At 38.3% G+C, this 285783-nt stretch overlaps 3 protein-coding genes across 4 annotated transcripts; 1 reads left to right on the top strand and 2 right to left on the bottom strand.

Moving 5' to 3' along the window:
* Nucleotides 1-75986: 75986 nt before the first annotated feature.
* tenm1 (teneurin transmembrane protein 1) lies at nucleotides 75987-233971 on the top strand. Its single transcript, XM_084414207.1, has 32 exons — nucleotides 75987-76253; nucleotides 112337-112599; nucleotides 118327-118590; nucleotides 142558-142795; nucleotides 149125-149363; nucleotides 164040-164189; nucleotides 167800-168008; nucleotides 172454-172664; nucleotides 172875-172976; nucleotides 173242-173436; nucleotides 174749-174949; nucleotides 177752-177937; nucleotides 179701-179730; nucleotides 179852-179998; nucleotides 182218-182434; nucleotides 185017-185136; nucleotides 185553-185814; nucleotides 186798-187065; nucleotides 189694-189837; nucleotides 195004-195253; nucleotides 195811-195831; nucleotides 199717-199949; nucleotides 207026-207180; nucleotides 211834-212200; nucleotides 213652-214162; nucleotides 219337-219509; nucleotides 219683-219942; nucleotides 224756-225046; nucleotides 225519-225909; nucleotides 226998-228218; nucleotides 230536-230678; nucleotides 231145-233971. The coding sequence occupies exons 2-32, from the start codon at nucleotides 112392-112394 to the stop codon at nucleotides 231904-231906; spliced, it is 8169 nt and encodes a 2722-aa protein (XP_084270333.1). The 5' UTR covers nucleotides 75987-76253; nucleotides 112337-112391; the 3' UTR covers nucleotides 231907-233971.
* Nucleotides 233972-235237: 1266 nt separating this feature from the next.
* sh2d1aa (SH2 domain containing 1A duplicate a) lies at nucleotides 235238-242396 on the bottom strand. The gene is made up of 4 exons (XM_084413163.1): nucleotides 242183-242396; nucleotides 241881-242076; nucleotides 238239-238302; nucleotides 235238-237498 (listed from the first exon to the last, which is right to left on the bottom strand). The coding sequence occupies exons 2-4, from the start codon at nucleotides 242015-242017 to the stop codon at nucleotides 237376-237378; spliced, it is 324 nt and encodes a 107-aa protein (XP_084269289.1). The 5' UTR covers nucleotides 242018-242076; nucleotides 242183-242396; the 3' UTR covers nucleotides 235238-237375.
* Nucleotides 242397-261103: 18707 nt separating this feature from the next.
* LOC311294539 (uncharacterized protein) lies at nucleotides 261104-276100 on the bottom strand. 2 transcript variants are annotated; one of them, XM_084415475.1, is made up of 12 exons: nucleotides 275851-276100; nucleotides 274991-275540; nucleotides 274130-274276; nucleotides 268873-270861; nucleotides 268584-268757; nucleotides 268058-268231; nucleotides 266356-266523; nucleotides 265980-266153; nucleotides 265527-265700; nucleotides 265105-265278; nucleotides 262746-262792; nucleotides 261104-262652 (listed from the first exon to the last, which is right to left on the bottom strand). In XM_084415475.1, the coding sequence occupies exons 2-12, from the start codon at nucleotides 275215-275217 to the stop codon at nucleotides 262330-262332; spliced, it is 3771 nt and encodes a 1256-aa protein (XP_084271601.1). In that variant the 5' UTR covers nucleotides 275218-275540; nucleotides 275851-276100; the 3' UTR covers nucleotides 261104-262329. The 2 variants fall into 2 exon arrangements, 1 of the variants encoding a protein (XP_084271601.1); XR_014628070.1 differs by lacking the exons at nucleotides 261104-262652; nucleotides 262746-262792 and having other exon boundaries at nucleotides 265139-265278; nucleotides 265527-265650.
* Between the last annotated feature and the right edge of the window lie 9683 nt (nucleotides 276101-285783).

The raw sequence follows: 285783 nt of genomic DNA on the forward strand, positions 1-285783 counted from the left end.
AGGGCAAATGAAAGGACAGAGAGCATAAAAAAAGAGAAGAGCCAAAAAGAATTGGAGGGAATAAGATGAAGAGTGTTCTTGAAGCATCAGCAAAGTCTCTCTCTTTCTCTCTATTGAGCGAATTAGAGGGAGAGAGAGAAACACAGATCGAGAGACTGAAAGGAGATGAATGAGTGAAAGTATTGCGAGTGAAGGAGGAAGATGGATGGATAGACGAATGGAAGTAATGTGTGAATGAAAGAGAGTTAGACCTGCTGTGATGACATAACTCTAGAGGAAACACTGCCATTATGACCTCACCGGCAGAAAAGAAAAACAGGAAAGAAGAGGTGGAGGGAAAAAAGAGAAGTAAAATGAACTGAAGGTGATTCCCTCTTCTCCTTTTCATTTGATGAGCTGACACTCCTTGCGAAAGTGCAGTTCTAACGAGTGCATTAATCTGAAAAGCGTTTTGTCACTGGCCTGATTTAAACGCAGCAAAGTGGAATAGGGAATTCTGGGGCTACTGTAGTTGACACACATTTACTTCAGTTTCTGAAAGTCAATTTCTGTATATGCACTTAAGTTATAAATTATTATATAATGTATAAAAAATAGTAGGTCTATACACTACCATTTAAAAGCTGTTTAAAAAAAAAAACTAAATTGAAAAGCCTAAATTAAATCTGTTCGTCATAAAGCGATCGAGTCTCTTTAGAAAATTTGGACTAAACCGCTCAATTCACATAAATGACTTTTTGAAGCATCAAAGTGTTAGTTGCGTAGCTGTCAATGGAAGGGCAGAAAGCTCTCAGATTTCATCAAAAAGATCTTCATTTGTGTTCTGAAGATGAACGAAAGTCTTGGGGGTTTGGGACAACACGAGGGTGAGTAAATGATGACAGAAGTAAATTTTTTGGGTGAACTAAACCTTTAACATTTTGAAAACATTAGTCGTCAGTGTCCAATGATCCATCAGAAATCATTCTAATATGCTGATTTTGTTTTCAGGAATCAATTCTTGTTATTATCAATGTTGAAAACAGTTGTGCTTGTTAATATTTTTGTGCCGTTTAATATTTTTGTGGAAATTGTGAGAAACATTTTTTTTTAGGACTCTTTGATTAACAGAACGTTGGTAAGAACAGCGTTTATTTGAAATGGAAATCTTTAGTAACATTATAAATGTCTTTACTGTTACTTTAATGCATCTTTCATGCTGAATGTCGAGCGTCTTTATATTGCTTTGACATTACAGAAAGTAGTGCAAACCTACACAAGCACAACGCTACGAATTATTAACCAACACAAAGTTTTCATAAGATCTGTAATATCACGTTTTATTTCACTTCTTAAAGAGCCGCTCTGATTAGGGTTTTTATAACAGCGCCTGATCAGCACTATATCTGCTCCGTTAAACAGGTCTTTCTGACCTCGCTCACCCATGAGATCGTTCAAGTCATTAGGGTAATTAAACTGGTTACTATACCTTTGTGAGGAGCTGATCTTTGCATACAAAGTAAGGGTCTTTATCAAGCTTCAGTTTGTGAAAAAGTATATTTCCTTTTATTCTCACTCCATGTCTAGAGTAAGAAACACAGGCTGAGCTGCGCACTTGCATTGATATGCCCTAGGCTGTATTCTGATTCACATGGATTTCGATCCTAAGTACTCATACCTAAATACTAAATATAAGAATTGTTGTATCTCAATGTAAGATCAAATAATTCTTCAAAGTATGCATATGTGCATGCTGTGTTGGCTAATATCAAAGGTCAGTCCAGCCAGCGGCTATTCTGGCAACTGCACCAGGTAGTGATTTTTTAATCATGCAAGTAGCCTACTTACTGAATGAATTCAACTCTTCCAGTTAAAGAATAATGCAGAGAAATGAATTTTATTTTCTGTATATTGTTTTTTTTTGTGATTTTGTGATTTATTTATTCTTTTTGTGCCTTTTTATTTTGACAGGACAGTATAGAGTGGACAGGAAGCGAGGCGGGAGAGAGACGGAGGACGGTCCACGAGCCGGGACTCGAACTCGGGCCGCCCGAGCGCAACGGCGCTACATGTCAGCGCGCTGACCACGAGGCCATCGGCGCCGACGGCCAAATCATTTCTTAAAAAGAACCTAAAAGGTAAGTTTACTTGAATTTTCACATAATTAATTTAGTCAGCTGGAAACACTCATGTGATGAGGTTATTTGAAGCCAAGATGAAATTTTATGATTTTATTAAACGCTCCAATGTACACACTTTACCTTCACCAGCGAAGTATATAATTTTAGCAGCGGCATCATAACAAGTTTTAGAGTATGGGGTGCTTACATTACTATATGAAGAAGACTGATCTCATGAATATGAATTAGCTTGCAGCGACATTGCTATGTATTCTTTCATGTAAAATTAATATTCATGAGCCATAAAATTTTCATGCTGTCTTGTCATTGAGATACAATATCCAGCCAGTTTTACATTTACTTAGACATTGTTACTATAAATAACATGCAATTCATCCAGATAGTGAGTATCTAGTAATAAATTATTAGTATTGTATATATAATACTGGCAACCTTGGTAAATATGAGCTAAACAGACACGTGAAAAAAATAGTTTTTACCTTTTCCTTTCAAATATCTAAGCTTTACCTGAAGAAAAAGATATGTATATGCAATAAACTCATGTATATGAATAAATTAAACAAATGTGTTTTTCTCTAAAATATTTATGCAACAGTGATTGGCACGCCGTCACCTACAAGTTCTAATGAATAAAAATCCAAAACATTGGGCTCAGATCTCTTGTCATACATTTATCAACCTTATTACACATTATAGGAGACAACTCATTTTGGCAAAAGGGGTTGAAGAAAGTATTAAATGAAGGGGTGTAATTGTTGAATACATTTTTGTGAATATTTTGAATGACTGACAAAGAGGATAAACACCAAAGACACTTTTCCATGGCCTGTTTTGCTCACATTTGCCAAGGGTTTTCTTGATCATCAGAAATATCCTTTTAGTGTTAGCCATCAGAGGTAGTACACATTTTAATATCACACAAAGGGAAAGTGGCACCTAGCATAAGTAGTGCCAATTGGGATGCAGCCACTGTGTTATTCTTTGTCTCTCATAGAAAACCACACACTCTCCACGTGGTTGCTCTCTGCTAACAGCTGCTACAGCCTTTTAGTCAGATTTTTAGACAGAGAGAGAGAGGGAATGCAGAAAAGTTAGCGTGTCCCTCTCAAGTGGCCGCGCTCCAGCGACTCTGAAACACCTGTCATAATGAGGGCCACGCTGGACATGCTCCAGTGATCTGTGAGCCAACGCATGTCTATTAGTGTGTGTCTATGCAGCACACCCTGCCGTGTGTAAATGTGTGTATTTTGCCTTCCATTTGGACAGAGATCAGTTTCACCTGCAATGGCGCGGAACAACACAAACACATAAACAGTAAACAGCAAACACAGCACAGGTGTGGCCAAACATATGCTCGGGTTACTGTGGTTACAGACTTAATACAGGAGCGCTGGCAGTTAAATGCAGGTTTTGGCTAGCTTCTCGTGTGTGTTTCTGAGTGGTTATTGTCTATAATTGTGTGTGTGTGTTTGTTGGAATGATTCAATAAGAACTAATGTTTATTACTTTTTAATCCACAAATGATCAGCATTTGTAGTTATATGGGTGTGTGTCTCATATTAACCACAGTAATGGAGCCTGTTTACCCGAGAGGATCCTCTTATGCCTTGAATGAATCCATCTATCTTTCTTTAAATTACTCATCTTTATTTCACAACATACCTCCTCTCTTTCTGCCCTCCGCCTTGGGAATTCTCTCCACTTTTGCAATGATTTCTTTCACTAGAGAGATTTTTCTTTTCTCTAGTCTTGTATCTCTCTCTCTCTCTCTCTCTCTCTCTCACCTGCACAGAAACTCTTCCACAAAATACCTCAATCTGTCTGTCCTTCCTTTTAATGGCCCACGCACCCCCGCCCCATTCTTCTCCTTCCACCGTTTCTCGTCCTCTCTGATCCCTTCTGTCAGCTGAACTCTTTCATCTGTCCTTCGCCTTTATCTACACCCCACTCGTCGGAAGGAGGGATGGAGGGTTCCCCTCTTTCATTTGAGTTAGAGATGCGCTGTTTTATGTTAACATGCCCAGACTGATGCAGATAGAATCTGACACTCTGTCTCTCTTACACACACAGTTTGGTCTCACAGAAGGAACAGCAAAAAGACACAGACTACTTTCACTCCAGACATGAAGGCTCATACAAACTTGCAAAGTTTTGGGAGTGACAACTACATTTAAATGCATACGTGAATTTCTTAAGTGATTGTTCCATGTGTATACAGAATATACTGTACAGAAATCCGGACTGCTACTAATATGGTTGCAAATAACTAAATGTTTTCACAACAAAGATGTAATAATAATTGGTAATAATAATTGGTATTCTAAAAAACAAAAACAAAAAATAATTGGTATTCAAAAAAAAAAAAAAATCAAATATTTTACAAAAACAATATCATTGGACATTGTTTAGCATAGTGAGGTCCAATTTTAATGAGTAAAACTGTTAGATGGGTGACACATTGGACCCATAATTAACAATATTTGGCATTTTTTTTATAGCAGGTAGAAATATTCTTACAAAACAGTGACATTTTAATGACAAATAAAATAAAGATCTCTTGATCAAGATTTTATCATTTGTTGAGTTAAATAGTCACAAATTCAAAAAAGTTACAATAACTTAAAAACTAAATACGCAACTCACTTCGGCATTGAATTGTGAATAATCTTTATAGTTATGTCTGGTTATGTTACAGTATGTTTTTTTTTTAAATAATAATAATAATATGGCTGTCACATTGGATTCATAATTAACACAATATTTGACAATATAAAAAGTGGCAGTGGAGAGTGAGATCAGGGTTACTGTAATGTCAACATCAGGGGAACTACATCTGAACATCCATCTTGATCAAGATTCCAGAATTTGGCACTCTAGCACTGAATATACAGTAGTGACCAAAAGTTATGTCTGACCTAGGAAAATTGGCTTCTTCACACTTTATTCAAACTTTTTATTAAATATTTAATATGCATGTAGGCATTTTTTGGCTAAATGGTTATACCAAGCTTGCACTCATTATTCCCAGCCTAAAATTCAACAAATGACCATATGTGGCAAGCCTTAGCTGTATTATTAGATGTTATTTTGAGGAATTGTGAAAATGGCCAGATGGAAGGAGCTGTCCTCTGCAACCAAAAGGATATTGTTAAAATAGCTAAATCTGGTCAATTGGTTTTGGATATTGCTCATGTGCTGGATGTGAATGGTAACAATGTCCACAGAATAATTTAAAAGCACAGTGAGACCACTACCATGGACAATGTAAAGTGCTGTGGTTTGTCAAGGAAGAGTGGTGAGCATTGGTGACAGGAGAATTAAAATCACCTGAATGTGGGACCTCCTCAAAACTGCTTCTAAATAGCCTCCAATTTCATCTTGAACTCTAAGCCAACGGCTATAGAGACTGGGTTGAGAGGTTGTGTACCAGTAAAGAAACCATTTATAGTTTTATCTTCTGCAAATATCACCTTGCATTTGCCAAAGAAAATAAGGACTGTGTGGACGATTAGAGCCGTGTTCTGCAGTCCAACAAGTCAAAATTTAACAACCTTTTCAAGGAGTGTTTTAATACCAAATGTGTGCATGGCGCCATTAAGCACAGCAAGGGAAACATAATGGTGTTGGGGACGCATGTCGGCAGCAGGTGTTGAAAGGATCTACAAAGTTGCTGGCACTTTGAAAATGGACCAATACTTGGGAATCCTGCTGAACACAATGTAGCCAAGTATGGAGGATATGTTTGGAGATCAAATGTGTAACACCCCGTAAGACTTTCGTTCATCTTCGGAACACAAATTAAGATATTTCTGATTAAATCTGAGAGCTGTCTCCATAGGCTTCTCCTCCATAGGCTTCTCCTCCATAGGCTTCTCTGTAATTGAAACTTGCCGGCCCAGAAAGTTAAAAGACAATGTTTAAAATAGTCCAAGTGACTACAGTGGCTCAACCATAAGTTTATCAAGCGATGAGAATACTTTTTGTGCGCAAATCACATAATCAGCTCCATATGTTTGGTTTTTCTGACACACTAAGCTTGCGCGGTAGCTCAGCTGGTACAGAATTGTATTGTGATGTGGAGCGCACGGGTACAAGTCCCGTGAAACACGAGTTACGACAAAAGAGCTCAAAGACTTGAAACAAGCTAAAATGGCATAGTTGCCTCAGCAATTGCGTTTTCATGTCACACTTGCTTTTGTTAACACTATTGGGTAGGTTTAGTGTTTAGTGTAGGTGTATGTTATTTTAAAACAAGATAGAACATTAACCATTTAGCACCACTCACCGGACATTTCAATTCAGAACTGCGGTGATACATACAAAAACTAACCTAATAAAATGTAAACACTATAATAAACACTATAATAAAACTAAATAAAACTAAACACGCTTTTGACACCAATCACTGGACATTTCACTTTTAAACTGTCGTGAAACATGCACAACGCAACGTAATATCGTTGTGCAGAAATATAGCCACAGGTACGTTTTTACAATGAGCCTGGGCTGGCAAATATCCCCTCCATCACTTTTGGCCACTACTGTAGGAGACACTCCGTCATCTGTCAAAATCCGTCATCATTTACTCACCTTCATTTCATTCCAAATCTGGAAAATAAAGAAATATAATGTAAGAAATGGCCAAGTGTTTTTTATCCACATGAACATCAATGGTCACCAAAACGATTTTTTTTTTTTTCAAGTTCTGCAGACGAAAGAAAGTCCTGCAGGTTTGGGATGACAGGAGGGTGAGAAAATGATGGCAGAATTATCATTTTTTTTGGTGAACTATACCTTTATTGTTAACTCCTTCCCTGCCAGCATTTTTTTTTTTTCAGCATCAAAAGCGTTTTTCACAAATTTTCCCAAATTGCTCCTAAAATATTTTGTTGTATGAATATCTAAACATGTAATATATCAAAAGAAAGAACAGAGCCTCTGCTTTATATAAAAAAAAAAATGGTTTCATAAGAAAAGCTGAGAATTTCCACTCCTTTTTATTGCCTGTGTTTTGATACAGAGATGTGTAATAGCACCTACAACTGTATAACAGTGAAAATACGGAAATCCAGAAAATGCAGTCAATGGCGGGGAAAGAGTTCATCAAACAACTAAAGAAAAAGAGAGAATCTCTCACTGCTCTTGCCCGAATAACTTTCATGAATATTTGAATCATGAAAGACCTTCAAACTGTTGCCTATTATTTTATTTAAATAAATAAGTAAACTTTTATTTAAATAAGTCAAATTATGTTAAACTCTCTTAAATTCTTATGTTTGCACAGATTACTTAGTCACTCCAGAAGCACTGACAATTAATATAGCAACCTTTTGATTTTTTTTTTACCCACAATTCATGTTCTTAAAGTGTAACAAAAATGTCTTTGTTACTGCAATTCTCTGAAGCCCTTCTCATCCATGTTTGTACAATCGACACTGTGTTTTGCTTGTAGTGATATTTCAAACTAGTTGAGCTTCAATGATAATTAAAGGTGCTGTAAGCGATATTTGTTTGGATCACCACACACATGTCCCAACTACCTGACAGATATCACTGAGATAGGTGTCATGAGAAATCACGTCTGTCTCTGAGACTGCCCTAACAGCAGAAAAGAGTCAGGGTAATGACTGACATTGATTTTTTAATAAAAAAAGTCTTGGTGTAATATACTGTATATTTAGAGAGACAGTACTGTATAAGGGGGAGGAGACTGAAATCGTAATGCTCAATATGGCCGCTGTACTAGTAATGAAAGTTTTGACGTTTAGGTTACAGCACCTATTTAAAAGTTTTATTATGATTTAAGCTAAAGAAGCACAATTTATGCCATTGTTATCAGGTTTTTCATTAATGTGTCATTGAAACAGTCTTGACATCAGTTTTAGATATTTCCCCAACTCAAATAGTTACTTTTTCTAGCTAACTATCACGCTATGATAATTTAATGGATTTTCTGATGTAAATATTACATGACATTATTTACAAGCTGTTTTATTTACATATTTCCATTGCTGAAACACTGATTGAGCAATGGATGACATGACATGACATCATCATATCTCATGACATGAGTTGTTCTATATCTTTCAACATACCTTCTGATGTTCATTCATGTGGCTCCAGTGGGTTAATAAATCCCTTCTGAAGCGAAGCAAAAATATGTACATTTTGTTAAAAAAATATAGATATTTAAAACTTTATAAACCTATAATCACTGGCTTCCGGCAACGGCCGTATGCATGTTCAAGAGAGATTCGGCAGGGTGACCTTTGACCTGACGTAGGCAAAGTGTAAGCTTAGGTGAGAACTGACAGAAGCAGAAATGCAGAGGATAGAGCAAAACAAAACGCTGGTCACGCATTAGAAGTCTAAAACGAGAAGTTTTAAAGAAAAATGTTAAAGAATTTCAATATAAGAGAAGAGGACGTACATAGGACGTTGCTACGTTCTGCATGAACGGAAGCAGATTAAGCACTCTAAAGAGAAGTGACAACCGTTTTAAGCTGCAGTGTGAACATGGCCACGGCGAGACCGAGGGAGAGAGAGAAGGGCAGAGAGAGAAAACCAGAGGCAGACAGTAAAGGACAGAATGAGAAAGAGACAGACAAAGCGAGTTATTGTGTGAAAGAGTGTGTATATAAAGCTAATCCAGATAGCATGCACAAATTTGGTGGTTAATGTACGAGTGTGTGCGAGGTAGAGTATGTCAGTCCCTAAAGAGTTCAGACTATTCTCACGTCTGTGCCACGTTGCTATGGGAAACAGTCTCAATGCCTATTGTTATAATAGCACGAGAGAGAGCGAGTGTGAATGTGTGCGAGTCTTATATAACTGTCTGTATAAAATCCCTGCTTATGAAACATGCGTTTAGAGACTTCATTGAATAGGATCTCAGTGAGGGGCTGAGTGCAGCATGACATTCTCTCTTCATGAGAGAGTGTGCCTGTGCTGAGGGTTGAGAATTTGTTAAGCTCACGAAGCGACACACATCTAGAAAGTACAGAGAAGAACAGAATGTTGTTGAACTCCTCTCTCTCTCTCTCTCTCTCTCTCTGTCTTTCAATAATCATTACTCTAATGGTGCAATAACAAAACTGCCTAGGATAAAAAATGTTTTGCAGTTTTGCAACAACAAAACTAGCTAAGATTAAAAAAAAAATGGATGTATTCCTATGAGAAAAAGACAGAGAAAAAGAGATGGTGTTTGTGTGTGAGAGAAGAAAAATGAAAAAGTTTGTTTAACAGCTGAAAGCTTGTAAGACATTGTTTTAGAAGACAATGCTCAGTGTTACAAGACACAAGGACAAACTATTGTTTTCAAAAATGACATATACACACTATTACCCAATGTTGGGCTGGGCAACATACTCAAAAAATCAAAAGTACCAACAACAGAAAAGCCCAGTAGAAACTTATTTATGAAGAGCAGCTAATTATATTTAATATATATGTATTCTAAATATTGAATATTTCCCATTTAATCAAATACTGTACATGCTTAGTGGCTATTTATCAAAACAACAACTCCATATTATTGGTAGTTATTGTAAGCGTGTGCACATGTTTGGCTCATAGACTGTTGTTTGCCTACTTGTGGGGGCAAAAATACTACAACTGTCCTCACAAATATAATAATACATGCTGAAAGCCCACTTGTGACGACATTGGAGGGAAGTGGTCCTCACTACCTGAAAAGGTATGTGGTAGCCTACTTCAAAGTGTTTAAAGGAATACCAAGGGACATTTACAAAAACAATGGTAATGCCATTTTACTTTAAGGGTTTTCGTGTTGGCAAAGTGTTAGTGTTTCGATTCTCTTTTGGTTCGGAAATGTATTCTTTTTTTTGGTTCGGAAATGTCTTTACCTGTGGAAGAGGGCCGTTTGACGTGCAGATGCAGGTGTTGAACTCAATGAAAATTTTCATGTTTTTTTTTGCATGTTCGGTTTCAATGGATTGTAGGAAAAGATCCACATAATCCAGCGCTATGTTTGTTCTTTGTGTTAAATTAAAACCTGAGGGTTAAATTAAACACTGAGGGTTCCCTCAGTGCTCCAGTTTCCCCCACAATCCAAAGACAAATGCTCATTTGGTCAAACTGACGGATAAGGGTTATTTGTAGCTCAACCTTATTGTTTGAAATTACTTTTTCAGTCCTTTTGAGTGGCAGTTCATCAAAACGGAACCACCTATTTAAAACGTGGGTTGTTAGGAAAATTTAAGGTAAGGCTGGACATTTGATCAACTGTAGCCTATACTACTTCATAAAATAGCTTTCTTTTCTTTTTTTACTTTTAATCACAGGATTTTACATTTTCAAAAAACATCACTTATGTGATTTATAAGTCATTTCTTCATGGGGACCAAAAAATGTCCCCACAAGGACAAGGATTTCGGATATTGCCATCTTTGTGGGGACATTGTGTCCCCATAATGTAGGGTTTACCAGGACGACGCACTTTCAGAACGCTTATTTTTTTCCTTTGTACTTTTCAGATTAATTAATATTGCTGTATTGGGACACATGTCTCGGTTTTTGAAGTTCAGCTGTTGACTGAGCCACAAAAATACTGCGGTGTGAGACATTCTGCTGCTTTTGCTGATGGAAAACAGGTACACACAAATATAATACACACTTGTTAAACATTCATAAACAACACAAATACAACACCAACCAAAAATGTAATAAATATGGCGTACTTAAAAAAGCTGAACACATACACATGTAGGTCTATATTATTAACATCTGCTCATTTAACAGCCACAATAGTCTACAGTGGTTAAAAACTACACAAGAGATAGGTAAAACATAAAATATAATCATTTCTGTAATTGTTTACTTGCCCTCATGTCCTTTCACTGGTTTGACTTTATTTCCTCAGTAAAAATGAATGCTGACTGATGGCTGTCATTCTGTCTAAAATATTTTTTGGTGTTCCACAAAGCAGCTTTGGAATGACATGAGGGTTAGTAAATTATGACAGACTTTTTACTTTTGTATGAACCTTTCCTTTAAAGGGGTAGTATAATGCCCTTTCACAAGATGTAAAATAAGTCTTTGATGTTCCCAGAGTGTGTACGTGAAGTTTTAGCTCAAAATACCCCACAGATATTTTTATATAGCATATGTTAAATTTGTGACTTTTTGAGGGTTAGGGTTCGACACCGTTTTTGTGTCTGTTCCTTTAAATGCAGATGAGCTGCTGCTCCCGGCACAGGGGCGGAGCTTCAAGAGCTTGTGTCCTTATACCTCACACCAACACGCACTGGAAATTTCACAAAATGTTTGCCTTTTATGTTCAAACAGGAGTCAGAAAGATTGAGAGACTCAAGAAGAAGTGACAACATGTAGACAACATTTCTGAATGGTTAGTTGATGAATTCATGTAGCTTATGTGTAGTTATCTTCTAGTTATTGATTAGCATATTCTGTCTTGATGATCTATAAATCGTGTTCCGGGGGCTGGGTTTATGTACATTTTAGGGTTGGTGATGTTACTAACCCTACCAGCCATTTGTTGTAGTCCTTAAAAATTGATTTAAAAAAAAAAGAAAATATCTCCCTTTGCTTTGAACTTTGAGCATTGTAACTTTGCAGATGTTGTTTATGCTCAAACAGCAACATTACACACTAACTAAAGTTAGAAAAGTGAAATCATATTCAACCACCCCTTTAACATTTTCACTTGTGTTATAGAATAGAACTAGCCTGGCTCCGCCCTCCTGCGTCCTCAATTTTATTTCCCTTCAGTACTACGTCTGGGATTGTGGTGTATTCTTTGGTTTTCTCCGATAATTTTTTTTGGCGGTCCAATCAGCGAACAAAGGGAGTGGCTGAGAACGATGACGTTGAGGTCGTGCGCTAGTTTGAGTTGTAGGGTTACGTCACGACCAAAGGTTGGCGATTGGTTATGGCAGATCCAGAGTGACTCTGGGCAGATCCAATAGTTTTAAACTTCAACAGAATACCCGCCTACAAGGAAGTTAATGCTTGTCAATGGAGAGAGGCCAGACTCTCTGTACTGATGAAATGTACGAGATTCTGGTAGAACCAGACTAGAATAGAACAACAACTGTGAAAGAATCATATCATGACATAAACAACCAAGTGATATCTTTGCTTGTTTATCATGAAAACATCAAGTTTAAATTGAGGTTGTTTTCTAAAGCATTTGGCCGTAAGATGTTGATATTTTTTCTCTGTTTGGTCCAGATCTGTCATTTTTAACTGCACAGCTGCCATGTCTGTTTGGCAGCTAACTCTGCAGATTGATTGACAACTTGTAGTCTTGAACCCCTGCTGTGGATTTCTATTATGAGTGTGTGTGTTAGGAGCTTATATAAAGGTGAGGGTGTATGACAGTTTATGCCAGCAGTTCATACCCTATATCTGTGCATGTGTGAGTATGCAAGATGTGTTTATGTAGGGGCATGGTGATTTACTTTTTACAGTATGTCTGATGAGTTCTTCCTTCTGCACAAATGGAAAATGATAGTTTACTCTAAAATTGTCATGATTTACTCACGCTCATGTCATTCCAAACCTGTATAACGTTCTTTCCTCTGTAGAATGCAAAATAAGACATTGAAAATGTTCTGCTTTCCGCTGAATCTATCAAATGTCATTTGTGAGATTTAAACATATGCATATTTGAGTTTGGTGTGTCAAAAACCAGTGATAAATGACCGGAGAGTTCAACAAAAATTAAAACATAAGTTCTATAATCTTTTTTTAATGCAGTAATGCACATCTCTTCATCTGGTCTGTACTTGTGGATCTGTAAACTGGCAATTTCTGGAGTATTTTTGCTGTAAAAATAGTTAAATGTCTTGTAGATGAGAACAGATGTTAGCTGAAAGCACTGCTGCCCACACTGCAAGTGAGAGTCAGTCGCCCGTTAGAATATCTCTTGTTTTCTTGACTGTAAACGTGGTTTTGATGAATTTCTTAATGATGAAGTATTTTATTTAAATGAGTGTGACAGGTAATTGCGAATAAACATAGTAGTCTGTGCAAGTATGTTTATGTCATAATTTAACTTTAATTTGTGACTTTAATTTATCCACGTGGCGGATGAAATGACGGCAATTTCCATAAAAGACAATCAAAGTTTTTTCAAATAGCATTTATGTCATGTTATGTATTATTTCTGGGGTTTATTGCAAAAGATGCTGTTGATTACTGCACAAAGTAATTTTGAGAGTGTGTAAAAATGTATAGTACCTCACTTTTAATGGAAGTTTATAGGGCACATTGTACTTGGCTTGCTAACATGACTAGCATGACCAGATCACTTGCCAACCTAGTCTGTGCAAAGTTATATCCAAATTTTTCCAAGTCATCAACATGTAAAGCCAGTAAACTCTGTAACTTTTGCATAATATACAAGGAAAGGGACTTGTTTACAGACAAATACACCCACAGGAATTATATTGGTTATGCACAACAGAAGTTCACCCGCCTAGAATGATGATGACACTACTAAAATGATTTGGGCAATATTACAGCACGAATAGCGCACAGTTTTTGTACAGATGAATTCATATAAGAGCTTTAACAAAAATATATGCTGCACTTTTCTGCTTTTAAGCTTTCCAGAATGCTTTTCCCCATGACTTCCATTGTACTGAAAGAACATTATGAAACATGATTTTTGCCACTTTTTAATAATCGCGTTTTTCGGGGCATCAAAATCATACATTGTCACACACAAAACGACCCAGTTTTACCAAGTCAATATGATTGTCTGTGGTAATCACCAGCATCACAGATGTTTCTGATAGAGGCTGTTGTTCGAACCTGCAGCATTCCTTAAAACACTGTGACAGACTGCATTTTTTTCTTTTTATGAAACTCATCATCATATATAGTACCTTGCACATCTGTCTTCCATAGATACCCACCAATGAGCTCACAAGATGTGAACAATCTCATATCTGCCTTTCCAACTTTCCCTAGCTAGCTAGAAAGATAACATTAACGGAATCAATACGCCTAAGGTCATAACCCCTTTTTTACACACCGACATCTTTAATTCGAAATGGCCACTAGCCCGGGGCTCCTCATACACCTCCCCTGTGAGCCAATTGGTCGGTCTGGTCGACTGGTTAAGTTTGACACATGGCAGAATGCAAGGGATATGCTTTCAATGAGAGCTTGCTAGGCGGCAGCTGAGGTGTGCTCACAGGATCAGAACGGCAACAAGCTGACCTTGGGAAACATATTGTGAATGTGAAATCTGTGAATATGTTTCAAAGTGAGGGAAAACTGAATTTCTCAAACACAACAACAAACGAACCGTTTCTTTCAGCTCTTGGAAAAACAGCAGCTACCTGGCAGCTGCTAACTGGCAGCAGCTACTATTGTGGCAGCACTCTGGTGCCCGTAATTGATGGCACACTCCTGACTGAAGGGAGGGAGGAAGAGGTTGTTCGTGATCATGGAGGTGGAAGAGGGGAGAGGCTCTTTGAGGTTATCTCACGCTGAGGGTGTGGAGCAGAAGTCGGTGTCGGTCGAGGGTTGCTGTGTGGCCCGTGTCTGCTTAGCTAGTGTCTGGGGAGAGAAAAAGAGAGACTTGAGAGGTTTCCTCACAAAACTGGGGCACCAGCATCTTTTTTTGCTGATGAACTCAAATCAGTGTCAGATGTGTTTTTTTCCCCCACGTCACCTGCTGCCCACGTGCCTGTGTTTCGCCCCGTCTGAGGTGCTAAAATCCATGCGTCGTAAGAAGCACTGTGACTGCTATTGGTACACAGAAGGCTTGTGTTCACGCAAGCTATAATCAATTATTCATGCTTGCAGCAACAAGTTTCTCCTCTGATAATGCAATAAAAAATGTAATGGAGTATTTTGATAAACAAAACACAAAGATTTTCCCAAGTCTTGTAAAAAAAACTGGCAAAAAAAGAGAGTCTTTAGTTCGATCTAAATGCATGTATGAGTTAGCTCATGCTCAATCCCATGAGACAACATAAGGCATTCTAGCAGGGCTTAAAAACTTCCTTCAATATGCATATGTGGCCACATTTAGAAACGCTGTGACTCACTCTTAGACATTGGCTCTCTTTCTTTCTCTTTCATATACGTATTCTTATATACGCATTATTGGATTCCTTACATTCGGTGGGTAATGCAGATTCAGTCTACTAAGGTATTTGCGTGAATCGCACGCACACACACACGAAACAGACTACACTTGCCGCCATAGCAGACGTGCTGAAGCGTGAATGACTCAAATCATTAAAAATTTCATCCTGAGAGCCTCAGATCATCTCTTTACACACGGATGGGGGGAAACACACACACACACACACACACACACACACACATGTCTGGTTCACTATCTTTGTGGGGACTTTCCATAGACGTAATGGTTTTTATACCGTACAAACTGTATATTCTGTCCCCTTACACTAACCCTACCCCTAAACCTACCCATCACAGGAAACATTCTGCATTTTTACTTTCTCAAAACAACTCATCCTGTGTGATTTATAAGCCTTTTGAAAAGTGGGGACCCACAATGTAGGTGATCTCAGGTTTTACTATTCTTATGGGGACATTTGGTCCCCACAATGTAATATAAACAAGGGCACACATACACACACACACACACACACACACACACACACACACCTGTTTCTTCAATGTGCATTGCATATCTTTCAGAGGTCAATGAGATCTTTCATTATCCTACTGGGGGGGGGATGGATATGTACATGTTCTGTTCTACTCTATTCTATTGTTTACACTGATTGACAACTTTATTTAGGTGTGACTCAAATTATTTTATACGTACAACAGCAGGCAGATATCAGAAAGAGTCTATATAAACCACGTCAGTCCCCTTTGATAGCCTTGAATGTTAAATAGCAGAACTTTTAGATTGTGCTTTTAAGAATTGAATGTTTATTGTAAGGATGCACTGATATAAAAATTCTGGCCGATACCAAAAAGCTGATAATCATTTGTATGTTATGGCTATTTACATAATAACTAAATACATTTGAAGTAAAACACTAACTATAATCAGTTGTTTAATCAGATGCTTCATGTGAATTTAGGCACATTAATGTGCTGTATGAAAAATAAATTAATTTTGAGATTTACTAAAGATTTAACAGTATAACATTATCTATAATTATTATTATAATTATGCTACGTGATAGAAAGGTAATTAAATGTAAAAATAGGGGAAATGAGTATGCACAATTAAATATTTCATATAGGCTGATACACAACCGTTCAAAAGTTTGGGGTCAATAAGATTTTTTCCTTTTCTTTGAAATTAGTAGTTTTATTAGGCAAGGATGTATTAACTTAATCAAAAGTAACAGTAAAGGCATTTATATTTTCTATTTCAAATAAATGCTGTTCTTTTGAACTTTCTATTCCTCGACTATTCCTTAAAAAAAAACAACACAGTTTCTACATAAATATTTAAGCAGCACAATTGGTTTTAACATTGATGATAAAAAGAAACGTTTCTTGAGCACCAAATCAGATTTTTGTATCATGTTACACTGAAGACACTGAAAATTCAGCTTTTCCATCACAGTAGAAAACAATTATTTAAAAAAAATAATATGAGTTTAATTGAATTTAATTAATATAATTGTTAATAATATTTTACAATATTTTGTGTCCTAGGTGAACAATAAGAGCATTTGAAAACCATTAAAAAAAATCTTACTGATCCCTAACTTTTTAACGGTAGAGTATAAAAGATCTCTAATTTTGTCATATATTAGATATGGTATTATTGGTATATGAATATTTAATATATAAAATATTATTTATTATAATATATAAAATATTATTTATTATAATATATATAATATTCCTAGTTTATTTTAATTTCTCTGCCATTTTTTATAACTCATTTTTTATAACTTAATTTCTCTGCCATTTAATATATTTAATATATAATATATGCAAATGTATAGCTACCTGGTTTCCTTATCTGAGTCTAACATGGTGCATAGCTATAGGAACATTCAGTTTCAGAACCAGGGCCAGGTCAGAGATCACAGACAGAGCATTGGCAGAACGGATTCATATGCAGACAACAATATTGTGGCAGTGATTACCAGCAATGGATATCCTTGAACAAGTGTGTTTGTACGAATTAACTCCCAATCTTCTAGTTTAGGTTGCAAAAGATACTATACATATTTAATATGTGTAATGAATATTGCATAGCTACAGCGTTACTAGGAATACAGGCTCATCATTGGCTTTTTGTGTGTGTGTGTGTGTATACACACATCCTCCCCATGGGGTATAACATATGATACTCTCTGACTTAAAATTCAGGTAATATGCACACATTGTGGCTTCTAATAAATGTTTTTTTGGGGGTTAAATATATTTAGAACTATATGGCAGACTTCTCTCTCTTTTTTTCTTTCATGTATATTTGAGAAGCACTAATGCATTTGCAGTGTCTTTCTGCTGCTGCTCATCACTTCTGAATTACAGCAAATGACAGACTGTCTTCCTCTCAGAAATACACGTGCAAGCGTGTGCCATTTGTGGGTCATCTTTTATATCAAGAGCTCTTCTAATCCTCAACTCTAAACAAACAATTTACACACACACTACACTATAAAGGAAGTCTTTCTAGCCCCATCTCTCTTTCAAACGTGCACTCTCTCCCTCTTTTTTTGTCATATGTATTTAAGGCGCTGCATACGGAAGGGGAGTTTATATACGGGTTATTCTGTGGATAAGCTGAATTAGTCACGTACCAGCAGAGTGGCTCCAGTGGAACGTTCCCTGATCAGTCTTTTGGTTGATTTGCTTTGAGTGAGATTCTCCTCATGTCTTTTCTCTTGACAGCTGGAATCCTAACTGGGAATAACCACATCCCTAATCCTGTGCGAAGCGAGACCACAGAGCTATTTATGCTACATCGAACATCTTCAGCTATCGTGGTTAATGTCATGATGAAATCAAAATGGACAATTCTTATTTTTTATTATTTTTGAGGGGAAGTTTAAGACCCCCTGTGGTAAATCAAGCTTTTAATGTTGTTTATACATCTATGTGGTGTTTTTAATATGTTTTAAGACAAACCATGTGTTACCATGTCCCCAGAGTGTGTATGTGAAGTTTTAGCTCAAAATACCCCACAGATATTTTTATATAGCATGTTAAAATTGTCAGTTTTTGAGGGTGAGCAAAAACGCACTGTTAGGGTGTACCGTCGGTGAAGGTGTAAAATCAATGACGATGGAGAAGAATTCTCAATCCAGGGTGTTTATTTTGGTGCAAAAGTGATTCCCAAGCAAAAAATAAATAAATGTGTATATATATATATAATATATTAAATCCATAAGAGGTTCACATGTGTATTCTGGGTATGCCAATATCCAGGCCCAAAAATACAAGGAGTGATCCCACACTCCAAATACTCTCCTAAAAATGGCTACCAGGAGCCCTTTTATAGAGTTAGGCTTCTCCCACTTCTGGAACATACCATATATAAATACTATTAATTACAAAATGATGTCTATACATTGCAAAGAAAAATGTCTGAGAAATGATAGTTTCCCTGATTTCCCCCTGTGATGTCACTGATAATGAAAGTGCCCTTCCTACTGGGCAAATAGAAGCTTTAAAATGGCAGCCGTCGCTACACATGGGTTTGCCAGTAGAGAGGTGACCCACAATTTGAGTATAACAGTATTTTATGTGTATATGTTAGTTTGTTACAGGGGAAATAAACTGTTAAAGGAGAACTCCGGTCAATTTTAACATTGAGCTCATTTTTTTGTACATTTGGAGTGCTGTCAATACAGAGAACAACGACAAAAATCGGTGTTGCCTACACCGAGTTATTCTATTTTTAAAATTTGCACCCTGTTGACTTCAATGGGGCAAGTAGTAAGCCTGCTTTTTAGCCTCTTAACATCCTTTAAGTGTCATTACAAGTGCACAGAAAATTTTAATTCAAGTTAATTCAGCCAGCGCTCATACCTTTGTTTACATCCTGTTTTCGGTGGAAGGCCATAGTAATCGATTGTCGAGTTCACGCGCATAGGTTTAGTACCTATGATCACGCTAAAAAATACGCTAAACTCTAAAAAATAGAATAACTCGGTGTAGGCAACACCGATTTTTGTCGTTGTTCTCTGTATTGACAGCACTCCAAATGTACAAAAAAATGAGCTCAATGTTAAAATTGACCGGAGTTCTCCTTTAACATTTGTAAAAGAGTTTGGTGTGGTTTCTTTGAATGTTAAATCATATAACAAAACAAAACATTAAGCATTGAGACAAAACAAACAACCAACAAAAGAAAAGAAAATTATATTAAAAAAACATGGAACTAAGCAGAGGGCCTATTACACCACCTAAACAGAAAAATAACCACACATCTAGTATATGATGTTATTTTGCCGGCATGTAGATTGTGTGTGTGTATTGGTGTAAACTGTTTATGGGTGTACATGCACTTCAGCAGTCCTTTCAAAATAAAAGTCCTTTTAGTCATAGGTCACAGGCTATCTGTGACACGCACCGTTTTGTGTCTGTTCCTTTAAATGCAAATGAGCTGCTGCTCCCGGCACAGAGGGCGGAGCTTCATCAGCTTGCACTCACACAGACATGCACTGAAAATGTTCAAACTGGATTCAGACAATGATGGAGAGACTCAAGGTGAAGTGACAACATGTAGAATGCAACAGGACTTTTCTGAATGTTAGTTGATGAATTTATGTAGCTTATGTGTAGTTATCATCTAGTCATTGATTAGCATATTCTGTCTTGATAATCTAATCACGTCAACGTGTGATCATCAACGAGTGGATCTCTGAGCTGGTGTGAGTGAGTGGAGGCGGGGCTAATTTGCATATTCCCTAGAACTGTATGTGAAATGAGGCAAGGGTGTAGTAGAGTTATATTCAAGCAATTTTAAGGCATGAAATAAAAAAAATAAAAAAATAAACATTTAAATATGTAATTTTGGTGATCAAATATGAATTTTAAGGGATAAAATGATTGACTACAGGGGTACTTTAAAAGTTATACAATAACATGCTCAATCAATGTGTTTGAACATATTCTAATATCCGATAAAAAATGAATAAAAACACTATCCATCTCACTCAGACACTGCAAAAATCTGATTCTTATTCAGTGTATTTTGTACTTATGCAACACTTGTATAATTTGTAACTTAGCTCTTGCCATGAAAATAGCCTCAGCTGCTGACATGGCAGCTACTACTAGTACTTGAAACAATATTCATCATCCAATATGCAACAATATGCATTTCAAAACTTAAGCTGTAGTGTTTAGTATTCCTAAATTACACAAGTATATATTTGTTTAAAAGTTACAGAGTTCAGAAGGTGTTGCATAACAGAAATGACCCTCTTAACCCTTTGCAGACAATTAAATAATTTGTGAATAAGGACGTGGCTGATATTGCTTTCGGTTCATTTGTTACAGAGGAAATGGAAGGTGAACACATTGCCCTCATTCACTAACCATGCATATGCAAGTGTTTGTGTATAAAACCTGTTAGTTAATGCTGTCACACAGTTATCATGATTTAAGTGTTAAAACAAGAACCTTAAAACAATTACTTTTTATTCATTTATTCATAACTCCACTATATATTTTTTAGAATTATTAATTACAGAGTAAAAATTATTTGCTTTCAGCTTGATCTTGGATATGTGATGCATAATATACAGCCTGTAGATACAGGTTCAAAACTAAATTTTTATAGTCTAGGGCTATATTTTTTGTTTTTAACTGGCTTGTTATGTTTATTGAGCATGTAAGAAGTAAGAAGAGGCGAGGTTGTGTGAAAGCCGTTAAATTGAGATAGTTTAGGTTTGTTTTACGCAAATAAAAGCAAATTTTAGGCACGCCCTCCCTCAATTAATTCATCGACATGCAATGAAGGTAAGAACAAATTTATGTGTGTAGGAACCTGCATGAAGTTTTTTTTTGCACATACATTCCCAAATTGAATTCAGTTATTAGTTTAACTGAGCTATCAGTTATTAGGCTTATTGCATTTCATGCAATATGCTCTGTTAAATGCTGCACATTTTGACAAATGTAGTTTGTCACAACATTCCATTCAAACATTTGACATATAGACATGCTATTCCAATCTTAGCCTTTTGATCATAGCATATAGTTATTTCTGAATTACAAATTACTAAACATATATTACAAGATGGGTTTCCTGAAAATCTAAACTTTTCAGAGAATTTCCGTTTCAGTTTCTTGAATATAACGGTACTTTGTCTTGTTGACAGAGCAAGTTTCTCTTGTTTTAAGCACAACACTCATTTAGTGGAAAAAGACAAAGTTCATGTTTGATATTTTTTATGACAAGTCAAAATTACTGGTCTAAAATTGAAGTTTTGCCACGTGTCTGAGAAAAGATGTCTCATTATTACATGGTTCTAGCTGTTTTCCTGATGTGTTTTTCTGTCTTTAGCTTGCGTCAGCTCTATTTAGTGGAAGGGATGCTTCCTCCAACATGCTGAGATGTTTATGTCAGTGCTGTGGGCCACACTTTTTACTGTTACCCACTGAACGCTGCCCCAGATCTCTGCAGTAATTGCTTTGCGGTAGGTACTTTAGCTCACAATAAGGGAGAAAAAACCTAACTAGATGGAATCTTACAATAGAGGCATGGGAAAGATAACGAGATGGGAAAAACCTGTCCAAATTCAGCATCAGACATGAAACAGCCAAACAAAGAAGGTTTCCAGGTTTTTTAGCTGCTTTTTTTATGGTTGGGGGTTTTGCTCCAGGTTTTGGCAAACATGTAGACTGAGAAAGAGCAAGAGATTGTTAAAATAAATAGTTGATGAATTCTGAAAATATTCGTATGGGTGAATAAGTGAGAGAGAAGAGAGATGGGAAATGTTCCTTTCTTGTTAGCCACTGAGGCCAGACTTCCTTGGCTCTGTTTCACTGAGCCCCAATAGGCAAAAGAAATGAAAGAGAGAAAATACAATGAAAAAAATATATATATCATTAAGCTGCGCAGATGAACTCTACATCAGTTAAATATTCTAATGTTTTCAGTTTAACATCTAACATCCATTTGAGCTGAATAGAGGCTTGTCTTGTCATATTTCATTTGGTGATGGGCTTTTAGTGTAGTCCACAGTTTCTCAAGTCTTTTTTTCTTTTCTTCTGCATATGCAGCCGGAACTCTGTGGCTTTTACTGCTGTTTGCTCTCACTGTACTGTACACAATTTGCAGCAAATATACCTTAACTGCAATAAACCTGTTTGGCAATATCATGTTTACAATTTGCGGAGAGGTAGAAAAGTAATATTGCAGACAGGAAACAGCAGTATATTATGGATTTTTTTTTTTGAATAAATTACATTGAAAGTAAGGTGCAGTTGTAATACTTGCTTTTTAGTGGATACAATCTGGATACAATCTTTACATTTCACAAAGACAAAAACACATTAAAACCACTACACTGTAATTTCATACATGTGCTTCTCTTCTCTTTTATTTTATATTTTCTTCTCCCTTCTCCTCTTCTTTTATCTTTTTTTTTGTGGCTTCTCGTCTGTCTTTTCTCTTCTTCTTGCTTCTCTTCTCATCTTGTCTTACCTCTCTTATTGTCTCTTCTCACCTTGTCTCATCTCTGATCTTTGTTATCTTGTCACTTTCTCCTTGTCTCGTCTCTCCTCTTTCTCGTCTTATGTCTTTCTCTTTCTCCTCGTCTCGTCTCGTGTCTCCTCTTTATTTGTACACTCCTGTCTCATATCTCTATCTGAAGTCCTGTGGCCACTGGAGTGTCTGTCCCACAGAGCTCTGTGGTCAATGTAAACCAATACATGATCAATAAGGACATGTAGCTCTCTGTCTCTCCCACACACACACACACACACACACACACACACACACACACACACACTCACAACATGTGCATTTAATATGTGTTTACAGCTGATATATGTTTACAACACATGTCTGTTTTCCTGAATCTTGAATACAGATATTTATTCTAGTTAAACTCTTAAGATCTGACCTTTCCCTTCTTTCTTTCATGCTCTCTTTCTCTCTCACTCACTCAGAGAGTGGTCATTTACATATGGCCTAATTCTGAAGAGGGGAGAAAAAAAAAGGAATTTAATGATGTTCAATGTTCATTTATCTCTCCTGGGCTGGAAAGAGAGAGAAGCTTTGGCATTAATTAATGATGGTAATATTGTAAATGGGTAGAGTACCAGCATCATTTCAACACTTAAAACATAATAGTGTTTTTTTTTTTTTTACTTTTTAAAGCATGGTTTATGTTTTAAAATCCATGCACACTATGTAGAAGTAGACTGCTCTATATAAACTAAAGGGCCAGTTTTAATATGAACAAACGATATTGTATTCGCACACTGCAAGGTTTTATAAAAACAACCAATGGTTTGTCCTAAATCTTGTGCAGCGTGACGGAGGCGGTGGCTTATTTATTTCTGTGTCAGGTTTTGGAGCAGCTGTGCCGGCTGCAGGTGGAAATGCAGAGTTTCGATCCTCTGAAAGCACAAAGCATGATCTCTGCTTACAATCGCTGGATGACTGCATCCATACCCTCCAAAACGACATTTAACCCCCTCGGCACTCAACCTAGCCATAGTTAGCGAATTTGATGTGGACAGGCTCACCTGTTTCTCTGACTTTTTAAAGATGAGGATGTACTTGACTTAATGTTGTGTGGCTCAAAGAAAAAAGTGATTATGGTATTCACACTAGAACAGCTCTCTATAATTCAATAGAATTGAACTGAATAAAACGGAACTTCAAAGAGCAGGGAGTAGAGAAAGAGAGAGAATGATTTTTGCTTAGAGGAAATTTTAATGGGTTTGCATGTTATGTTCTAAAAGAGTCTTACTGTCACTCTCGGCTCCATTAAAAACATTTTCTCTTCATAAAGAATCAAATGATGAAAAAAGGAACAGCAGGAGAGAATTTGGGAGTGATTTAATTTTTTTCTTCAAATTTTTTTCTTTCTCTCTCTCCTTCAAACAGACACAGTCACAAACACCTGCTATCAAAAACGTCACACACACATTCTGCACACACACAAGCAGACACAGATTGGCATTCTTTCTCCATCCAGCTGCCGGGACATCGCCTCCTCTTAGATTTTCCTCACTGTTGTAAACACATTAATTATAGACATTAATTGATTAGGAGATAAGACGGTCATTAAAAATGAACTTTGTTATCGTTCCACCCTGCTGAGTGTCCACGGAGCGACTCTCTCTCTTTACTGATGGAGCTCACGCTGGGAGTGGGTGTGTAAGAGCTTTCTACCTGCTGGGGGCTGGGATTTTCGACTCTTTTGTTCCCTCTTGGCCTGCACTTTTTCATAATTGACTTTTCGTGACAATTTGGTTAATTTGATGAGTGGTATTTGAGTATGCCGTCCGCACATATTGTGGAAATGAGACATTTTTCCCTCTTTAACTATTGGCATAGGATGGAAGTTTGGTTCTTACAACCTACTGTGGTCAAATAATACATTATTGCTGTTGTTGTTGTGTTGTTTTTTCTTGATGGGCACAATTGATTTGTCCCCCATGCCCTTTCTCTTAAAATTAAATTTTTTTTGCTAATGGATTGTTTGCTAAAAGTCTACAAGTTTGGAAGCATCCAGGGCAAAATGGGATTTTGGATTATTATTTATAATACTTATAGTAATTATAGTAATTACTATAATAATTAAAGTATAGTTGCAGTTATCACACTTTATTACACGGCTCTGTGGAATACTTGATTCTGATTGGTCAATCGCACCATCCAGCAGAATGTTATTCCCAGATAACAACCGCTGAAAACAGATAACACAGGCTCATCCGGGTTACTGAAGTCAGCAGCGCTATACGCTTGCTAGGAAAGTTTTTTCTTTGTGGAAGTTTTGCCTTTGGTGAGCTAATAAAATATTAAAACTCAGTCAAATCAATATTTTGTGTACAGTTATTTAATTATGCCATCCAGTATCGTGGACTCGCTCTCTCTTGTTTCGTGCAGACGCAGCTGCTGCCATTTTGTGACTATTGATTTGTACACTGTTGGATTATAAGTTACAAACAGGTACGATTTTAAAACAGTTTAATCTGAAATCAATATCTCTTATCTCCATAATTATTTATGTGGCGAAATACTGTGTAATAAGTGGTATGACCGTTTACCGTATCTCTTAAATGTCCATCTAGTTTACTTGCTGCGCCAACAACTGCTTTCTTCGCGGAAGCTTTGCGTTTAAAGACCTAATATAATATTTCAACTCAGATTAATATTTCGTGTCTAGCTATTTACTTCTGTGGCAAGTAGCCGTGTAATATGCAGGATAATGTACATCCAGCCGGTTGTTATCTCAGAATAAACCCCCGACAGGGTGATGAGGACCCCGACGCGAAGCTCTTTACATTATCCCTTGTGTATTTGACACAGAATAAAATATGAAGCAGTAATTATTTTCTTTTTGATTACCTGATAATGGAAATATGTACACATTACAGTCAGACATGCACCTTTGGCCCAATTATTTTATTCACCTTATTTTTATTATTATTTTAATGTTATTGGGTCAACACACTTTTATAGCTTCACTCATTGATAGCCAATGAAGGATAGCCATCAAAAAATAAGGATTTATGTTGCCATTGTCCAAAACTCCACTTTGCCTAGATAATTTCAAAACTTTAGAGGGCACTGCATATGCAAATGCACTCATCATATGTCAAATGAGCAACAATGCTTTGTTACACTCACACCATGAGTCATGGTTGATTAGCTTCAGTAGTTAACCCTCGCTGGTAGATGCTGTGCATGTTTTTTCAGTTGGTGGCCATTCAAAAATAGCCTGGCAATATATATATTTTTTTTTAACATTTAAACCACCAAAATGTCATTATATTATATTAGATGTTTTAGCAGTTTAAAACATTATCTACACGAGTATGTGAACCTAGACATTTCTAGCTAAGCAAACTTGATTTTGTACGTTCATTGCATTCAGCAATGCAATTTATTATAAACATTATTTATCCATGCACATTATTTATTTAAACGTGTGAAGGGCTGTGAGTTAAAATTTTTCCCTGCAGCAAACTGTAACTCTCATGAAACATTCACTCTTTTACTTTGCAATACTCACTTTATATGATCCAGTCAAATCCCGATGGACAAAATGAAGTCCCAATTTTTTGTTTTTTTCTCATTCGGTAATCTGTTTCACTCGTATACATGCGTCACAAAAGAAAACAAAATTCTATCACAATTTCATGGCAACTTTGAGTATGTTCACCAAAACCATTCATTGACCAAGTACTCGTGTCTGCGTTCGTATGCTTTCGTAAAAGTTGATTTTGTAATGTTTCTATCCTCCTGGTTGCGTACATAGATTTCTCAGGTTTAATAGAGCTTTTCCTCTCACACATCCTGTTGGTTTCTTGTTGAGTCAAATATAGTTTGCAGTGCTCTGCCCAATCCTTAAATAACAGCCTCTGTGTAAAGCCTACAATGTGTCAGGTTCACAAAACAATCTGTGCTGTAATGTGCCACGCAAACCGCTGAAGAATGGCTCCGGGTTAAATACGAATTAAGCTCTATCAACAGCATCTGTGGCATGCTGTCGATTACCACAGAAAATCATTTTGAGTCATATCTCAGTGTGTAAAAACAAACAAACAACAAAAATCACTAAATATTTAGCACTTAAACATGTTCTCTCTTGTGTGTAAAGGTGTTTTATGTTTCTCTTTATATCTCTATTTCTCAGAAATAATAATAAAAAAAACAGACGTGTTTTCTCACCATGAAGATGTCCAAGCAAAGCAGCAAACAAGGATTTAGTGGATAATGGGGAATGGGAGTCTGTGGTTACAGTGACAGCGACAGTCCGAAACATGAGACGGGATGCCCACTTGACGGAAAGGAAAAAAACCTGTCAGGAAAAGGTGAGTACATATGCAGTTCTCAATTTATTGGATGAAGTATAGTCTGGTAGGAATGATAGGAATGTGTTAGCAGAAGCAGGTGTTGATAACAAGATGTAAAAGGTGCCTGATGAAGGGATGACAAATGTAGACTGATGTGTCAGATTTTTCTAAAGTAAGTTGTTCTCTGTGAATGTGTCTGTTGCTTTTCTTAGTTAAACCCAAAGGATTTATATCAGGCGTCCTCAAACAGCGGACCGCGGTCCGTGGCACATAATGACAGCGGCAGTTCTACAGTTTGAAGTTCAAAACAATTATTTTAGTCCAGACTTCAAGAGTAAAACCCTGAACCCCTATACAGTATCTTTTCTGTCACATGGCCTTCTGCCATTCATAGTAAAAAATTATAATAGCCTGATAAAACATCCAATCTTACTTTTTAATATTCATTTCCAATTGGGCTCAACTGATTAATTTGTATTTTTTTTTGGTGAAAATTCTTTAAATTAGCTCTTACACCACTGCTTTGACTCATCTTTGATGACTATTTCACTTTTATATGACTTTTACAAAGTACTACTGCTACCCAGATAGAAATGAACATGTGAACAACCCAGAAAGAAGGAAACATAGAGACCGAACCTCTTGGAACTTTAATTGAACACACCTGATATAGATCTTTTCTTTCTATATATTTAATTTTTTATGCAGATTTTCTGGTAACCGTATACAAATTACCTATATGTGTGTGTTACACAAAGTGTTAAATGACATGAAATGATATTAAATATGGTCTTTATTTGTTTATGTAAACAATTAGAGATTAATTGTGCTGAATTAATAATAAATAATCTTTCTTTACATATAGTAGCAGGCAAACGTCACAATGGGTAAATCATAGTGCGACATGCTATTGAAGATGATTTGTATATCTGTTTTCATTATAAGTTAATTATTTATAATTATTTCCTTATTTTTGTCCTCTGTTTCTTTCCTTTTGTTCTTATACCACCAATTCCCTTTCTCATGGCGGTTTTACTTAGAGGATCTGCAATCGTAAATGGGCTCAGAGACAGAAGCAAATGAGCTCTGGTTTCAGAGCTCATTAATTTAAAATGGAATACTTTTCCTGCAAGTTGGAGTAGTTTTTCTGCAAGAAACCCACAGTGATCAGAGTAATGAGGTTTACTGGGGATTGTGGTGAGATGGGGGCTACATTCTCCGTCAGGGCTCTTATATTAGTACAGGTGCAGTGTTGTTGTTTTGCACTGCTTTGAGTGTGAAAACTGTGTCCAAGAATGATTTGAACCAAGGTGTTTACCAGTATTGTGGGCGGCACTGCCATGTTCACTTTATTTTAGTGTCTAGATATTTACTAAGCTGGCCCACGTTTGAAGAACCTTTCGATCAGAGGACATTACGCTAATGAGAGCTGACTGTTATTGTACTACTGCTGCTGATAGGGAAAAAAGACAACATCTGTTTTGTCCAACATTATTGCATTTCTAGATTTTTGGGATAGGGATAAAACCAATCAGTTAAGCAGTCCACCTGGGTGAAATTCTCAGAGGGCGGAGCTGCGAGGCTGGTCAGATTTTATACCCCATATAGCAGAAGACATAAAGTGTGTAGCGCTGCTATAACTCCTGATCCTCTCTTGGATCATAAGAAGATCGCCGTTGATAATGCATTATGTGGTGCAATAAAACCTCCTTTTGGCATTTTATTGCAAAATTCCTACAGAGCAACATAAGCTATGACAGTGAAAAGGCTCAGATATGGGTGTTTTGTCTCCAGTATTCATCTCGTTAAACAAGAAGTATCAGAATTCATATAAAGAGTCATGGGAGTTATGTTTTTCTAGTCAAGGGCAAAAAGCTGTTGTGGATCAGGCTTGTTTTTCAGACTGCTCTTGTTGGTCGGAAGCATCAGCTAAGCTTGTACTGGAAGATATAGTGATGCGGGTCGTAGTTAGGGCATGCTTCACCCACGTTAGAGACATTGATAGGGCCAACAACATTTTTCTTTAATTTGGAATGCGAGACTAGTCAGGAGAAGCAGATGCTGTGCCTGAAGAATAATGAAGGCATTGTCATCTCCATCTGCTATGCACACACTCACTGTTGAATATTATTCTGACCTGAATACTGTTGATGAATCAGACGCGCTGTATGGAGCTGAACTCTTCCAGAACCTTTCAAAAAAATCGCTGAAGTTAAACTCCAAAAAGCAATGATAGAATGTCTGTAGCAGGCCCAAGGCCTTAATGGGTTTGCCTTGAATGTAATAAACATTTCCTAAATATAATCAGAAAAGACTGTTTGAATGAATATCTTGTTCTGTGTTGGCCATGTCTATCTAAATAAGATCTTGTGTCTTACTGTGTGTTGGGTACAAGACCCTTTACTGGGGTCTCAGTAGTCTCAGACAGCACACTCGTCGACTGCCCACTAACTGATGCATATTGCACACAAGCTGGAAATCACTTTCTTGATCTAGTAAGATCTAATCTGATTGGCTGGTTTTATGCAATTTCTGAGAGTAGGGGCAGATATTTTCTTTATTGGTCTGTGTGGAAAGTCAAAGGTACCTGTCTGATTTAAAGGCAGGGTAGGTAGGATTTATTAAAAATTAAAGATCCAAATTTGTTAAAACTTTCTATATATATCAATACATAATTAAAATGTAAGAACTCTGAAAAAAAGAGTATAAAAATCAAGTGACTCTAGACCGTTTAATCTGTATTAAACACAGCTCATTATTTCGATTCGGGACGAATCAAAGGATTGGCTTAGGCGACTGTCACTCTCTCGCAACCATGGCAACCACCCTTTTGCCACACAGCACCTACCCACTTGCGCGCGACCGTTTGATTTGAGGAGTGCGAGAGGCACGGAACCTGATCACACCTCCGTCCAGTAGATGGCGGTAATGCACTATGTTTGCAAGCTGCCAATAAAATCTATCGAAGAAGAAGAAGAAGGCACTGAACCTAGGAATACCAAAACAATGGCAGAGAAAGAGCAATCTAAATTTACAGTACCGGCATATGCAGTTAGTGAAGGCAAACCAGGCAAAAAAATGCCCCTTCCCCTCCGCTTGTCTCAGGTAAATAATGCGTCCTCTAGCTCAGCGGTCGGAGTCGCGCGTTCATGTGTTTTGGGGACGTGGCTTTGGAAGAAGCACAGAAATGAGGGGGTGGAGTGAATGGAAATAATGAGATGTCTTTAAAACAGTCGTGAGAGGTCTACAGACACTCGATTTTGATACTTTCTTTTTCAGAGTACTTACATTTTAATTATGTATTGATATGTACATAAAGTTTAAACAAATTTGAAAAATAAAATTTTTAGACCATTTCTACCTACCCTGCCTTTAAGGATGAAATAACCACTGTATTTGCCCTAATATAGTTAGTTAGTTAGTAGTACTTTATTGTTCAGCCTTAGCTGAATATTGGTCTTTAGTCTCGCCATACAATCACAAAAACAATTAACAATACACAATATCCACCCGATACATTTAACAAATCACAACATCCACAGTATCAAAGATTTAAATATTCACATTTCCAACCTCTTATTCAAAAGTATTATTGCATTTGGTACAAAAGTTTGTTTATATATTGCTTTAATCGCTTTTGGTGTTCTGTAACGACGACATGATGGTAATAATTCAAAAACATGATTCAAGGGTTGTGTTGTGTCTCTTTTCTCTGAGCAGCATTTTGATATAACCGAGTGACTGACTTTTGCTTTTTACCTGCTACTCTTGTAATTCTGTCTAATTTTACTTTATTCACAGACGTAACTCGTCCGAACCACACAGTTATATTATACCCTAAAACACTCTCAATTAAACTCTTTGCAGAACAACCTGACTTACAGAAAATTCTCTCAGTTTCCTTAGCAAGAATACCCTTTGATTTGCTTTCTTACAAATAAGATCCACATTATAAGAGAAATTCAATTTACAGTCAATCATGGTTCCCAAATACTGACTGTAAATTGAATTTACATGATCAAATATACCTTTGATAATGCCAGTCCTCACCGACCTATAGGAACAAAAAGAACCATGATCAATTGCTTTGCATGTCAGTCAGATAGCTATTCCTCTGGATATTCCAAGTGTGTGGATATTTACCAGAATAAGCTGCAATATGTATATCTGGTCAAAGGTCTGGTTGCACTGGATCAGGGTTTCATTAAAAGATTAATGCTCATGTAAAGGATAAACTGTGATGGACCAAACTATGTTTTTCCTCATGATGTTTGTTCTGTATTTTTGATTACACCATATTCGATTAAATTTAGCTTGAAGGTGATTCTCTTAACCCAGTTTTTTGTTCATTGACTACTATTCATATGCCATTCATGGGTTTATCTCCCCCAGAAGTGTAAACATTGAGCCCCCCAGGCGCCTTCTAAACATTGAGAGTGGTTCTCTCAGATCCGTCAATCTCTTTGCAGCTCAAACTATAGCGAAAGTTTGGGGTGTGGCCACTTCAGCAGGTGGAGCCAGAGGGAGTTTAGTAGGGTTGGGCACCGATATGGAACCGGTACCTAAGTAACTGGTATGTAACCGGACTGAATCAAAACGCAGATTTCGGTGCCTGATTTCGGTGCCACTTAAAGGGATAGTTCAGATAGAACTATCCCTTTAAATTCCTCAGCTGTCGGTTGAAATATTTGCCCTCTGGTTCTCCGAAACAGACGTAAGAAGCATCATCTCCGCACGTTATCGCTGGTTAACCCTTTGACGCGTACCATAGTTCACATTAGTGTGATTAGAACGTTCAGATCGCTTGATCATCAACTTCTAAATTCAAATCTGCGCTCGCACGTTGGCTGGCGCTGAGCCAGAGAGACAGACGCGTTCAGCGCTGTCATATATCACAACTATTCAGTGTTTTCAACCAGATAAGGTTTATTTTAGGTTTCAGACATTTAAATACACATAAGTACTAGCAAAACAACATTTATAGTTTGTAAAATACACGCTGATGTGTATGGAAGCGGCAATAACAATCCTTTCAATTATAAATTGATGACGTGTTTAGATTGACATTGTGTAGGTAACTATAAAATTTACTCTATTCTTCTCACACTTCACCAGCCACTTACTTTAATGTATTTCGGGAGAAGTGGATGAATTGACATGCTGTAGGCTAAATCTGACAGAATAAAAGAAAAAAAATTAAATATCAGCCAAGGACTGACTAACATGTAAATCACAACCAATCACAGTTTTGTTCCGTGTCATGTTAAGTATGAAAATGTAAAGTCGATGTCCCTACAATAACAGACCGGCATATCTCTCGCCATATCAATCTTTTGCCATCAGTCAGATGGTACAGGTCCTTAAGAACAAGAACCAAACGCTTACAGGACAGTTTCTTTCCAGTTTCCATCTGGACTCTAAGTTCAAGAATGCACTAAAGGCAAAGTATGTCAATGTGAAATATGTATATACTTGTAAAATTGTAAGTGTCTTATTTATTGTTGGTGGTTATATGTTTGTCTTGTAAACGCGAGTCAGGAGTAGTGTTCCTAATTTCATTGTATGCAAATACAATGACAAAAAAGGCTTCAATTCAATTCAATTCAACAGACCGGCATAAGTTACATCTAATACATTATTCATTCAAGAACCTTGTCCAAGTTTACAGCAACAATAGAGCCGTGAACTTACTCATACTTTTGAAAAATCAGAGCTCTGACCCCTGTGTAACAGCGCTACTCTGTCGGTGAACGCGAGGCCCTCGCATGTATCTGGGCAACTGAAAGATGGCACCTTTTCCTTTATGGTCGTCGTTTCATCCTCCGCACCGACTATCAGGCTCTGAACACGTTCTTGTCAGCCTCCGGCTCAGGTCATAAACCTTTACGTCTGCACAGATGGGGTGAGTGCCTAAGGCAGTGTGATTACCAACTCAAATTCACACCAGGGAGGGACAACGTGGTCGCTGATCTTCTATCTAGATCCATTGATGCACCCACACCGACAGCCTTGCCAGGTAGTGATGACATGGAGCCAGAACTCATCCAGATGCTCCATGCACCTCTGAAAGCGTCTGTCTCCCTGGAGGAGCTGTAGAGGGAGCCCAAGTTTGACCCCACACTGACAACACTCCACACATATATACGCTCGGGGTGGCCAGCACGGATGCCTGAGGAGTTAACACCTTTTGCTAAAGTAAGAAATTAACTGTCCTGCTGGGGTGATGTTTGTGTCTCCAGGGGCCTCTGTACAGTGGTGCCGGGCAGCCTGCGTGCATGTGTCCTATCATTGGCGCATGAGGGCCACTTGTTCATTGTTAAGCTCAAGAAAAGATGCCCGGACCTGGTCTGGTGGCCAGGCATCGAACAAGACATTGAAGGGCTGGTCAGGGACTGTGAACCTTGTCTCCTCAGTGGGAAGACTGGACTACCAGCTTCAAACTGTTCCATGGCCATCTCGCCCATGGGAGCGCCTTCAACTGGACATTTGTGGGGAAATTCGTGACCATAGAGTTCCTCATGATCAACTCTTTCCGGAGGTCGTGTACGATCTCCATTCTAAATGGCCTGAGGTAATACCAGCCGGAACAGTCACATCACAGACCATCACACAGATACTGGACAGCCTGTTTGCCCGCTGGGGCATGCCATCACTACAGACAATGGACCGCAGTTCACCTCTGCAGACTTCTCCACTTTCCTTTGCAATAAGGGAATTAAGCATATCCGGCCTGCACTCTACAGCACCCAAACGAACGGTGGGGTCGAAAGGTTCAATCAGAGCCTTAAGAATGTCATTCGTGCACATCTTGTCCAGGGGAACACATTCCAAACAGCACTCAACCTAACTTTGATGCATTACAGAGCTAGCCAGCACACCACCACTCAGGCCTCTCCTGCTTTGTTAATGCTCGGCCAGGAGATGGAATTACCATTGGACAGACTCAGAGCACGAGACTTGTCAGCAGCAACGAATGGCACCTGGGTAGCAGCCAAAGCAGCGGTAACTTCAAACCAGAGGCGAATGAAGGACAGCTTCGACAAGAGGCACAAGGTCAAGGAGAATAAGATAACGGTACTGGACTGGGTTCGGGTCCGCAGACCCCACCATAGCAGCAAAATGGCATCGTTTTGGTCTAACTGTGGCATTGGAGAGTCGACCGGTTCGAGCAAGGTCCTGCATACCTGAAGAACTTTTTTCACAGACTTTCACGTTTAGGTGTTTAGCTATCTCTCCTCAACTATAGTTTAAGTTAAAACACAATTTTTGTAGTTCTTTATGGGGGGTAACCTAACTCAAGGTTTCCAGGGTAACCAAGGTTAGATGGGTTCAGTGTGCGCATGTGTTGTGAGAGTGACACAGTAGAGTATCAGAGGTTATCAAGCTCTGGTGTGAAATTGAACTTCTTGTTGAATAACTAAAACACTCCAACATAACAATACCAAGAATACAGACTACTTTGCTGTTATTTGGTGTTAAATTATTGTATTTGGGTTAGGTGGCTTAGGTTTTATTGTGAATTTGTTATGTAAATTTGTTGTGTTTTATATTTAGACTAGTACTTATTTTTATTTGTATTCAAAATATTAATACAGTGGGTACGGAAAGTATTCAGACCCCCTTAAATTTTTCACTCTTTGTTATATTGCAGCCATTTGCTAAAATCATGGTCCTAAGTATTCAGACCCTTTGCTCAGTATTTAGTAGAAGCACCCTTTTGATCTAATACAGCCATGAGTCTTTTTGGGAAAGATGCAACAAGTTTTTCACACCTGGATTTGGGTATCCTCTGCTATTCCTCCTTGCAGATCCTCTCCAGTTCTGTCAGGTTGTATGGTAAACATTGGTGGACAGCCATTTTCAGGTCTCTCCAGAGATGCTCAATTGGGTTTAAGTCAGGGCTCTGGCTGGGCCATTCAAAAACAGTCACGGAGTTGTTGTGAAGCCACTCCTTCGTTATTTTAGCTGTGTGCTTAGGGTCATTGTCTTGTTGGAAGGTGAACCTTCGGCCCAGTCTGAGGTCCAGAGCACTCTGGAGAAGGTTTTCGTCCAGGATATCCCTGTACTTGGCCGCATTCATTTTTCCCTCGATTGCAACAAGTCGTCCTGTCCCAGCAGCTGAAAAACACCCCCACAGCATGATGCTGCCACCACCATGCTTCACTGTTGAGACTGTTTTGGACAGGTGATGAGCAGTGCCTGGTTTTCTCCACACATACCGCTTAGAATTAAGGCCAAAAAGTTCTATCTTGGTCTCATCAGACCAGAGAATCTTATTTATCACCATCTTGGAGTCCTTCAGGTGTGCTTTCATGTGTCTTGCACTGAGGAGAGGCTTCTGTCGGGCCACTCTGCCATAAAGCCCCGACTGGTGGATGGCTGCAGTGATGGTTGACTTACTACAACTTTCTCCCATCTCCCGACTGCATCTCTGGAGCTCAGCCACAGTGATCTTTGTGTTCTTCTTTACCTCTCTCACCAAGGCTCTTCTCCCCCGATAGCTCAGTTAGGCCGGACGGCCAGCTATAGGAAGGGTTCTGGTTGTCCCAAACGTCTTCCATTTAAGGATTATGGAGGCCACTGTGCTCTTAGGAACCTTAAGTGCAGCAGAATTTTTTTTGTAACCTTGGCCAGATCTGTGCCTTGCCACAATTCTGTCTCTGAGCTCTTCAGGCAGTTCCTTTGACCTCATGATTCTCATTTGCTCTGACATGCACTGTGAGCTGTAAGGTCTTATATAGACAGGTGTGTGGCTTTCCTAATCAAGTCCAATCAGTATAATCAAACACAGCTGGACTCAAATGAAGGTGTAGAACCATCTCAAGGATGATCAGAAGAAATGGACAGCACCTGAGTTAAATGAGTGTCACAGCAAATGGTCTGAATACTTAGGACCATGTGATATTTCAGTTTTTCTTTTTTAATAAATGTGCAAAAATGTCAACAATTCTGTGTTTTTCTGTCAATATGGGGTGCTGTGTGTACAATAATGAGGGGAAAAATGAACTTAAATGTTTTTAGCAAATGGCTGCAATATAACAAAGAGTGAAAAATTTAAGGGGGTCTGAATACTTTCCGTACCCACTGTATATTCAATTAAATTGTTTTTACATTTTATTAATTTCAATAAAAAAGCCGTTCTTTAATAGCCTGACGTCGTCATACTCAGATTCTAGTCAGAATATGAGTCTGATACTGCTCCATTGGGCTGTGATTATGGGGCGTTTCAACCGAACCAGGAAAGAAAATGCCTCTGCACTCAATTGGATAGACCTACAACCAATCAGAGCAACGGAGTAAGTAACGTATGTTTTTCATTCATCTTTCCGATCGACAAATGCTTTGATCGCGGTTCTCTGTTCCTCTTTTAAAATTAATGCGCTGTCGATATGTTCTATAACAGACGCGATGGCGGAATCTACACATGATGTTTCATAAACAAAGTTCGGGAGGAGCACGTTCAAATAATCAATCCAATCAACTTGTCATCAAACAATTATCATGTCTACCCTATCAGCATGAGAGGAAGCATATATTTATTCACTCTGTCAACTCACCTAAAATTCTTTGACAGTTTTCAGCATCCCTCCACTCACTCTTGGCCTGTTCTTCCACAGCCTGGAATACGGGGGGAGTACTTTGGGTTCGGGCCGAATACCAATATCGGAGCCCTCTCCTCGGACAGTACACCAAATATGCATTTATTCTATCTGACTTATTTGTAAGTGTGAAATCTCAATTCTCCAGCAGCAGTCATCTTTGTTGTAAACGAATTCAACCCAAGCGCTCGTTGGTGACGTGGATGATTACGTTACTGTTGATCATCTGTCCATCATCGTATAAAGCCCGCCCTGACAATTTGATTGGTCCGAACAGCTTTGGTTCGGGCATAATAGCTCCACCACGGATCAAGTCCAGACTGAACTTCCCGACCTACAATTTTTGTGTCATTCACCATTGGTTTGAGGCTCTTTTTCAAAAAAGTATTGGTTCAGGCAACGTTTAGGCACCGGTACCGTTTTAAAAGTATCGATTTGGCACTGGTATCGGAAAAAACCCAAACGATACCCAACTCTAGAGTTTAGCCACTATGGGACCATGGCTAATGCGTTAGGCTACATGGGAAAAGAAATTCAGCTTCGGTTACAGAAGTGCACGCCAAATTCAGAGACGCTTGGGTTTGCTATACGTTTGTGCTAGCTTACTCAAATGCTTACTCATGACATATAGCAAACTTTTATTGAAAGTGGTCTACCTGTTGAGACATATGTCTTCACGTCATGTCTGCCGAGCCTGAGCTTCTTCACGTCATGTCTGCCGAGCCTGAGCTTCTTCACGTCATGTCTGCCGAGCCTGAGCTTCTTCATGTCAGTCCTGCCGAGTCTGAGCTGCACGTCAGTCCTGCCAAGCCTGAGACTGTTCACGTCATGCTTGGCGAGCCAGAGACTGTTCACGTCATGCCTGCCGAGCCAGAGACTGTTCACGCCAGGTCAGCCGTGCCTGTGTCTTTGGACAAGATGGCCCCTGCACCTGAGTCAGTTCAGGAAGAGACAGCAATTATCATAGTCACCACAGCTGTTTTGTATGTGTGGGCAGTGTACACATCGGCTCAGGCCCGTGGGTCCTCGATGAAGAGGGTCGCCACCCTTCCAGAGTCTCGTTCCGTCTAGGCCACCTACTATGCTTGTTGCGATAGTCGGTGTTACCGGTGATACACGGTGTTTAACCCACCTACCGGTCATAGCACTTGACCACCGGCACCGTCCCCATCGTGTTGAAGTTTTAGCCTATAGTAATAAAGCACTTAATTCAGTTAGTGACTACGTGCCTTCGTAATTTAGCGTAAGCGGAACGAGCGCCGCAGTAAAGCAGCAGGTGTCCGATTTCATTTATCATTTGAGGAGAGTGAGGCGAGCTAACTGGCAAAGGATGGCGGAAGATCTGGTTTCAAAGAGAAATGCAAACGTGAGTTTAATTTTTATATTAGTTTTTTTTTTTTGCACTTAAGTGTCCAGTGATTATTCGGGTAGGCTACCTTATTTAACGAAGTTTTTGATGTTCGTTCGTTTCATATTCGATGGTTGTGCAGTGTTTTTTTTTTTTTTTTTTTTGCTGAAAATGGCAGGCACTTTATTTAACGAATAGTGATTTTTTTTTAAATATAATTTCTTGTTTGATACTTGCACGATGTGTGCAGTGGTTCGTTTTGTTAATAAATGCACTTTAAAGGTGTTTCATAAGTGCTTTTGTTTAGTTTTTACATGGTGTGTTAAGTTATTATTCATTTTGCAATAAAGATGTGTGTAATACAAGCGAGTGTCTTATTGTTTTGTGTATTTTTATTAAGAATAAAATAAATTAACCCATGATTAATTCAAACAAATGCTACTGAATTGCCGCTAATTAAAGTGAAAGTAAATTGAGACGTGTGCACGTCCGCATTTTCGGCCACCCGAAATCCCCGACACGCAACCTCGGTGACACCGGGATTACCGTTTTTTTTACACGTCGATTGACCGGTGGAAAAAATCCGTCACCGCAACATCCCTACCACCTACACCCCTGAACCCTTGTCTCCGACCAAGATGGCCGCCGCCACGCCGAGCCCTCATCTCCGACCAAGATGGCCACCGCCACACCCAAGCCCTCGTCTCCGGCCAAGATAGCCACCGCCATGCCTAAGCCCTCGTCTCTGGCCAAGATGGCTGCCTCGCCACCTGAGCCCTCAGCCACGAAGGCCGCCACCACGTCTGAGTTTGTCCCTGAGTCTGTCCCTGTGCCTAAGCCCATAGCTCCGCCCAATACATTTTTTTTGGGGGGGGGTCTATAGGTCCTCTGCCATAGTGGCCAGGTCAGGCTCCCACAGAAAGGCCACGAAGGCCGATCCATCATGGCCGCCTGAATTGTCGTCTCCGCCATGGTCGCCTGCACAGCCTGCTCCATCCTGGTCTCCCAAGCTGCCGGCACAGCCCTGGAGTTTGCATACTCTGCTCACCCTCCAGATTTAGACTCCAGGATGCCCCCTCCCCCTCCCCTCCCCTCCCCTCCCCTCCCCTCCCCTCCCCGGTTGCACCATCTACGGTGCGAGGACGCGCCTACCGAGAGGGGGGAGTACTGTCACGGTCACCACTACATTTCCCAGCATCCTCCTTGGCCCACACCTGGACCTCCTTTGCAATCACCTGCACCTGTCAGCACCCTCATTAACTTTACTATAAAGCCATTCTCCTTGTGTTCCCTCATCGTCTAGTCTCGTTTTACCTATGTGTGTGAAACCTTTAAGACCTTTATCTCCCATGTACCTCCAGCGATCATCTCCTACATTCTTCTCTAGCGATCCTCTCCAGCGTCTGTGTCCTGTGCCCCCCCCCCCCCCCCCCCCCCCCCCCATGAAGGGAAGTTTTCCGTCTATTTTTGAATGTGGCAGACTACAGCCCCTGCTTCAGTTGTTAAATGCGTGGTGTGGATTGGGACTGTGTGATGTTTTTACATTAGTGTGATTTATTTATGGGCCCAAATACAAGTTCATTAGAAATAAAATAGATGTACTGCTTAAAAGTTTCTGTATGGGCAAGCAAAGTTGGCTGTAGGCTGTCGAGAAAAGCAAAGATCAATGGCTGGTCTGTTGAGGCCATGGTGTCTCTGAGGAAGCTGATATCTTCTTGCCTAGACTAATGGGTTTGAATGTTCTTTGAATATATGAACAGTGTGCGTCTCTGAATTTCATTTCTTTGCATTCTATTGAAGTTCATTCCAGACGTAGGCAGATAAGCAAGCATCTGGTGGAGAATCATGCATCTTACTATTCGTTATTGGCAGGAGATGAACATGACATTTTCACACCAGTGCCCTTTAGAAGGAATATAACACAAGAGCAAACCTAGAAATATTAAGCTCTCGCGTGTTTAATAATGTATTCTAATTCTTCAATAATGAACATTACATTTATATTATAAAGAAGGAAACTAAAGGACTCCTTTAAAACATTAAAAATGTATCATTTTAAGTGTACAATATGAAAATGGATATTTGTTTTGGATTTGTTAAAGACTAAGTTTAATAGTGTTATTCAATTTTAAAAAAAAATTCTTTAAAGTGAGAGTTTTATGACTTTAAAGGTATTTTAAATCTAAAGGTCTACCTAATCTAAAGATAATGTAGAAACATTAGCCACATTAGATATTGTCAGGTTTGATTTTAACACAACATTATTAAACCGTGCAGTTTTGATAATGCAGAAATGAAAATGGTCATTTTGTTAGCCATAGCAACAGTGAAATCTTTTGATTGCTCCTATGATTTAAAAAAAATATAACATTTTCGTTTTACCGGGAGAAGAAATGAGTTTTGAGGAGAAGAATTGTTTGACTGTGGGTGATAAGAATGATTCTTGCCACATTGTACAAGAAGAAAGTGCTTTAATGGGATGGCAAACACCGGGAACATCGAGTCTCACAATTTGTTAATGAGATCCTACATGACAGAACCATCATTATAATCAAGTTGAAGACCATAACAGGGCGAAAGGCAGGAGGAACACTGACTTCTCTGAAAAGATGTCATGCATGCACACAGTCAAAAACAGGCCAAGCAGTTGTGATAATAGAGCTAATTATGTGTCAGGGACCTTAATGGCCACTTGGCCCATTCATCTCTGTCTGTCTCTTGCTTGTCCCCCCTCTCTTTCCCACTTTTGCTCATATGCGACAATACTTTTAGATCATGCTGCATTATATGATTATTATTAACACATCAGCTATCATTTTTGATCATTCTCAATATGGAGTGTAAAAGATGTCTACAGTGTCACTTCTTTCATAGAAAACACTTCTCATTTCTATCAGCAATTATCATTAGAAATCGGGGGGGTTGAGTTTTATTTAAAGATAATGAGAGACATCAGAGACAATGTCACACCCGGTTTGGATAAATGATTTTTAATTTAGGAATATAATAGTACATAGTGGACTTAAAGGATTTGTTCACTTTCAAAAGAAATCTTGCTGATAATTTACTCACCCTGATGTCATCCAAGATATCCATGTCTTTCTTTCTTCAGTCGAAAAGAAATTAAGGTTTTTGAGGAAAACATTCCAGGATTCTTCTACACAGAATGGACACAGAAGGCATGTTTACTTATGTCGAAGCACTTTCTGTTGTTGATTTACTCCTGTGCTGTGAGTCTTTGTCTCATTGCATCACTAAACATCTGTTGAGCTTCAATTGGTGGACAGATGGCCTTATATTCTCCAGTAAAATGCCCAGATAAACTTGGGAATTAATTTTTCTGTTGATGATAGCAAGATGTCATGGCCCTGACACAGCAAACCCACCTCCATGATCGCCTTCAGAGTTCAGTGAGGTTTGAATATGATAGCATTGTGTGTTGAATGTTGATAGCGTTAGGTGCTTATACAGTCATATTTGCAAGAGTAGCAAAAGTGTTGAACTTCATCCAAATGTCTAAGCATAGACTGAACATCAAGGCTTTTAGGGGAGCTTTTGTAAGCCTTTCCAATTTTATGCTTTTAAGTTGTTCTGAGATTAGGGATGCACAATATATCGGTACCATAGTTGGTGGCGGAAATGAGAGATTTGTTTTTCAATTTATCCATATCAGTCAATATATCAAGCATCGCGTTAGTTCAGGCAGGCCACGTCAGCCAAGCCCGCATCAGCTGTTAGCCAGCTGTTCATGACGTGGTCCAATCAGGTGTCGACATCTATCTCAGCGGCACACATAAATCTCACACTCCTTCAGCATTTCCCACATAGCTTGCTGCTCGCATCTAAACTCCCTCCTCCAACCCCAACTCCTCCTAACCAAACCTTCATCTTTCTGATCACTTGTTTTCTTTACAGTGTAATCTTGGCAAATTGTCTATATACAGTATATTGTATTTCACATGTAATTGCTCATTTCAACTCATGTAATTGAGAATTGTAATCATGCATATACTGGTTCTGTTCTGTACCCCATGGGGGGTTTGCCTTGCTGCTCTCCCGCTCTGTCCAGGCATAGCTGCATGGACAGGCGTGGGAGTTTTGCCCAGAACAGATCCATACCGCCAACACTAACTGTATACTATATTATCGCAATAAATCTATTTATCCATACTTGGCGAAGTGGTCCTGACTGAAATCATAATGGCCGATATTGGAAATTTAACTGTGTATGTTTACTTTTGGAGTACATTTGTTGTGATCTAATGCTTACTTAAAGTATCTTTAAAACACTAATATCTTAAGCTTAGGTCACTATGGTATGAAAATTCACCCTTTATATTTTGTAAATGCATGATATAGATATAATTGTGAATGATTTATATATATATTACATTTTTCTATTATTTTTTCTTGCTCATATAATGTTTAATGTCAATGCAATCTTCCAGTGAGAACGACAGACTTCTCTCTGGTGATGGACTTATCCAATCAAGTCTGCTTAAACCCCGCAATTGACTGCAAGCTCGCATTCATTTGCTAATAATACTGTTAAATGTAATCTTTTGGAAATTTCAAAATGAATGTCCATTTTTCATACTGGGTATTATAAGTTTGTAATACCTAACAGTATAATATTTTTTATTTTATTTTGACAAAATAGCATACAGCTTTTATATTTGCCATTCATTGGTTTTCTTGGCATAGCTTGAAAATAATTATTGACATCTGAATGAACATGCACCAATGCTATATTTCTGTATGTTGTAATCATAATGTTTACAACTTGTAATAATGACTTTACTGCGCTCATTGTTTCTGCTGTAAATTAATACATTGTTAGCTAACTGCGTGATTTGTACAGTACCAGTCAAAAGTTTGGAAACACTACTATTTTTAATGTTTTTGAAAGAAGTCTCTTATGCTCATCAAGCCTGCAGTTAAAAAAAAAAAAAAAAAAAACAGTAATATTATGAAATATTATTACAATTTAAAATAATGGTTCTCTTTTTTAATATATTTTAAAATGTAATTTATTTTTGTGATGCAAAGCTGAATTTTCATCAGCAAGTACTCCAGTCTTTGGTGTCTTATGATCCTTCAGAAATCATTCTAATATGCTGATTTATGATCAATGTTGGAAACAGTTGTGCTGCTTAATATTTTTTTTTATAACCTGAGATACTTTTTTCAGGATTATTTGATGAATAAAAAGTTAAAAAGAACTGTATTTATTTAGAATAGAAATCTTTTGTAACAATATACACTACCGTTCAAAAGTTTGGGAACGATAACTATTTTTTTTTAAAGAAATTAGTACTTTAATTCAACAAGGATGTGTTAAATTGATAAAAGGTGATGGTAATGATTTATATTGTTAGAAATGTTTTTATTTTGAATAAATGCTGTTTTTATGAATAAATGCTGTTAACGTTTTACTCATCAATGAATCCTGAAAAAAGTATTCCAAAAAAATATATTAAACAGCACAACTGTTTCCATCATTGATAATAACTGAGTATCAAATCATCATATTAGAATGATTTCTGAAGGATCATAAGAGTACTTGCTGATGAAAATTCAGCTTTGCATCACAAAAATAAATTACATTTTAAAATATATTAAAAAAGAGAACCATTATTTTAAATTGTAATAATATTTCATAATATTACTGTTTTTTTTGTTTTTTTAGTTTTTTAACTGCAGGCTTGATGAGCATAAGAGACTTCTTTCAAAAACATTAAAAATAGTAATGTTTCCAAACTTTTGACTGGTACTGTATATCTACGTGGAAACAGTGACCTGTGATAACATATCACTCCAAATTGTAATGTAGACACATGCGTTTTCTGTAAAGCTGCTTTGAAACGATATGTATTGTGAAATGCGCTATACAAATAATTGTCAACTGAATATTGTTATGAAAGTTCTGGCTAATTTCGGGGGATTTCTATCTGAGATGGTTTATATCAGGCAGTACAATATTGTATTATTTGTTAATTTTTTTTTTTTAATGGGGTAGGGTGACTCTAACTAAAATCTTCAGTCTTGATTATACTCAGGTTAGCTGGCTCTTGACACCAATTAGCTTTTGGACAAGTCATTAGCCTGGAGATTCACTTTATTTTTCCACCCTGCACATGGTGTGTTCAGTGAAGACATGAAAATGTATCATTTCTCTAAGTTGAAGATCAGATCAAATTTTAAGCAAAAATCCTTGGAAAATCCAAGGGTTTATATACTTTTCCTCCAAGAGTATGTCTCCTACTCAGATTTTGTACTTTATGTCTGTAAAAATGGCATCTCATCTTTAGCCTAAACCACAGATCAAATGGATTTGGTTGATTCTAATATGATCAAGAATCCACAGATCCACATTTCCAAAGTAATGAATGATACTATAATGGAAATGGCTGTATCTGTTTTAATAAGAGTTTTATGCCGGAACTTATTCCTCAGTCCATTGAGACTGATTCTGTGGGTTCACAGTAATGCATGCACTGTTTTTTTTATGCATTAATACAATCCATAAGTTGTAGTATTCCAGAGGAACAGTGTGCATAGCGCTTTATTTTATCCACTGAGATATAGGCAGATAATTATCTCATTGATCTTCAACAAGAACAAATGTTCTTCATAGCCAAAATTCTTAGGAAGGCACAGACTGTCACTGTCTTATCCTTTGCTGAGCAGACAGTAATCAGAAAGCCTTGACCTGGCTGTACAGATCAATCAAACCTCCCACATAATAGAATGTCTAGATAGTCAAACTCTATAGTTGTCTAGACAGTTTGTATCCTTGATTTCTGTAGCTTTACCACTGACTGAAACTCTGTCTCTTTGTGAGTATTCATAGATTGTTGCAGTGTATTGAAAAGATGCTGAAAGTATTTTATAATCAAGGTAGAGTAAAGCCACTGACCTCCAGTTCTTCAGGTGCTCAAGATTGCAATTCCTTTTGCAGTCATTGTTTGAGTTCATCTGTTGTGTGGCACTTCCAAGCTTACATAAAACATTAAACCCTTGTACCCAGCTAGCCAAAATTGTGCGGGCCCGATTAAGGCTAAAACACTCGGCCGATCCTCGGCATGAATCTAGGTCTGATTGCTCTGCGAGCGCTCGGTTTTAACACGGCCCCGATTGCGGAACCCCCGAGTGAGAGGACGTAAAGCTCCCCTCCAATCCCGTTCCTTGTTTAGGCTTATTTAAACTTTATTGATTTCCATTCATGTCAGGTTAATACTAAAATTGCGCTGAGCAGCCGTTATTTATGCAAGATAAACTGAAAATAAAACAGCATGGAAGACAGGTTTCATGTTTAATGCATTTTTTTATTGGACCACACTTCACTCTCCCCTCTGGTAATTTAACAAAAATAGGATAAATGAACACATGAACACACACACACACACACACACACATATACACACACACACACACACACACACACACACACACACTTTTTAATAACAGATACTGAAATAATATCACAGCATTAATGTAAAATCAAGGAGTTCAAATACTATTTTCCAATATCAACATTTTTAACTTTGAAACATTTAATTTAATTATAGGTCAGGCCTTGTTGTTATCCAGAATTAGGCTACTGTAAAACTTGTTAGGCAAGCCATCAAAAACCATTCCTTTTGCAGTCATTGTTTGAGTGCATCTGTTGTGTGGCACTTCCAAGCTTACATAAAACATTAAACCCTTGTATAGGTCAGGCCTTGTTGTTATCCAGAAATTACTGTAAAACTTGTCAGGCAAGCCATCAAAAACCAGGTACTTATTCTGAAGAGAACTGCTGTGGGATTTTGCTTGCAGCATCCTCACCTTTGGCAGGCTTCTAAGTAGATCCACAGAATGTGTCGTGGTGTAAAATCTGTGGTACGCTATCATTTGAGACATGAACATTATATAACCTGTCACAAATTTTTTTGGGCCAAATTGTCAGAATTCGATTGTGATTTCACAATATACAGTACTGTGCAAAAGTCTTAGGCATGTTAATATCCCCCACCCCCCGTCCCCCCCAAAAAATGGTTTTAAGTCAGTTACTTACAGTATATATTTTGCTGTAGTGTGTCAGTAGGAAATATCAGTTTACATTTCCAAACAATCTTTGTGCCATTAATTGTAATAATCCAGTGAGATTTCTGTATGCACAAGAAGTCTGACAGCAGCCGGTATGATCTGTTCTCACCATCATCGAGTTCGTCTGTGATTACATGAAGAAACAGAAAAAACTGAGACAAACTAAATCCAGAAGAATTACGAGAACGTCTCCAAGATGCTTGAAGAAACCTTCCTGCACAGCTACCTGAAAAACTATGCGCAAGTGTACCTGGACAAAAGCCATTTTAAACGCAAAGGGTCGTTACACCATATATTGATTTGAATCAGTTAATAGAAGTTAAATCATAAATAAATTCAATTTGTGATTTTATTTTTGAAAGCATTCTTACTTTACAGTACAGTACTGTAGCTTTGCAGGAAGGTTTCTTCAAGCATCTTGGAGACGTTCCCACAGTTCTTCTGGATTTAGTCTATCTCAGTTTTTTCTGTTTCTTCATGTAATCACAGACGGACTCGATGATGGTGAGATCAGATCATCCTGGCTGTTGTCAGACTCCTTGTGCATACAGAAATCTCACTGGATTATTACAATTAATGGCAAAAAGAATGTTTGGAAATGTAAACTGATATTTTGGGGGGGGGGATATATTAACATGCCTAATACTTTTGCACAGTACTGTATATTTTATTTTTTAAAGGAGTCATAATGTAGAAATTTCACTTTTCCACGAGAATCAATGTATGTTATGATTGCATAATGATTGTACACTGGCCGGGAAGCCGATATTTAAAAGTGAAGCGTTTGTTTACCTCAGGGTTTGTAAAATAGGCCACGTGCACGCGCACGAAAAAACGAGATTTTGATTTCTTCCCCCTCTTGACGTCAAGACGGGGGAGGATATACCAAATATGGACACCGCAAACCTATGCCGCGGGAAGCCCGCCCCTCTCCCCCTCAGATTCAGTTTAGTTGACTCGAGAAAGATGGAGAAACCGAGTGCACACCTGAGATGCTCTGTGGTTGACTGCCACAAACAACATGCAAATGTGTTTTATCTACCAAAAACGGACGAAACTATCAGGGAACAGTGGAGGAAATTCATTTTTAATGACGCTGTCTCAACAACTCTTTCAAGTGGCGTATCGTTAGGTGTGTGCGCTAAACATTTTACACCGGAATCATTTACAAATTTGGGGCAATATCAGGCGAACTTGGCCTCGAAGCTCCGTTTGGGAAAAGGTGCCATCCCAACCATCAGGGACTTGCCAGAAATTGAAAAGGTAAAACTGTGTTTTTATTGCTCTACTGTGGTTAACAAATAGCAGCTAACTGCTAATGCGGCTATTGTATGTAACGTTACCTTTCGAGGTAAACACGGGGAATGGACTCTACGAATGCTAGCCACATCTTTCCACTTTGTTTTACACTAGCAGCTACAGTAGTGACGGTACAGGAGTCCATGGTCAGTGGCTAAAACTGTTTAAATGCAAGTATGAAAACAATATACCACTAAACATTATTAGCCAAACTCATGCAAAACATGCAGTTTGAAAATAGCTTTCAGTTAGTGGGGCTTCTGTAAGAATGTATCTGGAAATGGTGTATTTTTTCTACGACCAATCAACGCGCCCCTCATTTGCATTATTATAATGACCGTCCACGACAGCCAAAACATCGCATCAGATCTCGCGAGACAATAATGCCTTTAGAAATAAGGGTCTGAGGAGCTCTGTGTTTATTTTTTTTCCACTTTTCTTTTTTAGAAGTGCCTGAAAGACTATAATAGAGCATTGGGTATCCAAGGTAACACAACATTATGACTCCTTTAAGTGAACATGATAGCTGCCTCATCATTTACAGTAAATCACAGCCATGACAAAAGGGGTGTGTCTCAATCAGCTCTATAGTTCAGTAGTCAGGGCAGTGATTAGAGAGTCGCCATTTAAAGTGCTGTTTCAATCGCAAAATCCTTCCAGTGCACTGAAATGCTCACTCCCTAAAAAGTAACACAATTTACCTTAATGGAAGTTCTGGAGCGGGGAAACATAATTCACGTCAGCCAACTCACTAATGACATGCGATAGATGGTTTTTTTTTAACATTATTTAATTATATTTATATTCGATTATATTATATATAGGTAATGAACATAATCTAGCTAACATTTATAATTTATTTACAGCTAAAATGTTGCATGTATATGTAACAAGAAATAAATAAGTTGTTCATAATTACCAGTGCTAATGTTGTACAATGAGGACGTTGTCATGTCACTCGAAATAAAGTTACCAGTGTCCCAATGTGTAGTGAACCAGGATCCTTACCAGTGCCCGAATTTGTGTACACAATATACTGATTCACGGCCTAGGAAGCAAGGGAGCTGATTGAGACACACCCAATGACTTACTTGTTTTATTACTTAGCGTTTCTTGAAAAACAAGGTTCTATATGTTTACATTAGTTAGCAGTAGCTAACATGGACTAACTGTATACTTTTACAGCATTTATTAATGTTGGTTTATGTTAATTTGTACATTTACACTCTTAACAGTTCAAGTTTAACATTGTGTTGTTGACCGTGACCAATAGTACATTTGTAAATTAACATATAACCTAAACTACTAAATGTAAAATGTTTTTATGATACCTAAATGCATTAACTAGTGTTAATTAATTGAACCTTATTGTAAAGTGATGCCAATAAAAAATATATAAATAATTAAAACTAAAGTTTTAAAATAGGTTAAAACTACAGCATTGTAGGAAGCCTTTAAACATATATATATACCTTATACGTGAAATATGATATTATGTGGTAAGTTGGCTGTTCTAACATTAAAAACAGGTTTGGCAGTGCTGTGCATTTAAACATCTGTGCATTGCCTGTGTAAAGTGTAAAGTCAATATTTGATGTTCAAACTATTTTTGCATTACTGGACATTTATCAAAGTATTTTTTTTTACTCTTCCCATTACTGACATGTTGATGCATGCCTCTCTTGCCATCTTTTTCTCATTTTTCTTATCAGATCGCTTAAGCCTTTCTAGTTATATGCCATGCCATGTGCTTTCAGCTTCTGACTAGGGTAAATTTAATATCTCTCCTCTCTTTCTTTAATATCTTTAGATTCTCGCCCTCTTCTGTTCTGCCACAGAAGATGATTTAAACGTGTTCTGACATTTAAGATGAGATGTTGAATTTCTTCAGTGGTTCAAATGTAAAAAGCACAGACAGGGTTCCAGTTTAATAACTCTATCAAAATTATACCGTTAGCAAGCAAACAAGCACACGCACACACATGCACACACACACACACACACACACACACACACACACACACACTGTAAATTTCTCAAACCTTTTTGATGTCTCTAGTATGCAGACGAAAGGCATCACTTGTGTTAAGCACAGTTGAATTTAAAGCCCAATGTCCTTTATCCATTTAAACCTTATCCTACTGCTACTTTTGAACAACACTTGTAATATCCACACACACACACACACACACACACACACACACACACACACACACACACACACACACACACACACACACACACACACACACACACACACACACACACACACACACACACACACACACACACACACATCATTATCATTAGTTCTGAGTGAGTGAGTGTGTGTGTGTGTGTGTGTGTATATCAGCTGAAACACAAACTGCTGCAGCCTTAATGGTCTTTAATTAGATGGAGGAGTTTGAGATTACACGCTTGACATTGTAGGAGAACAGTGCGTGCTTGTCAAGTTTTTTTTATGTGTGTCAAGAGGTTAGGAAACAGATATGAGATTTTGTTTCATAATTGTGGTTGTGTTTATCAGGATTTAGATTTAGATTCTATAAATAATGAATATTGCAAGAGTCTTTGTGACAGCCATGAAGATATGTTCTCTCCAGTGGTGCCGGTTTCATATGAAAAAAGATTCTGCATTTTTAACCGTAGAACAAACATTCGCCAGTTGCCAAACAATGAGAATTCTGCATGGACTACTCTTATGATACTGTTCATTTATGAGACTTTTGCATCATTTTTTAAGTTTGATAGCTTCAGTGAGTGAGAGTGAGATGATGATGAGAAAAAAGAAACTACTCCTTTAACTCTAAATGCTAAGTTGTTCTGTGTTCTTCAAAAACAATGCTATGGAAGAATACACAATCTTGCTGCATAAACTTATAGCTGGATTGTAGTATCACTCTTTTTTCCGCTTAATTCATGGTTAATTATGGTTGGTAATGTTTGCATGTGAGCTGTGTATGAAGAGAAAGTGTTAGGGATACATTATATATTGCCACAATTTTGGTTATTGACGATATTAGATTTTTCTCTTTTTTTTTCTTTTCAATACTGGCTGATATTGGAGATTTAATTGTGCATGCTTATTTACCCTAATTTTACATTTAGATCACCTGTCATCTAACATTCTCTTAAAGGTAATCTTTAAAAACACTTATAATTTAATGATTTATCAGTGTTAAATGCAATATTTAGCAAATCTCAAAATTATTATCCATTGTTCATACTCTGCATTTATATTGTTGTGCTTCCTAAATTCACTTGTAGCATTTAAAACAATTGTTTATTAGTTTTTATTGTTTTATTTTTACATTTATTTTGGCCAAATAGTATTAATTCAGCCATAACATGAAAATAGCTATTGGCTTATTGCTATTGAATATTATATCTAATATTATTAGTGCATCCCTATAATGTTTTACTTTACTATTGCTTGAAAGTTTTAGTGCTCTCAACAGTAATAACTTGAAATGTTACCTGCATTAATGTAAAGTTTTGTTGTAAATATGAGCATGTTGGGATACAGTACACTGCGTGTTTAATATATAACCTGGATATCTGTACATAATATCCACCAAGAGGATTGACAGATGGATGGATCAATGAATAGGAGGATCACCAGAATATGTGGCGTATTTGAAAGGTTAGGGAGTGATTCTGTGGAAGGTGCTGTTCTTAAATCAATATAGACCCAGCATACATCTATGTATTTAAATAGATGCAGGACAAATGGACTATAAATAGCTAATCAGCTGTAAAAATTGCCTCTGATGCATCCCTGAATCTCAGAGCAAATCTGAAATGCAAATGAAAAATAGGATGGGTAGTTTTTTGAATAATCATGACAGAACCTGTATCTTGTTATGGTTAAAAGTCATGAATTCTCTTTATTCTGACATTCTCTTTATTCTAACTATTAAGTTTAAAATTACTGCGAGATAATCATTAAGAGGGAAGAGGAGCGATTGCCCATTCTCTCGAAGAGAGGAAAGCCTGAAGGAGGATTGCGTGAGAGGAAATTGTGTTGACACGAAAGGTGAAAAAGAAAGAGGTAGAGAGAGACAGAGAGAGAGATGGATGAGGAGCAGCAGTCTTCCACACATGAGAATTGTGACACTGTAATGTCACTCTTCTCTATGCCACAAAACCTCCCCATTCTCTAAGTTATGGCAAACCAAGTTTCAAGCTAAACAAAACTGAGATAAACTTGCCGACCTTCATTATTTACAGTGTGCTGCTCTCTCCAAATATTCTGCCACTATTGGATCTCATAGTCCCCCTGTTTTAACTGTCATTTTGTGTTAAAATGACATTCTGCAACTGTTTTTCTGCTTCTCTCCTTATCGAAAATATGCTTTTAGCACTTTTATCCATTATCCCAAGCTCAATAATTATGAAACATACACAAAACGAATGGCTAATCATTTTTATTACAGTATGTTTGACCATTTCAGAGTCCCAAACACACCAAATCACGACACCAACATGCAGTCATCAGAAATATCCTATGGCAATCCCCTTCATTAGATGGTTTTTCACTATCTCTTTGTCACCATCAGGAAGATAATGTTATCATTTACTCTCATGTTGTTCCAAATCCATATGCATTTTTTTTTCCTCCATGGAACCAGTGCTGGGTAGTAACTGATTATAGCAATCTGGATTACATAATCACATAATTAAGTACTTGTAATTAGATTATATTATGTTTTAAGGTGCTCATAATCAGATTACAGTTACTTTTTCTTAATTACATGATGACATATTATTCACAAAATAGCGGTACGTTGTTCATAATTTATTATCTCCAATTAATCTTTTACAAATTTCTTTCAAAAAAAGCATACCACATTTATAGGTGACATTTATAGACTTGCACATACAGAACAGCCTGTAGTCATGTGACTATAATTACATGTAACTATAATTAAATGTAAAATGGAGAGCCACATAGCATTTGACCACAGGAAAAGTTTCTCCACACTGCAAATCTAATCAACAAATTTAAAAAAATCACTAAGTGTAATAAGCAATGTATTACTACTGTATGTCTTTGGAAGGCTTTTGTCTTTCAAACACATTAAAAGCAAAAATGTAATGCAGGCATTCTACAAGTTTTCTGTCAGTAGAAACACTTTGAATTAATATATTTTAGTGCTGTCAATCAATTAAAAAAGTAACTAATTAATCGCAAATGTTTCTGTAATTAATCACGAATAATCGCACGTAACATTAAAATGTTTAATATATTTTTATATTGCAATACTTTCACATTGAATCTCCAAAATAATGTAGGAACAACATAAAGATGGTATATTTTAAATATTTGTTTAATTGCATCTTTTAAGCACTATATGAAGGCCAGTATCACCGATACCTTACTGATACTAATGTCTCTATTAAATGTTTAGCCATTAATTATAGCCATTCAACATTACAATTGAAAGCTATCAGTTTTAACATTTTAATAGGCTTTAAAAACTTAAAACAATCTACACATAAATCTCTTGCAATAAATGTCACATTTACTGTAACTGTGCCTTTAACATATCAGGGCTTAACGCTAAAAAAAATTCTACTGGCCCAGGTCAGAATTTTACCTGCCCTGCTAAAATTCACAAAACAAGGTAAATATACTGAGATTGAATAATCAAACACTGCAGTCTTCACTGCTTAAATTCTTAATTTAATATAGAGTAATCCTTATTAAAGCTACAAAAGTTATTCAGTCAAACAACAGTGAGTGATTTTAACTTTGTCTTTTTTTCTTTGATTAACAGACAGACAGCAACAGGTTTATTAGGCTGTTGTCACTTTAAATGGGTCAATGGGTTTTTTTTACAGGTCCACTTATAATGTTATCAAAAATGTTTACATCAAAAAACATCCTAATTTAGAAGAAATAAGCTTTTTTACATCCTGTTTTTTCCCCTAACACTTAATTTTGGGGCGTGCCACATTCAAGAACTTAAAATATCTTGTTACATAGTTGAAACATTTGCCAACAATGTAAAACATGCATATTAAATATGCTTTATCCGTCTTGGTTGTGGCAAATAAATTGTAAAGTCCCCCTGTGGTGAAAATCAAGCTTTTAATGTTGTTTATATGTCTTTATTACATGGCTTGGTTGAATTCTAATGTAGAATTAGTGCTAAGTATAACACACCGTTGCCATGAAAAACAGAGCGCAGGATTCTAACCGTAGAGACGGAACGGACTATTTTCTTTAGCGGAAGCAATACAATCGTTTTTAAATCAATAAACTCCCTTTTAAATCAATATTTTGTGTCAAGTTATTGATTTATTTGGTAGGTAGCCATGTAATAAGCGGGATAATGTAGAGCGAGGCGGTTCTTATAGCGAATACAACCCCGACAGGCTGATCCCTTACATGTGGTGTTTTTAATATGCTTTAAGACAAACCATGTGCAAATTCATAAATCAACACCAATGCTGAGTATTTTCTTCTTAAAACTGCAGTGAACCAAAGACAGTTGACCAAAACACAGTTTGAAATCGCTGGCGTTTCTGACGTCACAAACTACCTTGTAACCAATCAGATCAACGTGTGATCATCAGCGAGTGGATCTCTGAGCTGGTGTGAGTGAGTGAGTGAGTGGAGGCGGGGCTAATTTGCACATTCATAGAACTGCATATGCTAAATTAGGCAAGGGTGTAGAGTTCTATTCAAGTTATTTTAAGGCATGAAGAATTTTTCTTCAAGGAAAAAATATTTAAATATGTCATTTTGGTGATCAAAGGTGAGTTTTAAGGGATAAAATGATTGACTACAGGGGGACTTTAAGTACTTGGAGTTAGCACTGTTAAAATTGACAAAGGATGACTTACGGTGTTTCATGTAAATGGGCTTATGAATAAATATACCATTGTTTGTCATTCTATTAGGCTTCATCCTTTTAAATAAAAATGGTACAAAACTATGCTTGTATTTAAATCAATATGATAAATCAGTTAGTTCAAAAGTAATTAAAAAGTAATCCAATTATATTACATAATGTGTCACATAATAGATAAACAATTTTGGTCATATCATTTTAAATCAGTAACTGACTACAATTTGTAAGTATAATCTACCCAGCACTGCATGGAACACAAATTTTTTTTTTTTGACTTTTTACATCACTCTTTCTTATATAAAGAAATTGAATGACAACAAAAGTAACAGCAAAGTACAAAGTCTTCTGAATTCTTGAGAACTCTTTGTGTGAGTAATAGACGGTTTAGACTAATTTGAGTTGTTGACTAAAAAAGGCATATTCAAACTTGGAGAACAGAGGCGAGATTTGTCTCGTAAGCGGGCTGGAAGTTTGAAAGGGACATGCACAAATGAGCTGAACAGCAACTGGCCATGCTATGCTTTTTTTTGTACGGGAAAAAAACAGCTTGGACATGCTTGCAAATATCTGATTTAATGTTCCACAGAAGAAAGAAAGACTTTGGAACGACGTGAGGTTCTGAAAATGAGCAGACTATCATATTTGGTTGATTCCTTAAAATAAGGGTTGATATCAGGGTAACATGGTGGCTTTGAGTTGTTGTTTTTTTTAGCAGGAATACTGGGAACTGATGTGAGACTTTTAAAAACAAAAAAAGAAAACATGATAAACATGTATGCATCCACCCATGAATTCTGAGCTCCGCGCACTCACACGTGCACACTCAGATCAAAGAAACCGTGTCTTCTCATAAATGAGATTTTCCTCAGCCAGACCTTAATGATCCATCTCTCTCGGAGCATGAGGAGAGCAGAGGACGGCAGCGGTGGAATACAGAGCAGAGCAGAGGCGCTGGCTTTCTAAAGGCTACAAACCTGAGCAGTGTGCTGCATGTGGCTATTCAAACACAGCATCACAGTGGGGTGAAAAACAAACAAAATGAAAAAAAGCAATTGAAATTTTAGTCATACGCACATACGCACCTGTTCCTTTGACTCCGATATGGTGCAGTGACAAGCTGCTGTTTGAAATTCAATGAAATGCACCTCAGGAAAAGAATGAAATGAAGACGGGAGAGTGAGAGGTAGAAAAGACAAGAATGAGACAGGGGTAAAACACTCATGTGTCTTTGACATTTGGGAACTCTTTTATGATGATGTGTGTGTGTTTGTGTATATATATAAATATAATATATATATATATCAGTGTCAGTGGCTTGTGGTGAGTTTGTGACATGAGGAGGCACGTTTCCCTCGGCTTTTGGCCTTTTAGGTCCAATGTTCAATTTTGTCAAATTTCACTTTAACTTGATGCTTATATACACTGTAAAAAGTCATTTTTCAAAGAAGTAAACAAATCAACGATTATTGGAGAAAGAAAATAATATTTCAGTTTTCCGACTTCAAAATTTCATGTGTAATTGTTACTTGCCATTTCTTTGTAAATGTTTGTGAAACTTACTAGAAATTTCTGAGTGAAAATTGTTTATACACCAAATTTGTTGCACTGCACATTCCTGTAGTTCAAACAGTCGAGCGTTTATAAAAGCATGCATCTGCCAAATGTTAAATGTAGCCACAGGTTTAATGAACAGCATTGCATACTCTTAAGCAAAAAAAAAAAACTATTATTATAATCTCATCAAAAGCCATGTTTATAGCTGTAAATTGAATTTGCGTGAAAATCAGAAAATAGATTACATTTTGTTGTTGCATGGTAGGTTTTTATATGGTTTTTCAGATTTTTGACAGGAAACAATTGAGATAAATTTGTTTCTGTCATAATTGATGTGCACGTCTTCTTACCAAATAAAACATTATCGGTATAAAATTATTTATCATCAAAAATGTTTTTAATTGATATCTCAATATTTGCATAAAAATATGTGGATGGAAATCCACCTAATGTCTCACATCCCCCCCCCCCCCCCCCCTCAAAATAATGAACTAATAATAATGCAAAAAATAATGAACTCATAATAATGCAAAAATAATGTCTTTTATGTCTTTCAACTGTTTTTAGCTAACATCATTGTTAAAATTCACCTTCAATTCAGATCATTAGTTATCAAATCCTCTGTGAACACAGCAGGTGTCATGATGATCATAGACATGGAGGTGATGCTTTAATTTAACCAAGCTGAGTGCTGGTTAAACACTGACACCGTTTGACCGAACGTGATGTCTGAGTGTAATTAGTCTGTCCTTTGTCACCAGTTTGACCCATTCAGGCTTAGTTTAATTAAAATGATTGTGAACATTATATACATTTTTTGTATTGCCTCCTTAGGGAAACAGAGAACAGCGAAAACACCACTGGTATACGTGTGTGTTTGACAGCTAGAGATGAAACAAACATAATCTATATATGCTTTGATGTTTACTCTACAATCTAACACTGTCATGCACAGGAAGAAGAGAAAGAGACAATTTTAAAATGAAAGGCTGAAAGAACATTTGAGAGATTTGGGAGCTGATTTATGATGGATTCTGCATTGTGTGTGTGTGTGTGTGTGTGTGTGTTAGACAGCCGGTGAGGAAACAGGAACATAATCTTAATGCTTTGATGTTTAGACTGATCTTACCTTTTTACAATCCCTCACATAGTAATGCATAGGAAAGAGACTTTGGAAAATTAAAGTCGGAACGAGAGAGAAAAAGATCTGAAAGTGAGGTCTGTCTTTATCTGCTGCCGGGCTCATGTTCTTTTGAAAGAATGCACTCTGCACCTTCAAGGGCACTGTGCTATTGTTGAGAAATGCTATCTCTTACAAAAGACACACACATACATACGCTGTACACATTCTCTCAGAGCGCCTTGCTCACATCAATAGAACATTGCAAAGCAAAGAGAGTCATCTTTAAGTGTGCAGGTTCTCATGCAGGAAGTCTCTCCGGAGCAGAGGAGCCTTTCTGGAGCTGAGAATTCTGGTCCCGCATAAACACGAGCATGTCTTTGAATTGAGATTAACAAACACTCTCTGCCTGATATTCTCTTGGGATCATGCTTAGATCAACACTTACACACACACACACACACACACACACACACACACACACACACACACACACACACACACACACACGTAAGCGGTTATAGCACTGTTATTACATACTACACATGTTTTCAACTGTAAACTCTTTTTCTTTAGTTCTGTCACATCATTTTTGATCAATCTGAGTGTATGTAGAATTACCAAAAAATAAAATAAGGTTTTCTTACATAAGCTGCTATAGAAGAGGAGATAGATCTGAGTATTTCTACGTGCTAATGTATTATTCAGAACTCTATTTTAATTAACTCTTATGAATTAACTTTTTTTCTTGGTCTAAAATGAGCTGTAATACGCACAGAATATGTATTAATTGTTTCAAGAATAGCAGGAATAAAATTTGTGGGTTATTTTGTTTTTTGCTTAGCAGTCACACGTTACTAACTTTGATATTAAGATTATAAGATGGACAGTTTTTTGATTCCATAAACCAAGTTTGGCCAAGCATTCTATATTTATGCTATATATTTACTATATAGTTGCTGTGTTGTTAGCAATGCCCTGCCCTATAGTTAGACATCTATTGGACTATTTAGTATTTTACTTATTAGAAACTGGTAATGCGTTATTTTTGTATTTTACGTGTTGTTGTTAGTAAATACTATTACAGTATGTATTAATGTTTTGAATTAGCTTTTATTTTTAGATTGAAAGTTTTCATTTTCATTTGAGTTCTTTTGTCATTTTTATTAGTTTTTTTTCTTTTCTATTTTACTTAAATGTATTTTTAAGTTTTAGTCCATTTCAGTCACTACAACTTATTTTATTACAGTTAGTTGACAAGATTTTAACTCTAATTTATAATCTAATAATTATGTTTTATTTTATTTTAGCTTTATTTCAATTAACACACTTTTAATTATGAGTTTTTGTTTCCGATAACAGCACTGCATAACGTTGGGGCATTCAATCATATATATTTTTAATCTTTTTTTATATTCATATTATATCTTATATTTGATTAGACTCGTTTTATGTCATCATTTTGTGTTTATATTTGTTTTAAGTGAAACAAAGGTGCTGTATCAATTAAAAAACTAGTTCTTATCATGTTATTGTGGTTGTGTTGTTATGTGAAATTAATATGACAAGGAATGCTGGTTTAATCGAACAAATCAATTCTAAATCAAGGCAATTCAAAGACATTAAATTACTGTATTTTGGTAGATAAGTAAATCATTGAATATAGACTGCAAAAAGGGGTATAGAAACCAATATATTGTTTGTTTTATTTTTCTGGCCTGCAGTCAACAGCAATTCATTTTACGATCTCGTCAGAGTCTCGCACCATCAGTGGGACATTTTATTATGTCAAGTTAAAAGTAATTTAACTTGGATAAATTCCTCTCGAGACCCCTGCATTTGTTTTAGTTTTTTCATCCAGCCGCTATTGAATGCTGATGGGAATGTCTTTTTACTCATTCTGTGCTTCCTGATCTCAGTAGGCTGAGTGAGGTTTGGTGAGGCTTGTGTCCTGTAGTAGCAGGTGGGCCACAGTTACTCACAACTCACAAAAACCTGAAGGTGGTACTGCAAGGTCAAATTGCTCTGACGCTAGGAAATATCTTTATTATGGATAGTCGAGATAAATTGTAAATTGTTTCGTAAATTTTTTAGATAACTTGTTAAATTGACAGCCCTAAAAAACTGCATATAAAGATTTATAGTCTATTTCTAAATCATACTGTCATTGACACAGATCCAGAGAGCTGTGTAAACAAAAGCCAATCACTGAAATCATGTACACAAAGATTAATGTTAAATATCTGTAATTGACACTCAGTCGTTGAGCAGTGCTTAACAATGTGGCCAACATGATCTTGCTGGGTCCATTAAATTCGGAGACCACTAAAGAGAAACACTGTCTTCAATCCTAAAACTTTGTTTCGTTTATTGAGATTGAGACCCACGGTGAGAGAGAGTGAGAGAGAGAGAGAGAGAGAGAGTGAGAGTGAGAGAGAGAGAGAGAGAGAGAGTGAGAGAGAGAGAGAGAGAGAGAGAGAGAGAGAGAGAGAGAGAGAGAGAGAGAGCGAGAGAGAGAGCTCTGTGATAGGTAAAAGAGATTCTCGTTGTCATAAAGTTTCATTCTAATCACAAGCTTCATTGGATCAGAAAATGCAGCCCCTCATTTCAGAGGTAGTGGGGCGTGATGTCAGACCCAAACACACACACACACACACACACACACACACACACACACACACACACACACACACACACAGAGTAAGTGTCAGTGAGACAAGGTGTCATTCATTCTTAACAAGCTGCAGAATAGGAAAAGAGTATTTCCTCTCACTGCAATTGTTCACTGGAGGCTCATCTAAGCCTTCTTTGTATGCGTTTTAAATTTATACAAATAAAGTTCATAGGTGAGGAACAGGCCACAGCTTTCAGAGGAAGATGATCTGTTTTTGACCTACGAACATGCTTTGCTAAGAATGCTCCTTTTATACTCTCAGCACAGGACGAATGCACAGCTGTGTGTTTGTGTTGCCCTTTAAGTCTATGATCTGTGTCCATGGAACATCTTTGTACTGGAGAGTCATACCAGCGTTACAAATATGTTTGAGCATACATGTGAGTGGAGAGGGAGCATGTGACCCCTGATCAGCCCTGCTGCTCTAATGCACTTATAGAGTTCAGACTCAGGGGGAATATCTGAACGTGGATCACCTCTTCTGCACTAATGCACTTACAGAGTTCAGATTCAGGTGGCAATATATGACACCAGATCAGCTCTGTTTCAACCACTGATATAAACACACACATGCTTTGAACATTTTTTTGGGTCAGAATGTTAACATTCCTAATGCATGCTATGCAGTATTATCTGTGTATGGTCTGTATACATATGGTCTGTTCATTGTCGTAGAAATTTCAAACTGTATATTAAACTAACCATGTTTCTAACATCTAACCTTATTTGAACAGGATGTACTGTACACAACCAATGGAAAGCTTTTTGTGTGTGCGTGTGTGTATGTAAAAATAACATAGTTTGGGAAACGAAACTAGACAGTCTATTAGAATCTTGTGATTAACAAATGAAGTCATCATTAAAACAGAGTTTGCTTGTGCCAGTGACAGAGGAGAAAGGTTGGGGCTTTTGAACCAATTGAACCAATCATATTGAAGGTGACATGTTAGTCTTGTTTGTTTTCTCGATTCTATAAAAACTGTTGTGTCCGTGTTTTACGGTGGGATTCTCAATGGAATTTGTCTGAGATCCTCCGGCCTTGATTCTTCTTGGGAGAGTTTCTCTGAGAACTGCTCAAAGACTCTCCCGGCCGTTATTAAAGCATTTAGAGGACATTTGCTGATGTCTGTCTGTTAATTTCTGCTGCGCAGCAGGTCAGTTTAGGGAAGCAAGAAATTAGAGTAAGAGACTCAGCCAGTTGTCGACGGAAGACGCAAAGAGCTAGAGTATAAAGGTTATTAAGTGTCGATTTGTAGACGCAAAAGATTTCTTTATTAAGTGTCGATTTGTAGACGCTAGATAGTCAGGTTTAGGGAAAAATCCACTACATCATAAAAAAAAAAAAAAAAAAAAAAAAACTGGGCCACTTTTTTTCTTAAAATAAATAAATAAATGTTTTGCCTTATTTTAGGTTCAGGGGTAGAAAAAGGATAAACAGATTAAATATTTGAGCATGAAACACCCTTTTCCACTTATTGGTTTACCATCAGTTTGTGACAGTGCAGTAAACTATACGGCCATGTTTATGTTTACTTTCACTTTCACTTTTTAACGGAATGGGTGGAGTGATTAATTAATGGCGGAAAGGGAAATGGAGGTTAGGCCTATTTAATAAGGTGGAAGGAGGACACGTCACCAGGGTATGTGTCGATTCGTGAGAAGGAGAGTGAAGTAAATGGTTACCATGTGGAGTGGAAGACGGCGGTTGTTTGAACTGAGGCTTTCCGCGCACGCTGTCTGATGCGACGTGGAGTCTGGCGATTCTATAGCGACGCACCTTAAAGACCGGCTGTTGTGGGTGAGCGGTTCACTCTCAAACGAGTCCAAGGCCGTTAAAATTCCTTCCTGGAGCCAGGCGAGGTCCAACTACACTCTCCAGTTTGCGTTTCCGTCCGCCAAAATTGTTTGGCGTGAATATGGACGCACGAATCTGCCAGTGTTGACGCCCAGCTAGAGTGTGACCAGTATGACCTGGGATTTCGTTTATAGCGTTTATGTGATTGTGTGAACACTGATTTTGAACTGTGAAATTTGAATGTTACATTAAGAACTATATCTATCTCTTTATTTGTTTATTGTTTGTTTAGTTGTTTGGTTGTTTTTTCGAAATAAGTATTTTTTTTCTTAAAATAATGTTTGTGGACATTATGTAATAAATTCGAGTTAAATTGAGAATACTTTGGTTTTGTGTGTAATCAGTGGTTTTCTTTGCTATCCTGGGTGTTTGATTTTTGTCAGTTTTTAGAAAACTGTCTGGCGCCCGAATTTTTCGTTAAAAAATAATAATTTAAGTTAGGGCAGCCACCACCACTGTTACAGAGTGGCGCCCGAACAGGGACTTGAACACAACTGAGTGTGAATATGTGAATACTTGCGAATGTGACTTTGATTTGACTTATTTGAATGTAATTTTTTTTTTACTTGAATTGTTATTTTCTTTTTTTATTTACATAATTGGGAAGTTTTGAATTTTGGAACTAAAGTGTGGGAATCCTTTTTACTACACCTGTCAAATCTTATTTTTATTTTTTTTGACTTTTTGGACAATTGTTTTGAGACACTTGCTTAATGTTGTGAACTGTGTGAAATGTGAACTACATTTGTACAATTAAGAGGCAATGTAAATTATATGAATTAACTGACATACACAATACTGATTTGCAACACTTTTATTGCATCATTTATTGATATCATATTTTCTTTACATAATCATGGCAGAGCACCCTTCCCCACACTCAACCTTTGTCGAAATGGAGGCTCCGGATGTGGCCACCCCTAATTGGCCACCTGTGCACCGTCCAACCCCTCAGGAATCCTATGCTCCAACCTTCTGCCACACGCCCACCCAGTTCAGTCGCATTGTGCAGCCAGGACCACATGTGCAGTTTGTGTCCACACCTTTAGGTGGCAGCACTCCAAATAAACTTTTCCCACGGGAACCAAGACCTCCAGAACCCATGCAATTATGCACTCCATCACCTGGGACATCATCTCCAGCTGCTGTTTCACCACCACCTTCTTCATCTTCAGGGGTACAGTATGACCTGCCTAGAACTCTCCCAACACCTGGAAGAGAGTTTGGTCAACTCACTGCACGAGCACAAGGTAACTGGGACCAGTTGCATGATTTCATGACCAAACAAGAGAAAGCTGTAACTGAACTCACTAAGGAACTAAAGTCCAACTCGTCCAGCCATGAGAGCCAGATCACTAAACTCGCTGGAAAGATGGACGAAATCAAGCAACAACTCTCCACTACATTATCTGAAAACAAGCAACAAGCTGAAACTGAGTCTGATCAGATAATTAAAGCTATGAAAATGATGATGGCTCAGGAACTCCAAAAGGTAGAGAATACCTTAGTGACAGAAGTGCGCTTCATGGTGCAACAATTGCAGTCTGAGATTCAACAGGATATTCAATCGGTTCAACAGCACTTCCAGAAGGATTCTGATCAACTGCTGGAAAAAAGTAGTCAACTGACATTACTCACTGACAAATTGTCCACAAACATGAAAGAACTGCAAACTAAAATAGAAGCAAAGTTTGAGAGTCAAGAAAAAAGAATAACTGACCTGAGTGGGAAAAGTATTTCTCTTCATAACCCCTTATCTCCATCACCATCACAAGTAACTTATCCAGCAGCCCCTGTTACTGCCGTTAAAACTGACCACATCAAGCTAACATTTCCCACATTTGGAAGACCATCTGATGACCCAGATCCTTTGCTGTACATAACACGATGTCAAGACTTTCTTGCTGTACATCCGCTAATGGACGCTGACATCTTGGCCACCTTCAGGACAGTTTTATATGGCACTGCGCGTGACTGGTGGGAAGTTGCAAGATCATCTGTCACAACATGGAGTGAGTTTCAGTCTGTTTTTCTTGCTGCTTTTCTAGCTGAGGACTATGAAGATGAGTTGGCTGAACGTGTCCGCCATCGGATTCAAGGCGAAAAGGAGTCCATTAGGGATTTTGCTTTCACCTACAGAGCTCTCTGTAAAAGATGGAAGCCAAGTTTAACTGAAGCAGACATAGTTAAGATGATCCTTAAAAACATAAAACCTTACCTCGCTAGTCATCTTCGTAGCCATGTAACCACCGTGGAAGAGTTGGTTCGACTGGGTCACCAACTGGAGAAAGACCATGAACAACAGAAGCAGTGTGACAGCAAAGCTGGTTCCAAAACTGTTGTAGCATCACCCAGAGGGATGACTCCTGTCCAACCTGCTGTACAATGTTGGCGATGCAGAGGATTTCACGCACCAGGTACATGCCCTCACTTTACTTCTCCAGCTCAATCAACCCCGTCTTCAGGTTATCAGCCACCTAGTAATAAACGGAATTTCCAGTCACCCAAGCCGCCTGGCCAACCTTCCAATAATTCCGTGTCTTCAACAACTATGAAGAATTCTCAAACACCCCCAGGTAAACCCATTTCCACCATTACATCTAGAAGTACATCATCTACTCCTATCAATCCTGCCAGCGTGCCTCAACAGTTGATTGTGCCTGTTAGTGTTGGCTCATGGAAAGGAAAAGCCATTGTGGACACAGGTGCAAGCTATACCCTTATCCATGAGTTTCTCTGGAAGAACATTGCTCAATCACCCCATGATCTCCAACCCTGGACACTTGGACCTTTGTATCTCGCTAACGGTGAAGCAGAGGTTCCTCTTGGATGGCTGAATATCACAATTAATCTTCATGACCAAGTATTCACCATACCAGCTGCAATTCTAGCATCCAAAGCTCTGTCATATTCAGTAGTCCTGGGCCTGGATTTCATCTTCTTTAGTGGTTTACAAATAAGTGTAATCGACAAAAAGTATACTTTCAAATCTACTCCTGACGTGGAACACCCATTCCAACCAGGCTGGGCAAGTGTACCTGAGAACAGACCCAGAAAAGGAAAGCAACAAGGTAATACCAACCAGAGTATCTCTCTCTTGAGTTCAATTCCTCCCCCTCAACCCAAATTTACATTCAGCACAGATGACATGGACATTAAAAACTTTATTGACAGTGCAGTGAATGGAGCCCACTTACCGGCTGATGGAAAATGCCAGCTACGTCAAGTCTTGGAGGCCAATCCAGAGGTATGTGCGCTCAGACCAGGTCGCACTGATGTTCTCCAACATCGTATTTACCTCACCCAGCAAGTACCAATAAAACAACGACCCTATCGCATGTCCCCTGCCAAACAAGCTGTTGTGGAGAAACAACTAGAAGAAATGTTGAGTGCAGGCATTGTGAAACCTTCTCATTCAGGTTGGGCCTCACCTGTCGTCCTTGTCCCAAAAAAAGATGGGAGTCTCCGGTTTTGTGTAGATTACCGTAAGGTAAATGCTGTTACGGAAAGTGATGCATACCCATTGCCAAACATCGCAGAGATATTGGAATCTCTTTCTGGAGCTGCTATTTTTTCAACCATTGATCTGAATAGCGGTTACTGGCAGGTGACCATGGACCCTGAAAGTACAGCGACGACAGCATTTATTACACCATTTGGGTTATTTCAGTTTAATGTTATGCCATTTGGATTGAAAAATGCCCCAGCTACCTTCCAAAGATTAATGGAAACTGTTTTGGGTGAACTACGTGGTCACAATTGCTTTGTGTACATAGATGACATTATCATCTATTCCCCAACCATTGAACAGCACTTCCTTGACATCCAGAGTGTCTTATACAAGCTGAAAAAAGCAGGCCTGACTATTAACCTTAAAAAAAGCAAATTCTGTCTGCAGGAACTAGCGTTCCTAGGCCATGTCGTGAGCATTCAAGGCATCTCCGCTGATTCCAGCAAAGTTGAGGTCATTCGTTCTTACCCAATTCCAAGAAACCTCAAGGAGGTCCAGCGATTCCTTGGTTTAGCCGGATGGTACCACCGGTTTGTCCCATTCTTTTCCCAGATCGCTGAACCCCTCAATGCCCTGAAGAAGAAGGACAGAGTTTTCCAGTGGACGCCACAATGTCAGCAGGCTTTTGAGCAGCTGAAAATAAGCTTGATGACACCTCCCATTCTGGGACACCCAAATTTACAGCACCCCTTCATTGTCTACACAGATGCTAGTGAGACCGGTCTGGGCGCTGTGTTGACACAGAGGGACCATGGGAAAGAGGAAGTCATAGCTTATGCTAGCAGAGCTTTGAACAAAGCTGAAGTGAATTATTCTGCGACGGAAAAAGAATGCTTGGCAGTAGTTTGGGCTCTGGAGAAGTGGCAGCATTATCTGGAACACAAGTTGTTTACTGTTGTTACGGACCACTCTGCACTGCAATGGGTGATGGGGTCCACCAAGACCTCAAGTCGTTTAATCAGATGGGCCCTACGACTGCAGAGATTCGATTTCATTGTTGAATACCGGAAGGGAAAGCTAAATGTGGCACCTGACGCTCTCTCTCGAATCCCCATCAGTGTGAGTTGCAACTTGTATGCCAGCCACAAGGAGTCAGAGGATCTCCCAATCTCTCTGGATAAGATCTGGGAAGAACAACATAAAGACACCGTAATTATGAAAATATTGCAGACTATGGCAGAAGGTGATGACAACCTGAAAGAACAATATGAAGTACTGGAGGACAAGCTTTACCGTAAAGCTCACCTGGCTGACAACCAGTTGCATTATCGTGTTTGCGTTCCTAGTAGCCTCATTCAACAGGTACTTCAGCATTATCATGCTAGCCCCTTGAGTGGCCATGGAGGAATATTCAAGACCTATAAGAGAATTCAAGAAGTGGCTTTCTGGCCAGGAATGTGGAATGATGTCAAGCAATGGGTAAAGAGATGTGTAAAATGTCAACAACTTAAGAGTGACAATCAAAAACCTGCTGGCAAAATGCAACACACCACTGTCACTCACCCCAATGAAATGCTGGGTGTGGACATAATGGGGCCTTTGCCGTGTAGTTCCAACCGAAATGCATATCTCTTAGTCTTCATCGACTACTTCACTCGATGGGTTGAGATGTTCCCCATGCGAAATGCCACTGCACAAACGGTTGCTGCCATCTTCAGGAAGGAGATTCTGACCAGATGGGGTGTGCCTGATTTCCTGCTGTCTGACAGGGGTACACAATTTGTGTCGTCTGTATTTAAGGATGTCTGCGAAAAATGGAATGTAACTCCTAAACTGACTACTGCATACCATCCTCAGACCAACATGACTGAGAGAATCAATCGCACACTTAAATACATGATAGCGGCATACCTAGATGAAAATCACAACAAGTGGGATCAGTATTTACCGGAGTTCAGATTTGCCATCAATTCTGCTGTCCAAGAGACCATAGGAATGACTCCAGCGGAACTGCAACTGGGAAGAAAGCTACAGAGTCCGATGGACAAACTTCTCCGAGGTAAAAATCTCAATCCTGATGTGCCAGCATACGATGTTGTTCATTGTTTAACCCAGCTTCAATCCAAAGCTATGGAAAACAGCAAAAAAGCTCATGTTAGACAAACAAGAAATTACAACAAACACAGACGAGAACTAACATTTAAAGAAGAAGATCGTGTGTGGATAAGGAACTTTCCACAATCTAGTGCAAAAGCTAAATTCACTGCTAAACTAGCAAGTAAATGGAAAGGTCCTTACCGTGTAATAAAACAGCTGGGTCCACTGAATTACCGTGTTGCACTGGAGACTACTGGGGAAGATGTCCGAACAACCCATGTGTGCAATATGAAAATGTGCTACCCGACAGCCGAAGAATTAGAGTCCCAAAGTAAGGAAAAACTCCGAAAAATATTCCAAGACAACTCCGATGAAGAAGAGGAGTTTCTGGGATTTTAACACTCCCAAATAAACAACCATGGGTTGTTTTCTTTCAGGGGGGAGAGAGTGTGACAGTGCAGTAAACTATACGGCCATGTTTATGTTTACTTTCACTTTCACTTTTTAACGGAATGGGTGGAGTGATTAATTAATGGCGGAAAGGGAAATGGAGGTTAGGCCTATTTAATAAGGTGGAAGGAGGACACGTCACCAGGGTATGTGTCGATTCGTGAGAAGGAGAGTGAAGTAAATGGTTACCATGTGGAGTGGAAGACGGCGGTTGTTTGAACTGAGGCTTTCCGCGCACGCTGTCTGATGCGACGTGGAGTCTGGCGATTCTATAGCGACGCACCTTAAAGACCGGCTGTTGTGGGTGAGCGGTTCACTCTCAAACGAGTCCAAGGCCGTTAAAATTCCTTCCTGGAGCCAGGCGAGGTCCAACTACACTCTCCAGTTTGCGTTTCCGTCCGCCAAAATTGTTTGGCGTGAATATGGACGCACGAATCTGCCAGTGTTGACGCCCAGCTAGAGTGTGACCAGTATGACCTGGGATTTCGTTTATAGCGTTTATGTGATTGTGTGAACACTGATTTTGAACTGTGAAATTTGAATGTTACATTAAGAACTATATCTATCTCTTTATTTGTTTATTGTTTGTTTAGTTGTTTGGTTGTTTTTTCGAAATAAGTATTTTTTTTCTTAAAATAATGTTTGTGGACATTATGTAATAAATTCGAGTTAAATTGAGAATACTTTGGTTTTGTGTGTAATCAGTGGTTTTCTTTGCTATCCTGGGTGTTTGATTTTTGTCAGTTTTTAGAAAACTGTCTGGCGCCCGAATTTTTCGTTAAAAAATAATAATTTAAGTTAGGGCAGCCACCACCACTGTTACAAGTTCCTCTTCAGTTCAGTGGAACAGACTGAAAGTCATCCGCTACAGTCGTACGGAAGTTTGTATTGTAAAGTTATCTCTCTCTCATCTAACTATTGAACTAAAGAATGCAGTGACAATTCAAGCTGTTTATCCATTTTTTATTATTTAGATTTTGTTTATTTATATTTGTGTTCTTTTTTTCTTTAAAGGTTAAGTAATTTGACATCAAATGGTATTGCAAAAATCATTTGAACCATTTTAATAGGCTTCCCAGAGTTGGAAGTGCCCCACAGAGACAATATTTACACACATTATTGGGAAAGTCGACCTCTGAATAACTTATTGTGTCTCTGCGCATTTAAACTGGGATAGTAGCAAGTGTTTTATTACTGAAGAAATGACACTCTTTAACTTTAAAAATACAATGTATGCAGTGTTTCCGGCTCCAGTATTCAACAACACAGCGCCCCGCCACTTTGAAATCTACAACAATGGCCAAAGAAATGTATTGTACTTGAGTTATGAACTTGATGGGGGTGTGTACTCTGAAATAATGCCAAGAAAATATGTCTTATAATTTTGTTGTCTCCAAAGGCTGCATTCAAATCCAAAAACATCCAGCACGATTAGTATAGTCTGATTCACAAATAATTAGCCTACTCATGAGCCTTTTCTTTTATTTAGGCTAGTCACATAAAAAAGGCTCATTTTTAATTTGAATAAGTCTGTTGAACCCTTCACTGAATGAACAATGATTCCATCAGAATTACTGAATTAACATCTGATCTTTTTTTGTCATATCTGACTCTAAATGAAGTAGGGTTTTGTGTATTTAAATGGGAAATTATGTAAGATTTTTTTATGTTATAATGCATTCTCTCATTGACTACTATTCATATGCCATTCATGGGTTTATCTCTCCCAGAAGTGTAAACATTGAGCCCCCCAGGCACCATCTAAACATTGAGAGCAGTCCTCTCAGATCCGTCAATCTTTTTCCAGCTCAAACTATAGCGAGAGTTTGGGACATGGCTACTGTAGCAGGAGGAGCCAGAGGGAGTTTAGCCGGTGTGGGATCATGACTAATGCATTACACGGGAAAATAATTTCAGCTTCGGTTACAGAAGTGCAAGCCAAAATTCGCTGCATTTAGACCTTCAGAGATTAAGCGGGTCATGAACACATCAAAGCGAATGGGACATTGTGATGCAACCCGCTACAGTGGACTCTTCAATACCATACAGCATCATCATGCACCCATTCAGCTTTTAAGGTTTTTATAACCAGTTAATCATTTAGGAGACGGTTTTACAGATGCACCAAAGCGACTTACAGATGAGGAACATCAAAAGCAATGCATCATATGAGTTAAAAATACTTAAATTAGCAAAAATAAGTAAAAAATCTAAGAGTTAAAAATAGCAGGCATAAAAGTACAGAAAAATAAAAAAAAGATAGGTTATATATATATACACACACATATACACACACACACACACATATATATATATATATACATAGAAAGTGCGTTTGATTTGTGGTTGTAGTTAAGGTCAAGTGTTTCATATCATTCCTGACTTTTTGTTTATATGACGTGTAGTTAAAGTTTGGTTTTAATTAAATGACATTAAAATGTAAATTAAAATAAACTATTAATTCTTTAAAATTTAAAACCAAGTACACTTGGGTTGTATACTGCACAGCAAATTTCATTCAGATTTTTCAGTCTGATCATCACTATGCCAGTCTTACTCAGAGAGCAGAGCACTTGAAGTGTGAACTTTAAAGGTTGCAGGGCAACCTTCTCCTATTTAGTGTTCCTTATATGAAGCTAGATGCCAGAGAAATGCATTACTGCCAATTTATTTTGAATCGGAATGTTATGTTGACAACGTAACAGCAAAACACTTGTTCATTGGATCAAATGTTGCCTCCTTTGTCTTGTTTGTAGTGAAATGGAAGTTGAGCGCATTCCACTAGGGTATACAGGACCTGAAATGCAGGCAAGGGCGTAGATTTGGTTTGAACATTGGGGGGGTTGAAGTTTGGGTATGCCTCCTGATGCCTCCTTTTCATGTGATCATGGTATAAATATTGGGGGGGTTGTAATGCATAGATTTAAATATTGGGGGGATTATCTCCCCCCCAACCCCCCCACAAATTACGCCCCTGAATGCAGGGTTAATTTATCGGTTTAAAATCTGCTTAAAAGTTGCAATGTAACAGAGGTAGATTTTTTTTTTTTTCTGCACTATGACATACTGTACATCAAAGTGAAATGGTTTATCGAAAAGAAAAAAAGTAGGGCGGGTACTTCATTGGTTGTTGATTGGATGGAGGACGATTCGAGGTTGCAGTCAGTTGCAAGAAAAGGGCAGGTTTTATGCAGACAAAGGCTCGGTTCAAACTGTCAGTTTTGTATGAACATGCAACGGGAATCATGCCTGTATTCTAATACCAATAGAGACAGTGACCAATGTAAAGATGCCGACATCCATAAAACTGGAAATGCGTATCACTATAAATACGACAAGAGTTCAATCGAGCAGCAAGTTAATCCGCCAAATCTTCATTAACCGACAGCAGCTTTTACATCTGGGTGGGGAGCGGAGCATTTGAGTTAAGCTTAGAGCACAAAACTGACGGGAGCAGCTCCAGTGGAGAACCTTCAGATGACAAACAGCTCATATCTCCATCGCTGTAATTTACAGAAAGTGAAACCACAGAATAAAACACACGGTAGACATGCATTTGTGCAGCGCAGATCGGCTTTCTCGCACTGTATGACGTGACAGACGCAGGACACAATGCAGGTTTTCCGAGAATGTGCTTGTGAGTCCTGAAATTTTACAGGTGTGAGTTCGGTTATAGAATGCGATTGTCACTCCCGTAAATAACTAAACTTTGTGTGAACGTAAATGTATTAAGGACTCAAATACAGGACTGAAAACAGTATTGTGTTACTTTGTGATTGAGAAGTCTGGCATACATCACAGAGAGAAGTCTGGTGTTTTACCAGAAGATTGAATTATGACATTTTAAATAAAAATTACAAGGTACAAAAATAAAATAAATAAAAATGATGGTCATTCACAATAAGATCAGTAACATACATTTGGAAAATAGAAGATTGGGAGAGTATTTAGCATACTCACTTTGTATATAGTAGCAATGCCATTTTGAACATATCTGTAGACCGTGCATACATCAGTAATGGCTTTTTGGATCATTATGGCTGTTTACTGCTGCAGAGATACTAACACAGATGAGACTCAGGGCCAGAACCAAAAGTAGATGTCTTTCTCATTATATGGACACTTGCACACACTCAAGCCACACACAGATAAACACTCCCAAGAAACCAACTGACAGATCAGAGAGGAACAGGTGCATGCTGGGAGATCTATACAATCAGTTAAGAGAGCAACTGCATGTTGTCAGAGTACAAGCCAACACACCCCCCCCCCCCCCCCCCCCCCCCCCACACACACACACACACACACACACACACACCCACACAGCCTTCTAATCTTCAGGCTGAAGTCTAATCATCTGTTATTTTCCTGTCATAAATAATGGATCTAAGTGTTCAGAGAGTCACAGATTCACTCTTTTAGATGCTAATGTTAACTTATTCCCCCTGACGATTTAGTCAGCACAGACACACATACACACACATTAGAAAAAACACAATAAACTACACTGGAAAAACATCTTACAACACAGTCTCGCACATACACACTTTCACTTCAGAAAGTGTGCGTTACTGCTAAATGCATTAAACCCATGTTTAAGCACTCTATCCCATCCATGAAATGGCCTCGTCTGCATAAAATTACCCCCCGAATCCTTCAAATATGGTCAAAGCCATCCAGTCACAAATAAGAGGCACCACACACTGCTAACAACCTGAAAATTTCAGCAAGTGCCTCTGATGGTTTCTGGAAGTTTTTTATTTATTTTTTGTTTACATGGTTCCCAGTTTGATTGCTTTGAACAGCATTTACCTTACACTGTCAACAAGTAACCAGCAACAAGTACAACATATAGTAAAACCATGCAAAAGTGATGGGCAGGCATTGTGAGATTGAAAGTGCACACATATTTGCAAAAAACGGAAAAAAAAATGGCAAAGATCAATGACAGCTGTAAAAGACGCTAGTTTGATCCTATTTTATCTCTGCAATAGATTTTTAGCAAAAAAAAAAGAAAAAGAAAAAAGATTTTCAGTCAGGTGTGAGCTCGCAATTTCGTTTCCCCTTTGCGCTCCACTTTTCTGTGCATTTCACTTAGCGTTTGCCTAAGTTAAAGAAGTTAGAGATCAGTTAAAGTGGTGTTGATTATTAGCCTTAGGCTACTCGCTAACGTGAACTGTCTGAAATAGCAGCTTCTGCAGTTTATTTCTCTCAATGTGCACATTTGTATAGCGTTAAAATGTTTATGGTTTCGTTTTGTTATCTAAATGTGTATTAACAGCGTTTGCTTAAAACCTGTTAACCTGCGGGAGGAGTCATTGTTCATTTTAATTCAAAATTACTGCTAGTTTTAATGTAAAAGAATAATTAACTTGACAAATCATACATCATTTAAAAGGTCTAAGAATCAAACTTTTTTTTTTTTACTTCTATGATCAAGTTCTTAAAAGGTTAGTTCACCCAAAAATTCTGTCAGTAATTACTCACCCTCACCCTTTCGTTCATCTTCGGAACACAAATTAAGATATTTTGTATTAAATCTGAGAGCTGGCTCACTCCTTCATATAGTCTTCTCTGTAACTGAAACTTGCTGGCTCAGAAAGTTAGTAAAGACAATGTTTAAAATAGTCCAAGTGACTACAGTGGCTCAAGTTTATCAAGCGACGAGAATACTTTTTGTACGCAAAAAACAAACAAAAATAACCACTTTATTCAACTATTCATTTTCTTGGGCCTCTGAGTGAGTTCACATAGTGTAACAGTGCAGCGCTTCTGTGTTGTACGTCAGAACGTAGGCTCACTATTGGCCGACGCTGGTCATGCCTGTGATGCTGGCCAATAGTGAGCCTACGTTCTGACGTACAACCCAGAAGCGCTGTGCTGTTACACTACGTGAGCTCACTCAGTCCACATTGTTATTGCAGATGAAATATAACACGGATAACATTTAAATAAATATTTTTGTATTAGATTAAACTTTGATTATTAATCACTCAAACCTTTGTCTAAACCTCTCACTGTCGGTGGCGCATATTCGCCAAGTTTTGTAGGGTTTTTTTTTTAACACTTTTTACCCCGTTCTGAACCGAATCCTCCAAAGCGCAATGGGTTGTGGGCAATATTAGCCTCTGTAGACCCTGACCCAAATGGCACTCTAAACACTCGCAATCTTCCTACGAGTCCGCACTTTCGTGACGTGACGCCGCTTTGACTGTCAGGAAGAAGTCTGCTGTGGAGCTCGCATCAGTGTGACATCGAGGGCGCATATCGACTGCAAAGGTGGCGCTCGCGAGCACCCTTCTGAAACCGTAAATGACAAAGGGGCACCCTTCATGGACTTAATGGACACCAACATGTGGCAGCCATTGTAAGTCCACAAGACTGAAAGTGCATATGACGTGTGCCATTTGGGACAGGGCCATAGTGTGCACAGATCCACACTTCGAAAATCTACCGGAAATAGTAGACCATCCGGGGACTTTTGACATACTCTTTTCAACATACTATGCTTTGGGATACACTTATTCTAATCTCAAATATTTAGGATGGATAGAATGGACATTAGGACACAGGGAAGGAATGCTTCCCCGCCATTGATGGAAATTTCCGGCTTTCTGTGTTTTCACGGTTATACGGTAGGGGGCGCTATTGGGCATCCTCTGAAAGAGTACTGAATCTCCTGATCAAAAGACATGCGAAGAAGAAGCAGAAACAAGCAATAGCATATGTAAGCAGGTGCATATGTAAAATAACATGATCATTAACATTAAACCGCATATAAATCAAAACTGCATTATGTTACCGAATGAAATGTCAACCCAGGATGAGCTATAGGACTGTGCAAGCATCTACTCCGTCTCTGTTTTGATCATCGTTCTGAATCCAATCCGGATGTATTTTTTGACAAGAACGCAATTTTCTTAGCTTTCTTAATTTTCTTTAGCTTAGCCAAAATGTTGCTTTTTTTTATGAAACTTACCCACATTCAAGTGTTGATAAAAAAGAATGCATTAAGCTATATAAAAGGTGTTTTTTGTTTTGTTTTTTTTGTTTTAAAGCAGAGGCTCTGTTCTTTCTTCTGATATATTGCATGTTCAGATATTCATACAAAAAAAATATTCTGGGGGCCATGAAACTTTTGTGAAAATGATCAAAAATGCTGGCGATGGCTGGTGGAGAATATACTTTTTTTATTTAATTTTCTCTATTATTATTCTTTGCAAAACTTATTTTTTCTCTCTCTAAAATGTTTTTATTTTATTTTATTTTTATTTATTTTTTATCTGTGGCATGGATTTGACTCCATACCATTTAAGTGGCTGAATGTTAGCTTATGTTTTTTTTTTCTCTCTCTCCAAATGTTATCAGATATACAGTGATCAGAAATACAAATCTTTAGTGTAGGGTATATTGGAATTGTATACTTTTACATGCATTATGTGTCTGCAAAATAACTCTGGAATCTTGCCTATGGCACCAAAATGGTCAGAAACAGCTCTGGCTCTAGGTCTTAGGTCTGTTATTAATGTGTAACACTGCATGTCAGTATAAAGTCCTATTCACACCGCCAGAAACTTGGTTGGCTTCTAGTGGTGAACGTTCCTACTCATAGGTGTTGATAATGAGCGAAATAGCCAGCTTTTATTGAACATGAGCTCAGGTCACCTTAAGAAAGATGCAACACAATGGAAAATTCATTAAATGTTTATATATATGATTTACTATGACCTTGGCTGATCACAGATATGCTTCCATTGAGTCATTGATATATATGTATTGATGTCCAAACACAACAGATTTGTTTCCATTAAGTCTTTGAGCATATTGATCCCAACTACACACACACACACACAGAGAAAGAGGCTACATACACAATTGTTTGTTTCTTGGTGGAGACTTTCTTGGAGATTTTCTATTGACTTTGTTTTTTATACCTGGCTAATTATTTTTTTTATCCCCTAACCCTATACCTCAAACCTTTTTGCAGTTTTACATTTTTATTAAAACATTATTTAGTATGTTTATTAATTTTTTGTGTGTGTGGGGACCACTGTCTGGTACCCACAATGGAGGTGATTTTGGGTTTACTCTACACTTGGTGCCTGGCCCACATGCTGAGAAAAGCAAGGGCCCTTATAGGCTACTAACAGCACAAACTCTCAGTAACAGTAATGTTTTTGAAATAACTAGAGGTACTTTTCCAATAACATGTGTTTTATTGTAGATGTTTATCTAACTAGGCCGCAAAACATATTCCTAAACGATTATTGGCAGTGTTTATCCAGTGCAGCAGCGGTGTTATTAGAAAATCAGTCACACTCTGTGGATGTTTCCTCGGCGCGCGCACTGGTCGGACGAGATTGTGCTCGCTGGGTCGGCCGCTCGCGCCGGTAAACCCGCAACCCGCTCCTGCTGCCACACCCCCTTTCTCACGAGCACTGAATGGTACGTCCCGGTGATGCCGAACGTGTCAGACAGTAAAAAATCCGTGAAGACTTGAATTTAAATCCTAACCATTCAGAATACGACGCTCCCTCCCGTGCGAGTGTGCTTGTGTATATGAGTAGCAGCTACCCGCATCCCGTTTCACTCAGCATCCGCTCTCGCGCATTTCCCGGTAACCGAGCACCGCGCTTCTGCCGTCTCACCGGAGTCACCGCATCTCCGACCGAGGAGCTCTGCTTTCTGAAGGATAAACGCCAGGATTCGGTGCCAGACCCTTTTCCCACATATCTACCAGAGATTAAATGATCTATCCGGGGATTTTACACTGAATCATGCTCAGCGTTGACGAAGGTAAGGAGCAGAACCCCGGTAAACATAACCGGTTCTCCATAACTGCGTGTGTTTGTGGGTGTTTGCTCGTATACGCTGAATACAGACGTGAATCCAGTTTCTCAAACGAATGACTGCAGTCCATCGCTGTCCGTTTTCTAATAAAGTACGTTAAACACTTCTCTTTTCCTTATCCGATAAGAAATAGAGAAACCGTTATTGAGAACAAGCTCGGTCATTTTTTTTCAACCTGCGCAGCACATCTGTGTAACTGATCCGAGGCTCTCCCAGCTCAGACATCCACAAACATGCAGCCGTTAAAACGGCTTCGGTTCCCATCCATACACCGTGAGACTTTCTCGTTTTTAGAGGCGAGCTTTCCCGCCGTCACCGCGCGCATATCATTCTTGACAGTATCGACTGGGCACGAGACACCAATTACCCGCTGCTTGTGAACTTGACTGACTGAATGCGACCTTTACGGTCTTTTACTCTTTAATTGTGATATATATTTCCACGAGTTATGTGCGAGAATACAGCAGACGGGTCTAAATCAGTGTGAGGAGATTTCACGGAGAAATATGAGCACGGTCTCGCGCACGACCGGGTCACCTGCACGTCGCGGCAATTGTACTGGTAAATATTACAATTTCACGGGATTTTCTCCGTTTTAGCAGCGAATACATACCACCCCACCAGCTGCTCGAATCCTGTGTTTTTCCTGTGTTGTTATTCGCTTCCCCGTTAGTGTGTATGAGTGGTTTGCGACACATCTGTGCATTATTCACTCAGTTTCCCTTAGAGAGAAACCGCTGCTAACATTAATAGAGTTGGTCGGGAGTTTAAGTGGCCATGCTTTTGATTTAATTTTTATGATTATACCAGATGAGAAGGTGGGGCACACGATTTTGTGTGTCATATAATTCAACACTAAATAAAGAATTTATAGTATTCTAGACGTTATATATGCAAAAAATACCAGGGCACTCCACTTCTTTGCATATGTGTGTGTGTGTGTAACTTATAGGCTATATATCAGGATCATTATTTATTAATCTTAAAATGATTAACAAATCATTTTTATATTGATTGGATTTAATTATAGGCTACTAATAATACTAGGTCTACTGCTTTTGTTTTTAATTTTAGCATTTGTATCCCTATGCAAGGAAAAATCTTATTTTACCTCCTCAGGACCCTCTTTTCAATATTTTACTCAGAAATTTGTCCCACATACATTTTCACGATACAGAAACCGCACACACGCAAATAATAGATGTATTTGCATATTTAAACAACTCAGTAGTTTCTTAACATAATTTTATGTCTTTTCTTAAAAGAGCAATTGCATGTGTTAAAACCCACAATAATAAAGGAACTGCAGACTGCAGTATAAATTACATTTACACAGATGATCTCCAAAAAACATGAGTTTAATTAGTTTAATTTGACTACTTAATGTATATGGCTCTGGATTTTCTTGCAGAAGGATACTGGTATACTTATGAGAATGAATATTTGACAGATTTGTAAGAATTTTGTTTGGCTGCAGATAGTTGTAAGTAAAGAAGATATGTTTGCTACTATTGCCCATCCCTCAACATTACATAAAATCAGGCAAAGTGTGATTGGTGTTTTAATATGTCTGTGAAACGGCCCATTCATTTCTGAATTGAGGGTTCTTTAAGCTACAGTATACACACCAAATGTAATGCTGATGGTCAACACTTTGGTTTGTGATACTAACACTCGTTGTCTAGTGAGAGCAACAGGGTACGCTATATAGTCGAGCATTTACAAAGAAAGTACCAGCATTTGATGTGAGTTTCTGGTACAGTATTGTCGGTATCCGCATTGGCGTGTTATGGCCCACGTTGAACACTGACTAATATAAAACGTGTACATTTTTGTGTGTAATGGTGCTAGAATATGTATTTTTTTAGCATGGTGATGGTGCATTAGTTTAATACTTGTTTTATATTACAACACAAATCCAAGTTTGGGTTAAATCATTAATGTGCCCTCATGTAAGACACAGGTTGCTCCAGGCACATTATCTCAGCAAGTGGTTAACTGTAAGTTGTGAAAAGCAAGTGCTAAATGGCACGTATGAGCATGCAGTATTTTTGTGCTAGAAAATGGTGTGTTTGTTGATATGTCAGTCTGCCGTTGGTGAATTAGCCTGAATTTTTTGTGACTTCTAGAATCTTAATTATGCTGAAATATCTCTGAAATGCAAAACCGCACACTGCCTACTTTATTAGAAAATGGCACTAAATTAAATGTAAAATGCCTTATTATTTTTGCGATTTTCTCTCCCGACCTTTTGATTTATATGTAAGGCTGCCCATATTTAAGAAATTTCTATTACCAGGGATATTAAAGTTTGTCAGTCTGGCACGTAGTCCTCTGAATCGAAGCAAGGCCTTGCATTCTGTACTGGCAGCTAATTTCTTCATCTTGTGTGGATTGTTGGGATTGGGAACCTAAATCCAATACATTAGATTATCAACATTAGATTATTAGACCTTAATGGAGTGCCATATTTGACATTAGAGATGTGTGTGTTACTCATATTCTCATGTATTTCTAAAAACATATGCTACAGTACACCTTTCTTTTCCCCTTTCGCCTGTCCCTGTCTTTGTCTCTCTCTCCTTATGATGTCAAGATTTAGCAGGGACGGTAGCTATACCCACGCTGGCATTAACCCCCTGCTATGCCTCACCCTCTCTTAACAATAGAGGTAAAGACCCGGAGGGGTTCCTGCCTGCTCTCTCCCACTCTCAGCAAATGCTACAGTACTGCGTTCAGCTTTCATTAACGCCATACTCACTGGGAGAGAGCGAATACTGAGAGTTCTTAGCTTTCTGACAGGCTCCACCGGCTTGAGAAGCTAATACATCATAGGCGTGCAGCTAGTGCAGCCCAGGGGTACTATTGTTCGACGTTTAACATTTATTAACCGACATTTTTAGAAAAAAATTGTTGCAATAGTAATCAATTAATTTCCAGTTGAAAATAACAATGCTGGATGCATATTTTAACAAACGCTTGCAGTGAGGTGTGGATATTAGGGGTTGACTGATATATTGACCAATGTGCAGACGCCCATTCTTTGTCTGCATTAGTTTGCCATCTTTGTTCAACAGTTCTATCTAATAATAGATGCTTTTTAATGCAAGTAATCAGAAAATTCTGATGAATACATTTTATAAACCACACAAACAAATATTTCCAATTTTAGTATTTTAGCAAAAATATGTAAAATGTATTTATTTGCAGCAGGTGTGCTTGTGTTATATAGGGTTTGCATCGGCCACAATTTTCTATAAAATATTGGCATCGGCCATCAAAAAACCTAGTTATTAATTTGTTTGCATAGCTGCAACTGTAATTATGGCAGATCAACCATATGAAACCCAAACCCATATAAGGGTTTATCAAACAGTTTGGTGTCACAAGGGGGAATATATTGGACCTCATTACAGATTAGCCACCGCTGTCAACTGGCCTCAGCTTTGACATTAGCATGTTAGCACTACTCCCTCATGTCTGGATTAATACTGTACTGGAAACAGGGGATTAAGCTGCAGTTACCCAACCCAGATCTGCCAGTCACACAGCCGTTAATTATACCAGCACAGTGTCTTTTGCTTAATACTTCAGTGAAGTTTAAAGCGCTGATGAGCAATAACCAGGGGACCAATCACCAGTGGTTTGTTTTGCTGCATATATCTAAATACTTCAAGGTTATTTGGGCATTATTAAGGTTAGAAAAGGCAATGTATTCAGCATATAGTGGAGCAAAATCTTTTGTTATGCTGAAACATATTATTACACTAATAGCTCTTTTTAAGAGGAATTCACTACAGCAGGATGTTTATTTACTTGTAAATGTAGGATAAAATGATAATATTAATTGTTACTAATATTAATGATAATATTGTAGGTTTAGGGCTTATGTTTTTTTTTGCGTGTTCAAATTATATATTTATATATTTTATATATATATATATATATATATATGTAAAAATGAAGAAGGTATAGCTCAACCATTACCCACAAGAAAGTACTATTTACAGTTGCTAGAAAATGCAGCAGCACATTATCTACAATAGGACTTCCATTAATACAGAAGCATGCTGGGACTCTGTGCTGTGCTCGTGGTTAATTATATTTCTTTCCCCCATTCCTCTTTTCGTATCCTCTTATCAGACCCCCAGTGTGAATCTCACTCCTCCTTTACTTCCTCTCTCTTCCTCTCTTACCCTCTTTATTTTGTAAGCCCCCTGGCTTTTATGCCATTCAGATAGATTGTAGTCTTTCTAAGGAAGGTGGTAGTTTTCACAGTCTTGACCCACCCCCAAACTCACTCCAATTCAATAACGGTGAGCTAAAAGTCCTTACACATCTCTCCATATTAACCTTATTCTTTCTGTTTCTTCATATGACTCTTCCATCTCTGTTTCCTCCCCCCTTTCTTCTCCTTGAGAAGATAAATAAATAATTGCAAAATGAACAAGTTAAAAAAATGTATCCCTGAGATTCTAGAGGACTGTAATGTCAAAATAGATGCAGTGTTTTATCATTCAGTTTTGTAGCTTGGCTTTGTGGTGATTGTTAATCACAGGGTATGTTACAATCACACTGTAGTGCCCTGTGAACTGGATTACACAGGGTGTTAATCTTAACATCTTAAGTGAGGTTCCTCATCGTTGCTGTCGTACATGTTCAGTTCAAATGACAGTTTATAAATAGAAGATGTGTACCTTGATATATGACTTCATGACATTTACCCATCAGTTCCTTCCTATGCATCACCTCTGTACCACTCAATGCTTTATTCAGGTTAATTGACCTCAAGATTGGTTTAACTAGCAGTTATGCCTGTGTATAAAGCACACCAGATTGGTGACTGCTACAGCGTGATAAACATAAACCAGTCCCTCCAGGATTTCACGATTTTTTTGTGTGATTTTTGCGATCAAAATGACTGATTTTGTGGTGGTAATTTCCAGAAATTTGTGAAAAAATGTGCGATTTTTTATATTTTATAATTAGGACATCACATTTACCATAATAGTATTATGTCAGATGCACAATAGTCATACATGACACAAATCACAAACAAAATGCATAAAGCTTGTTTATTTTGGTCTAATCAAATTCTCATCAAATTAACTTTTAAAACCTGACCTATGTAAATATTAACAGCAGGTGTAGTAATTTATACTGTAGAACTGTGCATAAATCCTGAGTTGAGGGGTCCTGAGCTGCAGAAGGCAACCAGTTCACTTATAGTGCGGCGTTTTGCATGGCGTCCCCACTGCGTATAGCTACGCAATACGAAGTGACCGTTCGAAAGGGAACTACTCGGTTACTATCGTAACCTCAGTTCCCTGAGAGGAATTGTTTTTCCCTGAGAGGTGTATTGCGTAGCCGGCCGCACTATAGTAACCTGGCAAGTTGTCGCTTCAGTCGTTAAACCTGCTACAATGGCGTTTTTCGGGGACTAATATCATAGACAGTAAAAGAATAGGCTTGTTTGAGATGAGCAAAATCTGCGCAGAACCGATCACCGGTGATCAGCGCGAGATGCATGCCGGTTAGAAATGTGTCCGAGTGCGGTCCGCCTTGCTCTGATGTCATGCTGACGTATGTCAAAAATCTCTCGCGAGCGCAAGGCGGACGTGTCGGATTCTGCAGTCGAGCGCAGTTGTTCTCCACCGACTGCCCTGATCAAAAGCACGATGGGAAACGACTTGCTGACGACACAGCTTAATGCTCATTGGTTTAAACAACTGTGATGTATTGTTCTCTTTTAAAATGTTTGATTTTAAAACTCTAATATCATGTTTTATGTGTATATGTTATGTCTGAATATTCCCAAACTATCTCTTTGGGTTATGCAATTTAATTTTTATAAAAAATACAAATAAATAAAAACACATATGTCTGTATGCTATTAAAGAAAAAAATATTGATAAACATGTATTTGGAATGGAATTAAATAACAAGTAGGCTACTTTGGGTGTCTTGTTAATTTGATTTATTTTCATATAAAAGCAACAGAACTTGAATTACATCCAGTTTATTAGCAACACTGTGCACGAGCGTGAATCCCGCGATATCCATCTTTGATCTCGCAGGTGTCAGATCCACTACGAGAAGAGAGAATTGTCCGGCTTGCCTGCGCTTTTTTCACTCCTCCTCTCACAGCCGCCTACTCTCGCATACAGTACATTTCAGGCGAGGCAAGGCGCATCTCAAACAAGCCTAATAACATGGGCTAAGGCCGCGCCCCCTTGGCGGGCTCTGACGTGTAATGGCGTGATGCTAGCTCATTGGCGCACACGTCAGAGGCGCCCGCGCCATTGGATGTGCAGTTGCCGCAGCACAGCCAATGAGTGAGCCAGACACTCACTCTGTGCTAGCTGTGCAGCTTCAGTAAATCGAGGAAAAGGAGTTTCCCCTTTTCCCGCAACATCTTTTTTTGATTTTGCGTTGTATTCAGCGATCGCGGAATCGCGAAAAACTGGAGGGACTGATAAACATTAAGAAAACACAATGTACTCTAACAGTATCTTTTTCAGCATAATTTTATAATGGATTGTACCACTATTTTTACATTTGGATTACCTTTGCTGTCTGTTAAGCTAATCTTTGAAAGCATTAGAAATTTTATAAATAATTAAATGTAAAGTCTTCAGCAATTTCCAAAATGTTTATTTTTCAAAATGTACATTATAATGTTGTGATGTCTAAATTCACTTTTATCATTTAAAACAGTTGATTTTAAATTTGTTTAGCCTAAATTATTTTTTTATTCATTTATTTAGATAAAAGGATATCATTTTATTTAAGCCATTTAGTCATTAGCCACAACTTGATTTTTTTAATTATGAGGTCGCGCTGGTACGACCACGACCACCACGCCCACGTTGCCCAACTGATAAGTGCTGCCATTTCTGTTGCACATAAGAAACACCAAACGATAAATGAAATGAAAGCGGAACGAAACTGTGCTACTCGTTTGAGTGAGACTGGGATAGCTTCAGGCCGGAGTAATGGGCGTGCTGAAAGGTGTATTGCTACAACAGAAACTAAAGCCCCGTTCACACCGCCAGCGATTTTGTCGCTGCATGTCGCTAGTCTCTGTACAGTGAAGTCACTTGTGGGCGTTCCTAGTGCTGTCGCTCAAATTTTATTGGTAGACTGCATGTCTGAGCATATCTATAGAAAATACCATCACAAGTGTTATATTAAACTAAGATATGATTCTAATTTGACTTGGAATTGGTCTTAAAAGATTTAAAAGTAATATTATGCTGTTGGGAGAGTGTTGTTATATTAACCACAGCAGTGCAGTGTATTAAATATTTAACTACATTAACGATCGATCAATCAACAAATGAAACTCACTCATACTGTCAACAGTTACTAAAACGTCATTCGAATTTGACAAGTAATCCATTTTCTTGTCCCTTATAATCCACATAATGCAGGGGAAACTGTAAAATGAACTGCAGCAGTGCTGAAAAATGTAATATAAGTGCATATAAATGTATGTTTCTTTTCCATGCATCATTTTATTATATCCATGTATGTGGTTACAGTCAAATCATAACAGTGAAATCGCCCTCGAACTCTTCTGTCTTGCCTGCACTCGAGACGGTGACGTGAGCTCCACTGAAAAGTCTTCTTTCCTATTGGTTGTCGCTCGCGAAAATCACTTCTCATTTGCATAAAGTTGAAATTTTTCAACTTTTGTCGCTTGTCTCTTGTCGCTTGACACGCCCACATTCTGTCGCCAACGGTCACTGTCGCTCGTGTCGCCGGAAGTCGCCAGCGCTCCATTGGAATGAATGGGATTGTGTCGCTTTGTCGCTGCGTGACGCTGGCGGTGTGAAAGGGGCTTAACCCCTTACCCCACACCTTGACAGACAGCTTTCGAGACCAATGATACAGACCTTTCTCCATGCCTCCTACCTTTCTCCACGCCCATTACTCCAACTTGCAAATACCCACACTTGGTTTGGGTCTAGCCGCACGGACCGTTTATCAGCCTGGACTAATAATAAACAGCACAGGACGAGCTCAGAACAGGTTTACTCGCGAGCCGATCTCAAAAACGTGACACAGCGCTGGGAGATCCAGTGAGAAAGCATTTGGATTTGCAGCAGAATTATTAACATTGCTGTAGGGCTGGGCAGTATGATGATCATTACCATGTATAAATGTCTATCGTTAGAGATTTTTCTAAATTGCGTATATTGCGAATATAAAGAGCGGGACATGCTTGATGTTAGAAAGAGTTATAAGCGCAATATATCCTGAAAAGGAACTCTGTGCGGTCCTCTCTCCTCTCTCAGAAGGTGAATGCCCATCGTGTAGAGTATTCATACACAGCCGGTTATGTCTCAAGCAAAGTAAACAGTTGGGTGTAAAACGGATATGTATCAGTATCTGTGCGTTTGGTCAGTGACAGTGACAAGTGACAGCAGCCTAATATACCTACCTGCTGCTCTGTGTCATTAATGTGAATCAAACAAAAGAGAAGATAACTTACTGCTCTTTTAATGAATCACTTTTTTTAGTAAGCACACATTTATGTACAGTATTTAGTTCGTACAGTTCGTACTTTATTTTTACTTTTCATTATTAAACTTCTGTACTAATTCTAACTACGTTAAATAAACCTATTGTACCAGAAAAACTGAATTTGTTTGATGTCATATTTTTGTTGTATTGTATTTTTCCTATTTGTAATTTGCTTATTTTTTCTTATTTTCAATAACAGAAATGAGATAAATTAACTATATTTTGATACAAAATATTTTGAAATAAGAATTTGGTCTCACCCACCACCCACCCCTACATTGCCGCGAGATCTAGTGAGACGCTTTCAAATTCGGCGCAGAAATCTCTGTTATAAACCATAGATATCAGATCAAACAGTGCTGACATGGAAACCAGGAGAAACATTGTGCCATGAACGAACAAGCCATTGAAGGCTTTTCAGTCCACAAATCACCAACATTCACCTTGGATTTAATGTAGTAATGCGTAACCATGGTATTGTGGCAGAAATATATATATATTTTTTACATTCTTTTGCATTTTGTACATTGAATTATTCATGTTCAAACAACTCTTTTGAGAGTGAAATTCAAGCACTTTTCAAAGATTTTCAAGTGCTTTAAACAACGTTTTACTGCACTTCAAAGCTCTTAATATGTTATTGAATTTATATTTAGACATTATGAAATCACTATTATGTCAAAGTTTGACATTTTATCATGTACTGAAGTATGAAGTAAGGAAAGTCACAAAGTCTCAAGAAAAACAAAAACTTTTCTTCAAATTTTTATAATCACTGAAAGCTGTCAGTCAGTTCAGTATGATACTATAGAAGAACAATGGTACATTTAATAATAGTAGAATATTAATAATCATTTTGCTATAAAAATTAGGTTTTTGCATGTTTCTGTTAATATGTTGAATGTTATCATGTTAGGCTACACCTGAATTATCATTTTAATATTGTGCTTTCCTAATATATGGTTTACAGTGTGACATTTAAATTAATTTAAATATGTCACACAAATGTATTATATTTGTATACATTTGAAAATATAATGTTTTATGTCATATTTATATTTTTGCCGTAATTGAATCATACTTAAAGCCCTGATCTGCATAACTCTGCATGTTTTTAGATGACGTCGCAGGTCTTTTTAAGTGAAGGAATTTGGGTTACACTAAGGTGTCATTGTTACAGTGTAATTATATATTTATTAAGTACCGAGTAATAGTAATTAACGACATGTACTTACTATAGGGTTAGGGTAGGATTCGGATTTGGTTGAGGGTTAGTTGCGTGTAATTATGCATAAATCACTGTTATTACTGTGGTAAATACGTGTAGCATATGTAACAAGGACACTGTAAAATAAAGTGTTACCGGAAATTTAAGAAAGCTAATGGAACTCTACAGATATCCCTGACTGAGTGTGTGGAGAGCACTGAACATATTGTAGTTCCAGAGACTTTTGAGAAGACTGATGTCATTGTAAATGCAGGATTCTCAAACCTCCAGAAAACAAATCTCGATTTAGTTTTTTTTATATTTATTAATGTATTAAAAATGAACATTACATTTCTTGTTCAATGAAACTAATTCACTATAGGAACTGTCTTCCTCTAAAAATAAGCTCTAGAAGTGTGTGATAAATGGGGTTTCTAAGACGCACTCATTAAGTCTCAGATATGTGTGTTTGAGAAGCATGGACCCTCATCATTCTCATTGTCTTCCTCCAATTTGTGAATAATGTGAATAAGATTGAGCATGTAGAACATGTCTCAGCGATGACCAGATTGACCGAGCGGCTGCACTCAGCTGAATGATTATATTCATGTTTTTTAGATTTTTCACTCCTAGATATTTGAAATGCATGAAATACCACAACACATTTTATTTTACGTGATGGAAAGCAAATATTCTCTGTCTACGCCGCGCTGTCCTCCAGCACAAACATATTATGTGTGAATGATATTTAGCATATGTCACAGCAGACTGTAAAAATGCTTTTTTTTTATTGGTTTAACCTTCTGTGCGTTTTAACCTTACTGTGTGAATTTATTGCGTTTTGTATTGCGAACTCTTTTTGATAGTAGGTAAATTGGAAACAGTAATGTATCTCTCTATCTACCTCTGTTAAATTACACATTTCAACAGGGGGGGAGGGGGGCGTCCTCACTCTATAGGTCAGGGCACACATTTCCATCCATTTTAAAAAGGTTATGCTGCCTTTCAACACAATAGGTGAAAAAGACGCATTGTCCAGCTCGAGCACCCATAACAGTGCCCAGCAGACATGGCCGTACAGCTTGATTTAATGACACATCTTACATTGCAGGTTTAGAGTAATTAACATGCTGATGAGACATTTTGGAATATATTCTTATTGTAATCAGCAGACTCATTTGCAAAGTAAGAAACATCATACAGCAGGGTGCCGGGGTTGGTTACTTGTCATTTAGCAGATGCTTTTATCCAAAGCAGCGTACAGTAAACTAATTTCAGGAGCGACCTGGGATCAGGTACTATCTTTCTCAAGGGCACCACATTGACGATGGGTCTCAGTAACTTTCCACAGTAGCTGTCCTTTGCTGAGGTGTGAACCTGCAACCTACGTACAGTAACCCGTCCAGGTTGTCCAGGACAGTGGAGAGGTGACAGGAAATCATAGGAAGTGGGTGGATTGTATTTGGAATTAACACAGACTTCAGGTAATATCTCTGATAATCAGTCCAGATTGTTAACAGTTATAACAGCTAGGGGGTCCTTGGTGGTTCTACAAGGGGTCTGCCAATTATTGTTTTGTCCCACACTAAAAAAAAAGGGAATAGTTCAGCAAAAAAATTTAAACATTTCCAAATCTCGTATTACTTCATACATTCTTGTTTTGACCATACAATGACCGTTTATGTGGTCCAGTGTTGTTTTGCACCCTGCTGACTTTCATTGTATGCACAATAATATATTTTCTGTGTTCCAAAGAAAGGCAAGCCTGTAGATTTGGAACTACATGAGGGTGAATAATAATAAATGATGACAGAATTTTGAACTATCCCTTTTAAGTTAAACAGCTTAATTTAAGAAGCTGAATATGTTTCACTCTGGTGCTCATAATAAAACGTTAAATTAAAATGTAATCTAAAAGTATATGACTCAATCATTTTTATACTGGCCTCACAATGTACACATCATATATGTAAACACGTTATGGTACCATATGCGCTTTTGAAATATGGATTAGTGTGCATAACTTAGGTGATATTGCAGTATTTTATCACTGTGATCATAAATATTAAAATGCTTGATGATTCTCTTAGCTGATGCTCACACTTAAATTCTCTTATGCAAAGCATTTGCTGTAACAACCATTTCTTAAAGAAAGCTCTCTGGCTTCATTGATGAAGCCCATCGAGTGATTAATCAAGCACATGGGCATGAGTTTTGTCACAACACAGTCCTCCAATCTGAAGTTCTTGAGCCACGCTGTAATTTAAGTATGATTGGATTTTAGTGCGTTGAGATGATTAGGCGTTTAGGAAAGAGTTTGCTATCAGTGAGACAGCCTTTAAAATGGGCCTTGTCAGGCTCTCATCTGTGCCACTGCAGGTGCTTTGTTAACCTGTAATAAGGGCACTTCAACGGTTCACCTCAAGACCGAACTCCAACCGGCCACCTGTTGTGGAATGATTAGGGATAATTGTAAGTGTAAGTGTGTGTGTGTGTGTGTTTAAAGAAGCCTTAAGCCTGTAAAGCCCTCACCTAATCACCTGTAACTGCTTAGCCAAAGATCTCTGACTGATTTGGGTGTGAGATTCAAAGCCCTGTAGACCTGATCTGATTCCACTGCTGTACTATTTCCCTCCAATGCTTCTGACATGGATTCTGTTAAGCAAGCATAGCCCTAGACCTGAAATAAAGCCTTCTGGACCATAATAAATATTTTGTTACACTTCTCATTTAATTTGGTTCATTTCCTTGAGCTAAGTTTTGTTTTTCCAATGCACTTACAAATATACAATATTTGTATTCCTCCTCACTAATTTGCATACTATTGCATGCTTAATGCAAAGCCTGTATTTGAGGTCATATCCATTGTATTTCACTACAGTTGATATGACCTCATAAAAAAAGACACCCTCAGTTTCTATGACAGTGACATTAGTAGCGATGTCACACCGATCAAGCTGAGAAAATGCAAACAGCTGAATAATTTAACAAGTCATCTCACCACACCGAATCAAAGGGGTCGCCATTGAAAAGTGTTTTTCATCTGGGGGGGGACCACATGAAAAATTAGGATTCTTGAAGGAGAAAATATAAAACATCTCGCTGAATCATTGTTCACTTGTTATTGTCAGGGACCTCATAAAGCTGTTCATTTAAATTTAATATTTTATAGTATTTAATAGATATAAATTCACATTCTGCTGCATAATTAATGAAGCAGGGCTCTTTTTTATCTTCATACAGCATGATTATTTTGGAGAAATGTGGCAGTGTTGAAATATCACGTTGTGAAATTGTATTAGCTTATGAATTTTTATCAGAGCCACCGTTTGCATGCTTGACATTAAGTGTTTTTGTTGTTGTAGAGATTATTACGGATGTGTGCCGGGAATGAAGAGAAGCACGTCAGGGTCATGGTGGAAATGCTTCGGAGAGGTGTTTATTTAGTATTAAGAGGCCGATCAGACTGAAGAGGTTTTGGAGTAGCCGATGGGTCAGTTTCTGTCGTGCTAGAGTGCACTGATAGTGCTCTACGGGAGCTCCTTGTGTGTCTGTGCACTCGTCGGGAGTTCTCCAGGAGATGGGGGTTGAGGAGGCGGAACATGAATTCGGAGTGTCTTGGAGAGACTGTCTATTTGGTTGCTTCAGCATAAACCTCATCTGTTTCTGTTAGATTGAAAAAGAGGTAGAGAGGAGCATTACTTGTCGCCTTGTGTAGCCTTAGCCTGGCGAGCATGAATCGACTCCAGTCTTCAGCTGAGTGTTGTGGTTCTGGCCAAGGTGCTAATGGAGTGTGTGTGCTGGATTGGTGCAAAGGAGACCTGAGGAGACTCACTCAGGACATCTGACCTGAGTGAGTAAGCAGCTCTTGCAACTGATGAAACAACTAGACATGAACCATATCAGTTATTAGTTGATTTTTTTTAATGTACACTACAGTTCAAAGTTTGGGGTCAATCAGAAAGGATACATTAAATTGTTTAAAAATAACAGTAAAGATTTACAAAAGATTTATATTCAAAAATAAATGCTGTTCTTCTGAACAATCTATTAATCAAACAATGCTGAAAAAAATATTAAGCAGCATAACTGCTTTCAACATTGATAATAAAAAGAAATGTTACTGTCACACATGCTGTGTATATAATCCAAAAGACTATGGAAATTAAAGCCAATGGAGTTTTAATGAACAGCGTAACACACTAGCTTACCACATCAACACAAGACAAAGGACTGAAGAAACTGAGGACTTAAATACACCGGGATGGTAATCAACAGAACAATGAACAGGTGAAGACTAATCAGTAACCATAGTTACAAACAAGTGCTGGGAAAACTGATAAGAAAGAAAACTATGTCAAACCAAAATACACGGACAAGAATTCAAGCAAAACAGATCATACACGTGACAGTTACTTGAGCAGAAAATCAGCATATTAGAATGATTTTAGCATATTAGAAGATCAAATGACACTGAAGAATGGAGTAATGGCTGCTGAAAATTCAGCTTTGCCATCACAGGAATAAATTACATTTAACAATTGAAAAGTAATTTTTTTAATTCTAATAGTATTTACAATACAAAGTTTCACTATAATACTGTTTTACTGTGTTTTTGAGCAAGTAAGTACAGCCTTGGTGAGCATTAGAGAGATAAGAGCCTTTTAAAAACATTTAAAAAATCGTACTGATCCCAAACTTTTGATCAAGTACTGAATTGTATCAGTACTGTTCGATGTTGAGTGTGTTGGATGACGTTGAATATTTAATTCTACTTGATAATTTCCCATATTTGAACAATTTTATTACATCTGCTGCCATCTACCCCACACACTTAATCTTTAAAAACTCCAATAAATCAACAACACTGTTAAATATAATCTTTAGCAAATCCCAAAAGGAATATCAATTTTTCATATTGTACAATACAGTGCAGTGATGCCTAAATTCACTAGTAGCTTTTTAAAATGATTGGTTTTAGTGTGATTTTTAATTTTAGACAAAATGGTACATACTTTTGATATCAGACAGTTATTCGCAATAACATGAAAAAATGTGTAGCTTATCTGTCAAAATTTAATTAATATTAGTGCATCCCTAGAAATAATGAGTTTACAAATAAAAACATTCATCTTATTTATTTAATATGGGAGAATGTTAAAGAGAGAAAGAGAGAGAAAGCAAATTCAGTCTCACAATGGGAGAGCTTTTTAGGCTGACATGAGCTTTTTGTACAAATTAAACTGTCTACAGCATTTAGTTCTAAATGTGTTTCATCATATTATTTTACATTGAGATATTTTTCCAAAGTGCCCAATGGGATAAAAACAGCAATGGAAATTATATTTCTCCAAAATGACTCCAAGCACAATTGCATCATAAACTCTCTCCAGCTTATGAAATTATTGATGTATTTATTCCAAAGCTCGTGAGATCAAGCAGAGAGGACAGTAGTACTGTAAGTTAGATCTGAAATTCAAATCTTAATTGAATTGGATCATTATGGGAAATTCAGCTGCATTATGCTACATGCACAAAGAAGTTACTTTCAAATGCGAAACAGTATGAGTTGGTGTCCATTGCTTATAAATGTTTAGAAGGTTAAAAACTCTTAAACTTGAACTGCCCTCATTCAAAAGCCTCCAGCATCTCAGCAACACATGAATGGCTGAATTTATGAAAGCGTTTACTGCCAGACTTCTAGAGCGAAATGTCTAAGTCTGTGATTTGTAGAGGTTGTAGATACTTTCCAGTCCATTATACGAGTAGAAGTACATGTGAAGAAAAAAAAGTGGCATTTGCTGCAGGCGGTGGTAAATGCAGCTTGTATTCAAACATTTGAAAACGTCCAAGGTGTCAAATAGGAGCATTTCCAAAGATGATTTACGCATTAGAAATATGAGGTCCCTCATCTTCCTGCCTCTGTCAGTGTCGTTTGTCGCAGGGTCTTTTAGATCAATGCAGAACTGTGAAACTCAACAAAGACAAATTATGGAAAGGGATCTCATTTGCGATATGCCGCGAGGAGGGGAACTTCATTTATGAGCGGAATTAATAAACGCATTTGGAATTTGAATCGGAACGTCCCCACGGGCTCTGGATTCTAAACATTCCATTAGTTCGCAGGAATGCTGTTGCGTTCAGATAAACGGACTCAGCTGCATGCCGAGTTTATTTATTCCTGTCCACCAGCTCATAGAGATACCGCGCTCGGAGGAAGTGCTCTGGTTGCGACATTAGTATGCAGGTACGGCATGATCTGGCTGCCGATCAGCTTTGCGGGGACCGATCTGCACCGGTTAGGTGGCGAATGGAGGTTCGGTCCCAGGTGATTGTGATCCATGAACTGGAGAGTTACTGAGATCACAGTGTTGCTCTATTACCATCGAGCCCTTGAGCTGGACACTGAACTCCAGGATACCCCAGAGGCACTGTCCCTGCAATTAGTGTACTGTCACTTTGGATAAAAAACCTCTAGTTAATGATCCAGGTAGATGGTCTGACATGAGAGCAATGTAACTGGCTCGAAACTGAGAATCCGGCTCTGGGTGAGGAGCTGGGGAATATCTTAGATGCATGATTGAACAAAACAACGGTGCAAGCCAGCTTCTCAGTTAAAACCGTGCGAGGTGCGTTGGGCGGGGGTGAAGGGGGTTGCTGTATTGGATTGTTTTATCCTCAGTGAACCTGTAGGCGGTATGCACTTCCTGTGTTCTGCGTTCTCCACTAAAAACGTAATTTTGTACGTTTGCATTCTCGTGTCAATGTCGTTTGTACATTTGGTGGTTGTTATTGTTTGTGTAGGTATACGCAACCCCTTACTGTTTTTGCTCGTCTGAACCAATCTCCTGAGAATAACTTGATCGCTTCTCTCTCGCGTCTTTCGCTGTCTCTCTCTCTCTCTCTCTCTGAAATGCTAATTCATTCTCTCACTCGTTCTTTCGTTCTGTCAGAGTGGGTGCGTAGGAGGGAGAAATGGCTTCTCGGGGAGAGGAGATAAACGCTGGTCTGAGATCAGTAAAATGGAGACATCTGGTAATGAGAGTGACTTTCATACACCACAGAGACCTGTGTTGCTTTTTTTTCTGATGCATTGAAAGTTTTACAAAAGCATCACTCCACAGTAGTTTGTTTTGTTTACCCTGCTTTGTGCCAGAGTGTTTCAGATGTGCGTTTTATTGGGTTTTTTCGAATGGTAACGGTTTTGGGGCGGGGTTTCATTAGGACGATTGATTGAGTATTTCAGAGCGCAGAGCAGGAGTTCATAGCTGAATAAATGCCAGACTGAAAGAGGCTGTCCCAGTCTGTCCCCAAGCATAACGGTCACCTCAGATTTCTCATCTCATGAAGGAAACTCAAGTTTGAAGGATGGTTTTCCTGAGAAATATCTGAAGCAGAGAAAAGAGAGGGAGATGTGATGTATATGTCACCCCGTCCTTTAATTAGTCAGCAAAGACAAAGACATTATTGCTGCACTCCTCTGTTCTAGTCTTGGTGAGAGTCAATTCAAAACAAGTAATGAAAGAACAATTGAGGAAGACATAAAAAGGCATTGGCACAGAAATGGCAAGAACAGATGATTGGAGAGAAAGAGAGAGTGTCATAGGGAGAGAGAAAAAGCTTTTCAGGTTGACCGTGACAAGGTGAGAGATAATGATAGAATCCAAACCCTAGAGAGATGTGTGTGTGTGTGTGTGTGTGTGTGTATATGTGTGTGTGTGTGTGGTGTTGGGGCTGATATTCATCATCACGGGTTAGGTGTGTGACTTTAGTCGCTCCATTGTCTTGAAAGCTCCCAGTGAAAAGAGGTATGAAAGAAAGTTTAAGGGCAAAACACACGGGCCACAGGTCAATCTTGCTCAACACACATACAGATTCTGACCGTTTTCCAGTGTTCGTGGGTTGTTATGGTTGTCGATTATGGCCATGTCTTGAGCTCACTCAAGCGAGGGAGAGGAACTTAGTGCACAGAGACACTGAAAACAGAGGAAGAGAAGGATTTGGCACTGGGTCAAAACACAAAACTGTTTAAAACAAGCATGCCTGTTTAAAACCTATTTAATCTGATCTGATCTTTTAGTAACAATTGTATTTTTGGCTCCATGTTATTTATACATTTTAATTAGGCCTGGGCAATATATTTTGGAACCTGTGATACTTTTTTCAGGATTCACTGATGATTAAATAGTTAAAAAGAACAGCATTTATTCAAAATAGAAATATTCTCCAACAATATCTTTACTATCACTTTTTTATCAATTTAACATATCCTTGCTGAATAAAAGTATTCATTTCATTCAAAACCCCCCCAAAAAAACCCTTTTGAATGGCAGTGTATATCGTTACAAAAGATTCCTATTTTAAATAAATGCTGTTCTTCTTTATCTTTTATTCACCAAATAATCCTGAAAAATAATAATAATCAAGCAGCACAACTGTTTCCAATACTGAATCAGCATATTAGAATGATTTCTGAAGTATCATGTGACACTGAAGACTAGAGTAATAATGGCTGATAAATTTTAGGTTTGCATCAGAAATAAATTATATTTTTTAAAGTATATTAAAATAAAAAATCATTATTTTAAATTGTAATAATATTTCACAATCTTACTGGGTTTTTTTTCTGTATTGTTGATCAAATAAATGCAGGCTTGATGAGCATAAAGAGACTTCTTTCAAAAACATTAAAAATAGTTATGTTTCCAAACTTTTGACCATACCAGCTGTCACAGACATTGCATTATCTTTTTCTTAGTTACACTTTCATGGACTTTTAGTTTCTTTAGTTCCTATTGTCCTTTGTTTAGTTTCCTGCCACTAATGAGTTGTCATGGAGATTCATTGAATCATCTCAGGTGTTTGTCATTAATTGCCCTCATTTGCCTTGTAGTTACAGTCTTTTCAGTTCTCATTTGTCTGGTCACATCAATGCATAGCCTAGCGGTTGTGTTTGTTGGCCTTCCTTGATTGGATTACCTTCTGTGTGGAATTGCAAAGCCTTTTGACCCTAAACCTTATCTTCCTGTGATTTATACAACCCAGTTGTGACACCAGCATCATACATATCGCAATGATTAATGTGCTTCTTATTTAATGACCATTTAAATTCAGTGTGTTTGTTTCACATCCAATTCTCGATGTTAATGAGTGTAAGAGCATCAGGATGGATCTATTTTATTAATATCTTTGATTTAAACATCTGTTGTAAAAATGAAAGTGATTTTGAGCTCTCTGTATGAATGAATCTGCGTCTGATGTCCGTGTGGCATTTTGCACACTTGAAAATTCTGTTATCATTTACTCACCCTTGACTCTGACTTCCATAGTAGGAAAGAAAAATACTATGGAAGTCAATGGTGCAATTAACAAGTAACAATTAACTAAATGTATATATTATATAACTTATTTACATTTTGTCAAAATTTTAAATATAAAATTGTAACTTATTGCCCAGCTCTAAATATAAAGCATCCAACTTGGATTCACCATCTTCAGTTTTATTTTATCATTAATAACTGTAACTACTATAAATAGCCTACATTTCAATGCTTTTTAAATAGCATAGTGCAGAAAAACACAGGATCAACTCCCAGTTTCATTTGTTATATAATGCTATCATGTGCTTTATACCTTTTCAAAGTTTAACCATGAATATAGGCAAGTATGATGATGTATTACAATTATTTGTTAGACGACATTATGAGGCATTATGAACACCTTTATACTCAGGCTTCTGGTAGAGTTTGACATTTTTATTGAGTCTAGTTAGTTTGTTTAATTGATTTTTATTGTGTTTGGTATAGTATCATGTCATTTTGTGGGATTTCTGTGACTGTTAATTTTTCTATCCAGTCAGAGCGCTCAGGAATCGGGCTCTGTTTCCTGTAAGCCGTGTTGTCTACTAAATCACTCTGTTGACATACACACCTGCTGGATGAGAGTGTAAAGATAGAGATCACACCCCAGCGACATCTAATAATAATGTGCAAAAGTCAGCCCCAGGGAGCAGGAGAGTTTCCTCACAGCATTCTCTGACCGCAGGTGTGCGTCCCCACATGCCTTTTAAATATAAGGCCGCTCCCATGCAAGCATGGGTAGAATAAAGCATTGTTTCATTAGTCTGGAGTGCTCCAATAATTCTAGATCTGGGTTGCGATAGCTATTTGTATACTGCATGGTATCAGATTGGCACAAGCAATGCTATTATTTCTCTGGTGGAAATGAGATTTGAATGTTTTTGCGCTTATTTACTCTCGAACATTATCAGCGGACCAATGAAGGAAATTGCCTTTTTATTATTGCAAAGGTTTACGTATTTATGTCATTAGTAGCGACACCTGCAAACTCTCTTAGTTCATTCCCAGCGAGGAAGAGAAAGAAAAAACGAGATGGGGAAGAGAATGATTTTCTCTTCATGCTCCTTATCAGCAGTGAAGTGTTACGTTCAGCCCACAGAGAGACAGACAGCAAGAATAGAGTCTAATTAAGTCTCTTAGTGATCAAAAAGTGTGCGACTGTCTCCAGTGTGAATGACTCACACACATCAACACACACTCTCTGTCACTTCATCTCTCTCCGTGGCTTTATTTTGTTAGCCCTAACAAATTTGCATTCTTTAGATGTTGCCTTTTATATTTATGCCTAAACCAAGCACTGTGTTGTGTGTGTGTGTGTGTGTGTGTGTGTGTGTGTTTGAGCATAGACTCCTACGTTTTTACCTTGTCAGCAATTTCACAATTGGAAGCAAAAAATCCTATTTGTCTGTTGCTCATCAGGGGACTCTATATGTGTGTGTGTTTGTGTGTGTGTGTGTGTGTGTGTGTGTGTGTGTGTGTGTGTGTGTGTGTGCGTGTGCATGACACACATTACATCCCTTTCTTGTGTGAGTCGGCGTGACTGCCATCCGAATGATCAGAGACTGACGTCCGGTGATTGAAGGGGAATGTGACACAAATGGAGCTGACCAGAAATGAAAGAGATTGTACAACATCATTGAAGGCTGCCCTCCAAACATACACGCATAAAAATTTACATAACTTTCAGACATATTTTTTCTCTTTCTGTGCTCTCGCCTGCTGCTAAAACAAGCGCACGCACTCGCAGTATAAAATGTGTTCCACCCTCATTATTTATTCAAATTCAAAAATAATGATGCCAGCATATAGTATAGATTGCAAAGCACACACACATATCATGTGTTGGCCTAGTTCTGATCATGGATATTTGGCTGGTGATGAATGCTGAATTCTTTGTTTATAGGATTAATCCTGTAGGGGGTGTGTGTATATACATGAGTGTGTCTTTGTGTGTGTGCATGCGTGCGAATGTGTGTTAGATTATTCGGTGATTTAACAGTAGCCAAATAAACAGATGTGCCAGATGTGTATGTATATATATATATATATATATATATATATATATTATATGTGTGTGTGTGTGTGTGTTAATAGAGATATTATATAATTATAATTCATTAATTTATAAAAAAAAAAAAAAAAAAATTAAATTGTATAATTAAAATGTTTGTAAATGTGTACGTATACAAAGATGTTGGTCTTGTTCTATAACAACAATAACCTCACGTTTCGGATCATATTATATTTTTTGAGTCATGGATCGGATAATTTTTTGGATCAGCAAAAAAAATGAAAAATGTAACTTTGCTTTTCATTCCTTAAAGCCCACTTTTAGTACTTCGATACGACAGCAAAAATCTAGCTTTTACTAATTAAACATTATTAAAGACAAATGAACAGTCAGTAATAAAATAAGAACAAATACACAAATTGCAACCATAGATAAATACAATGTAAGTTACAAATAAAGTAAGGTCTAGCAGTAGTATTCAGGTACAAAAAATGTAATAATTAAATGTAAAAACACTATAGTGTTATATTTATAGGCTCCTGTCACTTAAGACCTCACGAATAGGGTTGGGTATCGTTTCAATTTTATCGATTCTCCTTATCGAATCCGGTTCTTATCGATTCTTGTTTCCGATTCAGAAAAAAAGGGCAAATACTTAAAGAATAAATTTTTTTTGCCACTTTTTAGCTATAACCAATAAACTGCCAACTTTCACCACAAATCTTGTCACCGCCCTGTAGCATTCATCCAGTTTTACTTTGCTCATCTTCCCCGTCATGGCTAAAGTGAGAGGAGTCTCTTCAAATAAAGATTGTGTTGATTACTCCAGTACTGTAGGTGGCAACAATCGCCTGTTAAATTTTGTTTTCATTGAATTAGCCTATTCATTCAAGAAGATTCGAGAGATTTATTCAAAAACAGTGAATCATCCATTAATTAAACAGGTATTTATTAATGATACACTGAATTAATTATTTAAATTATGAATGGCATATTTTATTCTGTGTAGTTTGATGTATGTAATCATGATCTCCATTTTAAACAAAAGAAAAACGATTTTAAACCAAATAGATTTTCAGTTTATCCAGAATTATGCAGGTCTAAATTGGAGTCGAATGTTGGCTCATCTGTATGTTTTGTACCCGAGTGAGAGATGCTGCTGTTGCTACTTTTAGCTTTATCTGGTGTGTTGTTGCGGCTGGGAGACTCCATCGAATCAAACACGGTGCATCCTTTAAATGAATGTTTCATCATATTTAATGTGCTTCCTCACTTGCATTAAATTTCCTTGTTGCATGTGTTGTATTTTTCTATATTATCGTCGTTTTTTGAAACACATAACCAAACTTTTGAACGCTTGCTGCGGTCAGTCATGGTGAATGTGACGTACAGCGCATATGCGTAATGAAATCCTATCCCTGTGGGAGCCTCAATACAGCTGTATTCACCAGCACCGCGCGAGAATGACTGAGAAAGTCAGGAATCGATAAGCGGAATCGAAATGCGTGCGTCTTATCGAATCCCCGGCTTTTGGAAATTTGTTACCAGTTCTAAAATGGAACCGGCTCTCGATACCCAACCCTACTCATGAACGGATGCAATATAATGATACACAACTGTTTTACGTCACTTAAGACATAACCCAATGTGTTTACGATGAATATGTTTTTTGTTTTTTTTACATAATTTTGTGTATGTGTCCTTTCAAGCACAAGGAGACGCGAAAGAGGAATCAATTCTGTGTATCTGAAATGCGCCTCTGTGTGTGCGTGCTTCGGGTGTGTGCGGCTGTACGCTCAGATAACAGTGCATGATAGAGTTATCTTTCAATCTTTCTTGCGCTGGAATGGTTTAAAATCGTAATTTAAAGTGTAAATTAAAATCATGTGCAAATAATACATAATATATTTTACTCAATGAGGTCCATATGAGGTCCATAACGGATCAACTGCAATCCATTATACCCCTAGTCTATGTGACTGTCCAATAGGCATACGCTGTAAGAAAAAAATATTAGAGGGAAAATTGTCCCAAGGACTGTGTGAAACTGAACTTTTGTGATTGAAATATCAAAACAATCTGTATTGTCTTCTTACACTAATGTTTTAACTCTCCTCTTCCATCTCTCATTATGTGGTGTCTATGTGTATGCTTTCACTTGATGCTTCTGTCAGGTTATGGGATTCATAATTCATAATATCGGTTAGGAGCATCACTCACTGTGGAGGGACCTTTTCTTTGTATTTGTCTCACTGCCTTCTGTCCCCCTCTCTCTCTGCCTCACACTCTCCTTCTCTCCCTACGTTAGTGATTAACCCTCATGCTCAGCAAACTCAAACACCTACACACTCCATATGGGTTCAGCTCACTCTCCACTAGATATCACTTTATTTTAGTTCAGGCTTTATTGAACATTGGCGTAATGTCATTTGAACACTGGAGTAGTTTTTAGCCCAAATAGCCATGTTGCAATAACAGTTTATTGTGTATAAATAGGATTAATGAAATCTGTTTTGATAAACTGCATGATAAACTCTCACTCTTACTCTCTCACACACACACACACACACACACACACACACACACTCACAATAAAAAGAGAAACATTTGTTTTGAGCTTGAGCAGAGCTGACAGTTTTTGAAGGACAAGCTTTTAGCTCTCATATCACTCACTCACACACACGCACATCAGCTAAATGGGGCTGTGAGCCACTGCAGTGTGTGTGTGTGTGTGTGTGTGTGTGTGTGTGTGAGACGGAGTGTTTTCACTTGAGTCGCTGGCCAGAATTAGAAACACTTCAGAAAAGCCCTCCAGAATGAGCACACCCAGATACTTTAACAGGATCGAGAGAGATGGGGTGGTGAGGTGACAAAAAGCATTTAGATACACAAGAGTATAGAATACCATTAGAGAGAGAGAGAGAGAGAGAGAGAGAGACGGGTAAGTGATGAATGTAAACATATGAATACAGGGGGCCCTATTTAAGCGCATGGTCTAAAGCGCATGGTCTAAAAGCGCATGGTGCAAGTTCACTTAGGGCGTGTCCGAATCCACTTTTGCTAGTTTAACGACTGGAAAAATGGTCGGCACTCCAGGCGCGTGGTCTAAAAGGGTTGTGGCCCCTTTAAATAAAGTTTTTAAAAAAAGACCAAGCATTCGATCTACGTCAGAGTGTCCACGAATCTTTCTACAGCGCTGTCGGAAGGGCAGCTAGAGTGAATTTTCACACTCGGCGATGTGAACTCACAGTTATCAATGTTGAAAGCTGTTATGCTGCTTAATATTTAGGTGAAAACAGAAATACATTGTTTTCAGGATTCTTTGATGTGTAGAAAGTTCGAAATCACAGCATCTACTTACTAAATAGATATAATTTGTAACATTATAAATGTCTTTACTATCACTTTTGATAAGTTTAATGCATCTTTGCTGAATGAAAGTATTAATTTAAAGGAAGAACGCATCCAGCATGTGTGTTTTCGCACACCCTCTCCAGACTCTTGACAGCTATTACTGTTACTGTTACAGCATCTACAAACTCAGACATGTGTACTGATCTTTTGTACTACAAGTATTAGAACACGATTGGATAGATGAGAAGGAAATAAGTGACGTAACAATTGAGTCTTCCCGGCAGATGGTCAGTGTATGGTCTGTGGGTAGGCCATCTGAGAGTAGCCCCACCCCACTTCCTTCTGTGTCGTTCGGAATCGGTATACATCACAAGGTCATGTGAGTAGAGTTGGTTAAGCTCATCTTTTGACAGCAGACAACAAAAGGCTTCTGACAGCATATTAAATATTTTAGGGAAGCCTAAATTAAAGGTCCCATGTTGTACACCTTTCTGGAGTTTTATTTTAGGTTTTGATGTCTTATATATATACATTAGGGCTGTAATCAACCAAAGAAAATCTTGGTCGACTTAAGTCCTGAAATTTTCTTCTAAAAATCGACTAAAAATTACGTTAGGAAAAAAAACGTTACATTAATTAGCTGCGCACTGTGCGCAGTACTTGGTAGCCTTGTTGTCCGCCTAAATGAATTATAAATAAACATAAAAAAACGAATAGGCTATTTGCAGTATATTAAATCGTTTTTGACCTTATTATTTTGCACTGAAATGAGTCCGACACACGAATCTGTCGGCTCTGACAGCGTTGCATCACGTGCACCTGCGCAATATCATAGCCTATGATTTCCGAAAATAGTACTATGTTGTCAACTAGTGATATCATCACAAGAACTTTTGAGGAATATGCAACATAATTTAGACAATTGTTTTTGTCATATGTATTATAATAACTGACAGACACTATCATTGCAGCCGCTCTGTGCAGCCGCTCTGTGGAGCTCAGCTTCGCGGCTGAGACACGAATAGACTATTAACTTTAAAAAAAATGCTGCCACACTGCCGATGTCTTTGTTGACATGGTAGAAGAGGTCTGACTGACTATGAATTAAACGCTCTCACAATTAAATAAATAATATTCAGCAAACCTTCTAGTAGCCTACTTTCTTCAATCTGTCGCTCTTCTCCAGTGGGTTGGGCTAATCCAAAAGAAGTGAAAACAAGGGGGGTGTTCTGAAGACAGACTGTTACCTGTGAAACAGGGGTGCTCTGAAAACACCCCCATTAGCAATTAGTGCTTTCCACCTGATGAAATGAACGTATCGACCAAATAATCGACTAATCGACTGGGAGATTACAGCCCTAATATACATATATATATATATATATATATATATATATATATATATATATATATATATATTTGCGGTATAAGTACCAAAAACCATCTCAATATTTTTTAATGTTGTTTTATATTTGCTAAGAACTGGTTGATTTTGGCCTTTCTAAATAATGTTCATGAGCCTCTCTTCTGATTGGGCTATTGTTTTCTGAGTGACGCACGGCTAGGTCAACCAAAGGTAACTAGGGTCATGTATGCTGTAGCCTGCTGTGGCTTGGTGTTGCTCACAAGTAAAGTAAATAAAACACCTGGAAAGATGGACATTGGTGAGGGAAACATTATCTGGCCTTATATGTTCGAGCCGGACTCAGACTAAAACCGGCATTGAACTGTGCGTGATTGACGAAGCAGTCACTTGTGAAATGTGCAGAACAGACGGTTTAGGTCAAACTAAATTGCTGTGGTATTTCCGAATAAATAGCCACTGGTCTCTTATATTAATGTTGTTCGGAAGCCTGTGTCGTTTCTTGACATCCATCGATTGAACAGCATTTTCTTGACAATTGTCCGTGTTGTTGTTGATCAGCAACGGCATGGATGCAATGTTGTCTGGGGTTGGGCAAAAGGAGGGAGGGACGGTGGGCAGTGCTCGGGGTGGTGACTGAGTAGTTCTGACGTCACATTTTTTACGGAAGTCACAACGGCTCGTGAAAAGGCAGAGCTACTTTATGCAGGCTGTGTGCATTTGTCTGTGGATTGACTGTTTTGAAACTTATATGGTAGTTACATAGCCCCTAGACTAGTGGTCGACCGATATTGGTTTTTTGATGGCCGATGCCGATATCTTACCATCTTACAAAAAGCACTACATAAAATCATTTGCGCTTAACGCGCCAGACGCCATTCACGCGAACTTGATGCGCGAATGAGGCGTATTCGCGTTTACCGCGCCGCGCACTACACCTCATTCGCGCCGCAGGAATTTTTTACGCGCGTAACGCGTCTTTGCATTGACTTAACATTGAAATCACTCGCGCCTGACGCGCTATTCGTGTCCGGTGTGAACGCACCATTAGAGAACAGGGTGGCTGATGGCCGATATAAAGCCGATATTTTTATATATATTTATTTTAATCAATAATTAATAAATTAGAAATAAATTAGAAAACAAATCTTTAAAATAAACATGCTTTTAAACTTTAGATGGCAACTTCTTGAATCTGCAATCCTATTACAGTATTTTTCACAAAGTAATTGTTTAGAAATATATGAATAAAAAGAAAGTAAACACTGTAACAGGGCACTCAGTAATCTGGTAATTTCGTGCTGGTAATCATATTTTTTCAAATAAAGACAAGGTAACGCTAATTTTACATACAGCACAGTGAAAACGATATGAATATGACACAGTTGGCAACTGGATATATCACAGATATGAATATGACACAGTTGGCAACTGGTTATATATCAGCATATTTTAAAATGAAGGATTTAAAGTTTTTCGATCGCGTCTCCTGTGAAGCTGATCTTCTGTTTGCATTCACTCACTTAACACGGACCGACCGTCACTTGCTGACAGTAATGCACACTTCACAAGATATCACAGCTGGATTCGATTAAATATGCAAGGTTTGTGAAATTAAATGTTTATTAGATATTCAGAGATTTGTTTAAATGACGTAGATGCGCATTTGCTGAATGTTGACGGCAATTGAGAAAGTATTTTAGCCTGATTGTTTGCCTTTTCTGTTACAAATAATATAAATGCAAACGCTTTACTTTACTTACTTCGCATACCATTTACTTTCTTTGTTTACCAGTTCTGTCTAACAAAGTATTAGATATGACTGACAGAGATCGTAAATTAATGAAGACGGAGAATGTGAGTGAGCTCTGTGTGATCTGAGGAGCTGCCGTTGCCGTTCTCTTCTGGCGCTGGTGTTCTCAGCGCCGCCCATCAAAATAAAAGTCCGGAGCGCCGTCAAAATAAAAGTCCCGCTTCCAACACATCGGCAAATCAGAAAAACTTATCGGCCGATGCCGATATTTCAAAAATGCCAAATATCGGCCGATATATCGGTCGACCACTACCCTAGACCTCTGTTATCATGAAAAAAGCCAGGAAATTTCAGTTTTGACAATATGGGACCTTTAAATAAAATCTTATCACATTTCTCCAAACTATTCAATACCTTATGAACAAGCTACAACATAGGACTGTGCGATGGCAAAGAGTTGTCACTGTTTCGATGCTGCATCGTCATGAAAGTTTATCCTTTGCATATGTTTTTAAGCCTTGCCAGTTTAAACATTCAAGCACAAGAACACGTGAAAGAGAACTCATTTCAGTACTCGTACGCTGTGTGAGAAGATTTGTGTGCACACACATTCGAAGCACGTGTCCAGAGAGTTGTGTCTGACAGCACACAAATACTATTCCGCAGGTAATCACAGCCATGCTGATAAAGAGCCATATCGCACAGCTACGAGTGTGAAAATACATTTATACAACAGTTCAACAGTGTGTAATGAGAAACAACAACGGAGTGTCTTAAAAAATACTCTTCTATGTGGAACTACTTTTTTCCGTCACGGATTCAAATCTCAATCTCAAGTTGACAGTTTAACAGTTGAGCCCAAACCTCTGTTACTAATTCTAAAACGTCACTTTAGAACTAGAGTCGTTTCATCGAAGTTTATTTTATTATGGAGAGTAGAGTACCGTATAATGAGAGAGAGAGGTTGACTAAGCGAGTGCATTACCTGCCACTAGCTCATATTCTTCAGGTCAATTCTTTTTGAATGTCCGCTGAGGAAAGCGATATCTTTGTCTTTGTCCTTTTAACAGTTAAGGGGATTTCCCATGACAGAGCTAGTCAATGCATTTGTAAGTTGTTACAATGTATAAAAATGTAATAATGTAGCTAACTTTCACTGAAGCCAAAATCACAATCACTAATGGACACTTTCTCAATACCAAATATGGCATGTTATTTATATTAAAATAATATTTATTGTAAAATAATATTTAAATAAACAATATTAGCCATTATAAACGTATAAGAAGTGTGTACAATAGAAAAGAAACAAGCAAACAGTTCATTCAAAAGTACAAGTAATAGATTAATAAGACCAAAGACTGCCCGTTTGATATACCCAAAATGAATTATACATCATGTTTAAACATTTCAAATGTAGCCTACCTGTGCACAGAACAATGAAATAGGAGGATAAGTAGAAGAGTGATTTGTAAAAAAAAAAGATGATAAAAAAAAATTCATATAATATTTGAATATTATGTTTTGTAAGTAGACGGTATCTCTATCTATTTCCGTAACCCCTCCTCCAGCCTGGGTCTCCATGGCGATGATCTTTGTCAGATATGACCCCCAAAGATGTCTAACTAGCTTCAGGTTTATGTAGAAAGTGTGTGTTTGTGTGTGTGTTTACCTTTTTGGGAGCACAGAGAAATGCCACCAGCAAGAAATATTCTTAGCTGACCTGCGCTTGACTTTCATGTTTACGGACTGTGTTTATGTCTGTGTGTGTGTGTGTGTGTGTGTGTGTGTGTGTGTGTGTGTGTGTGTGTGTGTGCTGTCAGCTTTTATTTTAGGCAGTATCAGGACTTTGACACGTTTGTGCAGTTGCTCAGGGCAAGAGCTTTCTCTTACTGCAGATCTGATTCTCCTCAGAAGAATTTGCGTGTGTTTGTGTGTGTGGGAGAGAATCGTTCAGTGCAGGAAGTGACTCTGGCAATAGAGAGAGATGGATGAGGGAACGTCAACTCTTGCTGTGTGTGTGTGTGTGTGTGTGTATGTGACTATTTTAGAGAGAATCAGCGCAGGAAGTCTGCACTGATAATCTGAAGATGGATGAATGAATATTATCCACTGTGTGTAGATACAGTTTGTGTGTGTGAGAGAGAAAATATGATATGTCTCTACAGGCTGCCTGTAATATTGTACGGTTCCCAGCAGTCAAATCATGCTAATGTTATTGTTGACAATATTTAGAAGCAAATATTTTATTATATTAAACCATTCATATTAGCGTGTCTGTGTCATATGCATATGGCACTTGAATGGTGCATAACCCTACATTATCATCACCTTTAATTCAGACTTTAGTTGTAAACCATATTTTGTGCAAATGATGCAAGGAGATTAATGTGTCGGTTGGCAAACATGAAAGATTAAATGCAAGGTTGGTGCATAATTAAACACAGGAAATTATGCAACTAATAGTGCAGTTAAAGAATAAAGTTTAAAAAGTCAATGCACATAGATCAAAGAAAATATTACATTAAATTATAAATAAATAGCACAGCAATTAAACCATATGTAATAAATACATAAAATAAAGTTTACAAATAAATAAATCTGCCATATGAATAAGGAAAAGTGATCAAATGTGCTAAAAATATGAATGCTTTGTTTAAACTCATCAAGAGTGCGATTTCTTTTAACAGGCATTGGAGAGCATTGAGTTTTACTACTGACTGCTCGGACGCCAGTGTTAGGAGACCAAAGAGACCCGTTTGAAACGATCCTCACAAGCTTATTAGAAATGGATTTAGGTGCAAACCCATTAAGGGATCTGTACACCGGTAACAGAAATTTGAAATCAATCCTAAAATTTACGAGAGGCCAATGAAGGGACTTTAAGACATGCGTAATGTGTGCTTTCATTCTGCTCTCTGTCAGCACTCGTGCTGCAGCATTAATTTGTAGTCTAGCCGGGCGTTCTCGGGAAGAGCAGACAGGGAGAGCATTGCAGCAGACCAGACATGCATCAATCTCTCAGCATCTGCTCGTGGACTATGTTTCTTAGCTGATAAAAAGCAGTTTAAGTGGACTGCCTGATGTGGACCTTAAAATTCAAATTCGTGCACAACGATACATAGAGGATTTTAACGCGAGACTTAGTATTCAAGAGAGGATTTTCGCATTGTAGACAGTTTCACTCACCGCCCTTTATCCCTGACTAAGAGCCCTTCGATTTTCTCTTTGTTTAGTTTGGGAAAGTTCAGTGACACAGAGTGTTAATACTGTCCATACATTGATCCATCTCTACATTGAGCTGTCGAAACATCAACACACAAACTGATCTTGACTATATGGCTAAAATGACTGGGTGATATAGAGATGCGCAGTTGTGTATCAACAGCAGGAGTATGAAAATCAATCCAGACTGAGTTAGTTTGGCCACCCTGAGTGTCAAATATATAAGCATTTATACCACAAGCTAAAAACTAAAGCCTGATGCCATAGGAAAACTTATAGTGTTACCATTAGAATATTAGAATATACCTCATTAGAGTATGAAATATGCTCTTGACAGCAGGGCCGGCTCTGTAAATCTGGGGGCCCTAAGCTGGATAATTTTGGGGCCCTGCCTTGCAGTGAATAATGGAGTATTGCCACCGCAAACCAGCAACTGTATGCAATCTAACCCTTACACATTTCATCTGTACCTCTTTAACATGATTGCCCACAATTATTTTACTGCTTATTAAAGTACACTCACTGAAACAGTAAAAGTAAAGATTACAGATTTGCCAAATTTCTACATCTACTTTAGTCTGAATGCTTTGTAAATTTTAAAACAGCACTAACTGTTTTTGTCCACTAGGCAGCTTAAAACCTTTAGTATTAAAACATTTTCAATAAAGTTGTTGCATAGGCCTACTACAGGTGATGCTGGAGTCTCGATCTTTGAACTTCTTTTCCCTGTTCCACACTTTAAAAAGAGGGAGAAGTTGGACCAGTAATTTCTTTGCTTCCTTCTAAAGTGATTTAAACATATTCTTCTATATTGATGTATCAAAGAGATTAAAAATTCTGCAAAAGATTCTATTTATTTTTTATATATTCCAACTATAAAAACACTACTTCAGCGAACAATCATTAGCCAAATGTGTATATAAAATGTTTAGTTATAAAATATATACATAAATCTAATAAAAACTCTAGGTAACACTTTTTACATTGTTGCACATTACATGTAGTTCATACAAAAATAATTCTACTGTTAAACCTGCTTAAAATGTGGATTTCGTTGGAGTAGTGCCTCTACTATAATGGGATAATGTCCACTTTAACGCACCCTCCGAGGTTGCCGAGAAACAGCGCCGCGAATTGTGCAGAAAATGCAATAGGCCGCTCTTTGTGCATTGTGTAATGTGCCAAGTTCAAAAATTCATGCAAAAATAATTCTACAGTAAAAACTTCTTAAAAGTTGGATTTCGTTAGAGTAGTAGCTCTACTATAATGGGATTTTTTTTCTCTTTTTTTTCTGCACCCGATTTCATTTTTGCGGTCAAATTTCCAAGTCCAGGGAAGACAACGATTTTACACGGTTGGTTGACTGTTAAACCGCGGCGACACCGGCGAGTACCATCTGTAGTTAGGGGGCCCCCTAGTGGCGGCGGGGCCCTAAGCAGCCGCTTAGTTCGCTTATAGGGAGAGCCGGCTCTGCTTGACAGTTCAATGGGACTTAACCTTCACAGTCCAAGTGGGTCTGGGTGCATTTTTAAGAGAGGAAATGTTCTCCACTATATACTGCAAACTCTCATTCAGGTTTGGTTCCATTCAGGTACGGACCACCCACTTTTTTTATGATCCAGACTATTCCTGATGGTATATATTGCCATGGCAAAGCTGAATTTTCAGCAGCCATTATTCAAGTCTTCAGTGTCACATGATCATTAAGAAATCATTCTAATATTCTGATTCAGTGCTTGCAGTGTAGTCTTGAGCACAAACCCAATTAGGAACACAATGGACTACTTGCACTACTTCCGCGTTCTAGTCTGACATAAGCGGGAGTTTCCGGTTAGAGCGGTCAGCGCACCTACATACATGAGAATGCAGATTATCACTATGTTTTATGGCTGCCAATTGATTAAAACAATGAATAATGATCTCTGTATCAATTATCTTGAGCCTGCTGAAATGTTCCTATAAATATTTTCTTTCCAACTGTGCATTCTGAATAATAAATAGGCTAAATATATTTATCCACTAAGCTGCAGCAGTCCTATATGCTTTTCTTCTCATTATAATTATTTTTTTTTCCTCTTTCTGATATTTCATACCTGTTGGGTTTACATTTTTAAATGAAATTGACTATTAAAAGGATTGCTTGTGTGCGCTGGTGTTTATTCCCATCTTTTAAAATAGTTGAATGAATGAATGCTCTTAAGGTGCCTGCAACGATGTTAAACAGGCTATAGGCTATTTAATCAATAACATACACAGCGTAGAGGAGAATGACAGTCAACTACTTTGAATATTATAGTATTTTGGGCATAAACATGTAAATAGTGAAAAATAGTGGGAAAAAAAACACAGAATGATTAAAATATTTAATCCAAATAAATAAATGTTTGTGGTTCGTACTGATGTTATTCATCTGTTCTCATACACTTCAGCGCCGCGGTGGTGAAATAATGCCTTATTTTTAACAGCCGTTGCTTTCTCAGATCGGCTTGGGTTGGATTAAAACTTCATGTTCCGATAAGTTTGGAAAATTCTGCACACAGAAAAATTGGCACATTTTTAAATCTTATTGCGGACACTCATTTTAGGTGGCGTTTGTTCAACTCATTGACCACAGTACATTGAAAGTAAACATAACCGGAAATAAGTGAGACGTACTATTTCCAAACGGAAGTGCGTCACGAAGCTCAGTGCAAGTGGTCCATTGTGCGTACATGCCTGGGTTCGTGCCCATGTTTGTGTCCCCTCTCTGCAGTTTGTTCTCCTACACTGTAATCATCATAATCATCTGATTACAAAGACTTATTCAGCACTCCCTTAAGAACCCTCCCCATCTGTCTGCTTCAAGTGTGCGTGTGTGTCTACGTCTCTTATTTGCCGCACGCATTTTTTTTTTAGTGGCCTTTAACCCACTTTACGTGTTACAGTGAGTACCGTTTTGATCAAAAATGGTAATAATAGTGTTTGATTGGCTTCCTCTGCTACTTGGCTACGGTCTCATGAGAGCAGAGCGAGAGAGACAGATAAAGGGAGCTTTCACCACAGCCACTATTAACTAACAGAGTATTAATTGTGTTTGCGTGCAAAGATGCTGCCTCCAGTCTACAAAGTCACCGCCGCCTTCAATTGGCACTCGCTCTGGCACGACATCCAATCAGCAGGCAGCCTGCCAGAGACTGACAGGGATTTAACTCGCATACCCCTCCCACATCACTTAGTCATGCCGCGCATTTCCGCATCAGCCAATTAGTAACCCATTACAAAAGCAATACAGAGTATACCCACTAACGAGCATTTGATGGTAATATTTAACTTCTGTTTCATCAATGTCAGAATGAGAGTGACTTTCTTTCTCTGTCTGTCTCCCTCTTGTATGCTTCCCAGAAAGTCTTTAACCTGTCTGGTCATTTTGCAAGCTCCTTCTATCCTTCTTCGTTTCTTCATCTGTCCTTTCTCATCCTTCCCGCTTTCATTTTTCAGCCATGCTCCTGTTCCTATCCTGTCCCCGTCTTCATCTTCGTTTGACTCCTCTTCTACCCCATATGGTCTGTCGGTTCTCTTTCATCCAGTGTTCATCCGTTCCACCTCTCCTTTTCATCTGTCTCCTTTCAGCTGTGCCTCTCCTTTCTCTTTCTCCCTGTCTAACTGCATCTTGTTTTTCAGTGGCCCTCCCCTACCTGCGCGCTCCTCTGTTGAACGCTGAATGTTCTTTTCAGGCTCAAAGGTCATGGAAAGGTCATGGTCAGCGTTTAGATTTGGGAAGTGAAAGCTGAAAGGGAGCCACGCTCTCTGGAGAGTGAGAGAGAAAGAGAGAGAGATTGTGTCTCGCATTGAGAATGCTAGAGCACTGAATAAGATGTATGCAGGGCAATTCAAGCACAATCTTGTCTGACTCCAATATTAGTTTCCCACTAATCCCTTCTCATGAAGATCTACGGATGCAGTTGGTGTTGGATGCAGTCAGAAAGATGCGTGTTTAAAATTAACGTTTAATACTACGCAATTAACACCTTTTTTTTTTCATTTTGTTGTCTGTGTTCTTGGGTCAGGGTAAAGGAGGTCTGTAACATACTGACTGTTAGTCCACAGTTAAGCGCTGCATGTTTCAGAGTGAAATGTGGCACAGATGCGAGCAGCTGATGATCCAGTGATTTCAATGTGTTGGAGCTGCATTTACTGTGAACAGAGCTGCTCCAAAACATGCAGCGCTCTTCGACATTGAGGAAACAAACTCCATCTCTGCATCTGCTCTGAGTTTGTATCGTTTATGACGTGCATTTAAAAACGAAACGTGCGTTTTTTTATAATCACACATCCAAATTGTGGAGCCCTACGAGCAAGCACAACAAACCTAGAGTTTTTTTTTTTATCGTAATCGCATTTATATATTTTTTCCCCAGAATCGTGCAGCCATATTTTCCTATAAATTGTAATGTTAGAATCCCATTACAGTTACTGTTCTCATAAAAACATATAATTAATTAGCTGTGTTACATGTACAATTTCAGTTAAATAGTGTCAGTTTAAATAGTGTCAGTTATTTTCATTATTGATTATCAATTATTATTATTAATGACATTATTATTATTATTATTATTTTCAATATCAGTAGGTTGTTACAGCTCTACAATATTGGATTATCAATATTACTTGGAGCTAAATTTGAGCTAATTCAGAATGTAAGATTGATTCGGTTAACTACAACACAAAAAAAATGTATCCTAATGAATTATTGTAAAGTATTGACTGGTGTGCTGTATAGTGAGGCACGTTAATTCCATGATTTAATTGCCTTCATTACCGGGCAGTTGTATAACTCTCTCTTGTTTTGAGTTTGTTTCTTTTTCCCCCCAGTCTTTCACCCTTTTTTATCTCCTCTCTTTTCCTCTATCTAAGCATCTCTTTATCTTTTCATCTCACCCTCCATCTATCTCTCCCTCTTCTCTTTCATTTGTCCTCTGAGACCATCTCTCTTTTCTTGGTGGTCGATGAATGTTTGGCTAAAACATGGGGGTGGTTTTGGATAGTGTTTGTTTTGTTTTGTCCTGTCCTTCATGCCTCTTTAAATATATTTCTACAGAGCAGCCGTTTGTTCTTAAGCTGTTTTATGTATCGCTTTACAAAAAATTGCACCAGTGAAATGAAAGTTTAGAGTACATTTGAACTGCTGTTGTTTGTTTTCTGTTTCATCGCCTCTGTTCTCTTCTTTGTTTTTTTCTTTGTGTGTGTAGTGTGCTTTGAGTGAGTTTTTGAGATTTCTGAGTGTGTGATATTGTGAGAGCAGAGATGGACGAGAAGCTTTACCAATCTCTGGCCCGACCCCACCCCGGCCTGGAGCTCAGTTACTCCAGCTCATCTGATGAAGAGGATGGTACCAGCCTTCATCACAAACACTACAGAGAGGCGCACACCCGCCCCGATTACGAGCCTGACCGCAGATTCACCTACAACAGCCACAAAGTCCGCAGGAAACCCTTGGAGCATCCCCAGAATGGTAAGGCTTTCTGTTTGTGTGTGTGTGTGTGTATCAGGGTTGTGTGCCATTCAGAATAGAATACCTTTTAAATTAAATTGTAAACTCTTTTACAATTCAATTTTGAGTGTAAAGTAGAATGAAAATCAATTGAAATTCAAAGAAATTCATATGCACCACTGTTTGGGGTTGGTAAGATTTAAAAAAAAAATTGTTTTGGAAGAAGTCTCTTATGCTCACCAAAGTTGCATTTATGTGATCAAAATACAGCTAAACAGTAATATTATGAAATATGATTAAAATTTAAAATAACTTTTATAATTTAATATATTTTAAAATTTCATTTATTTCTGTCATAGCAAAGCTGAACTCTCAGCAGCTATTTCTCCAATTTCCAGTGTCACGTTATCCTCCAGAAATAATTTTAATATGCTTATTTAGTGCTCAAGAAACATATCTTATTATTATCAGGTTCGGCATGCATGTGATTTCCGGATTAACTGCTAAGTTTAACCGTCATAGATTTTATCATGGAGTTTAACATTTGGACATGTTTTGTCTTGCCAATTTACACATTCAAGTGATTTTAAACGTGGAAGAAGAGGCGAAAATCGGGACTCGCACAGCCTCACGCACCCGAAGCGTGCGGACACAGAAAGAGAGAGAGAGAAGTGTGTTTCAGAAAGCGCTCGAACATCGAATTGATTTATCTTTCACATTTACTTGCGCTTGAATGGACACACACTCAAAATTATGACAAAATACCCGTCTTGGCAAGTATTTTCTCGGTTATGTCATAAGTGAACAGTTGAGAAAGGAACCGGATGTGTGTCAGTATATTCGGCCCGTGCATTCGGTCTTAAAATGACCGCAGCCTAATATTCCTGCTGTTGTCTGTGTCATTAATGTTAATAAAATAAAACATCATCGTCATGTTTGATTATGACGACAGCTTGTAGGATAAATGTGCCGAGTAAAGTGTGAGTACCAAGCAGCATGTCCAGGTGCTCCCTTGAGAACCAGACCAAAAAAAGTTATGTGCACTCCTGGCAATAACACATAAAAATAGAGACTAAATAATGTCTTGTTTTGATTTTAAAAACCAGTAGAGATAGAGTTGTTGCAGTATATAGTTTCATTTAAAATGCACAGCAGATTCATTCATATATTATGACCAACTTATATAACAAGTGATGGATGTCAAATGAAATTTCCACAAGGATATGTGCATTCCTGCATGTGTTTGCACAAGAGAGAGAGACAGCTTTAAATGATGACACATAATTAATATCCCTCTACATTTAGCGGGACACTGGAGCTGTTATCATAAACATCTGACATTGGATGAAAGGCTGCATTTTCTAAAGGAGATCATAGGCAAGCTGTTTTGTTTGTTGTTTTGATAGTAGCGTTAATGAAAGTGATTATATGGTATGACTCCTTCCTTAGTAAGGAACAGAATTCTTTGAAAACTCACTGTAAATTGAAATGAGCCATCAACAGACACACACACACCAAACTTCAAACACTATTGTCATTAAATAATAATGGGATGTGTGTTTTACTTTTGAATAATGAATACAATTTCAATTTTTTAATAATTTTAATAATATAATTTATTTCACCCGTTATTCTTCTGTCTTTGATATTCTACATTCATGGATTCATTTTTGCTTGTCTGAGTCCCAAGGGTGAACTATTTCCATTAATTAAAGGATTCCCTATAACTAAGACACACACAGGCAATGTTCCCTTTGATTTTTATTCTTGCTGAGTAGAACTTAGTTTGGTTGGACCTTTTGGTCACCTGAACAGAAACATGTAGAGTGTATATATACAGTAAGTTATTTTTGATTATAAATCAAAATTACATTCAATAGAAAAAAAAGAATGATTACATATTTATACATAAATATGTATTATATAAATCATTAAATATGTATGATTGAATAATATATAATTAATAATTAATAATAAATGATGTTATCTAGATGGCATTCATATTACTTTTTTTTTTTGTCTCGAAAAATAAATAAACACAAGTCAGAAAAATAATAACGCATGGCCTTTGTGAGTTTCTTTTTGCATAACAAATTATTAACTCAACTTTCCACAGAAGATTTCTCACAGCTTCATGTCCATATTTAAAAAAAATAAATAAAAATCTACGGATATGTGGAAAGTTGAAATGCTGCAAATTAGGGCTTCCCCCTATTAGTTGACCAAACGTTAGTCGATGAGAAGAATCCGGTCAACCAAATTTGTATTTGTCGCAGAAAGAAAAATCTCCATAGGACAGTTCATTAACACTGCTGGCCTTTATGGTAATTATGTTGGGCAGGAAATCCAAATGTTTGCCTATCATTCTCAAACATCGTATCATTTGAAATGTTAGCCACTTTACATGGCCATTTGCTTAGCCCAGTATATATTTAAGTATTTAAATTAATATCAAAAACGTTCAACTAATCATTAAATGGCTTAAACGGCCGACTAGGAAAATCCTTGGTCGGGGCCAGACCTCTAATGTTAGAGCAAGCAACCATTTAGCTGTAATTCAAGGAATGTTGAGCTTTTTCAAACATCATTTTTAAATCTATCTTGAGTGCTGAATTTTATTTCTCACCTGTATGGAATCAACATCAGGATAGATGGATAGATAGATAGATAGATAGATATTTAGATAGATAGATAGACAGACAGACAGACAGATAGATAGATAGATAGATAGATAGATAGATAGATAGATAGATAGATAGATAGATAGATAGATAGATAGATAGATAGATAGATATCTACATTGGAGGTTGAGCAGGTTACAGTGAGGCTTTTTGTTTCCTCTATGAAATTATTCAAATGCTACATGCAGAACAAAACATTCTGTTCCAGTTACCACGGAAACAGCTTCACAAATAAAGAGAGATGGAAATGGAGACAGGGAGAGAGAAATGGAGAGAGAGAGGTAAAGAGAGGTCTTTCACCCACTCCACTTACCCAAGCTTTTTCCATCCATGTCTGCTTGTGGACAAGTGTGTGTGTGTGTGGGTCAGGCCGAGTAGCAGGGGGTCATGTTCTCAGTGAAGGACGGAGAACTGCATCGTGGGCAATTAGTACTGAGATGATTAGAGCAGGGAGAGCAGTGAGAGGGGTCGCCACAGAGACAGGAGGATTCTTAAGGACACTTGAGTAAAGATCTTGCTCATCACACACACACACACACACACACACACAGGTCTGAAAAATCACACTTCTTCTGCACACACACACGCTTAGTGCTACACACTTCCGGGAAAGCCCATCAAGAGCCCATCACCTTTACTTCAACAAATGAAGAGAAGAGGAGAGATGAGAAGATATGAGGGCAAGAGATGAGTTGAGATGAGAAGAAGGGATAAGACGAGGTTGGAATAAGAAAAAAGATTTAATTAAATGAGAAGAGGCAACATGAGATGAAAAGATATTGGAGAAAGAGACAGTAGCCTGCTATGTGGGTTTGTTAGACCCTGCTATGTACAGTAGATATACTTGCTCACAACGCAAAGTTCCCAAAAAGACCAGTCAATGGTAGTCAACATTTGCTAGTTGATATTGCAAAAATAGTCGTTTACATAAAATCTTTTTTTGCACATTTATGTTTTACTGTATTTTTACAAAGGCTATATCTAAATTACTGTCATGTTAATGTTACAGTTTAAAATAACACATTATTGTATTGTATATCTGGAGTGGAAAACAAAATCATTTAATTTTATCCCAGATCTTGCATGCGTTCGTTTTCTCCATGTCACTTGCAGGCAGAGAGAAACGTCCACCTGGAAGACAGCAAGGTGAAGGGAGTATTTTGAGTAAACGCTTTTGTACAGGCTGTGTCATGTCATATTGCAAACTGGCATATAACAATTAGGACTTCTGATGTAAAATTTTATATGGATTTAAAGGGGAAACATGAATCAAAACTTTACAATTACAGATCCTACATCAGCCTAAATCAATATCCTAATAAATATACTACCCTTAAATAATGTAGTTGCTAGGACACGTCAAGCTTTTCTTGGGATTTTGTTGCCTGTCATGTGTACAGGTACTTTTCACAAACAAGATGCATGTTCAAACCCGATGTGCAAGGGGTTGTAACGAACTACAATACCTTGGCGTGCATATAATAGGCTATTGAGTTTATACTTATTGGTCCCTCACTGCCTATTGATTCAGTTGATAATGATAATTCAGTTGATTGTACAATGATCATAATGCAAGGCAAACACATTGTATATATCTTTTAGCTGCATTAAGAATTAGATTTGACTGTTTGATTCATATATTAAGTAGACTATTTAAAATCGCCCTCTGTGGGTTTGTTAGACCCTTTCAAAATTTCCGTTTAAACGTTAAAGGGATAGTTCACCCAAAAATGAAAATTTGGTCATTACTTACCCTAAAGTTGTTCCAAACCTGTAGGAATTTCTTTCTTCTGTTGAACACAAAAGAAGAAATTTTGAAGAATGTTGGTAACCAGACAGTTGACGGCACCCATTGACTTCCATAGCTATGGAAGTCAATGGGTGCCGTCAACTGTCTGGTTACCAGCACTGTTTAAAATATCTTTATTCTTTATTTTCTACTACAATATCTTCTAGTGTGAATATACACTACCGTTACAAAGTTTGAGGTCAGGAAGTTTTTTTAAAATAAATTATTATTTTTGTTCAGCAAAGATGCATTGAATTGATCAAAACTGACAGTAAACACTTATACACTTATAATGTTATGAAGGATTTCTATTTTAAATAAATGGCATTCTTTGGAACATTCTATTTATTAAACAATCCAGATTTTTTTTTATCATATTTACTAAAATCTATGCGAGTGCCTGGATGTAGAATTTTATCAGGTTCTTTCATGAGGGTGGATCCACTAATAATTGTTTGCATTTTGCACCCTTTCTGGAGAACCTGTAGCATTTGTTAAGTACCAGACACGGTCTTGGACAATATATTTTTCCTAGTAAAAAATGTTTCTTGAGCACCAATTCAGCATATTAGAATGATTTCTGAAGGATCATGTGACACTGAAGACTGGAGTAATGATGTTGGAAATAAATGTTTAAATATATTAGGCCATAATTTTTCACAATATTGCTGTTTTTACTGAGGTTTTTTTTTACCATGCCAATAAATCTACTTGAATCTTGAGAGAGTGTGTGTGTGTGTGTGTGTGTGTGTATATTCTAAAATGAGTTGTCAGCGCTGAAGTAAAAATGACAGAGAAAAGTAGTTTAGTACGCACATACACACGCGCACACACACACACACACACACACACACACACACACACACACACACACACACACACACACACACACACACACACACACACACACACACAGCGTTTCTGTGTAAGAGAGTGCATGCGTGTATCTGAGTGTGCATATGTGAGTCCATATGTCTCTTACATGCTCATTCTTTTGGGAATTTAAATGGTTTTCACATTTTGTGCAGTTAAAAGCAGAATTCTTTTCTGTTAAATATTTATTTGGGGTTTTATAAGCCATTCTCCATCTCTGAAGAGAGAACAAAATTGTTTCTGAGCCAGGCTCCAGAAATCTCAGCAGTCAGTACACAGCTCCAGCGCTGAACTCTAATCCACAAGCCTGTGGGAGTGTGTGTCCGTGTACTAAAACTTTGATTTGTGAAATATATTACATTCATTCGCTCTCTACTCTCTCTACTACATTTTGGTTTCTCCCAGATTTCTCGGACCCCTCCCAGACTGTGTTCCCTGATTTCCAGACAGAGCTTCACGCAGCCAATCAGGAGCTTGCTTACCCGGGAGGCGTGTCTGCAAATGTTCCCTCCGATCCTGAATCCGAGGGCGGCGCCTCCCCCGACCACGCCCTGCGGTTGTGGATGCAGGAAGTGAAGTCAGAGCACAGTTCCTGCCTGTCGAGCCGAGCGAACTCGGTTCTGTCCCTCACTGATACGGAACAAGAGCGCAAGTCTGAGCCAGAGAATGGTACAAGATTATTTTATATTATTAGACATTGTATTATTATATATTTTTTTGTAGGTCAACCAGATTGTGGTGTGGTGATAATGATGATGTTCAATAATATTTCATTTTTATGCGTGTGCGTGTGTGTGTGTGTGTGTGTGTGTGTGGGTTACTCTAAAGTGCCCTCATCAGTGTATGACTTTACAATTTTAATGAGAGCTGCCGCAGAGGGAGATACACACGCAGTTAAACAGACTTCCCAGTCTTGCTGCACACACACCACTTTCACTACGATATTCAGTGATGCAATATTTATGTGCCGCACTAATAACTACTTTGGTGTGTAAACTACACTCCATTATCTCACACATGTACTCACTTACTCACATTAAGGTTATGTTATTGTTAAACACACTTACATAGGGTTGTATTTGATTGACCCCTGCTGTACCATTGCAGACCCTCGTCTTGGTGATGATTTGGTATATCTGGTCGTGTAGTGCTTTCTACTCTCCACATAAAGAGCTCTCGCTCCTTTCTCCACACTCCTTCCTCCATGAACATCCTTTTACACCCATGTTGGTGCTTGTAGTGGTTTTGTCTTCAACTGTAGTACTTGACTTGGATCCGCTATCTGCTTTTTTTGCTTCGCATCTCTCTTCCATGCAAATAATGTATGCACTGTCTTATCAAAGTCGCTTTGATAAGAAAGTGCCTGCCGAGAATATAAATTCAAATGTGAGCGGCGACAGTATGATAACACTAAAACAGCATTATATCAATTAGTTAAGTGCTAAATAATTGTCGTATCATTGAAAACATGTTTTGAAATGAAAGTGTTTGATGTAGCCTACTGTGCAGATACACTCTTATTACTCTGTGTATTTTTCCCAGTGTTAGGAAAGAGTGACTGAAGTTTGTTTTTAACATGGTTTCCTTTTATTTTGCTAATTTTAGTTTGCCTAAAATTAAAAGTTGTCATCATTTTTCTAAACCTGCACAGGAAAAAAAGGATAATGTCCCAGCTTAATATAACTAGCTTTTTCCGTTAAATTTACGGAGATTTCCTTCAAACTTAAAACACAAACAATGCAAAATGTAATTCAGAATATGGGTAAAACACATGAAAAATCATTACAGAAAATTCCTTCATATTAACAGTACATTGGGCTGTATTACACACTGTTTTTCAGAGTGTGTATGACTGACTTTCTTCTCTGAAACATAAAAGATATTTTGAAAAAATTAGATATACAATGAAAGTCAATGTTTTTGGAGCCCACCGTTCTTCAAATATTTTCTGCTGTAAATATTTATGTTTTTCTCATAAAAAGGAAAGTGGGTTACACTTTATTTATTTATTTTTATTATTTTTTTGGTTTGTTATATATTTAATCAGGGACAGTACACATTGAATAACAATATGTAAAATGTGCCAGATTTAGCCAACACTGGCTTGTAAGGTGTCCTTGTTACAATGTAACTATACACTGTAATATAATATACAGTGATATTAATTAACAACATGTACTTACTATAATTAGGGTTTGGTTTAGGGTTAGTTGCATGTTATTATGCATCATTTACTGTTATTATTACAGTAAGTACATGCAACATATGTAACAAGGACACTGTAAAATAAAGTGTTACCGGAAAGTGATACAGGTTTGGCGTTAACAGTAACAGAATTTTCATTTTTGGGTGAACTATCCGTTTAATAATTTAAGCTGCACATTTCTGCATGTAGGGCTGTGGGATAGGATATGGCCAAAACCGTATGTCACGTCACGAATACATTTATTTAGTATAGTTATTTTAGCTGTAAATAAGGTTGTTACGAATACTATTAATAGCCTAACAAAAAGTTACCAAGCCTATTCAAGACAGGAAAAACAGGTTTAAAAAAAATGTCGAGTAGGACTTGATTTTGCCCATCAAGAATTGATTGGATCATTAGATCTTTGTGGTTTGCAAATAGCTGCGATCTTGGTAGTGACAGGTTGCTGGAAGGGAGGGATTATTTTACAGCTCTTGCACACAGTGCACTCATTCAGTACTTTCTACCAATTTCTACTGGTTTATTATTAAACCAAAAAGGCTGTTATTAAAGGTTGTGATTTCAGGCCCAATTATTATTTTTTTATCACATTCATCTAATCTTTCCTAACGATCCGCTAGCTGCCCGCCCCATAAGCATGAAGAGCTGAAGAAGAAGCTGGCTCAAAACCTCACAACACCCTCCCCCTGTCGGTGATTGGTTGGAACACTATTTGTTTTGGTTTTGAGTGGTTGGTGAAACCAATTGTTTTTGTGTGCAGATCTCAGAGCCTAGGCTGCCTACAGAGACGCGTTTTTTTTGACGGCATGCTTATGGGGCGGGCAGCTAGCGGATCGTTAGGAAAGATTAGATGAATGTGATCATTTTTTGGGGGGGGGCCTGAAATCACTGATACAACCTTTAAAGGATAGATCAGTGTCAACTATATTAGACCAGACCGCAAAACTGGAACCCTCAAGTTACTGATTTCGCATATAAAGAGGTTATCCATTTGTAACTGATTTGCAATTGCTAAACTAAATGCAGTGAAAAAGGAAACCTTGACTAATGTTATAAAAGCACAAAAATGCTACATGATATGGCCCCTTAAGAAAGCACCGTCAATTTGAATTATAAGAACCATCGCAAAAACCTTTTTCATCACATTGGCCTCAAAAAAATCTTTTCAGTGAATCATGTTTGGCTTCCTTCTGAGTGGACAGCGAACATGCTCTCTCGCTCTCACACTGAAAGATGGATGTGGTATGATTACCATCTTTGCATTCAGAGAGATCTAATTAATTTCTCCTGATCCAATAGATGCAAATTAAAATTAATTACAAAGGCTGGACAGGCGCATTAAAGCCAGACCACATTGGTGTGTGTGCAATCAAGTATGAGAATGAAACTAACGTCTCAAAATCCTGGGTCAATTCAGAGTTTTTTTAATATCAAGCTTCTCTATTGACGCTGTCAGTGCAATGCGCCGTAACCGTTCATACCGAGAGCTCATGAAGCCAATTACACAGTTTCTCATGCGGTGTAGATAACCATGCGAACGCAGAGTAAAAAAAAGGCTCCCCTTCTCTAAAAAATAATAACCGAGAAAACCATGCACACATATTTTTTTTAATTTTTATATTCTGCTAGATTGTCTGATTTTCCTCTACTACAACTGTCACTTTTTTCCAAACCGCTTCCTGAGAGGAACACCACAGTAAGACTAATGCTAATATACTATAAGCACCCGATGGCTTCTCAACAGTCTGCCTGCATTTCTTGCCATCCTCTCACGTTAGTTTGCCTTATAGATTCGAGACGGCTTTTTCAAAGCTCACAGCACCACAGGTTCCCGATCTCTTGAGAATAGCAGCCATCGCAGGTGCTAAAAGAGTCTTTTCCTGTCGGGAGCCACGAGGTTCCTTGTCTCAGCGCAGACTCCCGCATTTACAGTTCAGCCTGTGTCACGGCTCCGTAGCTGATAAATGCCGCAGTTTGTTCATCTTCAAATGACGGCAGACTGCAGATTACACAGTCGCAGTAAATTCATTATCATGCTAAAGGTTTTTAATTTACAGAGTCTTGAAAAGGTAAAATGAGATTATAATGAAAGTCAAAGGTGACGGAATTGAGACAGACACGAGGCGGTGAAAGCAAGATGTACAATTATCAAGCAATAATACAATTAATTCAATGAATGTCTGGAGGAATTGAAAAACTATACGTCTGCAGCTCAAATTGAGCATGAGGGAACAGTCGTTTACCGCACTTTTGTGTTTGTGTGTGAGTGTGTGTTTCTTGTGAAAGCTCATGTAACAGTCAATCCTCAAAACGGCAGTGTGTAAATGCATTGGGCTTTCAAGTCTCAAAGCAGGCACTCTAGTGTCTTACCAACACCGTCATTCCACAACACGTGTGTGTGTGTGTGTGTGTGTGTGTGTGTGTGTGTGTGTCTGTGTCAAGTCACTGAACCTCTAAAGCACTCACAGATGTGTGTGTGATATATGCAACTTTAATATCAATTATTTTTCACTATACAATACTAACAAAGCAGTTGTTCTGCCAGAGTGACTTTACTTTACAGCACACACACGCACACACACATTTTTTTGCAGAGTGAATGTAAATCTATACGCTGTCCACGTAGTCATGCCCCCCACACCACAGTCACACCTCCCCTCTGTATTGAATTATGACTCACTAACTCGTATGAATACAGAAAACACGGAGATAGAAAAAAATCACTTTTTTCTTTCTCTCTCTCTTTTCATCTTCTCATTTAATAGCAGTGGAACCAGCCTTCATTTCACATTCAGACAGAAATACGCTTCTGTTTGTTCCGTTCTTTAATGTATTTATTTTTTTCATATTCGATTATTTATTTATTTATTTATTTGTGTTGCTTTATCCTCTGACAGGAAATTGTCAGAGGTACAAATTAGAATAAAATGACCTCTCTTCCTTCCTCCCTCTCTCGCTTCCTCACACCCTCCCTCTCTCTCTGCCTCGCAGTAAGATTACTCTATTAATTCTTTATGCTTGTAGGTGGCACATATTCCGGATCTGAAATGATGGATTTTCACCTATGAATTAATTTCATCTCTGTCATTTAAAGTTCAGCCATCAGAGCTGTCGTACCATCAGGGAGAGAGAGAGGGAGAGATGGGTGTTTGAGGAGCAAGAGTTTACGGTTGCAAAGAAGATGTGAGGTTTTCCCGCTCCTCTGAGAGATGGACGATAAAACTCTCTTTTGATTCTCAGTACGTGCGTGTATTTAAGAGGTAACGGTTGCTGTGTTATTTGGAACGCATTATTTGATGCTTTTAAAACATCTGTAGCTCTTTACGGAGCAGCAGAAATCTAAGTTGAGCATGAAAACGGAGAGAATTTATTCTCTATAACTGAAAAGAGTCTGAGCGGCCCCATCTGATGCTCATGACATTATTAATCTATATGCCCTTCAGAGGAACAGGAAATGGATCATTTTTTTTCCCCTTTCTGAACATTCTGGGTCACTTGCCCCAGAACCACTCATAAAAGCAACAGATGAGATGATGTGGGTTACAAGCGACCACAACTGCATGAAATCTGTTAGAGCTCTTTGTGCACGCTGGCTGAAGTCAAAGACCCATTAATAAAATGCTAATAAAGTGCATTACAGCCATATTGATCATAGTTCATTCTTGTAGATGCTTAATAAAGGATAAAAAATTTCCTCTGAGCTTTTTTTTTTTGGGCTGTTAACTCCAAGTGATGATGAGGCCTGCAGCAGACAATCTAACGCTCCAGATTGGAGAATAATCTCTTGGGCACACAGAGATTTATGAGAGGGCTAAACTCTGAGAACCATTAAAAGGATTTTCGAATAGAACGGATGGCGGCATACTTATAGTTAAGCATCTGGGCTTGTAACACAATTACCAGTGAGTTTAATAAAAATAAGAAAGAGAGAGAGAGAGAACAGAACGATTTAAAAATGAAAACTGACTAAAATCTCATTTTCGAGGTAACATCATTGTTTCCTACATAAGGCTCATCATATGAGAGCAGATTACCCAGCTTTTCCGTTTTTGATGTTAGGGAGATTTCTGTTTTTTATCATTTAGTTTTATAGACTAGCCTCAATTTAATAAAGCAAAAACACAGAGTGTACAATAATAAAGGTGCTAAGTAGTTTTCTTGTTTACAGACACTTGCACTTTAGGAAAGCTTATTTATACATGAAGGAGGAGACTGAAGAAACAGCGGCTTTTAGTCGCAACACCAAACGTGCCTAATCGGGTGCCTTTCGAGCTGTCCAAACATGTTATACTCGTGCATTTATTTGCTTCGGGGTGCCGGGCCACAGTTAATGCAGTTTCTCTCACATATACATCAAGACTTTATTACCTTCTTCAGGAAAAAAGTGGAATTGTGAAAGTTTGATAGGTGTTTTTCCGGCCTGGAGGGCTGTCTGAGCTCCAACGAAGCTTTAATGATTAAAAACAGAAGATTGAGTTGAACCTTCAGCGAGTGTGTTTGCAGCACTGCACCTCTTCAGCCCAATAATTGAACACATGTGGTTTCTAGCAGCCCGTCCTCTCTGTTTTAATGATATCTTTCCTAATGACGCCGCCTTTAATCATCCGGCACCCGTAATGATCTTTTTGAGTGTGCTTGCCGCTCAAACTTTTACGCCGAGCGTATTTGCTGCGGAGACGAGCGTTATTATTACAGAGGAGATATGCAGCTGTGAACTATTTTAGAAATAGGGTTTTGGTACCTGTGTAATTTGGGTGATGTTTACACGGCCGACGCTTCTGCTTGAAGTCTCATTTAGTGTCAGTTTTAATGAGGTTTTCACAGTTTTAATCTCGAGTACAGTCTCTGAAACAATCCCTTTTGAACTGCTCTCTTCCACATGCGTGTGGGTGTCTGTGTGCTGAAGGGTGGCACGATGAGACATTTTAAAATTACTCCTGTCATTTCAGGAGGAGTAAATGTAATAAATCGAGAGGAGAAAAGGGATGAGATTTTCTCTTTCTTTTTTTCTTCTCTCTCCCTCTGCCACACATATGTGTGTGTTTTAAGACACCGGTTTTAAAAATGGTCTCTTTATTCGCTCGCACAATCAGTTTATCTGTGTTTCTCTCTGCATCGTCCCTCTGCTCTGCATTCTGTCCATTTCCATTTAGACGCCGCTTAGTTATCTCTCCCTCTCTTTCTCTTTCTCTTTTTCTATCCTTTCCCCCTCAGCATCTGCCACTGGTACAGTTTGTACTTTTTACATTAGCATTTTTTACTCTCCCTGCGGCTCCTTTTCTCTGTCTTTCTGCTTTCTCTCTCTGCCTTTCTTTCAGTATCATGATGTGTTTTATTGGTATGACAAATAATGGCTTGTTTGTTTTGCCAAAGCTACAATAGTTACAATAAAGTACAATGCAAGGCATTATTATGGGAAATGAAAACTATAGTAAATAAATGTGATGCAATGTGTGAAAATGAATAAATACAAAAATATACATAATATTAATCTAACAAACAATAATGACTAAATAAATGTGAGTTATACATATGAATCTGAATCAAGATAAAGAGGCAGATTATTCACCGTAGATGCTGGCAGGCAGAAGGCAGAACTCTGGTAGGTGGGAGTCTTTCATTAGGCAAGTTGTCAGCTCTTGAGACCCCTCTCAACTCTTTCTGTCTCTTCTGTCTCTTCCTTTACTGTGTGCCTGCTCTATATGTATGCCATTGTCCATTCATATGCGCAAGGAGGGCTCGTTGAGATATATATATATATATATATATAGATATATAGATATATAGATATATATATATAGTTCTACCAGAAAGACTCGGGAGGCAAAATACCGTAACAAGTATACATTTATTAACAGCCCAGCAAGCAAATATAAAGTTCTTTGGCGTAGGCCTCGTCCGTAGCTCGTAATCTGAGGGTACGGAATCTGCATTTCCTGCCTGAAGACGAAGGCAGGGGCGCAGCCGACCCCCTGGGAGGTATGGGAAGGAACCATCCTGGTGGTGGTGGGGAGGATGCTGGTGAATGAAAGCGTCAGCATCTGCGAACTCAGACATGTGTAAGTACCGATCTTTATACTACAAATATTAGAACACGATTGGATTGATGAGAAGGTAATAAGTGACGTAACAATTGAGTCTTCCCGGCAGAACTTACGCTAAAGCTTTCATTTATGTGCAAATGTCTTAGGCACGTTAGTATTTTCACAAAAAAAGTGGCCAGTTATTTATAAATGTTTTTGTAGTGTGTCTGTAAGAAATATCAGTTTACATCTCCAAACATTCCTTTTGCCATTAATTGTAATAATCCATTGAGATTTACGTATGCACAAGGAGTCTGACAACAGCCGGTGCTCCACACAGAGATCCGATCTCACCATCAACAAATCCGTCTGGGATTACATGAAGAAACAGAAAAAACCTGAGACTAAATCCAGAAGAACCGTGGCAACATCTCCAAAACACTTACTTTATACTGCCAAAAAAAAAAAAAAAAAATTATATGAGGTGGAGCGGAGGCAGATTGTTTGTTTATTTTTTTATACCTTGATATAATTATCAATTCCAGTTAATAGCATTTACATTAAAATACTTATATAGGCTACCAGTAAGACAAGATTGCACTTGTAGAGTCAACCTTACATTAGACTACTTAGAAGCATGAATATATTTTTTTTTTTTTTTTGTGAATCAAATTTTAGATAAATTATACACGAGGAGCAGCAATTTAAGTTCTATTTCTCTTCCATAATAATCACTGAAGCTGTCACTCACTGCAGGTTTACACAGATCCACATTACACTGACTGTTTGAGTCCTGTATTTCAGTGTTAGCTCACTGACCATCCAAGAAAACCAGGATAAAGCACTCAGACTTGCAGTATAACACAAACAAGACTTCACTATGAGTGAGTGAAAACACAGAGCTTATAAAGGCAAACACAAACGAGTTAATCAAACACAGGTGGAATTAATCAGACTATAATGAGTCCAGGCAATGGGTTATGGGAAATGTAGTTCATTATGGGAAAGCAAATGAGATGGGAGGAGTGCCATTTTACTTTACGAGTAAATATGAAGATACAGATTCTTGAAAATACATTAAACTCCCCGTAATTCGCTCCTTGATAGGACGCAAATATTTCTACTCGTTATCACTTGTGTGATTGTCAGCCTCTGCTTTTTCTCTACAGACTGAAAGCCACCTCGTGAGTGTATAATGCGCTGTTACTTTTAGCCAATACTTTTTTATTTATTGAGGCATTCTACATCCCTTCCATCAAACTTCTCAGCACACAGCGGGCAGATTGCTTTTAATCAATGCAATAATCGCATAAAGAAGATTAACACTATCTTTGCCTAAATTCTGATTGGGTGGGCAAGACAGATGTTTGGGTGGGCTCAGCCCACCTCTGCCCAAACACAACTTTTCGGCTCAGACGTATGCGTCGCGATGCAACAACATTGTCAGCTTTCATGGCCACTAGTTCTTTGATGTCAGTTTGGTGTGTCACAGGCTTTAGAGTCATTTAAGCACCTCTGATTCACTGCTGCTTTCAAGAGCACAACAGACATGTCTATAATTAGTTGCAATGCTTAACTGCAAAAAATCACATAAATGAAACATTTTGACACAACAGGAGTAGACTTAAATGGAATTCTGCAATTTACACTTTTCATGAAAGTCCTAATGGCAGCCATAATTGCAGTCTCAGTTATATTTTTGGATTAATTGTGAAGCTCTTTGATTTAAAGGAAGAAAAGTTCTGCCATCATTAAAGTTGTGAATTCTGCAGGTTCCAGGGGTTCTAAAGAGAAGCTCCCCATATTATACTTATTTCTCGGATTTTGGCTGTGTCATCCCACTTCTGCTGCCTGTCACAAACATGTGGGGGTTGGATTTTATATATAGCACCATACAGTGCAGGTCTAGTTAATCAATTCAATACAATGATAAAATAAATCCAATCAAATCCCTGCTACTAAGTGAATTGGAAAGTAATGCATTAAAATCTGGGATTTAAACTCTGGTCCCTATGATTTCATTGATAAAATCTTACCTTTTGACAAACTAAACATTTCATACTGTTGATTTTCAGTGTAAGGAAAGTACATTGAAATATACTGTGTATAATTAGATAATAAAGCAAGCAATAGTCTCTATTATTAGGACGATGTACAATACAGTATAGTGAGAAATGATATGCTCCAATTTGTGTTAGGCCAACATGGAGCTGTTTTTAGTCCCAGTTCATTCCTGCACTTGTGTGTGTGTGTGTGTGTGTGAGAGAGTGTATACATTTGATTTCTAAAGCGTAATGCATATCTCCTGTGTAATGGTATGTGTCGAATTCCCCTCACAAAACTCTTGAAAGACAGAAGCTTATCCTCATTCCCTTTCTCTCTTCATCGCTCTTAAAACATACTTTCATTTCCTAACTTTCCATACTTTCATTTTCATTACACAGCACAGGTTTTGTTTCTTTTCTTTCTTTTTTACACTCTTAAAATAATACAAACAAAAATAAAGACTAATCTTAACTTTATAAAGACGTCATTATTTACTCGCCCTCATGTTGTTCCAAACTTATACGTTTCTTTCAAAGGAACACAAATGAAGTATAGTACAGTGGTTATCAGCCTTTTTGACTCCAGTTTCCAGATTATTAAACAAGTCTGAATTTTCGATTTCAGCTCAAAATGAATTTCGGTGCATGTTATTCATGTGCTTGACGGACATGGTGACCATTCACTTTTATGGTATGGAAAATAGAAGCTTGGACATTCTGCTCTAAATGTTATATTTTGTGTTATGCAAAAGAGATTTCATTTTTGGATGCATTATCCCTTTAAAAACACATCACTGGCAAGTTTTAAAATTCAGAAGTTGTCACTTTAGCTATTCAGGGTTTTCGTTTTTCTCCCTCCCTATCAGTCAGAACATCTTTCTTCTCTCCTTTAGCCTTTTCCTTTCTTGATCCGTCTGTCACCGTACTTGGAAGGGACATTTGATGGAGAAAATCGTTCCTTTCACAGAGAGAGAGACAGAACACGTGTCCCCATTGTTTTGATCACAGAAAACACGCTCGGTGTCTGCTCCGTACAGCTGACACTTGAAGGAGGGAGGGAGAGAGATGCACCATGGCCCAGATTTTACTCTGGCTTCCTTCCATAGCAGATGCTTGGCAAGGTGGTCCATTCTGGAACACACACAGGCACACCCACCCGTGTGTGTGTGTGTGTCAGACTAACTCCAGCAACACTTTCCTAAAGGCTTTTTTTATCTCATGAAATGTGTGTTAATATCATTGCGCCGTGGTCTGGAGGATAATCAGCATGAAACATTAGCACATGTGGCCAGAGGGTGTCATGTGGCATGTAACGGAGCATCCCCTAATGGAGCTATTATTCTAAATATCAGCATCATCACTGCTGCTTCTTCCCTCTTTTTGTCTTTCTCACCATTTTTAATGATGCAACAGGAGATATCAGAGATTCTGCTAATGGTATTCTAGCGTTCCCAGCTCAAGTAAAAGAACCAGCGAGCATGATCACACTTCCTTGGTTTTAAATCACACTTGATTTAAATTTGCTTCTAGGTTTTGTGAGAGTTCAACTTCTGACCCAAAGTGCCTTATAAATAAACATGACTCAACGTGGCTTCAGGTCATTATTGGCAGTGTGTGTGTGCGCATGCATGAGGAAGCTTAGTTATGTTAGACATTGCTATGGTAGGGATATGCCAATACTTCCAGGTTCTGAAGGTTAAGTGTGTAACAAGCTGCTAATGTGGTAGACGATCCTAACATGTACACACACCTGCCACATCAGAAGGAACAGTCTGTGTTTTAAAAAAAATCACATCGGTAACGCAGTCTGAAGGCTAATTGACACTGCACCGACAGTCACCAGATTACAGGACGTCTTCTCAAACATTCCAAGACATAACATTCAACGTATTGAATCACCGAAAACAAGCCCCAACCAATGGCAACATATGCTGATATAGGAGAATGCTTAAATATTTCATCCATCCATCCATCTATTTGTTCGTCTGTCCAAGAACACAAAATACTAGGCTTGTACTACAAATGGTGGTGGTTCACTTGTTGAGCCTTGATGATGATTAAATTCCACAATACGAATAGTGACAATTACAAAATTTTGATTTCTACATAAATGAACCATAAAAAGGGTCTCCATCATTTACTGGTAAACGATTGCTCCGCTAGGGACTTTAGTCTGTGTGCGCACTCACATCAGTTCCAATCAGCCCTGCAGGATTGATTCTGATCAGGCTTTTAGAAATCACGTAGAATATAATAAAAGTTATAATGTCAAATTGAATAAATGCTTTAATGACATTAAAAAGAATTAAGAGCTTTCAACATATTTAATTAATCACATGCATTAGTGCGTTACATTAACAGTCCCGATAAATATAGAATCATTCTCCAAAAAGAAACCATCAACGGTGCTCCATTTTCACAGTCTCCTAGAATTATTTTGACTGCTCTTTCTTTCCAAAATCATACTGCTCTCACTACAGCTTGCTTCCCAACGAGAAGTTGCTGTGTTGGATATTGTGATAGGCACATTGTGTGGGCTAACCAGTGATTCATTTTTTAAAAATTAGATTTTTTTTTTCTTTCTTAATTGATGCCAAATTCATGTTCTGATAACAGACAGCTGAGGGCACGTCCTCCTGTGGAACTTGCCTGCAGCACAAACGTGAACTTGTTACTAGGAGGGAGAGGTGCCCCCCCACAGGGACAGATGCCACGCATAAAACCTCTGAGGCACATAACAGGGCACAGCGTGCCACTCAACTGAAAAAAAAAAAGAAAATATATGAATATTTAGCATCTGATGAGTAGAAGGCAGAAAAAATAAGAAAAATCGTGCAGTAGCATGAAAGGGGACTCAGAAAGCCCAGCATACAGCTCTCCCACACATGCCAGACTTGAACACACCCACTCCCAGCATGCAACAGAAATACAGCAATAGGGAGAGAGAGTCATTATATATTCATGTGTAAATCCCTTCCCAAGGCTTGTTAATCCTATTGTGTTAATTGATTGATGGTTTGATTAATGAATGTCAGGGGTAAGTATTTGGCTGTCACGTTGTGCCAGAGAGAAACAACCTCACACAGTGTGTCAGTTTTTTTTGTTTTTTTTATGTATATGAGTGGTATTTATTTATATGAATATATATATATATATATATATTTATGAACAATATTTTTTGATGAACAGATTTTTTTTATAGATATAGACGTGTGTAAACTGTGTGTGTGTGTGTGTGAGCGTGCGTACGTATGTATTTATGTATATGTCTATGCACATACGTTATGTATATTTGTGTCTTTGTGATAATGGGACTTATTGTTTGCCTTTATTTTGCATGTTAATGTATATCCTCGAAATGGACTGTGAAGCCCGCAAAAACTATTTCCTAAAAAAACAAAGTGAAACAATTAGAAATTTCATATTTCATTCAATTTCATATTTCACTTATTCAGTTTTTTTTTGTCAGTTGCACTTAACATCATACATTTTATTAATTTTGTATTACTTTAATTATGTTTTATTGTTATAATAATAATAATATCAAAATCACCATTCAATTAGTAGTAAATAAAATTTCATTACATAGTTTATTTGTGTAGGTTATTAGTATGTGCCAAAATAAATCATTATTTATTATCAATCATTTAGGATTATTTTCTAAATGTTACATGTAAAATTTTAAATGTAATGTGTGTGTGTGTGTGTGTGTGCGCACGCACGCATGTGTGTAAAAACTGGAATATGGCAGGTAGGGGGTTGCACTTCACATCATAAATTAAATCTGACTGTGAAAGGCCAAGTGCATTATTTAGCTCACACTACACAGCTATTAATAAGGTTTAACACTCTCAGACATGTCTGTGTGTGTGTTTCTTTACCTCTGTCTTTCTTGCCTGTTGGTTAATGAGTAAGGACTAAATGTCATAATTTGACGACAGTTGTGCAGTTGTGTGTGTGTTTTGACAGTTTTGTCAGAGAGGGACTTTGAAGGTAATGTGAAAGGAAACGGTGTAGCTTGGGCTTTAAAGAGCCAATTTGAAGGATGGTGGTTGGATGGATTAGCTAAAAATACTACCTACATACTTTCCTGTTAAACAACACACTATTAGAACCTTTCCCGGCGCTCAACAAGCTCAAGTGACTCATCCTTAGAGCTTATGAACTTAGTTGCATCGTAATATTTTAAATATGCAAGGCGCCCTCAGACATTAACATGCAATATTATTCGCTTTAATTTTTGCTTTTATAACTCGCCCAAAAGAAAGTAATCTTTGCAGGCACCGGTTTCCATCAAAACCATTTTAGTTAGTCACCGAAGATGCAGATGTGTTTTCCTGAGTAATTGCAAAGTGATTTCATGTTATTTAATTTTTTTTTAAGTGCATTTTTTGCCATTTAACATGATGCATTCCTTTTAAACCATTAAAGGTCATTATTGTCACAAGGAAATCACACAAAATAACCAGACCTACTCTCTCATGTATCTCACACTGTATCTTCTGTCAATTTTTGTAAAAAGGTTATTTGACAAATCTTGATTGTCTTGTTCTCTCCTGAGGTTCAGAAAAACCATGCACATTTGTGTGCGTGTGTTGGTGCGTGTACGTCAGCGCCCGTCCTGTCTCAGTTAGAGCAGAGTCTTTATAATACATGTCATTTTCCTATCACCTCATTAAATGTCCTGTCATCAAAGTGTGTCACTTTACCTGCCGTTACCCCACACACACACACGCACATATTTCTCTCCAATACTCCTCTGGGTCATCCTGTTGGATGTCATTGTGATAAGGTTTTTTGACACTGCAGTAGACCTGATGCATATGTATGTTGCACAACTGACAGCTCAGAGTCGGTTACCGCCGTCGGCTTCATTTCCTGGCGCTAACGGTGCTTACTACTTATAGGGAATCAGTCGCATTGAGATTTCCTTGAGGTCACGTTTGCGAGTTGCCACCAAGCAGCTGTTTTATAATCACCATGAAATACACAACATTTAGGATAAGCTACAGTAACCCAGAAAAATATGTTACCGAGGTAAGGTAACGAGATGTAGGTCACCGAGGTAACCACGCATATGTTATGGATCGGTGGGCAATCGCGTACAACAAGTGCAGGTATCCTTACGATGTACGTTCACATCTGTTAGTCTCTCTCAAAGGGTGTGATGAGAAAGAGAAGAGAAATTAATCACCTCATCCATTCTTCCCCTTTATCCATCCTCTCTCTCACACACACACTCAACATTCTGTCCTTCAGCAAGGAGGGGGGGGGGGGGGGGGGGGCATCACCTGCCCTGGAGCATTATGGGAAACACGGGAGTGGGGGGGGGGGGATGTGTGGAAGTGGAGGAGGTTGAAATGGTTTGTTTGGAATACTTAATATGACTGCGGGACAATGCGCAAACACACACACACACACACTCTCTTTCAAGCAGATGTGTAAATAGCTTGCGAATTGATCTGCGTGTTCCCACATACATTTTTCACCTCTCATTTTTCATCCCTCTGGGTGTTTGTGTCTGTCCACGTGTGCATGCGTGTTTGTGTTTGATTGATGCCTTAATGGATTAGCTTGTGGACTGAAGGCCGGTCTGGTGTATACACACACACGCACGCATATACAAAGATGAGAGAAATGCTGTTAGAGAATGCTGAATTTAATGAGAAAGGAAGGGACGGAGAAGGAAGACATGGGGCAGCGAGTATAAGATCTTGTACTGTCAAGATTTCTTTTCCGTAGACGTTTAAAGTTCTACATATGGCAGGGAAGCAAATAACTGGCAGAAGATTTACTGTACGGCCGTTTGCGCATGTGTGCGCGCATGTGATAAAGTCTGTTGTAAATAGACTGTGTCGTATCCGATAAGCTCAATGAATAGAGGGCTATAAAACAGAGCAATGAATCTAGCCAGAAATTTATAGACAGACACACACACACACATTGTCCCTGTTTCAATGTGTTCTTATTTACTTATTTAGCTTATTTACTCTCTTGCGCTTTGGATCGTTTTTCAATGAGGGATCTGTCTATAATTGGAGCGCACATGCTTTTTGGATAAGGCAAGGACAAACAACTGCAACAGTAAATAGAGAAAAGAATGGAAGGGCAAACAGATACGAGGTGAGGGAATAAAAGAGGGCTGATGTAAATAAAATAGTAGGGATGTCCAGTTGTAAAGTTTTATTGTGGGAGAGTTTGGACAGCAAAGGGCCCTCCAGGGGCCTCCTGCTCCAGGGGCCGGTTGTTAGACTGCAGAGGAGCATGAAAGCAGATGCAACTTAAGCACCAAAAGAAGAGCAGAGAGTATGATGCAACAGGCAGGTGGGTAGGTGACACATCAGCACGTATAAAACTGAGGCAGACCTTATCTCTGAGGTACCGTGGCAGCAGTGGGGGAACATCCGTAAGGTTTCACGGCATGAGTCACGGCAGCGAAGGTAGAGTCAAAGACTATCGCGGAGGCATCAGCGCATGAGTCACAGCAGCAGCAGCAGCAGATGTGGCACCGAAACCCATCGCGGAGGCTCTGCGCTGGGATTCACAGCAGATGTTTCTTTGTTTAGCAGTTTTCTTCAAGTTGTTAATATGCTGGAGCCACAAGTGTGAAAATTGCGTGGCGCACGCAGATCGGCTGTGTCAATCAATCTGAAAATAATTAAACAAAAATTAGTCATTGTGAGTAAATTTGCACTTAATTTAAAAAATACATAAAAAATCCCCCACAAAGTGCTATATTTGGAGGGTGTGGCATGTGTTTGTTTGTTTGTGTGTGTGTGTTTTATGATGTGTGAACAAGACCAGCTGGTAAGGGTAAGCAAAGATGAAAGCTCAGTTAAAGCCAGCGGTGCGCCCTTGAAATGTGTCCCTGTTGAGCCTTACTGAGAGGAAGACTGAATTGAATGTTACACGTCATGAAACTTTGTGCTCAGAATGCTAAATAATTTATCCTCTGTCTTCTTTTTTTTTTCTTTTTTTTTTTGTTTACAATTCTTTTTTGGCTATTTCAAACACTAGTAATGATCAATAACAGTTCTAGTTAATTAAAGGGATAAATCACCCAAAAATTTAATTTGTCAACACTTATGACACAACATGTCATTCCAAATCCATATTTATTTGTTCTGTTCAACACAAAAAGAGAATTTTTAAAGATCTGTACTGGTTTCACTTCTCTATTTGATGACATGAGGTTGAGTAAATGATTACAGAATTTTCAATTTGGGGTGAACTGATTTTTTAAGGCTTGAACCCCCAAAAGTTTGTAAAACTGAAAAAATAAAATAAATGAATAATATATATATATATATATATTATTATTATTATTATACATTTTTTTACTAGAATTTTAGTATAGCTTATTACATTACAATTTTCAAAACATTATGTTTTCAAAAGCTTCAGTAACCAGAACAATTATAATTTAGTATTAGAGTCTTGAGTATTAGACTGAGAATAGTAGCAATAGGCTGCTCGAACATTTTCTATTATGATTAGTCTTGGATAATACATTGGCAAGTGCTGCAAATATTTATTGCTTCACTACAGATTTTAATATGAGTATATCACTAAAATAGTTGCCATTTGGCTTACTGTGCTAGTTCCCCAAAATGCTATTTGAATTGTGTGAGACAAACCTCAATATTGGAAAGTTATATTTGAATTTATTTAAAAAGATTAACCCCACCGAAAGTCATTGTATGCATACTGCATTTCAAGGATGAGATATTTGCATTGTATTTGTATAGTACACAAACAAAATTAAAGCTCTGCTTTCAGAAGGTGATTGTGGCGGAGTTAAAATATTCTGACTTTTTATGCGAAAGTCTTGTAACATATTACTTAAAAATATTCGGCTGAGTCTTGGGAACAAGCCATCGATTCGAGTTTTAAATGGGGGTATAATTTCAAGTGCACAATCCGTCTTGTGGCGTGTAAAGTGAAACGAGGAATGTTTGTCAGAATTTGCTTTAGGTCTATTGACCATGTGTCATAATAAGGTGTCTTCTCTGACAGATGAAGATTTGAGGATGTGAAGGTGGTGGTGGTGGGGGGTGTCATGTATCCGAGGAGACGGCTGTGGGTGAGATGGAACTGTAAATTTCCATAAGTGAAACAGATTGATTTTCTTAAAGTAATTTTGTAGTAAGAGGGATATTTAATAACGGGTTTATGGCTATAAGGTTTCCACCATCTCTCGCGCGTGCACACACATTACCACGCATTATTTTTTGATAAGTTGATCCTCTCTTGGTTTTTGTATCTGTACCGAGAGAGCAATGCATAATAAGAGCAAGAAGGAAAGGATTAGATAGTTCAAGAGAAAGGTACAGAGCGCTTATAGAGTGAGGATGAATTAGATAACTATGTATTCTGCCGTCTTCAGTGCAATCAGTGTCATACACACATTTTGTGTGTGTGTTTCCATGCTTGCCTCTTTCAGTCAAAGGTTTCTGCACTGGATTATGAGGGCCAAGCTCTGTTGCCATGGAGACCAGCCAGGTTAATGGTCCTTTGCTGTGCGCATTCATGAGCGTGTGTGTGTTTGATCTCATGTGTTAGTGCTTATGTGTGTTTGTTGGATGTGAATGCTGTGTATTCTCTGTTTGTGTGTGTGTGTGTGTGTGTGTGTGTGTGTGTGTGTGTGTGTGTGTGTGTGTGTGTGTGTGTGTTTGTGTGTGCATGTGTGTGTGTGTGTGCGTGTGCGTGTGTGTGTGTGTGTGTGTGTAGCAGTTTTACTGTTGCTGTGTACGTGACACTGCTTCTCAAAAGACTGATTTGAAGAAATAGCTAGAACACTGACACACACACACACACACACACGCATACATTCACATCAGCATTGCACCTCTGCAAGACTTTTGTCTCAGTATTTCTCATTCTTGTAAAGTTAATTATATATGTATAAGACGTGTGTAATTTTTGGATTGTGGATGCATTATATATTGTTACCTTATAGCTTATTTATACATTTAATTTGTTTTTATTGATATCAGTTGGTTATAAATCACGACAAACATTTAACCCTTTAAAAAACACTTTCCAAAGAAATTGGATATGCTTTAAGATCTCTTTCCATTCAAGAGTGCATGTCGGATTGACTAACATACAGCAACTGTGTAGATGCAACGTTAACAGAGGCAGCTGTATGCATTCATGCATAAAAATGAACAGTTTAAGTTAATTATTTGGGAGGAAGGGAGTTTACTTAATCTTTACCAACGATAATGTGAAATGCATAATCAATAAATAATTAGACATAGGGGTTGATTTTCAAATTTTGTCCTAAATAATGCCATTTAGTTTAGATCTACTTGTAAAATATTATTCCTTGTTTTAATCTCAGGACTACAAATGTTCACAGTATGTGCATTAATATTCCTACAAAGTACTTGTAGGCCTTATCAAAATCTGTTTCAGACCACACAGACAAACTTGTACTATGCGGTCTTGTATAGTAACCAATTTATCATTCCATTGGCTATATCTCTCAAAGCTCTACTCTCTAACAGGAGCAGCATTTTTTTTAGATAGATAGATAGATAGATAGATAGATAGATAGATAGATAGATAGATAGATAGATAGATAGATAGATAGAGTTGTGGTCAGAATTAATGGCACCTCTGGTAATTATGATAAAAAAATGGCTGTAAAAAAAATCTGCATTGTTTATCCTTTTGATCTTTCATTAAAAAAAAAATATTTCAATAAATCTTTCATTAAAAAAAAAAAAAACCCTTTCATTGAAGTAAAAGAATTGAATGTTTTTCTCCAAAACAAGTTGGCCACAATTATTGGCACCCTTTTATTAAATACTTTTTGCAATCTCCTTTTGCCAAGATAACAGCTCTGAGTCTTCTCATACACTGAAAAAAATTATAAACACAACACTTTTGTCTAAATCTGTGTTAGTGAGCACTTCTCCTTTGCCGAGATAATCCATCCACTTCACAGATGTGGCATATCAAGATGCTGATTAGACAGCATGATTATTGCACAGGTGTGCCTTAGGCTGGCCACAATAAAAGGCCACTCTAAAATGTGCAGTTTTATCACACAGCACAATGCCACAGATGTCGCAAGTTTTGAGGGAGCGTGCAATTGGCATGCTGACTGCAGGAATGTCCACCAGAGCTGTTGCCCATGAATTGAATGTTCATTTCTCTACCATAAGCCGTCTCCAAAGGCGTTTCAGAGAATTTGGCAGTACATCCAACCGGCCTCACAACCGCAGACCACGTGTAACTGCACCAGCCTAGGACCTCCACATCCAGCATCTTCACCTCCAAGATCATCTGAGACCAACCACCTGGATAGCTGCTGCAACAATCGGTTTGCAAAACCAAAGAATTTCTTTGAGTCTCAGGGAAGCTCATCTGCATACTCGTCGTCCTCATCGGAGTCTCGACCTGACTGCAGTTCGTTGTCATAACCGACTTGAGTGGGCAAATGCTCACATTCGATGGCGTCTGGCACTTTGGAGAGGTGTTCTCTTCACAGATAAATCCCGATTTTCTCTGTACAGGGCAGATGGCAGACGTCAACGTTGTGGATCGAGTGGCCCATGGTGGCGGTGGGGTTATGGTATGGGCAGGCGCATGTTATGGACAACGAACACAGGTGCATTTTATTGATGGCATTTTGAATGCACAGAGATACCGTGACGAGATCCTGAGGCCCATTATTGTGCCATTCATCCACGACCATCACCTCATGTTGCAGCATGATAATGCATGACCTCATGTTGCAAGGATCTGTACACAATTCCTGGAAGCTGAAAACATCCCAGTTCTTCCATGGCCAGCATACTTACCGGACATGTCACCCATTGAGCATGTTTGGGATGCTGTGGATCGCGTATACGACAGTGTGTTCCAGGTCCTGCCAATATCCAGCAAATTCGCACAGCCATTGAAGAGGAGTGGACCAACATTCCACAGGCCACAATCAACAACCTGATCAACTCTATGCGAAGGAGATGTGTTGCACTGTGTGAGGCAAATGGTGCTCACTAACACAGATTTAGACAGATTTGTGAACAATATTTGAGAGAAATAGGCCTTTTGTGTACATAGAAAAAGTATTGGATCTTTGTGTTCAGCTCATGAAAAATGGGGGCAAAAACAAACCTGTTGCGTTTATAATTTTGTTCAGTGTTTAATGCCTGATGAGTTTGGAGAACACCTGACAAGAGATCAGAGACCATTCCTTCATAGAGAATCTCTCCAGATCCTTCAGATTCCCAGCTCCATGTTGGTGCTTCTTCTCTTCAGTTCACTCCACTCATCAGGTCAGAGAACTGGGACGGTTATGGCAGAAGCTTCATTTTGTGCTCCATAACACATTTTTGTGTTGATTTTGATGTTTGTTTTGGATCGTTGTCCTGATTGAAGATCCAGCCATGGCCCACTATAAGATTTCTAGCAGAAGCCGTCAAGTTTAGATTTTTTATCTGTTGATATTTGATAGAATCCATGATGCCATGTAAGATGTTCAGGACCTCCAGCAGAAAAATATGCCCATAACATTAAAGATCCAATGGTATATTAAACTGTACACATGGGGTACTTTTTGTCCTTGTGTCCACTAAATCCATCTAGCATGTTTGCTGCCAAAAAGCTCATTTTTTAGTTTCATCTGACCACAGAACCCTGTGCCGTTTGAAGTTCCAGTCGTGTCTGACAACTAAAATTGCCGGAGTTTGTTTTTGGATGAGCGGGGAGGATTTATCTTGAAATCAATTCTTAAGCTGTTTTCTTATAGCCACTTTCTATTTTGTGATGCTCAACAATCTTTTGATGCACATCAGAACTATATTCTTTGGTTTTACTCATTGTGTATGAGTAAATGACCTGTGAAACAAGAAGTCATAGCTAGACAATTTCATGTTTCTAGTCACCCTGGTATGCTTAAAAAAGGTAAATATTAATGGGAATATACTTCTAAAAAATAATAAAAAATTCTAGGGGTGCCAATAATTGTGGCCAACGTGTTTTGGAGAAAAACTTTTATTTCATAATGGGATCCCCCCCAACTTTCAATTATTTTACTTCAATGAAAGGTTAGATTTTTGCAAATTTTGTGAATGAAAGATCAAAAGGATAAACAATGCAGATTTATTTTTTACAGCCATTTTTGATCATATTTACCAGGGGTGCCATTGATTCTGACCACAACTGTAGATAGATACAGTAGGTAGATAGATAGATAGATAGATTACATTACATTACATTACATTACATTACATTACATTATATTCAGAGGTTGATTTCCATTCAAACCTTACACTGTCTAAAACATCATACATTCTCATAGATCAGAGACAGTCTAATTTAATCAGCAAATCCAATCTAAATCAATGCTGTTCACTCTCAAGTCCACAGCCAAGTGAAATACAATGTATTTCTAAGTGCATTAGATAATGGGGAAGTGATTTCAAGAGGAGAGAGGTGTTTGCAGGGTGAACCTAAATCCAGTGCAAACTTTTGGTGTGTGTGTGTGTGTGTGTGTGTGTGTGTGTTTTTCCTAATTTTCAACCAATATGCTTCTTGTGGCTTTTATTACCATTGTGTCTTTGCATTAAAAAAAAAGTACTAAATAGATTTTAAAGAGTGTTAATTTGAGTGGATTTTATCTAGTTTCTGAGGTGATGGAGAGAGTAAAATAGCTCTTATGTAATGAAATCCCAGAGCTTTAAGAGTGAGGTTTCCTAATTGAATTTGTCCGGCTGCTCTCTTTGTGTCTGGGTCCATTCATGGAGATTGAAATTTAGAGCTTTGTGTGCACGTGTGTTCTTTTGTGTGTGCGTCTTTGTCAAATCTCCAAATAGAAAGAGTTCTTCTCAGATTAGGAAGTAATTTTAGCTCTCAGAAGAGATTAGGTGAAAGGCAATGAAGTGAAGGGACAGAGAAATAGAAGGACAAAAATAATAAAGAGAATCTCTAGCTACCTAAAACAGATAGATAACCCCGATCAGAGCCTAATAGAATTAGTAGGGAAGGATCAGGCTTTTGTGTGTGCGTTTGTGTATCATCCTTTTTTCCAGCAGGGTGAGTTTAGCAGTAGGTGTAAGACCCTAAGCTTTATTTTAAATGAGAGAAAATAGAAACTGATGGAAAAAACACAGCATGTGTGCAGGTGCTGCAACATCACATAGAGTTTCTGTGATCTTGCACTGTCTCAGAGAAGACAGATGCAAACACTTGTGGATGCTTATTGTGATGCTTTTACAGACCTTTCAGCTAGCTGTAATTCAAGTAGAAGCTTTAAGCCTAAGTATCTTAAAGTAGAATGTGTTGTTTTACAAAGATAAAGAGACCACTGAACAAGCCTGAATGAGAAACGAGGTTTAGTTACACTTCGCTTGAAGCCTATGTGTACAATGCATTCTAAAGATATTTTTTTTTATAAAGGTAAGTTATATAATTAATTATATATTGTATATGTCTTAATTGTAACCACGTCTATAGTGCTATAATGTAGTATTGCCACTTTTAACAAATACCTCTGGCCACAGTTGCCTGTAACAAGTTCTACATTCAATAGCAAATTTTTGAGTTGCTACAAAGTATCCGGAGCTTAAAAAAAGCTTATGTAATTTTTGTTTGTTTTACCATATTTATTTTTGCAGTTTTGTTTCCAAAGCTTGATTTATGTGATTTAGTTTTTTTATTTCTAGAAATAAACCTAAAATAAATATAATAAACTTATATAAGTTTGTAATAAAAGAAAAGAAAAAAGGCCAAGATGAGTAATAGGGTTTCAAGTAACAAAGATTTAGGCTAAATTAAGTTATGATTCAGTAGAGAATCATACTGAATGCTAGATGGGAACTAAATATTGTTTTTTAGTTATTGATGAGCTTATATTTCCCTTGAATAAAAGAAAAGTATTTGCTTGAGTAATTTGAATCATATTTAGAACAATGAATTGAATATCATTTTAACAGATTATGTCATAACTATGATGCATCAGTAAAGCAGTATAATGCACATGATAATGCATACTGTATAACTCAGGAAATTGGAAGCTGATGATGTATTTTAATGCATTATGCTTTTATATATCATACACAAGGCCATACAAATGATTACAAGCTTTAGGACGTTAAAATGCATAAAGAATAGCCTTTTAATTCATTATACATACATGCTACAAGTGAAGTGTTACCAAATAGAGGCTGTACAAGAAACGGGGGTGGGGGGATTTTTAAAAAAGGATCTATTTCTCTCTCAGGAAATGGACACTTTGGAAGACTATCATTAAATATTATAATTACTTCTCTCTTTTTTTTGCTCTCTCTCTCTCTCTCTCTCTCTCTCTCTCTCTCTCTCTCTCTATTTCTTATCTTTCACTTTCAAGATCTCCCTTCCAGCCCTGTGGCTCAGTTCACCTTCCGACCTCTGCCCCCTCCTCCTCCGCCGCCCCATGCGTGCACCTGTGCCCGTCCAGCACCGGCTCCCCTTCCTGAGGTGGTGCAAAGGAGCACGCTGCCCGCCCGATGCCAACCGCTGGAATCTGGGAATAAAGCTGGACAGGATGACAACGGGCAGACGCACAATACCTGGGCACTGAACAGCAACATACCACTAGAGACCAGGTGAAATATGAACACACACACACACTTTTGTTTTTCTATTGTGTCTGGGGACTTTCCATTGAATTCTATTGTTTGATCCTGAGGTAATGATGTTTTCTGTCCATTAACCCTACGCCTAAACAGCAACTTTCGGCATTCTTACATTCTCATTAAGACATGATGGCCCCTTTTTTAACGATCTAAGCGCATGGTCTAAAGTGCAGGGCGCAAGTTCACTTAGGGCGTGTCCGAATCCACTTTTGCTAGTTTAAAGACGGGAAAAATGGTCGCCGCGCCAGGCGCATGGTCTAAAAGGGTTGTCCCTATTCTCTTAATGAGTAATGGGTGTGTTTTGGTATTTACGTGCGTTAAACCAATCAGAGTCTCGTCTCCCATTCCCTTTAAATGCCAGTTGCGCTCGCACCATGGCAGATTCGCTATTTACAATGACGGAATTTGATAGTGGAAAGACCGAAGCCGTCTCCAGAGCGCAAACGGAACTGTTCGTGCATGAGGTAAAAGTGCACAAGCAGATCATCTACGGGACAAGCCGGATTCCACCATATCTTTATGTGCACAATAATAATCTTTTACATTGTAATCCTTTTATTTAAAAAATTTGGCATGTTTGTGTGCTGCTGTGCATCCCTGTGTGTTTAATAAGCAGAGTGTACGCGCGTTGTGGACACGCTCAAAGGCGCACATTACCAACGCGCTCTTTAAATAACAAAAAAATATATATATTGTGCCATTGACTTTAGACCAGATTTCAGTTGGTCAGTGGTGCAGGCTATTTCTGTTGCCTCAAAATAGCAACGTGCCAACAATGCGCCAGAAAACACCTCATTTTCAGATCAGCACATAAATGCATTTGCTATGTGATAAACGTGAAAATGATAATTGCGTCGGACTGAAACTAGCAAAAAACGCTGCATTGCGTCGGGTGTAAGATAGGGCCTTTAGTGTTTTATAAAGCCATTTTCTTTAGTTCGTCATCGGCACCCACATTATAATCAAAATGTGTTCAATTACAAAAACCAAGTTAAACTTTAATTTAATTTTTAATGTAAAAGCTGGGTAGTAGAAAAGAGATAGAAATGACTAAATCATCTTGTCTTCAAGCGAAAGAGAATATGCATGAGTGTTTGTCTGTGAACGACAGATGGAGAGAGATATGATGATGTTGATGATGATGATGATGAAGATGAAGATTGAGGGTTGACCTACTCTTCTGAAAGAGAGAAATGGGAGAGTAAATAAATGATGAAGGATAGACATGTCTGCTTTGAGGGAGGAAATGAAGCTGTCTTCCTGGACTGATTGTCTTACACGCACACAAACCCCATAGATATTGATGAAAATGAAAGCTGCGTGCGCGTGAATACATATGAGCGCATGTATGCCGGCTTTTCTAGATTTCCAGCAAGGTGAATTTGGCAGTAGCGGTCAAACTTATTTTGACTGAATTGCTGATAGCTGTTATGTGCCTGGAGAGATGTTAATTGTTTTATGAAGATTTGCCATATTGGTCAAGCGTGTAGGGTTCTTTGTCATGTGATTAAGTAAAGACACGATTATACAAATCCAGCTATCTTCAAACAATAGCTAATAACAGATTTCAAGTATTTTGAACTATGCTAAGCACTGCAGCACCTTTTCTAAACCCACCACAAGCAGCAGACAGCAATGGAATGTTTATGCTAGCGGCTGTTAGAGGAATGCTGGGTAATTTATCCATTTACATATTTTTCCAGCAGCATCAGTCCTGTTTTTTATCACTTTATTCTCTTTAAAGGAGATTGAAATGTCTGAAAGAAGCCAACAGTAAAAGTTTAGAAATGTAACCTCGCTTGCTTATTGAGTTTAAATGGCCATACACTTTGGCTTGTAACATGACACAGAGTGAATGCCACCCATTCAGATGTTTTCTTTGAGATTTGGGGGTTAAAGAAAAGCAGATTTATCAATTTTCTAGAGTGGTTTGAAAAACCTTGCCAACTGCTGCAAGAAAAGTCCTCAGGTTAAAGGGTTGCTTGAAAGATTCTGGCCAAACCGAGCCGAACAGCCGGTGACATTGGCGTTGTATCGAGAACATGTCATCGTCATGGTGATGTCTATACCTGCTGACATGTTGCTCTCTCCCAAATGAACTTTCTCAATTAAATCTGGATCAATAGACCAACATTAATGCACAGAGGAGAATCTCTCCCATCAGCATATTATTCTGAACACTCGCTGATTCAGTCGCCATTCACTGTATATGTACTGTATATACAGCATGGAATACAGTAAATGATATCATATGAGATTTTAATACAAAGAAGCACCATTTTCATGCAAATGTCTCCCATCATATTTTTACCAAGTGGATTTTTAATGCAACTTCCCTAAACATAGTTGCCCAATTATATATATATATATATATATATATCAACTAGGTTTTTGATGTACTATCTCAATAGGTTTCATATAATATATAATTAAATATTGAATAATTAAAAAATGTAATATATCATATAAAATATTTATTCAAATATCTCGATTTGATCAGTCAAGTTGAAGCTGCTCTTTTCCATAAAATGGTAATGCACGGTGATCACTTGCTGGTCTTTTCTTGCATTTGGCCACTTAGTGACTCAGGTGTTCTATATAAAAAATCTGTGTTATTTCAATCTGATATTGTTTTCTGCATGCATGCCATATTTCACAGTTTTTCAAAAGTGTTTGGTTTAAAAACAATACCCACCTTGACTATGTGAATTGAAGGCTCTGAGATTTTAGTGGGGGAATAGAAGCAGTCAGTGGAATAGAATATTTATTTTGAGACTGTAGGAATCTGATTTGTAAAACTGTGATCTCATGTGTTCACACCTGCTCTTTTCTTTCTCTCTTTTTGTCTTTTTCCTTTGTGTCAATCTTTCTCTTTGTTTTTCTAAGTGTTAATTGTTATTTATTTATTCTACAGTAAATAAAGACAGGATTAGTTCTGCGTGTCTAAGTGTGAAATTAACGTTCTCATTTTTAATGGCTGAGGTAAACTGTAATTTTTCTCTCAGTCTCAAGCCTCATTTTACCATTGCATGCTCATTTAAACGCTCCTTTCAGGGCTTTGTTCGGCATCCCTGTAAGACACTGTAAACAAATAACCAAAACTTGCTTGTGTGTATCTGCTGGGTGCTCTCTCATTGACTCAACTCGCCTTTAGTACTTGGCTTGTATTTGACCCTGAAACAGTATATGCGCTTTTTTCTTGACATTTCGACATTGCATCCTGCTGCTTTTGTCATTAAGTCACTATGGTAGGAAAACATTTTAATTAGGGCTGTCAATTAAATGTATTTTTTTAGTACAATTACTTGTATAAAAGATTTGCTACAAAATATAGTGGACAGATGGACAAACTGGATTTTTCTAAATTATTTGATATGGGGAAAAAAGCAATATATTGACATCTAATGTCGCTTTTTGCAATGTCCATTGAGTGATTCACTTGTCAGCCATAATAATATATTTTGTATTATAATATATCAAACTAATTGTGATTAATGTAATTTGCATATCATGCAATCAATTTGATTAAAATAGTTTATATGTGTCAACCTTAATATTTTTATGTGTTTTTGCAAGTCTCCTTTTGTGTAAATTTTTTGGGCCCATATGTCCCTGGAAATATAGTGAAATCTGAAACGACCTATTTTGTGGGGACCTTTGGGAAGTCACAACAATGAAAGCAACATCATAAATGGACTAAACAGTGCTTCAATAAAAATCTAAAATTACCAAAAGCTGTGTGTAGGGGTTAGGGTTTTGGTTTGGGTGTAGTAATTAGCTTAATTTAAACAACAGATGGGAAGTCTCTACTATAATATAAACAGTGTGAGTGTGTGTGTGTGTGTGTGTGTGTGTGTGTGTACCTGTTTTTCTATCCCGGTGGGGACTTCAACCTGAATGCACACAGACTCATGGGGACTCGTGTCACAGTGGGGACCTAAATAGAGGTCCCCATGGGTACACCATATATTACCATATAAATTCTCAACATAATGTAACAATAGTCATGTTTCCATCAATTTTTTATGCATAAATTTAAAATCTGCATTAAAACATTAGGATGGAAACCCTGCAAATACATAGGTGGAGGTGGAAAAGCTATGGCTAAAACCTAAATGTGACTAAGGTAAATGGAATGGTGACAGAAATCAGCTGATTTAAATGTGAACGCCCTCTCTTAAACATCTGGCTGAATCAGACCTCTATCTGTCTTACTGACCCTCACTCTTGCCATGTTCTGTTAGTATAATATGACATAAACATGTTTTAATAAATGCTGCAACACAGAGAAAGTCACCACATTAGCAGCGCGACAAAAGAAACACTTGTTTTCACTATAGCGGGACAAAAGTAACAAGTGTTACTTTCGTCCCGACAGGAACTCCTGACGTTTAAACCCGATTTACTTTTATACTGAAAAACTCTAACAAGGCAAAACTTCAGGATGTGTTACAGCACTTAATAACATGTAGATTGATCATTACTGTTTGACATGAAACGAAAAACACATCTTGTAATTAGAAAAAAAGTACCGCTTCAGTAATTTACTTATCGAACTCGAAAACTGCTTACTGGACCTAACTGCGGGAAACGATGACGAAATCACGTGATATTTGGCAGCTCCGTCAAGGGTTGCGTACTGAACGTGCTGTCATAGCTTGAAATGCTAATATAGTCAGGGCTCTGAGAAAATCGCTTTGTTACTTTCGTCCCGCGTTACTTTCGCCCCGGTTCTCCCCTACCTGTTTTTCTATCCCGGTGGGGACTTCAACCTGAATGCACACAGACTCATGGGGACTCGTGTCACAGTGGGGACCTAAATAGAGGTCCCCATGGGTACACAAGCTTATAAATCATACAGAATGAGTTTTTTTGGAAATGTAAAAATACAGAAAGTTTTCTGTGATGGGTAGGTTTAGGGGTAGGGTTAGTGTAAGGAGATAGAATATATCGTTTGTACAGTATAAAAACCATTAAGTCTATGGAGAGTCCCCACAAAGATAGTGAACCAGACGTGTGTGTGTGTGTGTGTGTGTGTGTGTTCAGTTTTTCCCTATCATCTTCAATCCATATTGATGTCATCATGCTTTTTTGCCTCATCAGCATATTAACTTGTAAATGTGTTTAGACTGATCTACCTTTCAATGATTTTGGTCCTTTTTATTGATTGACCCTTTGTGCCTTTGGAAGAGTTGCACACGTTTACCCTGTTCCATCACTAGCTGATGTTGCAAAGGGGTCAATTGCTGTTGAGAATCCATGTGTATCTTGGGAATTTGAAGATCTTTCTTCTGTTGCCTTTGGGGCTTTTAACCTAAAAGCTGTTACCAATTTCCCCATGGCTATCTGTCAATCTGTCTGTCATCGTGATGACACGGTTAAACAGCCGTGTATCTGCTCCTATGTTGCACAACTAGCCGCAAGTCATGATAAAAAAAAAAAGGGAACTTTGATTTAAAATGAAAGAATAACTACATAGGGCTTTAAGAAGTCGGGTTGAATTGACACGTCCTGCATTGTGACTGGATATACTTAATCTAAAATTACTTTATGCTACATTGTTTTTCTAATTAAAAGAATTGTTGTGCGTGCTATTTTTTGACTACATATTAATTGAAAAAGACTGCCTAGATTACTTCTTACATTTTCTAAAATGCCTTGTTTTTTACACCAAAAGTGTGAATTTAAAAAAGGTGTGAGTTTTAGTGAATTTTAAAAAAAGCTAAAAGATTATTAAAATGGTGGAAAGAAATTTCAGTGTACACCTAAAATATACAAATATTGCTCTTATACATTCATATAAATGTAAACCTTTAATCTCAGTACTAAAAAAGTTCATGATTATTATAATTTTTATTTATTTGGTAACTGCCCACCATTGTAACATAGTGCAAGGCAACACAATGACTGTGTATCTCTGAGTAAATTGTTTTTAAGTAGGCACCTTTAAATTACTGTAAGAATGGACTCCTCTGTGTAATTAATATCATAATTAATCTAAGGGATGTTATCTATTAATTAAGGCTCATTAATCTCTGGTGCTAAATATCTGTAATTAAATGCACGTGAGAGAAAATGACTCCAATTAGTAACCAAAGCAAGTGAGAGTAATCACACACTCCGATTGCACCTCTCTCTTTTTCTCACACCATCTCTCTGTTGCTCTCTCTGTTTCTCTTTGACTCTGTCTTTCAGGTGTAATTTATTTTTGGATGTATTTTCATGATCAATTTTCGATTCGATTTTCGTTGATTGACGAATCAAATCGAACATAACACAGTGATTCCTTTCCTTTACAGGCACTTCTTGTTCAAGCACGGTTCGGGTTCGTCTGCCATTTTCAACGCAGCCAATCAGAATTACCCTCTGACATCCAGCACGGTGTATTCGCCGCCTCCGAGGCCTCTACCCAGAACCACCCTCTCCAGACCACTCTTCTCATTCAGTAAACCCTATCGCTGCTGTAACTGGAAATGTACGGCTTTGAGCGCCAGCGCAATTACGCTGACTCTCGCTCTACTGCTGACGTACATCATCGGTGAGTGTCTTATCTCTCCACCTCTGCTGTATGCCTCTCTCTCTCTCTCTCTCTCTCTCTCTCTCTCTCTGTCCATGGCTGCTGTCATGCTGGTTGGGGTCATATGGAATTAGCAGAACTCACACTGTGAAAAACTCTATTAGAGAGATGAATATTTATGAACAAGGGATGAGGGAGAACGAGAGATGAAAGAGTAAATATCCCACAAGGCCGTTCAGAGGTTAATGGTGTTAAAGTTTTGTTTAGCCAAGTCACCGCGTGTGTGTGTGTGTGTGTGTGTGTGTGTGTGTGTGAGAGAGAAAGAGAGAGATGTGCTTATGCACCTCATTGTACTGACTTAATTTTCTCTGCTTTCACCCTTTCACAGGCATTTCTCTGGAAAATCTCACTAAAAAAATGATGTGTGTTTTAGAGAAAAACATTAGGGTAAAAGGTTTCATCCATTAACGCTTGAAAGGCTGCAGTTAATAAAGTTTCTGGTCAGAAGTTCACACGGCAGCCTCTTAAACACTAATCATGTGTCTGGGAGTGTTTCTCCCTAATGAAATGAGGACCTGTGCAATTCCCAAACACGTTATAATGATTTCTTGAGAATCTGACATTCATGATGTTCATTTCTACAATTATGTGCAGTGTTTATCTGTTGTGAACACATTCAATTTGGAATTACGGTTTTCCACAGTACAACTCGTTTCTTTATGCAAGAACAGAGATCTTACAGGAGCAAATAGAATTTCAGAAATTAAAACTATTATGATCATTCATTTACATTTAATCATTTAGCAGACGCTTTTATTCAAAGTGACTTACAAATGAGAAGAACAATAGAAGCAATCAGACCAACAAGAGGGCAACAGTATACAAGTGCTGTAATAAGTCTCAGTTAGTCTAGCACAGTACACATAGCAAGGTTTTATTTTTTATTTTTTTATAAAAATAAATAAAATAAGAATAGAATAGAATAGAATAGAACAGAATAGAAAAGGTAAGTGCTAGTATTAATTGGTCAGGTTCTGATGAAAACGATGTGTAAAGACTCAGCTGCTCGGGTTGAGATAGGCAGGTCATTCCACCAGCAGGGATCAGTCCAGGACGCAGGTAAAGGTCAGTGAGAGTGATGTTGTGTCTCTTTGGGATGATGGCACCACGAGGAGCCGTTCACTTGCAGAACTCAAGCTTCTGGAGGGCGCTTAAGTCTGAACTAGCGAGTTTAGGTATATTGGTGCAGAGCCAGTGGTTGACTTGTAGGCAAACATCAGTGCCTTGAATTTGATGCGAGCGGCTATTGGCAGCCAGTGCAAACTGATGAAGAGAGGTGTGACGTGGGCTTTCTTCGGCTCGTTGAAGACCACCCTCGCTGCTGCATTCTGGATCAGTTGGAAAGGCTTGATAGTACATGCCGGAAGGCCCGCTAAGAGAGCAGTGCAATAGTCCAGTCTGGAGAGAACAAGACCTTGGACAAGGAGTTGTGTGGCCTGCTCTGATAGGACGGGTCTAGTCTTGTATAAAGCAAATCTGCAGGACCGGACAGTTGTAGTAATATGGTCTGTGAAGCTTTCATAAAGTAAATGTTAACTGAATAATAATTTGTGCGAATTCATTAAGGGGTTGGTAAGAATTTTTCTCTTATGGAAATCTCTATGTATTTGATCAAAAATACAGCAAAAAAAAATAAAATGATAATATTGTCAAATATTATTACAATTTAAAATAACTGTTTTCTATTTTTAATATATTTAAAAATGCAATTTATTCTTGTGATGGCAAAGGCATTACAGCCATTTACTGTCAATTTTGATCAATTTAATAGAAAAATCGTACTCACATTTACTGTAATCGGTAATGTGTGTGTGTGTGTGTGTGTGTGTGTGTGTGTATATATATATATATATATATAATTTATTTATTTTTAAAGAATGCTGAACACAATTTGTGTCAACGGATGCAGCAGAATTCCTCCAGCAGAGTTTTTTTTTTTTTTTTTTTTGGTTGGTTGGTTGGTTGGTTTTATTTTTTTGTCTATTTTTTGGTTGAATAATGGTAAATGAGTAATTTTACTCACAGATTTTTTTCCCTCATGAAATATTTGTGTGTATAGGAATAATAACTATTCCTTTAATTATGCCAGAGAAAGGGTTTGCTATATGTGTGTGTGTGTGTGTGTGTGTGTGCGTGTGTGTGTGTGTGTGTGTGTGTGCGCACATGTGCATGCTCTGGAGATGTGCCGTTAATGATCATATGGTCGTCTATCACCCTATCATTAGTGGCACCCTGTCTAAACAGATGCAATCCGTCTGCTTTGTCTTTTAACGTTCATTCTTATCCAACAATCTAAATGTGTTCTCAGTTCATTTTCTGTGCAAATGAAGGGAAGCAAAGGGATAAAAGGAATAAAGATAAAGAGGAACATAAAGAACAAATGAATCTGCATTATCTTCACACGTTGAACAAAAACTTTTGTCCCGTTGAGTAAAAGCATCACAGATGAGAAGAAAAGGACCCATAAAACATGGTAACTGGAAATGTGACTGTTGTGTGCCGGTGCTGAAGTGTAATTTAATTGGCCAATAGGCATATCGTAAATATTCTATTTAAAACATCTCATTGTCTTTTAGGGTAGTGTTAGGGTTAGGTTAATGTTAGAATCAGGCCAATGTAATTCTTCAGGAAAACTGTGGATTATCAGTTGGCACACAAATAATTTTCTTCACTGATTGTTTTGTAAAATCTGTGAAATGGAAATGGGGAAAAAATAATGGAAAAAAGATTACCATATCATTCTTCTATTTTGTTTTAAAAAGTGTTGTTATAATTATTATTATTATTTTCAAAGAAAATATAAATTTTTAAAATCTGTTCTCTGTGGTAGTGCTTGTATTTAATCTGGAATATTACTTTAAAAATGGTAGAAATTGTTAATTGGAGCTGAGACTAATGTACTGGTAACTGAAATCATGATCATATTAGGCCAAAAATAATAATAAAATAATATTATTAATTAAAAAAAACACACAGGGTGAGATTTGTGTAATTTTATGGATGATGGACTTTAAAGGAAATGTAATGAAGTTAATCATAAGAGCTTTCTGTTGAATTCTGTTCAGGTATGAGTATATAATTATCATTAGGGAAAGAATAAGGGACAGTATTGGGTTCACAGTTTAGATTAAGGTCAGATGTTTTAATAGAGTGTTTATCTTAAAAGAAGGGTTTTAATTGGTCTGTGTGTTTATTGAATTGAATGAATTTAATGAGGCTGTATCGTCTGGCCTCACCACAATTTTTACTTTAACAAGCACACGTTAGCTACCAGGCTTGCACACACGATGAAGACATTAAGTGGGGTGTGTGTGTGTGTGTATGTGTGTGTGTGTGTGTGTGTGTGTGTGTGTGTGTGTGTGTGTGTGTGTGTGTGTGTGTGTGTGTGTGTGTGTGTGTGTGTGTGTGTGTGTGTGTGTGTGTGTGTGTGTGTGTGTGTGTGTGTGTGTGTGTGTGTGTGTGTGTGTTGTCCTAATTGAGTCAAGGATCCTGCAGGGACAGAGAGAGAGAGGCAATCAATAATTGTTGATGAAAATGTATCAAAGGCACTGAGTGAATCTGTGTGTGTGTTAGAGTGAGAGGGTTTTAGACATTAGACATTATTATACTTATTTTTATTTATTTTTTACATTATGATACGCTGCCCCATAATAACAGTGCAGAGTGGCAAACATTTTATTACATACCAGGTTTTTTTTTTTTTGGGTGTGTGTCAAAGACAGGTTTCTGTAGGTTTGTGTTAAATAGGAGGTGTTTTTGTATGAGTGCAATGACCCAGATAGCAGCTGATAGTATCCAGGGGACTAAGTAAGATGGTTTCAGTGAGATGAACCTTCATCTATCCAAACTAAAAATGTCAGCACAAAAGCTAAAATGTCCAGGCACATCAGCCAGGTTTTAATTATCTTGATTTATGGAGCTACAGTGGCTTCAAAATCTGCCAGAAGATATCAGAAATCAAAGATAATGTTAAAGGAAACTAAATGACCTATTAGACTTTTTTAAATTTGACTTCATTATGTGTTAAAACGTACTATATATATATATATATATATATATATATATATATATATATATATTTTAGCAAAGCCTACATTATACTGTGACAGGACAGACTGAAATGATCAGATCTTGTTGTTGTAATGATTGTTCGGCCTAATACATTCTAAAAAATGCTGGGTTGTTTCAACCCATGTTTGGGTCAAATATTGACAAACCCAACCGTATATTTTTGTAAATATGGGTTTGTCCATATTTGACCCAAATATGGGTTGAAACAACCCAGCATTTTTTAGGGTGTATACTGTACACTGAATGGGCATTTTTTACTAACGTTGGGCAGTTATATGTTAATGCATTTGAGTTTCTGCCATCACATTCAAGCATTTCAGGATGAGCTGAACTGCAATATATGATATTTTTGGACTGGGTCAGAAGATTTGTGTGTTCTAAAAGTTTCTTTATTATTTTATCATAGTACATTAAACTCTTATTTCAAAAGATCAAGGAAAATTTGATCTCTCAAAATAGGATTCCTTTAACTTACTTCACCAAATAAACAATGAAGAAAGTAAAGTGAGCTCTCTCTCTACTGATTCTAGTAAATGGCTCTGTTGAGCTGTGATTGGCTAGAAGAATATACAGGATCCGTGACATCAAAAAATGTGAAAACCACCAGGCTTATGTGACTAAATGATTGGCTTTAGAGATGAACTGGACAACCTTATTCATTCCAGAAAATCTTTTTATTGAATGTGGATTTACTGAATCTAAATCCACTGGTAAATGATGGAGTGATGCAGGGATGAAGTAGATGGAGCGGTGTAGGACATCAGGACAGCTGAAATAGGTGAGGCATTGTGAGGGTGTGGCAAGCGGAGATTGGGTGAAGACCCATTCAACGTTAAACGTGCAAAAGGCCATGGAGCAGGAAGCAGTAGACATATGGGTATGAGCGTGGGCGTAGTTTTCTCTCCAGTGAATCTGGCATCCGCTGCTGTATTATTCATTTTCACTTTATACACACATATACACACATGCTGTTCGTGATGTTTCTTTCTACCTAACACATGCATAACACAGCAGCCATATATGAGATCTATATGCATATACACATACACATTTTTACTAAGGTTGTCAGTCTCGATTGAAAGATTTAATGCAATTCATTGTTTTCATCTTTCACAATAATGTAATGTCTTTTAATCATCTTCCTGTGGCGGATTTTCACAGCAAATATAGATGTAAACAAATAATTAGATTAAGTGACAGCCATAGTGTTTACACACACACACATACACTCACTAATTTAGTTTTTTTTTTTTTGTGTGCAATTTTACTAATTTAAAGTTGTGAAAAGGACTTCATTGCTTCAACAGCAGTTGAAAATGGATGCACATTTATGAATCATAATTTGTCTTTTTATGATCAAAACACTAGATCAATTAAAAAACCCCACTAGATCCCAGAAGACCCCACTCAGCAGAGTGGCTTTCTGCCATTTCCCTTAAAAGGGAAGAAATCAAACAGTTGAATTTAGTGTATCTGTGTGTTTGCATGTTTGTTTCCAGAGGATAAAGACACACCCTAAGGCTAAGCAATAGGGGGTTTCGGCTGATGGATAGGAAGGCGTGTTGTTCAGAGAACACCTATAAACCTTATGCGCCAGAGAAACGCGCGCACAGCCAATTGTAGAATTTTGTCTTTGAACTTCTGTTTATGTGGTAGCTCTGTATATTTTTATGGCCTCGGTGAAGTGGACTTATTTTAGAGTTAAGAAAAGTTATCATGAGCATTGTAATGTGTTAACGGATGTCATAACAAAAGTGAGTAGATCGGGAAGAATTTAAAATGAGCGGCTCATTCGTAAATCCATAAGATCTTACCTTCATGCTATGGAAATACAAACTGGAAGACAGAACACAACGAGCGAGCGCAGTGCTGAAAAGCGGTGGAGCTACATAAGGTCTATACCCTTGCTTTTGTATATTTGGTTGCCTTTGTGAGTGAAATGCCATGATCACATATCGATTGAAATAAACTGCCATTTATAAAGCCTGTACTTAAGACAATTAAACAGGCTGATAGATGAAGCTATTCAGAGTGATAGGATGACTTTTTTAACATGTTAGTCTGCCCCATGAGAGGGGTTTCATCAGATAAAGCTTTATCCCAGCTTCAGTGTTTTTTCTGCTTTGGAATGTTTTCTGCCATTTACTTAGGATGCATACTCTACAGGATATGCATAATATTTAATTGTTCAAAAAGCATGCACAATTAATATTTAATTATGTATGCCCATTTACCCTATTTTTTTTTACATTTAGATGACCATCTAACGCTCACTTCTTCAGGTTCATCTTTAAAATCACTAATAATTGAATAACATTGTTAAATTTAATCTTTACCAAATCTTTAAATATCCATTTTTCAAACTGCACATTATAATGTTGTGATGCCTAAATTCACTTGGAACATGACTGATTTTTGTTTTTAGTGTTTTTTATTTATTTAATTAACTGATCATAGAATTTTACGGTTGGCCTTTCATATAAAGTTATCAGAGGTAACATGAAAATAATTATCGGCTTTCTTTTTATGCTTTTCATCTATCTTCTATCATCAAAACCTAAAAAATATTGAATCGCATAGCTCAGAACATTTGGTCTGGATGAATTAGATGAGAAATGCTTTTCATTGCAGACTTTGAGATCTTGACAAATCTGAAGCCCAAGCGAGACGTTGTGGAGATCTCTAGAGGAGATCTCTAGAGGAGACACGTATGAGATTACTAGGGTACTTTTTTACTTTCTCTCAGAAGAAAGATCTCTGTCTCTCTCTCTCTTTCATTTTGCTTTCCATTTAATCTAATTGCTGTCTAGGAGAAACAATTGAGATTTGCATTTATTCATTTAACAGACACTTTTATCCAAAGCAATTCGCAAAAGAGGAATTCTTAAACCTTCTTAAACCATTTTAGTGGTACAGTAATTGAAAAGTGGCACAATAAAAAGTTCCAAAAAAAGCTATTACAGAAATATAGGTTAGAGGGTAGAGAATGGAGAGAATTTTCCATTAACAGTTGTGAGTTGTCTTTACTTGTTTTTCAAAGGTAGAGAGGGATTCACCTTTTCTGATGCAGTCAGATAGAGAAGATCATTCCACCATCAACGGACAATGAATGTGAAGGTTTGAGAGAGTTATTTTGCTCCTCTTTGTGCTGGTACCATGACTGCAGGTTTCTGGAGGGAACATTGATTTATAGTAGTGAGTGGAGGTAAGGGTGCAGATCCGCCGAATGTTCTGTACGCAAGCATCAGTGCCTTGAACTTGATGCGGGCAGCAACTGACAGCTAGTGGAGTGAGACAAAGAGAGACATAACATGCGCTCTCTTGGGTTCGTTAAAAACCACCGCCGCATTCTAGATCATTTGCAGAGGTTTGATTGTAGCTGAAAAGCGCATTACAGGAGTCCAGTCCAGAGCTTTGGCAAGGAGTTCGGAGATATAAATTCTTTCTTTATTTTAGTTTTTAGTTTTACTAAAGGCTGAAGTGTGTATATCCTGCATTACTAAACGAAATGGCTCAAAAATATTTTATTAGTAATTTATTGATTCTGTACATCACCATAAAAAAATGACATCATCTTTTGCTGCACCTTTTGACAAGCATCTCATCACCATTTCACATATTTTTCTCCTTTTATCTGCCAGCTCCTGCACATTGTGTGTAGACATAAATGTGTCTCTGCATTCTCAGATTAATTGTACTTCATTTGCATTCGTCAGTTTGCAGTCAGCTTTTATCAGCAGCAGTCACTTGTCATTTAGCCGGCTCCTTTGAACCAGGGTGATGTACAGTGTGCACAAACAATCCTGCTGAAGAATCACACAGTTTAGGATCTCTCGTGTGCTTTGGTTTACCCACCCTGGGTTTAGACGTTTGTGTTTCCGGCTAAGATAAAAAAACAAAGAGTTGAATTTGTGTGTATGCGTGAGGTGCCTGCGTGATTCCTTGTAACAGCGGAAACAACTTAAAATATTCTTTCATACAACAGAATCATAAGACGTCATAAGACATAATTCGAAACTGTAAAGGTTTACTTTTATTTAATTTGTATATGGGTAAACAATTTGTATATGTATTTGGGTACACTCACAATAAAAACAAAACGTTGTGATTTTGAAAAAAGAAGAAGAAAACAAACGGTGCACTTTCTGTTGTCTCAGTTTCCTTCCTGTGAACTTGTTTGTGGAGCGCATCGTTTTGTTATTCTTTTAATTGTTTAAGTGAAATTTATTTAGCGTATAGGCTTATTTATTCCATATATATAAATATAGAGATCGACCGATAGTGGATTTTACCGATACCGATATTTAGGTCGATAACCGATTATTCAACCAATATATTTTAAAATGGATACTGGATTAAAAACAAACATAACACTCCAAGTAAAACAGTGCTGAACTGAAATGTGCTAAATGAAATAAATATATACATATGAATATATTAAAATGCGAAGTTCTACAGAACAAACTCTACAGAAAATAATTTAAACATAAAAATATTACTGGTCAAAAATGTGTTTCTTTAGCTATAACTTAGAAACATATGTAAATTTCATAGGTAACACTTTGCAAGTCCCATTTAACAAGGATGTAATAGTTAGCTTTCATGAACTATATACATTATGCAATATACAATATATGTTTTTACTGATAAAAAAGAACTGAAATCGAATGCGTTTCTGATTTGTTTATGTTTCTGTTGGCTGCGTGAACATATCAATGTTGAGAAAGCAATCACGTCACTAGCTTTAAATATGCAACTTCGCCGGCTAATGAATGCATAAAAGTGACTAGATGGATATAAACTAATGCAAATAGATGGTAACAATTGCGACATAAAACATTTGGGTCAGGTTTGCGTGTGTTTTTGTGACATTTAACCGCTTGAGGTAGCCGCTACTAATGTTAGTCCTCTCAGCCTCGACGGCAAACATACTGCTGTTCTTTCTCTGCTAATGCAGCGTCTAGTCAACAAATTAATTACTTTATAATGATATGGCAATATGTACTTTAATGTTATGTATTCGTATACATGTGCGTATCTGAAGTGTCAGCACTCTGCGCTCAGCGTGTTCTCTCTGTGCTGCGTGCAGCCTCGCGTGTTAACGTAAGCAACTCGTCCAGTGATAGTTTGTTAATTGGCCTCTAGTGGCCGCTCTCGCTCTGTATAATGCCAGCAGTCTCCGCACCTTCTAGCCGCTCCAGCAACGGACGCAACCCGGAAAAACTAGTTCCACCAATCAACTATCGATACTGATATATCGGCAAAACCGATGAATCGGTCGACCTCTAATCGTGTATCGACGATAGTCAGAGATATCGGCGATGGCTGCTGCCTTTGACGATATCAATACGATAATTGGCTCGTTTTCCCATTAATGTATTAAATTATTATTATTATTATAAGGCTAGTATTGTTATTAAATTAATATTAGGAACTACAATTAATTTGCCTTGCCTAAATTCATAACGACATCACCACATAACCACAGTTGCAACATCACCAACACACATATGAGGATTGTGCAAGGTGACAAATCGTCAAGTGTGCTTGTTATAACAGACGCATCATTCTTATACAGTTGTTGTTGTCTTTTCTAATTTCATTTAATTTTAAATTTACCATAATCTTGTCGGTTAACGAGTGTCAGTTGTTATAATTAGTAAAAGTTGAAGTTTATTTGAAATGTAAAGTTGCAGTATTATCCTATCTATCCTAAGTGTCATAGTAAGATGTTCAGCCTCACATAGTACTCACAGACATTCTTCATTTCTCTATCCAAATGCTCTCCGCTACAGTGAAACCACAAAATAAGATGCACCACTGTTGCTTATATAATGTACATAAATTGACTCTTTTTTCAAAAGTTGTCAGGTGAGAAAGGTTCAGACTCGTGACATCTCACAGTTAAAAGAGATGTTTTGTTCTGTGCCAGATCAGCTCATTATCAGGTAGGGCGCTCAGCCCCTCCTAAAACTGAAATCCTAGAATGGGCTTACACGGGAAAAGGGTTTTGTGGTTTGCCCATTTGCCCTCTTCCCAGCATGCACTGGGGCATACATAATTAATATAATTGCATTTGTTTGCTAGTTTTATTTACATTGTTGTTATTGATTGTGTTCGGATCATGTTTGGTAACTTGTTTTTTTTGTGATTTCCGGATTTGAGTCTCAGTTACTCTACTCAAAATGAGGATTTAATTGAGCGTTGTCTTTCCAGAGTTTTAAGTGTTGAGATCTGTGTGTGGCTTTTAGAGTCTTCATGTGATGTTGTCTGTAGTTCAATATTACAAGTAATTTGCCCTCCAGGTATATTACCTATAAAAAACAATGAAGCTCTTAATATTGAATCATTTTAAACCACATCAAGAAAGGGAGCAATTTGCTTAAATTGATGAACTGTAAATGTTACAATGATGGCAGATAGCAGTCATGCCAACATGATTCTGTTAGTTCAGTCAAGACATTTCTTTAAAATAACTATGATTCATTTAAAAAGAAATGTTCTTTTTTTTTAATATACAATTTATTTATTTTTTCATGTGTATATGTTTCAATGAGTTCTTACATAGGACACAGAAGAGTGCTAAAATCTGATTGTCTGACAGCAGTGAAAATTTGATTGACAGCATTTCCATGAAAATCTGTCCTTTTTTCTTCTCTTTTTTTTTTTTGCATTCAGTCACCTCCATGCAAGTTTTCTATAAACAAGAAGAAAATGACAGATTTATGCTGCCAATCATCTCAGTCCTCTAAGATAGGATGGGTTTTTTTTTCTGTAAGGAAGAGGTGTCTTTGTTCTCTCCTCACTAAAAGGGAGAGTTTATCTACTCCTCTTGAAGAGAAAGGCCTAATCTCTCCTTAAAACATTTGTCTTCTGTCTTCATTTTAAAGTCACGGAGTTATCTCAGTTGGGCAAAGTGGCGAGGTCAGACGACGGTGGCGTCCTCTGGAAATATGACCTCGCGAACATTCATGCGAAGCATTTTTACATCTCAACAAACGATGATCACTTCACACAAACTCTCCTCTCCTGTCATTGGCTGTAAGACCCTCCCTCAGAAGCTGTCCGCCCAGCCTCATAACTGCTCTATTAATTTAACCTGAACCGCCCATCTACAGCATTCCTCATCTAAACAGCATTTCCATCATTTCAAAACAGCAGCTGGATGTGAAAACGTCCGCCTCCTGTCCGTTACATCCCTTAATTCAATATCTTCCAGACCATTCTCTCTAGACATCCTGAGGGGGATCGGGTTTTTGCCCGGATGCGAAGCTTGTGCCTTTTTCAACATCGACTTGCCTCCACAATGGCCAGCCCACAAAAGCTCATTGTTCTCATTGACCGATAGCCAGGACACACAATAAACGAATCCATTTCTTTTAGCCCAGCTTCCTAGCCGAGGATATTAACAAACTGTAGTGTGACATTAAACTCAGAGAGCTTAACCATTTCTCAGTCTCAGGGTAGTCTGCTATTCAGCATCAAGGTTAAAGCCGGCTTTGATGTATGTGGGACTTTTGTCTAGTGAGCAGCTCTCAGTTCTCTCCTGTGAAACACGTCTCTTTGTCTCTCTCTTTATCTCTCTCTCTTTTTTCTTGTGTATAAGCACACGTATGCGACAGATCCCGTACTCAATGTTGTATGTTTCTAGCTCTACCCGGCGCTCTACAAATCATGTTAAAATCTGTTGATTTAACAAAAGCCTTGATGAATGGCGTCCTTCTCACTTTCTATTTCTCTCTCCCTTTCAAGAGTGCCGAATCCTTCCCAGTAGTCCATCTTGTCGAAAGAGAGAGAGCGGAAAAGTGGGGGAGAAGGGTCAGAGAGAAAAATGGCAGAGAGAAAGAAGGGGAGAGAGAGATTTTTCTCTTCATTAGCGGTTGTAAAGAGAGAACTAGCGGAGAGGTTAGAGGTTTTAAGGGATCGATGTTTGCTGTTCAAGGCTCGGAGTCCGGCAGGGGAGAGAAATGTGGCCTCTGTGGAATTTATGAGACCTTCCAGACGCGCACCTTTACAGCGCTTTGTGATCCTGTACACACATGCACACAGGACAGCTCTCGCCTACGCACACACACCTATAGAGAACTTTGTGATGTCATCGATCTGCCCATCTATCAATTTCTCTTCTGTCAATCTCACCCACCTTCTTTCTGTTGTCCTGTCTAAAGCTCTGTTCATATTTTTTTCTAAACTCTAAGAAATTGGGTAACTAATCAATTTTTATGAGACTGAACTTTGGGTACTTTTTCTTTTTACATAATTTAATGCAGATCAATTCAATGGAGAGTCTTGGATGTCACATATGAGATGTCTTGGAAACTTCTACTATGTTTTATTGTTTTACGTTTGTCCAAGACTTAGATTCTTAAATGATGAAAATTAACAGAAGTATTATTCCATGTTGAAAAATATAATCTAAACAGTGATTGTCTTTTTTTCTTTTTTCTTTTTGGCGGGGTGTAATTTCCACAACACTGAACGGATATATAAACGTAACGAATTGGGTAAATCAATTTGTATGATGCTGATGTTTCTTGTACGCAATTATTTTTTAACTGTATTGGAATCTTTTTAACATGTTTTATTGTTTTACCCTTGTGCAATACCCAGATGTTCATGATTAAAATATAAAGATGGCGAAAAACTTTTTTAAGTGCCCCTGCAACCAGTAGAGAGATATGAGGGTTTGGGGAGAGAAACAAGTGATTCTGGGTGTAGCTCAGAGAAATAATTCATGGAATATTGTTTATTAAATTGGGTGAGCAGGTCACAAGAGTGCTATATCTGTTGTCTTAGAATAAAAGTATAAAAGGAAAGAGTTGATACAGCTCTTGGTAAGACTAAAAGAGCTTTTACTAGAGAAGTTATTCTATCAGTGTTAATGGATGGGAAACACTAGACAGAAAATTTAAATCCCAGGCCATCAAAGTGACAGATAATGATTATTTGTTGTGCAACATCTGTATTAGTTTAGCTGTGTCAGAATTTGTCCTTGACCGCCTCTAAAAGTGGTATCAATCACAGTCTGATTAAGTGCTATCCGATCACCAAAAACACGTTTATTTCAGGTGTGAATGGGACAATAGAAAAGTATCTTATGTCCGTTCTTGAACTGAACTCTAGACCCTGTTAATTTCTGTGTTAAAGCAGATCCGCAGTGCTTGGGGTGATCTGTCATTTAGCCAATGGCAGCTACTTTGTGTGTGTGTGTGAGGGAGAGAGAGATGAGGGCGAATAGGGGGAGATAAAAGAGAGGATCATGTAGATCCAGCTCCCTGCTGAGACACCAATCCCTCTTTATGGCTCGTAAAGACGCCTCCTCACGGCAGAGCCCAATGTGCGCACACGCGCGCAAACCCACACGCGACTCCTGTGTGCCTGAGGAACGGGAGGGAATGAGAGGGAGAAACTAGCTGGGTGAATAACCTGATTTTCACTCGCCGTTCCAGACCTCGTCGTCAGTATATCTTCTCACCTCATTTCCCTGATCGACTGAAATCCCACACACATACGCACAGGAGAAAGAGAGAGAGGGAAACTGCATGATGAGATAGCTGGTATCGGGGGCCCTGAGGTGAGCAGAATGAGAGTTTGTCCTTTTTATTGGCTGTAATTAGGATGAGGTCATTACCATGCGCCAAAGGCCTTTCACTGCTGGGAGATCATAAAATGCCACCTGAGCGATTTATATTCCGCTCCCAGAATCCTCTGCAGCCTTCCTCACACATTCAAGAGATGATGGGATAAGAGAAGACCTTAAATGTATGTGTGCGCAAAAAACATAGCTGAGACGAGTGTTATTGGATGTATTGAAGAATGGTTTAATACAATATTCTAATCTCATTTTCAGTGTGCAATTAACATGCAAATTTGTTTGTGAACGGTTTCATTCATCTTACTTATACAAAATCTTAATAAATTCTTCTAGACAATATTACATTGTGATTTGTCTGTCTGTCTACCTGCTGTATCTATCTATCTATCTATCTATCTATCTATTAGGGCTGGGAAAAAATTAATCGCGATTAATCGCATCCAAAATAAAAGTTTGTGTTTGCATAATATATGTGTGTGTACTGTGTATAATTATTTTGTATATATAAATACACACATATGCATGTATATATTTAAGATTTTTATTTATTTATATATAAATTATTTATATTTATATATAATATAAATTATGTATAAATTTATATACAGTATATACATATACATTTCTAAAATAAATACATGCATATGTGTGTATTTATATATACAAAATAATTATACACAGTACACACACATATATTATGCAAACACAAACTTTTATTTTGGATGCGATTAATTTTTTCCCAGCCCTACTATCTATATATAATCATAATAATGACTGTTTACTATTGTCTTTTTAGAGCTGCTTTACATCAGAATTGAATTCGGTTTACATCATTGAAGCGTTATTTTTCTGTTTATTACTGTAAAGCTGCTTTAAAACAATATGTAGTGTAAAAAGCGCCATATAAAAAAAGATGACTTGACTTGACTCTATCGTTCTATTGTTGTATTTTTCATTCTATCTGTCTGCAGTCGTTCATTTGCTGGGGTTGCCGTGGCATCTGAAGCGAGTGGAAGGAGAGCTCTATGAGAACGGTATGAGTAAAGATGATCAGCCTCTGCCGGGAGCCGATTTCACCTTCACTCCTGTCCACCTGCCAGGACTCAACACCACACAGCCAGGTATGTGTGTGTGCCTGCTACTTAAGTCTTCTAACATGATTTCTATACAATTCTGATAAGAATGATATTATGTCATTTAACACAATGGGCCTAAATGTCAAGTCTTTGCCTACAGCTAAAGATAAGAGAGATGTGTGTGTGTTCATTCAGAGTTTATTTGCCATTTAATTAATGTCAGTAAACAACAGTCAATTATTTTCTCTCAGATAACCCCTGAGATTATGAGGTCTTTTTTTAAAGCGTGAGGTGTGTTTCTATCTGTGTAGGACTGTAGAGTTTGATAAAGTGCAAATGAAAGAAAATGCCCTTGTTTAGTAGAGTTTGTATTGCAATGTTAATTGAATAAAATATCATTTTTATCTGATCCATTGGTAGAGTAAATGGGAAATGTGCCTATGCTTACATTGTAACTCCAAGATGTACATCACATATTTAAGAAGTTTAAGAAGTGCCAAAAGTAATTACATAAACAGATAACTGAAATATCCTGAAGTGGTTGTTTTTAGTACATACTGAATGTACACGTCTATCATTCAAATGTTTGGGGTCGGTAAGATTAGTTGATTAATAATAATTAGGGCTGTCCCCGACTATGGATTTTCATAGTCGAATCAGAATCGTCATGTCTTGCCTATAGTCGACTAATAGTCGAATCATGTGTATGGGGCGGGGCTTTAACGTTTCAAAGCCGTGATGTACAGAAAATCACACAAAGATATAGAAGAAAATGTATAAAAACATTTTGGATCAATACAACTAAGAAATAACATAACTCCAGAAAGGTCACACTGCAGACAGGATTTGCATTTCACATGCAAATCAAATTAAATCGGCTAAAGTACCTGTGCGAGCAGGCCAGCCTACAGCACAACATCGATGCACCGAAAAAATAAACAATTAATTTACTAAAATTAAATTAGAACAGAATAGGCCTATACCTTTCTAATAAATAAAAAATACAAAACGAAATAAATTAGAATCAAGTCACAAGATGAGGAGCAAATGTGTGCAAAATGCCTAAAGTGCAGGGGAACATATATTCAAAACACAAGCCACAAATAGTTAGATTAGATAACCCTGACAGATTAATAAATCAAATAAAAATAAAGAAATTATTAAAATAACGATAGTAGCCAGAATTTTCAACTTTGTCTTTTTAACTGCAGAAACAACAATAAATGCTAAACTGGAGGCAGTCTTTTTAGCTAAAAATGTTCACAGCATCCAAAAATCAAATTAGACCCGGCTGAAAAGTTTTGAAGTCACTTGTACCCTACCTGATCGAGAGAACAAATCCAGTCTTTCACTCTGTCTGTGTCCGTTGGAGTCTTTTCAAATTGTGCGCGCGGATAAAATACATTCTAACGTGAAACCCAGTCTATGCGTGAGACGTGTTAACGTTGGCCGGCAGAAGTGCGATAATGGTTTTCCTGATGCTAAATCCAGCCTTGGAGAATATCCTTTCTGATGGTGTACATCCACACTTTAGATTTTCTTATCCCAGACATTGTTAAAGATTTAAATCCTTGCCGCGAAGACGCTCCTCTGTCGGTCACGGATCGAAAGTGAAACTTAAATCTATCACGGGGTGTTTGGATTTATTCACGCACGTTAAAAAATATTTATTAAAAGCTTATTTCTTTGCACATTTTTATATACAGCATTATCATAATAGGCTGAATATTAACGTATTGACATAAAAGCTAGTTCTACGTGAAATTGAGCGCCCTCATATAGCCAAAGGGGCATGATCCTCGTTTCATAACACCTCTGCGAAGATTCGACCATGAGATCGGTAGTCGAATCAGGCTCCTCCTATCGAAGCATCGAATCTTCGACTATTCGGGGTCACCCCTAATAATAATAATTTTTTTGTCTATGCTTACCAATACTGCACTTATTTGTTCACAAATATGGTAAAAACAGTAATATCTAAAATAACTATTTTCTATTTTAATATATTTTATAATGTAATTTATTCCTGTGATAGCAAAGCTGATTTTTCAGCATCATTTCTCCAGTCTTTGTGTCACATGATCCTTCAGAAATCATTCTGAACACTGGTTTGTTACTCAATAAACATTTATTATTATTATTATTAGCAATGTTTTAAACAATTGTGCTGTTTAAGATTTTTGTGGAAACTTTAATTATTTTTTAAGGATAAATAGAAAGTATATATATATATATAGTACATATAACCATATATATATATATATATACAGTACATATAACCATATATATATATATATATATATATTTGGTATACTATATATATAGTATAATAGTATATAGAGAGAGAGAGAGAGGGAGAATACCATTTTTGTGATAGGGGCCCTTTATATATTTTTTTCAGCAACTTCCAATAGCCTTTACGTTATGATGCAAGGATAGCAACCTGCTTCAGGTTTTAAGTGTCTTGCTCAAGGGCACAGACTGATCATAGTTCAAGAATTGCAATATTTTTTTTTGGTTGTCTAACCCAGATCTTTGACCACTAGGCTGCACTACCCCACTCTGTATGAACTTATTAATGCACAGGTGTGCTTGTTCTATCAAAGGTAATGTAAATAACCTCACACCTGAGAGTCCATAAGGGTTTCGGTCCCACTACCAAAGCTCTGTCTAGATACAGCAGGTGCCGTTTCATCTTTGCCATCACCTGAATTTGACTCTAGACGGCAGAGCTTTTCAAAGAGTCCTGCAGATGATCACTTTTGATTCACATCAACCAAACCTCTGAAAAATACATAATTCTTTTTGACGTTTAGATGTGGAGATAGTGGCGATAGATGTGTTGATAGCATCAGAGGCAGGATTCATTTAAAAGCCCTCGGGCGCCTTTTTTTTCTCTCCACATTTTTTATGGAGATCTACAGCCTTTATGTGACCATCAGAGAACATGAGCTCAGTTGCATCATTTTTTATCTTTAACAACTATCACCCTTAAACTTAAATTAAGTGTATGCTTTTGGTATCTACCTGATTTAGGAGTTTTTTTGTTTTTTGTAACTTAAAATAAATAGTTCAATCAAAATATTTCTGCCATTATTTATTCTCCTTCATATTGTTCCAAACCTACAGTATATGGCTTTCTGTAAATGTATGAAGAATATCCTGACCACTCTTTTATTTTCATATACTGAAAGTGAACGAGGACTGGGCCTGTCAAGCTTTAAAATTATAAAAAAGCACAATAAAAGTCATCTGCACAATATATTTCAGTCTATTTCTCACACAAAGCTATCATATGGAATATGAGACCGAGACTATTTTGCATGAGCCATATAGAATACTTTGATGAGAATTTTATGGTGCTTTTGTGTCCTTTTTGAAGCCTGAAAGCTCCAATTCACAATCATTGTAATTGCATTAAAAAGAACGACCAGAATATCATTGAAAATGTCTCCTTTTGTGTTCCATGGAAGAAAGAAAGTCATACAGGTTTGGAACGACTTGAATACATGACATGAACTAATACTTTAAAGCTTATGTTGCAGGCACACTTGGCAAAACACTTGGTCCAATCATTTTATTCAACTTTTTTGTCTCTGGATAAATCATGGAAATTGGAGATATGTTAGTTTCATCTTTCCATTTGGCTTGACAGATAAAGAGGTGATTCAGCGAGGCAGGGTGATAGAGAGGGGAGAGGTGGCTGTTGGGACACAGCTGGTCCAAGCAATTCCTCCTGGACTCTTCTGGAGGTTTCACATTATGGTTCACCACCCTGAGTATGTCAAGTTCAACATCTCACTCACACGAGATGCTCTGCTGGGTATCTACGGCAGGAGGAATATACCACCTACTCACACGCAGGTAATCACATGCAAACACCAATATAGAAAATATAACCCAAGTTCTTTTATTAAGTGAGTTGTGCACATTATTTCATGGTATATTGTATAAATATGTATAATATATCTGTAAATGTATAAAAAATTTAAAATTGTGTACAGTACAGTAAATTACAGATTTTTACAATCGCTAGAACACATTTCTTAATATTATTTTTCAAAACTCTTCACAACATCAGTCTATGTGGGCTAAACTGTGGATCGTGGAATGCATTCAATTCAATATTGAAATATATTCTGAATCCATATAAAAAATGTAACAAAATTTGAGACATGAATGATGTTTTGGTAGTTTTAGTGCATTTTGAATGTAAAATTAACTGCTGTGCCGAGCTGAAAGTTGGTTAGGAGAGAGTTTTGAAAAAGTGACCCAAGTATTGAGAAATGTGAAACTATTAAACTATAATCGTAATTAATCACATGCTGATATTTGCAAAGAAAAACACCTAAATGAAAATGATTCAAAGACAAATTGTGGCAAATGAGTAAAGCTTTAAGTGGAAGTTATGAAAAGTGTCTTTAAATATATAGATTGTTTTATTTCCGTATCATTGAACATAAATCAATTGCGTCCTACTCCATAAGCCGTGTCAAGTTTAAAAATTGTTCAACTTTTGTAAAACATGTTTTGAGACCTGTGTTCTGATCTATTCTTTGGTGCTATAATATAAACAATGTGCACAAACACATAAATTCATACAGGGGCAAATACTTTTTCACAGCAATTGCTTTTGAATTGCATTAGTTTTATATCAGCTGTATAATCATCCTAAATTAACATTTAAATTGACAATTTTTTTTTATAAATAATTATAAAATATTTATTATTTATAAGTTTTGTGTGTGTTTGTGTAAGACGGTGCACGTGTGCGCGTGTGTGCGTGTGTGTGTGTGAAAGGGAGTCTGTTATCAAATTTTTGTATCTGTGCCCAGGTTTTGTCATGATAACTCATGTTGGTAAACGTTGTCTAAGTGCATATTGTTATGACTGGCAGATAACAAGGAGGATCAGGAGCGTATCTAACGAGGTGCTTCAGACGACCCCAACATGCTAATTACATCTCATTATTCAGGATATCATCCGAGATTAACTGTTCACTTTGCTCAAGAAATTAGAGCCCGGTGTAATTCAATTTAAGGCTTCTCATTTGTACCTCATTTGCATACGGGCTTGCATATGTAGGCGGAGGCAAAGCAGGAAGACTGGTTAATTGTTCCTGCTTAATGAAAAGGCTTCTTTTGTGTGTGTGTCAGAATAGAGATGTTTACACTGCCACAGCTTCCACAAGTCTACTTCAGTGTGCACGAGTGCGAGTCTGTGTGTGTGTGTTCACTGAGGCCTGACAGATCGCTACTGCACTGAGACTGTCAACTCCATTGCAGCTCCCACGATCGTTCCTCAGTTTCTCTGGCTGTCATTAAAAGCAGTGGGGCTCTGGTGCGACTGCTGCCCTGCTGGCTCCTGCCTGTCAGCGTGAGAGTCATTACAGTCGATAGGGCTTCAGTGCTTCCACTGCTTCCAGAGTGACTCCGGAGGAGGAGAGGGACTCATTATAGCCAGAGGGTTCTGTAGTGCCTCGGAGAACGCCGCTCATTGATGTTTCTGATGTTTGTAACAGCTCTGTCTAAACACTGGCAATCCCCCCCCAAATACAGACAGACAGACACGCGCGCCACGTATCATTTCCAGTTTCCTTGGAGATAGATTCATACAACTTACAGGATGGAAGTGACACTGTAATGCAGGGTGATGAGACAGACGCTGAACACAGATACACGGATCGCAGGCTGAGTCAAACGAGCACAGATGGTGAGCTGTATTTGCAGCGACTCCAGACTTGATCTGGACTGTGTACATGTCGGCGTGTCTGGCCGTGTTTGCTCAAAATGCAGGCATGTTTCTCTGATGTTTAAGGATGTTGAAGCATGGGAACAGATCAGTCCTAGTTTATGCCCCCCCCCCATAATACAATGGGGAGCAAATGAGAGTGTGGAAGATAATCATGAGTAAAATCCCTGGAAATGCTACTGGCACTGATCGTCCTGATTTTGCAGAGTTAGACAAGTTCCTGGTCAACATATTTTGTTGATCCTGGAACAACATTCCTGTCCGAAAATGTTATCCTAACCATATCCCTACTCCTAAATCTAACCCTACCTACTCATAAGTTGTCCTTAAAGGGATACTCCACCGTTTTTTCATATTAAACTATGTTATTCCCTTAAATAAGACGAGTTGATACATACCTCTCTCGTCTCAGTGCGTGCACTAAATCGCTCTGGCGCGCGGCGAAACTTTGTTAGCACTTAGCTTAGCCCAGTTCATTCATGGGCCAAGCAGAGAAGCTACCAAACACCTCCACGTTTTCCCCATTTAAATACAGTTACTCGCGTAGTGTAACTCGACCTAGGACGGTGACACAAAACAAAACGTTGCGCTTTTCTAAGCGTGTAAAATGGATAACTATATTGTATGGCGGAATACCATAGCAAGTGCTTGGAAGCACTTCGACTTGTATACGCCCCCTACTGCTGATTGGCTACATGTGTTTTGGTGCTCGGTCAGATCCACTTTCAACAGCGCTTTCCAGAAACCGTTCCTTTAACTGTCTTAATTACTTATTTAATGAATATTACTTATTTACTTGGGTTTTTTTTTTTTTTTTTTTTTTTTTATAAAAATGTTGCACAACATTTTGCACTATTACATTACACTACTGATGTTTCATTTTCTTTCTTAACATTACTTGTTTACTGTTTTTTTATATCATATGTTTACATTTACATTTATTCATTTAGCTGACGCTTTTATCCAAAGCGACTTACAATTGCTATATATGTCAGAGGTCGCACGCCTCTGGAGCAACTAGGGGTTAAGTGTCTTGCTCAGGGACACATTGTTGTCTCACAGTGGATTCGAACCCGGGTCTCTCACACCAAAGGCATGTGTCTTATCCATTGCGCCACACCACCCCATATGTTGCTTTTGTTTAACTTTAATAACTTTAATAACTTTAATAAAGCTGATTGCTACTTTCTTAGTTTACATTGCACTGTTACTATATTTCAGTTTACTTTACCTGCTTTATTTTGCACTACAGATCTTTTTGTTTTATTTTTTAGAGAACTTTTCCACACTGTTGTTTTACCTAATTTTTCCTTATTTTTACATCTATCACTTTTTGCTTACATTCATTGACTGTTGCTTTCCTGGTTTATTGTATCTTATTTCATTTGTCTATACTATTTTTTTTTCCCTATTGATGTTTTGTTTTATTTCTTAATTCTTCATTTTACATGGTTTCATTTATTCCTTTTGTTTAAATTTGATTAAGTTAATTGCTACTTTATAAGTTTACTTTGCACTGTTACGGCATTTCTTTTTACTTTATTTTGCACTGTATTTAATTTTATTTGTTCACACTGTTGTTTTAGTTCATTTTACATTGTACAGTATTTTACTTTACATTTATTAATTGATACTTCCTTAGTTTATTTTTGTTTTGTTTTGCACTACTGATATTTTTTATTTTTTATTTGTTCATATTATCTGTTTGTATTTTTTTTTTCTCATTAAATGAACAGGAAGGTATATGTGATGCCATGCATTAACCCAGTGGAGACTTCCTACAGGTGCAGATAATGAATATGTTTGGCATCATGGGTTCATATTAATGCATCTGAAACTAGATTCCCAGGCATCAAGGCATTCAGAGAGTTTGTCAGACACACTCAGTTTCTCTGGTAACACTTTACAATAAGGTATCATTTGTTAACATTAGTTAATGCATTAATTAACATGAACTAACAATGAGCAATATATTTGTTACAGTATTTATTAATCTTGTTAATGTTAGTTAATACAAATCCAGCTGTTCATGTTAATTCACAGTGCATTACCTAATGTTAACAAATACAACCTTTGATTTTAATAACGTATTAGTAAATGTTGAAACTAGCAGTAACTAAGATTAATAAATGCTTTAGAAGTATTGTTAATTCTTATTTCATGTTAACTAAAGTAGTTAACAAATGCTAACTAATGAAACCTTATTGTAAAATGTTACCATTTATCTAGATGAATGTAATGTAGCATGAGTTGTTGCCAGTGTTGGGTGGATATACTTGATATATTTTTTACAGTTCTGTGGGATGCATGCTTTGGCAAGTATTGGACTTATAAATAGGAGCTTGTTTTTTTTCGGGGAGTACGCCAAGGCTGTCAGCATCTAGAAGACATAGGGTAGAGTACAGGGGGCTGCGGAGACTCAGAGCACCAAGTTATATCTCCACGTTATGGATGGTCAGTGCCAAGGGCATGAATTCAACTTTAGATCTGTGCTATGTTCTTTTAGCACAATTTAGATCAGATACACATATAACTAACTAAATGTCCTTTTTCTCCAGTTTGACTTTGTGAAGTTGCTGGATGGGAGACAGCTGATAAAGCAGGATTCCCGGAATGTCAAAACTCCAAACGCTCCTCCACGGAGTCTGCTAATGTCTGCGCTGCAGGAGACAGGTTTTGTGGAATATCTTGATGTAGGCACCTGGTACCTGGCTTTCTATAATGATGGTCGCAAGATGGAACAGGTGGTAGTGTACAGCACACCCATTGGTGAGAGATCACGCTGGAAATGCAACTATTGGTTTTGTCTATTTCCTTATTTTCTTTAATCATTTTCTTTTTAATATACGCTAAATTATTGCATCATGATTGTGTTTTTGGATGTAAAAATGCTTGCTTATGATACAAATAGGTAAATTGATACAAAACTTCAGAATAATTTAACTGTATAGTGAATTTTTATTGTGTTTGTGTGTTCAGAAACCATAGACGGTTGCTCCACTAACTGTAACGGTAACGGAGAGTGTGTCGCCGGACATTGTCACTGTTTTACTGGCTTCCTGGGGCCAGATTGTTCAAAAGGTATAACTCAACACAGTAACACATCATCACACAATAATACATAATATAATCATGATCACCCAATGATACACGATATAATTATGCAAAAAAAATACATTGTTTAATTAACATGATATACATTTTATCTGTACAATAATGCCATCAAACACCATTGCAGTTCTAAACAAACTAAATAAGCTTTATTTTCAAACAATATTACAATCTGACAGTTACACAATGTTACAAAGATCTGATTCATTGATTCATGCTTTTGTGTATATTTCAGACTCTTGCCCAGTGCTGTGTAGTGGTAATGGCGATTACGAGAAAGGTGTGTGTGTGTGTCACACTGGATGGAAGGGGGCGGAGTGTGAGGTGGAGGAAGGCCAGTGTATCGATCCCACCTGTTCCAACAATGGAGAATGTGTCAACGGAATCTGTGTGTGTGCTCCTGCATTCAAGGGCGATAACTGTGAGCAAGGTACAGCTCACACACACACACACACACTCAAATCTTTCATTAAAACATTTTCAGCTTTTGATGGACTAGATTCATTTTTAGATAGAAAGATTAAGTTTGAAGCACAAATAAGCCTCATCTGCTTCATGACCATCATGCTCAGTGCAAGTGTGATTGCATGTGTGCGTATAGAGCTACAAGTCTGTCTTCGCGGCTTGTTTATGATGAATGTCCTGTAATTGGATTTTAAACACACTTTCTCCCATAACCATTAAGCTGAAAATTCATTGCTGCCATTTCAGTGATAGAGTGAGAGACAGAGAGAGCTAAAGAGAGAGACTCAATTTAATCCCATGTAGATCCATCCACCAAATTAGCTTTTCCATCAGACACCTTCCGCATCTACACACACACACGGAAGTGAACATATTGTTGCTGTTGTAATTGGAATTTCCATGTATTTGTATCTTGTTCTTTTTTGTTATGCACTCTCTCTAACTGTGGAGTTTTTATGTTTTGCTGTCTCTGACTCTGTTTTAAACACTATTCAGACATAATTCATTTTCTTAACGACGCTTGAGTTATAATTATTAACAGAGGATGCCCATAATTTCATATTCTGATTCAGACCGAATAGAGATTATATGATATAATTATAATGTATATTATTAAGGAAAAGATTTAATCTTTTCTACTACATTTACATTTATTCATTTTGCGGACGCAACTTACAGTACAAATGAGAAACACACACTCAATATTTTTACATTTAGATTATCTTGGTCGTTATCTTACGCTCAGTTAAAAAGCATTAATAATTAAAATTTTAATGTTAAGCTTAAAATAAAAAATAAAAATTTCACACTGTAGCAATTAAAATGATTGATTTTTAGTGTTGTATTTTTAATTTGTTTGGACAAAATATGATGGAATTTTTACTATTATTGGCAATAATTACAACATTTATCAGCTTAGCTCTCTCACTTACCAGTACAACTGGTATGCTAAACTCAAATCTTGTTTTACCTACAATTAATTTTCCAAATCTAAAATGAAAATGCACTAGACAGCACATGAATTTCAGCTGTAATTATGGTGTTTGACACAGGTCAAAATATATGAGGAGATGTGTTGCGAAAACAGTAATATACTGCAATCACATGCTTTCCTATTTGGATGGGATTAGATGTCTCTGAGGTAATTTGCACCTCAATTTCTACCCGAATTGTGTGAAGAAAAACTTTATACGCACATACATCCTACATGCACCTGTAATTAAATGTTCATGGGTACTAAATCTCCTATTTCTGTGTGTTTGGTTGTGTGTCTACAGTCGATTGCGTGGATCCCTTGTGCTCAGGTCGGGGTGTGTGTGTGCGCGGTGAGTGTGTGTGTTCCGCAGGCTGGGGAGGTGAGAGCTGTGAGACGGCACTTCCTGCCTGTAAAGAGCAATGTTCAGGTCATGGAACGTACCAAGCCCAGACAGGGGTGTGTGTGTGTGAGCCGGGGTGGAGTGGCGACGACTGCACCATGGGTGAGTTACAATCAATGCACTCAATTGTATAAATATGTACAAAGGCTTTCTCCATCTTATCATTTGTATTTCCAGCCTTGAAAGTGCTTTTTCATCATTTGGTCACGCGTCTCTCACTCAGAAGTTTTTGATTTTAGTTTGATTCAGTTACTATTGAACTCCCAGTTCCGCTCTTGTCTAACAGAGTGAAGCAGGGCACTATGTGCAGGAGTATGGATCGGCTCTTAATTGTAATGTGATATATATTGTAAAAGGGGAATGTACTTTCTTTAATAGAGAGAAAACAGAGTCATTCTTATTGTCTGATTGATTTTGCATCTCGTAAAATAACCTGCTGGACTGTAGAATTTCGTTGTGTTTTACAGATGGAGTGAGAGGATTGCAGTTAAATGCATATATACCAGGCACTGTCCACGAATATGGTACACTTTGGTATCCCATTACTATTTTAAAAGCTTTAGCGGCCCAAATTCCATATTTTTCGGTTGTCATAACTATTAGATATATCAGGTGAAGTATAGTATTATCTTATATAAAATGAACCTAGAAGAAGAGTAACCAGTTGTAAACACATATAATGTGAAGAATTTTGCTCATCTCCAAGTTTTTTTTTGTTTTGCAATAGTACCCTATAACTGAAATCATACAACGTCAGAATTGTGACATAATTTGTCAAAATGCATCTCTTTCTACAGGTGGGACAAGAGGACAACTAAATAATGTCCTCACTTTCTCAGTCAATGTTAAAAAAATACGAAAAAAAAATAATAATCCTTTCATTTATGGTACATAAAACTTTTTTAATAACTACAAACTAATATTTAGTCCTAAACTATCTAGCCATAACTGAGTGATAACATAATTTTGGCTAAATCTGCAACCTTATTTATTACCAAGCTGCTACTCATTCTGGCATTTTTATTTATTTATTTATTTGTACTTTTTTTATTTAAGTTGGGTGTATTAAACATCATAAATGATCATTACAAGGTTGCACAAGTTGGAAACCTCACATAAAATTTATAGTAAATAAAAAATATTTTGTAATATTTAGTCTGACCTCTCCTGAGGCTGTCTATCAATATGTTTTGAAGGTTAAACGCCTCCTTTCACTGTACTATTTGTTAATAGTGAAGAACTTCCTGTTATAAGAATTTCAGGTCCTATTTTGTACCCTATTCATGGACATGCCACCAGTTTCATCATTTCCTGGTTAACAATCATGATATTTAAATAAGAACACTGTTTTATTGCAGAGAGATTGCTTTTCTGGAAGATCGGCAGGATTTTGTAACTCAGTGCCTTTTGGCCACTGGCTAGAAAATGAAAGCATTTATTAAATATTATATTATCAAAATGCAATATTTATCAAAATGCATGAATATTACAGCATGAAACTGCCCGTTTTCACGGCAGAGCAGTAAAATTGATAATGTGTGTGTATTAATAAACATTCCGGTTTAATGCCTTTCCTGTCATTGCCAGACATTTATATCTCGCGTGTGATTGAGAGGAAGAACTCTCGTCCGATGTGCTTTATAGAACAGCAAGGATAATTTGTTTTGAATGGTAGAGGGTGATATAAGTGAGAAAGACAGAGGAGAGGCTGTCCAAACTGAACACTCAGTGCTGCAGTTACAGAGGAGGGATTTGGCAGCTGATTTTAAGTGACTTTTAAGATATGAAAAACTGTCATCTCCGTTTGACCCGTCACGAATCCTGTAAGTACACGTCAAGACAAAGCTATTCTGTCTGAGGGCCAGAGAGCAGAGATATATTACTGGTTCAGGGAAATTGTTTTTGTCATAAAACTGTGGTCTTGAATTCAGGACCACAGTAACTTTTGGACAGTTTAGGCTGGTGTGATAAACCAGACTGTAGAAGAAGAGGAGAGGATGTGTGTGAATTTCTCCTATCTTTACGCTCGTTCTTCACAACTGAAGGTGCACTGAATACGTTTTTTTACTAATTAAAAAAGTTGTACAAAATATGATAAAAATTGTTTTTAAACTCACATCAGATGATGAGCCTTGTTTTACTCTACACAGTTTAGCTCCAACCCTGATAAAAACTCACCTGCCTATAGCTTTCTAATAACCCTGAAGACATGTATTAGCTTTTTCAGGTATGTTTGATTAGGGTTGCATCAAAATTCCTCAGGGAAGTTGCCCATCCCTGCTCTACACGGAGTGGGTCACCCCCTTATGAGCACCGCCATGCTGACATAACACAACAATAATAAAGAATAATACGTTTACTGTATAAGTACTTTCAGCCAGTGTTCAAGGCGTGCTCAGCTTGTTTGAAATGCACCGGACAGTCCAAACAGAATGAGTGGAAAAAATGTCCAAACAAGCAGTCCCTACTGGAGCGATGAAACAAACCGTGACGACCGGCAGCAGCCATGCCACTGATCAAAACACTGGGACGTCAAGTGCAGAGTGTGAACACATGACCACACAAGACACAGGCACAGCAGGAAGAGAGCTCTCAGCTTTCCAGTCATGGTACAGTGCAGCAGTCAGCTGTGTACCAGCATGAACCTCCAACAACACAGAAAATCATTAGGATTGAATTCAAGAATGTCCATATACTGTATGTTTAGAATGAAATGGAGGAAAGACACAAAACAAAAGAGAAACAGCTTTGAAGTGAAGCGGCAAGAGTTGGTAAACATGGTAATTCACGCATCCAATAGGTGACCCCTGTGATGAAGAAGATGCAGCGTGAACAAAAATGTAGTCGATGATAATGAATGGTAACAAATGTTTTTTCTCTCTGTCGCTTTGTGACTCATTTCAGAGGTTTGCCCCGTTCCCTGCAGCACCCATAGTGTGTGTGTTGCTGGACGTTGCCAGTGTGAGGAGGGGTGGGAAGGGACCACTTGTGACAAACAGGCATGCCATCCAACCTGTGAAGAGCATGGAGAGTGCAGGGATGGACAGTGTGTCTGTCAGCCTGGTTGGGAGGGAGAGCACTGCACTATTGGTATGTCTAAAAGACTGTTTGTATTATATTTTATCACACTCTTAGATAATATTATATATAATACTGTTCAAAAGTTTGGAATCAGTAAGATCCTTTTTTTCTTTTTTATAAGAAATGAATACTTATATACAGCAAGGATGCAATAAACTGATAAAAAGTGACAGTAAAGATATTTAACTTTCTATACTGTACATTTTAAAATATATTATAATATAAAACAGTTATTTGAAATTTGTCACAATATTTCACTAAATTTGTCACAGGTGGTTTTTGTTTTACCTGTGTTAGTTCTTGTGTCCATTGTCTCTGTTCATTTGTTGTTAAAGTTTCGAGGTATGTTTTCATTTGTTTCCATGGTTACTCATTTGTTAATTGATTAACCCCATCTGTTCCTTGTTTTCTCCCTTTACGAAGGGGCTGTTTACATAACACTGTTTAAAACTAAAAATGTTTTTGCGCTTTGGCCAAATGGCCATTACATGACCACAGCGCTTTGGGGGAGAACGTTGAAAACGTAAACTTTTGAAAACGATACCTTTATCGTTTCTGTGTAAACTACAAAAATATGCAAATTTGTGAAAGCAAATTTGTCTTTTTTGTCTTTTCTTGTCTATGTTATGTTGGTTGTGTAACTCTTGCATTTATCCCGTTCTCCTGCGTGTTTGTTATTTTGTGTGTGTTAATTAAAGTAACTGCTACGATTAGATTTTAACTGTATTTTGGTCATAAATGCAGCTTTGTTGAGCATAAGATTTCTTAAAAAAAACTTTCAAACCTCTTTCTGATCCCTTGTTTTATATATATATATAATGTATATATATGTTTAACGTTTGTTGATGTTTTGCTATTCACTTTAATAATCCTGCAATACACAATAAATACATATATATATATATATATATATATATATATATATATATATATATATATATATATATATATATAATGTATTTATATATTTTTAATAAAATAATAGTATATAAATAATAATACATTATAAATAATAAAATGTCCCATGTAGGCTCTCAAATAAAATGAGGTCATAGAAACTGCATGTATAATCATTATACAAGAATTAGAAGTGGTAAGGTTGTATGTGAAATCAGTCGCTTTGCACTATGTGAAAATAATTTTAGTGTGTAAAATAGTTTCACAGTGCTTTTCCCCCCCTTTTTTGCCGTTCTTGGGCCTTAACACCCTTTTTTAACTTCTCTTTTCAGTCTTGATATTTCCCTGACATTTCGCCAACCCTTTGACAGCTGGGTGTCATATCTGATTAACACGTTAGCATAAAAACAGTCTTCATTCTGACTGGTAATCTTTTGGAATCATGCTCCAGAAATTTTGTAAATATCATATCTTCATGATTATTTGCCATTTTAACTGATTATTTGACAAGCGTCATGCATTTTTTATAAAACATGTAAATCAACTGACGCTGAACCAACATGGAGCCGTGTTTTTGCCTTGTACTGTAGATGATGTATAAACGAAACAGTCTATCTCTTTCTGCCTGTCTGTCTCTCTCTTCCTCTTTTTCCTTCTTTTTTCCTCCTCCAACCCACAGTTCCTTTAATTGTGGTGCTCATGATGAGTACAGTCTGTGAAACTCAGGGGACAAATATACGCTTAAGGCAGCAAACGACAGGCACACTTTAAAAAAAAAAAGCACATACACGCACACACAGAGCTTCTCTGAAGAATGTCTCAAATGTAATTTCTCCTCTTTGTTCTCTCCGTCTTTCATTTTGTAACTCTTTCAGCAGCACATTACCTGGATCTGTTTGATAAAGGTGAGTATTATATGTGTGATGACTGAATGAAGAAATGAATAGATGACTTTGTGATGTATTTTATATGAACAATCTTTAAAGAAAGAATATCATTGTTATAGGTGTTCTGTCTCTCTCTTAGATGCATGTCCTGGGTTGTGTAATGGTAATGGACGCTGTACACTGGAGCAGAGCGGTTGGCATTGTGTGTGCCAGTCGGGATGGAGTGGCCCGGGCTGTAACGTTGTCATGGAAACCGAGTGCAATGACAGTAAAGATAATGACAGCGGTAAAGACCCCTATAGGACATGAGCTTTGTGGATGACATATAGAGAGGATGAATTATGCTCTAGGTTAACAGATACATTCTCACAAAGATATTGTTCTAAGCGTGATTAGTTTACACTACTTGTTCAAAAGAAGAAAAAAAAGGACTACTTTGATTCAGCAAGTACACATTATAATGATCAAAAGTGACATTTTTACACATATATAAGGAAACAAAATATTTTTATTTCAGATAAATGCCGTTTCTTTTATGTCTCAGATTGTGTGTAAAGGGGTTTAAAGGTGCTCTAAGTGATGTTGGGTGACGTCACTTCTTGTTGACGTTCGGAGTATTGTCAAACAAAACGGAGGCTAGCTCGACCCTCCCTCCTCCTCATCCCTTCCCCTCCCTCCTCCGGAGTTCTCGTCACCTTTAGAAGGCTTTTCCCTCTTCTTTGCTATTTGTTCATCAGAACGTCATCTCTTTGGTCGTGTGTCGGCTATATCAAAATTCAAGAGAATAGAATTCTAACGTTAGTCGTTGTCTAGGACATGTCGAACAAGGACATCTCTCCTCTAGCTAACTTCACTCTTCATGCTTCTCTCTCCTCCACTCCCCACACCCCCTTCATGTGCACGCGCACTAACCACCCAACCCCATCTCATTCTTGTCGGTTATTGGCTGGAACACTGTTTGTTATGTTTCGTGGTGCAGGTTGGCCCAGTTTGTGTCCAGGGCTGTCTACAGAGACCGCGTTTTTTTTTTTTACAGTGTGTTCAGGGGACAGGCAGCTAGCGGATATTGAGGAGATGTTTGCTGTATGTGACAAAAAATGTTTCAGCCTAAGAAACGTGTGACATCGCTTAGAGCACCTTTAAGGCGAGACACGGCAGGCAAAAACATCGTTTTTTTTTTTACTGGTCAATTTTGAGATTTTTGGATATTTGTCTTCAATAACATGTCTTCTTTCAGACTTGTGTTGAAAAAAAGTCTGAAATACACATTTAGGTCTTTATTTTAGTACACTTTGTCTGTTTGCGTCTGTAGATTTCTCATAAATTCAACAAAAGTTTGCGTTCTAAATCAACATGCTGCTCCGCGATCTCTGCCGTCAGCCTGTCATCACATGCACCGTTAGGAAGCTCTCTCTCTTGTGTACAATCCTGTCGGATCCAAATATGGTCATTTCCCTTTTTATCAGCAACCAATCGTGAAAGTAAAAGGGCTGAATGCGCAATCTCATTGGCTGATGAAAAATCTTTAAAGCCCGTTTTCTCAAAATGACTTTTCTCTCATACTCCAAGTCCGAAATCTCCACTTCAGTAGCACCTATATACACCAAACTTTCCAGACTTGTACCTAGTTATATTATGAAGACATTCACAAAGGGATTTGTAAATATATTATTCCTAGCCTGATTTATATAACATTTTATTCAAAAAAACATGGCGAAAATCATTTTTTTAAGGCTATTGACAGTATTTTTTGATTTACAGGATAACAAAAGTAGATATCCATAAATCCCTCTGTATTTTTTTTCCCATCTAATATGTGAACACAATGAAAAAATCATTTTTAACCTGGCTTTATCCAATACTCAGATATCGTTTTTTAAAATATATGCAAATTAGTGCATATTTGATTAGATATTGCCTGATTTGCATATTTAAACATTAAATTACAGAAAACTTGTAATACATTTTTTTCTCATCTTAATGTAGGTAATCAACTGGGAAAGTTTCATGGTGATATCTGCTAGTTAAAAATTGTACCCTATTTACCTGTAGTGTCTCGCCTTAAGTTAGATTTTGGGTAAAAAACGAAATTGTCCGTAGAAATCGAAATCTGACAAAACATTTTAAAAAGACAAAAAAAATTGAGATATTCTCAATGGGAAGAAATTATTTATAATAACCAAAAAAGTTTTTAGCGGTTGCGTTAGTTTGAGTCTGTAGTCGTTAACCATTAGCTTTATATAAAAACAACAGAAGTCTATAATATGTCCTCTTTAATATATCTATACAGTGTGTGTGTTTGTGAGAGAGAGAGAGAGAGAGAGAGAGAGAGAGAGGTTTCTGGGTTATTCTCTCAGAGACTTTCTCCTGTGGGAGGTTAAAAACACAGATCCCCTTTAATGGAGCTGACAAATGAGATCACGCGCACGCAGACACACGCAGAGCAAGGGCAAGCTGCATCAAGGCTACATGTCTCCGCATGTAAAGTGTGTATGTGTGTTTCAGATGGTCTCGTGGACTGTGTCGACCCAGACTGTTGTAGTCAGCAGATGTGCATGAGTGCCCCGCTGTGCCAAGGCTCGCCTGACCCACGTGACATCATTCAGCAGAGCCACGCCCCTTTCGAGACACGCCCTTCACGTCAGTTCTTCGATCGTGTGCGATTTCTCATTGGACGGGACAGCACACACATACTGCCAGGAGACCTGCCATTTGACAGCAGGTGATAAACACACACTGCCAAATATTAGCTTAAATACACTTAGCCAACACACAAGCACACATAATCTTATCACAGGTAAAACAGAACTTGATCATGACCTCTCCCAGATACTCAAAGATTTGATGGTATGATTGTGACCGTATTTACATGGACATAATTTTCCTATCCGTTTTTTTATGATTGTTGTGCGATCCCACTGTGATTTTGGGTAAAAGCAAAGGCAGGATGTGTGACATCAACTGTCATTTTTTTTCAGTGTGCTATAAACATCTTAGCTCAGACTTTGGTCACGACTGACAGCATTGACTGGCCGTTTAAGCCACCAGCCCGCATCCGCTCTGACATCCTCATTCACATGCGAAATTGAAATGAGACCGCACAAACCCAAGCATGCCGTTGCGTGCTAATGTTGGCAATGTTTTGGCTGGAAAAGCGGGGGGAAAAACAAGGTCAGAGTATCTGGAGTCACTTGGGAGAAAGAGGTCATGGACTGTTCATTCTTCAAAGTAATTTTGGTAGCACGATCTTTACTTGAAGGTAATGCTAAATGAGAGATGTATTTTTCATATAAAATTTGTATCCTCTTTCACACATGCAGAAATATATTGTTCAGCATTTTTTTTAAAGTTAAAAATCTGTATTCACATTAGTGTTAATTTTGTCTGCAATTTTTTTGTTTGTTTGTCTTAGTCCTGTGTTAAATGTCCTTTTTAGTTTAGCATATTTAGTCAACCTGTCCTGTTTTTTTGTTTAGTCAAGTATTAGTCTGGGAATTTTAGTCTAGTTTTAGTCAATAAAAACTTCATTTCAACTTCAAACGTCATATTTTAGTCATAGTAGTTATGAACTGATAATTGCAATTATTTTGCTCAAAATTGTAATACTGATTACTGAGCATGATTAGCCTGACGTCGTCATACTTAGATTCTAGTCAGAATGTGAGTCTGATACTGCTCCATTGAGCTGTGATTATGGGGCGTGTTTCAACCAAACCAGGAAAGAAAATGCCTCTGCTCTCAATTGGATAGACCTACAACCAATCAGAGCAACGGAGTAAGTGACGTATGTTTTTCATTCATGTTTCCGATCGACAAATGCCTTGATCGCGGTTCTCTGTTCCTCTTTTAAAATTAATGCGCTGTCGATATGTTCTATAACAGACGCGATGGCGGAATCTACACATGATGTTTCATAAACAAATTTCAGGAGAAGCATGTTCAAATAATCAATCCAATCAACTTGTCATCAAACTATTACCATGTCTACCCTATCAGCATGAGAGGAAGCATATATTTATTCACTCTGTCAACTCACCTAACATTCTTTGACAGTTTTCAGCATCCCTCCACTCACTCTTGGCCTGTTCTTCCACAGCCTGGAATATGGGGGGAGTACTTTGGGTTCGGGCCGAATACTGAGCCCGGAGCCTCTCCTCGGACAGTACGCCAAATATGCATTTATTCTATCTGACTTATTTGTAAGTGTGAAATCTCAATTCTCCAGCGGTAGTCATCTTTGTTGTAAACAAATTCAACCCAAGGGCTCGTTGGTGACGTGGATGATTACGTTACTGTTGATCATCTGTCCATCATCGTATAAAGCCCGCCCTGACAATTTGATTGGTCCGAACAGTTTTTGTTCAGGCATAATAGCTCCTCAACTGATCAAGTCCAGACCGAACTTCCTGACCTAAAATTTTTGTGGGCGGGGCTAAGTTCGGCTGGCATCCAGGCTAGAGCATGATTTTTGTCAAATGAGAAACTTCATTTTATTACAATTATTGCACTTTCACCTACAGTTTAAGCACAAATCAAGAGAATGTCATCTCTTATATAAATTAATACACTCTCTACAAAAGCTTCTCTAAAAAGCTAAGGCTAATAGTAATTCCAATAGTCCTAAATTATGTTCATATTTTTCTAGTAAAACAACAACAAAAAAAGACTTTGTATTGTCACACAGAGTTTGCTGAAGTGCATTTATTCCAAAAACACAATCGTAAAACAATATAGTCGAGATTCATGTTTGGATTTATTACAGTTCATCACTGAGAAGGTTAGATCGTAGACTTAGTCACAGCAAACAGCACAAGTAGCCATGTGAAGGAACACAGAGTGGTTGTATTATACTTTAATTTGAGCAAAATATCGCAATGGAGATCGCTGGAGACTTGTTTAAATTACAAAGTGTTTACACTTTTGTGGGAGATAACCCCATGAATGGCTTACTAATTGTAGTCAATGAACAAAAAACTGGGTTAAGAAAATATATTTTAACATAAAAAATCTTACATACTTCACATATGAGCAGTGTGACTCACCCCAAAAATAATCTCCCAAAATGATTTTCGCTGTCATCGTCTAGTTTGAGGAAGTTTAGAATCGATTGAAGCATCTATTGTATTTTTCTCTGATTACTGAAAAGAGAGTGCTCCTCTCTCAGTTTCGATCTCTTCTGACAGATCCTTTGGTTTCTCTTGCAATGACTGCTCTCTCTCTCTCTCTCTCTCTCTCTCTCTCTCTCTCTCTCTCTCTCTCTCTCTCTCTCTCTCTCTCTCTCTCTCGCTCTCTTTCTCTGTGCAGTCGAGTGTGTGTAATTCGAGGACAGGTTTTGGCCTCTGATGGAACTCCTCTCGTTGGCGTGAATGTCACGTTTCAGCATAACCCTGAATATGGATACACACTCAGCCGACAAGACGGCAGGTAAAACACACTCTTATTATCTTTGTAAAGAAAGACATATAATACATAATAGACCTTATGTGCTACAGAAACAAGCGCACAGCCATATTGTCAACATTGGTAATAAATAAGCTTTTACATTCAAAGATATATTAAAATAGTAAACAGCTATTTTATATTGTAATATTTCACAATATTACGGTTTTTACTGTATTTTTAATCACATAAATACAGCATGAAGAGCATAAGAGATTTTCATAAAAAAAATCAATTTTTAGTCAACTTTAATGACCCCAACATTTAAAATATTAATTATATATATATATAGCATACAGTATACGTCATGGATACATACACACACTATCTTGCATATTTACTGTATGAAATATATATAAACCTTTTTTTATGTATGTTTGTATTTTTGTTTTTCCCGCTAGCTTTGATCTTCTGGCAGTGGGCGGAATCTCTGTTACTCTATTGTTCCAGCGAGCTCCATTTTTGTCCCAGATTCGTTCTGTCTGGCTTCCTTGGAACCAGTTCATGGTCCTAGACCGAGTTTTTATGGAAAGAGCTGAATCCAAACCACCTGTCTGTGACCTGAAAAACCTGATCAGTCCACACGCCGTTGTTCTCTCCGCCCCCCTCCCACGATTCGCCGCCGACTGCGAGGACAGAGGAACTGTCGTACCTGAGCTACAGGTATAAGACAAGCTTGCTCTGACAAAACACTGAATGCATTATATTATTTAATTTTATTAGTTAACATCAGACTATCCTGGAATCAACTTGAATGTCGCTCAGGTCTCTTGTATGCCTCGGTGCTATTTATATGACACATGAAACTGCTCGCTTGCAGTATAGAGGGTTTAATACCTGATATTCACTGCAACCTGGTGGTGCTAGAAAAAGAATGTTCCCATTATAATCAACAAGGCATATACTCAGTGTAAAAAAAAGAGATTTCTGCAGTGTAGACATTTTTTTTAATTATAAAGTAAGCATTTGCAAGAGTCCAAATCTCAGTTGCGTGAAACTGTGTAAACTTGACACCTTTGTTGATTATAATGTAATGAGAACGTTCTAATATTGATGCATTAGTCACTTTGAGTATATCATTTACTCAACATTGGAAGTAAACACATTCTCTGAAGTTGACTGATGAATGAAACAGCAAAAAAGTAATTCAGGAACACATTTCTCAGCTAAATTTTGATGTGTAGCCCACAGAAACAACATAACATTCAGTCGGCCACACAAAACAAGTATTTTTATTCTCTTATTATTATTAATCGTGATTGCAATATCAAGGGAAATCAAGGGATTTTTGTCATATTCTTTCAGCCCTTCTGCTTATGTGGAGTGTTTCAAATCAGTCCCTCATGAGATTTCATATTGGTTAAGATGCTGTTTTGGAGGGCAGTATCCTGTGTAGGCAGTAGACAGCGAGACAGCTCACTCAGTTTTGGAACAGAGCTTGTGTGTGTCTGTAGGCTGTAAGAACTGCAACCTGTGTTTATGGGACATTTATTTGGCAGCATTACGGTCATTGGCACGGTTTTTGTTCTGTATGGAAAGTGCACACAGTAAATAGAAATACAATTAATTTCTCTCACTGTCGCTCTGCCTAATAAATCCTTGTTCTTTGCGTCTGCACGTCTCCTTCTGTCTCTCTCTCTTTGTAGGCGGTCCAAGAGGAGGTGGTTATCCCCGCTACAATTCTGAAGTTAAGCTACCTCTCGTCCAGAACTCCAGGCTATCGGTCTCTCCTGAGGGTGGTTCTGACCCACTCCACCTTCCCGCCGGGCTTGGCCAAAGTCCATCTGTCTGTGGCCGTCCAGGGTCGGCAGCTTCTGAAATCATTTCCTGCCGCTCCAAACCTCATATATGTTTTCTCTTGGAATAAAACCGACATCTATGGACAGCAGGTCACGGGGCTGGTGCAGGCACACGGTGAGGGTCTCTGTGTCTGTGAGAGCTAACTTTCTGTTGTTGTTGTTGTTGTTGTTGTTGTTTTAAAGATAAGCTTTCATTCCGTTTTACACTACCATTCATATGTTCAGGTCAAAAAGTCCGTTTTTAAATTAATACTTTTTCAGCAAGGATGCTAGCCTGGCAAGCCAGACCTACATCAAGATGTTAGGTCTGGCAACTCACCATAGACACGGCTCAATCCGAGGGGCGGGATAAACGGCTGTCTTTCAAATTCACTCTGCACGCAATAGGACAGCGCTTCAACCAACCAGAGCGTTTTCCCAACAGCGGAGCTAACGTTAGTTGATAGATTCAACTTTTGAATCTGGCCGGTAAAACTACGAACACATCTTCCTTTTTTAAGAATGACTTAAGTGCCGTTCTTTGCTCTTTTCTCAAAGAGAAACTTAACTCCAAGTCATCCAAAGTCGCGGCCAAAGCCGATTCGAAAGACTGTTCTCCAGCAGCAGCCGCCATTCTTTGTTTTCAAGTAGCAGGGAACCGTCGCAACTCTGTCGTCATTATGTTAAGCCCGCCCCGCCTACTCCATACACAATGTGATTGGCCTGACCCAATTGAGGTTTTTACAGCTCGAAAGTCAACGTAGAGTTGCTAGAATACCCTGGCTGCAAAATAAATGTTGCTGCCGCTAGGGTGCGTCTAGATTTCTAGGCTACAAGGATGCATTCATTTGATCAAAATGGACAGTAAAGACAAATTTTACAAAAGATTTCTATTTCAAATAAATGGTGTTCTTTTGAACTTTCTATTTATCAAAGAATCCTGAATATATATTTTTTTATAGTTTTACTCCAAAATATTAAGCAGCACAACTGTTTTCAACATTGATAATAATAAGAAATGTCTTTTGAGCACCAAATCAGCATATTATAATTATTTCATGTGACACTGAAGCCTGAAGTAATGATGCTGAAAATGCAACTTTGCAATCACAGGATTACATTTTAAAATATATTAAAATAGAAAAGTTATTTTAAATCGTAATAATATTTCACAATATTACTGTTGATGAGCATAAAAGTCTTAAAAAAACATTAAAATCTTACGACCCTAAACTTTTGTAATGCTATTGTAAGATAAAATGAAATAAATCACACATGAAATCACACATGAAATAAAATGTCTAAATAGAGTTGTGTAAAGATGAAGGAACTTGATTGTATGTACTTAATAAGATGCAAGAGGCGCAACTGATTAGTCTCTTTCATAATTTTGAACTGTTTATGAACAACTGAATCTAGGACTCCAAACAGAACTGACTGACAACTGTATTTTATGCCATTTTTCATAAGCTGAGATTGACAGATAGCTAATATTAGTGATTGACAGCAAGAAAATAACCAACAAAGCACACATACTTATGTCCTGGCTATATCAATGATGTGACAGACAACTAGTTGTTGAGTGCGGATCCATTCAAACAGCACTTACTCAATCAATCGAACTTGCTCTCAAAATTGTGTTGTGGCTCCTTGAAAATGTAAGGAACTCACTTGAATACAGTTGTCACTGTCTTTCATAACTAAATAGTGTATGAACAGGACCAAATTTAGCAGGACTGTATCCTGCTGTTGTATGATCATAGCCCTTCTTTCTCGCTCTCTCCCTGTCCATTATTTTGAGATGCATCACAATGACAGCAATCAGACACTGCAAAGGATCTGAATTCATCATCTTTTGCTCATTGACAAGAGCGTTCAGTTTTACGCCGCACTAATACACCTACTGAATAATGGCTAAAAATTAGTAATTACTGGCTATTATGGAGGAAATTAACTTCTGTTTTCAAGTAGTAATTAGAAAGAATTATGCGAAAACATAATAAACAAATGTGTCAGCGGCTGTTTTTTTTTTTTCTATCACCAATAGAGATTATTTAAACACAAATTACAGAATGCTACATTAATATATCTTTGAATTTGTGTAGTGCTTGTAACGTTTTGCCAGTAACATATTATTAAAAGGTAGAAAGATATAAAAATCCTCATGACTCAGGATCTCTGCCCTGCAAACAGGCAAATATAATTATTGGTTAATAATTATTATTTATCCTCTCAACTGTGTTTATTTTGTCTACAGCTCTAGCGTTGCTACTTTGAAGAGCCCGTCTAATTAAGTTCAATGTAACACCATGGCAACACAACTGTAACTGAACCAAATATAACATGTTCCACTTGTTTAACTCTGAGGATGGGTTCAGCTCTTTAAACATTTTAATTCTATGTTATGACACATTTATGTAGAGTAAGGTATATGTAAATGTTATTCCGTTAATACTCTCTAAATGATAAATAGTTTCACGATTTTATATATTAACACATATTAGTCTAATTAATCTTGTAAAATGGTATTAATTATTGGTTATACTGGGTAATTTATGCATTAAAATTCTGAAGTTTCACTTTAAAATGAAGAATTACCAATGAAAGTGTGTGAGTAGGTAAATTTTTTTCTTCTGATGATGGTGATCGATTGGTGATATTTAATGGACTAAGTCTGGCACTTACGTGTGTGTGTGTGTGTGTGTGTGTGTGTGTGTGTGTGTGTGTGTGTGTGTGTGTGTGTGTTTGTGTGAATTAATGACAGTCTCTGTTGGATACGAGTATGAATCGTGTCTGGACGTTGTGCTCTGGGAGAAGAGAGTTGCTCAGCTGCAGGGCTTTGAGTTGATGCCATCCAACCTGGGCGGATGGACACTGAACCAGCACCACATCCTCAACCTGGAGAGTGGTGAGTGATAATCACATGCACACACTCATGCGCATGGGTGTTTTCTTCAACTATGGACGCTTTTGGCCCTTTAGACTTTTAGAAATTTAAACAAACTTTTCAAAATCATTAGTTTATTTACTTTGCCTGCTAAAATGTGCAACAGTGGATATATTGTATCACAGGAGAATTGTAGCATATTTATGTTTTTGCCCCTAAACCTGTCACAAATTTCAAATCACCATTCATTTTGTGGTGGAAATGAAGAAAATGACATTTTAATTCTTTTTTGAATAAAATGGCTTTTCTGGATAGATTTTTATGTATCCTAAATGCATATATTTCCTCAGTTTTGGTATAACAAAATTACAGCTTAATTCGAAATGATACGCAATAAAAATATTTAATTGTTCACATCTAATATTTCATCTCAGTTATGCTTTTCACCTGCACAGTTGTCTCATTTGTAACCAGATACACAAATTTTTGATAAAATGTTATGTGCAAGATTGTTAGCCGTCTCATGTGTGGAAATGACAATGCAACTGTGGAATAGTCGGAATTTGTGTAAAAGCAATTTTCCCCCAATAAATGTTTAGTTCCCTTTCAGTCGAGAACATCAGACGTAGTCGATGTCGACTGAATGGGATCACGCTAGGGAGCCAACCATCTTCGAGCATGCGAGCACGAGCAAATTAAATTTGGCGTGCGTGATGCGGGTATAAATACGGAAGTGGATGCACGCAGTAGTTGCTTTTTGCTTCGGAGCCGTTCGATGGTGTCTGAAGAGTGTGTTGAGTGTTTCAACGAGCGAGTGTGTCGGTGTTCTTCTGGAAAAGACTCTCCCAGTGCTGGTGGTTTCTACAGCGCGGTGCAGCGGTGGTCGCGAGCTTTGAGCTCTCAACTGCTGTTCTAACAGCAACAAAGTTATTGTTTGTTTGTGCTGTCGGTTGGTTGAGGGCGAAAAAGTGAGTGCTTCACTGTTTCAGTTCACTGAAACTGTGTTGCCGCTGTCATTCCCTGTGTGCTGGAGATGGAGATGACGACTCGGCTGCGCTGCCTCCCTCTGGGAGACCAGCATTGCCCGAGCCGGATCCAGAGATGTCAGCTATGCTGAAAAAGGCCACCGAGGCGGTAGGGCTCGTGTGGAACGAACCACCGTGTCCCGAGCCGTCTCGGTTGGATGATTGGTTCATCGGAGCGGGCCGGTCTGGTTCTCAGCCCGCCACTCCGGTGCCATTCTTTCCTGAAGTGCATGAGGAGTTGACGAAGGCATGGATGGCATCTTTCTCTGCCAGAAACCGCCTGAGTAGCTCCTCCCCTCTCACTACCCTTGATGGAGGAGTGGCTAAGGGTTATGAGGTGATCCCTCCGGTGGAGCGGTCAGTCGTGATGCAGCTGTGTCCGGCGACCGCTGCCTCTTGGAGGGGGAATCCTCGTCTCCCCTCTAAGGCCTGTAAGTTCTCGTCCTCTCTGACGGGCAAGGCATTTAAAGCCTGTGGGCAAGCTGCTTCTTCTCTGCATGCCATGGCGCTTCTGCAGGTCCATCAGGCCCAGGCACTCATGAACATGCACGAGGGTAGTCCAGACCGTGAGCTCATGGGTAAGCTCCGCACTGCTACCCTTGCCCTTCGGGGTACGAAGGTTGCAGCTCGCGCGGTCGGTCTGGCTATGTCCACCTTTGTGGTCCAGGTGCGCCATCTCTGGCTTAACCTGGCGGACATGAGAGAAGCGGACAAGGTTCGGTTCCTGGACTCTCCCATATTGCAGGTTGGGTTGTTCGGCGACGTGGTAGAGAGCTTTGCCCAGCAGTTCTCTGGCGCCCAGAAGCAGACGGAGGCCATCCGGCACATCCTGCCCCGACGGCCTGCTGCTGCCTCCACCCGGTCGTCGGAGGCAGATCCTCCGCCTGCTCGTCGCTGAAGCCGTCCGTCTGCAGCCGCAACCACTCCCGCTGAACCACCGCTGCAGCCTCCACCCAGGTCTCAGCATGGAGCCGGCTGCAGAAGGGCCGCCCCGTCCGCTTCAGGCGCTGCCAAGCCAGGTGGCAAGCGACATCGGAAACGCTGACCTGAGCGGACCACCCAGGGATGGAGGATTGCTCTGGGAGATGGTCACCGATCCACTCCCTTCATCCGGTGTAGGGCCGGGTGAAGCTTTTTTGTTTTGTGTGTGTCTGTTCCGCCGCTGGCTCCCAAAAAAGTGGAGCCAGCGGTACCCATATATTCAAAGAAAGAGCAATTTCTCTATTCCTGGGCCCCAAGAGGGCTAGTCTGACTGTGTATGACCCTGTAAAGTCTTACACCCTTCAGCCCCCTCTTGTTCGCCAGCTGGCAGCTAGGTGCGTTCGAGGACCCGGTCATCCGCCTTCTCACGCATCCCCTGCCACCCAGTGGAGTCAGGTAAGTGTTGCACCGCACACTCAGATCCCGCTTCGGGCCGCCTTCAGGCCTCTCAAGCCGGATCCTGTCCACCTTGCTGCCCCACCTCGGGTATGTCTGGTACTCGTGTGGCCCCGGCCCCTGGTCCGGTTTTGTCGAAGTCTAAAACGCTTCCAACCGATGCCCAGCCTGGCCCAATTCTGTACCTTCAGACCCGGCTTGCAATTCATTTCGCTCGGCTTCCGCCCAGGCTCAGTGACATTCATCATACCTAGGTGTTGAGCAGAAATGCTCCTAAAATAATTTTTTAGTGAGATCCATCACACCTAGGTGTTGAGCAGAGCTCCTCTCCTGTGTGTGTGCGCCGCCTGCACTGGCTTGATGACCGAGTCCCGAGCTGGCCGTGGCAGAGCGACACGCTCTGTAAGAAAACAAACACCCTGGCCTGTCGCCAAACCCTCAGCCCATAAGCAGACCTTTGTTTCCCCGGGCTAGTGGCTCCTGGAACATGTGTCCTCCAAATGTTGGCTGAGGCGCCACGTATAAAGGGCATGCAGTAACAGAGCTCTGGGCGCCCTCTGACTGCATTGGCATTCATTGCCTCAAGTTGCTTACAGTCCCTCGCTTCAAGACACCGCTGCTCAGCGAGCTTGTACTGTTCTGACAACATTGCGACCGTCGAGCTGCGCTCCCCTTGCATGTTGCAACTCGCCCTCCACCTCCTCCTTGGAGTCAGAAGCTTCTAAGGTCATTTCATTCCACCAATTTTTTTCTGGCCTGCTCAATCGTGCCGCTCACAAGCCTCACGACAGCCTCCGGACCAGATACAGTGTAGACTCCATCCCCAGCTGGCCAGCTGTTTCGGACCACTTCGGGGCCGCACAGCCACGTCTGTTGACCCTCCGGACTCGTCCTACGCCAGTTGTTTCTTCTCTTGTCTGAGTATCCCTCGACAAAGAGTCTGGCCACAGCTGGCACTGGGCCCGTAGAAATGCGTTCCCCAGTGAGCCTTCTTGCACTATGGTGCTAAAATTAGGAAGAGATGGAACAGGTTCTGTTAGTTGCCCCTCATTAGCCAACCAACCTCCTCTCGACAACCTTCCTGACACCTTCCTCTGAGCACATTCTCAGGGATGGGGCATGATGGCACCCGGATGGCACCAACACTTGGAAAGTTCCAGGTCTGGTTCTAGTAAGAACGGGACGCGGAGGTTCTGGTCTACTGCAAGAATTGTTATGCAGTAGAGACCATCACTTCTGTGAGCACCCTCTAGAAAGACACTTGCTCCTCTAATAGAAGTCGAACCTGTTCGTTGAACCGAGTCTGCTCTCTGTGAGATCCCGAAGGTGTTCGATCACTTCAGTGCTCCCTTTAAAAACTGCTTGTGGTTGGAGTGAGGGCTGTTCCCTCCACCCCAAAATGTTGTGGCTTCTACATTGGCGCACATCATGAGGCAGTGGATTCAAATCCAAGCGGAGTACGATTTGATCGTCAGGTCCCTGAGGCGAGCAAGGAGATATATCCGCCTTGTGTCCCCTCCCACTGGATATGTGTGCAGTTTTGCTCCAGTTGAGTTCCCTCTTAAACTGAACACTGTTGAGTTCCTCCATACCCTTCGGCCTCAGACGTGGCGGAGTGTCCGAAGCCAGGCCTATCACTCGTATGCACTGGTGGAACCTGTGTTAGGCTGGGTCCATATGTTGTGATCCCTACGGCGATCCCATATGTGTATTATTCCACGGTACGGCTCCCTACGGTGAACCCGTGTCTTCCCTCTCTGCCGTCACTGTTGGTTGATCAAACTCCCCCCTGTTATAGGCTGGAGTCATCCCAGTGACATATGTAGTACTGCCCGGTCATCCACCCAGTCCATATGTGTATTCCCCACATGTTACCTCCCTTCGGCAGGATGTGGTTTCCGCAGTGTCCCTTCCTTCCTTGTCAGGGTACGCTTTCCCAGTGGTCCTGTGGAACAGCAGTCAACTTCCCTGGCCTAAGCCTCGCCCTTCTCCGCCTCAGAGTTGCGGGGGGACTTGCGGCTTTTACCCAGGCACTGGAAGGTGGCAACTCTAGTGGCGTTTTTATAGGGTTAAAGATCCCTACATCTGATGTTCTCGACTGAAAGGGAACGTCCTGGTTGCATAAGCCTTCAGGGAACGGTGGACGTAGTCCCTTTGCCACTATAGCTGGACCACCGCTGACCGAGTTCTCACGGCTCCTCAGCGTAAAGCAACTAGTGCGTGCATCCACTTCCGTATTTATACCCGCTCCGCGGGGCGGAGTGTGTGAAATCACGCACACCAAATTTCGTTTGCTCGTGCTTGCATGCTCGAAGACGGTTGGCTCCCTAGCGTGATCCCATTCAGTCGACGTCGGCTACGTCCTCCTTCAGGGAACGGTGGGATGCATACGTTCACTGTATTTTGGATTATCATAGTTTTATAAAGTATTTGAAGAATTGTTTTATGATAGATTTTCATGTTTTTAAGTCTGGGACAGGGGTAAATATCTGAAAAAATCCAACACATTTTTAAAATGATTTAAAAAAATTAAGTTGAAGTCAATCCCTGAAAAATTAGCTTAACCCATGAATTCAGATTGCAACATGGCAGTGTTTACCAAAAAAGATGCCCAACATAGAACATGTTTACATCTAACATCCTCCCGATTCATATATTTTGCTAGTTTCTGAGAGCTCCCTAGATGGCAGTTTGTATCATTTCTTTCTTTAGCTTGTTTCTACGGGGTCTTTTATCACCAATACATTTCATCCTTCAATCTAATAATCTCTGTTTCTTTTCTCAGGTATCCTTCATAAAGGAAATGGAGAGAATGTCTTTATTTCTCAGCAGCCTCTGGTCATCTCCACAGTGATGGGGACAGGGACGGTCCGTGCCATCCCATGCCCAAACTGTAACGGCCCAGCTGTGGAGCAGAAACTGTTTGCCCCCATCGCTCTGGCCTGCGGCTCGGATGGAAGTGTGTATGTAGGTGATTTTAACTACATCCGCAGGATTCTGCCCAATGGATTCTCCATCAGCATCTTGGAGCTCAGGTCTGCCATCTTAGATCAGCAAATTAATCATTTCTCAAAAGTGTTTAAATGTTTTTCTTCTTTTTTATTGCATAAGTAACTGTTGTATGCAATCTCTATAGTTTTAAACTAATAGTTTTATTTAGTAATGTATGAATGTAAAGGGTTTAATAACTGATTATTTTACTATTAGGGATTCTGTTTTTTATTTATTTAATTTCGTATTTATTTATTTATTAGATTTTTATTTTGTACGGTTTTATTTAAGCCATTTTTTTAATTCTTATTTATTAATAAAAAGATTCCTGCTATTGAAATATTTAATTACATCAAATCAAACACTAATAAATGTTTTGTCAAATAACCTACAAAATGAGCTTTGCATAGTGACATCTAAATTGAACTGTTTTATAAAAGTTATTTAATGATTAGATTATGTAAAAAAAAAATTGTATCTGCTTTTTATAGCTTATACAAGTTTTCATAATTGTAAAAACAAAAATTATCTGAGGAATGTCTTTTCTCAATGTTGACTTCAGTTTTAATTATTGACATTTCTTTCCATGTTATGCGTCCAGAAATCGTGACATTAGACACAGGTATGTTTTCTCTTCAGAACAGTTATCACTATATAGTCTTTCAGTCATTAATACACTGTACTTGTGCTTGAATTCATTATTTTTATTTTGAATCTCCATTCATCCATGCATCAACCTTGGAGGAACTAGAGGTTAAGTGACTCAAGTCTCAAATGCAGAACAACAGATTTAGAGGCAGCAGCCCCTATAGTAAGTCAGCAGAATCAAATGCTCAGAATTGGGTCTTGTCCCATGAAAAGTCATTAAATAAAGTTGTAAATATATTTGAGTAAATTGCTGTTTCTCATCAAGGTCATAGCACCCCACCGCTCTGAACATAAATATTCCTAATGATAAAAATACTATTAACACAAAAACTTCAGGTCCTTGAGGGTCACTGCCCTGAAGAATTTGATCTAACCCTAATAATACACACCTAAACAAGCTAATAAATGTTTTTAAGATTACTAGAAAAGAGTTTTTGTAAGGGTTGGAACTAAACTCTGCAGGACAGTGGCCCTCCAGGACCGAAGTTGACCGTCCCTCCCAGAAAACTTCAGTCAATACATCACATTAATCCTGAGCTTTAATGACTAGAGCCTTTTCCTTGTTTTTCCCTTTTTTCACCCTTTTTTCCTTTTTCACCCTTTTTTTCTTTTTTCCCCTTTTCTTCATTTTCCCCCTTTTTTTATTTATTTATTTAAAGTTTACCTTTCAATTACTTTGGAGCATATCATATTTTATTTTCTTATAATGAAGGCCATCTTTTATTATTACATTTTTGCATGTTTGTAATTGTATTCAGTATATTTTTGTGTGTGTATTTGTGTGACTGCGGACATGTTTTTGTGTGGGCATGTGTGTTATGAAGCCACACAGTGGCTACTGTTGCTTGTAATCTTCAGTGTGTGGTAAGGAATCCATCTGGGGCGTTTTTCTGGTCGATGGATTGAACACTAACAGCTTTTCACAGCAAACTGCTGCCAGCATCACACCACAGTCTCCTGCTTATCGTCTAGATCCTCCTCGTTTCATGTGAATTTAGAAACGGCGCCCCCCACAGAGAGGGAGTTAGAGTGTGGGATAGACCTCTGCCCCACAGACTAACACAGACAAGCGAACTGTAATCCTTTATCTTTGCGTGCGCGCGTGTGTTTGCTCACAGTATTACATCCCACAGCAAGGGGGAAATCCTACCTTCAGACGTCTTTTGGAGATAGCGCTTCTGATCAAAACAGAGTCTGATTCTACCTCACGAAGACTCAAAAGAACCTTATAGTATTAACATTTTCAATTTCATCCGTCTGTCAGTAAACAGACAGTTTGAGGGGGTGGCTTTTGCCCTTTATCATAACAAAAACAGCTTGGAGAAAAATATGAATCTCTTTTACCATTTCAATATTGTTGTAAATTTTGTTAATTGCTTTGTGAAGTAACTATTTACATTTGTGACATCATTATCGAAAGCGACTCTCACTGCATTAAAAGTGTTCACTTTAGAAGTCTGTGTATTCCCAGAGAATTGAACCTACGCCATTTTAGCTACAGAATTTTTTTTACCCTTCATTATAACAAAAGCAGCTTTGAAAGACATATTAGTGTCTTTTACCATTTCGATATTGATGTAAATTTGGTTAATGGCTTTGTGAAGTAACTATTAACATTCATAAATGTTTTTGAAAGTGACCAACAGTAAAGGCTGGAATACACTACACGACTTTTGCCCAGATTTACAGTCTGGACAAGCTGACGCTAGTTGCCGAAAGTCAGAGCCAGTCTGCAGATTTGAGTCGACAGATTTCACAGAAAATCATGTTGTGTATGATGATTACAGACTCCGATTTTTTTTGCTTCTAAGTTTGATTCCGTCCAGTCGGAGGATCTCAAACATGTTTGATATTTTGAGAATATTTTAGAACACAAATTGTTTTCATTTGTCACGTGTCTCCTTGCAACAAGGTACTGTATGTGTTTCTGTGTGAGTTTGTTAATGACTTGAAAGTCTGGTAGTGTGTGATCCTCAGTCGTTTAGTATACGGTGCCCAGTTTTTCCTCTGTAACTATATACAAGTCAGCAAGTGTATAATGCCTATTGTGTTTTAAAATTTGTTCAGATTTTAAAAGTCGCGTCGTGTATTCCAGTCTTAAAGGGGTCCTATTATGCTTTTTCACTTTTTCAACTTTAGTTAGTGTGTAATGTTGCTGTTTGAGCATAAAAAAGATCTCAAGGATACAAAGCTCTAAGTCCACTCCAAAGGGAGATATTTTATTCAACAGAATCCTCTTTCCAAGAACTACATTGAACGTCTCGTTTGGACTACAGCATGTTTTTTCCAGGCTTTGTGAAGTCACTATGTTACTCATTTAAATAATCCCAGCCCACGGAATACTGAAAAAAGGGGACAAGGCCTGGTTGAGCTGCATTGACCTTCCTAAGGCTGATGAACTTAGAGTGGTTCAAATCGATTTTGAACACTGTTCCTGAACATTATAACCCCAACGTTTATCTGTGTGCAGCACATTTTTTGTAGTACAGCTTTCAGAACCTAAGAGAGTACAATGCAGATTCTCCTGAAATGGAGCAGGTCTTACTTTGTCGGGACAAACTGTTGTTGGTGGATCACAACTTTTAAGTATGTCTAATTATTATTTGTAGTTGCGTTTTCTAATAACAAGTCCAATTATAAGTTTTATGTTGTAGCCAACATTAGTGTTGATATTGTGTTTACTGTAGGTTTTGTAACCTCTCGCTTTTGAAAGACTGTTCACCGCCCCTTAGCAAAATTAACCATGGTTTTGTAATCGATTACTGTTTGTATTACCATAGTCTTCTGACAAGTATCATGATTAAATGGTGTATAACATTTTATCTAAAATGTATAATAATAAAAAAAAAAAAAAAAAACATCACTCTGAAACGTCCTATGAAATCCATGCTTGTCCATGCATGAAATACGTTCTGCATGATCCTCTTTGTTTGTTAACATTCTTAAGTCTGAATCAGGCTTGAATTGGTTTGAAATTGACGCCATCCTTAATAGAGCACAGATATGGCACATTTCGTATTTCGGAAGAATTTTGAACAATCAAGCATGAAAGCATATTCTAGTACTCCCTAAATCTAAATCAAGACTTCGTAAAAGGAAATAATAGGACCCCTTTAAGTGTAAAATTTATCGGTATGTGCATTCCCAAGAAACTGAACCCATGACCTTTTAGTTGTTAGCAGCTTAGCAACAGGAACTATTCCCCTTTACCCTGACCTCATAGCCCCTACACAGTTCTAAGCACTCTGCTGTCCTTAAACCCAGAAGAGTGAATCGACTCCCCTTAAATGTCAGAGCAGCAGAGTGCCTCATAATCTACAAGTACCAAACTCACCACAACTCAGACGCCACAGGTGATTTGCCAGAGGAAGTGGTGTGCTTTGTCATGGGGAGCACAATCCAAATAACATGTTTCTGTTATCAAAAGACAAAAAAGACCTCATCAATTTTTGTGGGGGACAATGTTTCGCTCCTTTAGGAAAATCTTCTTTTTTTTCTTTTCATTTCCTCCCTTTCATTCTGCCCAAGGAACAGATGATAAAGAGGCAGCAGGTAGATTTGCTCTTAGGGCAGAACCGGATGGAGGGAAAGGAAAGGAAGATTATAGGCTGGCAGGGGTCCGACGCACTGTAGGGGCTGAGAGTTTTGATCAGGGCTTGTGTTCAGTATGATTGAAATTTCTGCAAGGCGCTGAGACCTGGAGGTTTTTTTTACTCTAACCTTGTGTGAGCATGACTCTGTATGTGGTTGTTTTTCAGTATGGATTTCGACTTTTGAAATAGTTTCAGCATAAGTACATTGCCAATATGTGTGTAGCCCTGCTTTGTCATAAAGCCTTGTTTAAATTCTCTTCCTTCAGCTCCAGTCCGGCTCATAAGTACTACTTGTCTATGGACCCTGTGCACGAGTCGCTCTACCTGTCGGACACAAGCAGCGGGAAGCTGTACCGCCTGAAGACTCTGACTGAACCGAAAGATATCAGCAGGAACGTGGAGGTGGTGGCTGGCAGCGGGGAGCAGTGCACACCCTTCCACCCAAACCAGTGCGGCGATGGAGGCAAGGCCACTGAAGCAGCGCTCAGTAACCCCAGGGGTGAGAGTCCAGCACACACACATGCTGCGCTTCTGAATTCAAAAAGAAAGAGCGAGTGAGCAAGGCAGAGTGGTAATTGAAGGCAGGGAGAGAAAAATATAGGCATATTTCAGTGAGAGAAATGGGAAAACTGAAAAAGTAAGATACATGAAAGATGCCTTCCTTCTTTGTTAAATCAGGTGGAGCGACTATTAGTCCCGCCTATCCATCACTGCCACTGTCTCTTTAAACCCGTCAGTCAGGCTGATGGACAGACAGGGGCGTGGCTAACGGGCACGTATGTTCTCTTATCCTTCAAGCCTCATTGTGCACTCTCTCTCACACAGTAACTCGCTCACTCAACTGTCGCAGTTAAAAGCCTCCACTTACTTGTAAGCCCCTGAGGATAGAATTCATAAAGAATCCCAGAGCAGGAATGTTATGTATGTGTGCGCGCGCACTTTGATTTCGGACTGTTCTGAAAAGAACTGTGTTTCAGATCAAACTGTAAATCACATTTAAAACTGATTTAAGCCTTTTTACACTCGCTTTAAAAGCCTTCCGTTGTGCGTCTCGGGGTAGAATACCCATTTTCCCCTTTGTTAAAGTGTTTTTTACTGAAGTCTATTATCTGTAACAGGCTCTGACCAAAATGCTGAGAGCTTCAATAACTGCAATCCGACCTTCTATGTTCTCAGGCCATGAGGGGGTCCGCACAAATAGACTGCAACCAAAGCGTTAGCAATTCAGTGTCACGATTTTTTTTCTCTGTTTAATTCTGCTAAACTGACCCGTATCGCTGATATGTGTCACTATACATACCAGTCTTGACAGTTCTGTACGGTGGTGTGTGGCTTGACTTTGGCTTGCTGTTGATTCAATTAATCTCAATATACAGAATGTTTTTATAATCAATATCTCTTTATACACATAGAAACTCAGAGTGATGCAGTATTGATCTCTGCACCATGGCAGCATCTTCCGTGACTATGATCTCTTTAGTGCTGTAAAAACGGATAGTCTTCGGCTAGTTTCAACAACCAAAGGCCCAGAGCTTCATGCTGGGAGCCAGTAAACAAGTCAAAATCAAATCAAAATTATGCTTATAAAATACCCTGTTTGTTTTGAAAATATTATTTTATTTTTAAGAGATTTGACAGACAATTACAGGAAAATTTACTGGCGGGATTGACATTTTCAGCATCTGTAAATAATGATTTTTGAGCATTTTTAGACTGCAAAAAAAAAACTCAACAGATTTTACCCCAGATTTTATATTTGTTGCTCTAAGATCAAGTTGTGGTTCGGGCATCACACTAAAGCAGTGGTTCTCAACCTTTTTGAATCCCCATTGCTTACAACAATATCTGAAGACTTTTCCTTTTTTTTTGTGATTTACTGGATAAGGATTTAGGATAATATATTTTTATAAAGATTTACTCACAATTTCAACCTGATCAAATATTTTAGAGCTTGGCATAACTAGAAAAATGTAAATGCATTATAAAACTGAAATCTTTATAAAACTGTCCAAGGAGTTTTATAAGATTGTATTCATTTATATGGCTTTTCCAAGTCTAGAAATCAATCTAATAAAAAATAAGCTACCTCATATAACCAGTTTTTGTTGAGGGTGTGAATTAAAATGAGAAATATCTTGATTTTTAATTGTTTAGGTTTATTTCAATGTGTTATTTTAAATAAATTGATTTAGTCTTATTTTAAATAATATTAAGCCATCTTGAGACCCCTTGGAAGAGGTCACCTAGTGTGCCCCGGCCCCCTGGTTCAGAACCACTGCCCTAAGGTGTCATATTCAGATCTTTCTACTCTGCTTTTCTGTTTTTAGGTAAAAATAATTGCTCATAACAGCAGTATGGCATACTTTTTAACAGTTCACATTAAGAACATTAACGGACAAAGGATTTTGAATCGAACGTGAATCCAATAGAGTAGCACAGCTGTTTTCAACATTGATAATCATAAGAAATGTTTCTTGAGCACCAAATTAGAATTTTAGAATTATTTCTGGAGGATCAAGACTGGAGTAATGATGCTGAAAATTCAGCTTTGCCATCAAGGGAATAACTTACATTTTAAAATATATTAAAATAGAATTTTTTTTATTTTTATTATTTTTTTATTTTACAACATTTCTGTTTTTACTATACTTTTATCAAATAAATGCAGACTTAGTGAGCATAACTTCTTTCAGAAACATAAACTTTTTAACATGTATATGTATTATATTGCTTTGTTTCAAAATAGAAATATTTAACATAATGTATTTAATTTTCCTTTAACCCTTTTTACGGAAGCCCTGAACCGCAAAAAAAAAAAAAAAAAAATTACGAGAATAAAGTCTAAATATTTCATGATTAAAGTCGAAATATTTCGAGAATAACGTTTTTTTACGAATCTTTTCGTAAGAGAGGTACTCTTCAGTACCTTTTGGCTTAATTAGTCATCCAATTGTAAAAGACATTAGATAAGAAGACATTGTACTACTTAAGTATGATTCCTAATAGAGCAACCGCTGACCAATTCCTCTGAGATTCTGCTGTATATAAAGGGGCTTTTTACACCTGGCCACTTCATGCGTTTTCTGTGATCAGATAGCTATCCGATCGTGAAAAGACCAGGTGTAAATGCCCTCCGAAACGCATTTGAGACGGATTTAAATCCGATCGCTCAAACCACTTCAGGAGGTGGTCTGGGCCGCATTCCAGACAAAACTGGACAAGTGTAAATGCGTCTGGTTGTTGAAACCACATATGTAAATTGTACTCCACCCAAAAATGCTAAAAAATAAATGTGTGAAAGCATGTTATAGGCTATTTGTCATGTTATAGCCAGATATGACGGTGCTACTGCAGCACACATCACTGCAGATGAGCAGCTGAGCGATCTATTCATCAAGCCAACGTGCAAACTACCGCAAATCAAAGTCGCAGACGCTTAATACGCAATCATCTTCATTAAAAGTAAAGAAACGAAATGATCTTACCAGTGCTGTTGCCGCTCTCTCTTATTGCGCTCTTTGATTTTGAAATTAGCTGATGATCATTAAAATCCAGCTCATATCTGTTGTTTTCGGTGACGTGACCTTCATGAAATCTGCATTTAGCGCAGGAATTGAAGATCGGATTTATATCCGTTTTGCGAAAACATTTATGTGACCAGGTGTAAATGGGATCGTTTTGATAAATTAGATAACTATCCGATCTGAAAAAAACGCATGAAGTGGCCAGGTGTAAACAGCCCCTAAATGTCCGCATTATATGTTTGTGTGTCAGCGTGTTCTGTGTATATATGCTCTACAAGCTTTGTGTGTGTGTGTGTGGTACGTTTGCAGTACTCTGATTCACTGAAGTCTTGGATTTAGGGTGAAAGAGATAGAAGGAGAAAAGGGCACATTAATTCATAGCTCCCTGTGGGATAGGGCGCTCGCTGTCTGGTCTGATGCCAGCCGAAAGTTTAAGAGAAATAGAGAGAGAGAATGATGAGAAGCGAACAGATAGATATGCTCCATTCAGTCTGAGTCCAGAAGGTTTAGAGAGAAGCACTCCTGAAGTCTAAATTATTGTGATCGGCTTTTGAATTTTAATATACTGTGTGACGATTAGTTTCTCCTCTGATCATTTTCAATCTAACCAGCATTTGGCGTTTTAGAAGATGAGTAAGAAAGTGAGCTTCTGGACCTGTGGGTCTCTGTGTGTCTTCAGGACCCTTTGAAGGGCAGAGGGAGGTATACCCCTCCGAAGGCAGAATAAATAATTAAGCTCGTTATGCTCGTTAAGTGGGTAATATGCCTCGTAATTGGCACCCATAACAAGATGCATTTGTAAACAGGCTTATTGAGGCAGATGGAATTTCAGCAACAAGGGTAGTGCATGTGAGTGTGTGTGTGAATTTGCATCTGGTTTACAGCACAACATGATCTGTATTGTTTGTTGCACACAAGAAAAGAGAGAGAGTCTGAACGGACACTCAGCATTTAAAGCCGCTCATCATAACCAAATAGTAGATTAAAAAGTTAGGCTAAAGAACTGTGCACCATTTTAGTATAGTCAACAAAAAAAGATGAAACTGGGGATAAAGCGTATTTACTCAAGTGAATATATCTCAGAACTGATTTTGAAAGTCAGTTTCTCTATAGGGACATACATCAAAGTCTTGGCCACAAAAAAAAAAGTAATTGAACATTTCCACTGTTATTGTCCAGAAAAAATGATACAGATCAGTTTTCATAGTGGCAGTCTGCCATTATATACTTTTTAATGGCTTATCAACTAAATTTAAACATTTAAAACAATAATGCAGCACATAATTCATAAAGAAATATCATAGTGTTATTTTGGCCAACAAAAACTATAATTAGTCATTAATAAATTAAATATACAACAGAGCAAACACATGACAACTATAGTACACGCTCTTACAAATGTGGTAAATATTAATTATAACATAAAAATGTGAAATGATGATATAATAAGGCATATTTATGAAATAAAAAGATAAATATATGATAGTCCAAATTGAGATGTCATAATGATGTTAATGAAAGTTAAAAATATGAGATAAAAATGCACAATTATGACATTTTTTTTTTTTTTACTTTTGATGTAATAGTTAGCACTTGTGTTGTGACAACTAGCCGGTTCTGTCCTATATAGCAGTGAAACCGTCAAATAGATTGGTTTACATCACGTACAAATAAGGAAATTGAATGAATTAATGAAACGGAAACAGTTATCATTCTGGAAGTTTGCTGTAGATTTGACATGTTAAATAGAGAATTGAAACGACGTGTTTGGTTATAAAAACCGCTGCTTTCATTTTTGGTAGTCTTACATCATGCATACGTTCTTTGCTCCGAAATATAAGTCAAAATATTATTTAATATGACTGAGTCAGCCCGACTACATTAGTTTAAGTTTAAGTCAAGTTTAAGGCTCATGGCATGTAGAAATAAACTCCTCAAGGGAGCAACTGCACATATTCAGTTTTTACAGTGTGGGCTAGGAAAGAAACAGGCAATGCAAAATAGTGAAGTACTGCTCTGTGTCAGCTATTATAGGCAGTTTATTCATATGGAGAAGGCGCTGTTACCGCTATCCATACTGATATGTGTGAGCTGTCATTTTACTGGAGCTCTGTTGAAATGCACCATGTGGGCAGATTTTATTGCTGTAAAATTACTCCAAAAATATGTGGATCCTGTTAGTATTATCTGATTAAATTGTGAATCCAAATAAAGCACTTAATTGTCTGCATGTATGACTGCATGTGTGTGTGTGTGTGTGTGTGTGTGTGTGTGCGTGTGCGCGTGCGTGTGTGTGTGTGTGTGTTTGAGAGAGAAAGAGAGAGAGAGAGAGAGAGAGAGAGAGAGAGAGAGACTCGATCTCTCCCAGAGTAAATCAACGTGGTGAGAACAGACCAATATGTCTGCTTATCTCTGTGATTCTCATTAGAGGGAGAGACCGAGAATAAAGAGAGCAAATTAGAGAGGGGAAAGGAAAGCCGCAAACATGCGCACACACACACACACACACATACACACAGTGCTATTTGCCATAACAAACTCTGATGTGTGTGAGAGAGATGGTTATATAAGCCTTTTCCCACTTCAGAGTGAAATCCCCTGGAGGACAAAAATATCGGTAAGCGACATGCAGAAAAAAAAATCATAACCTCTGTGCTTATTTGTGTGGAGGTGTTCCAAATAGCAAACAGTACCACCTTACATCTTTTACTACTTCATGGTGACCAAACTGAGCAGTATACAACCAGAGGACACTGCACAGAATACTGTATCCCACAGTGCAATGCACTAGACTTGACCTTCAGTTTCAGTGTGGTAAATTAGCTAGAGTATCAGCAGTGATTCTTATAACATGTTTCTTCATCATGATCAAGATGTTTTATTTCGATCCTCATACACAATTCCATAATAATTACACATAACATTTTTACATATTAATTGAAAAAGATGTAGTTTAGTTTAGTTTTACCGACTCTTTTTTCAAAAAGGGTCACTTCCTTTACAGAATGTAATCTATACAAAAGATACATTTTCTTTAGACCTCTGTACAAACCTGAAAATGACACCTTTTATAAATGAATAGTTGTTTCATAAATTGAATATACAAATTAATAATTTTGAGTTATATGTTTGTCTATCACTATGTTTTTGTTTTTTTATTTGAAGTACACATTCATAATTCCCTTCACAATTTTGCCATTTGACAGATATACAGTACATCTATTATTTATGTTGGTCCTTGCCTTATTTTTTTTTAAATCCTGTTTCTTGTGTGCAATTTTGAAATAAACCAAATCACCAAATTTCATTTGATAATTTGTTGATTGGTTTGTATTTGTAATAGTCAAGTCGATTTACAATCCCTATAGCTCTCTTCTTGACTCATTATTTGATAAGGCTGCCAAATGTTAAGACGCAAAATTGTATTACAATTGCGAAATAATCACTTTTATTTTCAGCACATATATTCAGAGCATAGTTTGCTCCTTACAAACCATATGCTATGAAAGATCCGTGGAACAGACGTCTCTAAAGAAACAATTAAGTCTTTGACAGCAATGAGGGTGGCGATTGTTTCATGATGTTAGTGGCCTGGAGGTGTATTTGTGCTAAAGATCAGTTTTAATTAAACTGTAACAATGCATGTTTGTGCACAGCACGATTTAAATGTAAAACCAAGTTACCTTGCACAGCTCAAGGTGATTTGCAAGCATTTGAATAGAACAAGACAAATGAAAAAGAGAAATTGGATGAACAATGAAAAGAAATACCAGATTTTTTGCATATCTGATGTCATTTCGCATAAATCTGCATATATAAGATAATTTGCATATTTTTAAGATTCTGTGAACAGAATGATCAGACACAGAGGAATATACTGCCTGAGACAGAGAAACTCGTCTTTCTTCAGTGCACCATTCCTCATCATCTGCCGTTAAGCTGTAACTGCATTGGCAATGCAAATGTAACGTTATTTGTTACGCCAATAAAGCACATTAAAACTGAAAGAGACTGAGAGAAATGACTGTGTGTGTATCCTGTTGTCCTGCAGGTATCGCAGTGGACAAACACGGGTTCATTTACTTTGTTGACGGATCAACGATCCGTAAGATTGATGACAAAGGAGTGATAACAACCGTCATTGGGTCAAACGGACTTACCTCCTCCCAGCCAATCAGCTGCGACTCTCGAATGGACATCAGCCAGGTAAACAAAACGCACACACTTGCACACTTACAAATTTACATACGGTGGATCTAAAGAAGTATTTGGAATAAATCACACATTTTGTATGAATGTCACTGCATTAGAAACAAAATATCAAGCCTAGTGGTTTCTGCAAACAAGTGATGCTTGACCTTTTCTCAGAGCTAACTTCATTTCTCTCTGATATTTTTGCAATTACTTTTAATCAACTGGTCCCATGGTGATTTTATAGTGAATGTATGAAGCAAAATAGCAGATTTCAAATACATACTTCTCCAGGGAGAATAAATAAATAAGGTAATAAATAGGGTTCATTTTTTCATGTTGACTATACATTTTTAGGGCGTAGTATCAATGCAGATTCCCCGATTTGTTTTTGATTCACAGGCTGTCGACTAGAATCATATATATTTTCAGTTACAATGTCCATTTTACCATCATGTGAAATTCCAGGTATCATCATCTTTTAAAAATGGATAATTTTTTACGACCATAACTGAGTAAAAGAACCAACTCTAAAGAGTCAGGCTACGCTGGTCACACTGTTTGTTTTGATTCACTAAAAAGAACCGTCTCATAAGAGTCATTTGTTCATTTTCAGAGTAACGCTGGTTGTGCTGTATGTTTTTAATTCACAAAAAAAGACCCCATTCTTTAGAGACGTTTGTTAAACAGACTAACACTGGTGATGCTGTATATTGTTGATTCACTGAAAAGAACCGTCATTTGTTTGTGAATCGGGCTACAGTGATCGTGTTGACTGTCTTGTCTTTGCATGAAACACACAAGGAAAACTCAATAGAAAGATGCTTCTTTCTGTTATTTATACAGTGTTTTTGTTGGTAAGGTAAGACTAATTCAACACTGATTCAACACTGCTGCTGAGAAGTGGTGCGTAAACACACCGTTGCAAGAAAAATATTCATTTTGAAAAGTAACAATGGCCTAAATGATGCATTTGAGTGCATTAGTTCAGCAGAACGCAATACAAATATGTTTTAGGTCGCTGCTGTACATTTAAAACATACACTGAAAAAATGTAGAACTTGTTGAATTTATTAATCAATATTGGGATCGTTCAAATTAAGTTAACGGTTAATTGGAAAATCTGTACTTTTACCCAGCCCTATACATTTTATCAAGATATCTCAAAATATTTCTTAGATATGACCTATCTCTTCTCAGTTTATTTTACCGCTGTTAACTTCTTATAGGCAGACAATCTTTTAACTTTCTGTTTGTGTGCAGACATCAGAAAAATGATCTGTCTCCGTCTACTCACATGCTCACATAAATGAAGTGAATAACAGCACACAGACGCTGAAGAACTGAAAGATGAAGGAAACCCATCATACACACCCCACACAGCGAGAGTCTGGACCAACCTCTCTTTCTCTCCTTCTCTGTCTCTTTCTTTCAACCTTTTTCTTCAGCTCCACAGGATTCACTCAAACACACTTTTCGCTGTTCACCTTTAGAGTGAGAAAGTGCTGATACCGAAGGTCTCTCTGGTGCTACAGAGTTACATTATACAGCTTGCAGCAACATCCTTACTTTTCTTTTATCTCTCTTCCTCTCTCTCTCGTTCTCTCTCCCTCCTTTGAGGTTTCAGCCTTTCTCCATCCATTTCGAACACTAAAATCGTAAAGCTTTTCTCAAACATAAGGCAATTCCACATCTTTCTCTTAAAGTGCTCTTAAAAATCTATTTTACACTCTCGTTCTGTCTCTCTCTCCCCCTGCAGTTTAACTCAGTGTGTCCTCATTAAATCTGCAGGCCCGCTCTCCCTTCAAAGTCAGACACAATTCTTCCCGCTCCTGAATAGCATCAATTTTTGGCAGACTGTCCCTTGATTTCTCTTTCATTCTCTCTCTCTCTTTCTCGATCCCATCTACACACACACACACACACACACGCTGCACTTCTTCACAGTTCATCCGGTGGGGTGTGTTGTGTGTGAATAAGAATCAGACAGTGAGGAGAGATAGGGAGAGAGAGAGAAGGGGAAATGAGGTGCCGCAGGCCACTGGGTAAAAGAAGCACTGAAATCTGCATAATTCCTAGCATGCCTGGGATATGACACACTTCACACTCAATACTGTCTGACTGTCGGGCAGCCGCAGACACACACACAACCAGGACGTGTTTTTTTTTTTCCTTTACCTAGCTGCACATTAGGACTGGGTGGCATGACTAAAATATTATCACAGTAATGGTATATATCATAATATAGTTATTTTTACAGGTAATTTAACAGGTAAATGGTTTATATCAAAGGTGCAGATAGCCCAGGGGGTATTTTTTATTGGGTTTTTATATAGATATAGATATAGATATAGATATATACAGGGGGTTGCTGATTGATCCCTGAGCAACCAGTCACAATGAAGATGTGACCCCCTAACTTAATCTGATTGAGCTTCAAGCATCACAAAAGACTATATGTCTGTGTGGTGTTTTTAATATGCTTTAAGACAAACCATGTGCAAATTCATAAGTCAACACCATTGCTGATTATTTTCTCCCTAAAACTGCAGTGATTTAAAGACCGTCTCAAAAACAAGGTTTGAAATCTCTGGTGTTTCTTACGCCTCAAACTACCTTGTAACCAATCGTGCAGGGCAGCTTTAGCATATCATTAACTATTCTTTGAAGCAGTGGAGTCTCAAGAGAAGCCAGGTTATCCCAGTATATTTTTCTGATGATATGATAAAATCAGGTATATGTATCAGTATAGCGGCTTAATTATGTATTTGATGTTTATTACAATGTTATGATTAACAATATGCCTTTCCCCACTGACGTTCTAATTTGTTTAAAGCCTTTCTAAGGATGTTGATTTTTAGAAGGCAGCTGTCTGACTCTGAGATGGTGAATGGGAACATGGTTTGTGTAACATTAGCAACACATTATTAGCTGTTTGATGTAGTCGAGCAAAAGGGTAATCATATTAATTACCTTTATGTGTCCGACATTGTGAAGAGCGATACCATTGCGCAGCATTTACTACAGTAACTTGACTAAAGTTGACCGAGTGGATCTCTGAGCTGGTGTGAGCGAAGTGGAGGTGGGGCTAATTTGCATATTCATTGATCCACGTATATTAAATGAAGCAAGGGTGTAGAGTTACATTCAATCTATTTTAAGGCATGAAGATTTTTTTTCACAGGAAAAAAAAACTTTTAAATATGTACTTTTGGTGATCAAAGATGAGTTTTAAGGGATTCAGTTATTGACTACAGGGGAACTTTAAATGCTAATTTATGTTCATGCCAGCCTCATCAACTTACACCTATTATAATATTAATAGTATCAAGTGATAATATTCAAAGTTAATTAGAAGATCTTTCAGAGTTTTAGAACACATGCATTTTTTTTAAGTTTAATGTCCATCACAATGGACATCAGGTGTTACTTATCAGCAGGAACCCACAACTTAGTTGTGTGCCATGTTGGGAAATTTGTACAAGCATTTCAAAGCTAAATAATGTTTTATTAACATTCATGTTTACTATTATTAACAATATGATTTTATTTGTCCTCAAAGTGGCTATAAGCTGTCACTTTTTTCATTGGTTTTAGTGAGACAGAAACAGTGAATGTGATATGAGAGAGAATACACAGCAACACACACTCCACACACTCTGATGCCTTAATTCGACAATGCACAGTTTTATAATTATCAAATTAATCGGCAAGTACTCACAAACACAGACATATACACACATACTTAGACACATCCATTGCAAGCATCAAACAAGACTTCACCTTTTTTCTACATTCTTACTGGATTGCTCATTATTACATTCAATCATTATTATACAGTATGTGTATTCTTTAATTCACATACTGTATATGTTTAAACGTATATGTTATGCCCAATGTAGTGGACATAAAAAAAATTAAAAATGAGTTTGCACAAATCTTGTTTTTATACTCACTTCTACATTGGAGAAGAGCAAATATCAAGTACATCTTTTTTTTTTTTTTTTTTGCTAAGTATAAAAAAATCAAGTCTGAAAGGGATATATATTTTAATAAATATGTCTGGCATCTGTGCAAAAGCAACTTTGCATTATGTATCACGTGAGTTCAAAACAAAAGACTGAAAGCAGCAAAACTAACGTTGTTAAATGGATCAGTGGATGCAAGGGACATCTTTTGGCTCTCATAGTTTAGCAGACTTCTTTTTTTTCTTTTCTTTTTTTTTTTTTGGTATAAGAGGTTTTTCCACCTCCAGTGGTGAAAAGTAGTTTTGGCGTTTCCACCTCCAGATGACCGACGTGCGACAGTTTGCAGAGAATAGTTTTCTGCTCGCTCTCTTATGTAAATCCAAACCATGTCCACACAATACAAGTCACAGTGTGATATCAAGCTGTTCCTCATCTTAACTTGTTTGGGACCCATCACGCGCTGTATTTTTTACATTCTCCCATGATTCATGTCTTCCCTGTGTATATAATGTAAAACAGTGCTGTCCACTGATATTACTGTATGTAAATCAGTATAATAACAGTCAAAATGAGATTGTCTTTTTTTCTGTCAGCTGCTGAGAGTACATCTGATTGGCCTTAAGCAGATGAGAGTGGCTGTGAAATCTGTTCACTTTTTCAGCTTCATAGCAGTTAATAATATACATTTGTGTATCCACAGGTGCGTTTAGAGTGGCCCACAGACCTGGCAGTGAGTCCGCTGGATAACTCTCTCTACGTTCTTGATAATAACCTTGTGCTCCAGGTGAGCGAGTCCCAGCAGGTGCGAGTGGTTGCCGGACGACCCATCCATTGCCCCATGGCCAGTATTGAACCGGTGATTCTGGGGAAAACAGCGGTGCGGTCTGTGCTGGAGGGAGCAAAAGCTATTGCCGTCAGCCACCAAGGGGCTTTGTACATCGCCGAAACCGACGACCGGAAGCATAGCCGCGTACAAGAAGTGTCTACAAATGGAGAAATGGTTGTAATCGCGGGTGCGACCAGTGAATGCGATTGTAAGATTGACCCCAACTGCGAGTGTTTCTCAGGTGAGACAAACATACATTTCAGTGCTAAACACAGTGATTTACTATAACCCTCAGAGAGGTTGTTTATACTGATGATGTATTATTTTTCCATGTTGAACCTTTTTTTTTTGTAAGCCACTGGTTATAAAAATCACAAGTTTTTAATGCATATTTTGTCTTAAATGTGACTTGAAAATAGCAAAATTTCACCGCTGTTCTAATATAGTATACAAATTTAACAGTAAGCTAGGAGGCTAAAATTTGGATATGTTAATTTCAGAGAATTCCTTTATATATACATTCCTCTAAAATGTCATAATGCTGGAAGAATTACTTCGAAATGCATACAGGCAGACAGTGCAATTGCATTGACTTCTATAAAAGGCTTTCCAGTAAGCTAGATGCCTGAAACTTGAGTATGTACATCTGAGAGCGGCCCTCTTACCCATGCTAATGTTTTATTTCCCTATGTTGAAAATCATCAAGAATAGTTTATCCATGATTTACTCAATATGAAATGTTTTTGTATTATAATATTGTTATATATTATTTATGCCCTATTTATATGACAATGTTTAGTGTACGTGTACTGCAAGACAAATTTTACACTACCGTTCAAAATATTTTTTAGGGAAATTAATATTTTTACTCAGCAAGGATGCATTGAATTGATCAAAAAAGGACAACAAAGACATTTATAATGTTTGAAATAAATGATGTTATTTTTAACTTTCTATTCATAAAAGAATCATGAAAAACAATGTATCATGGTTTCCAAAAAAAAATGAAGCAGCACTGATGTGTAATACTCTCATAATAAGAAATGTTTCTTGAGCATAAAATCAGCATATTATGATTACTGAAGGCTCATGTGACACTAAAGACTGGAGTGATGAAGCTGAAAATTCAGTTTTGACATCACAGGAATAAATTACATATATTAAAATATAATTTCACAATATTACTGTTTTAACTGTATTTTTGATCTAATAAATGCAGCATTGGTGCGCATTAGAGGCTTCTGTCAAAAAACAGCAAAACAACTTGCTGACCCCAAACTTCTGAAGAATATTTCTATCTTTTTCTTTCATTCATTCAATTTTGAAGAAAAAACACAGCATATTGCATATTACATAATACAGGTCAATGTTTTTTTTTTTTAATTGTCAGCAGTGTGACAGTGGGCAGTTATGTAGTTTGACTTTGGCATGCTGGGAGATTCAATTTGTAAATATTTTCCTGCCAAACTTGTTGGTGTGACACATTTAATAGCCCTGGATGCCTCTGTTGAATGCAGATTTAATTTGTACAAAAAAAAACTTTATTATTTAACTGATGTAGAAGAGTGTTGCACTTTTACTGCAGTGGGTCTCTGAGGTTTAATCGTTAAGCCCAACACTGAATGCCTAATGAACTAGACTTCCTCTTTTTTTCCCTTCTCTTTCTCATTCTCTCCATGAAATTGTCCCTAGGTGATGGAGGTTACGCTCGCGACGCCAAGCTGAAGTCTCCCTCATCTCTGGCAGTTTCTCCTAATGGCTCCCTCTACATCGCTGACCTCGGGAATGTGCGTATACGTCGGCTCACCGCTAACCATCCACAGCTCACTCCCGAGGGGCTGTTCGAGCTCACCTCGGTGGCAGATCAAGAGCTCTACCTGTTCAGTCCAAATGGTACTCACCTGTTCACCCTCAGCCTGGTAACCGGGGACTACTTACTCAACTTCACATATACCCTCGAGGGCCACCTGAGCAGCATAGCAAGCAGGGAGGGCACGATAGCGCAGTTGCGGCGGGATGCTAATGGCGTGCCCCTGTGGCTCGTTGCCCCGGGCGGCCAGGTTTACTGGCTGACCATCAGCAATGCCGGGATGCTGAAGCGCATCTCGGCTCTCGCGCACGACCTCGCACAGCTCAGTTACTACGGCAACACGGGGCTGCTCGCTACCATCAGCAATGAGAACGGCTGGACTACTGTCTACGAGTAAGTGATGCCCTTCTTTTACCCTCCTTTTGTCTATCTCTCTCTCATCAGGAGAGTGCGCTGCATTGCTAGATTTATAGGTGCGCACGATAGCGCGATCTGTCTTTGTTTTCGTGTGTCATATCCTGTCGTAGCTTCCCTTAGAGTCTATTTCGGCTGCTGTCATGCCACACAGCCTCACTTGCACACTCTGATAGTCTAAGGCCATTTTATCAGCAGGAATAGTGGCACGTTTCTACTGTATATAAAACAATATTCTTCCAGCATAGATTAATCTTTACCTGCGCCTAATTTAATCACGCTTTATTAGAATTTATCAGAAGGAAAATAATCTAATAGAGTCTGATCGACAGTGTTACCCGAGATCGTTTGAAAGAGTGCAGTAGTTCGATTTCTCAAGCTGCGTGTTTTTCTGCTGCAATGAAAATCACTCAGCCTTAATCTATCCAATAAAGAAAAGAACTCTGTATCCTCTTTTGATTTCACTATGAAAGAGCCTGGGTACCTGTGAGTGTGTGTGTGCATGTGTGTAAACTGTTTGCATGGGCATTTTCAGGGATTTGTGAGACTGAGCTGCAAGTTCTAATTTAGTGTGAAAATGTCAGGGGCTTCTTTTCCTCTCTCTCTTTCTCTCCTTTTTGTTTGATCAACTCGGTGACCTTTCACACACTGTGTTTACACACACACACACACACACACACACACACATACACACACATACACGTTCTCATGCAGCTCATGATGTAGTGTTGAGGCGGATCACATGCCTGTGTTCGGTCTGTTGTGAGACACTGCCCCCTGCTGGCACTTACTAAACCATATTCAAACATTAAACTGACACCTTATGGTTCAGGCTAGAGGTGCCAAAATCATAGTTTAGTTTATGTCCTTTTATGCACAATAACCAAAAGCCGATTTGTAAACAATAGAAACAGAAAGCAGCCTCTTTTTTTTCTTTTTTTGTGAGTGGTAACACTTTATGCTTGCTTTGCGTTAACATTTATTCATTAGGTATCATAAACTAACAATAAACAGTAACCATTTTAACAGCATTTATCAATCCTAATAATTGTTCATTTATTTAAATATTATTATATAAAAAATACTGCCCATTAAAATGAATGCATTAACTTATGTTTTATGAATTGAATTTTGTTATGAAATAATTGTAAATGATAATATCAGAAAGCAATATTTCTTGGGTTGTAACACTTTACAATTGCTATTCGTCAACATTAGTTAATGCATAGGTATCGTGAGCAAACAATAAACAAATTTTAGCAGCATTTCATTTATTTAAATACATTTCAAGTTATATTATAATTTTTCTTGTATAATGTATTTAAAAAAGCGGAATGAAACAAAACACAAATACACAAAATAAAGAAATAAAATAAAGAAATATGTAATATTATAATTAAAAAGTGAAAATGATTAGTATTCGTCGAAATTAACATTAACCTAGAATAATTAATAGAGTCAAAAGAACTGTCTGTCGGTAGTTTGTGATACCGTTAACTAAGTGAAACTAATGTTGATTAATTACATTTTATTCTAGAGTGTTACCATTTTAGTTAACATGTTTATCAATTTTAAATGGGTTCATATGGCACTTTTTATCCTGGCTAGATGCCTGTAGCTTATTCTGCAACACTGTGGAAGCTCATTTAAATGATATTGCTACGTTCTGTTGTGCACACAGCACTGAAGGATGGTGTGTTGACTTTGATCAGTTCCCTTCATCCAGAAGTAGTAAGCACTGAATATTTCAGAAACATACCTCAAAGCAGAATATGCGCCAACGTAGGTGTTCCAAACTCGTCAACAAGCGCCTCTGGTTCAGAGAATTTCTCAGATCTGATCTGCATGCAGTAATGACTTGTGTTAGAAAGTGCTCAGAAAAAGCTCAGAACCTAGTAAACTGCCTTTCTAAACTTAATTTTGGGGAATTATAGGCAGTTTACCTTATGCAGTTGTTCATTTTGCCTCTATTCAAAGTGACTCAGTTATGAATCAGGAATACAACAGAAGTTATTCATTACTAACAGTATACATCAGAGTCCCAGAATTTCTCAGAAATGTTTAAGTTACAATACAGCTGTAAGGGAGACAGTAATGAGTAGTTTAAGATTTATTTATTTATTTATTTATTTATTATTCTTGCTTTGATTTTTTAGAAAGAATAAGTGCATTAACAGTATTGAATCAATTGTTACATCAAAGCCAGCTTGTGATGTTTCTGGTTTATTAATTTGCCGGCTACATGGCCGATCTGCAGACAGAAAATTGCAGGAATACAATCTCAGGCGTCATTAGTCAACTAAACGTGCAGAGTTATGCAAGGAATGAGGGACAGATGAGCCGGTCAACTCAAAATACATGGCTGTAAAAACACTTCAATTGGCCCTCCACTTAGCTGGTGGTCCCCAAGTTCAAGTTTGAGACCCTCACTTTAGAATTATTATTATTATTATTATTTTAATTTTTTTTGAAGGTGCCAAGAGGCTCGGGTCGAGACGATCATTTAGGAATAGTGAAATTTTGGGAAAGTGATTTTGTGCTGCCTGGTGATTTGATTTGCAAAAGTGAGAGGCTGCTCAATATGCAAGCATTTGTGTCTTGATGCGAGTGTCTGGCAACCAGTGAAGCACGACGAAGGCATTCAAATGATCGATTCTAACGTTCAAATGTGCCTGTGATGCCCAAAAATGCTGTCAGGTAGGCAGCTCATTAAGTTTTGACACATAGCCGTATTAGTTGTGCTTGCTAAGGTGAGCATCACTGTTACTGTTGACTCCTACTGCTCAGAACATCTTAGCAACCGCATAGCAACGACCTGTACATGTAGAAATCTGAAAATGTTGCAATAAAAGTTTTAGAATAAGATTTCAGAAGAGTTGTAATGAGAATACAGTAGCATAAACCGTGTGGATTAGGTGCTTATGCCTGCACAGTCAATCCATTTAGTCCCTTTTCAATTCAGGTTTATTTGTATAGCGCTTTTTGCAATACACAATGTTCCAGAGCAGCTTTACAGAAAATAGAAAAATAAAGGAGATAAAAGGAAAAGAAAAATAGTGGCTTACAACCCCCCAGCGAGCGAGGAAAGGAAATCTTCCTAAGATGTTGAAGTAGATGAGGAAGACACGTGCATTTCAAGCAGACACAACATTTTGAGTACAGGAGAACACAGCCACCGATGTCTCTTGATCTAAACCGCAGGCCTTTGAAAGCTCAAATGAAAGCTTTTATTCTTTTACATCAAGTGTGGGTGGCAAGACACAAGTATATGGTTTAATTTGGCATTGACATTGATTAGACATAAATAAAACAGGGACAGAGAAGATGAAGAAGCTCGAGTTGTTTAGTTCTAAATACGGATTTAGAAATGGAGAAAGAGAAATGAAACATGTCATAAGTGCTTCACCCCCTCATATCATCACACGACCGGCCATGAGCCGCCACACGGATTCAAATGTCAAGTCGTCTGTTCCTCTATGGTGCATCAGCGAATTTTAACTTTCATCTTTATAATGTATCTTACACCCACACTTTGTTTTTCTGTCTTTTCAGGGACTTGACATTGACTTTTATCCTGAGATAATGATGCTTTCTATCCTATAACCTTTTGGTAATTGTCATTTAGACATTTAGTTTATTTAATTAGCTGTTTAAGCTGCCGTGTATATAGATGAGTTAAATTTTTACTTTCTTAAAACGTAGACAAACTGAAAAAAGTCCATCAAGGGAAACTACGGTTGAATAAAACTGTGTCCTTTGTGCTTGGCACAGTGTTCATGAGTTCCCTAATCCCTGCGTATAATGAAGGTAAACAGATTTGGCTTGCTGTCAAAGACAGGACTGCAGCTTGAGACTCGACTAAAGCTCTTAATAACCCCTGGACTACTTAATAATGAGGTTAGTAATGAATGAATAGAAGCATAGGTGGAGTTCAGGGGTGGTGGGATGTTGAAGAATTGTCACAGCAGTGAGATAATCAAAAATGTAATGTTTTTTTACATTATCTTTAATGATTTTAAAAATACTATGTAAGAAAAAGTAACCAGACAAAATAAAAGGACAAATTCACATTTTTAAAAGGTACCATTTATGCATACATGTCAGAACATTGGTGCATTAATATCAGAACTTGTGAAGAGTGTTAAGCCAGGTTACACAGCCAAAACAACCATTTATTGGAATTATGAGATTAATTAAGACGACCACCACATTTACATGCCAGTGACACATGTTTGTTTTTTGTTTTTGTGGTAACACTTTAGGGTCCAATTGTCACTATTAACTAGTTGCTTATTAGCATATTACTAGGATATTGGCTGTTCATTATTCTGCAGGACCATATTCTACAGCCCTAATCCTACCCAATATCTAAACGTAACAACTACCTTACTAACTATCAATAAGCAGTAATTAGGAGTTTATTGAGGCAAAGGTCATAGTTAATAATGAGAATTGGACCCTAATCTGAAGTGTGACCATTTTTGGTTTTTTAAACAGTCACAGCAAGGTAACGACAGTTGACACTTTATCCTTTAAAAAACAGATACTGATATTCCAAGTTTTGTTTAACTAACAATGAAAACATCCTTCTGGATGTCACACTTTAGGAAAGTGTGACTGAAGTTTATTTTTAACAAGGTCCCTGATCATTGAAGGTCCACCTTCACAGTTCAGCACATTTCAGTGGATTGTTTTATGATCCTGTCACAATGTAATTCAGTCTTTGCAAAGAGGCCGTTATTGAAGAATGCAGCAGCATGAACTAGGCTATATTGGACCCAGCAGCAAACCCAGGCCGTATGTAAGTGAAGCAAAGCATTTCTCATTTCGCATGCGAAGAGGGCGTTTATACAGAGGTCTTAAAGGCACGGCAGCAAAAAACAGCCTGTTTACTGCTGTTGTAAAGGTCAGAGAGTGGATGGAAAATTGTCATGAACAACTAAATTATGGCACACGAAGCCTTGACAACTGTTTCAAATGTCGTCGGGGAAAAATAAAATGAAAAGATGCATGATATGACCCCTTTAAACTCTCTTACATACACATGCATTTACACTCACTAATTTAAACTTTAATACAGTCTTTCTCTCATACACACACACACACACACACACACACACACTCAGACTAACAGAAAGTGTGTTCATGAGCAGGTATAACTCTGACGGACACCTCATCAACATGACCTTGCCGACTGGAGAGGTCAGCAGTTTCCATGGAAACATGGAGAAAGCTGTCAGAGTGGAAGCCACTGCCTCGAACAGAGAAAACTTTATTATAATTACAAACCACTCTGCGGATAACACCATCTACACACTTCGACAAGGTGAGAGAGTGTATATGTATGTGTGTGTGAATCTCAATACAGTGGCCCCAAAAGGTATTTGAACACTTCAGACACATTTAAAGGGATAGTTCACCCAAAATGGAAATTATGACATAATTTCATGTGATAAATGTAATGCTTCTAATCTTATATTACTCTTTCTCTCTGTCCAGCTCACTCTGTTAGTGTGTACGGTGTTCGAGATGACGGCTCTCTATGGGTGACATATGCCAGCGGGATGGACGTTACTCTCAGCACTGAACCAACCGTGTCATCGGGGTTGTTGCCAGGGGCATCGGCAGGCCTCGTCCATCCCACAGTCGGAAGGTGCAACATCACGTTGCCAGGGGAACCAGCTCACAGCCTTATAGAATGGAGACAAAGACGTGAACAGGCCAAAGGGAATTACACAGCATATGAACGGAGACTGAGGGTAATAATGTGTTTTCTGTCTAGGGTGACCAGGGTATAGCATGTTATGTGCATGGGGTACAATGGGTTTTTCCAAGATGTGTGCCACACATTGACCTTAATCACAGCACACTGTAAAAAAAAAAGATGATCAATAAGTTATGACAATATATGTTTTTACTTTGTTTTAAGTTATACAAGATTCAACTCATTTTTTAAGTCGGTTTAATGTGATTTAAGTTGAAATTACTTAAATATCCAAGTTCATTGTAAGGCTTTTTGTTTTGTTTTTTTTACAGTGCAGCACCATCTTTGATTTTAACGGGAATGAAAGTGAGGCTGTGAGGTTTAGACAAGCATCTCTTCAGTGAGATGAACTGTTATTTAATGCATTTTTGGATTGTTCTGCTGAAGAAACACTGCCAAACTATCTTTCTGAGGAATTTCAGTAGACAAAAAAACCCAGACAATGTAAGCTGTGGAAATTTATAAGTGATCTAGGAGCTTTCTACAGCTTTTTACGGCAGATGCCATTGAAAAAAATGGTAAGTCTATCTCTCACAGCCTCGCTTTCATACCTGTAATGGTGCTCCTCTGAATAAGTCTATTGTGAGGTGTTTACAGACTGAGATAGTAAAGTTACAAATCTTTGTTAATTTATGATTGCTCAAACACTTACATAAAATGCAATAATTATCTTGTGTTCACGTTTGTGCTGAACAGTTGAGTTTATAACATACTAGCAGGTATTTTTAACTAATGTTAACAATAGGAGCCTACTTATTGCATGATTAGTTTCAAGTGAAGCTGTCACAGCAAATGCAGCATTCATCATTGAGGTCAAGTCAGTGAAATTGCTTACTAAATGGAACCAAAAAAGATCCTGCTTCTGTTATTCATCCACTTCCACAGAGTTGCATTTTTTAATTTAATTTAAATTAATTTATTCCAGCTTTGGAATTGAACCTGGGTCGCTCTAAATCAAAAGTACTAATCTTGCCTCTCACAATGCATATTTCTAATAATAGTGCAACAGTTAGCTTTAATTAACACCATTGTGCGTTAAGCTTAAATTGCATGATTTTAAAAGCTTTATTTATTTATTTGACATGTTCATTGTCTTCCTAAAATGTGGGAGGAAACTCTGACAGAAGTAAAACACTGGGTATTGATTTTGTAAGTGATTTGATATGTGTTATTGAAATGTAAGCTTGGAAAACAGTTTTGTCTTTCGGTCTTTCCTCATTCCAGTAATCTACATAGAATCTGTACTTACCTGACTACTAATAGCTGCCCAGGACATTACAAAGATGGCCGCAGGGGACCTTAAAGGGACTTTAGCGTGGTAAAAATGGAAGAAACAGACTACATTACAGTAGATTACAGACTACATTACAGTAGATTACAGACTACATTACATCTGCTCTCTCTAATATTCTCTCTATATACCATATAACAGGCACTGCACAGTTTTTTTTTACCCTGCATTTCACACACTGTTCCAACTTCCTCTTAAAATAAACTCCTTAAATCTTTCTCTTCTCTATTTTATGCTCTCTAATATTCACTCTTTCACTGTTCAGTTTCACTTCTTGGTTGCAGTTTTAGTGTGCTTTACAGTCACTACAAATTACAATTGCAAATTAATATTAAAGCTGCAAGCAGCATTTATCGGGGTTCAAGCAATTAAGGCCTTTAAGGCATTAAAGCACAAAAGCATCAAAAGCTATTAAGTTTTATTTAGCAAGCATGTAACCACTGACATAATAGATGGAAAATACCATTTACAGCCAATACAGGCAATGTACCATAGGAAATACATGGTTTTAAAGCTGTTTAACAGTTATAGCGCCACCTATCGTCCGATCTCCATAAAAAATTTTCCGATAACTATTGATCTAGAGAGTCCAGAGAATTGTCCTAGACTGGTCTGGTTCCAATCGGGCGAAAAACCAGGGACTAGTTCGCAAAAGTAGGTTTTGGACAAAATGCGACATAGCAGAAAATTTTTCCTGGCTAAATCGAATTTGGAGATAGCCATTTGTCCGCCTTGAGCCAGGGATCACGGTGGTGTAAGGCACTTGAGTCTAGGTCAAACGGCCTAAGAGTTATGAGCGATTTTGTACTTTTGGTTGCTGTAGCGCCACCTATGGGCCAATCGGGGTCATACTCTGATAGGTTGTCCCCAAATTGAGGCCTACCATCTGGCCAGGTTTCACGTCTCTAGGCCTTACGGTTTGGCCTGCACGATGCGTTTTATGAATCCTTACAATTACAATAGGGTTTCAGCATTTCATGCTTGAACCCCTAATTAATAGAAGTTAACAGAAAATGTCATACAGTAAATCTCATTTTTAGTAGGATTTACTTTAAGTATAAATTCCTATATTTTTTAAATGTTGTAGATTTAAGTAGCAAATGAGAATTGCTATAATTATTGGATATATTTTGAGACAAAGGTCTTAATGATTTTCAGTTCAAGCTACTTAAAGCAACAGTTTTTCAATAACGGAAGAATATGTAATTAGGGTAAAAGGCGCCCCTGCTGTTGGGGTGAAAGGCACAATAATTAACATAATAAATAGCTGGTTGACTTTTCCATTTGTTGACATGACATGGTTAGATTCAGATGGTAAATAATATATTAAGTTGGGTGTCCACCTTAGTGATAATCACCATATTTATAATGAAACAATCATATTTAAGAATATGATATTAATCATGTCATATAATTTGTTGTTACCACTGTAAATATCAAATAATTATGGGATCTCCTTCAATGTTTTCGGAATCTTTAATTTTTAACATAATTTTGTGCTAATGATTTTCCGATGGTAAAACAAATTATATATTGTTGTAGTACTTATCAATATTTTGTTCATATTTTACAAAATTCAAACTCAAATGCAGTTACGGGGTTTTTGACCAGCGAATGTGGGCAAATGTGCATTTTGTCCATCATTAAAACGGCGCTGGCGGCATCACATTACATTTTCATCAACAGGTTACAAACAAGTTTGTTGTAGCTATATGGGTGCTCAGTTTTTCCTGTTGTAAAATACATTTGGCCAAAATCTTATTTTATAAAAGTTGAAATGCTACTATATGCACAGGCTATTTATGTGTAGGTCTAGGTTGGCTATGACTAGATGGGAAATGCTAGACCTCTCTCTCAGGTCCCACATGTCTCAGTCAGACATCAAATAAATAAAATATGAGCCTTTATAGACATAGGGTCCTATTTTAACGATCTGAAACGCAAGTATCAAACGCGAAACGCAAGTAACTTTGTGGGCGGGTCTTGGGCGCATTTGCTATTATACCGGCGGGATAAATGACTCTTGCGGCCGACGCAAATCTAAAATGGGTTGGTCTGAAGTAGCTTCATTATTCATAGGTGTGGTTTGGGCGTAACGTGAAATAAACCAATCAGAGCGACATCTCACATTCCCTTTAAGAGCAGGCGTGTTTGCTCCATGGCGGATTGCTATTATAACGGTGGATTTGCCAGGCGCGCGCCAGGAGCGGTTCACAGCCGAGGAGACCGACGTCCTCGTCAGGGCCGTAAAAGACAGAGAAGTGACATTGGGGATGGGAGAAACCCACCCAAATAAGCTTCGGTTAAACAGGCGTATAATAATTTGGGTAAATGTGTAAGCTAGATTTATGCCTATTTGTTATGCCTCGTGTGTTAATATTTTTCCTTGTAATAATGTATGATTTGCAAAAATTCCCTACCTGTGCACGTGCCTGGCCCTATTAATAATGAATTTGAAAAGTAGGTTTATTTTTTGAGAAAGGCACAAGAAGACAATGCCACTTTCTCACTGTCACTCATTCGGTGACAGACAAAGAGACAATGAGCTGCCAGTGCAGAGCGCATCTTGAACCTGACCCAAGATTTTTTCAATCTGACACAGTGGACAGTGCTTCATTCCATTCAAAGTCATATGTGGATGATTCCAAGTTGGAAAATCTGACTATACAGTACTTGATGAATGGAAGGCAGCATAAGTAGTCTGCCACTGTGCAGTATTATTAGGTCCAAACAGAATTGCATTTTACTTTGGATTTCCAAATATGATATAACCATATTTTGCTTGGGTTTGTAATTTGGTTTATTCTAATTATGCTCACAGAATTACTCTGGTCACAAGGGGCATGTATGTTAGTACAATTAATTGTAAAACTCAGGACCTGCTCAGCGAGCGGTCTGTTTTCTTTACTCAACTCTTCTCATTGCAAGGTTTTATAATGATACAGGGATCACTGAATTAATGTTATTGGCCTAATTCCACCCTGCATGCGTTATTTGCGGTGTTCCCATTTACTTTTAAGATATTTTTTACTGAATATTGCATGCAAGGTCTCAGTTGGATGTTTTCCCCATTTGCCTAATTTCTAATTTGTTAGTGGACGCCACACCTCGCTGCTGTAAAGGGCAGCCGGCTCAATTACTGATTCTAATATATTTAGCCAAATTCTAACAGGCATCTCTACAGGACATTATCTTTTTATGGGAGCAAAATCTTCTTGAAGCTCCAGACTCTGCGGTATGCCCCTTACAGTGGTAGACGGCCAAACCATATCATCTGCAAAGAGCTGGAAATTGATCTAGGAATCACAGAGTGAAATCAGGAGCTTCAATTCAATTGTCAATTCATTGATGTATATGCTGAATAATGTTGGCCATAACTGCAACCCTGTCTCCCTCTGTGCCCCTGAGAAAGAATTGTTCTTCTTTTATTGCCAATTTTATTGCACACGTTTCTGTGTACTCTGATGTAATAAGATCATAAGTTTTACCTTCTTTCTCACCCCCTTCTCTCGCTCAGGCTCACAACAGGAATGTGTTGTCTATAGACTATAGTCAAGAGAGTCGGGTTGGGAAGATCTATGATGACCATCGCAAGTTCACTCTGCGCGTTCAGTACGATGACAAGGGCAGGCCTGTGCTCTGGACCCCCAGTAAGTACAATCAAGTGCGAGTATCGTACTCGAGCGAAGGTCTTGTCACCAGCATACAGAGAGGCAACTGGACCGAGCGTAGGGACTATGATAACGGACGCATCATCACACGGACCTGGGCCAATGGGAAGATCTGGAGCTACACTTTTCTGGAAAAGGTATGTACTGTATGTGTGCCAGAGATGGGGCTATGCCTGTGTGAATTTAAAAAAAAAACTGCCCTGGTTGTATTTGACCCCAAAATGAGAAGAAATATCTTGTTTTATTTTGTTGTTTTTTGCATTCTAACATTATTTTTATGATAAGAGCCCAATTAGCATTACCATAATGCAAAATATCTCATTGTCTTTACTATAATAATACAAAATATATACATTTATTTAAATGTGTAAAATGTATTTGTAAAAAGTATTTAACAAGTATTTATTTTTAATTCTTTCTTTTTTTCAGATTTGTTTTTCAATTTATAAAAAATGTAATGCACAGAATAATACTAACTATTGAGAATAATGGGAATGAAAAAAAAGATATCCTTTCTGGATGTAAGAATTTTGTATTTTTTTTAAATGCGACATGTTCATGAGATTCTCTCTCTGTCCTCTATTTCTTTCTGGTTCTTCTCCTTCTCAGTCTGTTCAGCTGTTGTTACACAGTCAGCGGCGCTATACATTTGAGTACGATCAGACAGACTGTCTGCTGTCAGTCACCCTCCCCAGCATGGTGAGACACAGCCTGCAGACCTCTCTATCTGTGGGCTACTACCGGAACACCTACACCCCACCCGACTCACCCACCTCCTGCTTCACGCAAGACTACGCCCACGATGGGCGCCTGCTCCAGAGCCTGTACCTGGGCACAGGCAGGAATGTAATCTATAAATACAGCCGAGTGGCCCGGCTGGCTGAGATCCTCTATGATTCAACACTTATTACCTTCACCTACGACGAGGCAACAGGTGCTGTTAAAACCATCCACCTGATGCATGAAGGATTCGTTTGCACCATCCGCTACAGACAGACAGGTAAGAGCAGCACAAAAACAGTGTTATCTGACAGACATATTGACAGTAGGGCTGATTGGTGTGACCAAAATCGTATATCACAGTATGAGTAATTTTACATTATGGTATATATATATATATATATATATTTGTGTGTGTGTGTATCAAAAACAAACACAAGTGTAGCCCAATTCCCAAACAAATGACTCCTTTGAGTCAATTCTTTTTAGTGACTCAACAACACAGTGCTTTCAGTGTATTCACGAATTCCCGAACAAATGATTCTTATGAGTTTATTCTATTTTAGCGAATCAAACTGTCTGGTTGTTTTGTTGTGATTAAAATTATCTGATCATATGGTTAATGGAATTACAATTACATTTCAAAATATTTCTTTCTTAAACTAAACATTAAAGAGTTAAATTCTTTACGATTCCAATTCTTATTCATGCTTTAATTATGTTTGCTGTAAATTCACCATAAAGTGGTTTCTTTTTTAATAACCATGTGGTGCCCTTTTTGATTACTCCTAATTAATTATATTAAAAATGACACATACTGTACTCTATTAGCTATGCAAATATATCTACTGTAGTATAAGCGGCATTTCTGCCATTACATTTTATGTACTGTCATACCATACCAATCAGCTGTAATTTAAAGAAAGCCAGGTAATACGATTTTCCATACATTTATCAAGTTTTGCTGTAGCCAGTAACCAGGTGAAATGCTTACTTAAATTAGCAAAGAGACAGGTATCACCATGGCATCTTTGCACAAATAAACAGGTGAGGTGATAATCCCGTGAGACAGAGAGACAAGTAAGATGTGTGAGCAGTTGGACAGGTAAACAGGTTGTACTCTTGCACCAATAAACATACAGGCTGACATTTAATCTTCCTTTTGTCACTTCGCTTTCAATCCCCTACTGCTTGGCTGATCTAAAAGCGCTTTGAATCACAATCAGTCGTCTGACAGTGGGGGAGTTCATCCAATCTCACACTGTGGCGAAGCTGACTCTTGTTTTACCTAACCTCTGTGTGGCTCTCTGCTAACTTCTCATCTTATTTTTTTTCTTTTCTCTTTTTCTCTCTATTTCTTGGATTCAGGTCCTCTGGTGAGTAGACAAATATATCGTTTCAGCGAAGAAGGATTGGTTAATGCTCGCTTCGACTACAGCTACAACAACTTCAGAGTCACCAGCATGCAAGCTATGATCAACGAAACACCACTTCCGATTGACCTCTACCGCTACGTGGACGTGTCGGGACGAATCGAGCAGTTTGGGAAGTTCAGCGTTATCAACTACGACCTGAACCAGGTCATCACCACACATGCCATGAAGCACACTAAAATCTTCAACCCAACTGGGCAAGTAATCGAGGTTCAGTATGAGATTCTGAAATCCATCGCCTACTGGATGACACTGCAGTACGACAGCATGGGACGTGTCGTAAATTGTGATATTCGCATCGGTGTGGACAGCAACATCACACGCTATGCATACGAGTATGACGCAGATGGGCAGTTGCAGACAGTCGCCATAAATGACCGCCCACAGTGGCGTTACAGCTACGACCTAAACGGAAACATCAACTTACTGAGTCACGGTAACAGTGCACGTTTGACACCGCTACGCTATGATCTCCGTGACCGCATCACACGCCTTGGAGAGATCCAGTACCGCACCGATGAGGACGGGTTCTTGCGTCTCCGTGGCAATCTTCTCTTTGATTACGGTTCGAATGGACTGCTTTTGGGCGCCTACGACCGGGACAGCGGACAGAGGATGTGGTACCGTTACGATGGGCTCGGGAGGAGAGTGGCCAGCCGTAGTAGTGATGGAGCACAGCTGCAGTTCTTCTACGCTGATCTGATGGAACCGACACGGGTGACGCACCTGTACAACCACAGTAGTGCGGAGATCACTTCCCTCTATTATGACCTTCAAGGACACCTCATCGCCATGGAGATGAGCAGCGGCGAGGAATTCTATATAGCATGTGACAATGCTGGAACTCCTCTTGCAGTTTTCAGTAGTCGCGGCCACGTGGTGAAGGAAATTCGGTACACACCGTATGGAGACGTTTACCGAGATTCCAACCCCACCTTTCCTCTGGTCTTTGGCTTTCAGGGTGGTCTCTATGACTCTTTCACACGGTTGGTGCATCTCGGTCGACGCGACTATGACGTGGTAGCTGGAAGATGGACGACTCCCAATCACGAATTGTGGGCAGAGCTGAGTGTGAATCCCAAGCCATTTAATTTGTATTCATTTAGGAACAATTATCCTCTGGGAAACTTACAGGATGTAACCAAGTTCACAACAGGTAAGAAAAAAGTTCTGTGACTAATTAAGTTTTTTGAATGTACTTGCTAAAGTTAGATAAAACAGAAATATAATTATCAGAGAATCTTTTCCCTAACTGGCTAGGCACTTCAACTTGGAAAGTCCAATATGATCAGATTCACTTGTACTTTATGTAGAAATTATAAGCAGGGGGCCATAGCCAGTCAAGTGAAATAAATGTCATGCTTTTGGTTTGGCTTTGTGAGCTGTGATTGTGCTTTTATGCCAGTGACATTTCCCTAAGGGGAGATGAACAGCTGAGAAATAGCACATGGTAGAGCTGAGATTCATTAGTTATAGCTAAAGCAACGTGCTGTAGACTAATTACTAGGACAGTCTCCCTCAAGCTAACTAGGGTCAAGTGTCTTGCTCGAGGCTAGTTTGGCATTAGAACAAGGTCTTCATAAACCCAGAGTCAACACCATTTTAGAGAGGCTCTACTGTTTCAGTGATTGCAAAAGGGATGTGCAAAACAAAAAGGTTTGTTCAGTATGTAAATGTTCAATACATCAATCCCATATGTCTCACTGAATCCAGGGGAATTCTGACTCATGCTAAATGTTTTTGTCATGCTCATGGCCGTACATAGAGATTTAGAAATAGAACTCTCACTTTAAATTTTGAGCACTGACCAGCCATGGGCATATACTGTATGCTGTGCATAAACACCGCCGCCGGTGAGAGTGTCAAAATTTGTTCTGGCTGCCCTGTCACTAACGGCGTAGAAATATTTGTGGACGCTCTGACGTTATGACGTAGATGGAATGCTTGGTCTTTTTTGAAACTTTATTTAAAGGGGCCGCAACGCAAACAAGCATGTTGATCGTCGTTATATGTGCAGACTGACCACAAGTAGGGTGTAAGTTAACCTCATGGAATATTGTACATGTCAAAGTAAGAAATTGATCCAATAAACGAAATAAACCAATCAAAAGCCATTTGTATGGTGTGGCTTTTGTGTTCATGGTTAAGTGCTAGTCTAATTTGCATTCCCGCTGAAAAACAAGCGTTTTAGCACAAAAATGTTGCCTATAAATAGTGTTGCGCACCTTCTTATCGAATTGACATGATCAACCTCTCCTCCATTTTGCTTGGTAACTAATGTGGTCGGAACCAAAGTTTACAGGACTGCGTTCTCTGGAATCCTCTCAAGCAGAGGACTTCTACATTCTGATTGGATGCCGCCGAACCACGTCATAGCTCATTACCATAAAGTTTACCTGACTTCAACCCTCCTCGACGCCCACATCACCCAAGACGCGCCGCGCCGCACCGCTTCTCGCCGGAGCTCGCCACCGGCTCACATTGAAAATGATTGACTTCCGGCCACTTTGACACTATCGCCAGTGGCGGTGTGAATGCACAGTAATACAAAGGATGCAAATACTTGCAGGTTTCTTGCCAAAAAGAGAAAATTAAAGGAAGAAGGTGATGAAAAAAGATAAAATTGCTAACTATTTTTTCATTACAATAGGCTAAATGACTGTCCTATCCACAACCTACGCATTTGTCAAAGCCACACATTTTACCATGGTTACCCTGTCTACATTTTTATGTAGTTTTGAGAATAAGTGGATTTACTGAAAGGCTAAACTGAAAGTTTAAGAAAAGTTAAAATGCTAGAAAAAATTATTCACAATTTACACACATTCATTCTTAATCTTATGCATAATATGCTGAAAATTGCTCCGGTTGAGTTGTTTACAGTCCTGGATAGTACTGTCGGTCGTTTAACATTTCTATCGCTTCACAGTTTAGCTACCTACTTACATCTTACATCTCACTTTTGACCATTAAAAGTGAAGCGTTCTGCTGGAATTCACGCTCGCCTTTTTAAAAAGTAATGGTAATGCCCGCTTTTTTATTGGATTGTACGTCTCAGTTTCACTGTTAGAGCAATGATCAGCTCAGATGAGAAAGTCGGTTATCTTGGCGTTGTACAGTATATTTGCAGCACCAAAGAACAGTTATTATTAGGAAATTATTTTGCGACTTTTATTATATACCACAGAGGTTCAGACCTTGGGGGCCTCAATGGTTGGTACGGCTAGGGACGCATTCACACTGCATTACATTTTTTATAGCTGACTTGTCTTTTATGTAGCTCAGTATTTTCTGTAATATTGCATTCACATGAGCAGAACAGTTCCTTATGTAGTCTACACTAAAATTTCAGAGAATTTCTGAGAAACATGAGAATTTCTGTTGCAAGTTCTAAACCTGTAAGGCATTCTTTATAAAAAGCTAAACAAAAATCTTAAACGTCTTTACAGTGTTTTGCATCTGTTTCTGTACAGATATCAGTAGCTGGCTGCAGCTCTTTGGGTTCCAGCTTCATAATGTGGTTCCAGGGTTCCCCAAACCAAAGGTGGAGAACACAGAGCAAACATATGAGATGATGGCCACACAGATCCGCACACAAACCTGGGACACCAGCAAGGTAAGTTGAGGTTTCCCATAGCACAGCATTCATCGCCAACATAATTAGTCTGTTTAGTCTAGTCTTAAATGAATAGTTTACCTAAAAAAACTAATTTTCTTTTCTTTTTATTAACTTTTTCTTGTCATCATCATTTGTCAAGTTGTGGAACAATAATGATAATAATGTTGGTCCAAACTCTGACCTTTTTTTCTCTTTTGAACACAAAAGTGAAAATGAATCAGGATTGGGGCTAAATTCCAATATGACCAAAAAGCACCATAAAATAATCTTAAAAGTATTATGCAAGTCATATGATAGATATCTCCTTGACACATTCATGAAAGTGGCAGCAATGTCCAATCCAACTCACCGACTCAATCCGGTCATGTGGGTTAATTTTTTGGTAAACTATTCCTTTAAGAGTTAATTTTGTGCACCAGTCAAACAAGACTTATGATAACTATTTCATAACATCTCACCTCAGATTGTACTCGGCATCCAGTGTGACCTTCAGAAGCACTTGAAAAACTTTATTTCACTGGATCGCCTCCCCATGACGCCAGCCAATGGGAAAATTGGAGGTCGGCAGGGTCGCATGCCAATTTTCTCTGCCATTTCTTCAATTTTCGGCAAAGGTGTGAAATTTGCCGTCCGTGATGGAGTGGTGGCAACTGAGATAATCGGCGTGGCAAGCGAGGACAGCCGTCGTGTGGCGGCTGTGCTGAACGGTGCTTTATACCTGCGTGGCCTCCATTTCACAGTGGAAGGGCGTGACACACACTATTTCACCAAGGCCGGCCCACTTGAGGCAGATCTGGGAGTGGCCGGGGGCGGTGCCGGAGGCGGAGTCAGAGTGTTGGAGAACGGCGTAAACGTCTCTGTTTCCCAGATAAGTGCTATGGTTGGAGGGGAAATGCGGCGATTCGCTGACATTGTGCTCCAGCAGGGGGCGCTTAGCTTTAACATTCGCTACGGAGCATCGCCGGAGGAAGAACGCACACGTGTGCTGGAGGCGGCACGAATACGAGCTGTGCAAGGGGCATGGCTACGGGAGCAGAAAAGGGTCCTGGAGGGGGAGGGCGGAAGTTTGTCATGGACTGATAAAGAAAAGGATGAGCTTATTGCAGAGGGCCGTGTCTCAGGGTATGATGGGTTCTACGCTCTGCCCGTTGAACAACACCCTGAGCTCGCAGACAGCCCCTTCAACATTCACCTGATCAGACATGTGGAAACTGGTCGCAGGTAACAGCGGCACTTCAGCACACCTCTAAACGCCTACACACCCCTTTATACACTCCAAGCTACCACATATCTCTTCAGCTTTTTTTTAGAACCCCCAACCAAACAAAGTGAGAAAGACTCTATTGCCTTTAAAATGTGACAAATGATGGTATTGATTTTGCATTTGTTGATGCACTCTTGGCAAGTTCAGATTCCTGTTTTTCGGTTTTGTTTGTTTCTTGTCCTTCTGTTTTACAGTGGCTTAACCGTTCTTACTAAAGAACAAGCCTTGCTTGCCAATCTGAAGGCACAGAGAATGATTCACCTGTGACTGTTCTAGACATACATTAAGGAGTCTTCATCTCTACACATGCTGATTCTCTCATTCGAGCGTGTACAGTAATCAATCGACTTGTCGAGTCAAACTGGTTATGGCATTAAATCGTGCAAACCTGAGGGGTTTCCTTGTGATTTCATTGAGCTTTGTTAAATGTTTCCGAATTTTCAGTCGATTTGCATTCCAGGATTTGCGGGCCTTCAGGGCCCTCGCAGTTCAAATGACCTTCCAGAAACCCGACGTTTAAACAGAGATCTGGAACTGTCAAATTCACAACAGCATTCTGGATTCTTGGAGAATTATCTGACTCAAAAGTGTCACAAAACTTAACCCCTTAGCAGCAAGAGATTCACAGTGTTTGGAGTCTTGGCAAGAGCTCACCACCATCTTGTGTTGTTTCTGCTTAATCAGTGTTGACGAAGCTGAGAGAATTACACCGCTGCTGTGGAAGACAAATGTGTTCTTTTTTTCTGTGCTAAAACTGTACAGTTTACTTTTCTTTTTTTTTCCCAAAGTAGAAATAAATGAAAAAAAATTATGTGGAAATTGTGCCTTCCTGGTCTGCTAGAAACGATCACATGAAACGGGCTTAGACATATTGTACATAATCAACTTCAGTATTCGTCACATTGCCTTAGTTATATGCAATTATTTATGTTTGTTTTTTGTTTTTTATTTATTTACGTTTGGGGTTTGGCTTGCAGGAGCCCAAAACATGAATGCTAATGCCTGTGAGGTGAATTCTTGTAAACATACCCCAGGATTTATGGATTTATGCCACACAGTGGTCCCAGTTTACAGTTAATATGCTGCTCTTTTTTTATTTTTTGTCATGTGATTTCACTGTTTTTCTGTTGCTTTTGTTGCACTCTAATGTGAAACTCACTTCACGTGTCTGTCATTTTGGTTTCTGAATGAGTGTCAAAGCTCCAACGGTTTGGATTTTTCCATTACTTTGACTGGTCATTTTCCTTTTTTCTGATCCCTCTCGAAACTAGAAGGAGGCTTGAGGAGGAAGATGTGTAAGGAAATGAAAGAATCACCTGCTAAAGAACGGTATTTTTGTCTTTTCCAAACTATTAAAGTCTGCAGCACTGTGGGTAGACGTTCTGTGTGTAGGACTCTTGATATGGACTTGTATATCATTAATGGACTATTGTAGACTGTTTATAGATACTGGACTATTTATACATGACACTCAAAAGAATTAGGAGTAAATGTATTTTCTTGTGAATTCTGTGGATATGCTGTACCATCAAGCTTTGTAATCTTAATCTGAGATATATATTTGCACTGAATATAAGGTGGAGATAAATGCATTAGACAGAATTTTTAGAGTGTGCAAATATTTAACAGATTTGTGCGAGAGGTGCTCTAAAGGCACGTTATGTTTTCGATATTTTGCAGATGTTCATTTCAATTGAAGTATGATTACTTTGCACGAGGAAAAAAATTGTGGCAGAAATATTTTTATTTTTATCTTAGTTTGCATCTTTGTCATTATCACAATCATTGCTGAAGTGAAAAAGGAATATGTAATTTTTTTCATGATCAAATCATCTTCCTCTCTCAGAAGTCAAGTACTAAAAAAAAAACTTCAGTGTCCTCTCCTTGGCCAAACAAGTTTCTGTGGTGTATATTTGGCTGAAATAGGCCTTTATGTACACAGATTAATGCAGTTTGTTAAACATGCCTATTTAAAAACAAAGTACTTTGGGCAGTGGCCTTTTTATAAATAAAAATGCAAATTTAACCCTTTCTTCTGTGTTGCGAGTATGTGTGAGTATTTGCACAGAACAGATGAAGCACTTGTTCACTCCAGAGTGATTTATGATTCATTTGTAACCTTTATATCTTGCATTTGTTTCTCAAGAGGAATGATCATGTTTTATATCAGTTCAAAGAATCATAAAGATTCAAACAGAACATCATCTCTTCTGCAAATATTTTTTGAAAAGTACATTATGCATATTATATATATTTTTTTATAACATCAAAAAGGCTTTGAATTTCATTACAATAAATTCTTTGAAGTCAAAACTATTTTGTTTTTAACGTTAGTGTGATAGCATTGTTGCAAGAAGCGTTAGACAGAAACACTTGTTATCAAACATGACAAACTTTCATTACTAGACTGAAAATAAGATCTGGCTTTGTTCAAGGCCTATTTATCTCATGGGTTTCTCTGTAGTGATCTATAGATGGCTATCTGTATTTGCTGATGCTGTCTGAAGTGAGTATTGTTGAAACTAGTTAATTAAGTGTGCTTGCTGAAAGCAGCACACTTATTGTTCTTCTTATGTTTTCTTATTATTATTATTATTATTATTCCCGGGAGATACATTTTGGCCAGCTCCTGCGCCTAGGCCCTTTGAGACAGAGACACCGTTCCAACTTTAAAACGTCCGGTCAGTACCGGTGTCCATGTCGTTCGTCCGCCATATTGGATTGAACAGAAAGCGAAACTAAATTTTCACAGGTCACAAATTTGGTCCGAACTTCACGAAACTGGACGTACATGATCCTTGGACCAAGCCTCACAAAAGTTACTAGAAGGATTTTTGATTTTCGGAAGCGTTTGCCCGTCACAGCCAAACGAAATCGGTGGCGTAGTCGCCAAAACAGGAAGTAGTTCATATTTCAGGAACGCTGTCACGTATCGAAACCAAACTTTGTACATGAACTCGGCACTCCAATGTGAGGATGTACAAGATCTGAAATTTTTTTTTTTTTTTTTTTTCAGGCTAATTGACAAACCCATTTACCTATGACTATGCAAAAGAGTTTCACCTCACACTTTTAATGTTAATGCATTTAGACAGTAGGTGGCACTGTTGTATTACATTTCACAGAGCTGCCAAGTCAGTGAATAGACTGCATTCGTTTTTACTAGGTTTGTCTTAATAAATGCAGGGCCTGAATTTCGTTTTTTGAACTGGGAGGGAATTCCACCGCTTACATGGGTCACATGGGGGGGATCTAAAGATTATGGGGGGGGGAATAACTTTTGATGCATTGGTCTAATTTAATCATCTTCATTTATTAATATCTACAGATTTGTATGCATGAATTGTGCATTTCCAGTTCTCAAAACAGTTAATAACAACAACAACAAAAAAACTTTATACAAAATACATCATGCTCTTCTTCGCTAACCGAACAATTCATTGTCTGTGGCTGTGTTTGTGCGCGCGGGAAATATGCTGCGCATAACAATAGAAAACCTGGAGAAACACGCAGTCACATGCTCAAACAATCAACAACGTCGCTCTAGATGTGTAAAAACAAGTGGAAAGCGCAAGCGCGCCGCTGTCTCCTTTCCACAAGCGCTTGCTGTCCCGTGGCGTCTTTCGTTGCTATGCAACCATGAACTGCGCTCTCCATGATGACAAGGAAGTATCAGCAAAAGATTAATAGATTTCTAGCCCTTGCATTAGCTTTACTACTAGATATATTTATGGAGATGAAAAATAATAAGGCATTTTAAGCTGCCCTGTACAGCTATGATCAGCTGTTCGGCCGAACATTCAATGCTGTTGCGCTGCAAGCTGATCAGTTGGTTCGTTGCTGCCGCACTCTATCACTCGCACACCATAAAGAGCAAATTGTTTTTTAATGTTTCAATTTCGTGATTAAAACGACATAATTTGGAAGCGGATAATTTCTTCACAAACAGCTCATTATGACTCAATGTTAGAATGCTGCACCTACACTCGATAGTGTGAATAAGATCAGCGCAACGCAGACCACTGCATTGACAGCGTGAAACATATGCTCTGTCTACGGCCAGGGCTCAGCGGAAGACAGAAAATGCCGGTCCAGCGCTGATTGAGGAATTAAATTAGAAAATAAAAGACAGTTTGACATCTTTTTTCTCGCATCTGTGAATTTATGTTTTAATCATTTGTTCTGAGATGAAGCGAATATATTTGTGCGGGAATTTCTCGCACTATAAAAGCTAACCTTGTGGGAATGGTTTAAATTATGCGCAATCCCCACATTCCCGCACCGAAATCCAAGCCCTGAAATGGCAGCGGGATGTGTAACTCTAGCATATGGCACATATGTCATATAAAGTTAGGCAAGGCCAAACAGCGTTATCCATGTTGTTGCGATTGCATCGCTAGAGTAAGCTAATAGTGAAACTGATAGCGTTTTTCATTTAATTACAATATGAGGACTGACGGTAGGCTATAAAAATCAGCGTTTCTGTGTAGGTGATGACAACCATCTTGACAGCAGCAATCAAAGCATCGCTAATTACGGTAGACCTTAATTTGAGATAGTAAATTTGTTCCTAATCAAAGGGAACACTCAACCACAGAACAGCTGGGTGAGTTTTGTATTGGCTTATTGGATACAGTAAATGAAGACTGTCAACTTCTTTTCAATAGGCTACTATTTCATCACCCAAAACACTCCCACTCTCTGCTGTATATTCATAACCAATTATTTCAAAACCAACAACCAAGCCACATAAACAATGCCATTGGCACTACTCCACATTGCAGACATGTCTCCTAATGCACGTAACTTTTCACCTTTTTGCACAATCTTGAAAAAAGTACTATTGTTGAAATTCTCAGATCAAGCAAACTTCAACGCGCCCTTATCCACTACCTGCTAACGTTAGTGAACCGCACCCGAGCAAGCACACTTCGCAGTTCCTCCGGAAATGCGTTTTTCTAGTTTAAGGTGGTTCTTTATTTTAAAAATCCTCTGAAAACATTGAAGAAAACAGTTGGCAGACTGACAATACACAGTATTGTACAGAGATGTACAATATAACATACAGTAGGGAATAGACAGTTATTTCATATATATTATAGCTGAGCATTTGTTGTTACAATTATTGTATAGGCCTATGCAATTACTTTTATATTTGATATTGATATCGACTTGAAAGGTAACAACCATTATTTTATTTAAATTGAAATCATTAAATGCATTTCAATGGTTCCTCCTTCCTGATATATCTAATTCACTTAAATATATTTTTTTTTTACAATTTACAGCATTTTTACAAATTTTCTACAATTTACCCTTGGCTTAAGAGCCCCCACCTCTATATGCAAGGATATTTTCTCAGACATAGAAATACTCATGCATGCATTTACAGCAGGTAGAAACAGTGAGGTGTTTGTTTCAACTTGTGTGTTATTTTTTAGGTTTGTTCACAGGATACAGAAGAGGAACAGAGATGCCTTGGCCTGGGATCTTAAACGCAGCAATGAGGTTACTGGCGTTTCGAAAGAGTCGTTCCTTCATCCCAGGAGCCATCTGAAAAAATAATGAAATAAAAAGAAAGACATTTTAAAGTACTATACCTTATACATAATTTTTTTTATTGTACAATTTAATAGAAATGGTTATTCTAAGAAATAATATATACAAACTTGTGGTACTACCATATGATCCATGCATGGAGAAAGTGTAAAATATAAATAAACTAAAAGAGCTTTGTGGGATTTTGCTTGTGTGCCTGGTGGTTAATGCTGATCAGTTACAGTAAGCACAAAGATATGAGATAAAACATCACCTTATGTTGCTCATTTTAAAGTGCCTGTTTTAATTTGATAAGGAACTGTTTTTGGTTTCATAGTGAACCAAAATGCAAATGTTTAGCAGCATCTCAAAGTGTGTGAGGTTTTTGCACATCTTGCCTTTCCTTAATGCATATGAAATGGGCTGTGTGGGTGATACTGAAACAACAGATACACATTGGCAATTCTCTGGCTGTTAATTTGTGTGGTGAGCTATGAATACATGCGACACACTTGACCACAAATAGAAAAAAAAAATGCCCCTGTGTACTCTGCAGTCAACAGTATATATAGTGTAGTTCTCTTGTTTATAAAATACTGTGACAGTGGCATTAAATTTTGCTACAGAAATGGTCACACATCATCACACACTACATAAGTTAAGACAGAAGTATCTGTTTTTACAAAATTAGATCTAGGCCTATATCCAGGTTTCACTTGAGGAAAGATACAAAGCTCTATTAAATCTCTTCGTACCTCTATTGTCCAGAGTCCATCCTTTTGTTTGAAAACTCTGTAGGTGTAAATCCATCCATCACACCTGGAGATTTACACACAGTTATTATTATGATAGGCTAATAGATAGTATAGAATAGTATTGTATAATAGATAGTATAGAATAGTATTGTAGCTATTACACGCCTGTCTAGAATGCTTAAGTCTGTAGCTGGTTGCATAAACTACTAAGACTAGTCTTGCAAGTCCATCCATCTTCCCTTATTCAACTCATTTGCAGGGTCCACTTCACACACATTTGACTTGGCACAGGTTTTTACACCCGATGCCCTTCCTGAAACATTCACACTCACACACACCCCTACATGCATCCAATCCACCTAACCCGCATGTCTTTGAGTTTGAACTGTGGGGGAAACCGGAGCACCCGGAGGAAACCCACGCTGACACAGGGAAAACATGCAAACTCCACAGTCCACACAGAAAGGACTCCTGGCTCAGCCAGGGCGCGGACTCTTGCCGTGAGGCGACAGTGCTACCCACTGAGCCACCGCCCTAAGACTAGTCTTACAAGTGCACATCATTTTTTCCTTCAAGACTGATCATAATTTTTTTAAGTAAAAATATTAAATATGGATTGGTCTCATTAGAATCCAAAAAGTAAGACTGATTAGCCTTCCTAATTGCAAAGTTGGTCAGACTAGTCTAAGAGGCAATGGCTGCGAATAATAATAATTAAAAAAAAAGTATGTTCTCTGGGCTGCATCCGAAATCACATACTTCCCTACTATATAGTAGGTGAAAAACAGTATGTGCGTCCCAATTCGCATACTATCCATCCTAAATAGCATTCGAAAATAGAATTAGTACATCCCAAATCGTAGTATGTTGAAATGAGTGTTCCAAAGATACCCGGATGGTCTACTATTTCCGGTCAGAATCCGAAGTGCAGATCGATGCACACTCTAACGGCTAATATTGCCCACAGCCCATCGCGCGTTGGACGAGGATTCGGTTAGAACTACAAACACGAGTGAAAGTGTTAAAAAACTACAGACATGGAGGACGCGCGAGTCTGGCGGTTATGTAGATAGGTTTAGATAAAGGGGTTTGAGTGATTAATTATCAGTATCTAACCTGACGAAAATGTATTTATTCAATGTTGTCTACATTATATTGCATCTGCAGATGCATTGTGAACTTTTGTAAAGATACGTTTAGCCATTAACTTTTAAATGCATCATATATTCATATTGCAAGCACTCGGAGAGTCTCCGCATGAAAGACCCACGACTGGCAGATAAACGTGCAAATACATTTCTCTCCGAAACGGTAGGAAATTCAATTAGATTGAATGGAGGATTTTAACTGTGACAAGATGATTGACAGGGCAGTTTGCGGTGACAGGATGCACGCGACAGATCTGTCCGTTAAGTAGTAGGCTATGTCCCAAAGCTTGCCTACTCTTTTGCTACACACTCAAAAGTATGTACTTTTTCTTCATAAAAGTACATACTTTTAGGGCGTAGTATAAGTAGGCGAATTGGGACGCAGCAAATGTGACAAAAGAAGTATGACCGAATTCACAGTGGTCATGAAAGATTGGGCAAGTACCCGGATGACCTACTACTTCCGGCAAGATTCTGAAGAGTGCATTTTGATGGACACTTTACTATCCCACGAGGCCACAGGAAAGGAATGGCAGTGAAGGGACGCAACTGATGCTGGTATGTCATGGCGAATGACATAACTGGTACATGATAATGACAACATGGCGAATGTCCCTAATGAAAAAAAATCTATACCAAAATGTAATTAAAAAAACATTTATTTCATACTAAGTATAGGCTACTACAAATCTATTAACATATTTACTGACGTATCACTTGAGACTTACTGATATGAATATTATAATTAAACTTTATTTATAGTATGCTACTTCTTTTTTGCACAATGCACATTTCTTAATATTAAGCCTAGAATGTGTTTTAATATCACGGATAGTATGATCTCTGTATAATATCAGTCTTTAAATGCAAGATATAGAAAGTACATGCGAAAGGGTTAAATGAAATAAATTTAAACAGTCTTTCCTCCAATCAGTCAGTGTAAAAGCAAGTGTGTTAAGTTTTCTGACTTTGATGTCATCTAGCTAATCGTGCTAATAGGCTTCTTTTAGTGATCAAAAATGCTAAAATATACACTGCAATTATTTAAACTACATAGATATATAGATAGAAACATTATTGATCCCCTTGGGATGTTTATGAAAACATGTCACATTATGAAAATATACACTGGACATGACTTTACCTGTTAGCTGTCTTATGTTTTTGATCAGCCGTTCTGAGAAGTGTGAGAAAAGCTAAGCTCGGGGGTGGGGTGGCGTGATATTGGGGAGGGGCCCAATAGGAGTGCATTACAGGAGTTGGGGAGTGCATTACAGCACATTTGACACATTTTACCTCAAAACAAAATACAAACTAAGTAAAAGTAGCCTGATAATATTAATATTAATAATAATAACTTAATTATGAATTAGTTAATAATAGTTCATGGTTAAAAACAACTATTTTTGCAATATCTAAGCAGTTTCTTCACATTACATCTCAAATCTGAATATGACATTGAATTGCCCATGTAGGAAAACTTACAAAAGCACATTTATTTCATGTTTGTACCTTGTTTAGTCAAAAAGATATACTGAAAAATAGATTTTAGCCTGGCGGTGGCGGCCATCTTGAATTTCTTAATTTTGAGGCATTTTGGGGCATTTTTGAGCTTCATATACAGCAGATTTGGATTCAGCACCCCTTAATACCCCTAGAAATGTTGTATATTATAAATAATCACAAAATGCCTTCAGGGTTCTGATTTTGTGAAAATGGACCCTGTCAATACTTATCACAACTCGAATCACTCTCTTGTTTCTCTCATATTAACGCAAATTACGCCATCTCGAGTCTCAGTAGTCTAATCGACTGTAGTGACAAATAACCTCAACGTGCCTCCGTACTATTAGCCTACTGTTGTTTTGTTGCAGTTGTCGATGTTTTGTACCTTGTAGTAGACAGTTTTGTCTTAACGAAAGCTTAAAGGTAATATACAGATAAGATAATTTAAAGTCAAATGAATATTTCATGGCAATGTAAATGAGTTGCCGTTTAATAAGTGGGAAAATGTAGGCCTATACAATCTATCTCAAAAGTTACCTTGACGTGGAGCGAGGTTTTCATCCTAAAGGGGTTTATTTTGCGATTATAACGACTGACTACATTATCCCTTAGTTAATGATGCGAATGTTAATCACAGCATGCGAACTTGTTAAATTACTGGCAAGTTGCCAACAAATATGATAATGGCACAACAGTTCTCAAGTGGTTTTAGACGTAACATTAGCCTACTTCAGAAGTGGTGTACCAACACAGTAACACAAATGGTACAAAAATGGTTAATGATAATTTTGAATGACAAAGCCTTGTTTATTTTTGTTGAAGGTGTATTTTCTATATCCTTAATTGTCACCAATGGGGCAACAATCAGAACTGCGTACAATTGATAACCACGGCACTGTTACGGCTTTCTGCACATAACGCTACTCACAAGACATAGATGCAGTAATGTTACTCACTCACAGCACACACACGCAGTAATGTTACTCACAGCACACACACGCAGTAAGTCCCCGCGGAGCTCATGCTGTCTCTGATCAGATAGCTGCCATCTCTGCCCGCTTCATTCAGGATCTCTTCTGCTTGGCTCTTACTGATGGCTCCATGATACTCTGCCAAATCCTCCATTCTATCTCACTGTCTTTAGCAATTAACGTTACACACTGACACCACAAGAGCTGACCTCGCTAAAGGAAGTCAAGAGATGCTGTGAGTTAATGGAACTGATCCAGTATCAGCTGCAGCAGATGTCAATATGACACATTCGGTCTGTTTTTAGAAACACTTACTCACCTTTATGCAGCAATTGCTATCGGTTTGAAATAGATTTCCTTAAAGAGCCATTTTATTATTCTAACTTCTGATAATTTATACATATAGACGAATCAGTTTACCTGTTTTCCATGGATTAAGAGCTTTATAACCTAAACCACGTTAGTGCTGTTATATTACTGATGCAAGAAAACACGACCATTCGCAGCAACTTTAATAACTTGGTTCCTTATACTTTAAAATTATGTTCCAAAATATCACCCCATGAAACTGAGCATTTCAAACTCTTCACGTGAGTAATCTTTTGATGTAATGTGGCCGAAAAAAAGTTAACTGACTAAACTATGAAGTGTGGGGTACTGCACTACACTACTGTGTCCACGCGGGGGCACTGCCGGTCCGTAGCAATGTTGTAACGACACTTAGAAAACTTTTTTTCTTTTCTTTCTTGAGTTAAAAAGCTTGATTCTCCCATTTTCAGGTCTTTAAAGTGAAGAACACAATAACTGTCTAATAACACATAGGCTATACAGAATACACAGGGGCTATAAGCAGCAGCTGCAACAATAAAGAGGTTGGTGTAATGGATAATTTAACAAAATACAAAAAAAAATAATTTAAAAAAGCAAGAGAAGGGTTGCTTTTGGCATTATTTATATAGATACAAGTAATTGATTACACTTTGCTCATGAACATTAGGCTAATTGTTACATGACATTCGACAAGTAGCCTATTGCTAATTGTGCTAAAAAGAATGTCATTAATTAGCTGGCAAATAAAGAAATGCTAATTTAAGGAAATCCTACTATACATTGTTCATTAATGAATAGGAATGAACATTTATTAAGTGCTGCTTTATTTTATTGGTAACACTTTACAATAAGGTTCATTATTATGACCGCCGCTAGCATAGCTAGCGAAAGCGGTCATATAGGGATTGTCAAAGTTTTTTTTTTTTTTTTTTTTCGTCACCTTACTGAATTTTTCGTCAACGATACCAGGGACACCGAAGCACCGGGGAACATGAAATTTGGTGGGCATGTAGCCCCACTAGACTTCTAAGGAAAAATTTCGTTTGGTCCCCGGGGGCCCCGGAAAGCCAGTGTAGGCCTGAGCGGCGGTCATATTTTGTACCGCGATGCGGTACATCTAGTTTAACATTAGTTAACTACCTTAGTTTAACATGAACTAAGAATGAACAATACTTCTACAGCATTTATTAATATTAGTTAATATTAATTTCAACATTTACTAATATATTATTAAAATCAAATGTATTTGTTAACATTAGTTCATGCACTGTGACCTAACATGAACAAACAATGAACAGCTGTATTTTTATTAAATCATTCATTGTTAGTTCATGTTAGTTAATACATCAATATTAACTAATGAACCTTATTGCAAAGTGTTACCATTTTATTATATGGAATACATAAGCATTAGGCTAAGTTGGCTATTCATTTTAATTTCACATTTCTGAAGAAAAAAAAAAAAACATCTGAAATATTGTAATATGTTTTATATAATTAAGAAAAATCATTCAACATCAACCTGACATTTCTTAGGCTATTGAAAAGGATATGGGTTGTCTTTATCCAAAACCTGATGAGGGTTTAGTCTTAAGAATCTGTCCAACTTTCTTCTGGTCTCTCTCAAGGCCTGTTCAGTTGTTTCCAGTTGTCTGTCTCTTTCTTTGTGAGCCCTAATCAACATTTGGTGAAGCTCCTGCACATTGTTCGCTTTCATCTCTGAAAATGGAAATAATAACATGTCATGTTAATAGTATTGTATTAAAGTTCCCCTGTGATGAAAATCAAGCTTTTAATGTTGCTTATATGTTTATGTGGTGTTTTAAGACAAATCATGTGTAAATTCATAAGTCAACACCAATACTGAGTTTTTCCTTCTTAAACCAGCAGTGAACCAAAGACAGTCTGAAAAACACAGTTTGAAATCGCTGCTGTTTCTGACGTCACAAACTACCTTGTAACCAATCACGTCAACATGTGATCGTCAACGAGTGGATCTCTGAGCTGGTGTGAGTGAGTGGAGGCGGGGCTAATTAGCATATTTATAGAACCGCGTATACTAAATTAAGCAAGGGTGTAGAGTTACATTCAAGCTATTTAAAGGCATGAAGATTTTTTTTTTCAAGGAAAAACTTTAAATATTTAATTCTGGTGATCAAAGGAGAGTTTTAAAGGTGCTCTAAGTGATGTTGGGTGACGTCACTTCACTTCTTGTTTGACAATACAGAGTATTGTCAAACAAAACGGAGGCTAGCTCGACCCTCCCTCCTCATCCCTTCCCCTCCCTCCTCCGGAGTTCTCGTCACCTTTAGAAGGCTTTTTCCTCTTCTTTGCTATTTGTTCATCGGAACGTCGTCTCTTTGGTCGTGTGTCGGCCATATCAAAATTCAGGAGAATATAATTCTAACGTTAGTCGTTGTCGTTGTCTAGGACATCTCTCCTCTAGCTAACTTCCCTCTTCATGCTTCTCTCTCCTCCACTCCCCACACCCCCTTCATGTGCACTGCACGCGCACCCAAATCACTCTTTTCGGTTATTGGCTGGAACACTGTTTGTTATGTTTCGTGGTCCAGGCTGGGCCAGTTTGTTTTTGTTGCCGTTTGTGGAGCCTGGGCTGTCTACAGAGACCGCGTTTTTTTACAGTGTGTTCAGGGGACAGGCAGCTAGCGGATAGTGAGGAGATGTTTGCTGTATGTGACAAAAATGTTTCAGCCTAAAAAACATGTGACATCGCTTAGAGCACCTTTAAGGGATAAAATTATAGACTACATGGGAGACTATAATAGTGTCCCTGTATTAGATAGAGTAGTCTGTTTGTTGAGTCTGACCTCTTACTATGTACTCTCACCTGACATTAGAGCAGATTCATCCATTTTGTTCGTCTCCTCTTCGGTCCATATTTTGTGTATCTGTAAAATGTCTGACATTAGTTATAAAAACCCGGACCACTAAGTAACACTACATCACTCTCCAAAGAGGGCCTATCAGCGACTAACTTCACGTCCTGCACCCTTTGAAAATATCAAGTCTCCTTCCACTCGACCCCACTGAGAGTGAGCTGACCAGCTGCATCACTGTCTGGTATGGGAACTGCAGCGCTGCTGAACGCAAGACCTTACAGCAAAAAGTGAATACAGCTGCAATAATCATGTTTCCCTCTCCCCTCCATCTTGGATATTTTCTTTGCATGACACTCCAGCAAAGCCAGCAGCATCGTGAAGGACCCGCCCATCCTTCCCACAGTCTCTTCCAGCTCCTGCCATCCAGAAGGCCGTATCGCAGCATCTGAGCCCGCTCTGCCAGACTGCTCAACAGCTTCTCCCCCAGGCTATGTGTGCCCTCCACTCCTGAACCAGAAACATTTCAACACACCCCCATTCTCACACTATTGTACACTTAACCTCTTGCTCCTGCTCTTCTCTAAGGACTGTTTTGTTCAAAGTACTTTTTATGGTTCTTATGTGCAATACTGTGTGTATGTTCATCTCTCTCTCTCAATATATGTGCACTGGACTCTTTAACATCCCCAGATCTGCTACCCATGTTCACCTGGGAAACACACGTTTGCAGTTTTTTTTTGTGTGTGTAAACCATAGTATATGTAAAGTACTTAAAATATGTATAGTTATATACTTCTGTAGATTAGGTATATGTACATTTATATCTATATGTAGCACAGTGGTGCTGTGAGGCACAACATTTTGTTCCTTTCTATGTCTTCCACATACAGCAGAATGACAATAACATCCTGAGACCCAGAAAAAAAAGTTCTTTGAATTAATTATTTTATTCATGTCATCACATGGTTTAGACTTAGAGCATAAGAAGCAAATGGTAAAATTGTAAAAAAAAAAAAAAAAAATTATATTTTATTCATATGTTATGCTACAGTATGTCCTCTGTAGTGGACACCAGGACTCGGTTGAAATAAAATTATATATAAAAAAATATATATATTAAATTACATGAGATTACATGTATAGGCAAAAACAATGGGATTTTTTTTTTCACCAATCAATTTTTGGGTTTCAGGGTTTTTTAACCAAATTTGTATAAAGATGATTCTCAACTAAGATATAATGGAATGTATTGATACACCATTTTACTTTATGCAATATGTGGGTAAAATGGCAATAAATGAATATTCCCATTCAATACACTGTATCTAATTTGCATATTAATGTGTTCTTGGGGCAACATGTAATGGAAAAAAAAAAGAAGTGTAATAATGAGAGTAATAACTGGCAACATTTTCATAATAATATCTAATATTTCATAGGAATATTGTTGTATAATTTCTTTCCCTATTCACTTCTGTCTCCCAAAATACTTGATAAACATGATTTAAGTCCTGGTGTCCTCTACCGTGGACATGTATGAAATCAATGCCCTGTTCTGTAACAGAAAGTCTTTTTTTTTTTTTTTAAACCTCATAATGTTTTCCCGAGATGTTGATTTATGAAATACAAATTGAAAAGCAGTCCGATTTAAATGATAATTACAATATATGATCATATTTCCATAAAAGGGCTACATTTGATCACTAAATTAATGTCAGTCATTTTTAAAGACCAAGGAGAAGTTGTTTTCATGGTGAAACCTCCAAACATTTGGTATCTGAAAAGCCCTGAATGTGCTTTTTACAGGACTTTACCAGACTTAAAACTGTGACATGTATGGTGTCAGAGAAATTCACTAAAATATAATGTCCACTACAAAGGACAAAAGTCTATTCATGGGTCACAGGAGGATAAAGTTGACTTCACTCAAAAAAATATTTTTTGCCTCTTGTTAAATTTAATGAATTAAAATAAGCTAAAGTAACACGATTGTTTAATATTTTGTCACAACTTAATTTAATTGTGTTCAATCAACCTAATATATTTAAAACTGAAGTTTACTTAATTAATTTGTGTGAAAACTACATGAATCATATTTGTTGACAACTAACTGGGCAGTGGATCTGTAGTTCCCAGCATGCTTTGCAAGGGACTGCATTAGGAGGGTAATTTTAGGGATTAAAGTGTTAAAGTGTACCTTTCCCGATCCCATCCCCCGTCTCTCTCCCACCTCGTTTCCTGTCATCTCTCTACTGTCCTGTCACAATAAAAGGAAAATCACCAAAAAACAATATACAAAGTTAATGTTAGTGTTTAATATTTAGTTATGTTAGAAACGTAGAGGACTTTCTGTAATGTTTTTTAATTTTGTGGTTACTATTATGCAGAAGAGTGGCGACTGTGTTTAGCTTAGGGCTGTGGGCACTCAGTATACACTATACATGCATTAAACCTCTTTCGCAAAGTGGTTTTAATTTAAGTGAACAAAATTAATTAATTAATTTCGAACATTCAAAAGCTATTCTTTGAATTAATGTAATTAAATCATGGAAAGGATTTCCACGTGATTAAATAGCTTTCTTTCAGCATTAAGCACTTTTGTTAGGCTAACTTAAATTGCATAGATTGGATCAACTTTATTAACTAGTGTAATTGTACTACTGTAAAATAAGTTGGATTCAACTATATTTAATTAAGTTGAATGCAAATTAAGTAAATTAGTTGGTCCAAAACATTGCAAATTAGTTGGGCTGACACTATTAAATTAAGCTGTGCCAAACCATAGTAAATAAGTTGAATCAACCTTAATAAATTAAGTTGACCCAACGTAAGTACATTAAATTGGAATAACAGAATTGCATAATGCTGAAATAAAGCAAGTTAATCATGTGGAAATCCTTTCCATGATTTTTTTATGTTCATTCAAAGAGTTATTTTTTTTTGAGTGTTGACTGGACATAGTATTAACATAAATAATAAACTTAATAAATGTATTTGTAATAAAATTCTATTCAACTGTTTTTGGAATATGCCAGTGAGAAACTTTCTTAAACTCACAAGTATTATAATAGCAGAATGTGCTGAATATAGTGTAATAAGACATGGCAATGTCAAAAATGAGGCCAAAAAACACCCCAGATCCTATAGGGTTAAACTCAAATGACATGGGGTAATATGCAGTTGTTTAAAATCAATTAACCTGTTTTCTTACCTCAAACAGCATTAGCTGAATACTTCGATCTTGATAAGTTGGAGACTGGCTCACAGGTTGGACTTCAGCTTCTAAGACATTATAACTTGCTGGCCCAGAAAATGTATTAAAGACATCGTTAATATAGTCCAGGTGACTACAGTGGCTCAATCTTAAGTTTATAAAGCGACGAGAATACTTTTTGTGCGCAAAACCCCCCCAAAATAACGACTTTATTCCATTATTCATTTCCTTCTCTCTGCGCCTCGAGTTTTTTCATGTAGTATTCTGCGCAGCGCTTCTGTGTTGTATGGCACACGCATCAAACACATGACCAGCGTCGGCCAATAGTGAGCCTACGTGTGACGTACAACACAGATGCACTGCGCAGAATACTACATGAAAAAACTCGAGGCCCAGAGAGAAGGAAATGAATAGTGGAATAAAGTCGTTATTTTTTTTGTTTTTTTGCGCACAAAAAGTATTCTCGTCGCTTTATAAACTTAAGATTGAGCCACTGTAGTCATTTGGACTATATTAACGATGTCTTTAATACATTTTCTGGGCCAGCAAGTTATAATGTCTTAGAAGCCTATGGAGGAGTGAGCCAGCTCTCAGATTTAATCAAAAATATCTTAATTTGTGTTCCGAAGATGAACGAAGGTCTTACGGGGTTGGAACAACATGAGGGTGAGTAATTATTGACATAATGTTCATTTTTGGGTGAACTAACCCTTTAACTTTGTTAGTATCCTGTTGTGGCTACTTGCAAATGTACTGTCTCCACCTGAGTCTTGTTTACCAATTAGTGTGCTTCGACACAAGTGTAAGTCTCCTTTGGCAAATATTGCAGTTGTAGTTTGTTTGAGCCTTATTTCCTTTTTCCAGTGGTTCTAGTTCTATGTGCTATTTATCTAGCTTTTTGTTCTTTAGTAATTCATCTAAATTTCTTATAAAATGCAATGTACATGCAATCCAATTTTATGACTATTGAAGAATTTAACACAATGAATGGGCCAGACAGATTTGCCCCCTTGAATATATTAACTGGAAAATGTAAATTATTCTTGTTTTTGGTATCACTGTTTATCGCCTCATGTTGTTGGCCAGAGGAGAACTGGCTAACCGACTGAGCCTGGTTTCAGTCACCTGATTGAGTTTTGGTTCCTTGCCACTGTTGCCTTTGGCTTTTGGCTTGCTTAGTTGGGGACACTTAATATTCAACAATATTATTGATCTGCCTGCATTGACACCATTATATGAGAACTGAACTGAGCTGGATGATGACATATCTGTTTTCTCCAGGGCAGCTATATAGATAAATAACTAAATGAATAACTTTTTACAACAGAAATGAACCATCACTGAAATTACTTAAGCTGGACTATGACACTATTTTCTTCTAGATCTGCTGTTCAGCCGAAACCAACTTTGTTGCATTATTTTCCTGTTAGCACTGTAAAGCAGCTTTGAAACAATCTGTATTGTAAAAAGTGCTAGGCTGATATAAATAAAGGTGACCTGACTTGACTATTGTCTTGGATATTGTGTTGTGCTATATGTTATTTACAAAAAGAACGGTGCTGTCTTACCACTGTAAAGACGTCTGAAGGATTCAAATTTAAGAATCTATTTCAAATATGCTTCCTTACATAACATCACGGTAAAGAATATTGTATTTAGTGTTTAAGGGTAAGATAATGATTCTGCTCAGCAAAGTTGCCTTTCCTGTTTTCTCCTTATTGTCTGTAAATGGCTCTTGAAGCCTCAGTTTCACTCAGACTGATGGGATTAGCACACGAATGATTCACTGAGAATCTCACCTTTTGTTCTGCAAATGGCTTTCGGACCCAAATGGCTCTTGGAGCCTTATGCTGATTAAATTGAGACTGCTGGTCTGGGGCGGGTTCCTTAACCTGTATACTCATTTACATGCTTTGTTTGAATTTGTCTCCACCTTCAAAAGCCCCTCCTCCTAAAATGCCTATAAGACACCATGTAAATTTATATACTTTAGATTATGTTGGACGAAACCGCAGCCGCGCTCAAATAAAGAAACTCTTCTGTTTGAACGTGATCCCAACGTCTCCTGGTCTGCTTTGAAGAAAGAAAAACTTTACAACAGATGGTGCCGTGACCCGGATGGAGACAAAGGAAACTCAAAGAATTTTAAGCTCAAAAGAACTGAATCTTGAAACTTTAAGCTCAACAAAAGATCTGACAAAGATTGCCAGACTGAATCTTTCCAGGTTCCTCCAGATTGAAAACTTCAAGCTCCAAAAAGATCTCAATGCCTGACTGAGTTCCAGACGGAATCTTTCTCTACAAACGAAAGACTTGGTGAGTTTCACTCCATTTCAAAGAACCTTTGCAGACCAGTACAAAAATTGTTTTCCTCTGCGCCGTTCAGAGAAGTAGTTAACAAACAGCTGTAGAGTTTGGTAAACTAAAGATAAGCCTCTAAAGTTGGCTTTTAGAGATGAAATTTACCCTCTGTTGTTGGCAGGGAAGATTAACAGTTACATGTTAATATTGTGTGTTTGCTCTTGCTAGAGAAGACCTATCTGTAAGCTAGAGAAATTTAGCGTCATGTGCTAATAAGATTGTACCCTCTGTTTGCAAGACAGTAGAGAGAAGTTTTTTTTAGTGTTTGTTTGTGGTAACAGAAATTCACAAAATGTTTAGGAAAAGTACTAGACAATACAATACTATACTACACCTTTTTGGACAGATAGTGAATTCAAGTCTTTGTTATCAGAGCACATGGACTCCATCGTGACTGAGAAAGTCAGATTGAATTTAACAAAGAAATTTAGCATTGATGCCGACAAAGTGTGGTCAATTGAAGATTGTAAGAAGGTACTAGGAGAAAGTATTCGCAAGAACGTAAAAGCCATTATCTGTTGTCACAGAGAATTTAGCTTATCCATTGCACAAGAACAAGCTCATTGTATTGCTACATTAAACGATCAGAACAAACAATTGCAGACTCACATGTCCTGTCTCAAGACAAAGGTGGGCCATAACAAAGCACCAAATGTGATTTAGAAGACCAACAGTCAGATGAAAGCTATCCTGATTTACAGTCTTTTGATAGTATAGAGGACAATGTCAATGCAGATGTAAATGCAGTTGAAGTGTGCGTAGCTAGACAAAAGCCTCAGGGAAAAGGTATTGATACAGTTTCATTTGCAACCCCCATATTGCAGCCACAAGCAGTCAAAACATCTTTAGGTCCTAAAGATATCGAGAGAATTTCTGAAAGTTTGCCATCAGTGCAAAGAAATTTTTCTGAGTTTAGGAGAGAGTTGTCCAAAAAGATGCGGCTCTATGATATGACTCTAGCTGAAGTCACTCAGCTAATATCACAGATCTTGACTGAGTCAGAATTCACTGATTTTGAAAGTGCTGTAAACAATTCTGAACTGCAACAAGCCAGTAAAGATGAATTGAGAGAGGAAGTTCTGAAAGTGTTAAAGGACATTGTTGGACCGAAAGTGGACTAGTCAAAAATGACCAATTGTGTACAAGAGAAAGAAGAAACTGTGAGTGAATATACTGAGAGGTTCTGTCAGGTAACTACAGTGTACAGTGGAATTGCAGATACTCCAGAAAAAGTGCTAGGTGATAATGGTCCCCTAGTTCGCGCATGGTTTCAGGGTCTTCTGTCAGAACATAAAAAGGCGTTGCCTTACTTAGAACTAACATGGTCCAGTAGAACCCTGCAAAACAACTTGGACAAGTTAGCTACTTGGGAGAGAGACTTTGATGTCAAGGCAAGGGTAAAAATTGCAGCAGCATCCTTTAAGGTCAATTCAGAGAAACAGAAACGCAAATGTCCTAGAGAAGCCAGTTGTTCTTACTGTGGCAAGCACGGACATTTTGGAAATGAGTGTAGGAAAAGCAAAAATAACTTTAAAGATGTAAATAAGGTTACTCAGCTTCTGCTTAGCCTGCTTGATATTCTGAAGCAGCCCCTCCCCTCCTCGTTAAACTCGTGGGGCAACTTGATAAGGTGTTAACCATTTGGGCTGTGAGTGCTTAATTTCCCCAGTAACTTACAACAAAGATGAAAGACTTATTGACTGTCACAGCCTTTGTTTGGGGGACATTCAGTATACTCACAGCCTTAAATGATGCCACAGAATATTGCAGTCAGACAACCATCCTCTGTTAATGATGTCTACTAGGACTGATGTTTCACTGGAGAATGGAAATGTGCCAATTTTCTCACACACTCTACAGTGTGCACACAACACAGGGACAGAATAGGACACGGACAAGTGAGGTGCCCTGGGAAGAACTGAAAGCAACATGCGTTCGGGGGTGAACCCAGGGTGAAGACACTACCTCATAGGCTTTTCCCAATTTAGTCCATCCTTACCTCACTGGTCCATAGGTGTCAAATAAATTAAGAAATAGGGAAAGAATGAAACGACAACAGTAGACTCTGAAAACGATAGAACCATAGTGTTTAAACTGCTACAACCGTATGTTTTGAAGAAATACTGCTCTCTGTTTTTCTGTTTTTCTGTCTTACAGTGTGCAGATAAAACTTGATGGCTTTTTCAAGATCCATATGCAACGACCGTCTCATCTGCGTATGAAGCCCCAACCTCAAGAAGACAACCAGACCCACGGCTGAACGAACTATCACAAAAGAAAATGAAAAATACACAACGCAGAGAATTCACGGACCCTAAATTGCATGTTTGTTTCTGTGTCAGCATGCAATTACAGATGAACAACACAGAGCAAGTTATATGTGCCTGTAACTTACACCAGTTCCAAGAATGAACTTTATGTGTCTAAATTTGTATTTTGTGAGAGTTTTTAAGAACTCTCAAAGGGGGAAGTGTTGGATTACATATTTTATTAAATGTTTAATTTAGTTTGCAACAGTAAAAGTTGAGTATATTGAAGTTAGCATTTTAAGGTTAGGTTAGGATAATGGTATCAAGAGTCTCCTTTCCTGCCAGACCTGTTTTCTCTATTGTGTTTTAAATGAATCAGATCACTGAGATTCTCACCTTTCGGAGCCCAGACATTGAATAGTTAGGTTGATTGACTTTCTCCTTATTGTCTTTAATGGCTCTTTGAGTCCCAGTATCACTCAGACTGATGGGATTAGCACACGAATGATTCGTCTATGCAATTTGCAATGCAATAGACTGTTATGCTGATTGAATTAGGATGGGTAACACGCTGGGGTCTGGGGCAGGTTCCTTAACCTGTATACCTAATTTGCATGCTTTGTTCAACCTCAATGTAAATCCCTCCCCCTATATGTCTATAAATTTGCAAGGCAACTGTATTGAGTTAGTCTTGATGATGATGATGAACTACAGACTACTTGGAAGAATAAATCTCTTCTGCTTATAAGATCCATCTCAAGTCTCCTGGTCTCCGCTTTGAAGAAAGGAAACTTTACAACACCTCCTTCAAATTGTCAGAGACTGCAAATGTCAACAAACAAAAGTGTTAATTGGACAGGCATTGCTATTCATTGAAATGTATTAATTACTAGGCATGTTTGGGATTGCACACTACTAGTATACCTGATCCTGAGTGGAGTTGTGAAGTGCTTACCTTCTTCTGCCACATTTACTTTTATCTGATGGGTTTTATTTCCACTAGTGACCTGGCACATGTAAACTCCCAGATCAGACTCTCTAAAATCTTTCACTTTTAAGGACACATTCCCTTTCATCAGGTCATGAATGAACAGACTGGCTCTGTCCTCATAGTCAACACCCTGTGTCATCTTTCTGGTCTTATAGGTGCAAACACATGCCGTCCCACCATACCAAGTAACCTCCATGTCAACAGCACTGATTGCAAGAGACAAGTGACATGAGACAATGAGAGTAGATCCCAAACAAATCTTAACTCTTTCACCTCTTTCAGGGATAACAAGTTGAAAGTCATCTGTGTGAGAAGAGACAAGTAGAGAGAGTCAAATATCACATGTACTGTGATTTTGTTCAAACAGGTCATTCCTACAATTAAGTGTGTTTTAGTACTTTTAAGGTATAACATCTTGGTTACATATGGTTACCCTTGTCCCCTGAAGGAGGGAACGAAGACGTACAGCGGACGGACTAATAGGAATCTCGCTAGAAAGGCCAATCTACTTCGAGTGAAACTAAACGAGCCAATGCACATTGGCGTGGAATCATTTGCATCAGCTGCTCAGCCACACAGCGCGGGTATATAATGAGCAGCAGGTGTTATTGCACTTCAGTTTTTTGCTGAGGAGCCAAGCCTGATAAGCTGGCCGCCCGGGCGAGCAGCAGCAGATGTGGCGACGGGACGTACGTCTCCTTTCGCCTCCTTCAGGGAACGAGGGTTACCACATGTAACCGAGACGTTCCCTGTCAGTTGGTCACTCTCGGCGTACGTCGGACCAACTAATAGGAATCCCTACCAAAGCGCCACAGCTGCTGCACCCCAACCAGCGCCCTGTGTAAGCCTCTACCCCTTCTTCCCTCGAAGGACGATAGGAGAGGTCTTACACAGAGTGTATCTGTCACTGTTGTTCCGTGATAACCCATACAGTGAGATTATTGGATAACCCTGTGGTCTGTGTGAGTCCTAACGCCCCAGTTTAGTGACGGGGACACTATACTGTCAAAGAGCACAGTCCTTCGGATGAGATGTTAAACCGAGGTCCTGACTCTCTGTGGTCATTAAAAATCCCAGGATGTCCTTCGAAAAAGAGTAGGGGTGTAACCCTGGCATCCTGGCCAAATTTGCCCATTGGCCTCTGTCCATCATGGCCTCCTAATCATCCCCATATATACTGATTGTCTTCATCACTCTGTCTCCTCTCCACCAATAAGCTGGTGTGTGGTGGGCGTTCTGGCGCAATATGGCTGCCGTCGCATCATCCAAGTGGATGCTGCACATTGGTGGTGGTTGAGGAGATTCCCCCCTTCCATATGTGAAGTGCTTTGAGGACCCAGAAAAGCGCTATATAAATGTAACGAATTATTATAACACTGGGAAAGATTGGGTGACTCAGCCCAAGGGAAAGACACAGGCTTCGATTAGGAGCAACCGTGGAAGGATACACATATGGGATCCTCGTAGGGTCACACATATGGAACCCAGCCTAAACCCGGTTCTCAAGGATTCAACGGATAAAGGCCTGGCACCGGACACTCCACCATGTCTGGACCGAGGGGGATGGAGGACTCACAGGTTTTTCACTCTGGAGAAGAAGGAGCACAGTAGGGTGCAGCAAGCTGACAGAGCCGGGCCTCTCAGTGCGTCTACCTATATAGGGTCAGAGCACAGGAGGAGACCGGCTCTACACGTAGGCTATAAAATCTAGCGAACGTGTTAGGTGTAGCCCAGCCTGCAGCTCTACAGATATCTGTTAGCGAGGTGCCACGTGCCAGCACCCAGGAGGATGCAACGCCTCTCGTGGAGTGAGCATGCAACCTGAGTTGGCAGGGCACGCCTTGAGCTTGGTAAGCCAAGGCGATGGCATCCACTATCCAGTGGGCCTTCTTCTGCTTGGAGACAGCCTTTCCCTTCTGCTGGCCTCCATAACAGACAAAGAGCTGGTCTGAGGTCCTGAGACTTTGAGTTCTGTCCACGTACAGATGCAGGGTGCGAACGGGACAGAGCAAAGCCAGGGCTGAGTCTGCCTCCTCCAGGGGCAGCGCTTGCAGGTTCACTACCTGGTCTCTGAAGGGAGTGGTAGGAACCTTGGGCACATAGCCAGGCTGGGATGGTATGGAGGGGGGTCGAGGAGGGTTTAACCATCTCGCCCCCCTAAGGAACCTGATGACCAGGTCGTGCTTTCCTACTGATTTGCCATATATGTGTTCGTGATATTCTGAAATAGCGGCTGCATGTACTTTGAGAGTGGAGGGAGACAGCCTTCGCTCTAACCCTTGCTGCAAGAAGGAAAGCATGGACCCTATCGAACATCTTCATGGGTCCTCTCTGCGAGAACACCACTTGACGAACAGGTTCCACTTCAAGGTGTACACACATCTGGTAGACGGCACTCACGCAGAAGTGATGGTGCTAAGAACCTCTGGGGGTAAGTCACCTAGAAATTCCGTGTCCTGTTCAGGGACCAGACATGGAGTTTCCAGAGGTCCGGACGCGGGTGCCATAGGGTGCCCCGTCTCTGAGTCAGAAGGTCCTTCCTAAGAGGAATGGGCCAGGGAGCGACTGTCATGAGGAGCCAAGTCCCGGTGGGCCAATAGGGAGCCACCAGAAGGACCTGCTCCTCATCCTCTCTGACTTTGCACAGTGTCTGCGCAAGTAGGCTCACTGAGGGAAACGCATATTTGCGGAGGCCCTGGGGCCAGCTGTGTGCCAGTGCATCCGTGCCGAGTATTCCCTCGGTCAGGGAGTAAAACAGCTGGCAGTCTACCTGAACCTCCCCGAACTCTCCCCAGATCAGCTGAACCACCTGGGGGTGGAGTTGCCATCTCCCGGGAGCACAGCTTGTGATAGCTTGTCAGCCACACGATTGAGCACACCGGGGACATACATGTCTCGAAGCGACATCAGATGCTTCTGACTCCAGAGGAGGAGATGGCGGGCGAGTTGCGACGGGAGCGTAGACCACCTTGTCGGTTGATATACGCAACGGTCGCAGTGTTGTCCGTACGGACCAGCACATCTCTGCCCTGTAGCGGCCTCTTTAAGCGGCTCAGAGCGAGACGTGCTGCTAGGAACTCGAGGCAGTTGATGTGCCAATGCAGTTGGGCGCCTGTCCACACCCCTGACACTACATGCCCATTGTACGTGGCACCCCAGCCGGAGGCAGAGGCATCTGTGAACACCACAGCATGCCTGGACACCTGTTCCAAGGGGATTCCTGCCCGCAGGAACGAGGGGTCTGACCACGGGCTGAAGGTCTGGTGGCACGCCGGTGTGATTGTCACCCGGTGAGTGCCGTGATGCCACGCCCATCTTGGGACTTGGCCGTGAAGCCAGTGCTGAAGCAGTCTCATATGGAGCAGGAGTTACCGCTGCTGCCATATGCCCCAGGAACCTCTGAAAGAATTTCAGTGGGACTGCCGTCCTGCCTTTGAACGTGTTCAAGCAGTTCAGCACCTATTGAGTGTGCTGCTCTGTGAGGCACGCTGTCTGTGCAACCGAGCCCAACTCCATACCGAGAAAAGAGATCCTCTGCACGGGGGTGAGTTTGCTCTTTTCCCAGTTGACTTGAAGACCCAACTGGCTGAGGTGCCTGAACATGAGGTCCCTGTGTTCGCATAACTGATCTCGAGAGTGTGCTAATATGAGCCAGTCGTCGAAGATAGTTGAGGCTGCGAACGCCCTGTTCTCTCATGGGGGCCTGTCTCCCTCCATGACTTTCGTGAAGACACGGGGAGACAGGGACAGCCCGAAGGGCAGGACCTTGTACTGATATGCTCGACTCTCAAACGCAAAGCGCAGAAATGGCCTGTGTCGAGGAAGAATCAAGACATGAAAGTATGCGTCCTTCAGGTCGATCGCTGCAAACCAATCTTGTGGACAGATGCATTCGAAAATGCATTTCTGTGTGAGCATTTTGAATGGTAGCTTGTGGAGGCTCCGATTCAAAACTCGCAGGTCCAAGATCGGTCGTAACCCACCCCCTTTCTTGGGTACAATAAAGTAGGGACTGTAGTGCCCTGACCTCATATCGGCTGGAGGGACCGGCTCTATCGCGTCCTCCACCCGCAAGACATGGGCATCGGCTGCTCTCACTGTAGTGGATTGGATGGTCCGAAACTTGGGGGGACTGGCTCCACGGCGCCATTTAGATGGAGGCTGCTGCAGCGCGGGAGCAAGGGCAGAGGCAGAAGGCTGCCCCCGGCGACGAGCAGACTGAGGGGCAGGATGTGTTTAATGGCCTCAGTCTGCTTTTGTACAACGAGAACTGCTGGGTGAAGTTTTCGACCGCGTCGCTGAAGAGTACGGTCTGGGACACGGGGGAGTTAAGGAACTGGAGCTTGTTGGTCTCCCTCATGTCGGCCAGACACAGCCAGAGATGGCGTTCCTGGACCACCAGAGTGGACATCACACGACCCACTGACCGCGCAGTGACCTTCATCGCATCCCTGATCTCAGGTAATGACCGCATCCAGAAACAGATAGAATGTCATCTTTGTAAAGACGCGTTCTATCTGTGTAAGCTCTTTTAGGGACTGCTCTCACTGGTGCTGAAGCACGCAGGGGAACAGTCACGTGAACACAGACAGGAATGTGCACCTCTCTCTCTCACCTCTCAATGCGCTGTCTCTCTCTTGCTGGTTTTACTAGCCGTCAAAACGGCTTTTGAGCGCTCTCACCTGCGCACCTTACCAGCTGTAAAAACATCAGAGAAGGGAAGAGAGAGAAAGAGAGAGAAAAGACTGCTCGCGCTGCTGTGTTGTCACGCCCGCACCAGAGTGGAGATGTCCAAAAAAGAAACTTGCTCGTAGATTTCACAATCTCTTTGTAGTTTGAAGAGAGCATTGAAGTGCTTGGCTCCGAAGCAAAAGACTGAAGTGCAGTCGCACCTTCTGCTCATTATATACCCGCGCTGCGTGGCTGAGCAGCTGATGCAAATGACTGCACACCAATGTGCATTGGCTCGTTTAGTTTCACTCTAAGTAGATTGGCCTGTCTAGCGAGATTCCTATTAGTCGGTCCGGCGTACATCGAGAATGACTGACTGATAGGGAAATACTTTTGTTTGTTTTTAGACTGTTAGTTTCTCCATCTAAGGTAGTGCCCGTATCAAATGTATAACAATGTTAGCGCTCAAGTAATAAATATTTCATATTTCTGAGTCAGACCCGTAAGAAACTATTATATTTAGCTATTATACTCACTGAATTCTTTTTCCACTCTACTAATTTCTAACTTTACAGTCTTACACAATAAAGGCTAAATCATATTATATAAATATAATATAAATGTGTGTGTTTGAACTGTATGAATGACCTAAATTAATGCATTGCAATAATAACATAAAACGTTTTTAAAATCCATGACTGTAAAGTCCCACTCCCCAGCACCCATGTGTTGATTAATAGTTAAACCAGTCAACAAGAGTAGTTTAGAATAATTTTAAGAGAACTTACTGCCACCTCTAGCTGCCATGTTTCCTTTCTAAAACAGGAAGAAAACACATCCAGTAAGAGAGAAAAATTATTTCAGTCTCACACCACACTGGCTATCTAATGCAAGCCAACACAAGTCTGTTTTACTTTCATTCTATGGATGATTAAGATCGGAATTTCACCTACTGTACCTTTCTCTTTTCTCACATAGCTATAGAGAGCTTAAATATGTGTAAATTCTAGACAAGCTGAGAAGGTTAGGATAATAGGGTGAATACATAAGCAAAAGATCTTCACAACAGCTAAAGATCTCCACTACAAAATAGTGCACTACACTACAATGTATTACCTTCAAAAACGTATGTAGCTATTGTATTTACCCTATATATTATAAATGATTCTAAAATAATTTTTGGTTAAGAAAAATCTCCACAAAAACACTAAACGCTTTGAAAATCTGTCTCTCGCTCTCTCCATTGTGAGATCTAGGTGAGAAGACTCTATGAAGCAGCATTTCCAAACAGGTAAAACTAGTTCTCAAAACAGTGGCATGTATTGTTTTAATTTACTTTAGATATGGGCAGTGTTTTTCATAGTATACAGTACTGAACTTGATGAAGAACCTACTTTTTGACCATTGACATGGGTTTTTCCCCCCCTCTTTTTTGTAATATTACAGTTTTTGGATATCCATCCATCTTCTTCTGCTTATCCGGGGCCGGGTCGCGGGGGCAGCAGTCTAAGCAGAGATGCCCAGACTTCCCTCTCCCTGCACACTTCCTCCAGCTCTTCCGGGGGGACACCGAGGCGTTCCCAGGCCTGCCGGGAGACATAGTCTCCTCCCGGTGGGACGCGCCCAGAACACCTTCCCGGGAAGGCGTCCAGGAGGCATCCGGAACAGATGCCCGAGCCACCTCAGCTGGCCCCTCTCGATGTGGAGGAGCAGCGGCTCTACTCTGAGCTCCTCCCAAGTGACCGAGCTTCTCACCCTATCTCTAAGGGATCACCCAGCCACCCTGCGGAGAAAGCTCATTTCGGCCGCCTGTATCCGGGATCTTGTCCTTTCGGTCATGACACACAACTCATGACCATAGTTTTTGGATATGTTTATCAAATATAGTGTTGTGTTTGTCAGCCTTATTTGCTGAGCAGCTCATATTTTTCCCTAAAAAAATTTAAACGGTAAATGAGAACATTTATGTTTAGAGCAAGCTAGTTCAAGTTATGATTGATGTAACAAAATTACAAATAATAGAAGGTTTGGCCACTTCTCACTCCTGAAAGTCCATAGTTGACTTTCATTATGTTTCCCTCCACAGCATAAATTAAGGTTTTAAAATTTTAAAATTAAGAGGAGACATACTAAAATAAATGCCAGAGGGGCTGGTCTGGGTATTTCAGAAACTGCTGATATAATGGGATTTTCACACACAACCCTCTCTAGGGTTTACAGAGAATGGCCCAAAAAAGAGAAAATATCCAGAGAGCGGCAGTTCTGTGACAGTCACCAGTAACTCAAATAACCACTAGTTACAACTGAGGTCTGCAGAAGAGAGTCTCTGAATGTGCAAAGGGTATTATGATCATATGCTTGTTTAATATTGGTCAACAACATTTAATTCAAATGTCCACTTAATCTTTAATATTTGGTCACTTCTGTATGATAGAAATCATTGCATCCCCCATTTGCATGATTTTAAAGGTGTAAATCTGTGGGCTGTCGGTGGCCTGCCATCTGAGGCAGATCAAATAACTACTCCTGATATTGACAATTGTTACATGATGAAGTGTTCAGTGAGCAGAAACAGCAGAATGATTGAATGACATGAATACATAATTTGTGATCAATTTATTTAAACATGGGTTCACAGCTATAGATGTAAATTTACTGAAAACCTAATCTTGAAAACAAAATAAGCATCTTCCACTAGCAATGCAAATATGTATGAAGCACAGAAATTTTAAATAAAGTATTATAAGAGCCTAAAAAAAATCTCCTCAAAATTTTTCATGAAACGTATCTATCTAAAAAATATTTAAAAAATTCAAAAGTTAATTTAAAAAACATAATCAGATATTAGTGTGCACTATTTTGATTTGTGATGTTCCTACTGTTTCATCCTAGTGTGTGAAGGACCATTATAATTATAAATTCCCCCCACAATAACACATATAAAACTGTTTTGAAAACTCTGCATGGTGAAAATAGACATATATGTTTGAAACAGCCTGATCTCCAATTGAAAGAGAAATAACCAGCTCCAGCTCCACAATCAAACACTACAACAGCTTCATTGTTCATGTACATCTGAAATTAGTACAGATGCGTGTCTTAAAATCACAGTAATAAATAAATAAATAAAAACTCATTTATACATGATTTAACAGTAGATATATTATGGATTTTGTTACCTTTTTGTTTCCAGCAGAAAAAAAAACAAAGAGAAAACAACTGTTAAATCGAGATCTTGAAGAAATGTATTATGACGTGATCACTTCTGATCAACTTTTGTGTTGATTATCCCTGGAAATTGGGTTGTTTTGCATCTGTGACTTTAAATTACTTTTTTCTTTTATTTGGACATAAATATAAACATATTTAATATGAAGACAAATCTCTGTAAAAGTACCAAAATGTACACAAAATGTTCCTTCACAGGATTTCTTTTAAAAAAAACTATATTTTATTATCAGTAAAATAAAAATAGTATTTTATGTGTTTGTAGAACAAACATAACAGTTCTGCTTTAAGTGTTTGTTATATTAAAACTGTATTTCTGTCATTCCCACAGTTGTTTGCGTTCTGTCCAACAAGAGACATCTCAATCTGACACAGAGACACTGAGGAGCCAGAATAAAGGCCAAACCCTGCGTAGAGAGGCTCTGGGAATGTGGAGTGGAATGTGTGTAAGTGTATGACTCTGTTTGTGTCAGAGATGCTGTAGAAGGAGAGAGTGCCAGCTGGCCAGTCCAAATACACCCCTACCCTTTTAGAACGAGATGAGGATGACGGTAGATGCATTTTAGTCCTCTCATTATTGTGCTAGGCTGAGAAACTGTTATCAGAGCAGATGAGCCTCCAGGACTTCTCATTGGATCCAAACTCACAGTCATTACTCTCTCCTTTCCTCCTGATACCTTTATATGACGCTGAAACATAGACTCCGTTCTTCCCATTCCACTCAACCTCCCAGTAACAGCGTCTAGACAGACTCTCTCTGCACAGAACCTGAGGACAGCACTCGAATCTCTCAGGGTGATCTGGATATGACTGTGCCTCTTCTACATGTGTCACAGTTCTGCTCCCCTCAGACAGACACAGATGTGTGTGTGTAGTGTTTGGGTCCAGTGTGAGCTCACAGGCATCTGTACTCAGACAGGAATAGAGATCAGAGAAAGATCATAGACAACACAATAAATGTAGAAAAAAGTTTCACGTGTGTGTGTGTAAAAACCTACATCTTCGTAATCCAGCTGTAATCCTAAACTTGCCCTCATGGTTCAGACTGCGGAAAAAAGAAAAAAAAAAATTCTGCCAATTTATAACACAAATACAGTAAAGTAATGTCCCACATTTTCATCAGTTATCATATTAAGAAAACGTGCGTGCGTACTTTTGCCTTTTTAAGAAAGTATTTTATTTATTCTTTTTGCGGCGTACTTTTTCAGTTTCAGTTTTCTTTATACAGTGCAATGCATAAGTGAATACACCCATGCTAAAGTTGACTAAAAAGAGGAATAAAAAATCATATTTTGGAAATTGAACTTAATGCCTTAATTTAAAAAATTAGGAAAAATCCAATCTTTAAGGACACCAATTTTCTTTGTGAATGAATAATGTATCGTAAATAAATAAATGTTCTTCCTTAAAATACATGGTGCATAAGTGAGTACACCCCTATGTTAAATTCCCATAGAGGCAGGCAGATTTTTATTTTTAAGTATTTAAAAAAAAAAAAAATTAGGATACTATGCATCCTGATAAAGTTCCCTTGGCCTTTGGAATTAAAATAGCCCCACATCATCACATAGCCTTCACCATACCTAGAGATTGGCATGGGGTACTTTCGATAAGATAATCTCTCAATGCAAATCAAACTAGCTTTTAGGCTAACTGAAATAAAATCATGCCAATCTCTAGGTATGGTGAAGGCTATGTGATGATGTGGGGCTATTTTAATTCCAAAGGCCAAGGGAACTTTATCAGGATGCATAGTATCCTAAAAAAAAATAAAAATAAATACTTAAAAATAAAAATTTCCTTTAGGAAAAACTGCTTTTTTGGGGTTTGGGGGGGCCCAGCGCGGGGGGGGGGTGTGGCCCCCGGGGACCAAACGAAATTTTTCCGTAAAAGTCTAGTGGGGCTACATGCCCACCAAATTTCATGTTCCCCGGTGTTTCGGTGTCCCTGGTATCGTTGACGAAAAATTCAGTAGATGACAAAAAAAAAACTTTGACAATCCCTATATGACCGCTTTCGCTAGCTATGCTAGCGGCGGTCATAATAAAGACATTGTGATGTAATGGCGTTTTCTGGAAGGGACTAAAGAACAAAGTATTTGAATCAGCAGAAAGGCAGAATACAAATGTTTTTTAAAATTAAGTTAGATAAACATTATATAATAACATTATATTTGTTCCACACAAACTTGTAATCGTCCAACATTTGGTTTGTTTGATGGTGGTCACCCTAGTTGTGTGTGTATTGGCAGCAGCAATAACCAACAGCAACAGCAGCAGCAGTAGCAGATCTATTTCGCCAAGGCCAAACACATCAACATTTTTCACCATCGGACCAAACGGTTGTAAGAACGGTAAGGAACGGTTCCAGTTATGTTTCCACTTGAGCTTGGTTCGGCATGGCACGATTACAAACTGTTCTCAGCCCGGAAATCTTAGCCAACCGTGCTGAGAGAATGCATGTAGTGATGTCGCCATTTACATCTCATATCGTCTGTAAACTCTTGCATTACCAAAGCAACTATTGACACATTTGTATAACATTGCAAAGAGCAGCCCCACAGTGGAAAATTAAACCATATCCGTACAGGATGGGTCGGATCAGCACGGAATGGAACGGTTAGCAAGGAGAAAGTTTTGGCTTGATGGTGGACAAGCAGCTATTGTCATTTCCATTACCATGCCAAACACTCAGAGAGTTGTCATGACAGAAATTTGTTATATGTTGTTTGTATTTGTACTGCATGCCATTTCTATAGGTGTTACTTCACTATCATTTTAAAGATTCCATGAAAAACTATATTTTTGGATGTGCATGCTTGCTTTCTATGGTTGTTTGTTTGTTTGTTTTTAAATCCTTATTAATTATTTTTGTACTGTCTCCAAATTTCTGTCTAGTAAATTGGTTAACAATAACAAGTAGCAAATCCTTGTGTGGTGTGAAGTAGCAAATCCTAACCGGCTGTGATGTCACTTGAATAAAGCCATTTATTTCCTACAAAACATCTAGACATCCTTAAAATAAACAAATTTACTTCTCTAAATTTACTAAAACATAGACTTCATTTGAGATGTATTATGTGAAAAGTTATTTTTCTTACTAAATGGGTTTTTTTTCTAGTTGCAAGTAAAATCTTCAGCATTTTGTTAGATTTATGTAAAAATAGAAAACTATTTGCCAATGCGGTAAGAAAAATAAACTTGATTCAATGTGTTCTCAAGGGTACCAAAATGGTCAGAATCTATGCTGATTTGATGCGTCTCAGTATCTGAAACAAAAACTTAGTATACACATATAACTAAATACACGCATATAATTAAATACGCATGACAAAAAAAGTCTTATTGTACAACATACTTGAGTATCTCCAATTTGCAGGTTGGATCATTCACTCTAGCCAAGAGAACCTGACCACCTAATTCTCCTGGATAATTGCAGCTGAGGTCCAGCTCTCTCAGGTGTGAGGGGTTTGAAGTCAGAGCTGATGCCAGGACAGAACAGCCTTTCTCTGTGATAAAGCAGCCAGACAGTCTACAAAGGCAGACATTTAAAGATGTTGAAGACATAAGATCTCTCTCTCTCTCTCTCTCTCATAGAGAACTAGTACTAGTACAGAACTAGTATTTGAAAGGAAATGGTACAAAATATAGTCTTCTGGTACCTTCTGTTGTCATATAGTGCAGTGTCTAGATTCACTTCCAAAATATATTTTATATAGTGTGTTTAAAATCATATAGTGTAAACTTCCATTGATAGTGAAATGTGAGCTTGTAAAACACCTCAGTATCTCCAGTTTACAGTGTGAACTCTTCAGTCCATCCGAGATCATCTCCACTCCTGAGTCCTGCATGTCATTTTTGCTCAGGTTCAGCTCTCTCAAGGGGCAGTTCGCTGATTGTAAAACTGAGGCCACATTTGCACAGCACCGATAAGTGAGATTACAAATGGACATTCTGTTCAAAACAACAATAATAATAATAATAATAAAACACTAAAATGCATAGCAGGTGAAAAAAATATTAAAATGCATAGCAGGTGAACTGACTCATGTGTATACCCCAATGTTGCAGCAATTTTCTTAAATATTACACAGACAGCTAATCAAATTATTTTGATTTTTGAGCATGAAAGTACAAAGCGAGCATACTCTTGTGCATAAACATACATTTCAAAATATATTAATAGACAGTCATAGTACTAGTATATCAATGAAACTGATCTGAAACACAAACCTCAGTATCTCCAGTTTACAGTGTGAACTTTTCAGCCCAGCTAAGAAAATCTCCACTCCTAAATCCTGCAGGTCATTGTTACTCAGGTCCAGCTCCTTCAGAAGACAGTTTACTGATTGTAGAGTTGTAGAAATCACTTCACAGGACTGACCAGTGAGGCTACAGCTGTCCAATCTAAAATAAACAGAGCAAATTAATTACATTCTATTATGTTTCATATGAGGTAATAATATGTAACATCCTGATGATATTAACAACACCACAATCCATTCCAAATATTTAAAAAAAATCTGGTCAAAGATCAAAATCAAGCTTTTAATGCATGTCTAATACTGTCAGGATTAGAAGGTACACATTCAGACACTGCTTCACAAACCTTAGTTTTTCCAGTTTACAGCTATTCAGTCCAGCAGAGAGCAACTCCAGCCCTGAATCCTGCAGGTTGTTATTACTGAGGTTCAACTCTTTCAAGCAGGAGTCAGTTGACTGTAGCACTGAGGCCAGAGTTTCACAGGACTGGTCAGTGAGTTTAGAGCCAGACAAACTACAAAATAAAAGGATTTTTTTACACCAATACCAGCCTTGGGAAACGTGCTTATGTTTTTTTTTTTTTTTTTACATTCAGTTCTTCAAATAGTGTTTGCATAATTTTTTACATATAGTCCATGAGCCAGGGCCCCAAATTTGGTCCATCGGTATCATCTGGGGGGACAAAGTCTCATAGTGATTTTTGGCAAGGTATACACCCCTAGCACTAGAAAAATCACGATAGCAGTGCAGGGGTGGTAGCAAAATCACTTTTTTCAGCTCATGAAGTTACTAACCCCCTAAGATAAATTCTGTTTTTGAAATCTGGTGTATATCTGGTTTAGGCTCATGCTAGGGATATTGTCAATATTCTATAATATGGTGCTTGGTATCGTTGGAAAGGGGACCTTTTAGGCTTTCATTTAAGCCCCGTACTGAATCTGTCTGACAAACACAGAGGTGACATGACTTCTTTAAACCAGAAATAACACACATTTTTTCACAATTTCCGAAATACAATGTTTGGCGAGAGGGCGTGACAAAAGACCTAAATTAGTGACTGTCACGTGACACTTGAGAGCCCTGACTGCACTGTAGCAGTTACTGTTACACTTTTTAACCTGCAAGCTAGCTAGCCTGCTAGATAGCTAGCCTGCTAAAAACACCAAGCTTACATTAGCCACTGCTACTATTCCCCACCAATTCACAAGCACAAGAGAAAAAGTATTTTGTACTTACATTTAATATCCCTGGAACTCAATGGAAGTTGATTGAAGATGGCATAATTGGTATTGTTGTTATAACCAGTCAACTGAACCAACAATCTTTTCACAAAACTGACAAAACCTTGTCAAACTGTCAAAATCCACCATTTCTGGTTTAAAGAAGTCATGTGACATCTGTGTTTGTCAGACAGATTCAGTACTGGGCTTAAATGAAAGCCTAAAAGGTCCCCTTTCCAACGATACAAAGCACCATATTATAGAATATTGACAATATCCCTAGCATGAGCCTAAACCAGATATACACCAGATTACAAAAACGGAATTTATTTTAGGGGGTTAGTAACTTCATAAGCTGAAAAAAGTGATTTCACTACCACCCCTGCACTGCTATCATGATTTTTCTAATACTAGGAGTGTATACCTTGCCAAAAAACAATGATAGCATTTGTCCCCCCGATGATACCGATCAACCCCCCTGGCTCATGGACTAATAGTCATTGTTTTAGTCCGATGTCTGTTCATGTTTCCATTTAATGTTAATACAATTTCCAGATTAAAGTCATACAGGCATACATTTTTTTTTTATTTAAAGTCTCACCAAGTTTGTGTGTGTTCACACTTTTTTTTTTTTTACACTGCTTCAAAAATCATATAGAAACAAGAATACTTTGGAATACTTTGTGTAACTTGTATGCAATACTACTAATGTCTTTATGGGTGTTCATCATTTAATATTACCTCATTTTTTTAGATGATTAGACATCAAATCTGCAATCTATTTTTTTTTTAGTGTTTTGACTATATTCTTTTCTATATGTAGCTGACCTCAATAACTCCAGTTTACAGTATGGACTTTTCAATCCAGCAGCGAGCCGCTCCACTCCCGAATCCTGCAGGTCATTGTTACTGAGGTTCAGCTCTCTCAGGCATGAATTTGCTGATAACAGAGCTGAAGCCACAGATTCACAGGACTGTATGGTGAGTTTACAGCATTTCAATCTATAAAGAAAAAATATTACAAATATATTATTGTGCTGAATATTACAATAAAATGATCGATTGAAATGAAATGATCTCTAATATTTTTACATTTTATATAAACCACCACATAAAATAACACAATTTTAAGAATAATTTTCAACGCACAGTAAGACAAAAAATTATTTAGTGGGGAACAGCACTTAATTAAGTCATGCATAAAACCAGTCATATTTATATTGGACAATCAATTGACTCGATTTCATTCCCAACATGATCTGTATACTTTCCAACTGCCCTTTTGCTTCACAATCTTTACAAATGATGATGATATTACTTCAAAATATTTGAGTGATAACAACCTGTAACTGACCTCAGTGTCTCCAGTTTACAGTGTGAACTCTTGAGTCCAACAGAAATGAGCTTCACACCTGAGTCCTGCAGGTCATTGTTACTCATGTCCAACTCTCTCACAGGGGAGTTTGCTGGCTGTAGAGCTGATGCCACAATTTCACACGATTGATCAGTGAGATTACAGCCTGCCAATCTGAAATGAAAGAATATAATGCAAGAACTATTACAGGTAACAACAGGTGGCTGTATAGTTCTTTGGAGATAAAAAATTATTGATATAGGCTTTCTTCAAATCAATCAAAACTCACAGTGCTTTTCGACAGTTCCTCACAGCTGGTACCAGTCTCCTTTGAGCCTCTATGGATTTTGTGTTGTATTGCTTGAGGTTTAGCTCTTCCAACACATCCTCTGCCATTAGAAGCATGTTAGCCAAAGCTGAACAGTGGATAGAAGACAGATATATTTTTCTTTTTCCTTTTCCTTCAGCTTTAAGGAAAGCCTGAATGTATTCAAGAATAGAAGTATCTTTCATTTCAATCAAGCAATGTGAGAGATTAATCCATCTTTCTGGTCTAACATTCTGCTTCTGACTTTGTTTGAGGTTTTTTGTCACTTTCTTCATGCTTTCAGGGTTGTCCTCAATGTGTGTGAGCAGACCTTGGAGAAGTCTCTGATTTGACTCCAATGAGATGCCATGAAGAAATCGAAGGAAAAGATCCAGATGTCCGGTGTCACTTTTCAGTGCTTCATCAATTGCACCCTTCAGAAACACATCAAGTGAAACTTCATTGGACAGCGGTTTGAACTTTCCTCTCCCTTTCTTCTTCTGGAACATTTTCAGAACATCACTGTTCTTGTTTAAATAGTTGGAAAACAAAAACAACGCTGCAAAAAACTCTTGAAAGCTCAGATGAATAAAGCAGTACACCTTCCTTGAATAGATCACAGATTCCTCCTTAAAGATCTCAGTGCAAATCCCAGAATACACCAAGGCCTCGTTGATATCTATGCCACACTCTTTGAGGTCCTCATCATAAAACAGGACATCACCATTCATCAGAGCTTTGAAAGCTAGCTCAGCAAGTTTCAAAATCACATCTCTTTCTGACTGCAGTAGCAACTTTGGATCTTTCCCATTTCTCTCACCATACTTCTGCCTCTTCATATCGGTCTGAATGATCAGAAAATGTATGTACATTTCAGTTAGTGTTTTGGGGATTTCTGCACTGTGATCTTGTTTCAGGATGTTCTGAAGCACAGTGGCCGAGATCCAGCAGAAGACCGGTATGTGACACATGATGTGAAGGCTTCCTGCTGTTCTTACGTGTGAGATGATTCTGCTGGCTTGATGTTCATCTCTGATCCTCTTCCTGAAATATTCCTCCTTCTGAAGGTCATTGAATCCCTGTACTTCTGTCACACGGCTGATGTAATGAGAGGGGATCTGACTGCCTGCTGCAGGTCTGGATGTGATCCAGATGAGAGCAGAGGGCAGCAGCTCTCCTTTAATGAGATTTGACATCAACATGCCCACTGATGATGTTGTAAAGGCATCAAAAACTTTCTCACAGTGTAAAAATGTCAACATAATTCTACTTTCATCCAGACCATCAAAGATGAATAAGACTTTACACAAATCATACATCTTTGTATCAAACTCAGAAAGTTCTGGGTGGAAGTCGAGCAGAAGTCTGTGAAGGCTGTACTGATCATCTTTAACCAAGTTGAGTTCCCGAAATGGAAGAACAAAGAGAAAATCAATATCCTGATTAGCTTTGCCCTCAGCCCAATCGAGAATGAACTTTTGCACAGAGACTGTTTTTCCAATTCCAGCAATGCCTTTGGTAAGAACGATCTTTATGTTTTCTTTTTCGTCTTTTCTCTCATAACTTGGATCAGGTATGGGCTGGAAAATGTCATTGCAGTTGATTGGAGTACCTTGTAAGCGTTCAGTCTTGGCTTTCTCTATTTGTACAACCTCATGTTCTTCATTTACTCCTTCACTTTCTCCCTCTATTATATAAAGCTGTGTATAAATCTTGTTCAGGAGGGTTTTATTCTCTTGTATATTGATTCCTTCACACAAACTCTCATACTTGTTCTTCATGCTGGTTTTGTGACTATTTTTGATACGTTGTAGGATGCCATCTACTGGTTGGTAAGAGTTCAGCTTCTCTTCAGCAGGACCGGACCTTCTCATGTGTGTCAAAATGTCAGATCCTTTTCTGCACTGAAAACAGACATCATCTCCAGACAGGTACGTAGACTGATCTTGATCCATCTGTTTCTTTTTCCCACTGTAGAAACAAAGACAATAGAAATACAAAAACATTTTTGTAGACTGAAATCAATTAAAATATTAAGACATGGTGTCATCTGTAGTACTTCCTATTGAGTAAATAATATAGGATATATTGAACACTCTGAGACAGCATTATCTTCAATATGACTCCTAATTAAGATATTAAATGTAAAGGGATTATAAACAGAGACTTTAGAGATACAAAGACGATGCACTAATCTGCCGTGCAAAGGCAAAAGACCGTAACTTCGTTTTTGGTCGAAAATGAGTTATTTATTTTTTTGGCACATTCAAGACCTCCTTTATCATGTGGATGAGTATCTTGAATCAATTCCGTTGTTTTTACGGAGTTTAAAAATGACTGAATAATAATGAGTTAAAAATAATGAGTTTTCTTAACAGTAACTTCCAAAAGTCTATGAGAAACCAAGGCAGAACACCGTTACACCAGTTACCGCTCTTTGGCTTTGTTTTGGAACGCTCAAATTGAGTTACGGTACTCTGCCTTTGTTTAACCGCGCGTCAATATGAAGTTACTGTGCCGGTGTTCTATCAAATAATGCTACCTATCAGATTGTACGGTTATCTGCCTTTGTTTTACTGTCCATTAAAATTTAAATTACGGTGTACTTTGTACACCTGCCATCAGTCCCTGTAACTTCTGATGTCCTCAGAGCTTTCTTCTGCACAAACGCGGTCAGAACATTTAGTGTGGTCTGAAACCGCTCCATCGACAAACATGCGATATCGATCGCGAAGGATTATGCATATGCAGAGTTGACAGAAAAATGTTACACATGCCGTAGCAGATGAATACAACAAAGAACTAAAGCCCCGCCTCACCCAGTTCGGGTACCGGACCTGGTTGAAACACTCATGCATCTAGCTGGCAGAGTTCCAAAACTTCGCCGGCGCCTTCAGCACCGCCCTAAACACGGTCGAGCCAACGCTGGACTAATATATCTATGGAGGTATTTTGTCATGTCAAATGTATTAATAATTCCATCAGAATGCAACCAAAGCACAGGATAGCAATAAGTAGATGGCTATAAATAATTGTAAATTATACAAAATAAATGCCATGATCACTAGATTTTATACAGGTGTGTGTTACTATAATGATTTTGTTAATGGTGATCAGCATCCAAATATTGATAATGTGGAAGTTACTGCCTTTTGCCTTGGCATGACTTCTCACTTTTTGCTGACAATACAAAGGCAGAGTACAGTAACTTTAAAATAGTGGTCAAAAGTCAAGTTTGAGCTCAAGATTTTTTTCAAGTAATATAATTTTCATTACTAAAACATCTATTTGCCAGATTTCCAGTGTCCTACCTATAATTAATTTGGTGGGGCAACTAAAAATCTTTAAAGTCATTTTTCTCAGTTCCACACTCTAGCGAGTTAAGGTCTTTTGCCTTTGTAGGGCAGTAATATTACTTATGAAAGGAAGAAAGTGCAATGCACAATATGGCTGTCCCTGTTATAAGCTATGAGGTGAAGCACAACATTACAAACTTTGATTTGAAGCAAAAAAGACAAATAGGACAAGTCTGTGTACTTAACGGCTTTAGTGATAGAAAGAACTACAATCCCATTAAGTTTTATCAAATAAAAAACAATAGCAAAATATAAAATTACTCATTTAAAAAATGTTGATTATACATAAAAACAATATATTTTAAGTTTAAGTTTCAAAAATATGCATGTACTGTATATTCAAATATTTAAATATTTTGAGAGTGGAGGGAGACTGACTTGATTATGTCATTTGGGGTTATTCATGGGAGGAGCTAATGAGATATTAGGGTTCATTTGAGATGTACCTCACCTTGCCTGAAATTTAGACGAGAGTAGGTGGCTGCAGTGAGGGGAGAAGTGAAATAAGTGCAGCCAAGATTGATAGTTTTCCCATCTCGTAGTGGATCAGACACCTCCTAAATCAATGGTGGATGTTGCGTGATTCACACTCAAGTGCTGTGTGTGTTGCTAATAAATGTGATGTATTTTAAGTTCTGTTACTTTTATATGAAAATAAATGTTATAGATGTAAATGTAAATAGATGTTTCTGAATGGTTAGTTGATGAATTTATGTTGCTGATGTGGAGTTAACCATCTTCAAGTCTTTGATAAGCATATTCTGTCATGATAATATATAAAATCGCTTGTGTGGCAACTGTTGTAAGATGCCAAGGAGTGACATGCCATTGCATTTGTGTTACGTTCTGTATTGCATGTGAAAAGAGGAAGCGACAGCTTGAGCAGACTCACAAATGTGCTCGACTACAACAACTCTTCCTCTTCTCAACGTGGACTGCGTGTTCCCGAGAGCAGGTTTTATGTACATTTTAGGGTTAGTGATGTCACTAACCCGAGAGGAATGTTGTGTAGTCCCTACCAGCCGTTTTTTGTAGTCCTTAAAAAACAAATATCTTCCTTTGCTTTGAACTTTGAGCATTGTAACTTTGCAGATGTTGTTTATGCTCAAACAGCAACATTACACACTAACTAAAGTTAGAAAAGTGAAATCATAATCAACCACCCCTTTAAGCTGCGTCGTCAGCATGTGGTTTCCCATCATGGTTTTGATCTGCCTGCAGAATCCGGCACTGACGCCTCACCATCTCGAGAGTTTTTTGATACGAGCAGAAAGACATCAGAGCAAGTCGCACCACACTCTTGACACATTTCTAACTGGCATGCATCTCGCGGTGATCACCGGTAATCGGTTCTGGGCAGATTTTGCTCATCTCAAACAAGCCTCTTTTGGTTCATTTTGCTTGTTTCAACTCTGACTGGTGGAATCTTCTGTACAGCATTATGGGTAATGTATTTTTTTACCAATAAATTCTGATGTTAAAAAATGATTAAAAAAACAAGTTGAATATAATGCAGGAATAATAGGTTTATAATTTATTGTTAAAAATCTTTTTCCCTATAGAAATATACAAACTTTCCTTGAAAGGGACTTATACAAATAAACTGCATGCTCTCATCTACAGATACATAATGCAGCCACTGTAGATCTTACATTCACATTTACCTAGAAACATTTGGAATTAGACAAAATGTTAAAATTAGAATTAGCTTCAGAAACTTGTATTTAAATAAAATAAAGGATGTAAATTAATAAAACAAATGGGACTTAGCTCATTTCCTGTAAAATCTCAAGTAATATGTATATTGAATACTATTTCCACTTTGTTACATGATTCCATTCCTGAAGATAATTAAATGAGCGTTAATGGACGTGTAAACACACCTGTGTTTGAAGTGTTCTACTTTATCACTGAATTTAGGAGGCTCAGCCATGGATCTGTCACTCTTCAAAGACACACAACTTGGTAGTGGAGATGCTTCTTTCTGGAACTGGTGGTGAACAGCACAGGCCTCCATTTTCTCTGAAAAACTGCAAATACTTAAATTAATTAAAATACATACTAGGCATCACCTTGAGATTTAAGCTTAATATATACCTTACAAAATGCTGTTTAAAGTAGTTTTAGATGTATGTCACACTGCAGGACAGTATCACCTGAGTTGTTTAAACCTAAAATGTAGCATTTGACATTAAAGATCACTCATGTAATTTGTATCGTCTACAATGACTTAGGCCATAAATCAGAACCGGACGTTTTTTCCTCCAAACACATGATCAGCAACAGGTTTTTTATTTTTATTTATTTGGCTGATTACTTTTCCGGACTTGCACACAAACAGCATTGCAATAATTTCCCAAAATGTCATTTGTGGGGAAATATTACGAAGTCTGTAATAAGACTTCATAACACCTACTGTCAGAGAGTGAATTTACATATTTATTAAGTCTGTCTGCTGTTTTTGTTTCATGCAGGTGACTTATGTAGCATAATTTCAAAAATGTTCGCTTTAAATCTTCAAATTAAACAATCTAATTCAAATAAAAACAACCGCTCATGCTACATGTGTGTAGCATTTTTGTTTATATCGTGATTAAAATACACAACAAATAAATTTGCTAAAAAAAAAAGTCAAAAGATATCAGAATCGCCAATTTGCTTGTAAAAAGAAAATCAGCCATGAAAAATCATGAATCACCATGAAGTATCAAGAATAATATGACTATATTCATGTATAAACTCACCTGGCCTGCAAGTGTCCAACATTATCACTGAATTTAGGAGGTTCAGCCATGGATCTGTCACTCTTCAAAGACATATAGGTTGATAGAGATGCTGCTCCCTGAAACTGGTGGTGAACAGCACAATCCTCCTTTTTCCCTGAAAGACTGAAAATGCTGAAATTAATTAAAAAGCCTATATATATTTCATGCTCAAGGTGAACCATGTTAAACCAGTGAAACCAGGCCATGATCTTTCAAAACTTTTTGGTCACACGATTACAATTTTATTTTTACAAGTGTATATTCAGCTGACTTCCCTGGGTTGAAAGTGTTCTGCTTCATCACTGAATTTAGGAGGCTCAGCCATGGATCTGTCACTCTTCAAAGACACATAGCTTAGAACTGGAGATGCTGCTCTTTGCAACGGATGATGAACTTCACTCTCTTCTTTTCTCTCATCATAAAAACCCATTTTAAAGGTAGCACTCCCTTCCTCTCTCTCCAGATAAACTCTTGGCTTTGGCGGAATGGATTCTTCTTCCTCCATAATAAGCAACGAATGTCAAACTCCCTGAAAACACAAAATATCTTCAGAGCAGTTCAAAATAAAAGTCCTGACTGCGCATTTTCCTTATAGCGGTTAATGGTAGGCTAATCATATTGACTAACGGTACTGTCGCCTACTACTGAAGGAATATTTAAATATCTTCATACAGTTTTTATCACGCTGCTTCATCAGATTAGATGGCCTACGAAATCAGCCTTCAGAAAATAGTGGATTTAATATGGCAATATATCCCATTGATTTTAAATGGTTTTGTTTTGGTTCAAAGTCTTCTCACCTTAAAGTGAAAGTATTGACAAACTCTGTTAATAATTACCTTTAACCTTTCGAACAATGTGTTTGTAATCCGACACTTCACAAAACGAACTCGAATGAAAGAAAATATAAGTATCGTACTGTTATAGAAACAGAACCTAGCGTTGTGTGTGTGTGTGTGTGTGTGTGTGTGTGTGTGAAGACATTTTGTTGAAATCGTGTCTTTACCCAGCAAACACATTTACGTTGTGGCAATGTCTGTGCGCGTTGCATTTCTACTATGGCAGCGTCGCTGTCTACGTGCTCGCAACATTGTAACAACGTAGAATTGTAATAAGACTTGACAGGGCTGTAGCAACGTTGTTGCGCGACATTCAGCAACTGCGAGACGATGTTCTGACAATTAATTTTTTATGCTATAGATATCCCCCATTTAGCATGTTATGTTTTGTTGTTCATTTTAAATAGTCAGATAATTATATACTTTTTAAATAATGTTTATCCTTATTATTATTTATGGGCCTAACAGTAAATTAATTATAATCAACACCTGCAAGTGTGCACTTTGAAGAGTAAAAATGACATAGAAGGTTAGTTAATTCAACTTTGTTAAAGCTGCATGGTAGCCTAATCAAATCGCACTTCCAAAAGTCATTTATGAAAAAAGAAAAAAAACCTAAATTTATTTTTTAAGTATAATAAATAAAAGATAAAAAGCAACGAACATTTAATGAACAAAACCGGGTTCTGTACATGGAAGACAGGGGAGCGTAGTCGAAAGCCAGGCGATAAAGCTCTGTAACCGGAATCAGTCCAGGAAACATCAACAAATCCAGAGGAGCAAAGAAACGAATGACACTAAATAGCGGACAAATCAAAGGAAAAACTAAACAGGTGTGTGAGCCGTTACAAACATTTTTTTTGTTTGTTTGTTTTTTTGTGCGTTTCCAAAAAGAAAAAAATCTATCAAAACCATTTGGGAAGAAAACCTAAACCAAAGTTGTTTATTGGACTTTGGATTGAGGAGGATATGGCAAGTACAAACCTGTTAATAGGTATTACTGTCATATAGCTGTATTATTGTCATAAAAGTTCAGTTCTAAGTTCTCATTAATAATCCATTACTACAAAAACATAAAGTAGCCATAAAAAGGACAGATTTCTTCTTCAGACAGAGAGAGAGAGAGAGAGAGAACATCAGTGGAGTCTTGATACAGATAATGCATCACTTGTTTTTAGGCAAAGACTGAACAACGGACAAAAAAATACAGTATGATGGCTACAGTGCTTACCTTTAAGGAATCTTTGCACACTAGCTTTTAAACTAGTAACAAATAACTACAATTTCAGTCTGTTTCACACATAAAGCTATCACGTGTCACCATAATACTTTGAATATAGCACACAAGTCATATTGACTACTCTTATGATTCGTTTATGGTATTTTTAGAGCTTGACAGTCCCTGTCCTTATTCACTTGCATTACAGAAAGGAGTGGTCAGGATATTCTTCATAAATTCACCTTTTGTGTTGCACAGTAAACAGTCATACAGTTTTGGAGTGGCTACAATTTAATTGTTTTAAGATTGTGGGTTGATGACCACAAGGTGGCTCCAAATCTTTGTTGCTTGCTGCCACTGGCTCATTTGATCAATGTGATATTAGCAGCAGTTAAAGGGATAGTTGCCTATCTGTCAGTTACTTTAAAGGTTGTATCAGCGATTTCAGGCCCAAACATAAATGATCACATTCATCTAATCTTTCCTAACGATCCGCTAGCTGCCCGCCCCATAAGCATGCCGTCAAAAAAAGGTCTCTGTAGGCAGCCTAGGCTCTGAGATCTGCACACAAAAACAATTGGTTTCACCACCACTCAAAACCAAAATAAATAGTGTTCCAACCAATCACCGACAGGGGTGGGTGTTGTGAGGTTTTGTGCTCGTGCACGGCTGCCTATGACGGCTGCACGCGAAAACCTCACAACACCCACCCCTGTTAGTGATTAGATGAATGTGATCATTTATGTCTGGGCCTGAAATCGCTGATACAACCTTTAATGTGGTGTTGAGAACTGACACTTGGAGTCACACTTGGGAGCCCCTAACACCTCTGATAGTTCAGAAAAGGTCAATAAGAATTGGTGAGTGGAATTTGCATGTGCCATCCCCCCGGACATACGAGTATAAAAGGAGATGGAATGCATCCACTCATTCAGATTTGTTCTCTGAGCCAAGTAGTGTATTATGTTAATTTTTCAGCCATTCACCTCAAAAAGTAAGAGAAGAAGCTAGTTGCTGGATATACAGTGCATCACAGCAGTCTCTCCCACAGCAGACAGATAAGTGCAAAGTTCCACAGGGAACTTCAGTGTAAAATAGCAGTTTCAGAGAAACCTCTCAAACCTTTCGTTTGTTTCTGAATGCAGTTGATATCTATCATCCTCGGATGGCCACAATCTCTGCCTTGCGTGTTTGGGTGGTGGTACCCGCACTGAAAAAGCTCTCATGGATTGCTCATGTCCACACTGCGAGAGCATGAGCATGGTAACATTGTGGTCAGGACTCTTTTTTTTTTTTGGTTAAAGAAGGAGTCACCTCAGCCATGCACAGCCAAACAATGCACAAGGCCTCAATGGCTTGCACTGAGGGTGATATGAGGGCAACAACGGGAGTGTTTCCGCTGAGTCAATCCCCACAGGCCTCCCGTTCCTCATCACGCACTTTGCACCTGGTGGAGTTTTTGGACAAGTAAGGCGGCTCCGGATGAGGATAAGCTGTCGATAGTAACATTGGAGGTGTGCCTTTAGTGCCTTCTGATGCATAAGACTCCCACCAGTCTGAGTATACCTTGTAAGACTGGAGGAACTGGAAGAACTGGAAGAGAGGGCTACTCTCTGAGAAAACAAAGGAAATTAACATTTGAACTCTCTTGCTATATTACCGCTATATTACCATCCCCATTCGAGACACGATCACACTTGAGTTGATCACCTCCCAATTTACACATCATTCCCTTCACCCATCCCTACCTGAATTCACCCAAAAATCTATATGGTTTAATATGAACAATTATTATTCAGTATTATACATGGTTGGTATCATTTGACATTTCTCAGTGCGACTGGTACAAAGGTCTCATTCCCACAGAAGTAAACCAGAAAGGTAATAAGGTGTGGAGAGTTTAGAGATATCTTGTTGACTGCTGTGGGTGTGTCCCCATGTAAATCAACTTCTGTCCCCAGTAAGTCTGGGACGGTGGTTAATGCAAATTCCCACTGTGAACTCATGTTTACATTTGAAAAGAGGTTTCTTCCTTTGTCTAAGTATTTAGGGAGATGCTGAAGAAGGCTTGTGGTGATTTGTAGCTCAAATTGGCCCGTGATGCTGAGAGTGACCGAGACTCTCAGCATCATGTATTTTCTAATGTCAGGTTCACATCTTTTCTCTTTATTCCAGAGCATTTGATGTTTTGTATTTATTATCTTTGAACTGATTATGAAATTGGCATGATACATTTACCTGACATAATAAATTGTTACATTTGATTTTATTCTGTAGATTAAACGGATTCGTATGTCCCGCAAGTTTTGCATCAGATTAGTGGTGACTAATATTTGGCATCAATTCAAGTGTACTTGGTTTGCAAAGACAAGAAGTGAATTTCTGTTTAGAACAGCAAATGCTGCTTGAGCAATCTAAATTTAGACGTACGTGGGAAACCACTGCATGGCCAATCCAAAGCTATTATAAGAGAAGTAATGTTGGGCAACTTATATATGTAATAGTGGCCATACCTATAACGGCAATAAACGTTTAAATTAAATTCAAGTGTATGCAATTCCATGGGGGCTATACCAAAGTATCTTTGATTGTGTAAACGTGAATGTGACCAATCTCAGCTATATAGCAATTAATCAAAACTGACGAGATTGTGATCATGAGACCCGTGTTAAAAACAGAAAACGTGAGGACCTCTGAGCGACAATATAATAACTAGGTAATACATATGAGAAAATGAATTTCATTTAATCTTGTTTTGTTGCGTAAAAGGAAAAACAGTAATGCGCAGAAACATTCACCCATATTATTGGAAAACCGCCATTGGACCTTTAGTCGGGCTTACAACCTCACAAAGTCGTGGAGGGCACCTTTTACTGCCCAGTACCACTTCACAAGCTCTTCAGCCCTCACTACCCTCGACGAAGGGGCGGCCGGGTGGTACAAGGGCATTCCATAGGTGGAGCATGCGATTGCTCCTTTGGAGGATTACTCCTCTCCAGGGCCTGTAAGTTCACTTTGTCTCTGATGGTGAAGGCTCACAGTGCCACTGTACAGGCCTCCTCTGCCCTGCCTGCCATAGCTATCCTGCAGGTCCATCCAGGCACTCCGAGATCTGCACGAGGGTAGATCTGAGCTGCCATTGATGCAGGAACTGTGCTCTGCGACTGACTTGGCTCTCAGAGAGACCAAAGTCACGGCACAGGCTCTCAGCCAGGCGATGTCCATGTTAATGGTCCAGGAACACCATCACTGTCTAATCCTTGCTGAGATAAGGGAAGTGTGCTTCACAAGGTGGCCTCTTCTGCAACACTGTCGAGGACTGTGTCCAGCAGTTCTCAGCAGTAAAGAAGCAGACCAAGGAAATTAAAGATCTTGCCTCAGCGCAATACCACCAGGCCGCCAAGGTCACGCAGGTTGTCTGCTTGTCACCCAGGGTGTCTGCCTTCATCTCCATTCCCTGGGTCACACATTCTGCAGCCTGGATATGATTGACGCAAGCCCCTCGCCTCTTCATGTCCGGCCACAGCACACACAAATCCCCACACAGGTCAGCGTGGCGTGTTCAGAGGATGCAAAGCTTCTTCATCTACCACAGCAACGGGGTCGGGACACACAGCTTCCCAACATGGCGGCCAACTCTCTGCTGCGTGATATACGTCTTGCTAAATATGATTGCTCCTCTGGTGCCACTCGTGTGGAGTTTGGAAACCTGGCTAGTGCTTCCCAACTCGTCACACTGGCGTATCAGGACAGTCAGACTCGGCTACACAATTCGCCCCTGTCCTGTGTGCAGAAATTGTGGTCTGGACAGAGGCACCTACAGAGTTTCTACAGCTCTTGCTTCATCGTACCGAAGAAAGACAGTGGGTTACGACCAATCCTAGATCTGCAAGTTCTGAATCGGGCCCTGCACAGGATCCCGTTCAAGATGTTGACGCAAAAACGCATTCTGACATTTGTAGTTTCATGACTCGATCTTGCTTTGACACAGACCATTTCTTCAGTTTGCCTTCGAGTGTCAGGCATATCAGTACAAGGTCCTATCTTTTGGGCTGCCCCTATCTCCTCGCGTCTTCTCAAAAGTTGCAGAGGCTGCCCTTGCCTCACTAAGGGAAGTGGATATCTACATTCTCAGTTATCTCAATGACTGGCTGATTCTAGCTAACTCTCAAGATCTATTGTGTGTGCACAGGGACTTGGTGCTCGGACACCTCAGCCGATTGGGGCTTCATATCAACTGAGAAAAGAGCAATCTCTCACCAGTGCAGAGCATCTCTTTTCTTGGGAGTTAGACTCAGTCAGTGACGGTATGTCTCACGAACAAGCGTGCCCAGTTGATACTGAATTACCTGAAGTCATTCAGGGGAAAAACAGTGGTCACACTAAAACAATTTCAGAGGCTCTTGGGGCATCCTCAGCAGCTGGAACACTGCTCAGGTTGATGCATATGAGACAGCTTCAGCACTGGCTTCAGACTTGAGTCCCGACAACAAGCGTCCAAGCACGATGTTGTCACAACATATGTGTCCAATTCAGGCTGGCTGTATGCAAAGGGCATGCAGTCTTAGGCTCCTGGACAGGACATCGACTGTGCTGGCATGCCAATTGCCTAGAGTTGCTGGCAGTGTTGTTGGCCCTGTTGAGGTTTCGGCCTCAGCTGCACAGGCACAGATAGACCTGTTCATTTCCCAAGAATCCTCACAATGCCCTCTGTGGTATTCCCTGACTAAGCCCCCTCTCTGTACGGACACACTGGCACACAGCTGGCCCCGGAGCCTGCACAAATATGCCCTGGAGTCAGTCGAGCTTAGGGCCCTCTCATTGAAGACGGCGTTCCTGTCCATGTTCACTTCCATCAAGAGGGTTCTCTGTCAGCGAAACATGCCTTGAGTTTGGTCCGACATACTCTCACGTAATCCTGAGACCCTGGCTGGGCTATGTGCCTAATGTTCCCACTACCCTGTTTAAGGCCTAAATTATGAACTTGCAAGTGCTGCCTCGAGAATAGAGGGAGAAAGAACACTTCTTCACTGCTCCGGTCTGCACAGTTGTGGATTGTTTTCCCCCCAAAAAAAGAAGAAGAAAAAGAACAGAAAAGGTCAAAAGGAAGTCCAGCTGAAGCGACTTATTCCAATTGTATGTAGTGGTACGAAGGACTACGTGGCTTACGTGGGGCGCTGGGTACTGTAGGTTATGATGTGAGTGCACTTGTTACCCGGCAAACAGTGTCTTGTCTACATCTGCATCGCCAAAATCTCGTAATTCATTTCAGCGGTGTGTGGTGCTTTCCATAGGGACTCCTAGTGTCAGTCCTTGACACAACGTCACTGTGACTGACAGATAAAGAATGTCTTGGTTACTGCTGTTCCCTGGTGTCCCTCCTACCACAACACTGGATTACACGCTGGATGGCTGGGACACACTCTTGCTGGGGGAGTGGCGCATGCAAATTCCACTCACCATTTCTCATTGGTGCAACCCCTAGTGTCAAGTCTTCGACACCACGTCTCGTTGCCTCCATCAGGGAGCGAAGGTTACAACACTAATCGAGATTTTCACCCAAACATTTTTATTCTGTCATCCATGAAATTTCTATTTCATTCCAAAACTGCATGACTTTCTTTCTTCTGTGGAAAATTAAAGAAGATATTTTGAGAAATGTTAGAAATGTTTTTTGTTTTTTTGTGTGTGTGTGTGTCCATACAATGGAAGACCATGATAGCCAAATTTGTTTGGTTACCATCCATTTTCAAACATCTTATCCTCTGTATGGTCACGGGGTTTGGTTTACATTCTTCAAAATCATTTATTTTGTGTTCCGCAGAAGAAATTAAGTCATACAGATTTGGAATGACATGATAGTGAGTAAATTATAACAGAATATTCTTTTTTGGGTGAACTATACCTTTGGGTTAAGGCTGTAGTAAAATATACATGTTTCCTCACATATGGTTTTATTGTTGTTCTTATGAAATGATAAACATTTAACCCATGTGGAAAGTGAAATTGCCTGCTTACAATTTGCAATCAAAGTTAAATCATTGCTTTTGATGCAGCTAATCAGCTATGACTAGATCTAGAACATAGCTAGAAATCTTATAGGTAGTAATCTGTTTAGTAATGTGTTTTTATGCCATCTTTATATTGTTTTATACATGTTTGTCTATCGGAATTCTGACATTATAATCACATGAAACAATACAATTCCTTAAAAGATTTTCATACTCTTAGAATGTCTGAAGAATTTATTTTTTGTTGTTTTTATTAACATTGGCATGCCTGTTATCATAAGCACATGCTAATAACTTCCTCTGTCAACACAACAAATGAATACCCGGAATTAGATGACAATATCCAGACACAAATGCTTCAGTAATTGGTCAGAAGGTCCTGAACGGTCATCATTCAAGCTCAATAAACACATTGGAGGGTCTACATTGTTTCCCATCCTGGTCTAACTTTCCTGTCATGGCTTTTGTGGCAAGATAAATGAGAGACAATGACCATCAAATTTTCAATTGGAGATTAACAGCTTGTTGAGCATCAAAGGTCAAGGACTACATTAAGTTTGGTCAAAGTAAAATTTGTTAATAAATACTTTTTTACCAATTACCACAAATTTAAAAACAAAAAAAACACTGAAAAGTTTCTTCAAAATATCATTTTATTTACACGTTCTGTGCGTTTGTACATGGCAAAATACATTGTTTTACAATGGCAACTGGCAATTACCAAATTTAAATACCATCTTAAATACATAGTGAACAAAGTTAAACACTTCTTAAGCCCCCCACCCCTAACCACCCCCCAAAAAACAAAAAAATATCTGCACAGTCTCAAGCCGCAGAGCAGATGAGCCTGTGTGGTCATTGGTTTCCAGTCAGCTTCCCATGGACGTGGATTTGTTTGACACATGTAAACTATGGGCCTTTGAGCTGCTGGTCTTCAATGGAAAGTTAGATTTATGAATCGCTCCCACACCCAATGTCTAAACAGCGAGCTCTGGACTGATTGTGGCTAAATATATCTTGTTAAGAAGTTATGGAGTATCTGGGTGCAAGGGGCAAGAGGATCAACAAACTATTTAAAGATATATACAAATCCTAACAAGACGTCAGTGCTTGAAAAGTGATTGATTAAAGCATGTACAACATCATTGAGTATTTTAACACACATGAGAAAAGGATAAATTATTACAACTAATAATTTTATTTTAAATTAATTTATATGCTTGTATACCCATATTCTTTGCACAACATCATATCATGTACTCTGTATAGTGTATGCAGTCATGTACAGTATTGCTATACAAAGTCACCAAAATAATAATAAAAACAAATAAATTAATCAATAAATAAGCTTTATAATAAATCGAAGCAGCAGAACATAACTTGTATTTCAAGAACATGAAGTTAATAATATAAAGTCAGAAATGCAAAGTATGCGTCAGGCATGGGATAATCCTGGCCAATATTATCAGACTGAAATGTCTTGTGAAGGATATCTGTGGGTGGCATGACCTTGCGACAAGACAGTTTCCATTCATCCTCCTGTCCTAATGGTGATAAGGGTCCAAAAAGAGGAGAAGGATGACACTAAGAAGAGTGATGGGGAGTAAATGATGTGTCTTCACTTTAGGGTAGATTGGGGTCAAAAAGTTGATATGATAAAAAAAACTGCCAACTGTCCTCTTATTCCCAGGAATCCTAACAGCTGTCTCCCACCCTCCGTGCAGCTTGGAATTGTCTTTGGTCCTCACACAAGTAATTCAGTCCTGACACCTTCTTATCATAGCCATGCTTAGAGGTGGGAGCGCAGCTTGCACGGCATTTGGAGCAGGAGGAGGTGATGATGCCGTCTGTCGCTAATCGAAAAAGTGGGCGGACCAAGCTGTACGACCTTTGCATCATTTTGTCAACCTGTGCATCCTTTGTCAACCATCCCATTCTCATATCTCAGCAGTGACATGCTGATTTGTGAGGTAATTCCATGATCAAATGCAGACAAGATTTCAGTAGAAAAAAATGAAACCAAAGAAAGGAAAAAGTCAGGATTAAGTGGCCCAAGGAAATGTAATTTCATAACAGCTTAATTGTAGATGGTTTGAGACATTTCAGAAGGTCATATAGTTCTTTTTTGATGTCTCTCTTTTATGATCTTCGGTTTATAGCTTCGTTTTTGAACTAAAATATTGGGCCTCATTCACTTATAACTGTGTGGATTACTTCAAATTTATACTCACAGGAGAACTTCTTACAAAAAATGTTCAGCCTAATTCACCACATGCATGTACGCACATTTGTTCTTAATTTGCTCTTAACCCCATTCTAATATTAATGAAATTGAAGTATTCTAATGGACGTTACTTTGAAACGCTCATCTCTAACTGATAGCATCATAATATCATAAATTGTAACATTAAAAACAAGCATTTTCTGTGAAGTCTATTGTGAAAAGCGCTATACAAATAAACGTAAATTGCTACCTTGAAACTACCTTGTCTTACTCTTTCACTGTATATGAAATATATTTAATATGAAATATCAATGTATAAAATTTCATCTTCCACCCGGAATGTGATTTTTGCATATGTGTGGTTTCAGTTGGAAATGTAAAATGTATTTTAGTACAAAAGTTATTGGAAAATCATGATTTGTGCGTTTATGCAGATTGTATGCAGATTTCACTCATTAATTTGCGGGTACGCAGTCTAT

This window comes from Rutilus rutilus (assembly GCF_951802725.1).
Source record: "Rutilus rutilus genome assembly, chromosome: 7".
In the NCBI taxonomy this organism is placed as follows: Eukaryota; Metazoa; Chordata; class Actinopteri; order Cypriniformes; family Leuciscidae; genus Rutilus; species Rutilus rutilus.

What these genes read in the sequence shown, in the direction of transcription:
- tenm1 (XM_084414207.1), top strand. Translation starts at nt 112,392, where the DNA reads ATGGACGAGAAGCTTTACCAATCTCTGGCCCGACCCCACCCCGGCCTG. An exon ending in TACCACCTACTCACACGCAG is followed by an intron (nt 168,009 to 172,453) that starts GTAATCACATGC and finishes CTTTTTCTCCAG; the next exon opens with TTTGACTTTGTGAAGTTGCT. An exon ending in CCTGGATCTGTTTGATAAAG is followed by an intron (nt 179,731 to 179,851) that starts GTGAGTATTATA and finishes TCTCTCTCTTAG; the next exon opens with ATGCATGTCCTGGGTTGTGT.
- sh2d1aa (XM_084413163.1), bottom strand. Translation starts at nt 242,017, where the DNA reads ATGGAGGATTTGGCAGAGTATCATGGAGCCATCAGTAAGAGCCAAGCA. An exon ending in ACTTACTGCGTGTGTGTGCT is followed by an intron (nt 238,303 to 241,880) that starts GTGAGTAACATT and finishes GTAAATCTCCAG; the next exon opens with GTGTGATGGATGGATTTACA. An exon ending in ATGGACTCTGGACAATAGAG is followed by an intron (nt 237,499 to 238,238) that starts GTACGAAGAGAT and finishes TTATTTTTTCAG; the next exon opens with ATGGCTCCTGGGATGAAGGA.
- LOC311294539 (XM_084415475.1), bottom strand. Translation starts at nt 275,217, where the DNA reads ATGGCCTGGTTTCACTGGTTTAACATGGTTCACCTTGAGCATGAAATA. An exon ending in TGTAAACTGGAAAAACTAAG is followed by an intron (nt 266,154 to 266,355) that starts GTTTGTGAAGCA and finishes TGTTTATTTTAG; the next exon opens with ATTGGACAGCTGTAGCCTCA. An exon ending in TGCAAATTGGAGATACTCAA is followed by an intron (nt 262,793 to 265,104) that starts GTATGTTGTACA and finishes TTTTTTCCGCAG; the next exon opens with TCTGAACCATGAGGGCAAGT.